The sequence below is a fragment of the Caenorhabditis remanei genome, chromosome V (genome assembly GCF_010183535.1).
Source record: "Caenorhabditis remanei strain PX506 chromosome V, whole genome shotgun sequence".
Classification (NCBI taxonomy): domain Eukaryota; kingdom Metazoa; phylum Nematoda; class Chromadorea; order Rhabditida; family Rhabditidae; genus Caenorhabditis; species Caenorhabditis remanei.
In genome coordinates this window covers 21620410-21857535 of record NC_071332.1, presented here as the reverse complement: position 1 = coordinate 21857535, position 237126 = coordinate 21620410, and the positions used below count along the sequence as shown (strand labels likewise).

The window sequence follows — 237126 nt, the reverse complement described above, 5'->3', positions numbered from 1 at the left end:
GTGCTCTACTCGTCGTGTGCCCTTTTTGGGTAGACACAGAGAAGAAGCCCGCAGAATAGAGACAACTTGATTCGAAGAGACACCCAGACACCACCTTTTTGAGTCATCTTATACAGCCGCGCGGACAGGGAGGGGGGAGCTGCGCCATGGTGTAGAGACAGGTATAGCCCCGCCTCTCTTGGCGCGCGCGGGGAGTTCTTTGTAACAGGGCTATGAGCAATCGGCGGTGACCTGGAATCGTATAGCTGGTCACCTATAGAAAAAGAAAGTAAGAGTCTTTTGATGTGGAGAGTGAAAGGGTGCACATGGTTCTTGAAGGGGTACACTGGAAACTATGGTATGTTCCATTTTGGCTTCGAGGTCTTGGCTTCCCTAGATCTCCAGGACTTTAGGCTCAACTTAGACCATGGTCATCTTCCAGAGCAAAATCAGGGACACTGGAAACCGTGTAATATTAAGGACAAAAGGAAGCGGCTAAGACTTGATCAGACCTTTAGACCGTGGCCTGCTCTATCACAGATTTTCGGCACAACTTATGAGGTACATACAACCAGACTCCTCTGGGCTAGATTGCTCAATTCTTGCTTGGCTCAGTCCAGGTAAACGGATCTTTAGACCCTCTAGTCTGATCCAATTGGGTTTAAGGCTGTTTTTAGGCCGATCTTCAGAATGCCGAGCTCGGTCTTCTTCCGATTTCAATCTCTACGACACTGACCTCCTCAACTTCCAATTTCTCATTACAAAAATCCCATTAACCATGCCATTCCAAAAAAACCACTCACAATTTTCCCACCGGTCTTCTCTCTCTTTCCCCTTTTACCTCATGTTTTTGGTGACCTGGCACAGAGAGGGGGCGCGACGACATTTCTGAAGTGTTTTGGGAGAGATGGCAGCGGTTTTTTGGGTTTTTTGTGGGGAGAAGTTTCCAGAATTCCGCGAACGCCTTCATGAGTCAGATAGAGATTGTTCAAAGGAAGAGTTCCGACTCATTGGGTTGCCATTAACGACGTGTACTTCTAGAATATGGAGGATGACTAAGTAGGGGGTGCCGACACTATGATAACGAGTTGGAGGGAAGTATATGTAATCATTTTATCACCCCCAAATGTTGCATAATTAATGGATTCTTTGTGTAGGGTGGTAACGATGCCGCTTTTATTGGCGGCTTTTGGCTTTGGCGGTTAAAGAGCTGACTTATTGGAGCCATGGGGTCGGGGAGCTAGAGGGTCAGGTCTGGGAGATCGGGGGAAGATTTTGGGTCAGTGAAGCTAGATTGAAAACCGGAGACTTGAGGTTCTCGGGGAGTCTAGGGACCTGGTCTTCAAGAAAGAATATGGGCCAGAGGACCTGGATCAAGAGGATCACCGACTTGAGAGCCGTGGGCTCAAGGCTCCGTACCAAGAATGACATATTTGAGTTTTGCACCGATATCACAGGAATCTTGATGTCTTAACAATAGTTTTTCTGCTATACCCAACTTGGAGAGCCTGTCCTAAACTCCAAAATTTCCAAAGTGTACATATTCGAATAGTTTCAACCTAGACTTCAATTTCCATAGTCCTTCCGGAGATTCCCATCCTTCCTTTATCACCTCAACCTCCTCGAACTCACTTACCACACTATCGCCTGTTGTGTATGACAACACACACACAGCTGTGTTATTGTCAATTTCAACCCATCCTCTCACTACAAGCCTAGATGGCAAGGTTCGTTGTCCGGTTAAGTGATCTCACTCGGGTGAGAATGTAATGTAGCCGGCCTGCCTGTTGGAGATGATGGGGAATTTTAGGTGGGGGAAAGGGGGGACCAACTTGTATCTTATCAGAAAAATTGAAGTAATTGGGTCATGACTGATAGGAATGATAGAGCAAGATAAGAATTATTGGTTTGCGTTTGAAAAAGTAAAGAGAGTTGGCAGGGTGCCAGGAAGGGAGGAAGGGCTCTCCCTGGGTTCGCAAAGTATAGGTACTTTTTCTTGGGAAGATCATGGAGTCAGTCTGGAGATATGGGACGTAACCTATATCGTTGGAAAGCTGGGAAACTGCTGATTCCAAATATATACCTGGTGTTTGAGAAAAACAAGGTCGAAGTTTGGACCCCTGACCAAAAAGGAAGATTTAATTAGGTACATATCATTTCAACAAGAGTTTTCAAAATGTGACCAGAGCTACACTATTTCAAAGTGATCCAGGTGTTTCTTTTCTCTTCGCTTAGGCCTATCCTGCCTTTGTACAGTTCAGCTACCTCCGATCATTCCCAGAATTTAAACTTCCCAACAAATCTCGACACCATTGACACCCCCGATTAGCCCAGTCACCCCAACTCATTATCCCAGCTGACGCTGATAATCAAAAAACTGAGACAGATACATATCATCTCCTCCTAATTGAAATTACACTTATGTGAGTACTAAAACTGTCAACCGCCACGTTCAGGGAGTCAAACCATCTGGAATCCTAAAAAAGAACAAGGCGGGCTCCTGGGAAACATCTGGGTTCTGATTGTAAAATGTGATTTTCTAAATGGTCTAACAATGAGAAATGACACTAAGAAAGCAGTGTCATATAGAGGTCGTATTGAGGTGGGAAGTTTTTGTGTGATGATAAGACAGGTGGATGTGTGACTGGGAACGAAGATAGCGAAAACGAGAGTGGCCAACAAAAAACAGATTCAATTTTCAGAAAACCAGGAATTGTACTGGTGAAAAAATTCCACAGAATTCCGGAAACACGTTCCAGGATAATCCAAACTTTTTAGTTTTTCTATAAATGCATAGTTGAAAATGTCGGTTAGTATTATGTCTCGTTATTACAGGTGTCTGGCGTGCCTTTGACGCGTTTTCTAAGCTTTCAGGTTATTCGTATATCGCGAGGCTGGCGCACCTTCGACGCTTTTCTTGATGGTATCTTCTGGTGTAAATTGAAGATGAGTTATTTAACACCCACTAAAAAAAAGGAAAAAAAATCAAATTTGTAGGATAACAGGGGCACAAGTCACTTATTTTGAAGCATGTGTGTGCTCCAAATGTGAAAAAATTTGAATTCATAACAGATGTGATGATTTCAGGTGTTCAAATGAGTCATAGAAATTTAGAGACCTCTAGCAAGTGTTTGGAGCATCATATCCCGGCTGTCTTTAAAGATATTAAAATTGTGTCAACTGAAGAAATATTCTATGAATTTTAAGCTATATTTTTTCAGTTTACAACTTTTTGATATTTCCTCTGGGAACCGAGATATACAGGTTTTCCGGTATTTTTATCCATTTGTCACTAGTCCCTCGATGCACCAAGCCCATAACCTCCCTAACCGAAACTTATTCATTTCTCTTTCTCTGTCTCATTACTCAAGTACATGTACCTGTATGGGGTCACCCTCTCCTCTCCTATCTTCTTGACTACTAGAGGAGACAGAGAGTTCAAAGAGAAGCCGACGGCTTCTGTTCAACTTTTCTTATACATGTTTGGCGGGTGGAATGAAAAGACAAAAAAAATAAGAAAAAGAAGATATTTTCGAGATTTGGCAAGAGAAAAAATTGGGCGAGTGAAATTGAAAATTAGAAAAAAAGGATCATGGGGATGAAGTCTGTGTATGAGGAATGAATGAAAATGATATCTGCCGCACCTTTAACGCGCTTCCAGGACATAATGAAAATTCAAAAAGTAGCTGGGGTGCCGTTGGCGCATTTCAAAGAACCTATAAGTTTGTGTCAAGTTCTATTATTACAGGTGTCTGGCGTGCCTTTGACGCTTTATTAAAACAAAACTGACTAAGAGCGAATTACGCGTTTTCTAAGCTTTCAGGTTTTACGCATATCGCGAGTCTGGCGTGCCTTTGACGCGTTTCTCAATAGTATCTGTTTGTCTGCATTTCCAAACTGTTTGACTTTATCGGGAAAAGCACAAATTCAGATTGGCCTAGAAATCTTATTGATGGCCTAGAAATGTAAGAAAATAATGTGTGATGTCTACAGTACCCCCAGTAGTGGGGACACAAAAAATTCCCCCCAAATCGAAAAAAACCAGTAAAACTTGTAGAAAACCACAAAATAGAGAGTGAGAAAGGTCTTATGACGACTAGACACTGCACAAAAATTTTTGTGTGCTCCGTGAGCAATAAGAGGGTGCTCTCTCCCCGCGACTCTCCGAGACTTCTCGAACATACAGTACTCTACTCACGGTAGTGATTCGAGAGACGGAGAGAGAAAGTCAGAAAATGTCAAAAGAGGATCTAGAGCACGTCGGGGGGATCGGCGGGCGACGGCGGAGAGAGACAGAGAGAGAGAGTACTGTATTCTCGATGCCTTTCCTTCTTCTTCCACGAGGAGATAGAAAGGTAAATAGAGAAGGCAGGTGGATCAAGAGAAGCATCGCTTCGCTTTCTTCTCGATATACCATTCTCCCCCAAAGCATTTTTAGTTTTCTATTCAGTTATGATGCAGGGGAGAATTTGAATGACATCTGGAAGAAGGGCGGTGCTGACGAATGAGAGGGAAGGTGGGGAGCGTTGCTGAAATTTCAGAAAACTTCCAGATATGGGGTCTTGGACATCCGAACGCATAGATATACAGATATAGAAAGGGCCTGCGGACATTGAGACACACAGACAGATACAAAATGTGTGGTCACCAGACCGTAAAGGTAATCAAATTAAAATTGTGTGTATCCTCTGGGGTGCCTTTGACGCATTCTTCCAAAACTGACTAGGATTTCCAATTACAGACAACTGGAATAACGATGGCTTCCAGACACTAAAACTGTGTTTTGGACATCCGGAAATTGCGACACCACACAGACTGAGATTCGTCAACTATGCAACACTGCGGATATCCGGACTCACAGACAACTGGGCAGTCGGAAATGTTGTAATTTGTTCCTTTTTTTCTGAGCACACATTCAGTTATTCATTTGCATACACAAGACATCCGGATACATGGACACACAGAATCCAAAAACTGTATACCTATTTTCAGACACCTATGCAGGCTAAATACCGTACACCTCCAATCACCTCCAAAACCGATTAGTCACTCTCTAGGGAGGACCACCCGGGTCTTCTTAAGACGGAGATTTTTATTTGTTTGCAAAAAGGATCAGGGCTTTAACCTGACCTCCCCCATCCCCATCTTACCTTTCCCACCAATCCATTAGCAATACTTTTTTGGAGTTAGGGCACCTAGGTACAAGGGAAAGGGAGGGGGGCAATCTGAAAAACGGTCAGCTTCTGAAATTTCCGATTCAGAATCCTAAAAGAGGAACACCGTAAGAGTGGGTGTCCCAAAAATTAAAACCGCAAATATTTGGTGCCGAAATGAGAGGGGATGTTTGTAACAAACACACACAAGTGAAATCATCAAATATTTATCCTTTTACATCACTTTTAAACACACTTTTCACACACTTTTCACACCTTTTCATAGGTATTTTTTGACTCTTTATGCTGAAAAATTTAGTTTCCAGAAGGCTGGATATGCATGTCTGTCTGTCCGTGTGTCCGGATGTCCATATTCCTTTGTAAAAGAGATATGTAGTTCTGTACCTGGAAATGGTAATTTTGTAGCTGGTACACAAATTATATGTCTGTCTGTCTGTCTGTCAGTGTGTCCAGATGACAAATATTTAAAAGTTATAGTTCCTTTCCTATTTTCTTCTCTTTTATTTTATTTCCCAGTCGAGATTTTTCAGATTTCCAACTTTTAATCTTTCACACCTGTTTTCTATCCTGGAGTGAGTTCGGATACCTCCGTCAATTTTTTGTACGAATTTGACATTTTACTTTTCCTGGCTCTGGGACACTTCAAAACCGGACGTTTGGAAACCGAGGCATCCTACTTTTCGGTCGGTTTCAAAACCTCCTCAATCCTCAATCCACGAGCCCACAGTAATCCTATGCATTTTTCGAGTGGGTGTATTCCATAATTACATTGCCGAAGTAAGGACATATCATCACGTACTTCTGACGTAACTTTGTGCATATGAGACTACCGCAGGGGATCATGGTAGGGGTCCTTTACAAGTTGCCGGCCAGACACCCACTTGTTGGTATGGGGTGTTTGGGGGATCGGGGGACCTCTGAAACCCCTGATCCAAATTTCTATTAAAAGTGTCCAAGCTCTAGTCCAATTTTCCAAATTTTAACATATTTCTGTAGATCAAACCTAAAACTTCATTTTTGTAGTTGACGGCTTTTTTGTATGAGTTTTCCTTAAAGCCAATTGATGTTTTGTTCTGCCTTTATCAGAACCACCCGGTTTAGAACTGGTACGAATTAGAATCGACCAAAAGCTGGTTAAACGTTCGAAAACCAGTCCTATTTCAAGCCTAACACCTAAAATCGGAGCTTTAAATTGGGTCAAGCCGAAGCCTAAGGACTTTCTTAAGTCTTAATCGACAGTTTTATGCTTAGGCTCAAGTTTTAGACAAACCTAAGCCTAAACCATTAACGAGGCCTCAAATTTTGTTAAGCCTAAGCCCAAAGACAAAATCATGTATGCTTAGGTGTAAGTTTTAGTCAAACCTAAGCCTAAGAAACTCACCGGAGTTTCAAATTGTGTTAAGCCTTAGCCTGAAAATTTCTTTGAGCTAGTTCGTGCTCTTAAAGTATTCCAGTCACAGCTCTATATTTAGATTCTCCTCATTCTCCATCAATATGAAAAAACCAGATCAATCATCCTCCATTCTATTGTCCCACCTGCCTTTCACCTCTTGCTCCTTCCTGTCAATTCATTCATTCAATTCTCATATCAGGTTTCAAAATGTACTGTGGTAATAAGGAAGAGGGTACTTGAATAAGTCGGCTGCTAAAGAAGAATGGAGTCGAGTTACCAGACATCCGGACTTTTCAGACACAGATAGACATTACGATTTCAAGGTACCGTACTCTCTCACTCGGTCTTTCTGTCCTTTTTCACGAAGAAGACGCCATAAAAGACGTACAATCGATTAGTCACATGAACAAATATATTTTCGCCTATATAGTATTCTATATCAAAGAGAAGACACTTTTTATGAGTAATATGGATAATGCTGCACCATCACAATAATATAACGAGGTGATAAAATTCTCGCATCGCTTTTCCCTTTTTAGGCGGGAAAAGCATAATAGAGGGGGCTTCTCAAAAGGGTCCTTTTGTTGTTCGCACACGTCTACAGTACCCCGTCTCCTTTAGCGCACATCGCCAAGGCGTTTATAGTGTCGTAAAATTGGAATGCGATGGAGGATGCGATGGAGGCGTCGTAATAATGTCTTTTTGGAATAGATTTGTAGAGACGTCTTCTATTTTGAGGGCACGGGTTTTTGAGGGATCTGAGAATTTTGAAATTTTGAGTAATAATATCGAGGCCTCCTTTTTAGCGCTAAATTTCAACGTGGATCGATTTTAGCGCTGCTAAACAGCGCTAAATTTTCAAGCATTTATATTTTAGCGCTGGTAAGCAGCGCTAAACTGCCACGTGGAGCAATTTCAGCGCTGCTTAACAGCGCTAAATTACATTTTTGTTGAATTAGAGTTAATAATTAACCTTATAACTTTCAGGTCTTTCAAATTTTACTACTATCAATTAAAATAGTTGAAAATCACCTGATTAAGAATTTGCGACATAAACTGTTTCCAATTTTTTCCAATAGTTTATCTTTGTACGGCCCGTCCCTACGTAAGTAACTTTCAAATTTTTAGTTCAACCAGTTTCTTAAAATTTACAATAATTAAGCACGTCCATTTTTGTAGTTTACCACTGAACCGTCCGTGGATAGTTATCCTTAAAGAATGCTTTTGCAAAAAGTTTACCCTTTTCTTCCTAATTAATCTTCCCCTAATTGCGTCACCTCATTCCCATTATTACCCAAAAAAAGTTACCTGTAATCCCCCTCCCTATACCAAAGTTACATCACCACCACTCGAGTGGCCACTTTGCGGCTCCTTTAGAAGAACATGAACACACAGAGAATCCAGGATTGGGTAATTACTCGCCGGTATTAATTTTCAACAAAAAATTGTGAACATTTCAAGTTTTTCAGATTGGACGTTTCCATGCTCGGTTATAGCTTTTAAAAGTCAGCCTGCTCACTTTAAAAAAAAGTAAATTGGTTAACCAGTTCTCTTCAATTCTTTTTTCTTTTCAAATGTACATTCTCAGGTATATACCTGTCAAAAGGTATTCGTGGAAGCGAGAGGAGGCCATTGTGACTGACTGCAAAATCAAAGTTTATTTGCACAGCCGTGTCTCGTCGACTCTCCCGACATCGTACAGTCTCTGAAGCGTCTGACACGGATTAGGTTCGGGCACAAAACGGTGGAAAGAGGAAAGAAGTGCTCGGAGAGAGAGAGTGATGTGAGCTGGCAAAAATGGAGAGGATTGGGGGAGAGGAGGGACCAATTAGAGAAAATGGATTTCAGAATTTCAGAGTCTTAGAATTCCAGAGGGGAAGCAAAAGACATCATTTGTGAAAAAAGCTAAAAACTGAAATATATTGCAAAAAGATTCTCAACCTGAAAATGCTGCCTGTTGTATCCGTTTCTTAAAAATTTCTATATATTTATAATCTTCAAATAAAAACCTTCATTTTTGTAATTGACAGTTTTCTTGTACAAGGTTTCCCTTGACAGTTACAGACGATTGAAGAAATCCTTGTGCTTGAAGAAAAAAATGTTGACTGCACATTCCTTTCCACAGAGGAGTTATACGGACCACAAAAATGAAAAAAATGAAGATTTAGACATGAATAATACAAGTAATGTACATTCATGACAGTTGAGACCTATTTGCACCCAATGCTCAAAAAACGTGAATAATAGTTCTCACAGACTTCCTTTGCAAAAATAGATCACAGATTCGGAATCAGTGTGAAATTTCCTATCAGATAGCATTTCTATCTGGTCAGATCGTCTAGATCTCCATTTTTATAGTTGACAGTTTTCTGGTACAAGTCCTCCTTCAAAGAGTTACAGTCGCTTTCAAAGCTTGGATCCTATAGACGGCTTGTACAAAAAGTTGTCAACTACAAAAATGGACCTATGGGGGTTGTTCTCACACTTGACTTCCTAGCCTCTCTAGCCAGCATGAGACTCCAGGACTCTATCTCGAGAACGTGTGACATTTGACCACCCGCAGTGCAAGTTTCCGACAAACATGTTGCATGGGAAGAACGGTGTGAAAAGTGGTGGCGAACGGTATTGTGTACAAACAAAGTTTCATTCAAGAGAGTGAGTATGGGTCATTAGGACACACACGTACTCAATAGACAAGTGGCATAGAAGAGATGAATGGACATGGAAATGGATATATGAGGGAAATTGGGGGGATCATGGAGTTCGAAATAAATGGTTTGATGTAATATGTACACTCAATTAATCCAAGTTTACACAAACAGTTTATCCTAATTGTGTAACAGTGATTAACCTAATGGTGACAGTTCTGGATATGTTATGCAATCAACAATTTAATGGGAGATTAGAGAAAGTTTACACTAGGATCGTGTGATGCAACAGGGACTAGGATATCCTGGAAATGAGAAAAAAAAAGCTTGGAATAATTGGGGATCCACTTCTGGAATGAATAAAAATTCATAATGAAATTTTTTTCAAAAGTGGTAAAAACTGCTGTTTCATTAGAAAGGGGTTTATTTTGTTGGGTTTGTTGGCGAAACACGGGCGGCTCCAGGAAGTTTCAAAACTAGTCGTTTGGCAACCTATTCTGAAAGTTGAAGATGAGGATTCTGAATCTGTATTCAAAATTTTCCCAGGATGGATTTGAGCAGAGTTACAGCGCATTTTAGCTGTGTTAAAAATTGGGAAATTGAAACTCTTGTAACGTTGCTCAAACTTATCCTAGAAAAATTTTTCAGAATCCTCACGTCTTCAGCGTTCCGATTATATAAAAATTTCAATAAGAATTTTGAGATTTCTTTAAGTTTTCCAATATATTTTTCGTTCAGAACAAGCCAAGACCTTTAATTTTGTAGTTGACACATTTTCATTAAGATTTGTTTTTTTTCATGCAACCAATTATTTTCATAATTCCCACCAATCCCTTTCCATGGTCTCGCCACGACCGTTACGCAACCGCGACGCAGGTCTAGTCAGTGGTCCCTTTTCAATTTTTTCCCCCGTTCTTGATCCCCCTTTTTTAAAAGATGTTGATCGAAGTGCAACCACTATCCGGGAAAATACTGGAGATCAATGTAAATCCGGAGGATAAGGTCTACACTATCAAAGAGAAGGTACTTACCTAAAATGGACAGGAAATTTTTTTTAAATAATTTTGACTTTCAGGTCGAACAGGCACGTGGAATCTCTGCTGAACAACTAAATTTGATCTTCCGGAACCAAAAAATGGTTGGAAACAAGAAGATCTCGGAGTTCAAGGTGTCTGATGGAGTCACTATCTACATGACTATCAAACTGGATGGCCCCGGATACCGTATTCACGGCCTCCAGCGGAGGCTCTATCAATGCACTGCGCACAGTACTTTGAGAGGGCCTCTGCAGGAGGCCGTGCGTATTGTCAAAGGTTTGTCATCTTTTTTTAATTGCTTTAATGAAAATTTTAAATAAATCTTTTGAAGTATTTTGATAACTTTAATTTTTCAGCAACTGGAATGCACATCAATGTCAACTTACTCGACGGAAGAAATTTTGAAATCAAAGTGAAACCCACCGATACAGTCCACCACGTCAAGAGAAAGGTAATTTAGTGAAAAAAAAGCCAAAATAACTTATTTTTTTCAGATTCACGAAGCCCGTGGATTCCACATTTATCAACAGATTCTACTCTTCCGAAGACAAGGAATGACCGATGAGCAGACAGTTTCGGATGTTGGAATTTCAGAGGGAGACGTAGTACATATGTTGTTGAATATGCCAGGCTATGGGCACTCGACTCGATTCGTCAGTGCTGCCTAATTTGTTTTACAATAAAAAATTTCGAATATTTTTGCTTTTGTTTTCTTTTTTCTCTACATTGGCTGAATATACCAAATATATACCTCTTTTCTCTAAGGATTATGATGACGCAATTCGAAATCTTATCCCGGATTAGTGTTAATAGAATTTAAAAATTCAATTCCAGCTAAAATGCTCATCACAGTCCACACACTAAGTATTGGCAGTTTTGAGATCGATGTCGAGCCGACTGATACGGTCCGGCAGGTCAAGGGAAAGGTACGACTCAATTTGTAAAACATTCAACAAAAACCCTTGTTCAGATTCAAGCAGTATACCATAGATTTCCGATTGAAGAGCAATTTCTTATTTTCCGGAGACGAGGAATGGCTGATATGCAGATGGTCTCAGACTATGGGATCACAGAGGGAGATGCGGTTCATATGAGGTTGGAGTTTGCACGACGGTCCAATGCGAATCGGGTTTTAAGATATGCAAGTGCTGCATAATATTTTAAATTCAATTGGAATTTCTAAAATTTGTTGTCGAATTAAATATTCTCATTGTGTTTTGCTGTCCACCAAACCAAATTCATTCTATATAACATGTGATATTTTCCCAATAAATTTTTAAAATAACACTACATTTTTCCCCCATCATTATACTTTTGACATCAGAGAACCATCAGAAGCAGTCAGCCATAAGATGTTTCTACGTAACAAGCGTTGCTAAGCAGCGAACACTTTTTTCTTTTAAATGAGGGATTTCGCAAAAAAGTTTAGTGCAATGTTCGAGTAGTGCAACAATGTATTGTTCTTATATTTTTTGTAAGGAGCGCCGATTAGAGCAGAAGGAGGAAAACACGGTAATTTCAGATTTTAGCGCTTCTAAACAGCGCTAAATTGCCACGTGGAGAGGTTTTAGCGCTGCTTAACACCGCTAAATTTCTAAGAATTCACATTTTAGCGCTGTTTCGCAGCGCTAAAATCTTTAAGCGATGCCATTTTAGCGCTGCTTAACAGCTCTAAACTGCCACGTAGAGCTATTTTAGCGCTGTTAAGCAGCGTTAATAATTAGTTTTATAACTTTCAGATTTGCTTTCACCATAAATATCTATATTACAAAGTTCACAGCTAAAACACTTTCTCATTCCCTTTTCTGTCTTTTCGAAGCCGAAAAACCGGTTTTTCTCCTCTCACCTCCGATTCTCTGCCGCCGCTGACGTAACTTTTGCTACTTCGACATTTATCTACGCTTTTCATCGCTCTGTGGTTATCGCCGAATGTGTTTTCCAACTGAAATTCAGCTGAAAATGCACTGAAAACTGCTGAAAAGCTACTGAAAATTGATAGGAAACCACTGCTATTCTCTGCGCTCTCCACTCTCTAACGCGTGACCGTGGAGCGCGCTTGCATTATTTTTTGTCAGTAGCAACGTGTTTTTAGCGATTTTTCGTGGCTTTTCAATAGATTATCTTATTTTTCTTATCAAAATTTTTTTAAATTCGTAATTTTCAGCTCGGATTACCCCGGCTCACCACTCGAAAATCAATGGTATTCGATGAGGAGCCGCCTAACCAAAAGAAATGGACGCAGGTTGCGAAATTCATTTAATATAAATTGTATCCAAACTATTTCCAGCAAGCCACCACATCAGCATTCGGTCTGATGGAATCCCTTCGTGGCCAGGGATCAAGTTTGGCGAAAAATTTAAAGAATTTCGGAAAATCTCTAGTCAAAGAGAATAAATCTCAAGGTGCAACTACTCCAGTAAGTTTTCTATCGAATTTTAATAATTATAAATGTTAAAATAACAAGAAAACCTCAAAAACATCTCGTAGTGCCAAAAATCCTCAAAAACCTGAATACCTGGCGCTGCGACCAGTTATTTCATGCCAATTTCCGGTGGCTTCCGATATTATATCCGATGCTTTGCTTAAATAAAATCCGGACAATTTTCTCTTTTACTAACTCATTTTTCGCGTTAAAAACATCCCGAGTTGTGAATTTAAGTAGAAGTTTAGCGCTGTTAAGCAGCGCTAAAATATCAAGACTTGGAGTTTTAGCGCTGCTTACCAGCGCTAAAAATAATTAGCGCTGTTGGACAGCGCTAAATTTCAATCAATTTCCCTCAAACTCATTTATATATTTTCAGCCAGAACACCGCGACGATGACATCCGTCTCACATGGCTCACAAACCGTCTGGTGCTTGCCGATACGTTGCACAACTCGAAAGACGGACTGCTCAAAGCAGAAACTGCGGTTGTTCGAGAAATGATTGACTGTCAGCCGTATGTGGTGGTTAATGTGCATTCTGAGTATGTTTTTAGTCTTTATTTTAAAAAATTCAATTTTTAACTTTTTCAGACCGCTCAAACTCGATGGATACGCCAAATCAGTTCATGTTCCGTTGGGAAGTGGTGCGAAAGGTGGTCTACCAAAGTATCCGACAATTCAAGCACTTATTCCAGTAATTTTTTAATTAAGAATGAAAAAAAAAAACATTAAATTCAAAATTCAGATTCTCAACGAGTATTGTCTGCTGACAAATGATGCTGCAATTGTGATTTTCGGAAGCGATGGTGAGTTTTCACACAGAAACTAAAATTAATTTAACAAGTGTTTTCGGCGTTTTTCACTCTCAAACAACTAAAATTTCAAAACTTGCTGCAAAAAAACTGCCAACAAATCCACAAACCCAATCTTTAGCGCTGCTTACCAGCGCTAAAAAATTCTATTAACGCTGCTTAACAGCGCTAAAAATCCGTTTAGCGTTGCTTAACAGCGCTAAAAGTTTGAAGCACTAACGCTGCTGACCAGCGCTAAATCTCTCGATTAACGCTGCTTAACAGCGCTAAAACCACATTTTCATTCTTTTTTCAGAAAATGTCCAAATCACCGCCGCATTCTGTCTCGTCGCCTCCCGCTCCCTCTCAAGAGTCTCCGATTTTCTCCGTGATTCTTTACCAAATCGATTCGAACGTCTCCCAAACACATATCACTTGTTTTTGGAACAAACTAAACATATCTGTAAATTACACTCAAGGCAGAAGGTTATTATACTTCTTTTCAAAAAATTGAGTAAAAATTCAATTTTCAGAATCTCCAAACCGGTGCGCTCGTATCTCAAATAGTTCTGGAACCGGGAACCCTTCTCATTGACGGGGATCTATACGTTGCAATTCAACAAGGTGTAAATCAACTAAAAGTTCTGGAATTCTCGGCGAACTCGTGTAGAAATCGTCAAGGACAACTTGTTTTCGATATGGACGGAACTGAAACCGTCGATGATGTCGTCATTTTCGTCGGGAAGAAATCCGACGTGGTACGGGAACACTGACTTGAAATTTGGAAGAAAGAGAAGAGTCCCAAGGGATTCAATTACTTGGGGAGAGAATGTGTCACCCCATTTTCTTGGAGCGGCAGAATTTTTTTCTTGGTTTTTGGAAATGTCTTTGGTAGTACTTTTCAGCAAGAGCGTCCAGTTTCTATTCTTGAGGCCATTTATATATCTAAAATTCTACTGACTGAAAAGAAGAAGAAAACACAAACCCAGGAAAACATTATAGAAAAAGAGCAGTATGTGTTTTTCTTTCATTCTGCTTCCTCGTGCTTTCATTATTCTTCTGCCAAAGAATTTCAGAGCTGTTTTTCATTTTCTTCTGGAATTTTTTGAAGGCTAAAAAATATATTTCGTAAGGCGTTCCTTTTTCATCAATTTTTGATATTTTTCAATGCTGGAGTAGTCATAACACTATCTTTGAAGATACCACACTGCTATTTTAGCCAATATTTTCCAAAAAAAAACGGTTAGCCTTTTCACTGTCTCTTGAAACCAGAATCTCCCAGTATTCACTTCCGATTATAATACATCATTAATAAGCCTCTCTCCCTCTCCCAGCACCTGCAGCTAACCGGTCACTAGACAGGTGTGGTAGTAACGGGAAACCCTTCTGTCGCTCCTCTGTTTCCTTCCGAATGACCTACTCCCTATTTACCTATTCGAAAATTGGAAGAAGGAGGAGGAGAATGTGCTTTCTCTCTTCGTTTTACCGCCTCATTTGGAATCCAAATTAGGCGGAGAGAGAGAGTACTCGTATTGTTCTCGCTTTCTTGTTGTTGGTGGCAAGATTTTATGGATTTTGGTGGAAACGGGCTTAGCTGATTCCAAATTGTCTCAAAATTTCCGAATCATATCAGCGGCAAGATAATCGGAAATGTATCCACTCATTTTTGCTCTTTGATCTACGTTTTGACCCTCACCAAAATGCGGAAATATGATTTTCTAGGGTCATTTTTCATATGTCAAGAGAGAGGAGAGCACATTTGACATGAATGAGTGGTCATTTTTCACTCTCCCTCTATTTTTCTAGTGGATTTTGGCGCTTCTTAGCCTTTTTGCCGCATTGTTATTCCTTTCAGAAAAAATCTCATACGAAGAGTTTAGCGCTGCTTAACAGCGCTAAAATCCAAACTGTATAAATTTAGCGCTGCTTAACAGCGCTAAAATTTCGATCACCGAGTGTTTAGCGCTGCTTAACAGCGCTAAAATACAAACGTTATAAATTTAGCGCTGCTTAACAGCGCTAAACTCCGAAGTGTCTCCAGTTTTAGCGCTGCTTAACAGCGCTAAAATCCGAGTTGTTCCCAGATTTAGTGCTGCTTAACAGCGCTAAAGTTCGAAAATTTCTGCGCTTTTTGATAAAATTTCCCTCCAATAAATCTAAAAGACCAATTCTCTCCCTCCAGTACTCAAAACTTTCGTCGTCACACCTCAAAATGTATCAAATTTCGTTTCAGAAGCATCCAATTCTCTCCGCCAAATTCAACACACAACTTTTGGAGTCAGAAGACACGTCGCTGGTGTTGACGCCTTCTGAAATGGACGTGTCGAAGATGGTCGCCTCGGCGATGCCTATCCAGGATTTGAGGTTTGTCATTTTAAACAACGACACGTTTTTATGCGACAACAAAGTAAGCGAAAGGGGAGAAAACAGAAAAAATAGAAAAAAAAATAGGAAATGACTTGGTCACAAGGCTATCGAGTTTCATTCCATTTCGGCCCCTTTTCTGCACCCAAAAAAGCGATAAACTGAAAGAAAAAGAAAATTGGAACTTTTTGAGTACTTTGCTAACTCAATTTGGCTCTCCGGGAGGAAATTGGAACTTTTTTCCAAGTTTCGGTCGAATTTTCCATCCAAAAACTTTCAAACTTTCAGAATGATTGTCAACTTTGCCACTCGCCGAATGCCAACACTCAACACATTTCAATTCGATCGCTACAAGTTGCTTTGTGTCAGAAATGAGCGGGAATTAGGTAATTTCAATCTGAAAATTTCCAATAAATTCTCATTTTTCATGTTCAGATGGCTACCAACGATCGTATGGTGACGTGGATTCTGAAGACGAGTCGCCAATTCTGAGAAGTGCGCGGTCGAAGAGTGGGACCCAGAAGTCTGATGCCTCATCGTCACAAAGCAACTTCTTCGATTCTCTTCAATACGCAGATAACAATGAGCCTTCGCATTTCAGAGAGCAGAGAGAGTCAACGCTGTTGGTATGTTTCGGAGCTCCTTAGTGCTCTTTACACGGAATTTTTCTAAATTTTTTAAATTTTCCTTCTAGGACACCCATGAAGACACCACTCAGCACACCGCTGATCTTCTCGATGGATTCCATTTGGGCGGGCAGGAAGAGCTCTCTCCAGCCAACGAGACTCCGATTCTATCGGCTCCGACTCCTGCAAGCTCTGATTATGACTCGATGACGAGTTCTCGGAATCAGAAGAATCCATCGCCCGCTCCTGCTATCGATGATTTGTTGGGATTAGGATCTGTGACTGCTGAGGCACCACCTCCCGCCGCCGCTCCATCTACACAAAGTTCCAGTAATGCAAATCTAGTGGACTTTGATTTCGGCGCACCGATTAAACCGACGAGTTCTGGAAGCAATTTGAGTAGTACGGCGAGTCCAGCCACATCGTCATGGTCGAATTCTGATTTGCTTGGTGGATTCTCTTCCCCGTTGAAACCACAAACGACGGCGACTCCACCGAATACAAGGAATCCGTCGGCAGCAAACTCAAAACCAGTGTCCCAAGTGAACTCGCAAGCCGATTTCGAGGCATTCCTCTCGAATTATCCCGAAAAGCAGCAGGCTCCGCCCACGTCTCAACCTCCACCGTACACACAAAATGCGCCAAAGACACAACAGACGAGGCGTAAGATAAAGAATCAGGACGGATTTTTAGAAACAAAATGAGATTTTTTAGCAGCACAACCTTCGTATAAGCCTGCATTCGGTGGAGATCCGGCTGGAAAAGCAAAGGTTTCGATGGATGCGTTCGGGGACTTGCTTAATCAAGGGGTGAGAAATAATTCAGGATTTCAGCGCTGCTTACCAGCGCTAAAGATATTTTAACGCTGCTTTCCAGCGCTGAAGCGCTAAAGATATTTTAGCGCTGCTTACCAGCGCTAAAGATTTTTAACGCTGCTTACCAGCGCTAAACCGCTAGATTTTAACGCTGCTTACCAGCGCTAAACACAGCCATGTTGAAAAATTAGAATTGTTTATTGAGAATTCACAAGTACAGTTACTAGGTTCTTAACGTGGCTGTTGACACCTTAGGAGCTTCTGAATGACTTCTCCCAATAATACTTGATTTCTTTTCCGCACACCCCAGAAATGACTTCAACATCTTTCTCATTGATGAGCTCTCCATGAAATATACGAAGAAATTCATGGCGCAAATTGTTTCCAGACGAAAATAGAAGTAGGCGTCACGAACGGACTGTGGGAGGCTTGAGTAGGTATCCTGGAATATTGAAATGATGGCTTATTTCGAATTCTGTCTTACCGGGAAAGTGCGCATTAGGAAGGTGCCGACTTCATAGAAGGATAGGTATACGGTAATTGCCAACGCCTGACGCATCAACATTTGTTCTCTTCGCTTCTGGCATTGTGCCAGTTGGGTGGAACTTGTCATTGACACAGTAGAAGTCTTTTGGAGCATCTTAGAGTATACCGAGTGGCGGACTGCCTTGAGGTGGAGGACTAGAGTGAGATTTATTAGGAGCAAGGTGGTTGGGATCCAGATGAGATGGGTGTTGGTGATTCGGGTCATCTGAAATTCAGAATCTGAATTGAATATTTGGAAGAAGGCCGCTTACCGGATGTCTATCTGGGGAGCAGTCTGTTTGGAATTCCAGCTTACTTGCCATAAAGTTCACGGAGCATGTAGAAAAGTAGGGTATTAAAAGCAGAACAAGACAGAGAATCTGAACTGGCATAGGATTGAGATTCAGATTTTGTCTTACCAGAATTCCAAAGCTATACAAGAATATTCGCTTCTGACTGAAAACAGTTTGATCCGTGGGTCTTAGCACGATAAATAACCGATTGGAGGTCATAAGAACACTGACAAACATTGGGATAAAGTAGGTTAGGGTGCCAAGGAGAGTGACCTCTTTTCCAAGGAATTGCCGGTATTCTGGAAGATTCTTTTTCGTGTTTCAAGTTAAGCAGACCCCCAGGAACAGACCCAAATAGTCCAGCTCATTCGCAACCAAATAGACTGCAAAGTCGGTGATAAATGCGATTTTACAAAGCACCCCGCATACGGACATCACAATCAAATAAGCGACTGGGAAGTTAGTGTCGTTCCGATGAAAAATTGCGAGGAATAACAGTGTGGCATCAAAAATTAGAAGGAATGAAGTGAGAATACAGAAGATTAGTTGAAATATGACATGGAATAATGGAATTTCGGAGAGCATTTTAGGAGGAACTTTGAGTTTCAAAGTCTTTCAGATGAAAGTGACAAATCACTCACAAAATACGAAAAGTGAGTGTTGTGGTCTTCGAAACTTAACGACACAATCAAATCTCACTTACTTTCTACGGAGAAGGCGAAAAGGGAAATAAAAAACAAGCAATATGCCAGAAAACACATTAAGGCACACACATAAAAACACAGCTGAATATTAGTAATTTCAGCTCGGAAAGCAGTTTTATGGGATTTTCTGAGAAATGAAAGAAGGGTTTACGTCAGGGTTACTGTAATTGTCGTAACGGTTTGCTTCTTTTTGGAAAACCCGAGAAACTCTAGAACGAGTTGTCTTGTGACACGGGTTATAACAAAATAGACAAAGAAGTTCAAGGAGCAAATTGTCAGAATCCGAACGAAATAGAAAATGTCTTTGAATTCAGATGACATCACTTCAAAGTATTCCGGCAATAGACGGATATATAAGCTGCCTATCTCATAGATAGATAGGTAGATAGCCGTGGCGGCAACTTGACGGATCATAGCTCCATCATTTGTTATTCCACGTGTCATTTTCATATACATTATGAGAAGAATATTAGCCAACATAGCGGTGACTGGGAAGTATATGATATACTTGTTTTGAAACCAGGTTAACTGGAATCACTAGGGTTACTGTAATCACATGTTGCCATACTTACGGGATGTCTATCAGGAGCACATGCGGAAATCCACGTAGCAGGATGAGCATGAAAATTGATAGAGCAAGAAGAGAAGTAAGGGATGAGCATGTCAATGTAAGAAAGGATCTGAAAACATTATTTAATTGGAGTTAATCGGACTATCCTAGAGTGTTGACTACCATAATCCCGATACAGTAGCCCATCAGTTTCGGCTCTGAAAAGATCCAAACTTTCATTGGCGCAATTACTACTCCGACACGATGAATAGTCATTAGCCAGTTGAAATATATAGGTGTCAGATAGCCCCAGGTGACAATAAGAGAGAGCTGCTTACCGAAGAATCGACGATATTCTGGAAAAGAGCAGATCTGGAATAAATCAGATTCTGATTTGAGTCTTATGTACCTTCATATCCCTCATCTCCACCTATCTCATGAGATATGACATAACCATCCACCAAAAGAATATGTGATATTTTATTTACAATTCCACAAAATGTCATACAGATTATATAGACTATTGGGATATCTTTTAAACGTTTTTTGACAGTTACAATGAGTAGAGTTACGTCATAGAACAGTAAAAGAAGGACAAGAAGAGAGAATATGATTTGAGAGATCAATAGGAGCATTTCTAATTCTGGAGTTTCAAAGGAGAAGTAGAAACGAAGTTGGAGAAAATAAAAAAGTAGTCGTGATTTATTAGTTGAAACCACTCCGATCAGTTTTCGAAGGAGTTTTATGTCATTGTTACCGTAATCGTCGCCACTGCTCTCCTCTTTTTGGAAAACCCGAGAAACTCGAGAACGAGTTGTCTTGTGACACGGGTTATCGCAAAATAGACGAAAAAGTTCAAGGAGCAAATTGTCAGAATCCGAATGAAGTAAAAAATATCCTTGAATTCAGATGACATCACGTCAAAGTGTTCCGGCAACAGACGGATATATAAGCTACCGATTTCATAGATTGATAGGTAGATTGCCGTGGCGGCTACTTGACGGATCATAGCTCTATCATTTGTTATTCCACGTGTCATTTTCATATACATTATGAGAAGGAGATTAACCAACATAGCGGTGACCGGGAAGTATATGATATACTTGTTTTGAAACCAGGTTAACTGGAATCACTTGGGTTACTGTAATCAATGAAATGTACCACTTACGGGATGTCTATCAGGAGCACAAGCAGAGGCCCATGTAGCAGGATGTGCTTGGAAATTGATATAGCAATTGGAGAAATAAGGGATGAGGAGATCAATAAGAGATATTATCATAATAAAAATACAGTAACATTTCAAATGGGAATCTGAGAACATCCAGAGTTTCCTTGGGACGATGACTACCACAACACGATGGATAGTCATTAGCCAGTTGAAATAAAAAGGTGTAAGATACCCCCATGTCTCAATTAGAGATATTGGTTTTCCCAGGAATTGACGGTATTCTGAAAAGGATCGAATGGTGGTAAAGTACGCGGAGAGATGGCTACCTACCTTCATATCCCTCATCTCCACCGATTGTCTTTGATATCAGATATCCATCCACTAGTATAATTTGAGAGATTTTATTTACAATTCCACAAATCGTCATACAAACGATATAGATTACTGGAATATCTTTCAGACGCTTCTTGACAGTTACAATGAGAAACACTACGTCATAGAATAGTAATAGAATGACGAGAAAAGAGAATAGAATCTGAGAGACCAATAGGAGCATTTCTAAAAGGGAAATTTGAGTCTCAAATTATTTGAGAAAAGAATAGAGATTTTTCGGTGAGTAAAATACTAAAAACATGATTTATGAGTTCAACTTCGAGATGCAATTGTTGGAACCAATCCGATCTTGTTGGTCTTAGACCATCCGAGAGTGCTGAGAACTAGGTTTCGTGTAGTCTTGGTCTCGACGAAGTAGACGATGAAGTTGATGGATCCGATAGCGAAGAGGCGGAGGTCATAGGAGATTGATTGGAATTCCAGAGGGAGACTTTCAAAGTGTTCCTGGAAATTGTCGTCAGGTTTAGGACTATTCACTAGTCATAGGCTTACCGGATAAAGTCTCAAGTGAAGATACAAAATCTCGTACACTGAGAGATAGGATCCGATGAATAACGCTTGTCGAATCATCACATTCTCTCGCTTCACATGTGATTGAGAAACCAATACGGGTCCAGTTGGTTTCCAGAGTTTTCTGGAGATCTTCAAGTACAATACCATTGTGGAGTTGACTACCATAGAAGCCAGTGGGACGTAGATCAAATACTTGTTTTGGAATAGGGTGATCTAGATAAAGATTTATAATCTTGTAAGTGCTCGCTGACTCACCGGATGTCTTCCTGGAGCGCACGCTGACTCGACTCGGCTTGTCAAGGCGTTGAAATTCAAAGTGCAATCTGAGAAATAGGGAATGAGAAGCCAAGTGAGAATAGTGGCACTGATCATGGAGCTATAGGCGAAGATGTTCTTTTCAGAGAACCAGCTAGCACTCTTGATAGGAGCGAAGAAGATGGAGATCCGATGGAAGGTCATTAACCAGTTTAGAAAGAGCGGTCCCAGATAGGAGAAGGTGAAGAGAAGGGTGACCTCCTCTCCGATCCAATCCCGGTATCCTTGGTATGACACCTCCAGGATGTCAGAAAGGGCCCATGAGTCTACCATGAACAGCTCGCAAATCTTGCTGGTAATTCCGTATGACGTCATGAAGACGATGTAGAAAAATGGGCCTTTCAACTCATTCTTCCATCTTTTCAATATCACGCAGAATAGCAGAGTGGCATCGAACACGATACAGAATACGGTTAGGATTGAGAAGATAATTTGAGCGGGGAGCAGGGTCCGCATGACTCAAACTTTGGCCTCAAAGTAAGAGAGAAGTGAACGGAAAGGCGGAACTGGTAATATCGAAAGTTGCTGCAAAAACTTATTCCAGAGTTGGAAAGATTTTGCAGTAAAGTCACGCTATTCTAAATGGGTTTCTTGAAAAGTTTCTGGAAATCGGAATGATGTGATCCTGGATGGATTCGGACTATATTATAGTCGATTTGGTTGGAAATTGGGTGGTGATTAGTAGATCACAATCAAGAGCTTTATTTACATGTTCACACATCAAAAACAGCAAAATTAAATAATTTTCGCTGATTGCACTTGAAAGTTGGCAGTTGTCTGACTGACACTTCCAGTCCTTTGCTTCGCCACCTTCTTCATGTACCCCAAGAAAGTAAGTACCAATGTCCGTGAAGACTGTGTGAGGACGAAATAGACGAAAAAGTTCAATGAGCCAACTGCCAGAAGGCGGAGGTCATAGGTGAGAGTTTGGAGCTCGAATGGCATTGAGCGGAAGGATTCCTGAAAATTATTGGATTTAGTCTTCAAATTTTGAAGTTCAAAAGAAAGATCCATACCGGGTAAAGTCTTGTGTGAAGATACAAAATCTCATAGACTGATAGGTAGACACCGATGAATAAGGCTTGCCGGATAAGAGCATTTTCCCGCTTCAATTGGCTTTGAGATGACACAAAGCTTTTCCAGAATTTCCTTGAAATTCGTTGTGCAAAGAGCATAAATGCATTGATCACCATTGACAATATCGGAACATATATCAAGTACTTGTTCTGAAACCATGTGACAGGATGGCGATCGGGGGCACATGCTGATTCAAGGAAACTTGTTAACGCATTGAAATTCAAAGTGCAATTTGAGATTTGTTGGACTAAAAGCCAGATGAGAACTAGGAGACAAGTCGTGATACAGTAGCAGACCACTTTGAAGTCACTGAACCATTTAGTGGATTTGAGAGGGGAGATGAAGATACAGATACGATGAATTGTCATGATGCAGTCGAGAAATAGTGGGGTTAGATAGCAGATAAGGAAGATTAGGGTGATATAGGAGCCGAAGAAGTTACGGTATCCTGGAAATCAAATGGACTTACGGTTGCTCCATAGGATAAAGGGAACCTACTTTCATATCCATGTTCCGTGTCAAACCACTCGGACACCGGCCAACCATCAACCATTAGAAAAGCATTCAATTTTTCTACAATACCGAAACCGGTCAGAAAAATTATATAGACGAAGGGACCGGTGCTTCGAGATAGGGAGACGCGTTGCTTGATAACGCAATAAAGAAGGATAGAGTCGAAAGAAGTGAAGAATAGATTCATAAGGGTGAAGATGATTTGGATAAGGAGTACGAGCCAACGGAGCATCTTGAGACTCAATTTGAGAGGAGAGAGAGAGAGAGAGCTGGAAAGATTACAAATGTTAAACGGAAAATGGACAGGCTCTCCTCTTTAGGAGAGCTGAAAAATAAATAACAAGAGTACACTCTATTCTGGACCAAAAACTGCCACAAGACATTCCATTTTTAGAAGTAAATTAGAACTTGAGTTGATAATTTATAACAAACTAGTAGTATAACAGAACTTTTTAGTATTAGTAGTAAGTCACAAACAACTTTTTTTTGAAGTTTTTCTGGAAAAAACATGAAAAAAGCACCTCCTAGATAAGTGACCTACTGATTGAATGGATTGGTAATAAATCTGTCGCGCGTCACTTTTTTGAAAATTTTTTTTACGCTTCTATTATAGAATTCTATAAGAACTTCCCCTAATTTTAACGAACTTTTTGATTTCAGGGCTTCAAACCAACGCAGCGTGACAATCAGAAGCAGAGCATCGGAACAATGCTCAAACAGGAGCAGTCGAAGAATTTGACGCCTGAAGAGATACAGGTAATGAGGAAGAGACTTGCAGAAGTTTTTGGTTTGAAAATTTCAAACTTTTGAAATTCAGATGATGAAACTATAGACTTTTAAAGTTCTGTTTAGCAAAATTCAATAAACTGAAAGTTTCAACGCTGTTTAGCAGCGCTGAAGCTCGGAATTTAGCGCTGCTAATCAGCGTTAAAACTTCATCATGTTGGATTTTAGCGCTGTTAAGCAGCGTTAAAGTTTCAAGTAGGCAGAATTTAGCGCTGTTAAGCAGCGTTGAAACCAACAAGGATAATGTTGTCATATTATCCAAACTAACAAAAGAATGCAGATGTATACAGAGTCTGGGAAAATGAGTAATAGCCGAGATCATAAAGTCCTGTTTTTGAGGTGTTTTTGCGAACGAGGCATGGGAAAATTAATAGGAATTTTTCATTTCCTTACTTTTTTTTTCAGATCCGCGATTGGACCCAAGGAAAAGAGCGAAACATCCGTGCTCTTCTCGGATCACTTCATAATGTTCTCTGGGAAGGATCCGATCGTTGGAATCAACCGTCGATGGGTGATTTGTTGACGCCGGATCAGGTATTCTTTCTGCATTTCAAATGCTTTTCAATCAAATAATTTGTTTCAGATCAAAAAGCAATACCGAAAAGCGATCCTCGTCGTCCATCCCGACAAGTTGACCGGTTCACCGCATTTGCTACTCGCTAAAATGGTATTCTCTGAGCTCAGCGAGGCCTACAGCAAATATCAGAATGATCCGTCGGCTTTATAATCATTTTCCCCATTTGTTCGTGCCTTTTTATATTCTTGAACCATATATATTCTAGTCTACCACGTCTTCTCTCCGTTTCCCTTTTTGTCAATTGCTTTTCGTCTTTGCTCTGTGATTAATTTTTCGAATTCCTCCCATCAGTTTTCTTGTGAGCTTTTTCCTTTTTTCAGCACTTTTTATTTATTTTTGGACTATATTTATATCGCTTGCTTCCATTTCTGTTTCCTAAAATTCAAATGTTCCATAATCTTCTTTTACTCTCTCTCTCTTCCCAGCAAGGTTCTTTTTCTATAAATTTTTGAACGCAAACTCTAGAATTTTCTCAGTTCTTCTCCTTTCTTCTCTAACTTTTTTCATTATTCAAAAGTTTCAGAATTACTAATACACAATATTTTGGTGGCGGTGGTGGTGATTGCTGCGTTTTTTTCAATTTCCCTATCCCTTTTTTCTCTTTGCTGTTTTCTTCATAATTTCATCGAAAAATGATGTCACATTTCGGAGCGAACACCAAGTTCTTCTTGTTGTTTCGGTTCTCTGATTTTCAGATAACAGCGAGAAAAAAGAAATGACGTCATGATTGTTGGTGATTGATGACCCCCACATAATTCGGTACACGAAAACATCAGAGAAGTATCAGTTTTTGATAAGAAAGACTGAAACAAATATATCGAAATTGTAGTAAATTGCATAACTAAAAGAGGCGGAGCCTGAATTTCAGAGAAAACATTTTTTCGATTGCGAAATAAGCAAATAATGAAGACACGAATTTAGCGCTGTTAAGCAGCGCTAAAACTGCTTGTGGGAAAGCTTCAGCGCTGCTTAACAGCGCTAAAAGTGCTCTGTTTGCATCATTTCTTGACGAAAAAACTCGATTTTCACAACAAATTCCGCTTAAAAACGCTCCATGTACTTTAACTCATCAAATGGTTCCAGACTGTTGTGTTTTTATTTTACTCCATAGATTGTTGCTCAGTGGTCGTTGATCGAAGCGGGAGGACGGGCTAGGAGACAAACACTTATTTTCTGTTTTTTTTCGTTTCGTTCTTCTATTTGTCCGACCTCTCTGCGTTTTGGAGGTCATTTAGCTCATTATTCTCTTATTTCCTTTTTTTAAGTTCTTATCAATTTTCAATGTTTTTCAGACTACACAATGGCATTCACCGGGTTGAATTGGGAGCACGTGAAAAGCACATTTTGGGAAGCGAATAAAATGGTAAGGCTGTCAAATCGAAAAGAGAGGAGAGAGTGTCTTGGAGACGCAGAAATAGAGAACGTTGGCAATGGCGTAAACAACGAAAAACATTATGAAAGCGAAAAGAAAAAAGGGAATGATCATTGGTGTCTTATTGTGGTAGAGGACAAAATGTGTCACACAGGCACGATACCCTTATTCAGTTGGTTTTTGGCGTGTGATCGGTTCCACGGTTTTTTGAATAATGCTTATTTTTCCAAAAACATATTTTGTATTCTAGAGGAGCTCCTTCTCATATCTTTTGTCTTCCGAAACTCCCAGTTTTATTTTTCAGATAGACTCAATGGTTACAATGATTGCTGGAAGTAGTGGGAGCCGGGAGGGCTCCGCAGACTCGAGATCATCTGGAAGCTCGTCAGATGGTGCTATTGTAGCAGGTTTGTAATTTTTCTTAAAGTAAATTTTGTATAATTTTAGCGCTGCTAACCAGCGCTAAATTTTAGAAAGCTATGATTTTAGCGCTGCTAAACAGCGCTAAAAATGAAGCCAGCTGGAGTTTTAGCGCTGTTTAGCAGCGCTAAAATCGAACAAGCTGTGAGCTTCAGCGCTGCTAAGCAGCGCTAAATTTGAGAGCGCCAGCATTTTAGCGCGAAAATTTATATTTGAATTCCAAAATTTAGCGCGAAAGTTGCCAAGCAACTCCGAAATTTCCATCTTGACCACCACAATTCACTACTTTCCTTCCAGGACCCGGCGGCCGTCTCGTAGTGCTAAAACGAAAAAGTGCAGACGAAGACGACTCGGACGGTGCGGCACTTTCCAAGAAGATGTGCACAGAAAACAACGATTCGCAGTCAGATTTGAGCTCTTCTGAAGCCGAAGACACAAAAGGATCCATCAGGTAAATTCGACTTCCGTGAACTTTTTAAACCGCGCGCGCGCTTTGTTTACGTGGTTGTTTACGTGGAATTCCAGAATTCCACACGAAAAATAAATTTAAATTTTTGAATTTTTACAACAATTTAACGCAAAAATGCCTGCGGAAACCGAAAATAAAGAGAATGTGGAGCCAAAAGAGCCAAAAACTGGTGTGAAGAATAAGTAAATTTGCAACAAACCTTCATTTTCAACCTAAAACCAAACTAAAATTTCAGATTCCTCTCCTCGCTGACCAATGTAATAATAAGACCGTCACAAAAACCTGCGCCCACATACGCTGGTGCAGATGAGTGGGTGCCTAAGGAGATGGAAGAGATCGCCGAATTCCCAATAGAATCGGTTGACAAGTACAAAAAAGTGCACCCAAATGCAGAGGCACCGAAGAAATTCATGCTTGTCAATGGGGAGTTTTCGGTGGTCGCTAGTTTGGAGGTGAGTGAATGAAACTTTTAGCTGAAAATTTAAAGAAAAAAACTCGAATTTTTCTTTCAGAAACTCACCGAGGAGATGAACATCCGCGCCTCGGAGCAAAACTCTCCACGTCAGCACAAGCATCAAGACTCGCGAGAGGAGAAATTGACGAAGAACGAGTTGACAGATAATGAAGATCCGAAGAAAAAGAAGGAGAAAGAGTGAGTGAAAACGATGAAAAATACGAAAATGCGCTGTTTAGCAGCGCTAAACGACACTCGTTCTCCTTTTTAGCGCTGTTTAGCAGCGCTAAACTCGTAAGCTCCTTAGGTTTAGCGCTGTTTAGCAGCGCTAAACGCCACCCATTCTCTTTTTAGCGCTGTTTAGCAGCGCTAAACGACATCCATTTTCATTTTTAGCGCTGTTTAGCAGCGCTAAAAGACATCCATTCTCATTTTTAGCGCTGTTTAGCAGCGCTAAAAGACATTAATTCTTTATTTTAGCGCTGTTTAGCAGCGCTAAACGACATCCATTTTCATTTTTAGCGCTGTTTAGCAGCGCTAAAAGACATCCATTTTCATTTTTAGCGCTGTTTAGCAGCGCTAAAAGACATTAATTCTTTATTTTAGCGCTGTTTAGCAGCGCTAAACGACATCCATTTTCATTTTTAGCGCTGTTTAGCAGCGCTAAAAGACATCCATTTTCATTTTTAGCGCTGTTTAGCAGCGCTAAAAGACATTAATTCTTTATTTTAGCGCTGTTTAGCAGCGCTAAACGACATCCATTTTCATTTTTAGCGCTGTTTAGCAGCGCTAAAAGACATCCATTCTCATTTTTAGCGCTGTTTAGCAGCGCTAAAAGACATTAATTCTTTATTTTAGCGCTGTTTAGCAGCGCTAAACGACATCCATTTTCATTTTTAGCGCTGTTTAGCAGCGCTAAAAGACATCCATTTTCATTTTTAGCGCTGTTTAGCAGCGCTAAAAGACATTAATTCTTTATTTTAGCGCTGTTTAGCAGCGCTAAACGACATCCATTTTCATTTTTAGCGCTGTTTAGCAGCGCTAAAAGACATTAATTCTTTATTTTAGCGCTGTTTAGCAGCGCTAAACGACATCCATTCTCATTTTTAGCGCAGTTTAGCAGGGCTAAAATCTTTTTGTTTGATTTTTAAAAAACTAATTTGCTAATTTCAGAGCCAAAGAAGAGGAGGAGAACAAAAAAGGCGACAAAGTCCTCTACCACCTGGCAATCACTCTTTTCAATGAGGAGAACAAGAAATATGTGATGTCTTTGTACAGAAGTCATAAGGTTGGTTCTCCTTGGAATTATTCCAATAAAAATATTTGCAATTTCCAGCTCGCCGACGTCGTTGCACTGTGCGAGAGATGCCGTGAAAATCCGGAACTTTTTCGCGTATTCCCGAAAAGTAAGGTTCAACTGACGGAGACGTTGGAAGTTGAAGTGCCCGAGACGTTCTACACGACGTACTTTGGCTACTCGTCAAATCGCGAAGATACTGATGTAGTTTTCGTGACGAGAACCAAGAAAAGTATATTGAAAACTGAGAAAAATATGCGTTTTTGGGAAATTTTTGCATGAAATTGTTGAACTTTCGTATAAACATCCTATTTTAGCGCTGGTAAGCAGCGTTAAAATTTGAATAACTGAATTTCTGAATTTTTAGCGCTGGTTAGCAGCGCTAAAATACAATATCCGTGCTTCGAGAGCTAATCCGCGCATTTCTTGGTTTCCTCCTATCTCACAACTCATAATTTCCAGATGTCAACATCAAAGAGTATCTACATCTGATTTTCAACGAACTCCGTGACAATATGACCTGGAAATCAGTCCACATATCATCAAAAATCGGACTTCTTGAGTTTTTCGAGAACATGAAAGAGCACAAACTGAAAAAATATCTCAATCTGATTGTGCAGCCAGAAGGGCTCTCACCGCTTATGATTGCTATTCAAAATGATCAGTGAGTCGAAAGTTACATTCATTTAGAAATTTGAATTTTCAGACAAGAAACAGTAAAATGGATGCTGGAACACGGTGCGGATATCAATACGATGACATCGGATGGTCAGAACGTGCTCCACGTAGCTGCTACGATTTCGAATGGAGAAATTCTGAAAATACTTTGGGAGACGAACAAATGTAACGAGATGGTGAACAAGGCAGATGCCAATGGATCTACTCCAGCATACACGGCAATTACGAATGCGTGTGTTATGAATTGTCACATGCTGAGAGGTCATGGTGGTGCTCTCCAGTCGACTGAATCTCCAACTACAGTATACCCATTTATCGGTGCTATGAAACGTGGAAAATTGGATGAGGCATCGCTCAAAAAGATGCTTGAAATGAAGCCAGATGGATTGACAGAAACCGAACCGACTACTGGAAACACCGTGATCCATTCGGCTATCAACAAGCGATCGCTGATTTTGCTCATGGAAAAATTCCGAGATCAAACGGATCCGGAAGCCCGAAACGCGCTCCAACAAACGCCACTTCACACATTTGTCATCAAAGACGAGCTGGGTCTAGTGATGACTCTTTGTGCATACGGAGTTGATAAGAATGCGCAGGATATCAATGGAAACACACCGTTGCACTGTGCGGTGACACGTGGAAACACGGAAATCGCCAGAATGCTGTTGTGTCTCGGAGCGAAACCGGATATTAAGAATCGGTATAAGGAGTCGCCACGTCACATTGCCGCGAGATTGTCGGAGAAGTGAGTTTTCAATGAAGCATGGGAATTTAGCGCTGTTTAGCAGCGCTAAAATTGAACAAAATGTGATTTTAGCGCTGCTAAACAGCGCTAAAAATGAAGCCAATTGAAGTTTTAGCGCTGTTTAGCAGCGCTAAAATTGAACATGCTGTGGTCTTTAGGGCTGCTAAGCAGCGCTAAAAGTTGAGAAAGCTATATTTTTAGCGCTGATGACCAGCGCTAAAGTTGAACAAGATGTCAGCTTCAGCGCTGCTAAACAGCGCTAAAAATGAAGACAGCTTGAGTTTTAGCGCTGTTTAGCAGCGCTAAATTTGAGAGAGCTATGATTTTAGCGCTGTTTAGCAGCGCTAAATGTTGAGATTGCTATGATTTCCGCTCTTCCTTACTAACTCTCATATTTCCAGAGAAGCGAAAATGGACATTGTCCGCGCACTCATCATCTGTGGAGCTCCTGCTTGTGACGACGGTTTCATTGGATGCGCATTCGGATGTATGCATAAAACGGGTCTGACTTCATGCAAAACTCAACTTGGATCCTCTTCATCCGATGAGCAAAGTATGGAAGATCGTGTGAAAGACATCCACGTCAGTGAGCACGCTGCCTCGGCTCCCTATGAATTTGTGTTGGATCCGGATACCCAATTGGTTGAGGAGGCGTACGCGGAGAGAAACGAGACAAGAGCATTCCCACACGAAGAGGCGTTGAGAAGAGTGAAGGAGAAGTTGAAGGAGTTGGTGGAAAAGAAGAATACGTCGAATGTGATCAATGTGTTGGGATTGGATGGTGGTGGTATTCGTGGATTGGTGACTGTCCAGATGTTGATATGTCTGGAAAACTATCTCGACCGTCCACTTGTTGACTATTTCGATTGGATTGGTGCCACGTCGACCGGATGTTATATTATGTCGACTATGATAACTGGAGGATCACTGAGAGATGCTCAGAATTATTATCTGATGTTTAAGGATCAACTATTCGATAGTTGGACGAGACCGTATGATACGAAGACGTTAGAGATGTTTATTCAGAGAGCATTCGGAGCGGATCGATTTATGAGTGATATCAAGTATCCGAGGTATGTTCTGAGTGAACGCGCCCAAGGTACGCCAGACGCTCAACGTTTTCCAGATTCTTCTGCACCACAGTGCGCGCCGACACGTTCCCTGTTCAACTGGATCTCGCCAGAAACTATCGTCTACCGATTAGTGAGAAAGAGAATCACGATTTGGGATTCGGCGATCCAAAAGGTATCTACCTAACTTCAGAATCCCCTTAGAATTCAAATTTTTTTGTTCAGAACTTTCAATGTGGCGTGCCGTCCGTCGTAGCAGTGCCGCCCCGACATACTTCTCGGCTAGTGAGGGCAAATATATCGATGGTGGAATGATTTCGAATAATCCGGTTCTCGATTTGATGTCTGAAATTTGCTTCTGGAATACCACGTGTCAGAAGATGAAGGTACGGTGGGAAGGATAGGGTTACGGTAGAACGGATTTATAGGATAAGCAGAATCTAGATAGGGGAAGATTACGGTAGTAGGATTGGATAAGGTTACTGTAGCTGGATCCTAAAGCCTTCAATTTTCCAGCTACCTGACAAAATCGTCGATATCGGATGTGTCTTGTCCGTGGGCACTGGAATCACCCCGATCTGTCCCGTCGATCCATCGGTTTTCGAGATGAACGATTGGTTTGGAATGCTTCGTGGAATCAAGAACCTGTCACTTGTTGTCATTGATCAGGCCACAGCCACCGAGGGAGCGCCGATCACTCGTAGCAGAAGTTGGTGTCATTCGTTGGGTATCCCGTATTATCGATTGAATGCACCGATTTTTAAGGTATTTTTTCATTTTACAAAATTTCCTCATTTGATCCATTTTCAGGACGTCATCTTGGACACCAACGACGACTCGGAGCTTGCCAAGATTATGTGGGACTCGGTGGTCTACTCGCATACGCACAAGTAGGTCAATATGGGCGGAGCCTCATTTTTTCCTTTTTTTCAGAAAAGACTTCCAAGAACTCGCCGATCTTCTGAAAGCTGTTGGTACCGTTGATGAGCGAAAGGACCATCTGATAATTTAATTTTCAAATTCTATGAACTTTTTGTAATCTTTTTTCAAAAAACAAATGTTATTTATTGACTGCCCCTTCCCCTTATGCCAATTTCACTTTTCTTCTCCCGTGTTAGCTTTATATTATTGTAAAAATGCCGGTTTTCTTTGCTGCTTCGTTTTGTACATAATAAATTGTGCTTTAGTTTTCAAAAAAAGTTAAATTTTCCTAAAATTACTCCTACAATTCTATATTTTGACTCTCGACATCCAGAGAATCACCCTCTCTGCTTGGTTGCCAGGGTGATAAGCGACGCCAGTGAAGAGGAAAAGTGAGAGAGGCTCATAATTCCATAAGAAGAAGAAGTGTAGATTTTGATAAAGCGCGTTTTATGTCATAAAGAAGAAAAAAAAGAGATTTAAGAGAATCAAGGCAACCGTTGACCTCTATGGGCTCTCATTGGTTCCCATCCTTTGACTTTTATAATATTAATATCAGTTTTGTGAAGACTGTGCAAAAAAGTTATCAAATAATGTTCTTGAGTGGCAGGGATCCGAATGAACATTTGACGAGAACCGTGCTCTTCTGCATCAAAAAGTTCTTGTAGCTCTTTATATGTGAATCGGCGATGGAAGATAATGCGGAGGTGCTCGATTTTCCTGGATTCATGAAGGAGCTGAAAGGAATGGATTTTATTTTATAAGATAAGGTTTTGAGACTGCTCACCTGCCGAATAGGATGTCTATCTTCTGGACGCAGCACTCTTAACTCAATTGTGATCTTCTTGAAGTAGCAGTAGTGCTCCACTGGACCAATCAAGTGGCCTGGCAAAATCAATTCATCCGCAAGTTTCCACTGTTCCAGCACTTTGATTTTGTCGAAGATCTCCATGTCATGTTCCCCCTCCTGGTAGCTTATTTGAATTTCTTTCAGAATCAATGGTTTGACACGTTGCAACAAAAGAAATATCTCTGTCAAAGTGCACAACTTGAAACGTAGCTTCCTGACATGCAAAGGTTGTCGCAGGGAGTTGATGAATTCCTCGAAGATGTCTTCACATTGGACACCCAGTGGAAAACTGAGCATGAAATCATCTATGCCATATCCTGGGAGATTCAGATGAAATGACAGGTAGTCGAATGCCTTTTTGATATCATTCCTGGCGCTTTCTGGTCCATTGTGACTGTGTTTTACAGAGACCCAATGGAATCTTGTCTCTGTTTCATTGAGAAGAGACACAATTAGCCAAACATTGTCGATTATGGTGCGCATGGAGTCAATGAGGACACAAATGTTTTTGGAGACTTTTCGGACGGGGATACTGAAACATTTTGAGATTTGATTCATTATAACAACATGTGTGTGTGGGAACTTACCGATCAGGAGGTTGCAATTCTTTGAAAATTGAGTAAGCCGCTTCCAAATTAAGGTCTGAAAAGACCAATGGCTTTGGATCCCTGCTTCTATCATAGTCTAAGTCATAGTCCCCAGTGTAAAAGCGATGGTACCAGAAGTCAAGGTCCGGATAGTCGATTTCGTGAGTTTTGTACACTTTTTTGAGAGTGTTGTAGACCACCGGAATTCCCTGCCCACGGATTACTCCTACCAGAATATAGATCCGGATTAACAAGGGTTTTTTGGCGGTGAGTGAACGTTTGGCCAATCTGAATCAAAATGGATCTATTTTTGATTCAAAATAAATGAAAATCAAAACTCACGACCAAAGAAACCGTTTCGTACACCTGCCACCAAAATTCTTCTCAAATTTCCAGCAAATCATCCAAAGAATATTCAGGAACATCCGAATTCCAGCGAAACTCATTTTAGGTAAACTCATTGGTATCCAATAGTGATGGGGGAAGAGAATGGCAGAGAAACGAGGGGCTCATTAGCACTAGAGGTTGAGTGAGAAGGGGGGCTCACCTCAGAATTAGACGGAGACAATTCCAGATTTGGTTTTGCAGTTTGATTAGTGAGAAAAGATGTCTCAAGGGTAAAAAGTCGGGGTGAGACTCAAACATTGGCCTAAAATGTTGAAGGAAAGTATTTTTGTTGAGGAAAAAGATGATCTTAAAATAATTGAGGATAAAAGATAAAGAATAGTTGCAATTTAGAAACTTTATATATGGTTGTAAATTACAACTTGTAATTGAAACAATGATTTCTCAATTTCAGCTGTCTTTCTGCATTTTCCACGTTTTTTCTGTTAACTTGCATCATCTTCTCTAGCTACAGTATAACCATGTCAAAATTTCCATGGATCATGCTAAATAGAGGACCGGTATGGGAATCCTCTAGTGCTAGATCTAGTGTTGCAGACCTCATCGGTGAAAAATGTTCCAGAAATTTCTCTCTTCTTTTTAGAAGTCACCGGTGAAGGAATGTGAATAATATTAGGTTGATGCATAAGTTTCTTTCTTTTTTGAAGGTGTGACTTTGGTCCCCGGTCTCTAAGCGATGAGGTTGTTTTTCAACCCAAATGAAACGCAGGGTTGTCCTTAGGGGTGCTCGCTCAACACTAAGATCCTCAAGACCAATCGTTACCTCAAACTTGGGTAATTAAACCTTTATTTAATAAGATAATAAAGAAAAAGAAGTTAAGAATAGATAATAGAAAGAAACTTCTTGTGAAGTTTCAATGGGTGTGAGGAGGATTACAAAAATAGAAAAGAAACTTCCTAGGAAGTTTCCAGAATGTGCGGAGGAACAAAGAAGGGGAAAAATCTAGAAAACTGAAAGAAATGAAAACAAGAAGAAAAGAAAGTAAAATAAATAAAATATAAGCTTCTGGGAGCTTTTATCAAGAATGAGGGATAGAAATGAAAACTGTCTCGCTCCGGCCCGTGGGGCGGAGCCAGACTGTTTTCTGGTGAGAGACAATGCTCTAGAGAAAAAAGCAATAGAGGGAAAAACCATTTGGAAGGTGAGAAATGTGGAATGTGTCATGTTGCGGGGGAGGAGAGGGTGCCCTTTGGGCCCGTCTCCCATCCCACCTCATGACGTCATTGATAATAAAGAAAAGAAAGTACGGATCGAGTACACCAAACTTTTTTGCATTTTTATGACCTCCTTAGTGGCTAACATATAATATTTCAAGTTGGTTCCTAGATAGTCCGCTCGTGAAAACGATGGCTTTTATGATCGCCAACCAAATGCCTGTTTTGGAAAGTTTTTTGATTTTTGTCGCATTGGTATCGAAATGATAAGATCTTCATAAAAAATTGAACGCAATTTATAGAATAAGATTTGATCTTGTTATCTCATTTTAGTTTTCAGTCGGAATGTTGAAAACAAAAAAGTTGTGATAAGACGATCGACAGCAACGAGAAACCATGGTTCAGCTGGGTTCAAACAGATTACAGAAATATTTGAGAGAACATTTATACCAAACTATTTGTAAAAGTTAGAGGATAACATGAGTAAATTATTTCTTGAAAAAGTTTATGACAAAGCCATCAAATTAAGTGATAAAACATGGCTGATAAGTTTCTTATGATTTTTGCGCTTTTGAGAAATTTTGTGTACTAGACCTGAGTGGAGTCTAGGTCTCTTCTGAACGCTCACAAATAAGTCTGAATTATTTTATTGTAAGAAATCAATAGTACACACATTTATCTAAAAATGTGCAAAATATCTAGTGGATTGCTTTAGAGGTAGAGGCAATAGGCCTCATCAAACTCAAAAATCAAGTGATTTTGATGATGTTGACTTCGGGCTTCCTGCGAAAAAGGACAAATGATGTGAATATGGGAAACAAAGTAAATTTAAAAACATCAATGTTTACTTTACTCAATAATTAACATTTCCACCAATTTCCCTATTTACAGTTGAAGAAATATCGAAAATACTCGCACACTCCTAAATTGCTGATCCTAACCTTTCATCAGCGACCCGCACTGAACTATCGTTGCTTAGTTGGAATGCTTTTATTTGCTTTTTATAAATAACTTTTCTTGCTTGTTTTAATTCTGAATAGCTCACCCATTCTTGTCAACATTTTCTAGGAAAAAAATGGAGACGAAAAGTGGTAGCAAAAAAGGGTTACTCAAGTGTTTTGACGTGCCTCCGGCTGAGATTAAACGGATGGTGGACGTCAAGTCGCAGGTATAATCACAATGAGTTATAGGTACTAACCAACAATGTTTCTTATTATGGGAACTATTAGTCTTCTAGAAATTTCATACCAAAAATTACCCAAAAAAAGAAAGAAACTTATGCATCAACCTAATATTTACTAATATGAACATTAGGGTCTCATAGGGAAAAAGTTAATTGAACCTTCACAAGACCGAAAAAAATAATATAGAAGTACTGTCGACCGTATCCCTGACACCCTCTTTTTCCATGCCATCACAATATTAGAAAACACTGAAAATATTTCAATCACCATAGTTCAGCCACTTTTCTGCCGGGTACTGTAGAAATTTTATAAGAAACAACGGATTTCTGAAAAGATAAAAGTATCTACACACTATGCGTGTATATTCCGTCGACACAAGTTTCTCGAATAGATGGTTATCTTATGTGGGGACTGTTATGTCCTCTGGTGGCGGGAGAAGGGACTTATAAAACCATTTATTACATGGTGAGAATCAACGACTAAGAGTTCTCTTCATCTTATATAGGCAGATCTTCTTGCCACGTGTGACCTCAGGGTTGGACGTTCACTAGGCTAGGCCATTGCTAGTTCACGCCACAACACCTCCCTTTCTTTAATGAAAGTCCATTTGTCTACTGTCTTGAATACTTCGATTCTTCCACGACAGCCGCTGCCCAGACTCCACAGCTTTTCTTCATCGGGACCCATGTCCTCATCATTGCTTCGATCCTCTGATCTTCGGCCAACGATCTTCAGCACGATGGCATTTCCTTATGCATCTGACAGCTTCCACACGAAATCTACCATTCGAAATCGTTGAACGAGTACCTCGATCCATCTTCACTCGGCGCTGCTGCTGGTTCTTCTACTTCTACTTCTACTGCTACTTCTTCTACGGTTTCTTCCTTCTGGGTGATCCGATGATCCCGAGCTCCTCGCTCTCCTACCCTTCTTACCGCTTCTCTTTTTTTAACGATGTTGTCCATCGGGATCTCTTTGCCTCTTCCTTCTCCAAGGCGCACCAGCCAACGGTCCCGTCCGACATGCCAAGCCCCCGGGCGTCGGTTCGTTGTTCAGATCCTGATCGCCAATTGTTATGTCCTCTGGTGGCGGGAGAAGGGACTTATAAAACCATTTATTACATGGTGAGAATCAACGACTAAGAGTTCTCTTCATCTTATATAGGCAGATCTTCTTGCCACGTGTGACCTCAGGGTTGGACGTTCACTAGGCTAGGCCATTGCTAGTTCACGCCACAACAGGGACATGCAAACGGATACGGGTGCAAAAGATCAGTTGAAATTCTAAAATAAGAAAAAGTAAAATGATAAAATATCTAGACTGGTAGGAAGTGATGTATTTGAGTCAACCTCGATACAGTTATCCGTGTTTTGTCTTAATTATAACACTTGAGTTATCAATTATACCTTTGTACCATGATTTCAAATAAGAAGATGTATAGAAGAAGTTTTCAGACAATTTAATTTTTTTAATCACAAGTTTGTGTAGTTTCATAGTCAATCCATTTTGTTGTGAATCTTTGATCGACTTTCCATTCTTTGATGGTTAATTGTGTTGAAAGATTGGAAGCGGAGATCGAGTGATTAGAATCTCCGAATGTTCGTTTGCTTTACTTTATTGAGTTCAACGAGTACATATGTTTAAATTTTAAAAACTAATAGTGTCAACAGTTGAAACTACATATGACTAGGAACTTTTGTGGTATTACCCATCCGCCGGTGGCTGACCACTCTTTCAAAGTTCGGCCCGGGGACACTCGTTGCGGAATTTCGATTTACGACGGCTCTCTACCGTACTTCAGCCATTCAAAAAGTTTATACTACGGTAGTCGCAACGGGACCCACTCCGCGTCCCCGGGCCGAACTTTGAACGAGCGGTCAGTCACCAGCGGATGGGTAATAAGACAGCTGAGATTCAAATAGTATTAAAATATGTACAGTACCGGTCAATAGGATATGAACTTTGACCGTTTTTCGTTGAAGTTGTCCAACTTTGAGATTGTGTCATGGTGATGCTGATTGTCCCACCAAATAAAGCTTTAATGGATTGTACAGATAAATAGAAGAACTTCATTAGTGCATTTTTTGCGCTGTCGTCTTCAAATGACTATAACTCTCTAGTGAGTCCCCGTATAAAAAAGTTGTCAACTACAAAAATGGAGTTCTACTTTAGATCTGTATAATTCATTAAAAATCTACTTGATGGGACAATCAGAATTGCCATGACACATTCTCAAAGTTGAGCGATTTCAACTGAAAACGACCAAAGTTTATATCCTATTTACCGGAATCTGTTATTGCCTTCTCGTACCCTGCTCTAAGTATGTTAATAATAGTTTTTCAGTTCGATTTGACTTCAGCGGACTGAATTTCCCTCTTGTCCCGGTTCCAGAATCATATTGAAATAGAATGATCAGAAAACAGGCAAAAGTGCGGAGATTCAAATCTACTTGAATGCAATCTCCCGGTTGTACGCACCTAAACTGGGTCCAGAGAAATGAAGATCCACTACAATATTTATGTATGCTTAATGGAAACTTAAAGAACACACTGAAATTTTGAATATGTATGTGAATGGAGAAATTAGGTGACACCAATGCTGTAATGGTTTTTCATTTAGCTGGTAAGGATCACTATAGACAAGCCAGCACAGTAATCAAGTACTTCCCCAGCTTCTTTTGATGTCTTGATGCCCTGATCTAATAACATAAAGGCTATGAAGTATTTAGCAAGGACGTTCCATTTAATTTGAGCTCGTAGACATTTGAATGGTCTCAGGTTATTGCCCTATTAAGTGGCTTACCTCAGAGATAGTTGGAGCATCGGTGCTTTACAAACCTTACAAGGAAACCTCAGGGGGTCGCAAAATCGTTCCAAACTGCTACCAGGCATTAAGGACAACTTGATTAGGCATATCACAAAATTTTTGTTTTGAGATCTTCACTTGCCGCAGAGAAAATCCGTCTTCAATGCATTCAAACTTGTGACTCCTTCAAGGTTCCCTTGTTTATTAAATAAGGTCGAAGTGATCTCGTGTACCCATTTCATCACTCCGATTTTCTCCGGCGCTTGTTGCATTCTTTGTCTCACTATCCATGCACCCATCTATCCAAGCGACTTTTCCTCGGGACATGCATGCAAAGTGTTATTATCTACAATGGAGATCCGTTTTTCATTCTGGATTTCCTATTTTCACAATTTCACAGAATGCTTCACAGAATAATGACCGAGGTTTCAAAATTCGTGTTATTGGGTATTTCTAGATAATGTAGTACCAGTGACATATTGAGATATGTACTCCCACAAAGAGTATGCCATACATTGACATGGTACGTTTTACTGTAGCTCTTCATAAATATTAACAAATAAAACTGAGATCCTTTATGAGTCATGACAACAAAATATTCCGAACCTTCTCATCAAAACTCGCATCATTAAACAAATCAGAGCCCCGCATATAATTATAAACCGCTTTAATTCCACACCGGATCGAGCTCAACAACAATACAATCTTCCCAAATCGCAGCGCCCCTTGGTCAGGAAACTTTACTATAGAGTGTTCCATAAGTTCCTCCATAAGTTGAGTGTAGAGACCAGTGACAGCTCCTTCCTGTCCAGAGTAGATGTTACGGGAGGAACAGGAGGCTGAAAACGGATCAGATAATTACTTTAATGGGGTAGGAAAATCTCACGTCGTAAGAGGAGGAGAATCTTTAACGCAGCAAGCTCCGTGTCTCTGATTTCTAGAGTTTTGAATGGCTCGGATATACTTTGGATCAGTTCCGATACAAAGTTATAGTGGTTTTTTAGCTGATCAGTATTTGTTGTTGATGCATGTGACAAGCCTTTACAGTAATCCGGATGCATGAAACTCCCGTTTTGAATTAACCAAGTACTTCTGTTCGCTTCTCTTGATGTCTTGGCGCCTTGATCTAGTAACATGAAGGCTATAAAGTATTCAGCAAGGACGTCCCGTTTGATTTTAGCTGGTAGACATTCAAATGGCCGCAGGTGATTGCTCCATTGGGTGGCTTGCCTTAGGGATAGTTGGAGCATGACGCTGATGTCGTGGGGTTGAGCTCGTCGGCGGTAGTTTATTTTGTGCTGGAAAAATTTGAGGTTTTGATGGTTAAAAAGTATCAAAAACGCTCTAAGGCATCAAGGGGATATTCAGTACCGTGCAAAAATATACGAACTTTGGCCGTTTTCAGTTGAAATTGTTGTCCAACTTTGATAGGGTGTCATGGTAATACTGATTGTCCCATCAAGTAGATTTTTAATGAACTTTATAGGACAACGGTAGAGCTTTGGTTTTGTAGTTGACAACTTTTTTGTAGGAACACTCCCTAGCAAGTTACGTATCGACAAAGTAATTTCTTCCTCAAATTGACCAAATTTAGTGCAAAATAATGCGATTTTTGAGCTGTCGTCTTCAAATGACTATAACTCTCTAGGGAGTCCCCGTATAAAAAAGTTGTCAACTACAAAAATGAAGCTCTACTTTTTATCTGTATTATTCATTAGACATCTACGTACTGTAAATCTAACTCACCGACGCATCCCTATGAAACGGCACATCCACTTTATGATCAATAAAGTATTGATGGTGTTCTGATGTTTGCCTCCACTGGAGCTTCACGAACTTTTCTAGTAGGCATTCAGGTGTTTCTATAAAAAATTGAAAATAAAACTTCTGCGAGTCAATGCTATCGACAATATAGCTTACCATCAATTATTATAATTTCCGGAGTTCTTGACTTTATTTTCACAAATCTTGGCCCCAAACTATCCCTTTGTTGGATTGCTTCAGCTTTCAGACCGACTTGAACACATTTTTGGAATCTACAGTACCTGCAGACACATCGGTGGGCTGGAATTATAAGTGATACAAAAAATGGTTTAGGTATTGCCCCTACCATAACTAATTGCACAATTCTTCCCTCTCCAACACACATATTTCTTTTTCTCAAGAATAGTCCTCCGAAAGAAAACATTACATCCACTACACGCCATCTCTCCATATCTTGCATTTTGTGCACGGTCTCCGCATATTTCACACGTTTTTTTGGTAGTGTAGAAGCTATAGCTGGGAGGGTTGAAAGAGGAGGAAGGGATAGTTGAAACGGTCATTCTAATTGAAGGCCTTATTGAAAAGATTCGAAAGCAGAAAATGAATGGAAGGCGTGTCCGGGTGTTGTGTGTAGGATGATCTTTTGAAACTTCGGAGAGATAGGCGGGGCGGTACAAAAATGAGACAGATCGATGTTGCAAACATGCAAACTAGCAGGTAATGGAGTTTGTTCAAACTTCTGAAATCTTGAATTTGGAGCCGTCTGGATAGCTCATCCGAAGATTCTGAGAAATACAGTGGTGACGACTAGACTCAAAAAGCACCGTCAGCAAAAACAGTTGCTAAAGATGTTGAACATTTTGAAGTAATCTTTTCAAGTCACACAGGGTCATAGTACATATGAAGCATCTACACTCCAAAAAATTGCGTAAAATTAGCGTGAAATTCAAAAAATTTGTCCAAAAATTTTTTGTGTGTTAAAATTTGTATTTTTCCTATGTATGATGAGATTGATATTTGTGTGCGAAGGTTAACCGAAAAATGGAGAAAAATGGAAGAAAAGTGATCTTCATTCGAAAAATTTAATTCCCTATTGCTTGTCCACGTTATAGATTTGGCTGAGCAGCGACTCGATTGGCAACCTGCCAAGTCGTGTGCAAACGCGCTTCACTAGACTTCCGGTTTGGCGAAAATATAATTTGAATTCATATGGACAAAAAATGACCCTGTCAAGTTACTTTACAAGCAAACTTCTTTTGGGATTCTATGAAATTTTCTGATTGACTTCTTTTGAATGAGTCAGATGATCGTCGATTAGTACAAATTGGGAGCAAGAAGCTTACTATAGTAAAATAAATTTTGCAGGAGTACAATTACATGAAATAAAAAAGGTAATCACCTGTATTTAAACCCTGAAACACGTTTCCAGAGAACCCATTGATTCTTTTGATTCTCTTCTTGAACTATAGATACAAATCTCCGCTTTTTGATCCCCCTCTCCGATGTTCTGCATTTTTCAAAGTACGATACATTGACACAGGTAGATTGATTCTCGAAAACAAAGGTGTGTAGCCCGCTGCGCAATCATCACAAAGATTATTTCTGCTGAAATGCTGGAATGGTGTTGAAATGTTGAATATGGAAAACCCTTTGAGAGTTTATGCTGGTTTTCGAGTTATCTCCAATGACACCGTCAACAGAAACAGTTGCTAAAGATGTCAAACAATTGCGAGTAATTATGGCAAGTCACTTTACAAGTGAATGTCTTTTGGAATTATATAAAGTTCTCTGATAGAATTCTTTAGAATGAGCCAAATCATTAGCTCAAATTTAGTAAAAGAAATGTGATTCTTGAAAACAAACGTAAATATGTAGCTTGCTTAGATCTGATATGGTCATATTTCCCTGTTTTCCCCCCTTCCGCACTGGCTACGAAGATCACGAAGACTTTTCCCCGACGGCGGCAGATCAAAAGTTTAAGGGAGGGTGTTGGGGTTGTTTCAGGTGCAAAAGAACCTACGTTTGAAGAATAAAAATGATGTATTGTTTGAAAATAGTTTGTGTAGCGGGACAATCCTAACTAGGAAAAGTCATGGAGCCAGTTTGGAGTTATGGGACGTGATCTATATCATTGTAAAGCTGAGAAAACGCTGATTCCAAATATATATTCAGTTTTTGCCTTCGAGGCCTGGTATTCGAGAAAAACGAGGTCAAATTTCGGAAACATTAAGAATTAGCTTATCAGAAAGGTAAAAAGAGTAATTTTTCATAACTTTGACCATGTTTTTCTCGAATACCAGGTCTCGAGGGCAAAAACTGAATATATATTTGGAATCAGCGTTTTCTCAGCTTTCCAATGGCACAGGTCACGTCCCATATCTCCACATGATCTTCGTCAATTAGTACACCTTTAATACCAGGGTGCTCATTCAGACTAATTGGTAACTGTTAAAATTGAAAGTCTAGAATTCTCAATAGAGCGCCATTTCTGCACCTCCAAAAACTTTGGTTTTATCACCAGGTTCCCATGAAATGCCGAGTTGTCTTTCCCCCTAATTCGATTTGCACTCCTCCCTATATATACCCTCCCCAACCATCCAAAAACCATATTCTCAATGCATTTTCTTTTCCTTTCCCTTTTATTCCTTGCTCTCTCCAATACCTGCTCCGCCGGGTGTGCATCTGTCCAGGTGAAAGGACAACTCATGTGTAATGGACAACCGTTTGTGAAGGAACATGTTCAATTGTGGGAACCCAAGTTGTGTGAGTTACAGGAACCTCTAAGGTACCAAAAATGAAAAAATGAAACAATTTCAGTGGGCGACGAGCTCTGGGATGACATGCAAACTGGCCAGGACGGAAAGTTCCAGATTTTTTCTCACGGATTTGATGTGGTAGGCTATTATCTTCAAACAGGAAGAACCAATTACTTCATTCTTGTTTCAGACCATTGTCGATATCCCATTCCTTGGATTCGGCATACATCCATACCTTTGGATCCCTAATTACTGTGGTTCTGAGTTAATTGACGGGAAGAGATGTACCAAGAATATTCTGAACATTGCGATCCCGGAAGGATATATTAATCCGTGTCAGCCGGATGTTTATGTAAGTGTTTAGGCTTAAAAGGATGGTTATAGGCTTAAAAGTTCAAGCTTAAAAAGAAAACATTTTTCAGGTCTACGACATCGGACGGATTGATATGGAGAGTGCGGAGAGTGCGAGATTCAATTGGGTTTTGAAATTGATGGGGCAGCATTATCAGTGCAGAAACTATTGAAGTCCGGATATCCCGAAAAATAATTTATTACATTCCAAAAAAAATCCCCCTAATAACTTCTACATTCCTGATGATATCCAAATATTTTCTCGATTTTCCGATAACTCTTCCCCTCCGCCTTCTCCAAATCCACTGTCCCGATATTGTAGACCCTCGGATGGTCCGCGTAACTGACGAAATCCTTAGGAACATAAATTTGAACCAAATTCTTCGTGCATCTATAGTCACCCTCTTTCTCAGTTCCACAGTAGTTGGGAATCCAGATGTATGGGTAGACCGAGAAGGAGAATCCCTAGAAATCGAAAAGAATGGGGGGAGGGGGTGAGGGGGCGGAGCCTTACGTGTTCATGTCCAGACGCCGTGATGGAGAAGTTACCGTAGCGATCTGTCCACTCCTCGAACCACACCTCGTGGCCAACTGGAAAATGGAATAGGGAAAAAAGTAGCTATTATGGCGGGGCGGGGCCTGTCACTTACTAAACTTATGCTCCCAAACTTGCACCAACTCCTCTACATACGGTTGTCCATTACATTTCAGCTGTCCGGAGACATGGACGGTCCCGTGGAAGGCGGCGCAGAGAATTGGAAGGAGACAAAACGTTAGCAGGAGTCTCATGGTTTGGAAAGAATAAGATATCCGGCATCATACGATAAACATGTAAGCAAAACAAGAAAGGTCACGTTGGAGGATTTTATTTTATTCATATTTTTTGAAATTCAAGATTCAGGAAAAATTTCAGACATATCTGCACTCTTTAGACGCTCCGAAAATCGAGCTGAGCCAGAACCGATCGGATTGCTTGAAACGGAAAATGTCCACGGTCCCCAGGTCAAACGTCTGAAATAAAATTCTATCGAATTGGGCTACTGTACCTACAGTACCGTGCAAAAATATTCAAATTTTTGCTTTTTTTTTAGTTGAAAATGACCAGAGGGTGTTACGGTATGACTGATTGTTCCACAAAATAAGTTATAAATAAACCATACAGAACAAAGATAGAGCTTCATTTTTGTAGTTGACACCTTTTTTGTACGGGCCCTCCCTAAAGAGTTATGGTCCTTTTAAAGGGATATGTCGATTTGGGGGGGGAGATTACTATGTCAGTATGTAACTTGCTAGGGAGTGCTCGTACAAAAAAGTTGTCAACAACAAATATAAAGCTCTTATTGTGATCTATACCCTCCATAAACAATCGATATTGTGAGTCTATCAGTGATACCGTAACACATTCTCATGCTTGGACAATTTTAACTGAAAACTGCCAAAGTTCGCACATTTTTGCACGGCACTATATAACTTTAACTCACCATGCTTGGTGTATGTGTCCCACTGATAAACTCCTCGGGGACATTCACCTGAATTAATCCCTCTGTACACTGCTTATCCACATATGTGGAACTCCCACAGTAATTGGGGATCCAGAGGAATGGATTCACACCTGACCAGTCGTCCCCGGCGCCTTTGATGGAGAAGTAGCCGGATTCGTCGGTGGATACTTCGGACCAGAGAGAGTAGCCGACTGGAAATTGATATTTGAAATTGATGAGACAGCTCAACTCACTCAAAAAATTGGGATCCCAAATTTGCACTTTCTCTCCGCGATATGGCGACGGGCCACACATCAAGCGTCCGGTGACGTGGACGGCGCCAGTCCACGCGGAGCAGAACATTGGAGCACAGAGAAGGAGGAGAAGTATTTTCATGATTTTCCTAGAATGGATATTCGAGGAAGAGGGGATGATGATTCTTCGTTGGTGTTCAAGAGTATATATAGAGCAGCGCTCAAATCGAATTAGGCACCACCTGGGAATGGGGACATTAAAATGGGCAATAAAATTGAGAGGTGTATTTTTGATCTTGTGAATGTTTATTGGGAGAAGCGTTTTCAAAAGCTATTAGACCCATAGTTGACTTTTGTCCCAGTTCTTACAGTACCACTCAAAAGGTTTCAACTGTGGCCGTTTTTTTTGTGAAAAATGACAAACTTTGACAGTGTATTTTGGTGTTACCTGATTGTCCGACAAATTTTATTTTGTATTGGTTAGACAGAGCAAAAATAGCATATGACTTTTGTAGTTGACCATTTTTTCGTAGGGACACTGTCTTGAAAGTTACAGGTTGTCAAAGTCATTTACCTGAAACCGATTAATTTCAGAAATTTTGGAGTCCTTCACTTTGACAACCTGCAACTTTCATGGTAGTATCCCTACAAAAAATGATCAACTACAAAAAGTATGTCCTATTCTTGTTCTGTTTAGTCCATGTAAAATAAAATTTGTCGAACTATAAAATGACACCAAAATATCATGTCAAAGTTGGCCATTTTTCACTGAAAACAGCAGAAGTTGATTATTTTTTGAGCGGTTTTGTACCTGTTACCCACTCTCCAAGTATTTTTTTTCTAGACTTTTGAACTTTTCTCTTCTAAATGTTTCATAAATCCCTTTCTTTCTTATCTTCTCTTCACATCCCTCTCTCTTTCCAATCTCCCCCTCGTTTTTTGCACTTTTCTTGCAAAATTCGTATAGTGAGCTCTTTTATCTGAATACTAAATTTGTCATGAGTCTTTTAGTTTCTCCTCTGTTTTTTGCACTTTTCAGTTTTGTTTCTTGTTTCTTAGATGAAAACACAAACAAAACGTATCTTGCACTTTTAAATTCTGCAGTGTCTTCTCCTCTTTTGCACTTTGACACCCAGATGGCCAAACCAGCTGGGAGGGTGTCCATTTCGTTTTTTCATGGTGGTCTTTTTGCGGTTTTTTTTCGAAATTTATGGTGCAGCTGGTCTTTTGATAAATGGTTGTGTAGGGAAATGGGTATTTGTTTTTTTTTAGGATGAAAATAGGGATAGGAAGAAAAGACAGATGGAGCCATAATTTTTTGTTTTTAGGCAGAACGAATGGTTTAAAAATTGGGATAAAAAGGAGAATATGATGTCTGGATGTGTGTAGGAAGGGACACCCAGCAAAGTCTGTTTTACACGCTATATCTTTGTTCCCAAAGAAAATATAAAAAATTGTTTACTAACAAAATATAGTTTAATATTTAAAGAATATTTCTTCAGTTGAAAAAAATTTGATAGCTGTCAAGGCAATTGAGATGTTGAGCTTTAAATTCAAGGTAGTCCATATTACAGGTTTTTCTTTTTATTGGCAAATATTTTTTGGTATCCATACATTATCTACTATATTTATCTTGAAAATGAACTTCCATCAAATCCGGAATATGGTTTCTCAAAGAAATTGAGCCAGAGTCATTTTCCAAGTGCCCATCGAACATTTGAGCATTTCTCTCTTCAGGATCATATCGTTCTGAAAACACATTTATCAGAAGAAACATCCGCTGTCTTAACCAGAAAATATGTTTTCAAGACGATTTTCTCTTGGTCCTGGAGAGATATGGGACCAGGTGGTTCTTTGAGAAGTCCCATGCCAATTTCTCTTGAACGGTCCCTCCAAAGTCGACCCATCTCAAAGAACTCTGAACTTCAGCCATTATTTATATGCACTTTAACAGAAAAACTCTCAAGGCATCATATATCAGACGCTTTCAATTTCCTCTCTGAAAAACATCTGGGCTCAATTTCTACGAAATTCGAGATTCCAAATGTAAATAATGCGAAGAATATCACGGTGGCCTCTCATTTTTTGTCAGGGTGGTCCTCTTTTCTTTTCTATGATATTCTGGCAAAGGCACGGGTCCTTATGCACCCAAATGACACAAAGAATCATTGACACTTTAACAGTGCAAATTCTTACGGTAGTTTATAGGCGCCTAGCAAAAAAGTTTCCAGACATTATAAATATTTTGGTCTATCAGCCGTTTTCTACTGAATTCACTAAAATTTTGGTGTATTATAGCAATAAAGTTCTGATAGTTCCCCTAAACTTATTTTCAATCTCCAAATCGTGTTTTTTTTCCGGTGAAGACATTTTCAAAACCTTTTTATCGCATTCTCCGCACATTAGACTTCTGAAGCTTTTCCCATCGTGCTGACGCATTAATTGAGTTCTATTCACAATTTATTTTTTCCCAATCTTTCCAGAACCTTCCAAGAAAAAACTAAACTTCCGGAACCATCTGCTCTGCCCAAAAACCGCTTGCTATCTGCCATATCTCCTATTTTTGAATTCACTGCTCCCATCCCAAAAAAGGAAATAAAACGAACACTCTTCCCCCTACTAAACCGTTAAAAAGAGCAGCTGCCCCATCCCTTATGTTCGGTCGTTATCCCCCAGTAAGTGGGCGTGGCCTAAAGGGGTTACTCTGAATGATTCCATGCTACATAAACCCCCCCCCCATGTTTTTCTGTTTAGTCCAAAATATTTTTTTTCATTTTCTTTCTACTACATATTTGCATATCATTTTCTTATTCTGGTTCTTCAATTACATCTTCTTCCCGTGACACATCAGGACTTTCATTTTCATAAAGTACTCTTTTAGGAATTTCTGATCTTCTCGTGAAGGATTCGTATAGTTGTATACATGAATTCTCAGAATTCTTTCTTTTTAGATCCCGTGATCCTTATCCTACATCTAAAAGTGCACATTTTTTGCAGATGAAGACGTTCAACTGCAGCCCCCCCCCCCCCTTCCTCTCTCAGCTCCACCTCTTTAAGCTCCGCCCTCTGAAAATATTTGTCTTAGTTGTTCGTTTTGAGAAATTTCCCTTCATTTCAGCGCGATCCTCATCATGAAGCTTTTCTCTGTCTTGACTCTTCTCGTCATCGTCATCGCAATGCTTTCATCCGCCATGGCTCGTCCAAACGAGAGTAAGTGTATTGAAATTGGGGGGTTTAGGTATACAAATTGACCTTTTTCAGTTGAAATTTGATTTTCTACTTTGAGAATGTGTTACGGTATTACTTAGTGTCTCATCAACTAACATTTTAATGCATCAAACAGATCAAGAATAGAATTATATTTGTGTAGTTGACAACGTTTTTGTACGGACGCTCCCTAGCAAGTTACAAATCGTCAAAGTAATTTCTCTTTCAAATCGTCGCATTTCAGTGTGAAATAGAGTGATTTTTGAGCTGTCCCTTTAAAATGACCATAACTCTTTAGGGAGTGTCCGTACAGGAAAGTTGTCAATCACAAAATAAAGATCTACCTTTGTTCTGTATGGTTTATTTATAATTTATTTTGTGGAACAATCAGCCATACCGTAACACCCTCTGGTCATTTTCAACAGAAAAAGGCCAAATCGTTTATCTTACTGCACGGTACTGTATGTCTGAGATTAGACCTAGAAGCTGCTCAGACTGTCAGTTTAGGTCTACAGGTCATTTTTCTACTTTTAATGCTTAGATTTGGTATAATGGAGCAGGAAATAAGGTTTTCTTGCAACAAATTTAACTGTTCTTACAGAAGGCGTTGCTGTCGACTTCATTGCCGAGATAAATGGTTCCACCGTCATCCCGAAGTCAAGGACGCCGGAAGAATTTAATAAGAGTGGAGTTTGAGTTCCCTTCTTTGACTCGTTTTTCCATTCTTGCTCTGGATGTCTTCCCCCCGTTCCCATCTCCTATTAATGCTCCTGTTTTCAATCTATTTCAATTCAATCGATTTTTACTATCATAATGCAACTTTAATATATAATTTTTTTTAAATAATAATAAGTTAACTCCTGTTTTCCATTCATCTCTTCACTCCTATTGAAAAACTATAAATGATTGTTCCGTATGTTAGTTTTTCCTCGTTGAACCTTCCACGTCATCCAAGTGGAATATCTGAAAACATGTTGTCCATATTCAAGGATTCATATCTGGAAATGAAAATGGAATCTGCGACGGCGTAACAGAGGGGGAGAAAGAAAAACAGTGGAATGATGAGAAGTGTGGACTGGAACAGACGTTTCGAAACTACTAGGCAATGATCTCATATCCGTTACATATGGTTTGTTGACTTACACGCGGACTTTTTGAAACGTGGAAATTCTGTCACCACGCGAATTTACAGATTTGTATACTTTCTTCTTTCATTTGCTTTCTCCTTATCCATCCTCTTCGCTCTCTGTGTTTCTTCAATTTCCTGACCACCGCCGGTCACTCACCAACCGCCATAGGTCAGTCGGTTGGGTCTAATAAGCCCCAAGGTCGCAAGTTCGACCCATGCTGGTAGCAAATAATTTTAATAAAGTTTAAATGATTTATTTCACAATTTCAGCGGTTCTTCACAAATATAAATATTCTTATGCTCATTGCACACGAAGACACATCCATTTGATAATTTCAGCTCTAGACCAATATTGTAATTTTTCCCATTCAGTGAGCAATACTCTTTCATAACTTCATTCCCATTGTCGCATCTCAGACTAGCACCTCGAGTCACGTCAATCCATCTGCTTTCATAACGATAAGTTTGGTTTTTGTATGTGCAGCGCATATCTGGAATTGGAACATTCAATGAACAATCTCTAAATAATAGACTAACCTTCCTCAGTTGCAGCTATCAATGTTACATGGCCCGGTTCCGTTTCGACACATTTGAAGCGTCTCGTGTTAATTTTATTCGCAACTTTAAGATCGTTAGGATCTTCCACAAGAACGAGATCAGAGTTCTCATAAAAATGATTTAAGGCAATACCAATATGTTGAACCATCTTTTCGATAGAGAAAGTATTGTTTTCTAAAATTAACCATTGTATTTTTAAATTGCTGCAACTCTCAATTACCCCAATTATGAACGACAAAATCCTCTTCTGAATCGAAATGGCACTCTATAATAGAACAAAAGTTGAACAAACTTTTTTGTTAAACGCACCAGTCACTTTTTTGTCGAAATACCCTGATTCTGAGCGCACACACTCCATAGTTACGTTTTGCACTAAATGTTTGTCTCCTTGATTCTCTTCCAGCCAAAACTCGCCCAATTTGTAGACAGTTCCATTGTAATAACATCCGGGGACTGAAATTAGTAATTTGTAAACTTGTTGTATTTTATTTTCCTCTCGTCGCAACTCATTCACTCACCATACTCGGAAACACTTCTCAACCCTCCATCCACAATATCACATGAATGTTTCACGGATCCATTGTTCACCGTTCTGGACGATCCCGGACTCAATACTTCATAACTCTCATATCGTCGTTCGATAGATTCACAAGAAACAGGTTCAAGGCTCAACCTTCCATTTTCCACTTTTCTTGTACATTCCCACACCAGTCCGAAGGCCTGTACGAGTTCACGCTGGATTATTCTGTTTGATGGATTTGGGGAATTCTCGTTTCTTCCAGCAGGGGATTCACCAGCTGAAACAACTTCCAAGTGGTGTCATTTAAAACTAACTCACAGTAATATTCAACTCCCTGCTTTCCTGTCAATTTCTCTTCAAAAAAGATAGTTGAAACAAAATTCACTGTTCGGTATCTTGAGTAGTCCCGCAGCGTCGTTCTATCCAATGGTGCATCTATTGGTTTCTGGTTCCACCAGCATTCCACAGAGGCCGTCAGTAAAATGAATGAAAGAATCAGTGAATATTGCATAGCAGCAGCTCAAAAAATTATGGACAGGTTGAACAATTTTTGTTGATTTTTATACAGTGGTCACTCATTAAATATTCGTACTTCTCGGTCTGTTTGGACAGCTTTTGTGTATGTACGTTAGACACGATTGGTTCTAAAAAAAGGCTTATGTATGAGTGAGTTACAAATATTTCAAAATATATGAAGATGGCAGTTGACTAATCAACGGTTGTGCGAGGATTGAAATCTATTGGAAAAGTCAAGAAACTGTGTCGTCTCGTTCCTCATGCTTTGAAGGATTTTGACAAGAAGCGTCGAGTGGATATGAGTATGCTTCTTCTGTAGTTCCACCTAACCAAAGCTTGACTGGATGATCTCATCACTGGGGTACTGGGGATGATTACTCTTACGGAAGACTCAGTGGGCTGACGAAGATGAGCAATCATCAGTGAAATAGGTGATGCTTCCATCTGGTGGTCTGTTCGTGGTGTCGAGTACTGGTAACTTTTGAATGAGGGCAAAACAAATAACTTCTGACGTGTACTCTTCCAAATCGCAAAAATCAGATAAGTAGTTGCCTCGAATCGTGGAGAAAAAGCAAGAGTTTTCTCAGAGCAGCACTCGCCCTCATATCTCGAAAGTGACAAACGCCAAGGAGTTGACCTATCGAAAAGGAGTTGACCTCATATTTCGCTGAGCGCGCGGCCGAGTTCTGGCAGGAGGGTATCAAAACATTGGCTGGGTATTGGCAGCAAGTGGTCAATGCTGGTGGAGAATATTTTATTTAATTCAACTTGATTTACTTCGAAATATTTTGTAAGGGGCGGGCAAGGAGAGAAACCAGAAATGAACGGATCCTGCACGAACCGTATGCGATGTTAGAAAACGGGTTGGTTATGGATCCGTAACGAGTCTCGTTTTCGGTACCAATATGGGCTGTGCGCGATCGTCTGGACGAGCCGGAACGGATCGTTTGCAAACGACCTGTGTAACGAGCCTGAGGTCGCAGGTTTAACCTCTGCTGATGGCATATTATTTTAATTAAATTTAAATGATTTATTTTACAATTTCAGCGGTTCTTCACAAATATAGATATTCTTTTGCTCATTGCACACGAAGACACATCCATTTGATAATTTCAGCTCTAGACCAATATTGTAATGTTTCCCATTCAGTGAGCAATACTCTTTAATAACTTCATTCCCATCGTCGCATCTCAGACTAGCACCTCGAGTCACGTCAATCCATCTGCTTTCATAACGATAAGTTATGTTTTTGTATGTGCAGTACATATCTGGAATTGGAACATTCAATGAGCAATCACTAAATAATAGACTAACCTTCCTCAGTTGCAGCTATCAATGTTACGTGACCTGGTTCCGTTTCGACACATTTGAAGCGTCTCGTGTTAATTTCCTTTGATCTTTGGATTCCGTCAGAATCTTCCACAAGAACAAGATCCGATTTCTCATAAAAATTATTTAAGCGAACATAAGCGCGTTGAATCCCCTTTTGAATATAGAAAGTACCGTTTTCTAAAATTAACCATTGTATTTTTAAATTGCTGCAACTCTCCATTACCCCAATTATGAACGACAATATCTTCTTCTGAATCGAAATGGCACTCTATAATAGAACAAAAGTTGAACAATCTTTTCAATAAAACGCGCTTATCACTTTTTTGTCGAAATAGCCGGATTCTGAGCGCACACACTCCATTGTTACTTCTTGCACTAAATGTTTGTCACCTTGGTTCTCTTCCCGCCATATTTCGCCCAATTTGTAAACAGTTCCACTGTGATAACACCCGGGGACTGAAATTAGTACTTTGTAAACTTGTTGTATTTCATTTATATATATTTTATTGACAGAAGTAAAATAACGAAAGGAGTACATTAAAAAGGGGGAGACTAGATACACCCCTCACGAGATGGACTAGTAAAAAAATGAAGGAAAATGTGTGAGAATTGGAATAGGGGGTAAAATGACCGGGAGAAAAATTAATGGAGTTAGCAAGTTTGAAGAAGAGAAGAAAACCGGGGGAGAGTATGACAATTAACTAAAATACTAAAAACGGGTAATAGAGAAGTTAAGGAGAGCATTCTCCTCTCGTCCCAACTCGTCCACTCACCATACTCGGAAACACTTCTCAACCCTCCATCCACAATATCACATGAATGGTTCACGGATCCGTTGTTCACCGTTCTGGACGATCCCGGACTCAATACTTCATAACTCTCATATCGTCGTTCGATAGATTCACAAGAAACAGGTTCACAAGAAACAGGTTCAAGGCTCACCCTTCCATTTTTCACTTTTCTTGTACATTCCCACACCAGTCCAAAGGCCTGTACGAGTTCACGCTGAATCGTTCTATCCAATGGTGCATCTATTGGTTTCTGGTTCCACCAGCATTCCACAGAGGTCGTCAGTAAAATGAATGAAAGAATCAGTGAATATTGCATATCAACAGCAGCTTAAAAAATTATGAACAGGTTAAACAATTTGTTGGTTTTTATACAGTGGTCACTCATTAAATAGTCGTTCTTCCTATATTCATACGGTCTGTTTGGACAGCTTTTGTGTAGGCTTATGAGTTACAAGTAGTTCAAAATATAAATAAACAAATTTATTTATTTTGATTATTTTGAAGCAAATCTAAAAAGTCTATTTATGGAATTGGTACCCGATTCATTTTTTGCTGTCGTTTTCTGTGCTCTTTTGGTGGTTGGTTCTCGATCAGTCCCAAACTCTCGGCGATATTCTCTAGAATGTTCGAGTTTTGTCGTTGTTGATAAGCTAATTTTTTGGAAGGTGTGACATGGACACGGCGGAGTTTCTGGAAAACAGAGATGGATCATAAGTAGCGACAACTGAAATGTTTTTCTCCACAAGAGATATCTGACTTGGAAGGACTCTTTCAAAAAAAAGTTATCAAGTACAAAAATAGAGTTCTAGGATTGCACTACACAGTTATATACAAATTTTAGCCTTGTTCCAAGCAGCTGGCTACCGTAAAATATGTAATAGAGGCGTACCTAACGGTGTCTGTTCGCAGCGGTGTATCTCGGTTCCCAAAAGAAATATCAAAAAGTTGTAAACTGACAAAATATATGCTTAATATTCATAGAATATTTCTTTAGTTGAAACAATTTTGATATGTTCAACGACATGCGAGTTAGGATGCTCCAAACTTTCGCTAGCGGGTGCGCCTCTTTTTCAGGTTCTACGGCATTTTGAAATGGTCCTGGCTACCGCTAACTCATTCACAAATCATCCCCACATACCTTCTCAATTTTTCCAAGCTTCTGCTTCCGTCTCAATCGTTTCGGCGCCCTTCGGATTTCCTTCAAGTTCACCACCTTCTTCTCCGATTCCCTCGCGATTTCCTTCTCGACACGGAACGGTTTCTCCCCCTCATCCATGTTGAAGGCAAAGTTTTCATTTGTTGTCTGAAAACTTTCTCATTAACAACAAATAAAAGTAATTTTGAAACAAAAAGCTCACCGAAAACACTCTAAACGCCGGGTGTCTCCATGGCACACGTTTCACCTTCACTATCCGCCGTCTTCTAGATTCTCCACGCGTCTTCTTCACCTCCGTATCGCCATCCAACGGTTTCTGACGGCTCTCTCCATTGGCACGTGGCAGAGAGGTCTTCACAGCGTGAACTTTCGGTGGGGAGAGGCTCACAACTTGCTCGCTAGCCTGGGGTCCAATGGATACTGTAGGGAGTTGAGCACGGGGTGGAGCGAAGAGAGCAGGTCGTGATTGGGATGGCTGGGAAGGCTCAACGATTTCTGATTCTTCTTCTTCAATGTCATCTGACCCTCCATCAATCACAATTGCATCAGTGGAAGATTCGGGTTCTGGAGTATCTGGCTCCGGTTCTGACTCCTCCTCTACAGGCTCCGCCTCTGACTTCTGATCCACGCTCTCTGCTTCACTGGCAACTGCAAACTGTCCAGCAGGCACCAGCGGCTCCTCATTAACAGCAACATCACTCGGCGCCACTGCAAACTTCTGCACTCGATCCTCCTGTGCAAATGTCACCGGACTCTTCTGGTATCCGTGTCTCAATTCTTCTAGCGTTGGTAGACCACCTGCCGCCAACGCCGACGCCTTCTGAGGTGTCCTTCTGATCTCCGGCACAACCTGTGGAGCCTGAGGCGTCTGAGTCATCGCCAAGGCTTCCACCGCGGAATAGGCAGAGTTCTCCGCATTCTCAATCGACTTCTTCATTAACATCTCACAGCTACACTCCTCCGAATTCTCTCCCTGCAATCCTAGCTCTCCAAGTTCTCCTCTCCTTCCCAACAATCCATTTGCACCGGGTCTCCCCATTTCTCCAGGGCTACCAAGTTCTCCCATTGGTCCTGGAGTATTGTTGTTAGTACCATCCTCTCCAGGTTGCCCTTCTGTTCCAGATTTTCCTGGTGGCCCCTTTGGACCCTTCGTGTTCAACAGAACCACTCCATCCTGTCCAACCATTCCTCCTGCTCCACGGGAACCCATCGATCCTTGCTTTCCAGGACTTCCGTAACCTCCAGGTGCCCCCGGTTGACCATTCTTTCCCATTGGTCCAGGAATCCCTGGTGCACCCACTAGCCCAGGCTTGCCAGTGTTTCCAGGTGTACCTGGCTTACCATCCGGACCAGGTGGACAGGTGACACAGAATGTGGGGAAACTTGGAGTCAACTCATCCATTGCATCGGCTCCTGGTAATCCGTCATTACCATCAATACCCGCTTGACCAGGGGTTCCTCTATGACCTGGTGGACCAGGGGGACCAGCTGGGCACCGGTTTTCTTCTAGTGGGCAAATAGGAAGAGGCCCTGGGACTGGACGCTCCCCGGAATGAAGTAAAGTGGGGTGCTTGGGAGCTCCAGGCGGGTTGACGACAGCAGAAGTAGGGGCTCCAAGGATAACTTGCGCTCCTCCGGGAGCTCTGGGCATATCTGAGATGGTCTCCGTCTCTTCATACTCTGACTCCTCTTCCTCGTACTCATCAGTGGGCGCAGGGGTTTCGCGAGCAAGTTTTCGGAGCTCTGGGCTGAACATGGATGGCGGTGCAGCGGCTTGAAGGATTCCGGTGGACCCGGAGAGTCGAGCTCGATGAGTTTTTGCAGCGTCAGCGTGAGGAGGGCCAGAGGGTTCTGTGGGATTGACACGATGATCGGCAGGGCCGGTGGAGGTGTGATCAGTGGTGACCATACTGAAATTTTTTATAAAAATTAGATGACCCAGACCTTCCAAAATCAACTCACTTCTTCACCGCCTCCCTCTGTTTCCTTATCGACACCGGCCTCTGAATCCCAGCCAGATTCTCATAAGATCTCTCGAAACTTCTCAATGCTTCTCGGATTTCCGTATCGAATTCCTCTCGGATCGCATCAATTTCAGAGAATAGAAAAGGAAGGAAAAGTAGTTGACAGGAAGCGGTGATCACTGCCAAGGTCACACCAACGACCACATAATTTTCTATGGCTAGTCTTCCCATTTTTCCGGGATAAAGGAAAAAAGGAAAGGAAGAAAAGAAAGGAAGAAAAAGAAACCTTATGAAATTTTACTTTCAAAATGTTTCGTTTATATATAGAATCTATGCGGAAATGAAAGCGAGTTCGAATTTGACCTACTTAGTAGCCGGGGGCAGATTGTGATCTACGTTTGAATGGAGAATGAATCAGATAAGAGAAAACTGGCATATAATTAAGACATGCTTGAGTTAGCTTAGCCTTTCAAAAAAATATCTAGTCTTTATACAGTACCGCTCAAAAGTATATTAAGTTTTCGTTTCTTGATCATTACCTATTTGAAATACATCCAATTAACCCGAAACTTTGGGAAAACATTTATTGTAGAGGTTTTTATAAGATTTAAAAAAATCTGAAAGAAAAATCATGTTCCAAAAGTTTTTTTGCAGAATTTTCAAAAATGTCCAAAACACGAAAAATGGCAAATTTTCTTTTAAATGACCCGTGTATCAAAACCACGGAGTAGAAACAGTGCTTATGACGATTTTTCGTTAAATACAGTTGAGTTCTTTATTTTTTAAGAAGTGGTCTGCAATCCTAGACCGGTAAAGCTCGGTGGTTGAGACATTTGGAGTTTTGAAGTTCAAATAACTGTAAAACGGTTGATTTTTGTGAAAATCAGTATCGGTTTGCGTGAAACTAAGTAAAGATCCTGATGCAAACTCTAAATCAGGTTATGAAAACCTTCAAATGTCGAATGTGGAAGCTCTGAAATTGAAATCTCAAACGTTCCGGGGTGAAAATTTCATATTTATTGGAAACCCTTGTTATTTGAACATCTGTTAGTCTTCATTAGAATTGATCAATTCAGCAATTAAAAGAAAGTAATTACCATGAAAAAGATAATTATCAAGTTCATTTTGTTTCCTGATGAACTTGCTGGACCTTCAATGCTATCTCCAGAAGTCGTTGCATCTCCAATCGCTGGAACTCCAATAATATCTGCATACTTGCTAGTCGGTGGAATCGTGGCGTTATTAATTTTGTTATGTTCATCAAAGACAAAACCTCTGAAGTTACGGTTTCTCATAGATGCACAAGCACCGCGTGCTTCTATCTGCTTCCCCGCCAACTGAGAGCCTCTCTTAGTCTTCGGAATTTTCTTGGAGCATTTAAAAGATTTTGAGCAACAAATTGTATCGAGACTGGGCCAAAAAAGGAGGCTATGAGGATTATCATAGCCGTGATATATGTTCCATTCATGAATGTACTCCGATGTAACATCATTACGTCTGAGAAGAATGAGTCGAAATTCACTCTCTCCACTTTGAATGTGTTCACATGCATCAAGTTTGCTAACTTTCTGTTCACACTTCATATCATACTCCTGAAAATTTTCATTATATAGAAAAACCATCTTAACTACGCACCAATGTCTCAAACTCTATGCCAATCTTTTTTGCTATTTCTTGACGATCTTTGTTCAATGCGTCCAGTAGTTTTTGTCTTTCATCTTGACTCAATGTCTGGATTTTATGATTGTCACAGACAACAAGACATGCTAAAAAGATTTTATTTTTGAAGATCAGTTTTAAGATACGTACCGTGGTAGAGCCCAAGAAGTGCAGGGATGAGCAGTTTCATAGGGAAGTTGTCACCAATTTGTTTTCCAAAGCTAGTCAGAAACGGGATTGAATCGATTTCTAGTCACAGAGGTCACAGAGTGAACTTTTTGGTAGGGTCGTCACGTCAATTATTTTATATCATGAATGGAATACAGTATCGGCCAAAAATATATAATACTTTTCCTTTTTCAGCGAAAAATGCCCAACTTTGAGAGTTTGTTACGGTATCACTGATTCTCCCGTAACGTTAATTTTTAATGGATCATACAAATCAAGTGTAAAACTTTATTTGTGTAGTTGACAACTTTTATGTATTGTCACTCCCTGGGAAGTTACATATCTTAAAAGTAATTTCTCTCAAATCGCCCAACTTCTGTGAAAAATAGTGCTGTTTTTGAGCTGTCGTTTTGAAATGACCATAACTCTCTAGGTAGTGTTCGTACAAAAAAGTTGTCAACTACAAAAACGAAATTCCATTTTTGATCTGTATGATCCATAAAAAATGTACATGATGGGACAATCACTGATACCATGGTACACCCTCGAAGTTAAGCATTTTCAACTGAAAAAAGCAAAATATGATATTATTTTAGCCGGCGCTGTAAATGTTTAGGCAGAGGGTTTTGAATATAGACGTGCTGCTAATTGAGTTACAATGTTTAAAATGACTAAACTTGGAAAAGGGTTCCAGGTCTTTAGGACTTTACAGTTCCTTCCCTAGGAATCGATAACATCTTTAACTCCAATGATATCCCAATATTTGCTTGTCGGTGGTAACTGAGAGGTTCTTATTTTATCCGTTTCAGATTTTATTGCCTCACACTCTTCCTCAGCTTTAAATACGGGTTTTCAGCCAGCTCAGGGATTCGAGACTTTCCAGGAACAGTCGTAGAGCGCTTCAATAATTTCGAGCTGGGTTTTTTTGCGTGAAAAGGTCATCATGATAAACTTCACGTCTCGACAACTTGTTGGCTTTGAAAGATTTGTTACCTCGAATAAAAACTGGTACAAATCAAAACTAGCAACTTGCGATCTTTTGGCTACAAGTTGACGAGAATCGTCCATTTGATTCTACTTTGTCAAGAAGAAACATTTAAAACCAACTGCCCACTTTATTCTATAACCAATTTTTTGTCATATTTCAGAATCGCTCAGAAAACAAAAAGATCACTAATTGTCCCACAAATCAGTTCGATCTTTCTTCAGAATCCGACGACACTCTCCTTTTTGCGAAAGAACTGTTTGAAGAACGATTTCGAGTCCAGCGAATTGAGTCTCCACCATTGCCAAGTTGACTTGAGTGAAGTCGAATGTCTGAAACGTTTTTGAAATACAGAAGGGCTCATTTGCGGTGCAAAACTAACCTTCTTGGCCTCCCGCCCTGGAGTTACATACTCTTTCGGAATAAAAACCTTCAATGGCTCGGAGCATACCAACTTATCCCCAGTTTCCTTATCATTCCACCATTGCTTTTCTTTACACCAATTAATCATGTAGAAGTAGGGCTTTGGAGGAAAGTACTGAACGGAAATGTTTTAGGTCGTTCTTTTTTCTCAAGGGGAGATCAAAACTCACATCATCCCTCACTGTAGCCTTCATCTCAAAATAGCCATTCTCATCGGTTGTCACAGTAGTCGCCCAGCTGTCTGCCATTACTAAAAGTCAAAATTAAAACTTTTTTCCCTTTTTTCCCATCTGCTTGACATACTGTAATTCTTCTCCCAAACCTCCACTTTCTCATGTTGATAGATCGACTCATTGCAGTAGAGGGTACCGGTCAGGTGGACGGATGCATAGGGTTCATGAGCACATGAGATTTGACCAATCAGAAGGAGAAGGAGTATCGGATAAATCATTATCAAGCGGGAATGCATTTCAAACTAATAAAATCGAGGAATAAGGGCAAGGGAGAAGGGAGAGGTCACGCGATTTATTAGTCTCACGTCACTCCTAAATTCCCAAATTAAGACCAAAACAAACTATTTTATTCTTAAGTTGATCCTCAAGAGAGGCAAATCTTTAAAAGTACAAGTAAACAGTTCAAGTAAGTTTTCAAGCAGTAGAGCCAGAACTTTTAGTGGTATTCTTCTTGTTTTTCTTTCCTTTCTTCGCTTTTTTCGCTTTGCCAGTTTTAGTAGTGGATGCGTTAGTACTTCCAAAAGATCCAGTACTCTCAAAACTTCCAGTCGTGGTCCCCGTCTTCTTATTCTTTTTGGCTTTCTTTTTCTTTCCTTTTCCAGCTTCTGCAGTCGACAATCCATCATTCAACGAGCTCTTCTTTCTTCTGCAGACGAAACAAATCAAGAGCATGAGAACCAGTCCGAGGAACGATCCACCCAAAAATGCTCCAAAAAATATACCCATCGGGAACGAGGCAGTGTGTGTTGTTGCAGCAGCAGTTGTTGTGGTTGTTGTACGAAGAGTAGTGGGAAAACGGAAGGAGGCACCGGCATTACAAATTGAGACTGAAAAATGGGTTGATAGATGTTTGATCACTATGACAACTCGTACATCCTTGTGTATTATCGCAAAAAATCACATGTCCATTGCTCACATACGTGTCACAGAGAGTGGCTAAAAAACAAAATCAGAGTATCAATGAAAATGTATCACAAACCATCAGCTCCAGAGCTCTGACACTCTTTCACCAATTCCGTCTTTCGTTTTTTGAAGCAGTCTGAAAACACGAAGTGAAAACGCAGACCTGTTCGTTTCCTTACCGGCGTAGGTGTGGTACTCGGTGGAAGCAGGAGCGAAGAGAGAATGCCCGAGAAGGTCGGCATAACTACAAAATCGAAGTTAAACGGGTTAACTATATTTTCATCTTACATGGCGAAGGCACTGGTGTTAGTGAAAGCGAATTTGGCTTCTTTGCGAATACCCATCGTTTGATACTGACTAGGGAGTTATGGTGTGGCAGGGAAACATCACAAACCTGCTCTAGTGACACATTGGTCAAGGACAGGTGAGGTTATGGTTAATAAACCGGAATAGTAGAACTCCCTACTCATCTTGAACTGACCCCGCTCTGGTCTGTATTAGTGACCTTAGTGACCGGAACGAATGAGTGTGAGGTGAAAAGAAAATCATAACTGTAGGAAACTACTCAAGCTCTCCGAGTGGCAATGGTTTACACCGACTTCAAGTTTAATTTTGGAGACAATGAAGGTGGCGTCATGAGTGTGTAAGTTGTTCTTTCTGAGTAGGAGTCTCATCTATAATTTAAAATTCAGATATGCTATCCTTCTTGGCTATTGTGAATTCAACGGGAGAAAGACCGACAAAGACAGTTGGTGAAAGAATTATATTGAGAAGTTGTTAACTATTTTCAGAGTGTTTGAAAGACACTTTCGGTAGACTGGAGGACGATTGCCGTAATGATCCAACTGGCGGAGGCCGTATGTCTTTAGCAGATAACCGTTGATGAATGAACATATTTATTTTATTACAGATTGTAAAAAAGTTTTGGATCATGCTGCTTCAACTGCTTGTGGCGTTCTTCAGAACTGTGAGTTTTCCGATTTCTTCTCGCAGCTTGAAACAAAAAGTGTTCCAGATGGGTTTTGCAAAGGTCGCCCGATTACATCATTTGAGACAACTGAGACTCCAACTACTACTGTTACAACAACTCATCAGACTGTGACGGACGCTCCATTCCCTACTGGAGCAGTAATCGGAGGTGTTTTGCTCGGAGCACTGTTCTCTATTATTGCTATGACCCTGATTTTCTGTCTTTGCAAGAGAAAAGGTTCTCCAGGTGACGAGAAGAACAAAGTCGGTACAACCACTGACAGCTTTGGGTCCTCGGGAACTACCAATATGAGCACCTCGGGTGGTTCCACTTCTACTTCAGGAAAAAAGAAGAACAAGAAGAATAAGAAGAAGAAGGAAAAGAAGGCGAAAAAGGGAAAGAAGAGTGGAACAACTACGAAAAGTACTACTCAAACCAATACTGCATCAGCATATTAGCCGTTTTAACTTGTTTACTCGTTTTAATTTCTCCGAAATGACGTATGTCATGTTCTGGTTGCACTTGGAAATAAAATTGATTTGAATATTAACTCTCTATTTTCATTTGATTGATCACATTATGCATATTCGTATGATTTAAATCAGAAATTGTTACAGTGTCAGAATCTGTAATAACTTTGAGTGTGCCAGGGTGAAACTAACTGTCCCACAAAATAACTTTATATGGGATCGAACAAACCAAGAGTAGAACTCCATTTTTATAGTTGACGACTTTTTTGCACGGACTCGCCCTAGCAAGTTACGTATCGAAAAAGTTATTTCTCCCGACTTCTGTACAAATTATTGATGAAAAAGGCGAAAAAATTGGAAGAACAAAAAAACGGAATCCGTTCAAACGCATTTCTGAGATTTTATATTTCGGGATTGACTTATTTTTAGTTTTTTATCAATATTCTAATTATTTTCGGAGGAAATTTTTTTTGATTTTTTTGTCAAAAATGAAATTTTCATAAGGGGGGACCCTTATGTAAATTTTGAAAAAATCGAAATATCTCAAAATGGTCCGTCTACTTTTCAATGTTTTTAATTGGCACTAATAGAACTTTTTGCGGGGAATACGTATACGATTTAAAATTTGAGGATTTCTAGAGAGAATTTCCGAGAAAAGTTGAAAAACCATGAAAATGAAATTTAACTGAACGGTTTCTGGGGTGTCTGGGGGGCTGGAAATTTGTGTGGAGGTAATCAAAAACATATCTAACATGTTACAAAAGTTTCCCGATGTCATCTGGAAAATTTAAATTTTTATGAATTTTTGGGTGAAAAGTCAATCATTGTGCATATTTTCCTAGGATGACGTCACAGGGGACTGGTGACATATTTTTTGTAAATCCCTACCATAGGACATATGCTGTGAAAAGAGTTCGGATTGAAACTACTTTTTGCAACTGTGCCAAGGCCTCTTCTTTCAGACAACGCCTCTTAATATTACACACTCTCAAAGTTTTCAACCGAAAAAGGCAAAATATGATATCATTTTGACCGGGAACATCTGTTTCATAGAAGCACTCTCTATGTGATTGAAGTAATTTCTTTCTCAACCGATTTCCGGTGTCAACTAGAAAAAAATGTTTTGATCTACAAATAAACCACAGAAACAGTTGCATCTAACTCTCAAAGATAGAAAAACTCTACAAAAACGAAAAAGTGGCATCTAATTTAAATGAACATTGCTGTATGTCATACTTGCAAAATATCGGCCCGGCCCGGCTCGGCCCGTCGGCCCGGCCCGGGCCGGTAGAGAAAGTTGCCGGCCCGGCCCGGCCCGGTCGGCCCGGAGTCAAAAAATGAGCACAATTTTTTCACAAAATTTTTTGAAATTTTCGTCAAAAATAGTCAAAAATCCTATGTAAACTTGAGTTTTATCGATATGTAAAAACATAGTCGAAAATTCGACTTTTTTGCGAAAAAATCAAAAAATTTTCAAAAAAATTCAAATTTTCAAATTTTTGTACTGTGACCCGGGCCGACCGGGCCGGGCCGGGCCGGGCCGGTGAAAATTCTCAAATCGGCCCGGCCCGGCCCGGCCCGTTGCAAGTATGCTGTATGTGAATATATTTTGTACAAAAAAGGTTTTTTGCTGATCAAACATTATACATAGTCATTTTGTCCCACTAGAAAAAATTAGGCTAAAATTAATGAGCCTATTGTTTTCTGCAAATTCATCTCAATGTCTAAATTTTCAGCGTAGGTCACATTCTATATTGAAGCTTTCCAGAAAATTCTAAAGTCATCGGGGAAAAACGAGAACAACGAATTTTAGCCTTTTTAAGTTCACCTTACTTGAAGGTTACCAGAGCAAATTCTCCATAAATACTCAAAAAACCGTAGAGAAAAGTAGTTATTGCTTCAGCTCTACTGGTTCAATATTCAACGAGAGATGGCCAATCTCTCCCATCTTCTTGTCTTAATTACCACAAGCCTCCTCTGTGCTCCCGTTCTTGGATCTTTTACCAAGTATCGTTTTCATGGGACGGTAGGGTGCTCTAAAAACTTCATGCACTACCAAGTCAGACTTTATGAGTTTGACAGCCAGTAAGAAAATCGTTAACTGGAAACATTAACTAAGTCATTTTTTTCAGTGTTGGAAAAAGGTGGAAGAGTGGAGAGCTACAAGAGGGAATCAAACCATACAAATACGATATCGAACACTCCACGGACGATACAGAAGCGTTACAGACCTATTTCGAAATCGCCATTGGACTCTATCATACGTGTACAGACGACGGGAGAGAGGTATTTTACCAACTACTTCCTGATCAAGGCCCTAAAGGCCCTGGACCAGGATTGTTTGATAAAAATCAGGAGTAAGTTATCAATGAAAGCAATCAAAAAACGATTATGAGTATTCAGCAAGGAGCTCATTTTTGACATCCCTGATTTGTTGAACTTGGAAAGGGAACTTCATTACAGTGATTTTCCTGCCGCAAAAGAACAAAGACACAAATGAAGGATAAAAGCCGAACTACTTGTTTCATTCATAAATTATAATAAATATTTTTTAAGTGATAGACTTTTGAAATCATGACATTTGTGGAACACGATTTTCTAGCTTATCATACAACATTAAGCGCGTTAATTGAAATGGAAAATTGGTGTGCGGCCGGGTTTGCAAGCTGGGAAGTTGCCCCTTCTGACAGTACTTTTCAATCTCACGATTTACAGTTAAAATTAAGCAATTAGAAACGTGATATTCTCTGCTCTGAAGGTTAACTTTGCTCAAAGGTTACTGGGACAAATTTCGCATAAATAGTCGGAGAAAGCGGAGAAAAAACCAATTATTGAATCACTGCCTCTGCTTCAATTCTCCATTTGAGATGGCTCGTCTCTCCTGCCTTCTGGTCACTCTGGCCGTCTGCTTTCTCTTCTCCAATGTGCATGCTCGTCCCATGACCCACTTCCACTTCTATGGGAAGATCGAGTGCCCGAAAGTAGTTCTGCGTTACCAGATTTATGCTCGTGAATATTCATTCGATTACCGGTACGTATTTAATATCTATGTGACTTCGTCAGTACCCATGTTCCAGCCACAGTTTCCGAGAACTTGCCAAGACACCATTTCAAGTAGCCCATAAACCATACTCCTACGACCTCAAGTTCTCCACTAATATAACGGAACTCGCCACAGATTACGACGTGGCACTCGTCATCTCTCACGATTGCACTGATGATGGGTCAACCAAGGATTTCGGTATTGTTCCTCAGACAATTGATGGACTCGGCCAATTCTATCAATCTGGAAAGTACGTTTATATACACATTTATACTCTTGAAACTTCGAAATTTCAGTCATACCGTCGAACTAAACTTTCCAAACATCTTGAACGCCGAGCATAAGATCACTAAAAACGACTGGTAAGATGGTTATACACTCCTGTCATCTTCAATCTCAAATGGGATGCATTCCCTGCTTTCCAACTCGTCTCCTTGTCTCAAATAATAATAAAATGTTTAATAAGTGTTCGTCTATCAAACAAACTCATTTAATCGCCGCTATAAAACAAGAAAAATTTAACAAACAAAAAAACCGCGGGAAGGATACCGTACTACCCGTCTTATGAATGGAATAAACATAAAAATCGCAATATTATTACTCAATCCTCTGTATCCCTTGCTCCGGCATCTTATAAGCAGTCACATCCGCCAACTCATCAGAAGACTTCGTCGTCGACATCGTCGCAGACACCGGTGCCGGCGCCTTCTTCTTCGTCGGCGACGCTTGTTCAGAGTTCGTTGTATTCGAAGCCGTCGGCATCATCATCGTCGGTGGCGCGTCATCTGAATCCATCGGTGTCTCCTGCTCACTACTCGCCGGTGGTGGTTCACTTCGGTCTCTTCTGGGGATGTGAGCCATACTGACCGCCCGTCTAGGAGTCCGCTCATCGCTCCGACCCATTAGACCGGAGACGGCCGTCTCGCGGTCGGTGCTACGACGCATTTCGGAGAGCAGACTCGGCTGTAATTCATCCCACTGGCTAAGCATATCGGATACAGTAAACCCTTTTCCAGCGGCCGGTTGATGGAGGACATCTGAAATTTGTCTATCCAAGAATCCAAGAATCCAGATGTCCACTAACCCGTAAAATCGATCAACGACATTCTCGGCGAGTTAGGTGCCGATTTACTCTTCTTCTCGACCATTCGTTTCCGGAATAACTCGAATTCGGATCTCGCCTGTATATCACGGAAACGTTTCACGTGTTGACACGCTTTGCCCAACATTATCACTCCGTTGCAGATTTTGATCGCGAGAAGGAGGAGCCAACCGATTACTGAAAATGAGAGGGGGGCTTCAAATCTAAAGTTTCTTTTGTTTTAAGCCACACATCTCAAAAGTGGGCGGAGCTATCCAAAAGTTGTCAACTACAAAAATGATCAGCATCAATTTCTCTATGACTTTGTAGTTGACCACTTTCTGATATCTCTGCAAGAAAGAGACGCAGACAGTAAGGCACTCTCTACTATCTCTCTCTCCCTCCTAGCATCTTTCAAGTCGCATATCTCAAAAGTGGGCGGAGCTATCAAAAAATTGTCAACTAGAAAAATGATCAACATAAAATTCTCTATGACCTATTAGTTGACTACTTTTAGATATCTCTGCAAGAAAGAGACGCAGACAGTCAGACTTCTCTACTATCTCTCTCTCCCCTAGCATCTTTAAAGGCGTATATCTCAAAAGTGGGCGGAGCTATTGAAAAGTTGTCAATTACAAAAATGTAGCCCTGTGTCTGGTCTTTCAGAAAAATATAATTTGGGCCCATCTTCTACTAACCAAAAATCATAATGGATCCCCAATTATCGAGAGTGAATGTCTGACTCAACACTCGAATAATCATGATCGATAGTGGAATCGGAATGAATCCCATCCGTCTCGCAACTTGATCCGAATAGTCACTGAATGCACTCTGATCTCTACTCCGAATCACATCGAACGCTATCGTTATCGTGAAATCTTTGTACACTTCCGAGTTGATTTCGTTGAATTTCGTGATGAACGCGTGTTTGAGCCAATCGACGAAATACTCACATCCCACTACCATTATCTGGAAATTGGGTGGTGATTAGGGGCAATTAGGGGTAATTAGAGAGAGGGGGTGTAAATTAGGAACATGGGATTCTGTCTGTCGGTGTGTCTGATTGTCCACGTTTGTCTAAATTAAGTTTCCGCCCAGCTAACTCGCCAAAAAACGCAAAAATTGGTTTTTCGTTTCAAAATGTATGAAAAGCTTCTGAAAAATGGGCGGAGTCATGAAATTCTCGATTTTCAGCTGTCTCACTGGTTGAAAATGTATGTTTTCTGTCTGTCTGTCTGTCTGTTTGTCCGGATGTCTGTATATTTCTATATAGCTTCCTAGGGCGCATTCCGCACAACTTAGATAGCCAAAAAAAACAGAAATAGTTATTTCGTTTCAAAATTTATGAAAACCTTCTGAAAATTCACGATTTTCAGCTATCTCACTGGTTGAAAATCTATGCTTCCTGTCTGTCTGTATGTCCAGATGTCTAGATTCCTTATTTCTGTCAAATTTTGAAATCTATACATTGTTCTGTATCAAATTCCGAATTTTTGGATTGAAAATAGCCGGAAAATTGTCAAAATAGTTTGGAATTCACCAAAAATCTGCTTAAATTGGCTAAAAATTTGCAGTTTGGGTAAAACAAATCGATTTGGAACATCGAAAACCGCCAGAAATTAAGGAAATGGCACAAAAAAGGCATTTCTCGTTAAAAATCTGTTCAAAGCTATTGAAAATAACTGAAAATGCGGCGAAAATCAAGAAAAAAAAATGGATTTTTATCAGGAAAATGTCAAATTCGATGATTTTTCGTTTCGAAATTTACGAAAAGCTTATGAAAAGATGGGCGGAGCCTAAGAAAGACCACTGAAGGTCTGTATGCTTCTTGTCTGTCTGTCTGCGTGTCCAGGTGTCCAGATTCCCGATTTATGGAATCTAGACATTGATTGTAATGCAATTTTTGTGATTTTTGTCTGTCTGTGTGCCTGTTTTTCCGAATTTCCAGCTGTTCCTCGGTATCTACTCACAATATCCGGCACCATCTCTGCAAACGAGTCGATATTCCAATTCACGGCCGTCATATTCCTAATCATCACAACAAATAGCAATGCATAGATATGGAATCTCTCTCTAACATCACTACAAGCCATCTGGAATAGATTTGCCTTCGCAAATTTCTTGAAGACGGCTCCTTTCAACTCGACGAAATTATTGCTCATCATAATAGCCAGAACTGTTTGATTATGAGAATTAAAGGCGACATTGAGTACAGTTGCCTGAAGAATGACTAGAAATGAGTGAATTGTCGCGTAGACGATGGCAACGATGAGATGGAGAGTAGTGCGGACGATATGGCCGGGTGAGACACGTTTCTCTGAGTTGGCTGTGAAGAGGAGCGCGTCGAACATGTCCTGTAAGAGGAAGGATGATTAAGGGACGAGGGAAAAGCAAAAAATTTAGCATTTTTGAAACTTCTGAATATTTGTTAGCTCACCCCAGTTCTTACAAAGTTGTAAGAAGCGTGCCGTGCAAATATGATTTTTGGTATTCTTTGCACTCAAAAAAGCCAATTTTTGAACCAAATACTGAATCTTCCTGTATTGTAAGCCGGATTTTTAGCATTTTTATCAACAAATTCTGTCCGTCACGTAACTCGCTTCAAAATGACACTCTAACCCATCCCGCGGTACAAAAAAGAATCCTGTATCATATCAGAGGCATAGACCTCGCTGAGATCTACATTTCGGTATATTTTTGGATTCATAATATGCATTTTGACGCGAGTTACATGCCGGATAAGATTTGTTGATAAAAATGCTGAAAATTCGTCCGAAAATATCGAAAAAATCAGTTTTTAGTTCAAAAATTGACATTTTTGAGTGCAAAAAATTCTATAAATCTTATTTTCCATTCGGAAAGCGCATTTATGCGGTACGGCACGTAACTCGCTTCAAAATTAATATTCTGAGCTAAAAAATATACCGAAATGTAGCTCTCAGCAAGGTCTATGTCTCTGATATGATACAGGATTCTTTTTTGTACTGCGGAAGTGTCATTTTCACCTTTTTTGACACTCTAACCATGCCAGCGGTACAACGTTTCATACCAGAGGAATAGACCTCGCTGAGATCTACATTTTGGTATATTTTTCGTTTCGAAATATTAATTTTGCAGCGAGTAACATGCCGGATAAGATTTGTTGATAATAAATCTGGAAATCCGGCTAAAAATTCCGATTTTTCCATTTCCAGACGCTCAGATCTTAAAAATTCGATGTTTCTGAATGCAGAACGCTCCCAAGGTGCGCCAGGCAAAACAAATGAAGCTAAAATAACGGGATTCTTCAAAATCCGACTATTTTAGTTGTATGGCGCGCCAGACCCCAATTTTTGGTCTGGTTTTGACGGTTTCAGCTAAAAAAACATCGAAAAATTCAGTTTTTTCTTAAAAATCATAAATATTCCTTGTTGTTCTCACCTGTCCCAAACTACTAAACAATCGATCGGCGACCTCCAACATATTATAGAAAATATACAATTTGATAGTTCCCTGACTGCGTACTTGATGATATAGAAATGATGAATCTGAAACTTGATGGGGGTGCTCTTCTAATAGAGGTCGAAACCTACCAATCTCTCTAATTAACATAGAAGCGGCGAAGATAATCAGGACTTTTAGGAAATCACAAGTCTCTGCAGATGTCCATCGTTTCACACGGAGTAAGGCACCGAATATTGACATCTGGAATTCAAAAAATGACTGAAAATCTGGATTCTACGGGATTTTTGGGCCGAAAATCGCGGTTTTTTGAAATCGTTTATTTCAGCCTTTTTACGTTCAAAAATCGCTTGGAACCCGGATTTTTAGTCTATACTACGGGATTTTTGAGCTCAAAATCCGATTTTTACGTTGAAATCGAGATTTTTAATCTAAAAACGTGGCTTTTACGGAATTTTCAGCCCTTAAGAACCAGATTTTAAGCCGAAATTTTCGAATTTTCCCCTTGAATTTCTAGATTCTCTAATTCATCAAAAAAAACGGATTTTCGACTGGAAATCCGATTTTTGGCTGGAAAAAAGGTAAAGTGGTGAATTTTCGCTCTAAAAACTCAATTTTTGGCTCAAAATTTAAGATTTTGAGAATTTTTACGATTTTTCCGAAGCTTTTCGATAAAAATTGGAGTTTCTTTTTCAAACAATACCCTGAAACTTACCAAAAACCTGAGAGGCAGAAAAGTGAATAGATAGAAGAAGGAATCGATGCATTGAAGTAGTCCATAGGCCAAAAATTGCTCCAATTCCAGTGGAATTCGAAGGAATGCATACACTTTCCGTCGTTTCTCCGAGAACCGCGCATGGTCGTTGTGCAGGGAGTAGCCTCTAGAATGATAAGGGGTTTGGAGGTATTTTTGGATGAAAATCATGAATTTCGAACTTTTTAACTGGATTTTTTCAGTTTTTTGGCTCAAAAAGCTGAAATTTTGAGTATTAGCAGCACACCCCTCTTACAACTGCGCCCCACCGTAAACGAGAGTATCGGTATTGTCGAAATAAAAAAGTGATACCCGGGTGTTTGCGGACTCAATGCAAAATTATTAAAATTAGCATTGAGTCCGCAAACACCGGGTATCACTTTTTTTATTTCGACAATAAGAGACGCAGAGTTTTCTTCTAGCGCCGACACAGATTTTCACAGTTGTTGACCAATTCCATCATAGTAACCAAATAGAGACGCGGGAATTTCAAATTCGTTGTTTTTATATTAAAATTCGGTGGAAAATGGTAAAAACTTATCTAAAAGCATCGAAAAAGCTGAAATTTTGACTCAAATAACTAAAAACTATGCCGTTTTTGATCCCAGACAAGGAAATTATAGGTAAAAAGCTCCTTTTCATAGAAAATGTTTCAGTTTCTTATTAGCAGTCTACTCTTCTTACAAATGCGCCCCACCGCAAACGAGAGAGTATCGACGAGAGACGACGCAGAGTTTTTTCTCGAGCCGACACAGATTTTTACAGTTTTTGACCAATTTTCGCGTATTTTTGTAAGTTATTATGAAAATTAGCAGAAATAAGTCAAAAACTCTTAAAATCTGTGTCGGCGTGAGAAAAAACTCTGCGTCTCTCACCGATACTCTCTCGTTTGCGGTGGAGCGCAGTTGTAAGAGGGGTGTGCTGCTAATAAGAAAATGAAACATTTTCTATGAAAATGTGCTTTTTGCCTATAATTTCCTTGTCTGGGATCAAAAAACGACATTATTTCTAATCAATTAAGTCAAAATTTCAGCTTTTTCGATGCTTTTAGATAAGTTTTTACCATTTTCAACCGAATTTTAATATAAAAACAACGAATTTGAAATTCCCACGTCTCTATTTGGTTACTATGACAACATAGTCTCCATTAGCAACATGATTATGTAGAATCTCTGGGAAGAGTGCAGAAATATGATCTGGGTCGACATTTAATATACTAAAGGTCGTAATTTCAATTTCTGAATGATTTTCAGTTGTGAAAAGTGAGAAAATTTGATTTTGAAGGTTTTCGGGTGCTTTTTAGTGATAATTAGTTGATTTTTACATGTATACATGCTCATTTAACTATTCCGCAGTCTGGACTATTTCAGACAGAAAAAATGGAGTTTTTGCGATTTTTACCAGTGAAAATTGAATTTTTAGCTGAAAAAGAGCATTTCTAGTCGAAATCTTGCTTGAGTCAGCGATTATTCAATTTTAGCTTGAATTGTGATGGTTTTGTGGCTATTCTGATCTTTCCACTCAAAAACACGATTTTTGATCAATTTTAAAAATATTTTCAGTCAAAAAAATGCAATTTTCGAAGTGAAAATTGAGTTTTGAGCACTTTTAATCGGTTTTCTATGAAGGAAACCCGATTTTTCACGCATTTTAAGTCAGAAAATGCGTTTTTTCCACTCCTCTACCTCGTCAACTCTTCCCAGAAGAAGCTGAAAAACCCTTTCGGTTGAAATACATCATCAAACGGTGCTCGTTCTCGTTCTACTGATGGTGATGGTGTTTCTGAAACTATTTTGGAATTTTTTGAAATTTCCAATGAATTGAAACATACGGAGGGGAGAAGACGTCTGACTATCGCATATCACAGTGAGTCGTTCATCATATGAAATTCGAGACGGTTTTCTGATCGGAGTGCATTTTTCGGGCTGAAAATGCAAAAATTGAAGATTTGAAGGGATTTTGTGTGAAAAAATGGGATTTTTAGCTTGAAAATGAGCTAATTCTCGTGTTTTTCGAGTCAGAAATTGGATATTTTGGATATGCGATTGTCTAGATGTCCGTCTGTGTGTCCGGATGTCTATTGTTATGAAAATTACTTTTTCTAGCTTGAAAATTAGCTAATTTTCGTGAATTTTGAGCCAGAAATTTGAAATCTTGAGTGTTTAAGAGTCCGGACGTCTATTATTGCAAAAATTAGTCTTTCTAGCTTGAACATTAGCTAATTTTCGTGATTTTTGAGACAGAAGTTGGAGATTTTGAGTGTGTAAGTGCCCGGATGTCTTTCTGTGTGTCCAGATGTCAAATGTTTTAAAAATTAGGTTTTCTAGCTTGAAAATTAGCTTATTTTCGTGATTTTAACACAGAAATTGGATATTTTGGGTATGCGATTGTCCAGATGTTTTTATGTGTGTCCGGCGGATATCGAATATTTGTAAAAATTAGGATTTTCAGCTTGAAAATGAGCTAATTCTCGTGTTTCTTAAGTCAGAAGTTTGAAATTTTGGGTATCTGATTGTCCAGATGTCTTTCTGTGTGTCCGGATGTCAAATGCTGTGAAAATTAGCATTTTGAGCTAGAAAACTAGCTAATTTTCGTGATTTTTGAGTCATTAATTGGAGAATCTAGGTTTGTGATTGTCCAGATGTCTGTATGTGTGTCCGGATGTCCTCAGGCTCAAAATATGTGTTTAACAGTTAAAAAAATACGATTTTAATGGAAAATTCACGCTAAATGCCATTTTTAGTGATATTTTTAGTGTTTTCCCAAGTTTTTCAGTTGAAATTTTGAAATCTGAGGGCTGAAATTTATTTTTTGAAAGTTTCTGATCAATAAAATGTGAATTTTTGAGGTTTTTCGGGGTGAAACTGTTGATTTACAGCGATTTCGGGCATTAAAAAGTGAATTTTCACGATTTTTAGCTCAGAAACTTGACTTTTTTCACTATTTCTCTACTCAAAATCTATTTTTCGATTTTAATACCCACATCATCTTCTAAATCACTGCCTATCGAGCTCTTCAGCGTTAGTCGTCGTCGAATTCCAGCAGATTTCGGCGATTCTCTGAAACTAGTGATTTTTATAAATTTTTCAGTTTTTTTAGCTTGAAAATAATACATTTCCGACTCAAAATCGATTTTTCTGGGTGTCTCCGGCGATGGTGGTGCTGACATGTGAATCGATACTTCCTCATTTATTGCACTCGTTAAATCATTCGCTTCTACATTTACTAGTAAGTCCTGAAGGCTGGAAGTCTCACTAGCATTGCGGCTATTTTCTCTGAAATCGTTCGAAAAATAATTATTTTCAAAATTTTATATTTTCACCTTGATGTCGATGGTACATTGCTCATCTGCTATTTTCCCGTATTTTTTTTCGCTGAAAATGATTTATTTTGTGCTTTTATGTCCCTGAAAACCAAGAGAATAGAGGAAAAAAACTTTTTACTACAGTAATTTTTAAAGGCGCATGCACAAAATTTTTCGCATGGCTCTCACAGCGCAACAGTAGGAAACGTGTCGGAGTTCATTGTGATTTTTCCAATAAAATTCAATTTCAAAACCAATAAATGCACGTGCCTTAACGTACAAATCATCACAAACAACGGGGGGCAATATGGCAGCTGTCATTTTTTGAATGCACCAGAAACGCGCCAGCCCACAAGAAACACGCCAACCCGAGAAAGTGTGTCTTATACTAAAAACCTTCATTTTACATCGATTTTTAATAGAAAACCGTGAAAAATATACAAATTAAAGCGGAAATTAACAATAAATGAAAACTAGTCGATGATCCATTACATGAATCCCCGGTGCACCAGCAAGTGTCCTCGATTATCGACGCGTCTGACAAACATGCCAAATCCACTTCAGAATGTGTGCAAAACGAGTGATTCGGTGGTTTGAACACAGCGGGATCATTCAGATTGAACATTTTATTGTAGCATCCACGGAAAGTCATTTGACTCGGGGCGCCTGGAACGGAGTACTGTAGTGATAGTGGGGTACTGTAGTTACTTACCTGAATTATTCACAATTTGCGTCCATTTCACACAAACCCCACCGGCGCCACAATCGTCTGCACTGCGGTCCTGTAGAAACATGAAAATTTAAAATTTTCAAAAAATTTCAAAAAAAAAAATTTTTTTTTTGAAAATCTAAATTTTTGAAAAATTGGTTTTAACTTACCCTAATAATATTGGTGCTACCATTACAGTCGTCACTAAATGTCCTGGGTAGCTGAATCCTTCCGGCGGGACCTCGTTGTTTGGTAAGAAAGTTCTGGAACATGGAGCATCAGTGGTCAAGAACCATATTTTACACCAATTTTTGATGGTTTTTAAGCCCAGAAATCAACTTTTCAAGATACTTACCTCCTTCATATTATTACTGGCACAACTGAAACATTTGATGGCATCTGTGGAGGTGAACAGCAAGGCGTATAGAAGGACGCTTAGCATTCTGATTTTTGATCTAAAAACTCAATTTTTTGGCTCTCATAACCCAATAAATCAACATTTTGATGAAAAATTGATCCTGGCATCAAAAATCCGGAGCCACTTGAAAACGACAAGGATCGTGGGATTGGATGATAAATCGGAGAGGGAAAAAACAAAAAACGATGGAAAAAATAGTACAAAGACAAAACAAAAAAAAAAGAAACGGAAGGAGGACGGGAAGAGACAGTTTGTTGGGAAACGGGTCGTAAAAACTATATTCAGGAAGGGGGGGGGGATGAGTAACATGGAAAATGGATGTGTGAGGATTGCGCTCTATTGATAACTTTTCAAAGGGAGAATAATATGAATGTAGAGCTAAGGACATGAGGGTTCTGAATCAGTTCTTAGATTTTAAGCAGTTCGAAAAGTCGAGGAGATCTGATGAGTCTTTTGAGTCAAACCGAATATGTGCTCCAATAAAATACTAAAAATTGAAAAACACAGCCAGGGAGCTGACCAGAAAACGCCAAGTCCAAAAACCAACAAATTTTTTCTTTTTTGTCTTTCTACCAAGTTATCATAACCGAAACTCAATTTTTTTTCAAAAAAAAGGATGTACCAAATCAGGAAAAGGTTTTCTAAAAGTTCAAGAAACAAAAATATTGAAACGAGCTTATGAACAATATTTCAGATTTCCTGATTTCAATGAATTGAAACCGTATCTAGAAGCCTTCAATACTAGAACATTTGCATCTCCCTCAGATTTAAAATTCCAGCTTTCAAATGATATAACTCATCTGACACTGAATATCTAATGGGATACCTTACAGACACTACTACACTGGCCACAATGAAGTGTTCAGTATGAAAATGGTCAACTTTGTATGTGTGGCATGGCTTAACGGATCATCTCATCATGTTAACTTTATATGGAGCAGATAGATCACCAGTAGAGCTTTATTTTTGTATTTGACAACTTTTTAATAGGACCCCTTTCTGAATTACTGTACTCTCTCGAACATTGCAAGATTGATGGCAACAAGCGAGGTGTCGCTAACTTTGAGGATATGCAGTAACCCATGGAGGGGTTGCAGAAAAAAGTTGTCAACTATGAAAATGTAGCTAAAGACTTGAAATATCTATTGGTTTTAAAAATCAAACAAATTGAATTTAAAATAGCAACGTTACATAGTCTCTTTGTCGCTGGTACAGAAAAGTTGTCAATTACAAAAATGACGCTCTACTTTAGATCTATCCACTCATAAAATTGACAATGTGAGACAATTAGTAAGGCCGTGTCACATGCTCAAAGTTAATCGTTTGTAACTGCAAGTGTGACATTCTCTACTATACATAAATTCGGGATTTGAAAGTGTTATAACATAATTATTCGAAATAATTTTTTGAAAGTTTTGATTCCAAGCTTTACCAGGAAAAGATGCTGATATCCTCCAGACAGAAGGCGCAAAAATGTTAAAATGGCGGAAGACGGAAGTAAAAAAAATGGTTGCAAGTACTCAAAAACCAACGAGTGATTCTGAATCCTCACACCGATATTTCTTACCTCTGAACCACCTCGCAATCAAAATTAAAAAAAAAAAAAGGAACTCGGTTAAAATAGGATAAAATCAATTTTCTCTCAAACGGGTAGTACTTCTTTCTCGTCTCGTCCCCAACCAAAAGGTACCTATTTGTTTGTATAGGAAAGGTCGGTGGGGGGATATATCCTTGCCCTCTGTCTCTTTCCCTCCTATACTAGCCGCTTTTCTGTCTCCCCTCTTGTCCAAATATTGTCCGAATATATATATATATTCTGTCTTCATAGTCAATGAGAGATCTTTTTCTTCTCGAAAACGACAGGAGAAAGGTTATTTGTGATGTGAAAAACGAATGAGAAGTGTCGGTTTCAAGTGCCAATAATGAGAAGAAGGGGAATTATTGTTTTAGCAAGTAAGAGGGAGGTGGCAATGTGCCAATAATAAAATAAATTATTGTTTTAGGGGGGAAGCGAGACGATTGGGACATCAGGAAGGAGAGACACACAGACAGACATATAGACAGACAGATACCCCGGATCAATGGGTGAGCAGTGGTTTGGCTATTAAAACAGTTTGGAAGCCCTGGGGAATTGGAGAATCTGGAAATGTGGACATCCGAACAGACAGACACACAAATATATGTCTCCGAAGCGGATTAGACGGATTTTGAACATTTAAGGTTAAAGACAAAAATGAAAATCAGGTATTTGAAATTAAGTCAAGCAGCTCATATGTGAAAACCAAATAACTGAAAACGAAGTCATCATAACTTTTAATTTTTAGTTCGATTTTGAATGATCAACTTTGAGAGCTCATAACTTTTTTTTAAACGAATTAATATTTTTGAATCAATATTTTTTGAAAAGCCCTAGTCTAACCGTACATATTTGTAGAAGACCACTTTTTTGTTCAACGCTTCCCTGTTGAGATAAAGCTTGTGCACAAAAAATTTCATTTTTGATTGTTTATTTGTTTCCAGATTTTATAACTTTTTAAGGTTTGATCCTGCTAAGAAGTAGTCAACTACAGAATTAAAGAACCGGACGTGTTCTAAAACATACTCAAAATTAGAGTAAATTTAACCAAAAGGTATAAAGTTGAAAAAAAGCAAAGTTAAAAATTTGACCACTACAAAGATTATCATACCAGACCCTAACAAATGAAAATAAATCCGGAAAAAAATTGTCAGTACATAAACATAGTTCTTCGTCACAAACATATGACCAATATACGAACTCCTTGAGTTTCTCCCCCACCTCTTTGGTTATTATCGTTCCCGCAAATACATGAATCGGTGCTCATGCTCAAGCCCGCCGACCCTCCTCCCCCAGGTGGAGAAATAGTGTGGGGGATTGAGAGACTTAGTAAGTTAGAGGAAGGAAAACTGTTTTTATTTACTCATAAGTCTCATTTTTGATCATTTTTGACAGGAAGTGTCAAGGAAATAGAAAAAGTTTATAGAAAAAAATAGAAAGACAATTGTCACAAAATTTGTTCATATTTGATATCATCAGTACAATAAAAACAACACCTAAAACGTTTTTCTAGCCAAAAAATTGAAAAGGAAATTGAAAAAGTATGCTATCTCTCTGAATCATCACTATTGTCTTCTGAAGAAGATTCAGAAGACGACGACGATGATTCAGATCTTCTAGATGAGACTTTTCGGGATCCAGAAGCTCCAGTGGACTCCGAAGATCTAGAAGATCCAGAAGATTCCTCAGATGACGTGGATTTCTTATAGGACCGGGAAGAAGATGCTTTCGACTCGGATTTCCTAGAAGATGTAACTGCAGAAGATCCATTCTTCTCCACTACAAATGTTCCAGCAGCACTGGTTTCAGACCCGCGTCGTGAAGGATCTGCTTGGGCGGATCTAACTTTGGAATTTTTCATCCGTTCTTCATATTTTCGTTTTAGACGGTGTTCTTGGGCCAAGGCGGTTTGTTTCTCCATGATGAGGGGGCCTTTGAGCACTCTGGAAAGAAAACTGAGGTTTTTTGGTGGCCTAGTTTAATAAAACTAGCCCCTGAGCACAGTAAAACTGGGAAATAGTGCCCAATTTTCAGAGAATCGTTACAATCTCAGTTTTGGTCGGATTTTCAAAAAGTTTAAAGCTTTGAATAAATTATATCTAGACCTCCATTTTTGTAGTTGACCACTTTTTGATAGCTCCGCCCACTTTTGAGATATGCGCCTTCAAAGTTAAGCGACTTTCAGCACGGCGGCGGGAAAAAAGAGGAGACGCAGAGAAGCTAGAGTTTCTCGCTTCTCTGCGCTCTCGTCTTTTGCTAGCTTCAACCACCTGTATCTCAAAAACGTGAAAAGCTATCAAAAAATTGTAAACTACAAAAATGAAGTTTTAAATTAGGGGAAAAGTACAAACTTGAAAAATTTGACTTGAAATTTGATATTAGTTACCTTTGCTTCATCTCGCTCAACTGTCTCATATACTCCTGTTCGGTCTCTTGCTGTTGTTGGCTGAAAACACCAATCATTATTCTCAAATTCAACTAATTTTTCTTACATTTTCATCCTTGTCCTCATCGCCAAGTTATCCTCTGTCTTACTCCTCCTGCCCAGGAACGAGGCGATCCGTTTCCGATTATCTTCCGCCCAGAAGTTATTCTTCGCCGTCTCCTCCGCTCGCATCTTCTGTATCCTGGCGCGATTCAGTTCTTCACGAAGCTGAGCGCCATGAGTGCTCGGGATTCTGATGAATTCTGATGGTTTAGTTGCGGGAGTTTTTGGCTTGAATTGCTCTGGAGGGGTCTCCTTGCAGTTGGTGTGACGGGTTGGGGCGGATGGACTGCGGTGGGCAAATTTGAATGGGATGGGGACAGTGGAGGGTTTGGAATTTGTGCGACGGTATTCTTCGTTTATCTGAAAAACCAATTAAAAAATACATGAGTTGAATAGCCTAAATTTCGGTTTTCATTTTTCTAGTTGATAACTTTTTGATAACTCCGCCCACTTTGGAGATATACGCCTTTAAAGGTAGGTTGGTGAGAGGCGAGGAGAGAAACCAGAGTGTCCGACTGTCTGTGTCTCTTTCTTGTGCAGAGATATCAAAAAATTGTTAACTACAAAAGTGTAGAAAATTTTATGCTGATCATTTTTGTAGTTGACAACTTTTTGATAGGTACTCCGGGTTTTGTGAAAAAATGTTACCTTTGCATGAATCTTATTAAAATCCGGTGGAGACGTCCTTCTATGCAACACCACTGCAGACGTATCCAACTTGCACCTCCCATGCCTCAAGTTGTGCGTCAAGTTTGATTGTGCTCGGTGGCTCTGAAATTATCAAAAATGTCTTTCTATATCAAAATATCCATACCTTTATCCCCTTTGGTGTCGTTGCCTCCTGTATCATCGCCGCTGTCCTTGTCACTGCACTCCGCCCCCGAGCGTTTGGTCGGACTGGAATTGGAGAGATGTAAGTGCTTGGGGGAACATAGCCAAGGGGTTTGATGGAGGCTACAAGAAAAGAGAAAAGTTATGGAATTGTCTGTTTGTCCAGATATCCCCTCTTACCCAAGTTCCCCTCACTCTTCGATCGGAACATCTCACTCTGCGCCTCAAACTTCTTCCTTGCCACCGCCGCCACCTTCTTTCTCATCGCCTCCACATATTTCTGCTCGGTGGCAAATGTATTTGTTGGGAGGTACGTGGACTTCGGGACAGGTTTCGCCTTGAATTTCGTGTTTTCCAGAGCGATTTTCGCGGCTTCCTCTTGTCTCTGCTTCTCTGTCATCAGGTCTGACATGAACTTTTTGGCATAGGTGTTGCCGATGGATTTTCTGGAAAATCAGGGGTCATTTGCAAAGTTTCAAACCGGGTCGACGCGTAACTCGCTTCAAAGGCAATATTATGAGCTGAAAAATATACCAAAATGTAGATCTCGGCGAGTTCTATATTCGTGACCTATCACGGGCTGGATGGCTCTTTGTTAATGCACCGCGGGACGGGAAAAATGCCAAAAAAGGTAAGATGGCCAAAAAGGCCATTCTAGCCTGGCCCATGGTAGGTCGATGACATAGAACTCGCCGAGATCTACATTTTGATATTTTTTCAGCTCATAATATTGAGTTTCAAGTGAGTTACGCGCCGGTCCGGTTTGCAAGTACGGTCATTGGTGTAGATTTACAGTTTACACTTACCGTAATGATAACTGAAATGGCTTCGGTATCGTAACCTGTGGCTCTGCCATATTATGCATCGACTTAGACCTATGCTTCTGCCCAAGTGTCGTTCCATTCTCCAACTGTCTCTTCACTGACCGATGCTCCGTTGTTACCATCTCATCTCGAATCGTGGGAATCTCCCTGGTAGTCGACTGTCCATCCTCCAAAAAACTCTCCTCCACCACATCAGATGACGTGGCGAATTCTGGAGGATGACGTGGTACGTGTTTAGTGCTGGTGGAAGAGAGAAGAAGTCCGGAAGGCATTGCGATAGAAGCAGTGGGTAGGTTGTGTTTGATGGAGGCTTCGGCGAGGATTTGACGGATGTTTTCAGATCTTTGACGGGATGGGGGTACTGAGGTTACTGTACGTTGATGACGTGGCAGACTAGAAGCTCTTGAAGATGATGAAGGTGCGGACTGAGTGATGACGTGGATTTGATGGCGTCTACCTTGATTCACAGGTGGCGCCGGCGCTATCCTTACCGGTACCCTGACCTCATGACGGGTTGGAACCATGTACTCGGATTCTGAGTCTTGATGGTGTAGACGTCCACGTCGCTCGACCAAATGATACTCCTCCTCTTCCATATCATAGTTCTCGGAGTCGAAATATTCCTTGGGAGACTTGGAAGACTCACGAGGATGCAAATCCAAATGCCTCGGAATCTGATGACAACTCGTCGATGTCGTCATATGGATTCTCGATTGTGTTGTTGTTTTGGAAGATTTCGAGGTAGAGGTAGAGGATATCATGGTGGGGAGCGGTGGGGCGCCCAGCTTCTTGGCGAGGAAGTTGGTAGTCTCTTCATGTTTCTCACGGAGGATCGAGAGACGCTTCATGAATTCCTCGTCGTTGAGGAGGGTAGGGTTCTGGAAAAGACATATAGGTGTGGATTTACGGAATAAGGTGTAGATTTACAACTCTATGAAACTGATCGAAATTGTTAGCTAACGTTTCGCTACGCATACTCCCACAACGTATTTACGCATCCCGGGGTAGATTTACGGGAATTAGCGTAGATGTCGATTTACGAACATCGATGTGGTTTTACGAGCCAGTTTTTTGCAACTTGTACATAGTAAACATTTTGAGGCAGTTTGGTACAAATTTACGGAGTTTAGGGTTCAATTCTCATTATTTACGCGATTCAGTGAAAATTTACTCAGTTAGGTGTAGAGTTACGCAGCTAGATATAGATTTACGGGGGTTGGGATTTAATTCAATCATCTCTGTATCGATTTACAATGTGAAGTGTGGATTTACGGAGCTCTTTTCAAATTTTCAACAAAAACATTTCTACGTACAGATTTACGGAGTTTAGCGTTCAATTCCCAAGACGCTATTCTATTTACGCGATTCAGTGTAAATTACGCAACTAAATCGCGATTTACTACCTCACGAAGCACGAGTTTTGTGAATATTGTATAAAAATAAATTAAGCCAGATTTTGAACAAGTTTTTCTGCAAAAATCTCACCTCCTGCAACGCATCCAACAAATCCGCCGTCGCTTGCAGGTTCCTCGTCACCTGCGGTTCTCGTCTATTCGACATCTTGTCCTATTTGTAGTTAAAAATCCACCAACAAAACTCCATATATACTCTAAAATGGCGTGTAAAAAGGATGAAATAATAATAATCGTTCAGCAGGAAATAGTGGTAGAAGGGTGGGAGAAGTACTAGTACATATAAAATGGGGGATTATTTTATAGCGAAGAGAGATGAATGTTCGTCCCCTAGGATTTCTTGGATTTCGAAATTGAGTAGCCGCCCCAGGTCTTAGAAGCTGAAGACGGAGAGAGAGAGAGAGAGTGAGCAAAAAGAAAAGGACGAGTGGTTGCCATAGGGACCGCCCGTGTCGAAGAGAGCACAGAGAGAGGGCAGGTGGTACCGAGGGGGGTGGCGGAGAGACCTATGTAATTAGGTGGCAAATGAAATAAGGAAGAGGGAATGAGAGAGGAAAGAGGGGTATAATCCGAGGAAATGTCGCGAATTTTGAGTGGCGCTTGAGATCATGTGGCTGGGGTGGCGTTGGCGCGGATTCTGAGTTGAGGATAAAATAGAAAACGGGATCCGCTGGTGCTCTTTTGACGCGTTTCTCGATAACTGCTCAAAAAGTGTCTGGGACCCTTAGGCCCTGTGTGAGAATAGTTAATTAGGTTGGGGTGATGTTGGCGCATTTTGAATGTGGATGTGTTAAAAAACTTTCGCTGGTGAAACCTCTAATAGAGGCGCACCTAGCGGTGCCTGTTTGCAGTGGTATATCTCGGTTCTCAAAGGAAATATCAAAAAACTGCTAACTGACAAAATATAGCTTAAAACTCATAGAATATTTCTTCTGTTAAAAACATTTTGGTATACTTAAAGACAGCCGAGATAGGATGCTCGAAATTCTTGTTGCGCCTCTATTCCAGGTTTTACGGTATCTGGGGCACCTTGAGCGTGTTTGCCTGGATGGCCCGCAGATTAGTAGCTGTTTTAATGGTTTTTTTCCACAAAATACAGTTTCTTTCATAAATTAACTTTATTAACAGGGTAAGAGTTCTCATTTTTGACCAAGGAAGGTTTATTATTATGGCGAAGACAATGATGACAATCCGGGTGGCTTCTCGTAGTTGTTGTTTTCTCTGCAGGAAGAAATAGATAATTTTTAGAAACAGTGCAGTTTTCATAAGTCTTGCATAAATTTTCAGTATTTCGCTGTCAGAAACTCAAAAAAGTTCTAAAAAGCGAAAATGCTTTCGTAGAACTATAACTACCGTAAGACCTGTAATAAAGGAGCGGCTAGCGGTGTCTGTTCGCAACGGTATATCTCGGTTCCTAAAGGAAATATGAAAAAGCTGTTAACTGACAAAATATAGATTAAAACTCATAAAATCTTCAGTTGAAACAATTTTCGTATCTTCAAAGGCATCCGAGATAGGACGCTACAGGTTTTACGGTAATTTTATTGAATTCATAGCAACTCTTCCAAAAAATTATATCAAAAACTCACTGTTCCTGATACTCCACAGGCAACGCAAGTCTATTCCAAAGTGCACACATTGCTAGGAACGGCATGACAACCCAGACACCGTTTGGAATCCAGAAGATCAGTGTAATACCCAAATATCCATAGTTGTCGGTGAAGAATGATGGGGTACCGGCAGGTGGGGCGATGTACATAACCAGGTACCAGAATGTCTTCCAGAAGACGAAAGCGGACGTGGCGAAGGCAAGGAGAAGCGCGTGGCGGGATCGTTTGAGGGCCTGGAAACCATAATCTGAAGTGAAGGGACTAAAAAATGAGACCTACCAAGTAAACCGCCAAAAAGTTCATAGCGATCTCGATAAGCATCACACGACCAGTAGAACAGGTGACCACATCCTTGGTGTCTGCATAGCGAATGTCCACAGACGAGTAGAGTTTCCCTGGAAGAGAATATTCAAAAAATTGGCTTCCTAGGCCATCACTCACATCCATAGAACAGAGTGTTCGACACAAAACCATCTGGAGCATTGGTATACGGGCGGAACATTGTATAGATGACATCAATCAAACAAATTATTGCGGACACTAGAAGCCACGTGGCTACCCATGGTGGGAGGACTGGTTGGCGAGTCTTTAAAGGAGGACTGAAGTCATATTTTTTATTTCAGATTCTGATACTTCAGAAAATTCTGAAAAACTTTCATCATTGGAGCATGTGCTAAAAATCGCTCTGAACGCCCTAAATTCACGTTTTCCCGTCTCAAAAGGAGCCTAGGTGGAAGAGTTTTCCCACGAGAATTTCTCCCTCCGTGTAGTCCTCTCGGACAAAATTATTTCTTTTTATTTCTCGTTTTATTGCTTTTTTCAACAAAATTCCGTGTTTTTTTTCAATTTATATCGTAACAAAAGAAGAAAAAACACGAAAAATTGTTGAAAAAAGCAAGAAAACGAAAAATCGAGAAATAAAAAGAAATAATTTTGTCCGAGAGGACTACACGAGGCCAAAAATTCGAGTGGGAAACCTCTTCCACCGACGCTCCTTTTGAGCCGAGAAAATGTGAATTTAGGGCGTTTAGAGCGATTTTTAGCATATGCTTCAATGATGAAAGTTTTTCAGAATTTTCTGAAGTATCAGAATCTGAAATAAAAAATATGACTTCAGTCCTCCTTTAAATTAGAAAATTGGGTTGAGTTTTGATAAAAAGATTAAAAAACTCACCATTCTTTAACCCGAAGTTCGCCACCTAGTTTACAGAACCTATAAAGAGGTGTTTGAGTTCACAGGTAGTTTATTGACACAGTTATTCATCTTAGAGGGAGCAACACAAATCATGAAAGAGCACAGTTTGATTGGTTGGAGAACAGTCTAGTCTAGTGAAATCAGAAAATCAAGGTTTGGATTTACATAGGTCTTGGCTCATTAAACTTTGAAATAAGCTCCGCCCCTTTTTTGAATGTTTGGAACATATATTATCCAAACGTTGCCTTCTTGAGAAAACGCGCGTCAAACACGTTCAAAATCACTAAAACCTTAGTTTTTTATGCACAAAGTTACCAAAGGTGCGCCAGGCGCTCAAAAAAAGTGGAAGGCTCTCATTTAAGCGATTTTTATCAGAAAAACGCGCCAAAGAGGCCCTCGAATAGAAATGCGAACGATTGGGGAAAAAGTAAAACGCGTTAAAGGTGCGCTAGAATGAACCATTGAAAATTGATGAGGACAAATTGGTGTAAATTCACGAAGGTCACTGTATTTTTGAGAAAGTTTCAAACTTTAAGCTATGTCATGCCTGCTTGCAGCGCTATATCTCGGTTTCCAGAGAAAACATCAAAAAGTTGTTAACTGACAAAAGATAGATTAAAACCTATAGAATATTTCTTCCGTTAAAACAATTTTCATATCTTTAAAGACGGACAAGATAGGATGCTCCAAAGTTTTGCTACGCTAGTTTGAATGACCAACTACATACGCTAACAGAAAAAAAAAACCGCCAAAAACAGAATTCAAATTCAAATCTACACATACACATAGTCACCATCAATGTCACCCTTTTGGTGACCTAACCAGATAGCACATAAATCAGAGAGACCAGAGAGAAAGAGACACTCATAAAATGGCGTCGCGGCGACTGAGGGCAAAGAGGGCAAATATAAATGACGAAACGAAATAAGAAGAACGAGGTAGACGAGAGATGAGAGACGCAGAGATGTTCCCGAAGAGAAGAAGTAGGTCATTAAGGATACAAAACACGGATATTAGGGAGACGAATCCGGTGGAATGAAAATAATTGAGATCCGGAGAAATCCGAAGATCAAGCTGGTGGCTTCTGGGATCCGGGACTGGTCTTTCTGTGCTTCCATGAGTCCAGATGCCCAGGATCTTGAAATCTTCTGGATATTTTATCAGCTCAAACACTTTTTACAATCGCGCTCTACCGTAATCGAAGAAAATCGTCTTTTTCAAGAGCATTTCGGTGGAGCGCAGTTGTAAGAACTGTGCCGAGGTAATAAATATAGCTGGATTCTAAAACTCTGAAAATATCAAAACTCATTTATAACCCTAGAAAACTCCGCCCCTTTTGCTCTATAAGTTTAATGAATCAGTTTTGTTGTGACATGTGAAATATAAATCTGATTAATTGAAAAATAACAATTTTCGAGAGCTTTAAACAGATTTTTTGATTAAATTGCAGGGTCTGGACTCCTAATGATCAGTGATTAAAAATCGAGGGGTCTGGCTGGAAAAAAAATCTGAAAATTGTCAGAAAAATCTGAAACAAATCTGAAAAAGTATGCTACGAGAATGGTTCCGTGAAGATATTCTGGGCAGCAAACCATTTTTGCAGGCATGTCAAAAATCGGAACAAATTGTTCAAAATTTTTGAATACTGCAGAGTAAATGTGCTTAATATACCATAAATATGCAGATTTTGATTGAATGTCGCAACAAATTTCTGATGAAGAATTCCATTTTTTAAGGTTTGCGCTCTTTCGATTCTTCTTGGAGTGATTGTCGATTGGAATACAGCTCTCGACAAAAAATCAATCGCCCACTTTCGACCAGAACGCCACGCTGATACGTTTAAATTTATTTATTCAAAAAATAAATCATTATTCTTATCATCTATAATTTCACTAGTAGCGATTTCCAGCTCAACTTCTGGAGGAATAGGCGCCTTCACCACAACCACTTCCTTTTTCTTCTTCTCCACTCCCAAACTGGTCGTCTCCTCTATTCCCAACGCTTTCAACAACTGTTTCTCCATCATCGCCATCGTCATATTCTCCTTTTTCTTTCTCTCCCGTGACTCCAGAATCCGCAAAACTTGGGTTGCAATCGTAGCTCGGGCCTTCTGTTGACACTCGACAAGATTGATGCGGGTGCGCGCCTCGAGTCGTTGTTTTTCGGATTTCAATTGCTTTTTTAGACGCTTCTTTTCTAGGATACGGAGTCTACGGGCAACCGCCATTCGGTGCTTTGCGGCTTCGTAGCGGATTCTGGAAATATTAAAATTAAGGGGGAATGGAGAGATTTAAAGCGAAAATTACGTCAAAAATGATCCAAGATTTCGATAAGACATTGGTAAATAGGGAATCACTAACTACATGACATATATCATTGAAAAGCTGGGAAAACGTTGATTTCAAATATATATTCTGTTTTTGCCCTCGAGTTCTGGAATTCGAGAAAAATGGGATCAAAGTTTGGGAGAGTTATTACCTTTTTTGGCCTAAGGCTTCAACGTAGTTTATATGAAAAAATAACTCAAGAACTTCAAAATTATATTAATACCTTGAGATTTGGTTGCGTTTTCAGAGAGCTAGAAAGTATTGAAAAAAAACGCTGACATTTTTAGAACAAAAAATAGTTATGAGATTTTTGAGCTTTAGGCTGCACCAAAAAACAAAAATTTTCTGTCTATCTGTCTGTCGGTGTGCCCGAATGTCTATATGCCCAAAAATCCCAAAATTTGGTTTTGTTTCCCGAAAGTTACAAAGATTTGAAAATTGCAAAAAAATTTTCTCGTGTCCAAACTTTGACCTCATCTTTCTCGACTACCAGACCTCGTGGGCTAAAGCTGAATATATATTTGGAATAAGCGTTTTTTCAGCATTCCAATGATATAGGTCACGTTCCATAAGTTTACGGTCACTCGGCATCCGCAGGACTAACATCGAAAACCGCGGACGATGCTCTAGATCTGCTTAAGGACACTACAACTTCACAAAAAACTCAAATTGCGTCAAGGGACACAAAATATGCAATCTAGTGTGGATTAGTCTGGAATGTACTCTTTCCAGAGCACCTGGATTGCGCCAAAGAAACGCCAAATAAAAAAAACTCACTTCCTCTCTTCCCTCTGCTTCTCCTGCTCTTCAATAGTCAGACAATCTGGCATGACTTTTCTAGGCATCCTCAGAACACACTCCATCATTCAGTCCGATTTTTAGTTTTTATACGATTTTTTCGATGGTATAATTAGATGATAATTATCGAATTTGCATTACAAATTGTAATTTACAATTTATTTGAATTTTCAAAAGACCAAAAGATATATCAACAAACAAGTGAGAATAGATTATAGTCGATAGCCGAGAAGACGCTCGGATTCTGAAATGAGTGCAGCCGCATCGTAATGAGTTTGTTGACGACGTGGCAGGGAGGATGTGGCCGGGGTGTCACGAGGGAATGGGTCATCGAGGTAGTAGTCACATAGGGTTGAGATCTGGAAGGGGCTTGAATTATTTTAAGTTGGTACAGTACCGGTCAGAAGGTTGTAAGCTTTGGCCATATTCAGTTGAAAATGCCCAACTTTGAAAGTGTGTCACGGTTAAACTAACAGTCCAACAAACTAACTTTTTATGGAATCAAACAGTCCAAGAGTTGAGGTTCATTTTTGTAGTTGACAACTTTTTTGTACGGGCACTCCCTAAAGAGTTATAGTAATTTCAAGACACAGCTCAAAAATCATATTTTACACTGAAATTGGTCGATTTGAGGCAGAAATTACTTTGTCGATTTGTAACTTGCTAGAGAGTACTCGTACAAAAAAGTTGTCAATTACAAAAATATATCTATATTTCTCATCTGTATGATACATTAAAAATCTACTTGATGGGACAATCAGTATTACCATGACGCACTCTTTTTGACCTGTACTGTAGATTGTTAGTTGGTGACCAATAAACTCACCGTTAAAAAGTTTCTGGAAGCTTCCGGCGTACACTGACTCGCCGACTGCGAAATTCTCTGCGAGATCTGATTAAAAGTCGGGCGGTCCGTAGGGTTATCCAACCAGGTTTCCCTCATCAGCTGATACATTGGAATGGTGCATCCATCTGGCTTCTGCAACCTGAATCCTTTCTCCACCAGACCTCTGATCCCTGCATCCGGAACATTATAATATGGGCGTCCGCCCATTGTGAGAATCTCCCAAAGGACAACTCCAAACGACCAGACATCTGATAGAGCGGTGGCAGTCTCACCACGCAGAAGTTCGAGGCTACACCATTTGTATTGGTTTTCAACAGGCGTGCTAAACAAGAACAAGAATTGGAAAAATTTGTCTGGCTAGAAATTGCTTACCAGTTCGGAGTAGTCGGTGTCGAGATGCTTCCAAAATCCGCTAATTTTACATTATGATCCGATGATATCATTACATGACGAGCACACAACGCATTATGCACTATATTTTTGGAGCCAAGGAACATCATCGCCGTGCAAATTTGAGAGGAGATACGGTAGAGGTCATGGATAGATATAACTTCGTCAAAGTCAATGTCGTTGAGGCTTGGTAAGGACTCATTCAGGTTGATACCTTTTTCTTGGAGCTCCACCATATACTTCCTCTTCGCAATCAAATAACTCAACAAATTCCCATTACTACAGTACTCCATGACATGCAACACGTTCCCATTCTTCACCACTGTCCCAATAAACGGCAGTATCCTTGAGTGTCTTCCAACTTCCTTTGCTCCCTCGATCTCGTCGAAGAAATCTCGTTTGCGAGATTTATCCAAGTAGCGGTTGGTCTGAAACGGTGAATTTTTAGGTGTATAGATTAACAGGTCTCACTTTCACTGCAACTCGTTGCTGATCATCTAAAACTACTGGTCCATGCCAGTCGGGGGATAGTTGACCGATGTAGACAGTTCCGAAACGTCCCTTCCCGATAATGATGTCTTCGAATAGGGTGAGACTGTTCTCATCCATCAGGAATTGGTCGCTGGAAACATTTTATATTAATATGAACTTGTAGATAAACCCTATATTTTTGTAGTTGAGCACTTTTTAATTGCTCCGCCCACTTATGAGTTAGGTGCCGTTAAAGTGTGGAAAGGAGTGAGTAGGAGGGCGCAGAGAAGTTAGAGTATCTCGTTTCTCTGCGTCTAAGCCACCATCCCGGAGACACCTAACTTCGCCCGTATCTTAAAAACGTGAGTAGCTATCAAAAAACTTTCAACTACAAAAATGTAGCCCTGGTTTTTATCTACACAACGCATTTATTATAAAAAAGCTTGGACTACAAACAAGACCGCGGCGACTGGTCAAAGTATGGGAAAATAAATAAAATATACCTTTCCATCCGATCTCCCTTGCACCACCGGCCTGTCGCACATTTGTAGCTTATAAATATTATAAGAATGATCAGAAGGAATGCAAGAACAAAAGCATATCCAATAAGAGTCCGCAGAAGGGAGTCAGCTGGAGCAACGACTGATAAAGAGGCGATTGTAGTGGAGACTGTCAACGCATCCGCAGCTATCTTACTGGTCCCCGCCACAATGGGCGGAGCCTCGAAGCGATGGTCCAGAATTCCACAAATCTGCACACCATACTTTGCTGTCAAGTCATAGTTGGAGATTGTCAACGAGAATTTTCGGTTCTAAAAAACTTTTTGAAATTATTAAAGTTTAGTTGGCTCTGAAGAAAAAGTAGACTCACAAATTTAGTGCAATTAACTCGGTTCGGAACACAAAATCTGGAAATTTCAGCTTTCTGCATATCGAGTACACATTCTCCATTATCGTTCTTTGAGTGCTCCTCACATTTTCCATAAAACGCAACAAAATATCGCATCTTTTTGAGGCGATGCGCGTTTTTCTCAATCGAAATCAAGACGTCTACTTGATCCACGTGGTTTTCCAGCTCGATGACACGGGTATGATAGTTACGCATCAGGTTGCACACTGGGTGGTGGTCGACTAAAGAAAATTAGAATCTTTGAAAATACAGTAGCTTTCTAAACTTACTTTTAATAGCATCCCGACAATCTGCTCCAATTATCTTCTCACATGCAAAGGTTACATTCAACGCTGCATGAGTGGTCAGATCGAGCATTCTGTCACATTTAGTGTCGTAGATTGAGCCGACCTAGAAAATTAATGTTTATGAGATTGTTGTTAAGCTTTAGAGCTACACTTTTGTAGTTCACAATTTTTTGATTGCTCTGCATGGGTTTGAGATACGTCAGCTAGAGAGTAACAGATAAGAATCGCCGACATAACAAAACTATCAATGAGGTATAATGAATATATAGATCAGAAAACGAGCTACATTTTTGCAATTGACATGTTTTTGATAGCTCTCCAGGGTTTTGAGATATGAGCTTCAAAAAATAATTATAGTGATCGAGAGGAACATAAAGATTAATGGGATGCAGGACTGGAAAAAAAGGAAAATTTTGGGCTTGTTACTCAATTTTGAAACGTTGCCGTGGCGTTATAATTGATGCAAACTGGAATATTTTTACATCAGCGTGAAGATCACAAATCGGCCTACATTTTTTTAGTTATTTGTTTTTGATAGCTATTCATGTTCTTGAGATACGAGCGGTGAAAGTTGGGTCTTTGAAGCGTCGCAGAGGAGACCCAGAGGAGACGCAGAGAAACGAGAGCGCACGCCTTCTATGCGTATCTCCTTCCCTCCTCGCCTAGCTTTAAACGCATGTATGTATCTCAAAACCCTGCATTTCTATCAAAAAACTGTCAACAACAAAAATGTAGCCCTTGACTCGCTCTACACATTCATATACGAATTTCAAATTTCAAGCTGTATTCAACAATGTTACACTCACCCTCAACTCATAAGTCGATCTTAACTTCATATTCAATAAATCAAAAAGAAGTTCTATAACAATTGCAGTGGTCTCCTGTCCAACATCCACGAAATGTACAGTTTTGAGTTTCGGCGGTCTTCTGGAGGACTCGATGACGTCGTGCGACATTGGAAGCCAGTCGATAGAGAGGGAGGACTCGTTCTGGAACAAGAAACCTATTAGGGAATCAAAAATTACAGATTGTGGGCTGTAGCTTTGAGCATTTTTTGATAAAAGGGCAGATTTCGAGATACACACCTTAGGAGAAGACGCAGAGAAACGAGACACTCAAATTTCTCTGCGTCTCCTCTCCCCAAAAATGAATCCCCTATCATTAAAGACGCGTATCTCAAAAGTGGGCGGAGCTATCAAAAAATGGTCAACTACAAAAATATAGCGCTTAGCGTTATCTAGATGCTCATATAAAATTTCAAGCAAAGAATCTCACCTTCAACACATCCCACCGATTTTCCTCGTATTCCAATCCCTCTATATAAACGACTGCCATCACTGCTAACTTTGCTTCCGGGCCTTCTTCAGGTCTTAACTCTTGTCGAATTCGTCCTTTGAGTGCCATAGAGGAAGATTTCACGCATTTTGAAGAGCAGGTGCAGGGTGTTGAGTCGATAGGAGTGGAGAGGAGGACGAGAAGGGGGAAGATGATACAAAAATAATTCATATTTCTTCACATTTGGAATAAGGGGGAAAACTGAAAAAAAAGTTTTAAGGTCAAGAAGGACATTCGGAGAAACAGACAGACAGAGACCTCAAAAAAATAGACAGAAATGTAAGAAAAACACGATAATAGGATCTAAAATATCCAAAAAATCAATTTTTCCTCTCAAAATCGACCTAAACCTCGTTAAAATTTATAAAAATTGACTCAGACCTAAAAGTTTTCAAAACCTCCGAAGAACAGCTAAAAACGAAGGAAATACACAATCCCAAGGTCAAAAACAACTCAAAAATCCATTTTTCTAATCAGAATGCACCTATAGACCCCCTAATACTCATAAAAATCACTCTAACCTACACCAGCTTGGATTTCCTTCAATTTTTTGACATTTCTCAAAAAATGAGTCAAAACAACATCATAGGCTTAAAAACACCTCCGAGATTCATTTTTCCTATCAAAATTACCATATAGACCTTCTAATTAGAATTTCTTTAAGTTTTTGAAATTTCTCAAAAAATTAGTCAAAACAACAAACAGAAAAACACTATTCTGGTTTAAAAACATTTCAAACATTCATTTTTCCTATCAATAGTGACCTATAACTACATAAAAACTTATACTAATTGACCGACTGAATCCAATAAAATACGTACGTGCCATCAGACAAAATAAAAGGAATTTCATTGATAACAGTCATCACAAAACAGAGAAAAAGTGAGTTAAGGTGTCTCTGAGTACATAAACATGGGAAACTGATCGGGTTTATGTGTGTGTGTGGGGGAGAACGGAAGCCGTTTGGCAAACATTCAAGGGTCCCTCTTCTCTAACTATTATTAGGAAGCCAGATTACTATGACTAAACGGAGAGAGATCAGATGGGAATCATGTTGTTATGAGTAATTGGTGGATAGAGGCCGAGAAGCGGTGGCCTAACTTTACAAAGGATTTTTAGGCCACCAGTCGAAGGCAGTCAGGTCACTAGTCACACATTTTAAGCCCATAAGAGCCCTTAACATTTTATAAGATCTCTTTTTCATTCATAGGTGCCGGAGCGATTACCTAACTTCACAATTTCTGATTTCCAGGCCACTAGTCAAAGACAGACAGAGATAGTCAAACCAAAAGAAACGTGACAAAAATCTTGAAATGAAAACAGAAAATGAATCCCATCTTCCCCTCTTCCCAAATACTACTGTAATCGGATATATCTGAGAAAAAAGGGGACCAAGGAACTTCTTTTTCTCACCCCACTTTTGAGCCTTCCATTTCTGGATGTGTGAAATTTGATAGGATTTTCTAAGAAGAAAGGGGAGTGGAGAAGAAGATTGAGGAATTTCGGAAGACTGATTCAGAGACTAGTGGTTGAGGGGAGGGGGGTCAAAAAATCAGACTGGATAATCTGGGCAAGGGAAAAAGTTACCGAGACTTTAAAATTGAGGAAACAGAGACCTAGCAATCTCAACATGAAGTTTGAAAATTGCAATGAGACGATCAAAAAATGCTGAAACTGAAAAAGTTTAGGCCACCAACATATCCAAATCCTGCAAAGTTACCGTAAAAACTGTATTAGAGCGACAGAACCAAGAAAATACACTGGGATAATCATATTCATGAATCCTGAGTATTTATGGGTGTCGTTCTATTAGAGGTGTCGTTCTATTAAAGGTGTCGCTCTAAGACAGTTTTTACGGTAATTCTGGAAATTCCGAATACCGAAAAGAGAGTCGTCCCTATCGTTGGTAACCTACTCGGCAAACTACTGCAACTTTCTGCGGAATCTCTGCTGACAGTATGCAAAGCATAGAATATTATTAAAACTTCCGCCGAAAGTCGGCAGAAATTCCTCAGACAGTTGAGGGCACATGACAAAATGCTGTAGCAAGTTGGGGGTCACAAACCCTTGTTTTAGTGTTTCTCTAATAGAGAACTTCTCCAACTTTCTGCAAACAGTTTTCTGTGTCGTCGACTTTCTGAAGCAATTACGGAGGTTTAGAGAGCATTTCATCAATTTCTTGCGACCCCCAATTTTTTGAAGCACTTTGTCGTGTACCCTCAACTGTCTGGGAACTTTCTGTCAACTCTCTGCGTCAGAATGCAGATGGCCTAAGAATCCTTCATTAGGTCATCTAAGTTAATACTTTTCAATTTTATGGACATCTGGAAATCCGGATACCTCAGCACACAGACAGACGCTGTTCTCTTCTTTCTGGGATCATGTACTTTTATAACTAATGAAAACCAATTATCTCTACTTGCACTTTCCTAATTTTCTGATTACTCATTTCTCTAAACTTTCAACATATCACATCCTTTTTGTCATTGTGTACAGCCAAAGTCACAGATTTTGAGCCCCCAAGGGCCTTTGACTCGTGAAAATTTTAAATGTCTTTTATTCATTCATAATTGAAATCAGGTGCTGATTAGTAGCTCTTTTTTCTTTTCTTTTTGAGCTCTTACTGACTATCTTTGAGACGCTGCAGCTTGGCTGAGAATGATAGTCTGGCTTTGATTTTTAGCAAAAATATAGAAGAATATTAGGTCTTTATTTTGCAGTTTAAATTTTTCAGATAGCATTTTTGATTGTTGAGATATAGGTCTATGAAGTTTTTTACTCATTATTTTTCCAATTTTTGCTCTGATTTTCTCCTCGAAACCTGAAAATTATCTACCAATTCCAGATGCCTCATAGAGTCGCTCCAATCCGCCCTCCCCCTCCTCGAATGATGCAAGTGATTGATATGGTGGATCACAACCATCAAGGAGGCTACGCAAATGCCCCTGACGACACCAACGACTTCCTCTTTCTATTATTCTGTCTGCTCGTCATCATCTTCCTATTCTTCATCGGTAAACCATTGATCGATTGGATCACTTACTAATGTTTCTTTCGATTCTTTTTTGTGATAATTAATATTAATCAGAGTAATAAAATCTCACTGTTGAAACACTGTTTTCTGGTTGTTGTGGGTTTGGGGTAGCGCGTTTCAGGTTTCAGAAATCCGGAGCTTAAAATCAGGTCGTGTTGCTGGCCTAGAAATCCTTCTGTTGGAAATAAAAACCATCAAATCGATTATCAAGTTCTTTTGGACATTCGGACGCACATATAGAAGATTCGCTCTACCTTCTGAAATCATCATGACCTAAGAATAGTTAGATCATTAGACTTACAGGATGATACACATATACTTTGTAGGTAGCCTAGAACCACCTGGTCTAGAAATTCTTCCCTTTGGTAATTTAGGCCACCAATATCATCATCAAGTTCTTCAGGATGTTGGAGATCCCAACAGACAGATTGATTCTTTCTTCCTTCCAAAATCATCACGGTCTAGGAGTCGTTAGGTCATTAGACTACCATGGTGATGCCTATCAAACAGACATTGTCTCCTTCCTTCGAAATATGCACTCTTCAATTATTCAAAATCCAGATCATCCTAAACTTGCACTTTTAAATGCTCCGATCACTCATTTCTCTACTTTCCAAATCTTTTCCGGCCCTGTTTACTGCCAAAGCCGTCCCCAAGGGCCCCCTGACTCTCTTCCATTTATAATTAAAATCAGGTGCCGCCTTTACTTCTCTTTCTCTTTTTTTGCTAATGCTTATCAGCTTTTGAGATGCAGCAGCTTATAGTAAAACGATTGTATGATAATGATTTCTAGCAAAACTACATTTTGCAATTTTACTTCAAGAGATACTGTACAATGCATTTTTCTACCTTCTCTTTTCTTTCTCAACCTCAAATAAACCCGCCAATTCCTTTTCCAGATGCCTCACGGAAAGGTTTCCCTTGAAATGGAATCAGCCATCGACTGGCAGGATGACGTGGACACAACGGACAACTTCCGCAACTTCTATCTCCTTGTGCTCCGCGTCGTCATCGTCTTTCTTCTCCTCATTTTCGGAAAGCAGCTATTCGATTTTATTTTTGCTTAACTCTGGTGCTTTTTGCTGCTTTTTTTGATAATTTACTCAAAGAAATAAAGTAAATAACAATGTTAGCAAATGTATTCAGGGAACAGATTTATTAAGAAGGAAATATGAAATATGAAATATGCAAATGCACTTTACTGCAAAACTGATCTCACATACAGAAGAGGTATGGGAGAGAGAATAGAGGTATGGATAGAGTAAATGAGAGTAGAAAGAAATAGAAGAGGTGAAGAGGGGATTTTTAGACGTCACGAAAGCGAATGGGTGACGACGAGTTATTGAATTAAATTTTTAAGTATAAATAAGGGTATAAGTGCAGGGAAACGTATGATAACTGCATGGGACAGAAATTATCGTGGAGATTTCCGGAGTGAGATGAGTCCTAACTCTCATCGACATCGAAAAAAGTCTGCAAAATATCCGAATCGAAATGCATAAACGACTCGGTCACACCAATCTTCGGACACGAGTATCCATTGATTTTCCCTGCATGGCTATAGACAACCTTGCACATTTCCTCCGTCTCATTGTGTGGACTGAGGAATTTGAACACATTCATTTTGTACATGAAGGTGGCACTGAAAACGTTAGTTATTTATTTGGGGATAATTGAAAAAAGTAGAAGTCTTACTCAGTTTCGTATTGCTCTGCTATCTTCTGCTGGTCGAAATAGTTGAAGACTTGTTGAATGAACGCTTCACTCTTCAAACGGGCGGATCTGATGATGAAGAAGTAAGGCTGGCGGGTGTTGGGGGCGTAGAGAAGGTTCTTGGCGTGGTAGTTCTGGAAAAACTTATTGAGAGGCTCCGCCCACTTTTGCGAAACCTTCTTAACTATAACAGCTCATAGTATAGTTAAGAAGTGTGATTCTAACTAGGGAAGATCACGGAGTGAGTCTGGAAATATTCGAGAAAATAGGGGTCAAAGTTCCGACTTTCATTAACGAGCTAAAAATGTCGTCAGCGTAGTGTACACCGGAAACTTGACATGGGTTTTCTCGAATACCGGGACCAGAGGACAAAAACTGAATATTTATTTGGAATCAACGTTTCCTCAGCTTTCCAATGATATAGGTCACGTCCTATATCTCCAAACTGACTCCATGACCTTCCCTAGTTAGTATACATGTCAAAAAATTAGACTATTTGTGAAAACGGAGCAAGTCCAAACATTTTGCAGGAGCATTCTTGTCAAATAGCTTTGGAGCGAACTATGCATGGTCCAAAAACGCGTTAAAGGAGCGCCGGATATGTTTTTCTAATTTCTGACAAGAAAATGTCTGCATGTTTCTTTTTTATACAATTTGGACACCGTGACCCAATCGTCAAAGATTTTTGAATTCCTCCCAACCAATTACCCTTACCTTAATAAAATTAGTCAATTCCACCGGATGCAACTCCTTGATTTGAATATTCACTGTATTGCAATGATAGAAACTCCGAAGTGTCAACCGAGTCGGCCCATTTATCTTAATCTCCGTCAATCTCTGCCAGTAAGGACTTCCAATCATTAACTGAAGAGCTTGAGTAGAAATTTTTTTTCCAGTGAGATGCAATGTCCGAAGGTAGTTGGGATCCAGATAAGTCATGATCTTTAGAATGTGATCCGTACAAACATTGAGATTCCAGGTCAAATGTGACACTTTCAATTGGACTCGGGTATTAGTCTCATGTTCATGTCTCTTGATGAACATGATAAGTATATCGAAATATATCCGCATGTGGAGCTCTTCCTCCTCTGCCACATTCTTGTTCAATTTGATAGCTGGGCACTCTCCGAAAATCAATTCATCCACAGTGGAGTCAGGGTTTCTCATCACTTCCATAGTGTAGAACACCGCAACGTCCACGTTGATAGTCTCCCAGAATGGGGGACTTTTTTTATCGATCTTGTTGACTGAGAACTGATTTCCATCCGCGGCAAATGGAACCACTTTTAGCACTGAGAGAGTTTCAGGGGGAGGCAGAGCTTCCTCCTTTCCAGTTAGCACTTTACAGAATTGTTGAATGTTTACAGTGCTGTAAAAAAGATACGGTAATTTTTGAGAATAATTGTTAGATTGTTTCGGTACCGTGGAAATTATCAAATAGTCAAAAACAGGACATGTTATACTCATGATTTCAAAAAATATAAGTTTCATTGGTCTTAACACAAAACTGGCGGTGGAATTATTGGAAATCTGATAGAATGTTTTGGAACTTTTTGATATCATAACTGCTACACTGCCAAAACCATGCCCATTTTAAGAAGACTCTAACTTCAGTCTAGTCCTGGAAAGGCTTATCACCTAACGTTTTACAATTTATAATAATGGGTTTCCCAATGTTTTGGATAATTATAGAGTAATTACCTCGGCCCTCCAATCATCATTTGAGAAGTTAGTGTGTTTTGATGAGTAGCAGTTATTGCTGAATATCCATAAGGTACACATCTGAAAATTTTATTATAAGTAATAACCAATTAGTCTCAAAGCAACAATACCTTGAATTTCCATTGGACGAAGTTTTTGGCTCACGAGGTCTCCGCTGACCACCTTTTCTAAAAATATATCCTTATTTTAAGAAATTTCATCATAGCATTACCTCGGTTTTGAAAGAACCATATTATCCGGGCCTACTGTAGGCATCGGTGGCATACACCTTGTTAATGGGTTAGTACCTTCAGAACTAACATTGTCACTGAAAACTCGAGATAATGTACTTATTTCTAGGTGTTCCAACTTTACCACTTTTGCGCGTTTGAGAGTTGAGGAATTGCCCATGGTGAACTTCCATTGAATGATGTTCCGCTGAAAAAATAGTTTGTAAGGGCAAAGCAGGAATATAAAATTACCTTGACATTCCATTGAAAGTCGCAGGTATACCAGTGGACCAAGCTTCACATGGTGTTCCTTTTCTGAAAGAACAAAAATTACATAAATATAATGTCAATGTTAGGAACTTACTTCAAGTTTTGATTAGAAAGTGAAGGCAAGTAGTTTGCCATTTCCGGTGAGGAGTTATAAACCTGGGTTGGTTCTCTGCAAAAAAATGTACGTAGAGAATGGGGATATCTCGGTGGGCACACTCACTTCTGTTGAGAATTCAAAGTGGAATGCATATAAGTTGACCATTCTGATGGTGCTGGAGCATTAAATGATGTTGGTAGCACAGGCATCGGCGGGTTTCCATCAAGAAGTTGTGATGGTTCTCTGGAAATGCAAAAGTCGATAGGGGTTATGGTTCTTACTAATTAAGTTTGAGATAACCTCTAAACTTGGACCTTTAAATTCGGAAAATTACCGATTTTCCGAATTTAACGGTTCATAACGAAAGCTTGCGCAAAGACGTTTTGAGTGATAAAACTACAAGGTTAGCTTGAAAACTTGAATTTGAAAACGTTTATGCTCAAAATATTGAGGTAGACGTTTCGAAACCTGTTAAACACGATTTGTGGTTCCCAGGTTCCAGACTTGTACTAATTGTCGACGTGGTTCTCTGGCTTTGAAATTTATGGTATGTCTGGTTAGTAAGTAACGTTCAGCAGCTTTTACCCCAGTGACAATCGCAGATACCGAAAAGCGGTCAATTACAAAAACGAAAGTTTTAACAAGCACTTAAAGCCGGAAGCTTGTTTAGACCTAAACCGTTTTCTGTAAAACTTTGATTTTCATATTTATTGCCTATTTCAATAACTTAACTTCCAATCCTAAAGCCTCCCTCACCTCTTCTTCCCATTCTGCATCCATGCTTCCCAGTCGGTTGGAGCATCCTCCAACCCGGGCATTCCGTCGTCATCATCCATGTAGCTAAACTACTGACGTCAGCAAGCACAAGTCCTTTCGTGAGATCAGAAATGAGAGCAATGGAACAAAATGGATAAAAAAGTGACCAAAGAATGTAGAGATTATAGATAAGAGAGTGGGAAGGAGGAGATTATGATACAAAGAAACGAAATCTACGGAGCAAAAGAAAAAGGTTGTTTGGTTGAAAGGAGCCAAAAGGAGAGAGTAAAGGGAAAAGAGTGATAAATATCCAAAGTACAACTTATCATTAGACTATCATGCGGAGAGTGAGAGTATGCTTCAATGGACATGTGTGGGAAAGTCTGAGTTTCTAATTTTAATTTGGTGTTTGGAAAATGTGGAAAGAAATTTCTAGACACTTGAATATAGTCTTGTCTAGGCGTGCCTGATGTGCCTTTGGCGAAGATCAATGAAAAGAAACTATTGAACATCGATTCTGAATAAATGAGGTTTCAAGTATAAGGAGGCAATCTTTCCGTCGGTTACACGTTTGACGGTACGTTGAGCGTTGGCCTGTGCGTTGGCTCTGTAAACTGTTCACTTTTGTGACGTATTATTTTTGCAAAAATTTATCGTCATTTTTTGAAATCAGTGCTTCACGAACTTTCAGAAAGTACCCTTGGTTGCAATTCGAGTCTCGCGACGAAAACTACAGTAATCCGATAGTTTTCACGATGAAACCCAAATTGAACGAAACCTAGTCACTCTTTTAAACCGTATTGACGAGCTAAATCCAAAAATGGTGATGAAAATAAAAAATGTTCATCCGATTTAAAAAAAATCCTAAAAACAATGTTGCGTTGTATTTTTCAGTGGCAATCATATTTTTGCAAAAATTTATCGTCATTTTTGAATTCAGCACTTCGCGAACTTTCGGAAAAATACCCACAAGCCTATGTTCTGTGCAATTTGAGTCTCGCGACGAAAACTACAGTAATCCGATAGTTTTCACGATGAGACCCAAATAGGACGGAACCTAGTAATGAGAGTGACGCAGAGATGTCAGACGCTCTAGCTTCTCAACGAGTCTCTATATCTCAACCTGTAGAGCGAAAACCAGAAAACTCACTTCCTCACACCAAAAACCTTATCCATCTCCTTCTCGATTCCCTCCAACTTATTCGACATTCTTATTTCCATCGACTCCAGATTCCGAAATCTTGTACCATTTTTCCAGCTGTTCACGATTTGCACCACCTCCTCCATATTCATCTCCATCCTATCCACATATATTTTTTTGCACGTGGCACCCATCAAATCGTTCGTCTCTACCCAATCCCCCTCTCTGATTTTCAGGGACTCGCAGTTGAAAACTAAAGGTCTTTGAGGAGATGTTGTTGGCTCCAGCTCAATACACAGCTCCAAATCTTTGACATTGGTGGCGTTTTTCAGAAGTTTTCTGAGATCGTTTCTAGCCACTTGGTCGTCATAACGAGTTTGTACCGTGATAGACTCAAAACGTTTAGTGAGCTTGAATGGAAACGATTGCTCCAGCTTAAAGTCCCACAAGAATCCGTAACTCAAATGGAACTTTTGGACATCCAAAATCTCCAGAATGTGCTTCGAAATGCATTCCAATAACAACAAGTCATGTCGATCTCTTGTCAGAATTTCCATATTTGACCTTCCAATCACCTTAAATGCATCCTCTTCTCTTACCATCTTCATCGGGTCCCCATATTTCAGCACCTTGGACTCTCCAACCGTATTTCCTTGATCACCAAAGTAAAACCGGACACATTTCTCATGTTCCTTAAGAAACTTCAATTCCAAGATGAGGCGCTCATCGAAGGTAAAAATACGATGGGTACCTCGTCGATGGGTACCCTTAGGGAGATTAGCTGGAATGAATCGGGGGATGGAATACTGATGAACAGTATCCAGGGCCCATGTGAGGTTTGCTTTGAGGGGTTTGTGGATGGTAAGGAACTCACGGAACTCTTTTGATGTCATCGATTGATCGATACTGGAAAAATATGAAATCGATAACTTGGGACAAAAGCGGCGCCATTATAAAATCAATAAATTCAAGTAATAGTAACAATTTTTCATTCTCAAAAATTCAAAAAACTGAACCGCGACGCGACCGCAACGCATTGAAAATATGATGTTCCTAAAAAGCCGAAAATCCAAGGATTTTGAATGATTTTCAAAATTTTGAAAATGAGCTTTTGTTATAATGAATTGTAGCACAGCGAATTTTTAACATAATCAAAATTTTGAAACAGATTCAGATTCCTCACGTCTTCATCTTTCAGAATTTACAAAAATCTGATTCAACAACACAAAAAAAATCCCTTAAAATGACATATTTTCCTATTTTTATGTCAAAAATTTAAATTTTTGGTTTTTGTCAGTTTTCAAGCTTGGAAATCTAATTTTTCCACTAAAAATTTGTGAAAACTGGATTTTTATCGAACTTTGTTCCAGAAAACCTTGTTTCCTGTCAAATTCTTGTGTTTTTCTACCCAACAGTGCCGGAAAAAATACATAAAAACTTACACATCCATCGGATCCATTTTGCGAATTTCCTCCACATTGAATTCCTTCTCCTCGTAGTCAGACATGATCAATGAGCAAGCCGCAAGCAAATGAATGACCAACTTGTGCTCACCTGGATTACGCGCGTACACTTTGTACACTAGAGCGCACTTGCGTAATCTGATTAAGACGGCGTGGTGGGAAGACAGATTAGCGATAAAATTTATTTGAAAGACACACCCAAATGGATTAATGGATATTAAATATTACATAGAGATAAATGTAACACATGTAAGATAATTGCATAATTGAGGTTAATTAGTAGAGGTATAACAAATATGATTAGCGACTATTTCGGATTCAAAATCTCTGATTTCACATCCCAAACTTGTGCCAAACTGTTGAATCGACGATAGACAAGAGTTAGGAGAAGTTCCGGTTCATATGTTTTCTTGGTGACCCATGTTCCGTAGACCATAGTGTCGTGGAACATTATCCAGAGGTCCTCGATGTTAACGGTACGGATTCTGTAGGCGCGGCGATCGTACTTGTCGGTTCTGAAAGTAAAAGTGTAACAAAATCAGAGCTCATAACTCGGCTAAAATTGTCGTGCGCCCTCCAAAAACTTCAGAATCTTATTTTCAGATCATTTTTTAACTTGCCCTCAAAGTTTCAGCAAAAAAAGCACTTGCACGGTCTTGGGGTTCCCTTAAGAAAGTAAAGGTAAGGGTAGAGAAGGTAAAACATAGAAAATGCACCAGACAGGCTGGTGAAGGCTAAAAAGACTAGAAAAAGCTGTCAAACTCGTATAAATATATGTCTCAGCTTCAGAAGAGACATTTTGAAACCGCTGTTAGCTTGAAAAACGTAGTATCAACTATTTTTCCAGTCAAAATCTTCTTCGTTGAAAAATGAGAGGGCAGGTGCACCGTGTAACATCTAAAAATTTCCATCTTCTGCAATTTTGACACAAAAAACACCGTTTTTGTGACCTTTTTTAGCTGAAAACGCAATGTTAAATATATTTTGATCAATTTGGGTTGAAAATTGGCAGATTTACCATGTCACATAGAAAAATTTCAGTTTTCTGCAATTCCGGCATCTTTTAGTGCGCTCTTTCAGCCGAAAAACGCAACTTTTAACTCATTTTTATCGGATTTTCTGGTTCAACCTAGCAAATACCTCCCTGACAAAGCCTACAGTAACCTTACATAGTATCAATCTCCCCGTCCTGTCTGTACTGTTGAAGAACTGTCCGTTCGAAGGTGACATCCATACCTAACGTGGAATTGATATAGAAGAAAAGACTCGGTGGCATATGATTAAACCTTTTCGAGGAGTAACTCTGAAATTCGATAGTATTTAGAGAAATCTCCCAAGTATTAGCACGACACGCTTTTTACAACCACGCTCTACCGAAACCGAAGGAAATTGTGTGCAAAGTTGAGAGGCTCAGAGAAAAAGAGACATTTCTCAAAATTTCGGTAGAGCGCAGTTGTAAGAACTGTGCCGAGCTAATAGCTACTCACCTTAATATAATTCGCAAATTCCAACGGATCCAAACGTCTCACATGTACCTCCAACTTATTCATTCCGTGCAATTTGTGTAATTCATTATATCCTAATGTTAACTCATGACGAATATGAAAATGTTTCAGATGCTTCATACACTTCATATTGATGATAGCATCTGTCTGATGTAGTTGGAAGATTTTTGGTTTTGAGCCATACGGTGGCAGGACACTGAGAATTCCCAAAATCTCTGGATTGAAAAATTTCAGAAATTCATGGAGATTTATGTTGTCCAGTGAGAAATTGCAGTGTAGCATTTCAACATTCCAGTGATATGTTTTCTCCTTCTTCTTCTCCATTTTAAACCTCTCCATCATCATATCCATAAACAAATCAGTCTCTTTCAGTCCCTCTTTGTGATATCTCCGCCCAATTTGTAGTTTTCCAATCAATGAATTCCTATTCTGCACCTTCTCGAATATTTTGTCGATTGCTTCGTTTAATTCAAATTCTCTGATCTTCTTTCTTGTTTTCACTGTTTCTCTCTCGTGAAACTCTATACAATATTTTGGACTCTCACTGTAAAGTGGCGGGTAGATAATGATGTGTCCGTCGAATAACGGGGCAACTGGTTCGATTTCTCCAGTTTGGCTGAAAAAGTACAATTTTAGTGGATTTTTGGAGTTCTGACATAATGTGACACTACGAAACAGCAGCTCAAAGTGATGTCACAGGATTATCTCTATTTCAGACATCTGAATTTAGTTAGGGAGAGAAAAAATAGCAGGAAAACGTTTTCAGCTAAAAAAAAGAATATAAAGGTCAACTTAGTGCACATTTTGCAGTTTTTCATAAATTTAAGCTGAAAATCAACCATTTTTCGTCGAATTTCGACAATATTCAAAATGCACCATTTTCAGGCCAAAAATATCGAATTTAGACATTTGCGTATCGAAAAATGACATTTTGAAACAGTTTTTAGTTTGAAAAGCGTATTTTTTCAGTTAAAATCCTTTTTGTTGAGAAAATGGGCAGGTGCCATGTACGATTTAAGAATTTCAATTTTCTGCTATTTTTAAACAAAAAACATCTGTTTATGCGCTTTTTAGGCTTAAAACGCAATTCGGGTTAAAAATTAGCCAATTTTTCAGTGTTTTTAGTCAAAAAGGTCAATTTTCGACTTTTTCATATTTTTTGCAGTTTTTCATCAAGCGCTATAGTTGTAAACACGTCAAAAGTGCGCCAGATTTGTTTTTCTGGTTTCTGACAAAGAAATGTCTGCAAGAATATAATTTGTTTTGTATTATTCATCATTCAATTTTAAATTAGCCAATTATCCAGGTCTTATTAATCCAGAACTAGGTTATAACACTATAACTGTCTAAGTTGACCCTGCACATCAAGTTTGTTAACTACAGTAATTAAAACCAGGAATTGTCTTATTGTTAGTCTAAATTAGTCTTAAATTAGAATTTTTCCTGGATATCCTGACGTAATCTTAAAAGTTGTCGATTTCCCAGAAAAAACAATATGTTACCTCATTTCTAGCAATCCTTCTCCCTCTATTTTCTCCTCTTCTGCTTCTTCTACTTCTGCATTCTCAGCTGGCTTCGAAACAATCACAATCGGCGGAGCCGCCGCTGTACCTTGACGTCGTCGTCGTCTACCACGAAAAATTGAGCAAATTCTGTTGCGAATGTTTCGAAACATCTGGAAACTCATTATATAGCCAAGGACAAAAAGTTTATGATCTGGAGAGCAGGAGATTAAAGATAAAGGGTCGAGAAAAGATAGAAAGGAGATTAGCATGTGATATCCTTCTTCTCTCATTCTCTCTCTTTTTGGTTTCGAAGATAAAAATAAAAATGTACAAATAATATGTACTCTTTCTGTGTGCATGAAGAGAAAAGGTTGTGTGATTAGAGGGTGTGCATGCTCCACAGGATACGAGACACGATTTATATGTAAATGAAGAGTGACGAGAGTGAATTTCGAAATTTTAGGAGATCTCTAGGGGAAAAGGGGGGGGGGGCAATGATAAATAAGGAATATTCTAGTTGAAACTTTAATCAGTCATGTGAGAAGAATCAGTGAAGCAGACTGTGTGATGATTAGGGGGGGGGGGGGCTGACTAGACCATGAAAACCGTAAACATTGTATTATAACGGCACCTCTAGACATCCTCCGAAGAATGTAAGGACATGCCGTTATAATAGAATATTTAAGGTAGTTTAATCACCTACCAGAGGATTGGCCCTCCATAAAGAAATATTACAGAAATTAGAAAAAGTGTTTCCTGATATGCGGAATTTGAAAATTTTAACATGTCAGCTCTAAGTGCTTGAAGTTCCAAAGTGAGCAATGCTAACCTAACTATTTTTAAAGTCTGGTGTTCTAAACCGGCGGTCGTGAGACAAAATTCTGTTGGAAATCGCTGGCCTAGAAACTTCACACTGAGAAGTTCGGACATCACTGAAAACTGTATTCCATTAATCTCAAAATCTAGTTTTAGATCCCCCGAATTCCGTTCTTGTTGCAACGATAACCAGAGCCTAGAATCTTAAACTGTTGTTACAGGCCATATTTTGAGCACTAAGAAAAACATTTTTTGAGATTTTACGACAAAAACGAAATATATCTATTCAAATGTGCCTAAAAAATCAATAGCTCTAATTATTTCGTCTATAAATAGATAAAGAATCAGAGAATCCATATATGTAACATTTTATTGGTAATATTCATATGCTTTGGAGGGAGTATTCCTCTTAATCTTTTATACTCTGCGTGTCCTGATTTATAATACTAATCCTTCTAGACACATGTGGCACAGAACTTACTTTCTTCATTTCTTTCTGATAATGAAAATATTTTTTATTATTTTATGAAATCTTGCGATCTTTAATGGTTTTATCTATCCTATGACCAGACATAGCCTGCCAAACAATACAATCCAATTATCAGTATTCTGAGTGAAAACATATAATTATCTTGTGTCATTTAAACATTTTGTGCTCTAGTCAGTGATCGGTGTATGCAGAAATTTATTGATTGTAAAAACGACATCATTAACATAAAAGAGACATTCTTAGGGAATATTTGTACGATAAATTGTACGATAAATTGTACGATAGATATAATTGAGATCAAAGTTGTCTGACATTGCATCCATGTGAACCGTGTATTCATTCTCATCAAGAATATGATAAATGCATCACTGACTGAGTTCTTTCCAGCAACCATTCCAATTATCGAATTTTCAGTGAAATTCACGACCAGCACTTTCTCAGGATCCCTGGGTAACTGGAATCGTTGTACTGGTCTTTGGGTGATATGGTGGCTGAAATTAAGGGATTAGTGTCGATAAACTTTCTGTTTAAACTCTTACACGTCTCCCTTCAATTCTATGAATGCATTTTTGAAGAAGTGTTCAAGAATCGGAAGTCTCCATTCAAAGGCCATGGAGGTGAACGAGCCTATCATGAAGTATGAGAGAGTCAGCAGGGGTTTGTCCATGAATTTCTGAAGTTTCGGGACTTTTGTTTAATTAAAATAATTTGGGAAGGACGTGTCAAGTCGTGCTAGGCAATACCAAACCGTTGTTGGGCTGTGCTGGGCCATTGTACTTTCCTATGAGGCCGTGTCAGATCATGCGGTGAGGATGTGCCCGTGTTCACAACAGCAATTCAAACTATTGTTGTGAAAACCATTAAGGAGGCTAAGCCAGAGATCGCTATGCCAGGGCTAGGTTATGAACGGTTTGGCAGCATCATTGTCAACGTCACGCTAGGTCATGCAAGCGGTCAGGCTAGAGGTCGGTATGCTAGGCTATGGACGTTAAAAAGCATCGTGGTCAAAGACACGTTAGAACATGCCATGGGCCGGGCTAATCAAGATGGGTTCAGGTTTCTTTGGGGTCATGCTAATACATGCTAGGCCGTGCTCAATCCAATGCGACCTGTGCAAGGCTAAGAAATGTCGTGTAAGGGCAAGAGTTTTATTCATATTTCAGACAGAATCTGGTCATTTCAGGCGTGCCGAGCCATGCTGCAGTAAAACCTGTAATATCTCGGTTCCTAAAGGAAATATCAAAAAACTGACAACTGGCAAAATAGAGCTTAACATTTATAGAATATTTCTTCAGTTTAAAATGTTTTCCTATCTTTAAAGACAACCGAGATAGGATGTTTCAAATTCTTGCTAACGGATGCGCCTCTATTACAGGTTTTACGGTAACCCGATTCCAACTCACCTGTATAAACTCCAAAAACATCTGCACCTCCAACCTGTGCACCTGTATCTCCATCTTCGCAAAGTGATGAAAGTTGTCAAGATGCAATTTCAAAGGAGAAGTGATTCGGCACTCTTTCAACGCCTTCCACTGCGCCGTGTTCTTTACCACCTCAAAGTCGACTGAAATGTCTCCAATGATAAACAGCGTGTTTAAATACTTCGGGTCTAATTGCCCAAGGAATTGAAAGAATAGAGGGCATTGTAACGGACCGATCCATTTCAGCTGCTTCACTTTCCATAGACATTTGTAGTTGAGTGCTCTTCTCATCTCGATAGCTTTCATCAACTTTGTCATCAACTTTTCAATCCCTTTGAGGTATCTCCGGTTACTGTCCAACACTATCTCATCTACCACTGAATGCCGGTTTTTGAATATTCTCATTATTTTATCCACTGTGTCGTCCGTTCCCATTTTCACCTATGCAATCGAAGTGGCATATCGTCTAGCTGCCGTTTCTCTTTTCTTCGTTGTTGCGCATTCGAATTGAGTATGTTTCAAGAATTGCTTGAGTTCTGATCGGATTTCCAGTCGAACTAGTGCAACGGAACCGCTGTCAACCACGTCGCGATCGGATTTGGAGCAGCAGCGGAGAGCGGTTCTGGAAATGTACTATAGTAACGGGAAGTAAGCTTTGTATGTTGTCTATACAAAAAAATTTATATACAAATCTTTGCTCATGTAAAATAAAGAACACAAAAAAGAGAAGTGGCATTTGATTCTCCAGGAAGACGCCTTTGGGATTTTCTATACAATTTTATGCTAATTGAAAGAAAATAGGGTTCTTGTCGATACCTCTAAAAGTAAAACTGTGTTTTCTCAATTGTTTCGTCATCAATTTCTCTGAAATTTAGCAAAAATACCGATTAAAGTATGGGTAATCAAGATAATTTTACCGTAAATTGATATCTCTTCTAGAAAAAAGTTACAAAGTATTTTCTGTTTTGACCTAAAATATGAAGATTATCTCAAGTTGTTTCGCTATTAATTTCTTACGAAATTGCCAAAAACACTAATTACAGTATATTTTTGAATGGGGAAATCATCCCCCCCTCAAAAAAATCGTACTTATCAAAACTACTAACCTTGAATCCACATCCAAATGATCTTTCACCATAACCTTAAACTCAAACGGCAAGTCTTCCCAAGTTTTTTGTATTGGACCGGTGGTCTCCAAGCGTTGAGTCAAGCCAAGCAGTCGATGCATCTCTGAAAACATTCATGACTAGCCTATAAACAAAAAACGCGGAATCGGTACACCAGCCAAATTATAAAAAGATTAGATAACGCTACACAAAAGTGAAACCGGAAGAGCACAAAATGTGTGTTGGCGGAACTATGGAGACAACGACAGACACACTGGAAGGGGGAAGGAGAATTGAAATGAATGTGGAGACAGAGTGAAGAGACGTTTATGGGTAGACGGGGGCGGAGGGGGAAGACGGCAAAAAATGGGAAAGCAGAAATAATGGAGAGAGAAATTCAAGAGAGATGAACGACGTAGGTAGGAGATGTGCAATTTTCTGAGCAGCGACTCTGAGTACATAGTATCGATAGTCAGCGATACCAGGAAGAAGTGTTTGTGGACAGATGGAAAAGCGGCGGTTGGAAAATCCTGAAGAATTTACCGATTTGATGGAATACAAAAAGGGATCATCAATAAAGAGGAATAATCGTGTGAGAGAATTCGGCTCATAATTTCGACAGATTTTGGAAGTATCGACCCGTAAAGTTGGCGATTGGCATTGATGGCTGTTAAATTCGCAACATTTTATCTGTAACTTCAGTATCTAACTCTATTAACCTATATTATCTCTCAATTGACTGAGCAGCGACTCTGGATACACACCTACTTTTTCAAAGAATGTTCTTTCATAGAGTCTTCTGACTATGACGTCGGCATATCTCTCTCTATAACAAGCCCTTTACAGGTCATCTGGGAGTATATATTTGATGTCTGGGTTTCGAAATTCTTAGAAACTCGTGGGCTCGTGATATCATCGAATATCATCGGAAGGGAGGACGGGTGCTTAATTATTGTTATGACAGTTCTGAGAAAATGCTCCTCAGGGGAAATGTCTACATAAATGTCGTGTTGACATGAGTTGGCTGATAGTGAGTCAGAGCATGTTTTTGGTTTTTAATTGATGATTTTGGGATAGATCTTTGTTCGAGTCCTGATAGTTGAAGATACCGACTTTTCGACAAAAAAATTGAAAATACAGGGTGGCTAATAAGTATACAACGCCACTATTTCTTTGATATTGGACCAAAAACCGATTGAATCAACAAGAAAACGTTATTAATAGTTGGAATATACGTATTAGATTTAGTATACAAAAGGAATTCGAAGTTGGATACTTTGGCTTTGATACAGGCCTTCAGACGAACGACGCCAAAATCGCCTGTGCGCCGCAGGTAGTCGACGTCGACTTCGTACCATATCTTCTGGAGGACGGTCTTAAGAGCAACGGCCGTGTTGTAGGAGATCCCTGAGAACTTGCTCTTCAAATATTCTCATATGATGAAATCCATCGGATTCAGATCCGCCGACGAGGAAGGCCTAAAGTCGTTGTTCCGGTAGCCAGCAAAATAAGAGAAAGGGCGATTTTTGTTGATTTTGAACCGTGTGACGTGGTCTAATTTAGTTGAGACATGAAAAACGACCAGCATACTGCTGAGCTGTACAGGGAAACAGAACGTCATTCAAAACCAAGTTCTGGTTGACCCCAAGTTGATTTTGGCATCTCTTTCAATGAAAATCAACAGAGTTCTACCGTCAGATGTAACCCCGGCCCATACAATGACAATTTTAGGAAAAAGGCGGGGATGGGCCTAGAAAAGTTTTGAGAACCTTCTGTCAGCTTGTGACAACAATAATTTCTGCTTTTGACACTTGGAAAAGGGCTCAGTAGTGCAAATCTTATCATCAGTCTAGATTACGCCCGACACGCGGCGCACAGGCAATTTTGGCGTTTTACGTCTGAAGGCCTGTATCAAAGCCAAAGTATTCAACTTCGAATTCCTGTTGTAAACTAAATCTAATACGTATATTCCGACTATTAATAACGTTTCTTCGCTGATTCAATCGGTTTCCCGCCGATTATCAACGGATTTTCAACCCCCAATGGCGTTGTATACTTATTAGCCACCCTGTAGCGATTTTTCAACTTAAAGTAGCTATTTTTAACTAAAAAGGGTTTTCCGCCTAAAAGAAGCGATTTTTCAAGTTAAAATACCGATTTTCCACTAAAACGTGCGAGTTTCCGAATAAAAATTGCGATTTTCCGACAGAAAAAAAGATTTTTTGCCTAAACAGAAACGATTTTTAGCCATCTCTAACTATATCACTATTTATCTAAAACTCTGTCTGAAACCTTCCGCCCACATATCTCACCTAATAAGGTATCAACGTACCCCTTTCCCCAAGAGACATTACGTAAAATGTTGTTTTGAAAGGAGTTGATAATAACACACTCAAGTTTGTTCCTTGTCTAGAATGGGCGGTTCTTTATGAAGGGGAACTGTCAGATAAATAGACCACTTTCTAAGCCAAATTTTCATTCCCAAAACATGGTCCCCGCTCCAGAATCATCATTCGACGTCCACTGCGTCCAATCCGAAATCAAAGAGGAAATTATTGGAAACATGAATATTCAGGAACGGTTAGTTGACTTATTTTCAAAAATTTGAAATTCACATTCAAGGTTTTCAAAAATTTCAGCTCTACCCTCCGCAAGACATCTGAAACTGGCAGAATATTGGCTGACACTCTTCCTTACCGAATCGAGGCTCTCTACATTTCCCTGGACTCCCAAGGTCTTCAAATTGAGATCCATGAGCCAAACCATCGTGTTTTCCTACCAAAGGACACTCAAATCACTGAACTCTGCAATATATTAGACAATCCAATTTTGACAATTGGTAAAATCCATTTCTTCGCGAAGAGAGGAGTCCCCGGAGCTCCGTTGATTCATCAGATGGCGCAAGAGATTCTAGAGAACGGAATCGAGAAGGCCAGTCTTCATGTGGATCAATTCATTGTCTCCTTTCACCTGTTTTCGGGAGAACGAAATAAAAATCGAGTGGGAAGAAGTGATATTGGAATCAAGGAGATGTTGGAGTTCTGTCGTCCGGTTGTTCTGAATATTATCAAGATCGATATCGACTTTATTGATTTGATCTGGACTGATATGGTGAAGACAGCACAGTATAAGCAAGCGAGAGTTGTCGACGTCTATAATTATATCTAGTTTCTTTTTTTGATTTCCAGTGATTAAATGAAGTATTTTTCGTATTCGTATTTTCCGTTCGGCTGTCTGTTTGTCCAAATGTCTTCACCAAGATGACAGACGATCTAGTACCTTTAGATCTTTCAGAAAATGATCTACTATTAAAAAACACAAATTTCCTATATTTTGAAGAGAAGACATAGAGAACTCAGACTCTGTTTTTCGAAAAATCCTGAGCTTCAAACTTTTTGAGAAGAACAGAACTTGTAATAAAAAACGTTTTCAATCACGCCAAGAGGCATAAAGCCAAGAGACGCCTAGAGACGAAAAAAGTTTTGGATGTGAATTCAATTAAATAAATAGGGAAAAGGGGAACACGATTGAAGACTGAAAGGTTGTGGGAGAGAGTGGAGTCTTGCTTATAAAGTCTTTGGAGACGCTTTTCTATAAATTTGGGGGGCATTGGTACTTTCGACTACTGGGAGTCCATTTCTGCCGTCAAAACCGGTTAAATGTCTCTGCGATTCGAGTTATGAGCTCCCAAACTTTTCATACGGTCAAGCTTCGGAAAATAGTGTAATGGACTCCATGTAGTTAGATGAAAATAATTTTGACTAAATTTATAGAATGTTTAAAATCCGGGACTCCAAAGACTTCCCTTGTCAGAGAATTCTCACTTTTTGATTTTTCGATTCGGGAAAATCTGGAATTTCAGACATTTTCTTCAAAAAAAAAGACAGACTTGCAAAATCTCGGCCCGGAGTCAAAAATGTGGTCGATTTTTTCACAACATTTTCGAACATTTTTGAAATTTTCTTCAAAATTAGTCAAAATCCTATGTACGCTTGAGTTTTTATCGATATTCAAAAACAAAGTCGAAAATTCGAGAAAAATCAGAAATTTTCGAAAAAATGCAAAATTTCAAATTTTGAACTGAGACCCGAGCTGACTGGCCGGGATTGCTGCAAGTCTGAAAAATGCGAGCTTTCTTATGGTATAAAAATGTCGCTGATCCAACCAAAACTGATCGAGTTATGAGCAGAACCGTTTGGTCCAATGGGAGTTTTCAGTCAAGTCTGAAAAAAATGCTTTCGTTGTTGTCCGTGCTCTATATTTTGACCACTATGACGCTACACAGCCGTCGTAGTTGCGAAACGTCATAGTTTCTCTTTTTCTTCGAAAATTATAGGTGTTGTTTTCCATTTCAATTTTTTCACAATCTCTGATCTCTTCTGTTCTATTCCGTCATATGAGTCATCCATACATTTTTTATTGTGGTTGTTTCCCTTTGCTTCTACGTCCCTTCATAAAATTCCCACACATTTATTTTTTCTCTAAATTTGCATAACCACATTCGAAGGCCTATATATTTCCTTCAGATTTCTCTCTCTTTTTCGAAAAACTTTTGACTCTAAAAGGCTCCTCACTTTTTGATTTGGTGGTCTCTCTTCTCGGATTGTTTATGTGTTCTATTTTAAGCCTTCCCTCCTAGAAGTTGTCATGGCAATCCTCCCTCTCTCCATTCTGTTTCTCATCCGTGTCGTTTTTTCAATAAATCCCACTTTTTCCACTTTATACATGTTTTTTTGTGCTTTACACAACTTTTTGCAGAAATAGAATGCCTCAAATCAAGTCAAATCCAACTTGGGAAGGAATTCCAGCTGAGTTGAGAAGGGAGATCATTAGCAAGATGAATGTGTTGGATAGGTGGGTAATAGGTCCGCAACAAAAATATTTGAATTTTTCTCGAGTCGCGTTGCGTGCGCGTCGCGGTCTATATTAAAAGCTACGACAAATAAAAATAGGATTTGAATTTGGCACTCAGCCAAGTCGGAAGGGCGTCTGAAAAGGATATTTTCAACTTTCAGATGGAAAAAGTGAAATTTTGATGATTTTTAGAAACTAAATTGGGGTTTTCAGCGGGTTAGTGTCATTTTGGGGGTTTTTGAGGTATTTTGAACCAATTTATGTCAATTTTCAGGGAAAAAAAAACGAATTTTTACCGATTTTTGGCTGAAAATTATAAAAATTTGATGATTTTATGGCCATGGTAAAGTGGGTGGAGCTAAACGGGGTTTTAACTATTGTCAGAGTTACATAGGTGTAAATAGCATCGATAAATGTTAGAAAGCGGGCGGAGCCTAATTGAGTGAGAATTTTCTTTTGTGAAAACCTTATCCGGACTCAAATTCTAACATGACGGTCATTCTGGGCGGATCCAAAAAACCTATACATATTAGCTCCACACAGTTCTTCCAACTGCGCTTTACCGAAATGCCCTTGAAAAATTTCGCACGCAATCTTCTTTGGTTTCGGTAGAGCGCGGTTGTTAGAAACGTGCCGTGTAAATATACTCGGCAAGTGTCGCCAAGTCTAGCACGAGCCTCCCACAAGTCTAGGCGCACATCTCCCACAAGTGTTACGTAAAAGCAGGCCAAGACTTGTGGGAGATGTGCGCCTAGACTTGTGGAAAGCTTGTCCTAAACTTGTAGATAAGTTGTATTGGCTTTCTCATTTTTGTTGTAATTACTTTTGTATCGATTTAATTTATTTGGTAGAAAAATAGGAAATAACAAAATAACAAGTAGTGAAAGTAATAATGGGGAACATGAAAAAAGGAACTGGGAAAACATTTATCGGTTTTCGTCGATGAGATACGGGTGCATGTCGTCGTCGTTGATTGGAGAATCCGATGTGCTTCGGCGAGCCCTGAATAAAAATATTAATATATTTTCCAGTTTTTTCGAATATTCATACATTCTCATAACATCTTGAATTGTGTAATCTTCCACATCTAAACCTGCTTCTCGGTGTCTCTGTCGCATCGCCTTCACATCGTCCCATCGGTAGTGCAAGTGGCAGAATTTTTGGCACTGTTCTAGAACGCCGGAACGAAAAAAAAATCCCGGAACGAAAAAAAAAATCCCGGAACGAAAAAAAAATCCCGGAACGAAAAAAAAATCCCGGTACCAAAAAAAAAATCCCGGTACCAAAAAAAAATCCCGGTACCAAAAAAAAATCCCGGAACCAAAATTTTCATTCTATCATTTGAATTTTTTTACCTTTTTCTTTCAATATGTGTCTTATAATTTAGCTAGTCATACATTTTTTTTTTCGGAGACTTCGTGGCCTTCGGAGCTTTTGTGGGCTTCGGAGGTTTCGAATTGGTCGGCTTGGGCTTCCTTGTCGGTTTCAGTTTAGGAGGTGCCTTTGTAGTTGGCGCAGCAATGGGCGCCTCCGTTGTGAGTTTCCGTCTTAAACCCCGTGTAACATGTTGTGCAGCAACCACGGGTGGTTCAGTTGTTTGATCTTCAACTGTTGGTCCAATTTGAGACGAATCAGGTACGTGTTGTTCCTGATGATGTTCTCTGTGTCGATTCCTGCTTGGCCGAGGCTCACAAGGGCATGCACAAGAAGTACCTGAAAATGAATTTTATGCAGGTAAAATTGGTAGGAATCATTACCAATATCTCCCTGTTGGTGATCTGGTTCCGAGTCATCTTGAGATTCAGGTTCCGATTCCGTATCAGATTTATCTTCCTGATCAGTATTGGGTTCATCTTCCTTCTCAGCTTCGGACTCATCTTCCTGTTCGGTTTCATCTTCACTGTTTTTCTCTTGATAAACTACTTTCTTGTTCCTGTCTTCATCTCTGACATAAATTCCGTCGTCATCTTCTGCGGACGATGCTCCCGAAGGAGGAGAATCTGGAGGAGAAGATGACGGGGAAGGTGAACGTTCAGGAGAGCTTTCAGAAGAAGGAGAAGAGTCAGAAAAATGAATGTCTACAAAGGAATCTACTCGCCGGTAACTGCCCATTTCAATTAGCAAGCGATTGAGCAGTTTCTCTTTATCGTAGAATCGCCTCCACATGTAATTATACATGTGACCAAGGCGATGTTCTGGTGTACCGAATCTGTTCCTGAGTTTTGACTTCAGTGCATTCCACGTTGCTTCGATCCCCTGAGTGTGGATGGAGCGATCGTTAGGATTGATAAAATTGTATTTGTGGTTCACTACGCCGTGGCCGTATCCCGGAATGTTTGAGATACCTCTGTAAGCCCTCCAGCCAGAACAAGAAGAAGACGAAGAATAAGACGAAAAAGAAGAAGAAGAAGAAGAAAAAGAAGAAGTAACCCTCCAGCCAAAAGAAGAAGAAGAAGAAAAAGAACCCAAAAAAGTTTAAAAAATGTTTCTTGTATCTCTAGTTACCTTTTACACATTTAAATAGAATAAAAACTATGTATCCGCAAAAATCATCTTATAATAATTAAAAGGCAGAGTGAAGAAAAAATGTATGACTAGCTAAACTATAAGACACATATTGAAAGAAAAAGGTAAAAAAATTCAAATAATAGAATGAAAATTTTGGTTCCGGCATTTTTTTTGGTACCGGGATTTTTTTTTGGTACCGGGATTTTTTTTTCGTTCCGGGATTTTTTTTTCGTTCCGGGATTTTTTTTTCGTTCCGGGATTTTTTTTCGTTCCGGGATTTTTTATTTTCGTTCCGGCGTTCTAGAACAGTGCCGAATTTTTGATTCTGTAGCCCATATTTGTATTTTTGAAATGCGGATTTCTAACTTACGGAGCAATAAACAAGTTGCTCCACATCAACATCGTAGTGATAGTTACGAAGGTATTGCCTGTATTAAATAACTGTTGATTATTCATCCCCATCGGAATTGACTCACAAAAAAAAGTTGATACTTGTATTGATCACGGATTCAACCGTATCCCTCACTTGACGTCGATATTCGATTTCGTTGTGAGCATCGGGTCCAAGCTTGACGTAAAACCTGAAAATTATTAGTTCCAGCTTTAGTACTGATTCACACTTACTCATCCTCCTCGTCAATATCTCCGGATAGCAAGTTGACTGGAAGATAGCAACCGAGAGCATCAAATCCAAAGTCTAAAAATGAGGTAATTTGACTGAACTGATTGTTTTTTCTTTTACCTTTGAGACTACTAATTACGGGAAGAGGGATATGCTTGAAATGTCTACCTTTCTTCTCTCCAATCGCTCCTTTTCTATATCGAATTTTTCTCGAATTGCCGTCCTTTTCATTCTTCTCTGAATACGGTAGTGGAATAAAATCAGTTAGAAAAACTCAAATAGGGTAAAAGACATTCGAAAGCGACTGAAAATAAGCAAAAGGTGATAAAAATCGAATAATTAATAAAGAGTTTGAATGATTAAAAAATCAATACTCAAACTTTGGCCAAGACTTGGGAACCAGTCTCTCAACGCGGTGGCAGGCGCAAAGTTTGGCCAAGACTTGTGGCAGCCTTCTCCCAGCCTTGTGGAAGCGAGGGGTTAGGCCTAGACTTGGCGACACTTGCCGAGTAAACAACTAATAATGGGCGGATCGAAAAAACTTCAAACCCCTCTAATTTTTCCAGATCTGTCATCCGCTATGTCACCTTCACCGATGGCTTTTTCGCTGACTCATTTCCTTACCATATCGACACCCTTGATATCTTCACAACCGCCACCGAGCTATACGTCAATATCAAGGAGACCATTCGTCCCGCCTACAGTATCCCTAAGAGTCACCGCCTTCCAAATTTCATGTGCTTGATGAAAAGTCGAGGGTTGAGAATTGAGAAACTGAACATTTCTTGCGATCGACATGGATTTGGGGCTCAACTTCAGACCATTGTTGAGGCTATGAAGGGGAGTGGGATTCTGAAGAACTCGCTGCTGATCAATGAGATCATTTTCTACTCGGTGGAGATGACGTGGACTACTGATATTCTGGAGATGCTCGAGTTTTGCCAAGCTGAAGTTCTGACTAAAATCTCTATCAAGACAACACTCACGGATCAGGTACTTGCTGACATTTGTAACACCGAGCAGTGGAATAAGGCGGATGAGATCACACTGAGCTACCTTCCGAATTTAACCTGGTGCAACCCATTTGACAATTGGGCTGGATCTTATCTTCAAATTAATACCCCAGTTCCAGTTCATATTACGGATGCTGGAATTGAAAAGATCGCTGAATTGTATAGAAAGAAAAGTGGGAGAGCAAAGTTTCTGATTGGAGATGCAAGATGGATTGGAATGTAAGTAACTAGGAGATTTTTTTACTTTGAATTCTGGTTGGCTGTGTAGATCAAAGCAAGGGCTACATTTTTGTAGTTGAGAGTTCTTTGATAGGAGTGCAGCATTTCGCGATACGGGCGGTCAAAGCAAGGCGAGGAGAAAAGGGAGACGCAGAGAAGCGAGAGTGTCTCTCTTTTCTGCGTCTCTCCCCTCCTCTCTTGCTTTTTGGCGCAAATATTCAACACATCATATCTCAACAACCCGCATGGCTATCAAAAAGTTGTCAACTAAGGAAATGTAGAAAATTTTATGTGGATCATTTTTGTAGTTGACTGTTTTTTAATTGGACGCCTAGAATTCAAGGTATGGGCCTTTAAAAAAGTTCTTACTACTAAAATCTCGCATATTTCTTATACAAGTCAAGTTGTCGAGGAGTTGTCCATTTCCCACCATCCCTCCAAGCTATTTAATTTCAGAGGCCCCTCTGTCCACTATGCCAAACGGACTGCCCAAAAATCTCTTCTTGAGGTGTACAGTGTCAATGGATTTGTCTCTGGATTGGTTTACCCGATACCTGCTAAAGATTTCGACTTCAACCATGACAGATTCAATTTGCTCTATTAATTTTTAGAACTAATTGTGATTTATAAGCAGAAATTCAGTTGGGATATAAAAACAACATATAATATAAAAACAACATTCTTAAGACGATTAACTCACACATAAAGACCATAAATCGTCGATTTTTCCCGCACCCATATTAAAATATGAAAAATGTCATGGGGTTCGGTGATAAGAAGTACCTGGAGAGTGATAAGAGAAACACTTTCACTCACAAACATATTTACAATCATGTCAAGACCCCATTGGCAAGATATTCCATTTCATTTCAAGCAGGATGTGGTTGCTCACTTGGATTTTAAGACAAGGTAAGACAGTTATTTTGGTCCGTTCTAGAGTTACAGAAAAGAAAAAAACAGAATCTGAATTCTAATAAATTATATATCGATACAAAGAAGCTGCTCGCCGCAACTAGTATCTCACGTTAATTACACCTAATCATCTCGAACACGCCCTGAAATACGAATGTCGATTCAAAGCCCTCAGCTTTCCCTTTCCAGCACTCGTTGTCGTCTGGAACAGTTTCGGGTTTTGACTTCAGATGCATCAAAAATAGGTTCTAGCAAAAAAATAGGATTTTCAGCTAACTTTTCTGTAAAAACGCGCTAGTTTTCGCCCACAACACTTTTTGAACGCGTCTCAGGTGCACCAGACACTCAGAATGTTGTAAAAACCGCGTATTTGTGATCAAAAGTGCTAAAATTGTCAAAAAACTTGATTTTTACCCATTTCTAGTTTTAAAAACGTTGAAAAATTCAACTTTTAGCACAAAAATTGTTGAAAACCGGCATTTATCGCTTTAAAAATTCAGGTTTCGTTCAGTTATATAGATTTTCTTATATTTTTGGGGTAAAAATTCAGGATTTTAAATTCTGAAAAATGAATTTTTCACATCTTGATTTTCAGCCATTACTGGACTCCAAAATGTTGAAAATGCGACTTTCTAAATAAAAAAGTATGCAAACGCTCAAAAACTCGTTTTTCTGTTTAAAAAACCGCGTCTCAGGTGCACCAGACACTTAAAATCTTGAGTGTCAAAATCAGCCATTTCCAGACTCAAAAACGCTGAAAAATCCCATTTTTCCACACCAAATCGGCTATACCAAAATCTGTAAAAAACCTCCTCTAACAACTCTAACAATTTCCAGACGCTCCTTGGAAAAATGCTCCAAATCCGAGTACGCCATAGTCAAAACCGTGCCCCTCATCCTCAGCAGTCTACTCCTCGACCTCTCCCCAGATGACACCGAAAGCTCCTGGTACACAGACACCACTCCAGGCATCACACTGACCACGTTGCTTGTCCAAGAACGTCCGTTCTCTCGTGGATTACACTGGAGGGATGAATCACAGGAGAAGACGATTGAGAATCTGAAATTGATATTTGATAATCCAAAGATTATCATCAAGGAGATGATATTCACTATCGATGGGAACCCTGCAAAGTTCATTGAGAAGCTTTTGGCGAACTTTGGCAATCGGAAATTCCACGTGGAGAAACTTCTGTGGACAAGTGTAGAAGTGGCCAGAAACCAGAAGCAACTCGCTTCCTGTCTCAAATTTTTCGATTTATTCGACGCGGGAACTTTGAAGAAATTGGAGATCAACTTTTCGCAGAAGACGTTGATTCGGGAGATGATGAAGATGAGTCAGTTTCAGGGATTGGTAGAGGAGATATTCATTCGGTCGGAGATAGAAAATGACCATTTGGAGAATGTGTATCATTCGAAACAGGTGAAGGTTCAGTTGGAGGAAGTGAGAGCGGAAGACTTGAAAAAGGCTATTGAGGTAAGGTGGCTGGGGTGTCGTGGACGCGTTTTTCACACTTTTTTTGTAGGTCTTCCAAACCAAGTCACTCGGCTCTTTCTTCAAGTTCTCTACAAATGAAATCCAAATCGATTTGGACAAGGCGCTGGAAACATTTCGATCAATGCCAGATAACTGCTCGGTGCCAACTAAGTGAGAATTTTCAATTTATGTGATTATGACTAGGGCTATGAAAAATCTAATAACATAATCAGAATCCTTATCAATCATATCTAAAAATTTCCAGCCAATTCTACGAGCGAGACACCAACACCCATCGTTTCGAGATTCTGGATCGGACAACCGAGCGAGGGGAGCCGTTGGTACTTTACATGAAGATTCAGAAGAATAGCGTCTGGGGAGTGGTCTGTCGATCGGATCATATTTCAAAAGATATGAATAGTTGTCCGTATTTTTGATATCGTTATTTTATTTCATAGTTTTGGATAGAAAAATAAAGCATTGACAACAAGGAAAGAATCAAATTCAGAATGCGAAATAACGTACAGTGTTCGTACAACTGCGCTCTACTGAAACTTAAGGAAATACGGAGTGGAATTGAGAGAGACAAAGAAATACGGCGTAAGAACTCTGCTGCTCTAATGTCTGATCAAAAACATTATTTCCGTAACAAAGACAGCAGAGACGGGAGAGAGACGAGAGAAGATATGCTAAGTTTTATTCCAAAAAAGTTTTTTCACATTGAATTTGGGTTTCCTGCGTAGATCAAAACACGGGCTACATTTTTCTAGTTGAAAGTTTTTTGATAGGTGTGCAGGGTTTTGAGATACGGGCGGTCAAAGCTATACGAGGAGAGAAGGGAGACGCAAAGAAGTGCGAGTGTATGTCTTCTCTGCATCTCTCACCCCTCTCTCTCTCTTCCTTCTTGTCGCTTATGTTCAACACATCATATCTCAACAACCCGCAGAGCTATCAAAAAGTTGTCAACTAATGAAATGTAGAAAATTTAATGCTCATCATTTTTGAAGTTGACCACTTTTTTGTAGGATTGCTCTCTGGGGAGATACATCAATTTGAAAAACTGAAAACCCTGTCATTTCAGCTTGGGCGAATAATTCAAAGATTCTTTACAACTCAATATTCAAAACAGTTCTCTAACCATTCTCTTCGTCTTACTATCCCTTTTCCCATCTATCACAGTGTATGGGATTTCCTCCTTCGTCATGAGACGGCTGAAACCAAAACTTTTCTTAAAAATTATGTCTCAGGACGTTTACCTCATTTGCCACATAAAAATGGTCAACACCGCCGAGTACGCCAGAGCGATCGGAGTGGCAATGCGATGGAGCATCAAGCTGTACATCATTTTTCTTTGAGTCGATTGAGCAGTGGCAAAGTTATCAGAGAGCACAGGGCGGGTGAAGTAGAGGAAAGTGATGAAGAACCAGATGGTCTGAAATTTCACGAATTTCAAACATCTACAGGAAAAATGACACCTACATTCAACACTGCACACTTTCTATACTGTTTCACTGGAATGAAAAAAATGGAGAAGATGAATGCAGAGTAGGCAGCCATCAATCCCCATAAGACGGTTAGGTGCCAGATCAGAACTTCGTATGAGGGGATTCTTATCGGCCATGTTTCCGTTTGTTTTCTAAATATGATCAGAATTGAGAATTTCGCTCTGAAAAGTGCTTACATCTCATAAATGGAAAGACGGAGAAAGACAAGAATCATGGATCCGACGAGGAAGGAGCTCACGTAGAAAAAGAGCTGAAAATATAAATTCTGGTGTGCCTCTGGCGCGTCCCTTGTCCCAGAAACGCGGTTTTCATAGGCTCAGCTTATAACCGTTTTCCACTGAAATTTGAGAAGCTGGCGCACCTCTGCCGCTCACGTCACTTACCCAAAAAGAAACGCCACATGGCTTCCAGATAGTGGGTTTATACTCGTACTCAACATATCCGCCTTTTTTTGTTCTACACATTATTATATCGATTGGAATGGCCTACGTAGGAAGGTGGGAATAAATTGAGATTGGTTTTTATGGGGGTTGCAGACGTGGAAAAGAAAACAAGTAAAAAAATATTGCAGGGGCGGGTCACGTTTTTAGGATTTCTGTGATAATGTAACTTCTCGGTCTTCTTTCCCCTCACTAAAGAGATCAGGATCAGAAAAGTATTCTTGATAACATCTAGACAGGTGGTGTATCCCGGATTGAATCGTATTGGTCGAAGAAAGGGAAATCCTTCCGACGGGGCCGAAAAATTGTCGGTCAGAAATCTTCATTTTTTGAAAGTTTTTAAGGGTTTTTAGCGAAGTAAACAGTACGTTATGATTGTTTGGAATATTTATTGAGGAAGGGGCATTCTTTTTATACAAGAATTGATAATTTAAGTAGGTGTGTTAAACATGTGAAAAGTTTTGAACGCATGGGAAGAAATTTTGACCGGGAAACAAGTTGAAGGTATTATCGGTTCACGAACTCTTGCCGGAGGGTGTTAAAGGCGCATCTAATTTGTTTGAAATGGTCTCGAAGCGGAATACATGATTTGCAGTTCTTTTCAGTTCTTTTCAGACCTGCACATCTCAAAAATACGGATCTTTTTCAACTTCGAGACCATTTCGTGAACCGATAATAGAGAAATCCATCAATTTGTAGATCAATTAATTATAAATTGACTATGTGTTGTGCTGACAATAAACTTTCCCGGAGAGCCCAATACTTGGTCTTCATCAGATTTGAATGAGTTAAGAGCATCCAATAAGCAATTCCGCAAACTTACACACCTCCATTTACCAATTATCACAATTATCATTAGTGATTCTTGGTCTTCTCTCAAAATTCACTAAAAATGAACTATGAAATTGCAAAAACTTTGAGAAATTATCAAGATGAGAAACAAAGATCCGCCTGTTCGATATGACGAGGACGGATTGAACCCATATTCAGTCTCAAAGATTGTGATCCCATACATTTTTTAGAAAAAAAAGAAAATTCAATGAATTCCGTTATCTTCCTCAAAAAAAGATGATGGTTCCACCAATGGGCGGTTCACTAGTCCAGGATTACGGTAAATGATGTCTTGAAATTCAATTCCAATGATTCACTGCCACTCTTCTTCCAGATGGCACTCCACCATCGAACGGGTATTAGAATTATATTATTAGTGATTTTTATTGGGGTTGTAGTCTTGAATGGTTATTGGAGTAGAGAACCAAGAAATTCAGCTACCGTAACTAGCTCAGTTGCTCCATTCCACTGCCCCGTTGAATCTTGGAATCAGGTGCATCTAGACACCATCCCACTCCAAGATCTCCATCTGGAATATGTCCGAAACAATATCTCCCGCCGAGACAACATCCTTGGCTCTCAAATTCGAATCCTCACCACTTTTGTCTATCTCGATCATATTTCTATCACAACAACGTCTCAGAAAAGTTACGGGTGAGAAACGTTTTATTTTATCTCCTCTGTATGTTTTTTTCAGCAAAAAAGTCTACTGTCGATACTATAATTGTTTGAGGGAAGAGTTAGAAGGGTCGGAGTATCTGTCAATATTCTTCCCGATGAATGTGATAAGATGTCCGAGGAGAGTTGGTGCAAAGTATATGTCTATTAGTTTTGATATGCAAGGGGAGGAGCCACAAGAACCGATTCCACTGGTTTATAGGGTTTTTGAAAGTGAGTTGTTGCTCTGATTCTATGCCACATGCGAAGTATTTGGAGACGCGTTTCTCAAAATATCCATAAATTTGGTCATAAGTAACTTCGACTACGTGGAGTCTATTTCTGTCATCAAAACCTGCTAAATGTATCTGCGAGCCAAGTTATCTGCTCTAAAACTTTTCATTTTAATTAGCTTTTTTTCGCATGGAATTTTCGGTATTCCATGTGAAAAATCTTAAAGGGGGACGCGGTATTCCAAAAATCGAGATATTTTGATATGGGTCGACTCAGAATTTTGTAGAAAAGGAAAAAGTCTCTTGAAGCCAGGTCCGAAAATTTGTCTGAAACGAGTTATGAGGCTTCAAAGTGTCAAAAAAAGGACCTATCGCCGTGAACATGAAAAAATTTTGAAATATAAGGAAAATCTTCACGGCGAGAGACCCTTTTTTGACACTTTGAGGCCTCATAACTCGCTTTGGACTAATTTTCGGACCTGGCTCCAAGAGACTTTTTCCTTTTCTACAAAATTCTGAGTCGACCCATATTGAAATATCTCGATTTTTGGAATACCGCAGTCCCCCTTTCTCCATATGAAAATTTTGAGAGCTCATAACTCGGCTTGTAGCGACAACTAGCAGGTTTTGACTGCAGAAATGGACTCCCCGTAGTGGAAAGTATCTATAACTAATTTTATAGATAGTTTGAAAGCCGCGTCTCCAAACACTTCCCTTGTCAATCTTTTGATTCAGAATCCCCCATTTCAAACAAAATTTTCAGCCCCAATCCACGAGGTATCGGTATGTGTTGGCCCGATATATGGTTCGGAAAGCAAGTGGCTTGAAGTTGCAGAGTTCATAGAACACTATAAACTAATCGGCGTCAAACATTTTTATTTCACAATATTCAATATGAATGAGTATAGTAGAAAAATAATGGATGAGTATTTGAGAACCGGAGAGATTGAACTAACTGTGATTCAGTCGGAATACCATACAGTCGATTGGCAGTTTCATCTTCTGCAGATAAATGTGCATATTAATTCTCCCCAATTTTCAAAAATTTAATTTGGATTCCAGGAATGCCACCAACGAGCCAAGCATCATTCAAAATGGGTCATCAATGTGGATATTGATGAGAGGCTAATTATTCTTGAGTATGAAACAGTTGGAGATTTGTTGAGAGGGTATAATGATACAGTTGGTGAGGTGGCGTTTCCGATAAGAAGGATTCAGAAGACTGGGAGTTTGCCTGAGAGATTTGAGAGTGATGAGCAGGTGAGGCAGAATTTTAAAGTCTTGTTAACTATAACCGTGAGTTAGAAATAATGATTTACCGTACTCACTCTATTCCTTTATCTCTAGCAGTTGTTGGGTTACTGTTGCAATGAAGTGGCGCTACAGTAGGATGGCAGGCGGGAATTTGAGTTTTTGGGAATTTTCGCCTGCATTGGCGCCAAATTCGTCTGATACGCGGCTTTTTAAGGCGTCGAGACGGGCGTGCGCCATGGATTTGAACGAACACCGTCTTTCCGCCAAAGTTTCGCTGGGTGCGGGAAAAATTGAAGGTTTTTCAGTTGATATTTGGTGAAAAAATAGGGATTTTTGTCAAGGATCGTTTTTCGTAAAAGTATACATATCATAATAAATACAGTATGTATACTGATTCACAGCCAAATAACACGGTATTAACTAAACTTGAGCACAAGTTTTAAAGCTTCATGATAATATTATCAAATACAATCTTTTTTAGTACGTTGGTTTTCTCATGTTTTCCATAATTCCAGATAATCTCTGAAATGGAATTCCTCAAATACAACGTCTCCTCCCCCGTCACCTGGGGTGCATACAAATCCATCTATCGTCCGGAGAAGATAGCAGCTATGTACTATCATTTTTCCTATCAGAAGTATCCAGGAACAATTGGAGTGTTTGTGAGAAACGGAGCTGCTCTATTCAAACACTACCGTACCACCAAGGACAATATTCTGGGCTCCGGATGGCTCGCTATTCCGAAATATAGGAATTTCTCAATTGTCCCGGAAGATTCGACATTTGCTGAGAAACTTAAAGGTAATGTTTTGAAGAAAATTAAATATGTATATAATCAAAGAGTTTTGTATTGTGATGAGATAGCAGAAGGACCGTATGAGGAGTACAAGAAATTTGGACATGGCATATTTAATTGTAGATATAGAAATGATTCAAGTGGTGATAGTTATAAAGTTGTTGATTACTAGTCTGAATTTATATGTAATTTGTTATAAACATTTGTACAGACATAGACTTCTTCAAATTAAGGAAGATCAAGGAATTAATTTGGAGATTAGTGGTCATATGTCATTGGAAAGCTAAGAACACGCTGATTCCAGATCTATATTTAAAGTTTTGACCGCTGGCAAGTCATCACCCTGCTCGGACGCTATTAGTGTGTCTACAATATGTTAGCAGCAAGGACCCGGCTGTCGCGCCACCGGCGCCTTTCTCAAATGAGGTAGGTCAAACACCGCTCGGACAGAATTTTTAAAAAAAATTCCTTTCCAGACCTTTTCCCTAGCTTTTCACCCCAGAAGCGTCGCCCCCCTTCCTTTTCATTAATTCCCACGGTTAAACAAACAACACATGTCAACATCAAGTGACAACTAATTTGCACATTGTCTTTTTCGGTCTATTGTCTCGTCTTCACATACCCCTTATCTCGTTGGGAAATCTGACCTGACCCGTCATTGATTCATTGGATGACTGTTCCTTTTTCTACGCTCTTATTCTATTTTCTGATTTTGAAAAGTTTAAGTTTAAGCCATTTAGTCGTGTTTCACAATAGTTGCGCTAGTTTAGACGTTCTGTCCAGATGGGTGATCCATCCAGAACTGCTGGTTCCTTTCCTTCGGGATCAGCCAGTACTTCAATTGGATTCCTGTTGAAGACTGAACAATTTTAGGTTAGTTAGACATTCCTATAGGTTGTCTCGCTAGCGAGAATTCTGCATTTTATGCTTTGGATACGATACGAATCAAATTCAATGCCTTGGACGACATCAAAAATCCTGCTCTACTCCACAAACCCCTGGCCAAATGCATCGATATTTTCATCAGAAAGCAGATTCAGGTGGCTAAAGGAGATCTTGAAACCACTGGCTTTAGTAAGTTACGTTTCAATTTATTTCTGTTTTGATTATTAATTTTTCAATTTTTCAGGATGCAATGTGTTCAAGGATGGAGCCCGAAGAGGGCTAGTGGGTAGAGCTGTTGAGAAGAAAGGAACCCGATCTGCGGAGAAAATGAAGGAAACGATCCTAGTGTTCAAAGTGCATGAAGTATGACCGAACACCAGAATTTCGAAAGCAGAAGAAGAAGCGAGAGAAACAGGACAAATGGACCATAATCGTTTACGATGCAGAGTGTGTAGGGGTAAAATCGGGTGAATATAGTGGTAAGTCCATACTTTTTCACCTAAAGTTATTAAATTTTCAATTTTTCAGATGACCCATGCCGTGGACCAAAACAGATGCCAAACATGATCGTAGCCCACATGTTCTGCAACGAATGTCGTGGAAAAGCAGGGTGTCCAAACTGCAAACAACCAATCATATTCAGTTATAAGGATGATGAGGAGGAGGACAACCACCACTAAATTTGCTGGAGAAGAAGAGTTGGAAGCGACTAAGAATGTAGCATGGATGAGTCTGGACCAGAAGAGAGAAGTAAGACTTTGACCGAATTCTCCAAGTTTCTGATGACGGATCCAATAGCAAACGGAGCATATGTCATCGCTCATAACGGTGGACGATATGACCACATTATGGTGATGGCAGAGATGGATAGACTAGCTGGACCTGAGGCAACACCACCAAGTTTCATAATGAATGTCAAAACATTCATCAGTGCCGAGTTCACATACAAAAAGCAGAGGATAAACTTCTGAGACTCACTTCAATATCTTCAAAATGGTCTTTCCAGAATGCCCAGTACTTTCGGATTGACTGGAGAAGCTAAAAGATACTTCCCCTACCTCTACAACCACCCTGACAATTATGACAAAGTTCTCACAACAGAACCACCCAAGGGGTACTGTAGCCCCGATTTCATGGGCGCAGCCAAAAAAAGAAGAATTTGAAGAGTGGTACGAGGAGAATTATAATACACCGTTCAATTTGTACACGGAGTTGGAACGATACTGCTTGTCTGATGTCCGAATTCTGAGGCCAACCATGGTGGCTTTCATTGAGATTAGTGTTTTTTTTTAACAACTAAATTTGTTCCAATATACCCTTTTGAAAACGAAATTGAGGAGTCACTAGGAAACATTGGCTCTATTACAGTTTAGATGTCCTTTGAAAACTTGAACGTCCCAAAAAACACTTAGACGTCCTTTGAAACATTTAAACGTCCTTTCGGATCCCAAATATGTTCAAAAATGTTTAAGACGCACTCTCCGAGTCGATCGAGCATGGATCAACTGACCATAGGCACACGAAAAAAGTTGACCATCTCCGATTTGCCTATAATTTTGATCAAAGATAGTATCAAGTGTTCTTAGCAAATTGGGGTACTTTTTGGCCAGGTCCGTCACCTGGGTACCTAGAAAAATCAAAAAATCGATATTTTTCGAAAATTTTTCCTGAAGGAGTTAGGAATGAAATCTAAACGGGAAATTAATGTAGACACTATTTTAAGCATTTTTTGTGTTCAGAACAAAATTCCAGCTCAACACCTTCATAGTGAAAATTTTGAAAATTTATGAAATTTTCGGGTTTTTTTCATGAAATCGCTTTAATCTCGGCAGGGACACGAGAAGACGGGCTTTTTTATTTTAAATTCGGAATCTACATAACATTTGGTATTGGAAACATACTGTCCCTACTCGTAACTCTAGACCCAAAGAAAGATTTTTTGGGAAGAATGAGAAAAACTGCCATTTCAATTTTCAAGTCCTTCCAGTAAATTATTTTTGATGTTTTAAAATAATGGTTTTTTGAAGTTTTTCATTTAATCATGTCATTTTTATTCAGTTCCGGTACAATTTTCGATCAAACTAACAAAAAAAATTTCGAAAAAATTGAATTTTTTGATTTCTGAAAATTTTCTCCCGAATTGAATCATTCCGACTGAAATGTTAAGGATACCATTATAAAATCAGGAGAATATTACTGGAACATTCTTAAGGTTCATAAAAAACTTGATTTCCACTGTCGGGCCACCTGCTACTTTCGCGTTCATGGTGAAATTCAGCTAAATTTTCAACTTGGGAAGTTGGTGCAACGGTACTTCATACTTGCAACGTTATTTGACAGGGAATTGCGATGAATATGACAGGAATAGTGAAAAAACTGCAAAAATTGATAGATTCAGCAAGATTTACGAAAAAAGCTTTAAAAGTTTTTTCCTGATATCCATAAAAAGGTCAGACCATTGAACATTTATGAGTCCTAATTTTTTAAAGCTTTTTTCGTAAATCTTCTATCAATTTTTGCAGTTTTTTCACTATTCCTGTCATATTCATCGCAATTCCCTGTCAAATAACGTTGCAAGTATGAAGTACCGTTGCACCAACTTCCCAAGTTGAAAATTTAGCTGAATTTCACCATGAACGCGAAAGTAGCAGGTGGCCCGACAGTGGAAATCAAGTTTTTTATGAACCTTAAGAATGTTCCAGTAATATTCTCCTGATTTTATAATGGTATCCTTAACATTTCAGTCGGAATGATTCAATTCGGGAGAAAATTTTCAGAAATCAAAAAATTCAATTTTTTCGAAATTTTTTTTGTTAGTTTGATCGAAAATTGTACCGGAACTGAATAAAAATGACATGATTAAATGAAAAACTTCAAAAAACCATTATTTTAAAACATCAAAAATAATTTACTGGAAGGACTTGAAAATTGAAATGGCAGTTTTTCTCATTCTTCCCAAAAAATCTTTCTTTGGGTCTAGAGTTACGAGTAGGGACAGCATGTTTCCAATACCAAATGTTATGTAGATTCCGAATTTAAAATAAAAAAGCCCGTCTTCTCGTGTCCCTGCCGAGATAAAAGCGATTTCATGAAAAAAACCCGAAAATTTCATAAATTTTCAAAATTTTCACTATGAAGGTGTTGAGCTGGAATTTCGTTCTAAACACAAAAAATGCTTAAAATAGTGTCTACATTAATTTCCCGTTTAGATTTCATTCCTAACTCCTTCAGGAAAAATTTTCGAAAAATATCGATTTTTTGATTTTTCTAGGTACCCAGGTGACGGACCTGGCCAAAAAGTACCCCAATTTGCTAAGAACACTTGATACTATCTTTGATCAAAATTATAGGCAAATCGGAGATGGTCAACTTTTTTCGTGTGCCTACGGGTGATCGAACGAGTCAGAGAGTGCGTCTTAAACGCCCCTTAAAACATTTAGACGTCCCAAAAAACGTTTAGACGTCCCATTAAGTATTGAGACGTCCCTTGAAGTCCGAAAATTTGGTTTTAAATACTTAGACGTCCCACAAAACATTTAGACGTCCCAAAAAACATTTAAACGTCCCAAAAAATGTTTAGACGTCCTTTCAACACTAAAAGCCACTGAAAGTGTTCAAGGGACGTCAAAATATTTTTTGGGACGTTTAAATGTTTTTTGGGACGTTTAAATCTTCAGAACTATATTTTGGGATTACAAAGGACGTCTAAACATTTTATGGGACGTTTAAACGTTTTTTGGGACGTCTAAACTTTTGAAAGGACGTTTAAAAAAATTAGAGTTTGAAAGGACGTTTAAGTGTTTCAAGGGACGTCTAAGTGTTTTAAGGGACGTTTAAGTGTTTTAAGGGACGTTTTAGTTTTTAAAGGACATCTAAACTGTAATAGAGCCGAAACATTTTCTCCAATTCAAAAATTATTGTGAAGAATTTTGCATTTTTCACTAAACCGGGCTACACAAAAGAACTCAAAGAACTGAGTGAGGCGGCAAGCGCAGGAAACATCAGATTACGAGCCGAATGCGTGCATTTCACGCTTTTCCGAACTTCTCATGGAACGGCCACTAAGATTCCCGGGCTATTCGACGAGAGTTGTATAAATAAAAAATTTTTTAGGATTCTAGCGGAAAAATAACAGAAAGACCTTAAAAACAATAAAATTCTTAAGAAAAATCCCAAATTCTCTTTAGAAATGAATATGTTGCGATATTCGCGTTCAGAAGCTACGATGCTTTTATCAAACATGTCACTGAAAATAACAATCCACCAAAGTATCAATGCTGACATTCCAAATCTCTCACAGTTAAGCACTTATTCCTTTATGAATTTCAATAACCCCACTTGAATGAATGAGTTTTATTGAAGAAAAAAACATGCATTTTGTCATTGAAACAATGAAATAATTCAAGATGAAGCTCCGTGAATTCGTGCGCAGCAGAAGGCTTGATGGTGCAGGGTGGGGGTGGCCGATCCAGCACAGTATAAATACCCGGTTTTCATCTTTGGTATCGGTATTAGAGTAATCTGAAATATGTTTCTAAGTTTCGAAATGGCGATAAAATTACAGAATCACTGACCGGTTGGTAGTGATTGACTATCTTTTCACCCTCATCGTCGGTAAGCGCAGACGTTATTTGATCATAAACTTTGTTATGCTCCCAAGTGGCGCACGCTCGAATATCCTTCTCGCCGCAGGGACTGGGTACGATCCATATACACTTTTGGAAAGGAAATTAAAATATTTGAGCAAATGGTTTTGATTTGAAAGACTTACCTCGAATTGATGTTTGGTTGGGCATGCCATAGAGTTAGAAACAATTAGTGTCAAAATGAACAAGGAGAAATTCATTCTCTCGAGCTTCTCAAGATTTTCGAATGAATCATACGGTTACAGCACTGCTATCTATACTATTCCTTTCGCCTCTTTTCCTCTTCTTCGGCAATACTGTCTGTAGAATAGAACCCGTAGAATAGAATTCTTGGGTGTCTCTGCCCGTTATGGAAACGACCTGTAAGATAGAAAAGTTAAATTCAACAAGATTCAATAAGCCTATACTTACCGTAACTAAAACCCGAAGAACAAAAATTAGAATTCAAAAAAAATCAAAAAAAGACCCCAATGCAGTATAGAGTCGTAACATGCTCTGATGACGGTGAGCATCTAGAATGAATGATATGAAGAGGAAGAAGATGGGCGGGGACTAGTCAAGATTCTCAAATGAAGAATAAGGTTACATCACTGCTATCTATACTATTCCTTTTGGCTCTTTTCCTCTTCTTTGGCAATACTGTCTACTCCCCAGGCATGATTCACACGCATTTGTTTTCCATTTGTTTTGCCTTCTTAAGGCGAGCTGACTCAGCGGTTGCAAAAAAAACTGATTTTTCATCGCTCACCTTGTCAACAAAATTTTCTGATTTTTTGAACTGATGACGAAATTCAGGCAGAAACGCTGGAAAATAAGGCATCAAAAGAACGGCATCTGCAAAGCCGTGTGAATCATCCCTAAGAGGAAGACAATATAGCCGAAGAAGAGAATCAGTCAAGGCAAAGCCGTGCTGTACCCTTATGTTTCATTTGATCAGAATCATGAGATATCATATATATATATATATAGTCACATCTAAAGTTGAGCTCCATTTCCGTAGTTGACATCATTATTGTACGACTTCTTCCTAGTAAGTTATGGACAGAGTAATTTCTTCCTCAAAACTCTCCAGGGAGTGTCCGTACAAAAAAGTCGTCAATTACAAAACTCAAGCTCTATTTTTAATCTGTATCCTCAAATTACTCGCACGTACCCTTCTTCTGCCCAATCACCCCATGAGTTTTTGATAATCCAATAGTTGAAGGATCGTCCACGGTTATCTTGGATTGTCCAACAATTATTCCAGCGTGCCAGTCTTTGGCAACTCTGCAGTAATCGTCGATAATGCCACCTCTATCATAATGCTGGAACTGTTCTCCCGCTTTGAAGTCTAAAACAATTGGGATAATTTGAACTTAAAATTTAATAAATAAAGCCAATGCTACTTAACGAAAACTCACAAACAGCCACTGGAGCTCTCCATTTTGTGAACACATGAATGGTCCGTTCCTCAGCTTTCCTGGTGTTGATCCTTGCAAAGTTGAACTATTTCTGAATTACTACACTGCTCAGCCAAAATTTGATTCCTACCGCTCTCACAACTCGTTCCATCTTCCTTGCACGACATTGGTCCGTCGAGTACGCACGTGCTTGGTCATATGGATATCTTCTTCGGCCGCAAGTCCGTATCTTCTGACATACTCCACGCCTAGTATCAAGCTACCTCCCTGACAACCAGGGTTTCTCGATCCAGAAGAGACTGAACATGTGCTTTTTAACAGTGTCGATGGTTTAAGACTCACAGTAAATCTCCCTTCATTCGCTGCATTTCTACTTTTGAGCGACCTCGATTAACTCGGCCTTCATCTTCATAATGATGGCACACTACTCAAGCAACCAACAAACACTTTCATCTGTTTGTAATTCTGTTCATCCGGATGTCCAAATAGAACATTTGTTGCGAAACCCACATAGCTCTCCGTTTTTCCGTGCATACACCCTGACGCGCAACTGCAGGCTTTATGTGGAAATTTTGGGTATTTTATTTTGTTTCCGACCTTGCTGCGCTGTTATCATTTTCCTTTTTCTTCCGCTTTTTCGTTATCTTATCAATTACGTGAGAGACACACGGTATTTTCACTAAAAACGGTTGTTTTCAGCTTGAAACAATGGTTACCACCCGAAAAAGTGCAAAGTTGAGCAAATGGGAACGTCTTCCTGTCGAATTACAGCAACAAGTGCTGGGCAGTTTGGATAATTTAGATAGGTGAGTTGTTTGGAAAGGTTCTGAGGAAAATTATAAGATTAAATGTATATCGTGAGCGGGATCGTGACTAATAGTCTAGTTGATTTCCCTGTTTTAAGTTTCAGCACTGTTAAATTCAAAAATCCTGGGATATGCAGTTTTGCCCAATGATTTAGGGTCTGAATATTAAACAAATCTGAAACTCTCTAATCAAATCAACTGGTTTTCTTATTTTCAGACTCCAAATCCGTCAAGTCTCAAAGGAAATGCTGAGCGTCTCAGAGAACATCCCCATCGTCACCCACTCCATCCACTTCCTCACGACACCTAAAAATAAGTATTTTTGGTTGAACTGGACGGATAAGGAAGGTCAACGCTCCATCACCAATCGGAAGGAATGCAAGAAAGAGAAAAATGGAAGTCTTGCAGTGAAATCGCTTCTAAACTTTTTTGCATGTCGTTTTTCAAAGGTCACTCAACTGGATATCGACAATATTTTTGAAATTCAAAATGGGATCGACACCGTCGAACGAATCATCGCGGAAGCTCATACAAGAAATATTCGAATCCGTGCCGAAGAAGTTTGTTTGAACCTCCTCAACGCCGTGTCTGCTCCACTGGTCATACAATTCTTCGAACTATTCGATGCGGATGTTTTGAAGACTCTAAAACTGGTCGATCCGCCAGGCAACGTTGTCGACGCAATCAGTGAGACGGTGCAATTCAGAAGTTGCTCGAAACTTTCAATCTCCAGTGCTCATTATGATTCCACTCCTTCGCAACACTACAGTTTGAGAAACATGTTGCACTTGGTTGATTTCCGTATCAGAAGAGACCAGTACACAGCTCAAGAATTGTTCGATTTGGTGCAGGTGAGTCTCTTATCATGTTCCATTGCTTATTTTCAGTTGTCATTTTTAATTTCAGAGCTATCGACTCAAACCACTGAAGAAAGGAGACCGCCTTCAAATATACCACACTACTAAGTCATCAACTGAAGAAGAAATCTCCAATGTTCTGGACGCATTCCCTACAGAACCAAACCCACGACCACCTTCGTGAGTTGACTATTCTTGGTTGAAATGTTATTAAAATTGGTGTTTTTCAGCTATACAAGAAACGATATTCGTGTGATCTACATGGTCGATCCGGAGCTTCAGCTTATAGTGGACACTTTCGGTAGTAGTGTATGTATGTGCGTAACAGAACGACGACCACTATCAACATCCTTATTAGATTTATATTGAAATTGTTATTCTTTTAATTCTCATGTTTCTATGTCCGTCTTATCGAATAATTGTTCCTTTCTTTTCTGTGCTTTTTTTTGAAGCTTCTAAGGCTGTTAATGATTTTCAGCGACAAGAGAACCTATTAAAATTTTAAAAAAATTATCTGAGAACACAATTTATTGGAAGTAAAGCTCCAAAATACGGATAGAAACAAAAACAGTTAAACAAAATAAAAAATTCCCCTTCTTATCATTACATCTCTCCCAGCTTCTCCTTCCTCTCCTTCTTCCCAATTATCTGATCTTCGTACAGTCTGATTTCCAAAACCACTCCATCATCCAATGGGAAGTGTTGGATATGCTTCACATACTCCGTATCCCTCTTCTCACATTTCGATGAAATATCGAATAGAGCAATGGCTCCGTTGATGTCGATTTCGGTGTCACTGATGTGGAAGTAGGAGCCACGAGGGTGGTCGTGGTGGCGGAATGCCTGGAATAAGGATAACAAGTTGTGTTTTTTTGGTTCTTTTCTCATAAATTCAGGTGATTTGCGCCAAATTGTTTTAAAATATTCATTTTTCATCTTTTCTCGATTTCAACCAGAATTACTTTAAAGTTTTGATAAAAGGCGGCTGTGAGCCCTGTGCTGTCTTAACTTTGTCAGGTAACATGAAAACCTGCTGTTATATATTTCCAACCGATTCAGTCAAAGAATTTCAGACAAATGAGTCCAAGGCATATTTGAAAGCCAGATAGTTATACAGACGGATGAAATTAATTGCTCACTGTTACATGTTGAAATATACGGTGTCTCAATCAGATATTCATTGTAGTCCATTTTTTCTACAGCATGTATCTCTATCAAAACGCAATGTTACAAGCTGAAAAATATACGAAAATGTAGATCTCGGCGACTTCTATGTCTGTGAGCTATCACGGGTTGGATATACCAAAATTGTGCAGAAAAACTCAAAAGAACATTTCGTGGTATTCATTCTAGTTCGTCCCGCCAATATCTGCATTTTAGTACATTTTTTCAACTCATAACAGAACGAGTTTCGCGCAAACCCAGCTCTCAAGCACAGATCTCCAAACTGACTGAAAAACTATAAAAATTGTGATAAAACGCAATCTCGCTAAAAAAAATAGAATTCCCGTTAAACCAGTCTTAGCAAATTACGGTAGGTGAGTGGTTAGGCGGGAATCTGAAATTTGGCTTAATTTTTGAATTTTGGATTTTTTTTCTCTACTTTCGTCATTAAAAAACGCCAACAATCATTTTTAATTAGAACAATTCTTGAAAAAACTTCAAAATTGTGAAAATCCCGCCAAACCACAGTCTCAGCAGGTTACGGTTTGAGAGCGACAAGGCGGGAATTCAAATTTCCAAATGAAACTTTGATAATTTACAACTGGTCAGTATTTAGCTAATTCTGATTGCAAAACTTAAAATTCTCATGGTAGAAATAATCTAGTCATGTTAATAAACAAGATTCTTACCTTAATAATCTGCCAACACTCCTCTGCCTCCATCTTCCTCGTAAAATCAACCCAAAATATCTTCTCAAAATGCACAAAATCCTCCATCCTCACCACATCCTTACAGTCTTTCATCGACATGTAAGTCACCTTCTTCGCCTGTTTCCATTGTTCCAGTCTCACCAACTTTTTATGAATCTCTGCGGACACTTTTGTGTTCAACTCGATTCCATATAGAACTGATGGGTTGAAGTAGGTCAACAGTTCCAAATGTTTCTCAACAAGACCTTCGGTGATTGTACTATGGAAATGGGCAGTTTCAGCGGGGATTCTGAGATTTCCCTCTTGGAGTTTTTTGATGAGTTGAGTCAGAAAATGATTCTGATCTATCTCAACACCTCCAATATCCAATAGCTCTATCCGCACATCCGGTAGCCTCAGAATCTCCAAAAAGTCCTTGATACAACTATAATGAGAATAGACCCTGGTGAAGAGGGTATCCTTTCCAGCGCGGATTTGGAGACTAGTGAAGTAGGGGACCTTAGTTGGTTCGAGGCACAAAGAGATTTTAAGGGATTGGTGGGGAGAACAGATGTCGGTGATAGAGTAGTTCATAGTTGTGAATATTGTGGAGGAAAGTTGTGAAATTTTTTTAAAAGGAAAAACTGCAAATAGTCACCTTTTTCTCCCTGCCGTCTCTCAATGCATTTTCTGACGATTTTCATGACTTTGGGCAAACAATGACGTGAAAATCAAAAGTTTAAGATGACTGGGGTGCCTTGGACGTGTTTTTCTCTCCCAATGGAGACTTGAGGATATTTTGTTTTTACAGGTTGGGTGTACAGAACAATTTGAGAATTCTGGAGTTCCTTGGGCGCGTTTTCTCTACATATGAAAATGTGGACTTTTACTAACGTATGTATAGTTCTACTAGCCAATTTCAGAAGTCTAGGGTTTTCTTCTACTTGAAGTTATTCACCACATATTCTTCTTAGCATATAATCCAAATCTTAAGAACATCTTAGTCTTACAGGTAACAAAAGATAATTGGGCCTGGTTAGGCAATAAGGGACAGTATACGGTCTGGAAGCCCTGAAATTCAAAAGTATGGTTACGGTAGCAGGACTCGAAGGAAGTGGACTACGGTAGTGGAGATGCCATTCACCCAGCTTAGAAAAAATAATATCTTAAAATGTGTGGTTACATATCTCATTTCCTTGAAATCCGCAACTGTAATCCGTGACACTAACTTACATACGATCAGCTTCGCAAATGAAATTTGCTGAGTATCGACTCACATACTATTTTAAGACAATGTTAATCAAAATTGCAAATTTCGATAGTCTGGGGCAACGTTTTCCTCTGTGTTTGAGGGCTTATTTTGTATCACTGTTATGTCGGAGTTGATACTCAGCCAATACACACCAAGAGATTACTCGGCATGTGTCTCCTGCTCGTTTGAGCTTATTTCCACTGGAGTTGACAGCATATTGCTATTAGTACAAACCCCCCCGAATTTCAAAGCAAATAAGTAATTTCCTTGAAATCCGCTCTCCTGAGCCGTAATCCTCTTGCCCAGTTTCATCTGATGCGTACTATTAGTCTTTATCTCACGCTCATCGCTGTTGCTATGAGAGATAAGACCTTTGTGGACATCATATGTTACTTCTCGTGATTAATCTTTTCACTTCTTCGCCTCCCACTTTTTCAATCGATAATTAAGTTATATTTCCGGTAATGGCTCCACCACGACGTGTTACCACTACTGCCGAATTCAGAAGACTGACAATTACAGAAAAGATTAAGGTTATAAAAAGGATGAAGTTGTTTGATAGGTAAGTTGGCTTGAGAGTGGACTAAGTATGCGAGAGAGATCAATTGAACTTTTTCAGAGCAACAATAGTAGTTGACGACCTTGCTTTACTCGGCTACCGTACCCCCCTAAAACTGAAGCACGCTGATATCGAGGAGTACGTCCTTATGAAAATGCCAGAAGGTTCTGTTCGACAAGCACCAGAAGTATGTGTGACCACTACGGATCACAGAAAGGGAATGACACAACGCATTGTCTTTGGGTACTTTATAAATCATTTCCGGGGCAGCCTTGAGACATTCACTGATTGTTTCACTATCAATTTTAGTGAGGGATATGAAAATCACTTCTTCGGAATGATGATTTCAGTAATAAGAGGGAACCAGGGAGTGGTCATCAGATGCGAGAAGTTTCAATGGCGATGTACTCCCGAGAATCATAAATGGATAGAGACAGTCGTCAAGTTCCTTGAACCAGGCCTTCTGAAAACTATAGTTTTAATGGAGGATTGTACTCAGAGCCTTCTGAATGAGATTTCGGTGACAGTACAGTTTAAGCAATGCGAGGCGTTCAAATTCAATGAAATCAAGAATGGAGTTAAGTTGAATTTGGAAAAGTTGAAGCATTTTAAGAGGCTCGAAGTTGCTATAAGGAAATTCACCAAAGGAAACTTCGAGGAGTTGGTTGAGGTAGGATGGTGGCTAACTTTTAAGTTAAAAGTTGCATATTCCAGAATTTCCGCAAACCACTCCCGGTTGGCAGCTCATTCATAATCAATACGAAACCTGGTGGTATGACATGGAAGAATAAGACTGTAAGATCTTCCGACAACATTCAAAAGTTTGCTACCCAAACTGCCAACCAGATTCTAATTGTCAAAATCGACAAGAATCGTGTTCAAGGAGTCGTCTGTCGAGAACACGAGAGACACCCAAAGTTTGATAACTATATTAAAGTGGAGAAGTCTAAGCGGATTCCAGTGGTCCTACCGAAGAATTGACTCATTTGTTTTCCTTTTTTTGGCAGATCTCTTAAGAATATCAATCCATATGTACTCCTTGTCTGTATACTGCTACACGACGAGGCCAGGGGTACCAATGCAGCCACGCTCTATTGACAAGACCTGCTATATAAATTTGAGTGTTCACCCTGCCGCAAAAAAATGCATCATTTTTGTTATCAGAGCGCGGCTGCTACTGTTTTTCTATTGATCCTCAGTTGTTCATTCCCTTTTATTATATTTCAATATGATACTCATAGTTATCAGGGCCCGGGCCTAACCTTTTCTGAGTCCCATAAGCTCCACCCACTTTTCAATATCTTACCGCACTCGCACTGACTCAAATGTCTTTTATTACAATTATCATTACATAAAGATACAATAAACTCCACAATTAATCACAATTTCACAATAATTTACTGCTTCTGAGCTGCCTCGATCAACTCGGCCTTCTTCTTTTCAATGATGGCGTGATAGACCTTTTGATCTCCCTCCGATTGGCTCTTGATGTACTCATTGAGTTCTCCGAACATCTTTCCGATGATTGCCAGAGAAGTGGCCGCATCACGTTTTGGCTCGTCGTCCTTTGGTTTGTAGGTGGCGGCGATCTTCAAGATTCCAGCGATGGCTCCCTCGGAGAGACCAGCGGCGACCATATCGGCCTTGGCTTTTTCGACTGCAAATTTGTTTTGTGTGGGTATGGTTCATACATTTTATACCATTAAAAAGCGGAAAACTTGAGGATTTCAAAAATATAACTTGATTTTTGATTAGTCGAAAACTCGACGAGATACGAAGCTCCAAACTTTCAGAGTCATGTATTTACCTGACTTTTCAACTCATCAAAGATCTAATTACATATTTGGAATCCTCGAGTTTTCAGCTTTTCATTAGTTAATTTTGCAAAATGAAAACGATTTTGAGCAGTGTTGCAAGTGCGCTCTACTGGACTTTCAAATGGTAATAATCGCAAGAGAGCCCTCCGCCATCGACGGAGGTTCAATAGAGCGCGGATTCTTAAATTTTGCCTTTGAATCGTTGTTCTAAAGCGCAATTTTTATAATTATGAAAAAAAATTTGAAATGTTTTATCTAAAATGTTTGTTTTCTATTTTCAAAAGTTTTTTCCAGTCCTCCTTCACTTCCCGTTGTCTCAAAATGTGATTTTTATATTAAACAAGTCTCGGGCTACATTTTCATAGTTAACAACTTTTCGATAGCTCCGCCCACTTTTGAGATACACTAGCTTTCCCTGGAGCGCCCTTCATTGTCCTTGCCTAAGTTCCTCTTTTTCAAGGCGCATATCTCAAAATCTGGAATAGCTAGAAAAAAGTTGTCAACTAATAAAACATAGCCCTTTTTAAGAGCTATTCGACTATATTAATTTCATTAAAATTGAACAAAATTTGAGTTAGTTACAGCTTTTCAAAGTTGATTACATAAGGCAACTCACGTTTCTCTGCCATTTCTGCAAGTAGAAGAATTTCAGTCACCAAATGAGTTGATGTCTATTACTCCACTACCCTCTAGCCTATTTATACCAAATGAAAATTTTGTGACTTTGTACCTTCCTGACCCCGCCCCTCTAATGCTTACGTGTTCCGAACAACAAAAACCGAAAATAATTTGATGAAATGTGTCAAATTGACATTCCAACACTGATAACGAGTGACACTATTACAACGTGTTTGCGATATTATATTAATGCAACTTTTGAAATAAACCGAACAAACACAAAAATTTTTAGTGATCAAAAAAAATCCAAAATTTCTGAAAATTTCTGAAAATCACACCACTTCCAGATAGTCTCACTATGATATACACTAAAATTACTTACAACATGTTTATATTTCTATATAGATCAAACCAAGAGCTACATTTTTGTAATTGACAATTTTTTGATAGGAACACTCCCCAGGTTACTGTAATCTTTTGAAGTTTGCATTATTTCAACTTTTTCAAAAGCCTCCAATGATTATGTACAACGCATTTGGACACACGGACACACAGACAGACACAGGTTGTAAAAATATGGATTCCATCCGGTCAGCAACCAAAAACTAATGGGTTGGGCGGTTCCTATCATGTTAATTCGAATCACATGAGTACTTTTCGTATAAATGCACTTCTGATAAGAGCCTCGCCAGTTACTCTACACCAGTTACTCACAAACATATTCTTATTTCAGACACATATCAGAGCACCAGAAAATAGCCTAACCTTTTTGTTTTCTTGTAATAATCTTTAGGTTTTTAGCACCATGTAGACCTTCAACTCGAACCACATTCCTGTTCGCATACTCCAATGATTTCAATGTTGATATTATCAATGTTGCAATGAGCACGATTATGTTTAACTTAAATGGATCATCTTGGAGATTTGTCAAGTATGCGAATGTTCGATTCGATAGGAAGCTACAAGATGATATTAGTTTTCATGATAATATCAAGTAGGTCTTTGGCTCTTTTTTGGTTCATTGCGAGAATGATTGCAGAGATCTAAATGCATCGGTTTATTCTCATATGGTTGGTTCTGAACAGAAATTGGAGGATGGAGTGGAGAGTAATATTTTGGATGTGATAGAGGTTCGGACACACAACTGACCAGTTGCAAAACAAAATTCTTTTTCAGAACTATCTTCTCAACAACCAATCCCCTCTCTGCGGGTCCGTACTCACCATTATAATGAAACGGAATCCAATTCGAAACAATACTGAAAGACTGGTCCAGCTGTTACAAGACAATCATATTATGTTGAGAATCGTGGGCAGTGATCAGATGTTGGGCGGTTCGGATTCCATGATTATGTACAACATGGCAGTGCAGACTAATGGATTATACATTTTTACTTATAGCCAGTACACTGATGTTTTTTACAATGTGAGCTTTTACAAGGCTTTTAGGAATTTACAATAATAATTACAGAGTTTCAAGTGGGCTGTATACAGCCCTACCTCCAGTTTCTTGTTCTATGCACAGAACATTGCCGTGACAGGAAAAGGAACTCTAGGTCTTCCATCATTTCTTATCAGCGGACAGGATTTTGTAATATTAGTTAACACTGAAATGAATGTTCAAAATCATGGTAGGTGAGAACTGAAAATCAACCTTCAGAATATTTATTTCATTTCAGGCCTAACTGATGAAATCAATACTATACAACTGTTTGTTGGGAATCAGTCTTCCGGATTTAGTTTAGAAATCGATTGCAATAAATGGACATTGGTATAATACTAAATACTTTTCAACATTTGTTATCAACATTTTCAGCGGAATCAGACAGTGCAATTTGGCGGAAGTGATTTAATGACGAACATCTCTCAACCTGTATCACTAAATTATGACTATAAAACAGATAACATTCAGAAATTGGAATTTCGATTCTGGTCCACTATGTTTGTCGTTTTCATTTCGACTATTTTAAATTTTCTGATTTTTCCAGAGCGCCATCGGATTGGCTAGCCTACCCAACTGGATATTTGTTGAATTAATATTTCTCACTACTATCACCTAACTCCCACATTGTGTAATTGTGTCAAATAATAAAACTTCTTACGATTTTTCTATACGATTGTATAGATCAAACCAAGAGCTACAATTTTGTAATTGACAATTTTTGATAGAACTTCTCCCCGGGTTACTGTAACCCTTCAAAGTTTTCATTATTTCAACTTATTCAAAAACCTTCACACTTCAAAAGGCTACAGTACCCCGGGGAGTGGTCTTATCAAAAAGTTGTCAACTTCAAAAATGTAGCCCTAGACTTGATCTACACAATAAAATAAAATATTTTAAAAGTTGGAAAACTTTAAGCCCTTTGACAAGGCATAAAATATCATCAATTTTCAACAAAAACGCGGCAAAGGCGCGCCAATCTTGAATTTTTTGGACATCCGGACATCCGAACAAACAAACAGAAAATCATCCTCAACTTTCCGATCAAAAAACGCGTCAACAGCGCGACAGACTGTCGCAATCTCAATTCCTCGGGAAAACGCGTCAAAGGCGCGCCAGGCTCCACTCGATTTTGTGATTTCTGTGTCTCTGTCTGTCTGTTCATCTGTGTATCCACGTCACTTGTCATCGATAATTTACGGCCAAGTCACAAAGGAGGCTCCAAACCACAAAACCCCGCCCCTTTTCCTTTTTGAAAGTCACAAAAAGCAATAATTTTACTAAAAACATAATAATTTCACTATAAGGCACAGGAATTCTCACATAAAAAAGGAAAAAGGACACAAAAATAGAGAGTTATCACACATTTTGTTTCTTCAAGAATTGGTAGACGACGCCAAAGTCCTTGGCTTGGTAGGCGGGGTCACGGGCGAGGATACGGTAGATTTGATGGGCGAGTGATCCCATTGGAGTGGGTGCCTGGGTGTTGGTGGACGCGTTTTGGGCGAGTGACAGGTCTTTGGCCATTAGGGTGGTACCGAAGCCACCGGCGTAGCCCTGGAATAAAGATTTTTTTTTGAAATTTTTAGATCCAAAAATTAGGATCGGGGTTACTATACCTCAATCCAAAGATTAGGATCCGGTTACTGTACCTAGTTTCAAATTTTTGGATCGGGTTACTCTATTTCAATCCAAAACTTAGGAACTGGGTACTGTACCTAGATCCAAATGGGGTACTGTACCTGGATCCAACTTTTAGGATCAGAGTACCGTACCTGGATCCAACTTTTAGGATCAGAGTACCGTACCTAGATCTAAATATTAGGATCGGGGGTACTGTACCTAAATCCAAATTTTGGATCGGGGGTACTGTACCTGGATCCAAAATTTAGGATCGGATTACTGTACCTAGTTCCAAATTTTAGGATCGGGGGTACTATAACTCGATTCAAATATTAGGATCGGGGGTACTGTACCTCAATCCAAAGATTAGGATCGGGTTACTGTACCCCGATCCAAAATTTAGGATCCGTTTTTCACAATCCTCTCATTTACCTTAGCACATGGAATGTTTGGAAGAACTCCTGGTACTGGATTATAGGTATCCGATGACCAGCAACGACCCGACGACGTATTAATGATTCCAGCGAGAGCTTTCGCGTCGAGACCCATCGACATTCCCAAATTCATCGTCTCCGCCACAGCGACCATCTGAATTCCGAGTAACATGTTGTTACAGATCTTGGCGGCCGTTCCGTTTCCGACGGCTCCTAGATTCACAATATTCTTTCCCATCAGACTGAGCACTGCGTTCGCACGGGCGAATGTCTCGTCGTTGCCGGCGCCGACCATGAATGTGAGAGTCGCTTGTTGGGCGCCTGGAAATCAATGGAAATTATGGGGAAATCGCAATTTTCGAGTGATTTTTTGAACTTTTTCAGGTTTTGAATATCGAAAATGGGCGAAAACGCTGAAATTTCGCTGAGAAACTGCATTTTTGAACCAAAAAAACGCCAAAAATGTAGCATTCGCCGGATTTTAACAATTTTTGACAATTAAGTAAATTTTCGAATTAATGCTGAAAATCACAGAAAATACGCGTCGAAACGGGAAAAAAAAACATTTTTCGACTACTTTTTTCATATTTTCAGGTTTTGAATATCAAAAAGGGTTAAGGTTCACTTTTTTAGGCGAAAAAAGCTTAAATTTCACTAAAATAGTAAATTTTTGGTCGGATTTTGAGAATTCTTGGTCAAATTTTGAAAAATCTGAAAAAATCTCTGAAAAACTACATTTTCAGCAAGAAAATCGTTATTTTTCGCAGTTTTTGCTGGATTCTTCACTAATTTCCATTCATTTTCCCAAAAGGGAGGCTGTCTGGCGCGCCGTTGACGCCTTTTTCAATCAGCCATGAGATCATTAGAAATAATGGAAAAATCGTAATTTCCGACTGTTTTTTCGCCAAAAATGAGTTGAATCGCACTTTTTTAGATAGAAACCAGCACGAAAAAGCTGAAGTTCCGCTGAAAAACCTTTAAAATTGTAAATTTTTCGTCGGAATTTGAGAATTCTTGGTGAAATTTTGAAAAATCTAAAAAAAAATGGCTAAAAAACTATATTTTCAACATGAAAACCGTCATTTTTCGCAGTTTTTGCTGAATTTTTCACTAATTTTCACTAATTTTCGCCCACTCCGTACCAGTGACACCACCAGAAATCGGTGCATCAATGTACTCTGCCTTGAGGAGAGCCGCCGCTTGAGCAACTTCTAACGTCACAACTTGATCGATAGTCGACGAGTCCATACAGAGAGTTCCCGGCTGGATTGTTCTGGAAATTTCAGATTTTGGTGAAAAAAATCGAATTTTGTCTATTTTTCCTAATTTTTCTCAATTTTTTCTCAATTTTTTAGCAGAAACCTACTTGAAAATGCCATTTTCTCCTTGATAGACAGCTTTTACGTGTGGCGAGCTCGGCAAAACCGTCACAATTTCTTTGGAAGCGGCGGCGATGTCTGCTGGATGGGTGGCCACTTCACACCCTTCTGACTGCGAATTTTCTAGTTCTAATTGATTTTTTCAGTTTTAAATACCTTGAATTGATCTACAACTTGCTTATTAACATCATAGACAATCAATTTCTTTCCATTTTTGAGCAAGTTGCGAGCCATATGGCCGCCCATGTTGCCGAGCCCGATGAACCCAGTGAGAGACATTCTGGAATGAATTTAATCGAAAATTGATTTATTTTAGATTTTTCTAAGCAAAAAAAATAAAAAAAACATAAAATACATTGCGAGATTTCACTAGATAAAAAAAATTAAATTAATTCTTATTGTCCACGAACTGTCCGAGAGGACAACAGTGTTTGCGTACAGTGGTGACACCGTCACGTCAGAATGCGGACTATGACTGAAAATTGCTGAAACTTGAACTTGGCAGAAAATTTATGTTATTTAAGCCAAAATCCTCAATTTTTCGAGCTAAAAACGATTTCAAAACATTCCTCTTTTTGAAAAACCAATATTTCTATAAAAAGCCTATCTAAAAACTAGAAAAACGGACGGTTCACTTTGAAAAAAGAAAAAATCAAGAAACCAACGTTTCCAATGTCAAAGAAAAGTCAATCTTGAGAGATTCTTAACCTGTCTTCGAAAAAAGAAATAGTATAGGAAACGAGGAGGGTAGCAGAGAAAAAAAGAGAAAAGAAGATAGGAAGTCGGTGCGAAAAAAGTGCAGAAACACACGTGGCTGCTCGTTGTATTAGACACGTCAGCCGATTTTTTAAAACTATTTATTTCAGAAAACTAAAAAAAATAAATACAAAAAAGCGGGGATTGCATTGGAATAAGTGAAATTTAAACTGGGAATTCATGGCAAAGAAATAAATAATAATGTACATTTATAATGCATTTATCGATCGATTAACACAGTCCTTCCTCATCGTCGTCCTCGGCGATTCCACCATTTCCACCGGGTGCTTTCAGATTCTTCATCACACGGAGGTACTGAAAATTGGGGAAAATTTTAAATTTTTTCGAAAAAACAATTTCAGACAAATTTCCAGCTTTACCTCGTTATCCATCGATCGGAGTACTCCACACTTGAGAACATTCTGGAAACTTTCGTCATCGCCTGCGTCGTAGTATCCAATCAGATTCTCGCACACTCGACCGTCTTCTGATATCTGCATATCCGGTGATAGACTGAAAATTCGATGATTTTTCATAAAATTGAGTAGCTGGCGCGCCTTCGACGCCTTTTCCAGTCAGTTTTTCACAAAAGTAAGACTGTCTGGCGCGAATGTGACGCTTTTTTCACAAAAATGAGACAGTCTGGCGCTCCTTCGACGCCTTTTTCCAGTCAAATTTTCACAAAAGTGAGACTGTCTGCCGCGCCGTCGACGCTTTTTCAATCTTTTTCACAAAAATGAGACAGTCTGGCGCGTCTTTGACGCTTTTTCCAGTCAGTTTTTTCACAAAATTGAGACTGTCTGGCGCTCATTTGACGCCTTTTTCCAGTCAACTCACCCCACAACCCAACTATAATCCTTCAACGCCGCCACCGAATCCTCCATTGCCAAATTGACAATTACAAGACCGATGCCGAGTTGACCGATACGTGGATATTCCTGAAAAAGCTGAAAATTAGGCTCCGCCCCTTTTTATCGATCGATTTCTCACCCGAATCTCGACGAATTTCTCGATTTCCTCTCGAATCGAGACGAGTGCTCCCTTGTAATCCTCGAGTTGTAATGAGAGTTTTGTGATTTGTTTCAAGAATTGACTCGCCATTTTCGCCCGATCCGATTGTTGAACTAGAGCCAAACCACGTTGGTAGATCTGAAGGAAAATTGATTGGAAACGCGTTGAAAGGCATGCCAGACAGTCTTTTTTCAGGTGAAACAAGTGAAAACGCGTCAAAAGCACGCCAGATAGTCTTTTTTTTAATTAAACGAGTGGAAGAGCGCCTAAAGGCACGCCAACCGCTTGCCGCTCGATGCAAATACGAACACGTCGAAGGCGCACCAGCAGCATCTTTTTGAAGAAAATATTGCAGAAAAGGCGTCAAAAGGCACGCCAGAAGCGTCTTTACGAAGAAAATATTGCGGAAAAACGCGTCGAAAGGCACGCCAGACAGTCTTCTTTTCAGATCAAACAACTAAAAAGACGTCAAAGGTGCGCCAGGGGAAATTTTCTATATGAAAAGCATCAGAAACGCGCCAAATGCACGCCAGACAACCGTTTTTTAGATGAAACAACTGAAAACGTGCCAAAAGGCACACCAGCCAGCTTTTTCTGGCGAAAATTAAGTTATTTTCCGTCAGAAATGGCTGTCTGGCGTGCCTTTCGACGCGCTCATATTTGCATCAAGCGGCCAGCGGTTATCGTGCCTTTTGACGCGTTTTTAGTGTTTTAATTTTTTTAAAGCCTGCCTGGCGTGCCTTTTGGCGCGTTTCCCGAAAATTGAGATTGCGACAGTCTGGCGTGCTTTTGACGCAGTTTCTCGGAAATTCAATGATTTTCTCTGTTCAAGCGCGCCGTAGGGCAACGCAAGCTAGTCATTTCTGATGGGAAATAAGTCATTTTCCGTGAGAAAGTGCTGTCTGGCGTGCCTTTTGACGCGTTTTCTCGAAAATTGAGACTTATGACAGTCTGGCGTGCTTTTGACGCAGTTTTTCGATGATTTTCTCTGTTCAAGCGCGCCTCCGACGCGCCAGGTTCTATCTGTGTGTCCATATGTCAGGATATCTCACCGCCAACGCCTTCTTCGGATCATCGTTCTTCAACACATCAGCTGCCTTCTCGACTGTCAACGCGGCGGTGTCGAGACTTCCGCTCTCCGCGTATCCATCTATCGCTTTTTCGAACAGTTTCACAGCCTCCGCGAACTCTTTTATATCACGGAGCAACATTGCGGCGCCTTCACGGGCTCTGGAAAGAGGCGGAGTTTAGAAAAAGCTGAAATTCTGAAATTACTTTGCCGCATGAAAAAGATTCCGATTCTCCTGATAGTACTGAGCCGCTTTGAGCAACGAATCGGCCGCCTTTCTCGGCTCCTGAGCATTCCGATAACAGACGGCGGCTCTTTCCAACGAGTAAGCCGCTCCATCGTAGTCGGGCTTGAATTTCAGTTTTATCATTGACGTCTTCATACACTCTTCTGCTTTTCGCTCGCATTCTGAAGCCTCTTTCAGACGAGATGCGTTGGCTGACATGTTGATGGAGGTGGGAGGAGCTGAAAATGCGAGGAGTCGATGGGGGTGGAGTCTCGGGTGGGTGGAGAGAAGAAAGAAGATTTCACGGGGATTGAAAATACAGAAATAGAAGAAAAAGGGGCAAAGAGCTTTTGGAACATCGTCTAGAAACCAATGAAAGGCGTTTTTTAGAGGAGAAACGCGTCAAAGGCACCCCAGACTATGTTTTTTTGAAGAAAATATGACAGAAAAACGTGCAAATGGAACGGAGAAAACGCTTCAAAGGCACGCCAGACGCGTATTTGGGGATATAAGCTCAAACGCGTCATAAGGTGCGCCAGGCAGTGTTGTTTTGAATGAAATATGTGGGAAAACGCGTCAAAGGCACGCCAGAATTGGCGAAGCTCCTGGAATTGTGTAGAAACCAATGAAAGGTGCACCGGAGAGTAATAACTGCAACTTAAAATCAGAAATCGCGTAAAAGGCACGCCAAACGCTTAAAAACGCGTCATAAGGTGCGCCAGACAGTGTCTTTTAGAATGAAATATATGAAAATGAAGCAAAAAGTGGGTGGAGCGCGTCTGGAATCGTCAAGGAACCAATGAAAAGCGGATAGAGATGCACCAGAGAGCTATAACTGCAAATGAAATTCAGGAAACGCGTCAAACGCACGCCAGAAATCAAAATAAGCAAATTTCGTCGATGTCTCGCTTCTAAAACGCTCTTTTTTTTCGAAATTTCCGGAATTTTCAGATTTCCAGAAGATTTCTCTGGAAAAACGTGTCAGAGATGATGAAAAATTGATTTACGAACATCTTGGAATGTGAGCCCATGAGAATGAGAGAAAACTCTGTGAGTTGGGAGAAAGAGCAACGGGAAAATTGAATTTCCATCATCATCGTCATGTGATTACGGGAGGGTGAGAGACGCAGAGATTTTCAGATACCAAAGAAAGCCAATCCCAATCAACTATAAGTAAAAAGTGCTTAAAAATGCCATGAAGAAATCTGAAACAGGCTAAAAATGAGAAAAATTTGAAAAACAAACTGAAAGTTAGCGATCGCGATAGAAAGTAACCTGAAAAATGAGTCATAACTGCACCTCGAATTCAGAAAACGCGTCAAAGGCACGCTAGACACTTAAACACGCGTCATGAGGTGCGCCAGACAGTGTCTTTTTGAATGAAATATATGAAAATGGAGTAAGGCTACACTTTTTTGATTTTCAGGAGCTACTTGCTTCAGAACTTCAGATGAATGAGATATGAAGGAGATGGATCCATGGATTGAAAAATCTTCTGATATTGGCCTAGGAATCGCGAAAAAACTATGCCAGTGAAAATTTCAGAAAATTCGGAATCTGTATGAAAAATAAGATTTGAGATTTCAGGAGGCACCAGGAGGAAGAATCTGAAAGAAACAAGAACAACACTCATTCAAAAGTATATAGCGATGATTTTGGGAAACTTTTTTTGCTGGAAAAGGAATATGAAATTGAAATGTATATATAGATTGGATTTATTTGGGTGATTTTTTAAGGAAGAAAAGGAAAAAGCTGAAGAGAGAAGAAGAGAGAGAGTAGAAGCAGGAGAGCAGTTTTAAGAACTTATTTAAGATATATGTATATATAAATATATATCAAGTCTGAAAATAAATAAGAAAATAAGATAAAAGAAGAGATTTTTTGATGAAGAATGAAGATGTGGATGGAGAAGAAGAAGGTGGATTGGATTGGATTGAGAGATGAGTTTCTCACGAGATTCATCGACGCCAGTAAGACTGAAATTAAGCTTTAACATATACATATATCAATTCAACAGACAAATCACAATGTACACTTGGGGGGCGGAGCTTTAGAAGATTTTCAGAAGGAGAGAAGAGATTCAGACGGTGAGAGAGAGCGAGAATAGAAAAATATGATTGTGAGAATTTTGAGAGAAAAATGAGTTTCTAGAAGCCAAAATTTTGGATTTTAAATCTGAAAAACGGTGTCTGAAATGCTGTAAAAAAATGCTTCAATATCTCCGCCGTCTGACCGCTTGTCTCTTCTCTCGAAAATCATTATCTCCTCCTCTTCCATTCGGTTCCATCATATCAAGTAGTCGTCTAACCTGATCTCCTTGTGGTCCTCCCTGACCTCCTTGTCCACCACCGCCTTGTCCACCACCCTGCACACCGCCACCGTATCCATCACCGAAACCAGCCGATCCGTGATTCGCCGTCATCTGGGATTCCTGTCCGGTACGCATTTGGGCCATCGCGGCGACGCCGAGTCCGAGGCCTAGGCCCATGATGTTGTATTTGGCGAGAACCTGGAGAAAATTCGAGAAATGGAGAGATTTTGAGGGGGGAAAGCGGGGGATACTGGATCCAAACTACAGGAACCCAGGATCTCTCTATGATCTGATCACAGTAACCCAGATCCTGGATCCAGTTACAGTACCCTCGATATCTAAGATCCTAGATCTAAACTACAGTAACCTTTGAATCTCGGATTCTGGATTCAAACTACAGTAACCCAGGATCTCTCAATGATCTGATCACAGTAACCCAGATCCTGGATCCAGTTACAGTACCCCTGAGATCCGAGATCCTAGATACAGTTACAGTAACCCTTGAATCTCGGATTCTGGATTCAAACTACAGTAACCCTTGAATCCTGGATCCAAACTACAGCAAACCCTTGAATCCTGGATCCAAACTACAGTAACCCTTGAATCCTGGATCCAAACTACAGTAACCCTTGAATCCTGGATCCAAACTACAGTAACCCTTGAATCCTGGATCCAGTTACAGTACCCCTGAGATCCTGGATTCAGTTACAGTACCCCTGAGATCTGAGATCCTGGATCCAGTTACAGTAACCCCGTGATCTGAGATCCTGGATCCAGTTACAGTACCCCGGAGATCTAAGATCCTGGATCCAGCTACTGTACCCCTGAGATCTGAGATCTTGGATCCAGTTACAGTACCCCACAATCCTTACCTGCATGGCCTGCATCACTTCCGACACACTCTGCTCGTTGAATCCCGATGTGCGGAGCGTTGATTGCAGATTGTCGAGGAATGAGAGTAACTGAAATCATATAATTTAATCCGATAAGTCTCCTGGAGTATTCCTGTATTCCTACCTCATTATTCCCCAATCCATTCATCGGATACTTTTGATTCGGATTTATAACTCGATTCAAATATTAGGATCGGGGGTACTGTACCTCAATCCAAAGATTAGGATCGGGTTACTGTACCCCGATCCAAAATTTAGGATCCGTTTTTCACAATCCTCTCATTTACCTTAGCACATGGAATGTTTGGAAGAACTCCTGGTACTGGATTATAGGTATCCGATGACCAGCAACGACCCGACGACGTATTAATGATTCCAGCGAGAGCTTTCGCGTCGAGACCCATCGACATTCCCAAATTCATCGTCTCCGCCACAGCGACCATCTGAATTCCGAGTAACATGTTGTTACAGATCTTGGCGGCCGTTCCGTTTCCGACGGCTCCTAGATTCACAATATTCTTTCCCATCAGACTGAGCACTGCGTTCGCACGGGCGAATGTCTCGTCGTTGCCGGCGCCGACCATGAATGTGAGAGTCGCTTGTTGGGCGCCTGGAAATCAATGGAAATTATGGGGAAATCGCAATTTTCGAGTGATTTTTTGAACTTTTTCAGGTTTTGAATATCGAAAATGGGCGAAAACGCTGAAATTTCGCTGAGAAACTGCATTTTTGAACCAAAAAAAACGCCAAAAATGTAGCATTCGCCGGATTTTAACAATTTTTGACAATTAAGTAAATTTTCGAATTAATGCTGAAAATCACAGAAAATACGCGTCGAAACGGGAAAAAAAAACATTTTTCGACTACTTTTTTCATATTTTCAGGTTTTGAATATCAAAAAGGGTTAAGGTTCACTTTTTTAGGCGAAAAAAGCTTAAATTTCACTAAAATAGTAAATTTTTGGTCGGATTTTGAGAATTCTTGGTCAAATTTTGAAAAATCTGAAAAAATCTCTGAAAAACTACATTTTCAGCAAGAAAATCGTTATTTTTCGCAGTTTTTGCTGGATTCTTCACTAATTTCCATTCATTTTCCCAAAAGGGAGGCTGTCTGGCGCGCCGTTGACGCCTTTTTCAATCAGCCATGAGATCATTAGAAATAATGGAAAAATCGTAATTTCCGACTGTTTTTTCGCCAAAAATGAGTTGAATCGCACTTTTTTAGATAGAAACCAGCACGAAAAAGCTGAAGTTCCGCTGAAAAACCTTTAAAATTGTAAATTTTTCGTCGGAATTTGAGAATTCTTGGTGAAATTTTGAAAAATCTAAAAAAAAATGGCTAAAAAACTATATTTTCAACATGAAAACCGTCATTTTTCGCAGTTTTTGCTGAATTTTTCACTAATTTTCACTAATTTTCGCCCACTCCGTACCAGTGACACCACCAGAAATCGGTGCATCAATGTACTCTGCCTTGAGGAGAGCCGCCGCTTGAGCAACTTCTAACGTCACAACTTGATCGATAGTCGACGAGTCCATACAGAGAGTTCCCGGCTGGATTGTTCTGGAAATTTCAGATTTTGGTGAAAAAAATCGAATTTTGTCTATTTTTCCTAATTTTTCTCAATTTTTTCTCAATTTTTTAGCAGAAACCTACTTGAAAATGCCATTTTCTCCTTGATAGACAGCTTTTACGTGTGGCGAGCTCGGCAAAACCGTCACAATTTCTTTGGAAGCGGCGGCGATGTCTGCTGGATGGGTGGCCACTTCACACCCTTCTGACTGCGAATTTTCTAGTTCTAATTGATTTTTTCAGTTTTAAATACCTTGAATTGATCTACAACTTGCTTATTAACATCATAGACAATCAATTTCTTTCCATTTTTGAGCAAGTTGCGAGCCATATGGCCGCCCATGTTGCCGAGCCCGATGAACCCAGTGAGAGACATTCTGGAATGAATTTAATCGAAAATTGATTTATTTTAGATTTTTCTGAGCAAAAATAATTGAGAAAAATATAAAATTCATTGCGAGATTTCACTAGATAAAAAAATTAAATTAATTCTTATTGTCCACGAACTGTCCGAGAGGACAACAGTGTTTGCGTACAGTGGTACCACCGTCACGTCAGAATGCGGACTATGGCTAAAAATTGCTGAAACTTTGCTGAAAATTTATGTTTTTAAGCCAAAATCTTTAATTTTTCGCCTTAAAAACTATTTCAATAAATTCTACAACTCTAAATTTCTTAGAGAAACCAATATTTCTCTCAAAAACCCTACAAGAAAAACGGACGGTTCACTCTGAAGAAAACAAATCTAAAAATCAAGAAACCAACGTTTCCAATGTCAAAGAAAAGTCAATCTTGAGACATTCTTCTGTCTTTCGAAAAAAGAAATAGTATAGGAAACGAGGAGGGTAGCAGAGAAAAAAGAGAAAAGAAGATAGGAAGTCGGTGCGAAAAAAGTGCAGAAACACACGTGGCTGCTCGTTGTAAGACATACGTCAGGCGATTTTTCAAAAAACTATTTATTTATCGAAAACTAGAAAAAATAAATACAAAAAAGCGGGGATTGCATTGGAATAAGTGAAATTTAAATTGGGAATTCATGGCAAAGAAATAAATAATAATGTACATTTATAATGCATTTATCGATCGATTAACACAATCCTTCCTCATCGTCGTCCTCGGCGATTCCACCATTTCCACCGGGTGCTTTCAGATTCTTCATCACACGGAGGTACTGAAAATTGGGGAAAATTTTAAATTTTTTCGAAAAAACAATTTCAGACAAATTTCCAGCTTTACCTCGTTATCCATCGATCTCAATACTCCACACTTGAGAACATTCTGGAAACTTTCGTCATCGCCTGCGTCGTAGTATCCAATCAGATTCTCGCACACTCGACCGTCTTCTGATATCTGCATATCCGGTGATAGACTGAAAATTCGATGATTTTTCATAAAATTGAGTAGCTGGCGCGCCTTCGACGCCTTTTCCAGTCAGTTTTTCACAAAAGTAAGACTGTCTGGCGCGAATTTGACGCTTTTTTCACAAAAATGAGACAGTCTGGCGCTCCTTCGACGCCTTTTTCCAGTCAAATTTTCACAAAAGTGAGACTGTCTGGCGCGCCTTTGACGCTTTTTTCCAGTCAGTTTTTTCACAAAAATGAGACAGTCTGGCGCTCCTTTGACGCCTTTTCCAGTCAGTTTTTTCACAAAAATGAGACAGTCTGGCGCTCCTTTGACGCCTTTTCCAGTCAGTTTTTTCACAAAATTGAGACAGTCTGGCGCTCTTTTGACGCTTTTTCCCTAGGAATTGAGACTCTGAGAGCCTGGCGCGCCGTTGACGCTTTTTTTCACAAAAGAGAGACAGTCTGGCGCGCCTTTGACGCCTTTTTCATTCAAATTTTTCACAAAATTGAGACAGGCTGGCGCTCCTTTGACGCCTTTTACAGTCAGTTTTTCCACAAAAGTGAGACTGTCTGGCGCGTCTTTGACGCGTTTTCCCGAGGAATTGAGATTGTGACAGGCTGGCGCTCCTTTGACGCCTTTTTCAGTCAATTTTTTCACAAAAATGAGACAGTCTGGCGCGCCTTTGACGCTTTTTTTCAGTCAACTCACCTCACAACCCAACTATAATCTTTCAACGCCGCCACCGAATCCTCCATTGCCAAATTAACAATGACGAGACCGATGCCGAGTTGACCGATACGTGGATATTCCTGAAAAAGCTGAAAATTAGGCTCCGCCCCTTTTTATCGATCGATTTCTCACCCGAATCTCGACGAATTTCTCGATTTCCTCTCGAATCGAGACGAGTGCTCCCTTATAATCCTCGAGTTGTAATGAGAGTTTTGTGATTTGTTTCAAGAATTGACTCGCCATTTTCGCCCGATCCGATTGTTGAACTAGAGCCAAACCACGTTGGTAGATCTGAAAAAAAAAACGCGTCAAAAGGCACGCCAGACAGTCCTTTCTGAGATTGAGCTTGTGAAATCGCGTCAAAGGCGCCCCAATAGAATTTTTTGTACGGAATGCTCCAGAAACGCGCCGAACGCACGCCAACCACTTGCCGCTCGATGCAAATCCGAACACGTCGAAGGCGCACCAGCAGCATCTTTTTGAAGAAAATATTGCAGAAAGGGCGTCAAAAGGCACGCCAGACAGTCATTTCTTAAATTAAACGAGTGGAAGAGCGCCTAAAGGCACGCCAGACACTTGCTGCTCGATGCAAATTCCAACGCGTCAAAAGGCACGCCAGAAGCGTCTTTTTAATGAAAATATTGCGAAAAAACGCGTCGAAAGACATGCCAGACAGTCTTCTTTTCAGATCAAGCAACTAAAAACGCGTCAAAAGCACGTCAGGCAGCTGTTTCTGACGGGAAATAACTCATTTTCCGTCAGAAATGACTGTCTGGCGTGCCTTTGACGCGCTTCCGCTCATTTAACCTGAAAATGACCCTGCTGGCGTGCTTTTGACGCGTTTTCCGAAAAATTGAGATTGTGACAGTCTGGCGTGCCTTTTGACGCAGTTTCTCGGAAATTCAATGATTTTCTCTGTTCAAGCGCGCCGTAGGGGAACGCTAGCTAGTCATTTCTGATGGGAAATAAGTCATTTTCCGTGAGAAAGTGCTGTCTGGCGTGCCTTTTGACGCGTTTTCTCGAAAATTGAGACTTATGACAGTCTGGCGTGCTTTTGACGCAGTTTTTCGATGATTTTCTCTGTTCTCCGACGCGCCAGGTTCTATCTGTGTGTCCATATGTCCGAATATCTCACCGCCAACGCCTTCTTCGGATCATCGTTCTTCAACACATCGGCCGCCTTCTCGACAGTCAACGCGGCGGTGTCCAGATTTCCGCTCTCCGCGTATCCATCTATCGCCTTTTCGAACAGTTTCACAGCCTCCGCGAACTCTTTTATATCACGGAGCAACATTGCGGCGCCTTCACGGGCTCTGGAAAGAAGGCGGAGTTTAGAAAGAGGGCGGGACATGGCTAGATTACTTTGCCGCATGAAAAAGATTCCGATTCTCCTGATAGTACTGAGCCGCTTTGAGCAACGAATCGGCCGCCTTTCTCGGCTCCTGAGCATTCCGATAGCAGACGGCGGCTCTTTCCAACGAGTAGGCCGCTCCATCGTAGTCGGGCTTGAATTTCAGTTTTATCATTGACGTCTTCATACACTCTTCTGCTTTTCGCTCGCATTCTGAAGCCTCTTTCAGACGAGATGCGTTGGCTGACATGTTGATGGAGGTGGGAGGAGCTGAAAATGCGAGGAGTCGATGGGGGTGGAGTCTCGGGTGGGTGGAGAGAAGAAAGAAGATTTCACGGGGATTGAAAATACAGAAATAGAAGAAAAAGGGGCACAGAGCTTCTGGAACATCGTCTAGAAACCAATGAAAGGCGTTTTTTAGAGGAGAAACGCGTCAAAGGCACCCCAGACTATGTTTTTTTGAAAATATGACAGAAAAACGTGCAAATGGAATGGAGAAAACGCTTCAAAGGCACGCCAGACGCGTATTTGGGGATATAAGCTCAAACGCGTCATAAGGTGCGCCAGGCAGTGTTGTTTTGAATGAAATATGTGGGAAAACGCGTCAAAGGCACGCCAGAATTGGCGAAGCTCCTGGAATTGTGTAGAAACCAATGAAAGGTGCACCGGAGAGTAATAACTGCAACTTAAAATCAGAAATCGCGTAAAAGGCACGCCAAACGCTTAAAAACGCGTCATAAGGTGCGCCAGACAGTGTCTTTTAGAATGAAATATATGAAAATGAAGCAAAAAGTGGGTGGAGCGCGTCTGGAATCGTCAAGGAACCAATGAAAAGCGGATAGAGATGCACCAGAGAGCTATAACTGCAAATGAAATTCAGGAAACGCGTCAAACGCACGCCAGAAATCAAAATAAGCAAATTTCGTCGATGTCTCGCTTCTAAAACGCTCTTTTTTTTTCGAAATTTCCGGAATTTTCAGATTTCCAGAAGATTTCTCTGGAAAAACGTGTCAGAGATGATGAAAAATTGATTTACGAACATCTTGGAATGTGAGCCCATGAGAATGAGAGAAAACTCTGTGAGTTGGGAGAAAGAGCAACGGGAAAATTGAATTTCCATCATCATCATGTGATTACGGGAGAGTGAGAAACGCAGCGATTTTCAGATACCAAAGAAAGCCAATCCCAATCAACTATAAGTAAAAAGTGCTTAAAAATGCCATGAAGAAATCTGAAACAGGCTAAAAATGAGAAAAATTTGAAAAACAAACTGAAAGTTAGCGATCGCGATAGAAAGTAACCTGAAAAATGAGTCATAACTGCACCTCGAATTCAGAAAACGCGTCAAAGGCACGCTAGACACTTAAAAACGCGTCATGAGGTGCGCCAGACAGTGTCTTTTTGAATGAAATATATGAAAATAGAGTAAGGCTACACTTTTTTGGTTTTCAGGAGCTACTTGCTTCAGAACTTCAGATGAATGAGATATGAAGGAGATGGATCCATGGATTGAAAAATCTTCTGATATTGGCCTAGGAATCGCGAAAAAACTAGGCCAGCAGTGATTTTCAGAGAATTTCAGTAGAAATTTCAGAAATCTGTAAGAAAAATAAGATTTGAGATTTCAGGAGGCACCAGGAGGAAGAATCTGAAAGAAACAAGAACAACACTCATTCAAAAGTATATAGCGATGATTTTGGGAAACTTTTTTTGCTGGAAAAGGAATATGAAATTGAAATGAATGTAGATTGGATTTATTTAGGAAGAAAAGGAAAAAGCTGAAGAGAGAAGAAGAGAGAGAGTAGAAGCAGGAGAGCAGTTTTAAGAACTTATTTAAGAGAGATAGTTAACATATATATGATATAAATATATATCAAGTCTGAAAATAAATAAGAAAATAAGATAAAAGAAGAGATTTTTTGATGAAGAATGAAGATGTGGATGGAGAAGAAGAAGAAGATTGGATTGGATTGAGAGATGAGTTTCTCACGAGATTCATCGACGCCAGTAAGACTGAAATTAAGCTTTAACATATACATATATCAATTGAACAGACAAATCACAATGTACACTTGGGGGCGGAGCTTTAGAAGATTTTCAAGAGAGAGAGTTTCAGACGGTGAGACAGAGAGAAAGCGAGAATAGAAAAATATGATTGTGAGAATTTTGAGAGAAAAATGAGTTTCTAGAAGCCAAAATTTTGGATTTTAAATCTGAAAATCGGTGTCTGAAATGCTGTAAAATATGCTTCAATATCTCCGCCGTCTGACCGCTTGTCTCTTCTCTCGAAAATCATTATCTCCTCCTCTTCCATTCGGTTCCATCATATCAAGTAGTCGTCTAACCTGATCTCCTTGTGGTCCTCCCTGACCTCCTTGTCCACCACCGCCTTGTCCACCACCCTGCACACCGCCACCGTATCCATCACCGAAACCAGCCGATCCGTGATTCGCCGTCATCTGGGATTCCTGTCCGGTACGCATTTGGGCCATCGCGGCGACGCCGAGTCCGAGGCCTAGGCCCATGATGTTGTATTTGGCGAGAACCTGGAGAAAATTCGAGAAATGGAGAGATTTTGAGGGGGAAAGCGGGGGATCCTGGATCCAAACTACAGTAACCATTGAATCTCGGATCCAAACTACAGTACACAGGATCCGTTTATAGGATCTCCTTTTTCAATCCTGGGTTACTGTATTTAGATCCAGGATCATTTGGTACAGCAATCTTGTGGCAAAGTACAGTAACCCAGATCCAGGATTCAGTTACAGTACCCTTGAGATCCGAGATCCTAGATACAGTTACAGTACCCTTGAGATCTGAGATCCTGGATCCAGTGACAGTACTCCACAATCCTTACCTGCATGGCCTGCATCACTTCCGACACACTCTGCTCGTTGAATCCCGATGTGCGGAGCGTTGATTGCAGATTGTCGAGGAATGAGAGTAACTGAAATCATATAATTTAATCCGATAAGTCTCCTGGAGTATTCCTGTATTCCTACCTCATTATTCCCCAATCCATTCATCGGATACTTTTGATTCGGATTTCCATTTCCGAACTGTGGTCCTCCACCACCACCTCCTCCAAACTGTCCCTGTCCTCCACCACCATATCCACCGCCTTGTCCACCACCGAATCCAGCGGCTCCCACATTCATTCCACCGCCTCCGCCACCACCGTTGAAAGCTGGCGCTTGTTGGAATGGCGCATTTTGGGATTGATTTCCGGTGGGACCGCCTGTGTTGGATGCGCCGTTTGGTCCAGAAGCCTTTCCAAAGTCTTCTTTATTGATTTCCGAGGAATGGTGTGGGTCCGAAGCGACTTTTTCCAAGACTCGGGATGCCGCTTGAAGGAGAGCCGCGGATTCCTCGTGAGCCACCGTTACAACTCTCTCCAATGAGGTCTTCGCCTCCACAGATCCAGCCTTCGGATAGACTTGAATCTGGCATCCGAATTGCTCTCGAATATCCTTGATATTGGCACCAGACTTGCCGATGACCATACCGGCCGACGTATTGGGCATCACAATCTTAATCTCATTTCCACGTGATGTGTTCTTATGGTCGAATGCGTCGTTGCCAGCTTGATCGGCACATTTCTCGCGGATTTTATCCTGGATTGACTCGATTACAGCCATGATGTTGTTAAGGCGTCCTTTTACAAGGCAGATTCTTTCGGAGGTACCTGGAATGGAAAGATATGTCGAGATGTCCTAAAAACGCGGCTATGGAACGCCAGAGAGCTGTCAGAATGTTCGTAAAAGCGTCTGAGGCGCGCCAGCATTCATTTCTTTCGGAAAGATACTCACCTGGATAAGTCTCACTATTCTTGCTCATCTGAACTCGACAATTGTTGTCATTCTTCAAATTGCGCATCGCCTCTCCACCCTTTCCAATAATCGCACCGACTGCCGACGATGGAATCAGAATCTTGATTGAGAGATGATCTCCTCCCTCCTCTTCTTGTCCGAAGTGCGCCTTCTTGTTGGCTGGGCCGTCGGTGGCGTCTTGCGGACGTTTCACGCCCTGTTGCGACGGTTTTGTGTCGTCAGAGTAGTCGTCTCCCATTATTTCTGAAATTTATAGAGAGATGAAATGGGATTGGGGGGTTTTGGCGGGGAGAAATTTGGAATAGAAGGTTATAAGGACTTTGGGTTGAATTTGCGTCTCAAAAGTCAAATTTCGGGAATTTTTCGGATTGTTGTGGAAAAAGACTGGAAAAGTGTGATATGCTCTCAAAATGGTTAATTTGCGGAGAAAATCACCAAAAAATGGATCCAAGAATGCGAAATGGAGCTGAAAAACATCTAAATGAGGCAAAGACCGCTCAAGGACTTGCTTTCTTCCGCTACCTCTAGATAAAGCCACAAAATTCAGTACACAAGTGCAAAAAGGAGCTGAAAATCGGCGAAACGAAAGAGAAACCGATTCTACCATAACTCATTGCCTAGGAATTCAAAATTCACGAGGAAAGGGCTCCTGGAGTGAAAAATAACCTTAAACGGCTTGCTTTCTACCGAAACCTCTGGAGAAAATCACAAATTTAAGTTAAGAAATGCAAAAACATAGCTGAAAATCGGTCAAGCTAAACTTATGAAACGGAATTCGAAATTTGTGAGATTGTGCAGCCAGAACGACTCTAGAAGTGCAAATCAGAGCTAAAAATTATCCAAATAACAAAATAATCGAAAAATTGAGTTTGGAAGTGCAAAACAGAACTGAAAATCGGCTAAACGAAAGAAAAACCGATTTCCCAATCACTCATTGAATCGGAATTCGAAATTAGTGAGATTCTGCAGCCAGAAGGACCCTAGGAGTGAAAAATGACCTCAAACGGCACAGTTTCTGCTGAAACCTCTCAAGAAAAGCACAAAATTAGGTTCAGAAGTGAAAAACAGAGCTGTAAATCGGCCAAACGAAAGAGAAACCGATTCTACCATCACTCAATGCCTTGGAATTCAAAATTCACGAGGAAAGGGCTCCTGGAGTGAAAAATAACCTTAAACGGCTTGCTTTCTACCGAAACCTCTGGAGAAAATCACAAATTTAAGTTAAGAAATGCAAAAACATAGCTGAAAATCGGTCAAGCTAAACTTATGAAACGGAATTCGAAATTTGTGAGATTGTGCAGCCAGAACGACTCTAGAAGTGCAAATCAGAGCTAAAAATTATCCAAATAACAAAATAATCGAAAAATTGAGTTTGGAAGTGCAAAACAGAACTGAAAATCGGCTAAACGAAAGAAAAACCGATTTCCCAATCACTCATTGAATCGGAATTCGAAATTAGTGAGATTCTGCAGCCAGAAGGACCCTAGGAGTGAAAAATGACCTCAAACGGCACAGTTTCTGCTGAAACCTCTCAAGAAAAGCACAAAATTAGGTTCAGAAGTGAAAAACAGAGCTGTAAATCGGCCAAACGAAAGAGAAACCGATTCTACCATCACTCAATGCCTTGGAATTCAAAATTAATGAGAATTTGCAGCCATAATGACTGCAGGAGTGAAAATAACCTTAAATGGCAAGCTATAACGTTTCGATGTTGAAAACGGAGCTGAAAATCGGTCAAACTTAACATAAGAATCGGAATTCGAAATTTGTGAAATTCTTCAGGTAGAAGGACCCTAAGACGTCGAATCGAAGCTAAAAAAATAGTCCTAAGGACAAAACCATCGAGAATTCGAAATAAATGAGCTCTAGCGGCCAGAATCAACGGAAAATCAAGAAAACAGGAACGTCTATAGTTATCACTGATAAATCTCTATATAAGAGACGCAGAGAAACAAAGACCAGCATCCAACAATCACAAAAAACGTAAAAAACGCGACGAACAGAGAGAGAAAGACGTTTGGTAGGCGTCCCGGCGTTTGGAATGGGGAGGATAGCAAATAGAATGGACACAAACACAACACGGGCAGAGAGTTAGGTCAGAGACACAGCACTCTCCTCGTTTCATGTGCTATTTCGTGTACCCCCGTCTCTCTGGCGGAAAATCGATATTGTTCGGGAGAGGAGACGGCGAGGAGGCAGAAAGAGCGAAGGCGATGAAGGGAGAAGGAGGAGGCTGGCGGATTTGGCCGAGTGCCAAGTGGGGGAGAAGTGACAGATGGCTGGTTGTAGTAAGAAGTAGTGGGGGGTTTTATGGGAATTCGATGATGATGGGGAGACGAGCAAGATGGAGTTATTCGTAATCAGGAAGCATTAGGATTGAGAATCGGAGCTCGTATTCAGTATATATTATTTAGAGTGGATGGAGTTATGGTGAACAAGGGAATAACTAATACTGAAAAATCCGAGAGATTCTGAAAAATCAAGTGGCTGGGGCGTCTTTGGCGCTTTTGGGGTTAAAAACTGAAAAAAAATCTCGAAAAAATTTTTCTCTGTTTTGGAGTAATGGTGAACAAGGGAATGGAAAGCAGATAAGCTACTGAACGATGTAAAGTTAGCTCCGCTTACCGAGATCCGATGAAGATAGTTTTGAAAATTTCAGATAAATTATTCTAGGCCACGCCCATTTTCATTGGTTATCGGGATAATCTAGTGCTGAAAGTGAGCTGAAAGTGCTGAAACAATGCTCCAAAAGACTTTCACAAAAAAGTGACTGGGGCGTCTTTGGCGCTTCCTGGCTCGAAAAGTGTAGGCTTCCGACTGGAGAAAACACTAAAAATCACATTTCTTGGTAAAAAATTCGTATTTCGAGAAAAATTTCTCTATTTTTTCCATATTTTTACGAGTTTTAGCGCCGATTTTTTCGGATTTTCAGAATTTCTATTGGAAAATTGAGTTTTAGCGCCTAAACTTCGCTTGAATCTGTCTAGAATCATACTTTTTCGACTAATACTGAATTTTCCGAAAAATCGAATTTTTAGGTCCGAAACTTCGGACACTTCACAGTTTTCTAGTTTCACCGCCAATTAATCCGAAATTTCAAGCGGAAAATTGGGTTTTCAGCGCCAAAACTTCGCTTGAATCAGTCGAGAATCACTCTAGAAGGAAGTCCCCAAAAAATCGAATTTTTAGGCCCGAAATTTCGAAAATTTCACAGTTTTCTAAATTTAGCGCCAATTTTTCCAAAATTTCAAGCATAAAATCGACTTTTTAGCGTAGAAACTTCGCTTGAATCAGTCTAGAATCATTCTTTTACTGAAATTTCCCAAAAAATAGAATTTTTAGGCCTAAAATTCCGACATTTCTCGGTGAAAAACGAACCTTCCATCGCTTCCTTTAAGTCCTGCAGTTTTACAGCGGGGAATCTATCGAAAATCAATCGATTTGATAGAGAAGAGGCTTGAAAGAATAAAAATATTTTTCCACAAGGCCCGGGAGTACTGTAGACAGTACACCGAATGATGCATGCGTACGACGTGTTTGCGGACTTGTTTACCGTAGTCCTAGAAGAGATAGGCGGTGCAAACTCTGGAATTTAAATTCGAATTTCAAATGGAAAAACATAGAGAAATATTCATTTATTTCAGCGAAAGCGTTATTTTATAATAAAATCGAGTTAAATTGTGCACAAATTTGAGGAATCAAGAGGAAAAGGTGGAAAATTAGAGCGGCGACAAAAATAAAATTTTTAGAAAATTGAATTTTAAATACTGGCGTTGTCATTTGGGGGCAAATAGGGAAGAAATAAGCGTTAATTATTAATTATTAACGTTAATAAACAATTAGTGTCTTAAAATTAGTATAATGATGATTTAGAACGTTTAGAACTCCTCAGCTCCGTTGACCTCATCCTCGGGCGGCGCGAATCCCTCTTCCGTTTCGTAGAGTACCTAAAAATCGATTTTTTTCTAATTTTCGTACTTTTCTGGCTTACCTCCAGCACCCGGGACACCTCCACATTGCCAATCGACTCATTATCTTGACAAATGACTTCAATCGTTCGTAGTTTACTAAAATAGAAGTCTCTCTCCTTCTCGAGACTCGCAATCACGTTATCCGACTCTGTCAACTGGCGAGTCACCTCCTCCAACTCCTCCTTCAACTTGTTGAACGTCGCCATATCCACACCGGGCGCCGCAGCGACAGTAGACGCAGATCTCACAGGCGCCGCGGTCGACGCGGGTTTCGCGGCCGGTGGAGCCGCGGCTTTTGGCGCTGGGCGTGGCGCAGCAGCAGCTGGAGCAGGACGTGGAGCCGCCGGTGTTCTCATTGTGGTAACCGGCTTCTGTGGCACGGTTCTCGCCGGCATTCTGGAGGCGACCGGTGTCTTTGCAGCGCCAGCCGGTCCGTTCTCAGTTGGAAGACCCTCTCCGTTACGGGCGCTCAGCGGATCGTACTCATGGCCGTCGTAGTTGGCGTCAAAGAGTTTCTTGAACCATTGCAAGAACTCAAAGTTGTCCTGAAAGATACTAATAGGGCTGAAAGTGGGCGTGGCTACAGAGTATACTCACCTGAAACTTTCCTTTGATCAGTTTATCCACTGGAATCACCTTCTCCACACCGAGATTCTTCCATGCCGTCTGAACGAGCTTCCAGTTCGAGAGCCAATCCAACTCGAGACGACTGTTCCATTTCACTTTTTTCAGTTGGAGACTATCCGGGAAGAGGAAGTCGGTGAACTGCAAATTTGAAAGGAATTATGTGTGTCCGGGAGTCCGGATGTCTTCTTTATGGGGGTTTGTACTGTCTGTTTGTGGATCTGGGCATCCAGATGTCCCTACATCGCTCAAAAATGACAATTTTCCGTCATTTTTTGCTAAAATTGGTCTGTCTGTGAATCCGGACATCCAGATGTCTGTCTGCATGTCCAGATGTTTCTAGAGCGCTAAAAAATGACTTTTTGTCATTTTCGAACCTATTTTGACAGATTTTTGAAGGAATTTCGACAATTTGGGAGTCTGTATGTCCAGATGTCCAGCCAGAATTGTTTCTGTCTGTGAATCCGGTCATCCAGATGTCTTTCTGTATGTCCAGATGTCCCTACAGCGCTCAAAAATGACACATTTCAGTCATTTTTAGTTACTGAAACAGCTGTCTGTATATCCAGATGTCCGGTTTTTCATCTGTCGGATATGTGTGTCCGGATGCCCAAAAGTGCGTTTTCATCGGAATCTTTAAATTTTTCGGGCTAAATCACATTTCTGAGCGTCCGAAATCCATCCGTACGTCCGGTTGTCTCTTCCGGTCGTTTATGCTCAATTTCGAGCCAATTATGTGTGTCCGAGACTCCGGATGTCCCAGAATTATGAATTCAAGGGATTTTGATGAGTTTTTACTCTGTATAAGAATCCGGGTATCCAGATGTCTTTCTAATGAAACATTTTTGTCTTTTTTTGCTAAAATTTTGACCGAAACAACTGTCTGTATATCCAGATGTCCGAATTTTCAGCTGTCTGTGAATATGTGTGACCGGATGACCAATTTTATGGAAACCGACGATTTCTGTCGTTTTTCATCGGAAGTTCGGCAGTCTGTATATCCAGATGTCCCCATTTCAAAAATCGACAATTTCTGTTGTTTTTCATCGGAATTTGACTATTTTGGCCATTTTTGAGCACCGAAAACGGTCTATCTGTCCATCTGAGTGTCCGGATGTCCTCACTGATCCATTTTGCTTAATATCTCACCAAAACTCACCAAACAATAACCGGCTCCCGTATGCAACTGCTCAATCTTCGTGAAATGAGCCTGAAGACAATCGTTAACCCACATCAACATCTCATGTCGAGACAGATTATCGGCCGATGAGGCAGTCGTGTAGACATTCACTACTTGAGTAGCCATTCTGAAAAAAAGCTGAAAATTAGAGATGATATAGGTTATAGATAGCTTTGAAAATAATTAGAAACGCGTTTAGAACGCTTTAAATATCAAAAATATAGCAAAAATATGATAAAATCATCGATTTTTACCAGAATTTTACATAAAAAGATCAAAAAATGTGTGAAAAAAGCGGAAAACAACAGAAAAAAGGTTAAAAATTCAAATAAATTAAGTGGGAATCTTAATCTTGTTAGTCGTCAGAGCCAGAATCTCCTCTGTCGTCTTTCGCCAATTCGTCGGATTCTTGGCAATCGACTGCCACAAATCTCCGTAGCGGGGCTCCGATTGGACACATTTCTTGATGACGGCTTTTCGGTCTTCCTGAAAAAAAAAAACACTTTTTTATACTGAAAATCGGAATTTTTGTCTGTCTGAAAAATGAGTCTGGCGCACCTTTGACGTCTTGGTAAAAAAAATTGAGTTTTAAGCTCAAAATTGATCGAAAATTTCAATTTTTGACCCAAAAAGCGACAAAAGTGATCAATTTTCAGTCAGAAATCAGATTTTTGGCTTAAAATCGTCAGAAATCGCGCAAATTTCAGTTCAAAAGTGATAAAAACCTGTCGAAAATGAAAGTTTTTGGGTCAAAAATGACAATTTTGGGGCTCAAAAAGTCTAAAAATCAATGAAAAATTGCAAAAAATTTATGAAAATGATGTGAGAAAATTGAAGATTTTTGTCTGAAAATCGGAATTTTTGTCTGTCTGAAAAGTGAGGTCTGGCGCACCTTTGACGCGATTTTGAAGTGAGAATTTGGAGAATTTTAAATGAAATTTTTCGGTTTTTTCAATGAAAATATCTGAAAACATTGAAAATCAGAGTTTTCGTCTGAAAAAAACGAGTCTGGCGCACCTTTGACGCGATTTTTCAGAGAGAATTTGTGGATTTTTTAATTTTAAACGTAATTCTCTGGTTTTTGATTTTGAGCCATTTTGAACTAAATTTAGGTGACTTTGAGCCAAATGTGAGTGGTTTTGAGCCGATTTTAAGTGATTTTCAGCCAAATTTCAGCTATTTAAAGCCATTTTGAGTGAAACTCACCTCCTTTCCATGAATCTGTTCGAACGCCAAGAAATTGGCGAATCCATCGCCATTATCGGTATCCAAATTGACAGCCTTCTGAAACCAATCTCTCGCTTTCTTGATCTTTCTCTCACTCCAGAATAGACGGGCGGCTGCGATGAGAACATGTGGATTGTGTTCACACTTCTTCAAAGCGTCAATCGATTTGGCACGTCTTCCATGGGGTCCCTCCATCCAGATTGCTTCGGCCCACAGCTTACCTGCAATTATATGAGAATGTTTCGGCGGTCTATTATGTTGTAGGAAGGTGGGGAAAATGTATAGAGAGGAAGTGTATACATATATACATTTCCAGACGTTCTTATGGAAGAGATTAAGGTGGAAATTGGGGGTGTTTAGGCTGAAAATGACTGAAATTGGGGGTTTTTAGGATGAAAATTATAGAAACTGGACGGTTTTTCAGCAGGAAATTCGATTTTTTGCACCGAGGAGCGTCAGAATCTTTTCGAGTGGGGTCTATTATGTTGTGTGAAAATGTTCAGGAAGGGAAGTGTACACATAAATATAAATTTCCATTTTTAGACGTTCTTATGGAAGATTCTAGGTTTTTGAAGAGCTAAAAATTCAGTTATAAATAGAAAAAGAGGTTTTAAAACGGAAATTGGTGGTTTTAGGCTGAAAATGACTGAAATTTGGGAGTTTTGGGTTGGAAATTGAGAGAAAATGTGGATTTCAAAGCAGATTCTTATGGAAGATTCTAGGTTTTCGAGCTATCAGAACACGCTTATAAATAGAAAAAAGGTATAGAAAAATGGAGCAAATTAGTGGAAAAGAGGGGTTTCTAGGCTGAAAATTGTAGTAATTGGAGAATTTTTTAATAAAAAATTGTATTTTTAGCCTTCTGGAGCACTTCCTTACCACTAAAGTGGATTTTTGGGGTGAAAATAGTAGAAATTGGAGCGTTTTTTTTAGAAGGAAATTGATTTTTAACTCCCGAAGAGCGTCAGAACCTCCTCCCGACGTCGTTGACACCTTCTAAAAGACTTCTGGAGCACTTCCTTATTCTAGCTTTTCAGGTTATCAGAAAATACTCATAAATAGAAAAAGATATAGAAAAATGGAGCAAAACGGGTTTTTTAGCTGAAAATTCGATTTTCAGCCTTCTAAAAGACATCTGGATCCCTTTTCTTACCACTTCCTTCACACTCTTGCAGAGCTCTCGACATTCTCTCTTTTGCCATCTCTGGACACCCAACTCTCTGTTCGAATCGCACAGATTCCAGCCACAAGTCCTCATTCTTCGGATTTCTCAATCTCGCCTTCTCCAAATCGACACGAGCTTTGACAATCTGTCCAGCCGACTCTTCCAACCGAACTAATAGAATCCATAGAGGAATCACTCCATGACATTTACGTATTCCCCGAGTGTATGCCATTCGTGCTCCGTCGACATCTCTCATTTCTTCGAGTACTTGTCCCAAAACGAGATATATCTTGTAGAAGTCGTCGTACTTTTCGATGCATTCCTCGCAGAGACGTTTCGCCTCTTCCAGGTTGCCAAGACACCATTCGAAATGAGCGTTTTTCATCCATACTCTGAAAAAAGAAGGAATAAATGACTGAAAACGTAGATTTTGATTGCTAAAAACTGATTTTTTAACCAGGAATCTGGAAAATTTGGACTTTTGATGACAAAATAATAAATTCAATGCAATTTTGAAACACTGCAAATTCGATGAATTTGCAGTTTTTCGTGTCAAAATGGCAGATTTTGATGGATTTTGAGTGGAAAAAGTCCCATTGGCTGAAATTGAGCAATGTTAAAGCAAAAAATGAGTGGAAATGCATTAAAAATGGCTGAAAATGTAGATTTTCTAAGCTGGAAAACTCGAAAATTCGGATTTTTGAGTAAAATAATCGATTTTACAGAATTTTTACACATTTTTCGCTAATTTTCATGATTTTTGAGTGTTTTTTTCATGGACATTCGACTAGAGCAATAGTTTTGCGCCTTCGACGCGTTTAGACAGCTGGAAGCTCTAGACAGCAGTGACGAATGTCTGTACGTCAATTATCCGTTTTGAAGTCATTTCGCTTGAAAAAAAAACCAACATTTCATAAAAACCGGGACAAACAAAACAGACAGACAGACAGTCACGACGCACAGGCTCCCAAGCTTCCAATACGCCAAGCAATGCCAGAAAAAGACGCGTCAATCAAGTAGCTGGCGCGAATTCGGACGATTTTTCGAAAATTTTAGCCTTTTTCGATCTTTTGTTGTGTTACATTTCACGGATTGTTTTTGTTAGAAAGACATTCCTTAGACTGAGAGACGTTCAAAAAGTGTAAAAACTTTAATTTTGGTGGAGTAAATAAAAAGATACGGCCGTTTTCACAGTGAAATTCATGAAACTTTAAAAGTATAGAACTCCTCCTACGCTGAATAAAAATTCAACTTTTTGTGCTTAATAGACTCGAAAAACACTAACTTAAAAAGTTCGGGAATTGTTTTTGGAAAAATTGTCACAGAAACTTTAAATTCCCAAAAAACTGCATTTCAAGCCAAAAAAATGGGGTCTAAAATTTGAATTCGCGCCGAAATTGCGAAATGTGTCAACAAAAATCGGCAAGTGCGCAAACAAAAACACGCGAAACGCGCAACACCGCACCTTGCTTTACCGGAAGCGGGGGAGACTGTGCGACGAAGGCGCGCCCCAGCGCTTCTGAAGTTTGCAATATGTCTATCTGTGTGTCTGTTTTTTCCGCAAAATCCAAATTTTGGTGATTTTGCGGACAAATACGCACCGAAAACTATTTCTGCCTGTGTGTCGACGCGAAATTTCAGGCGTTAATGCCAAAATGACGGATTTCGATGGATTTTGGGTGAAAACAGTTCAAATTTGCTGGATTTGTTTTCTCTATTTTTCCCCATTTTTCTCTCCTAGGAGATCTCCTTACCTAGCCGAGGGTGCATGCTCCCTGGCCTTATTGAACAACTCTCTTGCTCTCTCGAATTCATCCGTCTCAATCTCAATCTTCGCCGCAGCCAACAACGTCTTCTCCGACTGATGTCCTTGTGTCTCAAATGCGAGTCTCAACGTATCTCTCGCCTCTTTAATCCTCTTGTTCACAAATCTCAATTTGGCCAACATCAACCAATAGTTCTCAACTTCTGGAACAGTTTCGCACGCTTTCAACAGAATCGCCTCATGATCGTCGAGTGATCCGTGTTCTCTCTCGAAATTGATCGCCGCATCCCACACACTCTTCTTCCGAGAGAACTCTTTGATAGCGGCTGCGTAGACTGCGCGGACGCAGATAAATGCATTCTCCTTCTCGAAATTCTCTGCGTCTAGCAGCCATGTCGTTCGTTTGTCCTCGTCTTCAACGCCCAGACTTATCACGTTTTGGATGATTGACTGCAAAAAAAAGGAAAATTATATGGGAAGACTGGCGCGCCTTTGACGCTTCTTTCTATAGAAAAAATGGTAAATTATATGAGAAATCGGAGCCATTCCGATAGGTTCTGAAAAGTCTGGCGTGTTTTTGACGCGTTTTTCGCATTTTGAGCAAAAAAAATGAAATGGGTATCGAAAACTGGGGCGCCTTTGGCGCTTATTTCTGAGTGGTTTTAAAGCCAATTCAAAAAGTTCTGAAATGCCTGGCGTGCTTTTGACGCGATTTTCGCATTGTGAAGGTCGAAATCTACCATTTATGACAAAACAATAGATAAAAACTATCAAATTTCACTGAAATTATGTAGAGACAGCTGAAAACTGACAAATCTGAAATTTGGAGCAAAATGGACTGAAAACAGGTGAAAATTATGCAAAAATTTCGAGAACCAATCGAAAATGGCATAAAATCGCGTCAACGTCACGCCAAACGAATTTTCCTGGAGAAAAGGTTGAAAATCGCGTCAACGTCACGCCAGCCTCTAGAAAAATGCGTCTGGCGAGACGTTGACGCGATTTTCCGTTATTTTCGATTGATTTCATGCAATGTTTCGAGATTTTTGCATATTTTTCTTGTAACTGGCGTGGCATTGACGCGTTTTTCAAAGCTATTTTCGATTGATTGCAGACAAACTTTAATGGGCTAAAAAATATGAAAAATCGCGTCAACGTCACACCAGATAAGTGAAAACTATGCAAAAATCTCGAAACATCGTCTGAAATCCATCGAAATCGCCTAAAATCGCGTCACCGTCACGCCAGACGCATTTTCCTGAAGAAAAGGTTGAAAATCGCGTCAACGTCACGCCAACCGCATTTTCCACTCTAAAAATAAGAAAAACCGCGTCAACGTCACGCCAGTCATCTCTATAATATTACCTGACAAGTAATTGGACACTTTGCCATCTCCGCATCAATCGCATCCTTCAACCACTGATCCCGATTAATCTCGACTTGATTCGCCTTCAACGAGTTCAACGCCTTCGACACAATCTTCTCGACCATATCCTTCTGTCCACGTGTCTCCTCTAGACGGGCGGCCGCAAACCAAATATGTCGATCCGTTGGAATATGAACACGCGCCTTATTGAGCACTTTTCTCGCGTTTTCATAAGTCTCTAGACGTGCCAACGCCAGCCACATCTCAGTGGAAGAACTGCAACACTCGACCGCCCGTGTCAACAGAATCCGTGCCTCTTCTGGATCCTCCAACTCCACAGCCGCTTTCCACAACTTCACAGAGGAGGGAATCTGCTCCAACGCCTTCCTCAACACCTTCTTCTTATCCTTCACATCTTGCTCCAAATCCGACGCTTTACACCATAATCTAACAGATTGTGGACAACTTCTCACCGCGTTCGCCACAATTGTCTTGCCGACGTCAGCGGGATGAAGGCGAATCGCATGGATCCACAACTCTTCAGAATTCTTCACTTTATCACATCCCTCCATAATCAGATTCCTTGCCGTCTGTAGTTTTCCAGCCTGTTCTTCCAACACAGCCGACGCAACCCATGCCGGTGGATGACGTGGATTCGTTTCTCTCACTGATTTCAGCAACATTCTCGCTTTCTTGATATCCTGCAAGTCTCCGCCCATTTGAGGGATGATTGATTGGAGATCAGTCAAGTATCCTTTTGGATCGACGACCGTTTGTCCGGTGACCGAGTCAGAGACTTGTGTCAATTGCATATCCATGATTTTGTTACGTGCTTGACCGATTTTCACGAGATCCAAGTCTGTTGAGGTGCCTGTTTGGACGCCTGTCTTCCAGCCGGGTGTCATGATTCCATCTGCAAAAATTAAAATTTTGAGAGTCTGGGGTGTCTTTGACGCTATTTTTATGATTAGAAACGCTCGGGAAGCCTCAATTTCCGTCAAAAACGCCTAAAATAAAGTTGCGGACGCCTGGTGCACCTGTGACGCGTTTTGAAGTGTCTGGGGTGCCTCAAGCGCTTTATTCCGCAATTATTATGATTAGAAACGTTCGGAAAACCTAATTTTCGGTCAAAATCGCCTAGAATATAGTTGCGGACGTCTGGCGCGCCTCGAACGCTTTTTATTGGAATTTTCCTGATTTGAATCGTTCGGAAAGCCTAATTTTTGCCTAAAACGTAGTTATGAACTTCTGGTGAGCTTAGGACGCGTTTTGAAGTGGCAAGGGTGTCGGAGGCGCGTTTTAACGCAATTTTTATGATAAAAAACGCTCGGGAAGCCTAATTTTTGCCCTAAAACATAATTTTAGATTCATGGCGCGCCTGGGACGCGTTTTGATGCATCTGTGATTAACTGTGGCGCATCAAGCGCGTTTTGACGCAATTTTTACGATTTGAAACACTAGGGGAGTCTGGTGCGCCTGTGACGGGTTTTGAAGCGTCACTGATTATCTGGGGTGTCGGAGGCGCGTTTTCTAATAGATTTTTGGGATGGAGAAGCCTAAGTTTCGATAAAAAACGCCTAAAATGCGGATTTCTGGCGCGCCTGGGACGCGTTTTGAAGCATCTATGATTATCTGGGGCGCCTCCAGCGCGTTTTCTACTAGATTTCCGTGATTTTTCTCAATTTTCCACTAACTTTTCGCTGCGGCCCCACCACCCAACGTGGACATGAATCCACTGCTGAACGGAGTTGTGAGACCACTGTTCACATCAATTGAATTCGTCATTTGTCCATAATTCATATTCATTGCAATAATCGAATCTGGCACCGGAGTGAACTTCTCAGCACGGGCGTTTCGTTTCGCTTTGTTTCGCATATCTCCCACTTCTGGAATCGCTTGCCATTCATCTTCGGTTACCTGGAAAAAAGTGGGCGGAGCTTAGTGCTGATTTTGGACAATTTTCGGGTTAAAATGGCCAAAAATGGTTGAAAAAATCGTGATTTTCGTCCAAAAACCGAAGAAAAAAGTTCAAAAATTGTCAAAAAATAACGAAATTAGCATGAAATCGTCATTTTTGGGGAACTTGAGCGTAAAAATCACGATTTTCATGTTAATTTCGTTATTTTTTGGCCATTTTTGAACTTTTTTCTTCAGTTTTTGGACAAAAATCACGATTTTTAGATAATTTTCAAACATTTTGGCGTCAAAATGGCCAAAAAATGGTTGAAAATCGAAGAAAAATGAGGGCTTTTGACTGAAAATTACCTAAAAATGAAGATTTTCGTCCAAAAACAGCCAAAAATAACAAAATTAGCATGAATTTCATCATTTCTACACTAAAAATCACGATTTTCATGTTAATTTCGTTATTTTTTGGCCATTTTTGGACGAAAATCACGATTTTTAGCCAATTTTCAACTATTTTGGGGTCAAAATGACTCAAAAAACGCCGAATTTAAACATTTCGGTCTAAAAATGCATTTTTTCACTTACTTCCGCCAATTGTCGCTTCAAATCGGAGAATCCCTGTTGAATTTTGGGTCGTTCTTTGTGAAACTTCTCCACCAGCTCCTTGTACTTTTTTTCTCTGAAAAAATGGGCGAAAAGTGGTTTACAAAGAGAGCGTGAACATGATTGCTGAGCAAATAGTGTCAAAAACTGTGCATTAGGCTCCGCCTACTTTTTTCAGGGAGGAGGCATTTTCAGAATTCAGCAAATATATGGATTTTCAGCTGAAAAACTCAATTTTGAGCAATTTTTAATCGATTTTCATGCAAAAATCATCATTTTTTCGCGATAAATTCAACTTTTTTGCTCAAAAACCGCATTTTTCGACAAAAAAATCATTTCTTTAGCTGAACATTGGATTTTTTGATGGTTTCAGCAAATTTCCAGCAGAAAACCAAATTTTTCAGTAAAAAATAGAGAAAAATGGAGTTTTTGGAACTAAGAATTGTAAGAAATTGAGATAATCAGAGCTGAATCTGATAGTCAAAATTTCAGAATTTTCAGAAAAAAACCACAGGAATAAGGGGCGGAGCCTAAATCATCAATGGATCTAGATTTTCATCTAAAAGTGGGCGGAGCCTTTCCTTCTTGATACCTCCTAGACAGCGAATGACCAAAAGTTTGTCCATTTTTAATTACTCTATCTGAAAGTGGGCGGAGCCTGATTCAAATTTTCTGAAAATTCGTCCACAGACACTTCGAAACACGCTGATTCTGAATAACCTACCTTCGATCCTTATGCCTCTCATCCAACCGATCATCCACTTCATTATAAATCCTATCCGCATCCTCATCCTCCTGATCGTACGGATCCTTGGCAAACAATGATCCACTATAACCCGAGAACTCATCATAATTCGCTTCGTTCAGATCCTCCCCATCCCCGTCGTCATTATCCCGTGCTCGTTTTGGAGGCGGTCCCGACGACGAAGCTCCGCCCCCTTGAGGTGACGGACCGACTGGCCCCGCCTCCGGGAGTTCAGTGGGATCACGGGCGGGACCGATGTCAGAACGAGTCGTGAAACCGGTGGCACCACGACCGACACCAGGGACGTAACCCGTCGGGGCGGGCATTCCCATGAAGAATTTTTTGGTCTTGTTGACGAGAGAACCCGGTATTGTTGTAGCCATTTTTGAGAGTTGAAGGGCTGAAAATGGGCGGAGTTTTTGATAGAAAAAAAATCCGAAAATAAGGTGAAAAATGAGAGGGAAAAACTTGAAATTTCAGTCATTTTCTAGGGGGCTTGAGGGTAAAAATCACGATTTCAGCTATTTTTGAACTTCTTTTTCGATTTTTGAACAAAAATCACAATATTTAGGTAGTTTTCAGTCAAAAGTTTCCATTTTTCTCCGATTTTCAACCGTTTTGGGGTTAAAATGACTGAAAAGAAGTTAAATTTTGGGGATTTTCGCCCGTAACCGTAACTCTCTTAAATCTCAATATTATGAGCTGAAAAATATATCAAAATGTAGATCTCGGCGATCTCTATGCCTGTGATCTACTACGGGCAGGATGGCTAATCATTAATGTAGCGCGGGAGGGGAAAATGCCAAAAAAAACTCTGAAATTGTCAAAAAAGTAAATCTAGCCCGGATCACGGCACTAGAAAGACTTTTTTGACAATTTTTGCATTTTTTCGCCATTTTCCCGGCCCGCGGCATGTTAACATCCGACCCGTACTAGGTCACAGGCATAGAACTCGCTGAGATCTTTATTTTGGTATATTTTTCAGATCATAATGTTGAGTTTTAAGCAAGTTACGCACTTTCTAGTGAATTTGAGGCTAAAACCCGGATTTGCATAGAAAAATCGAGTGTTTCACAGATTTTCAGCTAGAAAATAGCGTTTGAAGCTGGTTCGAGACACAGAGTTTCAGTTTAAATTACACTGAATACGCGACAAAAAAGCTTAAAAATCGCTAATTTTTCATCAATTCTGACATTTATAGTTTAAATGTTAGAAATTTGATGAAAAAGTGATATTTTTTGAACCAAACTTCTGTCATTTCAAGAAAAAAGATCAGAGTTGATGATGAAAATACAGCGATTCCCAAGTTTTTTACCTGCGAAATCAGTGTACCTTGGACTGAAACTGTGTCTTGAACCAGCTCCGAAAGCAATTTTCTAGCTGAAAATCTGTAAAATTCTCGGTTTTTGTTGTAAAAACACGGTTTTTAGCCTCAACTTCCCTGAAATTATAGCTGTAAATTAAAGAACGCTCCAGCGGATATTCTAGAAGAATCGTCGCTGATTCTCCCAGATTTTTCCAGCGGAAACACTGTTTATATGCTTGAAATCGTCAAGTTTTCTCAAAGTTAAAACAGTTTTTTGAAACTGAAACCTTCAAGAAAACTTGCCGATTTCAAGCATATAAACATTGTTTCCCTCGGTTTTCAATTCTTTTTCTAAAAACTCAGTTTCCGGCCTAAAATTCTCGTTAAAAGAATCCTTACATAATCTATTCTCCTCCTCCTCCTTCCCCGCCAAAAATATATAGACATATCAAATATGAATAGCATTTTTAATCTTTTCTCCGTTTCTTTTTAACGGAGAATGACAGGAATCTGATGAAATAGGATAGTGAGATATAGTACACGGACTAGGACCCCCCTGACCCCTAGAGTAGTAGGGGGACATGTGTTTTTTATTACACTCTATCTCATTGAGAGATACTAAGACTAGTCGGGAGGGGAAAGATATTGGAGATTGATATTTGATGGAGGGAGGGAGTGTAAAATGAGTGAATAAGACACCGGAAAACTAATGGTTTCGGAGGAAAAATGATTAGAAAATGGGTTTTTATCGCGAAAAACGAGGAAAAATCCAGATTTTATACTGATTTTTGATATTTTTTGAGCATAAAAAGAGTATTTTACAGAAAAACTAATGGATCGGGGTGTTCTTTGGGGAGGAAAATGATTAGAAAATGGAGAAAAATTCCAGATTTATTGTTTTTTTAAGCTCAAAACGGGTATTTCCTGGATTATTTCGAAATTTAACCAAAACTAGACTGTACACCAGGGTTATTCAATACTGAAAATTACGAATTTGATGTCGAAATACCTTGAAAACGCTGAAAAACTTGAGAAAGGAAGAGATTTTCAGACAAAAAATCTTGATTCAAAATTTATCTGGAATTTAAAATTCGAATTTTCCCTATATACAGTGAATAAGGCCTGAAAATCACGAATTTGGAACTCAATTTATGGGAAAATGTCTGAAAACTGAGTTAAAAAATTTGAAAATTGAAAATTTTCAGACAAAAACGTATTAATTCAAAATTTGAATTCGGCTGAAATCCCTGCTATGTTTGGTGATTGAACACTGAAAATCACGAATTCGGAACTCAATTTATGGGGAAATGTCTGAAAACTGAGATTTTTTTAATTTTCCGAAAAAAAAAAAATTGACTCAAAATTTAAAATTTGGATGGAATTTCAGCTATATATAGTGACTGGACACTGAAAATCACGAATTTGAACTCAAAACGCTCAAAAAATGACTAAAAACCATTCAAAATTTTAAAAATCCAAAAATCTCAAAAATCGTAATTTCGATTTCTTGAAACCTAGTTTCCCCATCAAAATTCGCCGTTCCAGATCGAAAAAACGAGAAAATTCTCATTTTCCTACTCAAAAACATGAGAAAACCCATAAAAATCCACCAAAACTTAAGAAAAAATTTAAAATCCAAAAAATCTCTATTTTCTCGCTATCAACTCTATTTTCCCACTGAAACCCGTCAATTCTATATCAATTTTTAGCTCAAAACTCGATTTTTACCCTCAAAACCCTTTAAAAACCCCAAAAATCCACAAAAACCAACAAATATATCGAATTCTCGATGAGTGCCGAATTGAATTGCGAAAATCGGTGTGGAGTGTGCGGTGGGGCGCACTTGCATCATTTACAGTGAGGAGTGCTCAAAATGAGCCAAAATGAGCCAGAATTGGCTCAAATTAGATTATTCTAAGCGGGAGAGTGAGATAGAACGATTCAGAAGACTTGAAAACCCCTTATAGGATAGAAAAACGTCAAAGGCGCGCCAGTCTGGGTCATTTTCCAACGAAGCGCCAATGGCACGCCAGGATATTCCAGAGTTTCTAGAAATTTCGTAACATAGGTAAAAAGATCCAAGGAATCCAAAAAATCATCTAAAACCGGCATCCAAAACCCGCCAACAAATCGATTTCACTCTTAAAACGAACCTTCTGGAATTTCCATGGAATGTCGTCATGGTGAATCGTAATAAATGTTATATATAGAGAAACGTGGAATTCTCTCTCTCTCTCTTCTTTCTATATAGAGAGAATATCGAATTATTTTATCGCCGACCGCAATCTCTTTCCCTCTTTTCTTCCATTCGAGATGAACAGTAGTTGTGAGAGAGAGAGACTGAAGAGAGACGCAGAGAAATAGATAGAGGTCAGTCACTATAATTATCATATTAACATAATTGGGGGAGGAGGTTAGTCAAGCGAGACAATTTGGAGTGGAGCTGGGGCACCTCTAGCGCGTTTTTTTTCAGATCTCAACAATGAGTTCATTATGGGATTCAGAGAAAACAGAATTTTGATCAACTTGAACAATGAATGAAAGCAACAATTTGAACAGGGGGGACAACAAACGCGCTCCAATCAACATCGATATGGAGCGAGAATGCGACATTGGGGGGATTCCAAATAAAAATTAATAAATCAGGGGTGATTAAAGCGATAAAAAAGTGGAATTTGGGGTGAGAAAAATGGGAAATTTGGCAAGTGAGAAGCTGGAAAATTGTCAAAAGGACATAAAAATGGAGAAAAATAATGATAAAAATTGAGAAATTATGGGAGAAGACCCTCGACTTTCTTCTCTCTCATGCAGCAGTTTGGTGAATGGGTGCGTCGGAAGTCCTCGCTGAAAAATTCTACAATAAGCTCCGCCCATTTCAGACAAAAACTGAAACCTAGTGTAGCTGTAATAGGTGGTGGTTGAAGTGGATGGTTGTGAGTCGTCGTGTCCGAGGTTGAATACGTTGAAATCGTAAGAAGTTGGTGGGAGAAAGGCGAACGGCTTCACTTCACGGTGAGAATGATGGGAAGATGATTCAGATGGAGGATCCTCAAAGATAGTCGAGTCGAAGGATCTGAAAATGGAGAGTTATAGACCCAATTTTGAACAATTTTGAGCTAAATTTCAGTGATTTTATGCCAAATTTGATAGATTTTGAGCCAAATTTCAGTGATTTTAAGCCGAATTTGAGTGATTTTCAGTCAAATTTGAGTGTTTTTCAGCTAAATTTGAGGGATTCTCAACTACATTTGAGGGATTTTGAGCCAAATTTGATTGATTTTCAGCTAAATTTGAGTGGTTTTCAGCTAAATCTGAGGGATATCAAGCCAAGTTTGACAGATTTTAAGCCAATTTTGACTGATTTTGAGGCAAATTTAAGTGATTTTGAGCAAAGTCCGTACTCATTCATTGGCTCCGGTTTGATCTCCTTCTTGACAGCGTTTCTCACAACACGACACCCTTTGGCAGTTCTTCCATAACGAGTCTTGATCTCAACGATTTCCGTGTCATTCTTATAAATTTTCGGAATTCGATCAGTGCTCTTCAATTCCTTCTTCACTCTAATCGTCGATTTCACTTTCGGAAGTCTATCCTCTGGCTTCGTTTTGAAGAATCTCTGCTCATGAACCGAGTCATAATTGTAGAAGAATGTGAGCTCTTCGCCTGCTTTCAACGCCTTCTTCGCGTAGAATCCGATGCGTTCTTCGCCACGGACGACGGACGAACGAGCTTCACAGTTCGGTTGGGACGAGTTATTGACGAAACGGAGTTGGTTGCCGGCGCGAGTCGAGTCGATTGCGGTGCCGTCTTTCAGATCTGGAAAAAATGAGAAAATCAGTGAACTTTGGCTCAAAATCACTCAAATTTGGCTCAAAATCATCAAAAATTTGGCTTAAAATCAGTCAAATCAGACTCAAAATCACTCAAATTTAGCTCGAAATCAGTCTAAACTGGCTCAAAATCATTCAAAATTGGCTCAAAATCAGTCTAATTTAGCTCAAAATTGGCTCAAAATCAGACAAATTTTGATCAAAATCAGTCAATTTGGCTCAAAATCAGTAAAATTTGACTTTCAAAGAGCTCATTTCATTTTCCTCGAAAATCCAAATTCTTAACGATATTTCCAGCCAAACCCATCGACTTACTAAACAAATAACTAGTATTCAGCTCATAAAATCTTCCACGTCTCTCCGCCTCCTCAGCCGATACTCTCTCTCCAACATATTCTCCAATATACTCTCCCTTCTTCACATCTTCCCCAATGAACGCTCCATTTCCAGCGATTCCCGATTTCTTGACTTCAATAATTTTTGAGTTTTCATCGGTTATGGATCGATTCTTGCAGCATTTCGATCCCTCCTCATCATCATCATCCTCATCATGAAAACATCCTTTACAAGTCAACGGAGAGCACTCGAATCCAACACTAAAGCATGTGCATTGACTGGTGCCACACGCCGATGTGCAATTACAGCCGTGAAGTTTACGATTACAATTGACGTCACAACTACAGTAGACGGAGCACATGACGTCACACGAACACTCGGCGACATCTGGGCCGCACGGTCCCAGATGATCACATGGTGTTGGAAGCGATCCGAACAGTTGACGTCCCGAATTCTCCTCGCCGCTCTCTTTTTGCTTTTTCACGAACTTTCGACGTTCAGCCATCATTGCGTTGAGGAATTTTTGATCACGCACTTGATAACTCCTGAAATTGAAAAATTCTAGAAAAAATCTACTGAATATTCAAAATCTCCAGAAAAAAAAAACAGTTTCTAGGATGATTTTTTTCATCAAAAACGCATTAAAACAAGAAAAATTGAGAAAAAACTCAATTTTCGAAATTTTTCCTCGATTTTCATTGATTTTAACGTTAAAACTGACTAAAAATTAGTTTAAATTACTGAAAAACCACAGGAAATCGCAAAATCTCATCCCAGATTCGTGATCTCCGTGTAGACAATCAGTAAAACTAGTTTTGACTGAAAATTCAAAAACCGAAAATCCGTCATGTCCGCGAGGAGTCCACGACAAAATGTCATGAATTTGACCGATGTTTTCTCCAGAAAAACCAGTTTCTGCGATGATTTCCTCATCAGAAACGCATAGAAAACCCAAAAAATGACCAAAAACTCAATTTTCAAGATTTTTCCTCGATTTTTTTTAATTTTCGTTGATTTTAACTAGTTAAAGTTACTGAATTAGTGAATAATTTATGATTTAGATCGATTTTTTCACCAGAAAAATAGTTTCTAGCATGATTTTCTTATCAGAAATGCATAAAAACACGAAAAAATTGACCAAAAATTCAAAAACTCGAAACCCGCCTTGTCCACGAGGAGTCTGTGGCGAGAATCTCCAAATGTTTGCTATTTTCGCAATTTTCGAGATTTTTCTTCAATTTCAAGGTTAAAATGACTAAAAACTAGTCGCAATTACTGAAAAAAACTAGTTTTAGCTAAAAACCTCTAGAAAAACGCCAATTTTCTCCCTGAATCCCTTACGCCGGCGCCACATCCTCTTCCATCGGTGGTTTCGCAATTTTCAGCAATGTCTTGAACCAGACATCACACGAATGCTCTGGGAACTTCTCGGAAACCTCACAGAAATTAGTGATCACTGTCCGGTCTTTCTTATTCAAAAGTGCATTGAAAAAACGAGAATTCGACTTGCTCGGCGCGCCTTTCAGAACAGCAATATCGAGTTCTTCAGGTGTTTTTTCAGTCAATTTGAACTTTCTGAGGAGTGGTTTCAACTGTTGATCAGTGAGCGTGTGGAAGCAGTGCTCTGAGCAGAAATCTCCAGAATTCTCAGTTGGCATTTTGATAGAAACCCCAAGGAAATCTCTTCTCGTCTTCATAATTCTATCGATATTCCATGGAATCTTCTGAAGTGGCTCCACTCGATAGTCTTCTGGTTTCTTCCATGTCTCCATATGTGAATGGTTCGAACCGTATTGTCTACAGAGTTTCGGGAAGATATCGGAGATTTCCTTCTGGAGACCAACGTTTGGAAACATTTTATGAATGGAATAGTAGAGAAGATCCGGGTTTCGAGTGCCGGGAATCAGTTCTCTCATCAAACGGTACAACATCTCAATGCTGATTTCCATTGCGTTCTTCACGTAGCCATGGATTCCGTTCGGGTAGTTCTGCAAGGAAATTATTATGAAATGGGAAAATCTCATTTTCAAAATGGGAATCCAAAAAAACCATACTTGCAAACCGGATAACTCGCTTCAAACTCAACATTATGGGCTGAAAAATATACCAAAAAGAAGAAGATCTCGGCGAGTTCTATAAAGTGCCAAAAACAAAAAATATGCGATTTTTAAGCTTTTTACCCGCGAAATCAGTGTAATTTTAACTGAAACTGGCCCCTAACGCTATTTTCTAACTGAAAATCTGTAGAAATCGTGTTTGTTGTAAAAACCCGATTTTTACCATCAAATTATCTAGAAAACATACTTGCGAACCGGGACCGGCTGGTATCTCGCTTAAATCCCAATATTATGGGCTGAAAATATACCAAAATGTAGATCTCGGCGAGTTCTATTTCTGTGACTTACTACGCGCCGGATCGCTATTCGTTAACATGCCGCGGACCTTAAAATCATACTTGCAAAATTCCGGCCCGGCCCGGTCGGCCCGGATTTGAATTTTTGAATTTTTTTCACTATAATTTTTTTTTTCAATAATTTTTTTTTCAAAAATTTTCCAAATTTTTTCCCAAGTATATCTGAAAAATGCGTTTAAATTGAGATATGAGACCCCAAAATTCCAAAAATCGCTCACTTTTTCACTTTTCATGCATTTTTTCAGTACATTTCAACAGAAATTCTCGTCATCTGTGCATGAAATGCATTCATATTTGTTCATTTTTCGAATATTTTATTGAAAATTTTTGAAAACATCGCTTTCTCGTGCACGACGAAGAGAGTTCCTATTAAAATGTTTTGAAAAATTGCATGACTAGCATCGATTTTTGCCATTTTGATGTCTCATAACTCGCTTGAAACGCATTTTCAGACATGAAATCAAAATAAATTTATCCTTTTTCTGGCTTTCTGAATTGATTCATGTCAAAAATCCTAAGTTTAGGAGTAGATGTTTCCCCCTTTAGAATTTTTTTCCGAAAAAATCGGAAAAAATTCGAAAAAAAAATTTGAAATTTTTTAGTACTGAAAATCCGGGCCGAAACGGGCCGGGCCGGGCCGGGCCGGAGAATTTCTGATTTCGGCCCGGCCCGGCCCGTTGCAACTCTGTTAAAAATGGCCATGAACCATTATAGTCCGGCCCGGTGCACATTAACGAATAGCGATCCGGCGCGTAGTAAGTCACAGAAATAGAACTCGCCGAGATCTACATTTTGGTATATTTTCAGCCCATAATATTGGGATTTAAGCGAGATACCAGCCGGTCCCGGTTCGCAAGTATGTTTTCTAGATAATTTGATGGTAAAAATCGGGTTTTTACAACAAACACGATTTCTACAGATTTTCAGTTAGAAAATAGCGTTAGGGGCCAGTTTCAGTTAAAATTACACTGATTTCGCGGGTAAAAAGCTTAAAAATCGCATATTTTTGTTTTTTGGCACTTTTTAGAACTCTCTACATTTTGGTATATTTTTCAGCTCATAATATTGAGTTTTAAGCGAATTAAGCCGATTTGATCTGCAAAAAACCGCACCTTGTATATATGCGAGATGACAGTCATATCATCCACCTTATCATCCACATGTGGAATATTCGGGAGCTGATACTGATCCTTGGCGATCGCGTTGTGTGCCAACGGCTCGAAAAACGTAAGTTTCTCAGTTTTCATCGGATTATTCACAACTTTCGGCACAACCATCTTCTTTCTGGTTCCCATTGGGAATTTGAACACCAACGGAGCGAATTTTCTGGGTTTTTCTGGATTTGGGGGTTTGAAAACCTTCTGCTCCGGAATCATATCGACAAACTCCTTCTCCACAACTCTCTCCTTCATGGCCAGCACCTTTTTCGCCGCCTGCTCAACTCTTTTGTATTCCTCCACGAAATCCGCCTCCGTTGGCTGATAATTAGTGAATCTGAGCTCATATGGAACATTTGTGTCGACTTCTCGATCTGTACAGATAAAAGTGGGCTTTTCTTGGCGTTTCGGTGAGTTTTTGGTGTTTTTAGCGGGTTTTGGAGCAGGTTTCGCAGCTTTCTTCGGTGGTGCTCTCTTTCTGGCGACTGGTTTCGATTTTGGAGCTTTCTGAGCCTCAATGAGCTCGCATTTCAGCGGAATACTCTCATGGTATCGCTGAGCCTGTCTGATGGTTCTTTGTGGAGAGCTTCGTGGCGCCATCACCTGGAAAAAGAGAAAAGTGCTGGAAAATAAATAAAAAGTGCAGAAAAAAGAAGAAAAAAGAAGAATATAGCGAAAAAAAAACCGATTTTTAGGACTAAAATTCGGTTTTCTTTAAGGCCTAAAATTTTTCACGTATTTTTCCAAGTTTTTTTCAGACTTTTTGAGTGTTTTTGGTCAAATAATCTGGAAAATAAGCTCCGCCCTATTTTTCTGTAATTATTTTCAGAAAAAAACCTGAAAAAATCTATAAAATACAGACGTAAAACGAGAGAGCTCATTGCGAAAATCTGAAATTTTTTGAATTTCAGAACTCTGCATTTTTGCGTTGCGGTGTACAGTGTTTACGGCCAATGCACCCGACTTTACGCGCATGTTTTTTGAATTTTTCTTGGAGATTTTCAGACGCAAATTTCGCTGAAATAGTGGAGAAATGTTGTGAAAATAAGTTGAAAAATGGATTTTTATCCACAAAAAAGCCGGGAAACAATTATTTTTAATCACAGGCGGCAAAAAAAGACGACAAGAAAGCGAATAAATTGTGAATTTTTTACAAGAAACAATTCCTATATGGCATCAAAAATAATAGTGAATCACATTCTATAATACACAGAACAAGGCAAAAAATGTTAGAAATAAGGCAAAAAATTATAGAAAAGATCCAGGGTTAGCACCGTTTGTAGAACAGAATGTAGGCGAGTGATTGCTGAAAAAAAAACGATTTTTTAGAGAATTTATAGCTAAAAACCCCCTACATTGACTTGATATTTCTCGCACGGCGTCACCGTCTCATCATCGTATCGATGCCATCTCTCGGATTTCAGATGTGAGGCGACAGCTGTGTAGTGTCCAGAGTTCAGGCGACCATTGTGCAGCTGAAATGAAAAATTTAAAAATGCGTCAAACGCGCGTCAAACGCGCGCCAGACACGTACCGTCGCTGCGTACAGCTTGTAGTTTGTTCTCTCTCGGGACGCCGCTTCGTGAAGATACGGACTAATATTGAAGCTTTCGGGATTGAAGGAGACTTGGGCGGTATTCTTCTCGAAATCACCGTTGAACATTGAGAACCGTTTCAGATGGATGATCTGGAAGATTTTAGTGGAAATTCTGTGGTTTTAGAGGAAAAAATTGTGATTTTTGAGATTTTTTATCCCAAAAAACCGAAAAAAATCGCTCGAAAAGAGCAAAAACGGTTCTAGAAGGATCGATGGCCTAACTTTTTCAAAAACTCGGCCACCCGTTACAAAAGTGTTTTTAGAGGCATTTAGGGTCCTTTTGGCTATATTTGTACTGATACTAATAGAAAAAGAGCTAAAAATCAGCTAAAATAACCCAAAAACCTCTAAAAACGCTCTGAAATTTCACTAAATAAATGGCCTAACTTTCGCAAAAACTCGGCCACGAGCATTTTTTTCTCAATTTAAAGTCATTTTTCATTCTGAAAACGTCAAAAAGTTGCATAAACTGAAAACAGTGGTTTTGAGGTTTTTTATCACAAAAAAAGAAGGAAAATGACTCGAAAACTTCATGGCCTAACTTTTGCAAAAACTCGGCCACACGTTACACAAGTGTTTCTAGCGGTATTTTGGGTCTTTTTGACTATTTTTGTACTGATATTACTCGAAAAAGAGCTAAAAATCAGCAAAAATTATCCAAAAACCCCTAAAATCGCTCTGAGAAAACTGAAAAAGTTCATGGCCGAACTTTTCCAAAAACTCGGCCATGAGCTTTTAAAACTCACCAAAACCGTCGGCGGTTGCCACAGTTTCGACGTCCTCGTACTCGGACGCGGCTGCTTGCATTTCGGGCAATTCCAGCACGAATCGCCGTCCAATTTCTGCAAAAATCAGTCAAATTTGGCTGAAAATCACTGAAATTTGGCCCAAAATCGACTCAAAATAGACCTAAAATCACTGAAATTCAAAATTACCGTAGTGGAGAAGTGAGATTGAAGACAATTATCGAGTGAACATGATGAAGTCGATACAATTTCCACAGAGACAATGGTGTTCTCTTCGAATGTGGCGGAGGACTCGTGACACGTCAGACAACGAACTTCTGACACGGAAATGCTCTGGAAAATGGAATTTTTAGGGGGTTTTCAGTGATTTTTAGTTAAAAATCTACTAAAAATGTCATTTTCTCTTCGAAAAATGGAATTTTCAGTCGATTTTCAGCGATTTTTAATCAAAAATCTACTAAAAATGTAATTTTCTCCACAAAAATGTTAATTTTCAGTCAGTTTTCAGTGATTTTTCTTCAAAAATCTACTAAAAATGTCATTTTCTCACCGAAAAATAGTAATTTTCAGTCGATTTTCAGTGATTTTTTCATCGAAATTCGACTAAAAATTTCATTTTCTCTTCAAAAAATGATAATTTTCAGCCGATTTTCAGTGATTTTTCATCAAAAATCCTGTATTTTTTGGGGTTTCAGACAATTTTCAGTCGATTTTCAGTCAATTTTTACCCCAAGAATCCGATTCACTGGTGACGCTGTGAACATATAGTGTTTCTTTAGAAAATCCGCCGCTTCCTCTCGAATCGCCTGTCCTCCTCGATAATTCTGTTCGAATCCGATACGCGCCGCCTGATTTGTGTCCTCATGAAGAGCGTCGAGCAAGAATATCTGAAATTCCGAGGCGTCGTGCTGGCGACCGTCGTTGAGTGCTTTGTAGACTTCCTCGGCGAAGAGTTGCTGAAAAAAGAGTGGAATTGGGGGCTGAAAATGGGTCAAATTAGGCTGAAAATCACTAAAAATAGGCTCAAATTCGACTCAAAATCACTAAAATTTGGCTGAAAATCAGTCAAAATCACTAAAATTTGACTAAAAATCGGTGAAAATCGGCTCAAATCGGGCTAAAAATGACTCGAAATTGCTCAAATTTGACAGAAAATGGGTCAAAATTGCTCAAATTTGGCTCAAAATCACTAAAATTTGACAGAAAATGGGTGAAAATCACTGAAATTTGATTGAAAATGGGTGAAAATGGGTGAAAATGGGTAAAAATTGGCTCAAAATCACTAAAACTTGACAGAAAATGGGTCAAAATTGCTCAAAATTGGCTGAAAATGGTCGAAATTGCTAAAATTCGGCTCAAAATTGATCAAAATTTCTCAAATTCGGCTGAAAATGGGTCACAATTGCTCAAATTCGGCTAAAAATGGATCAAAATTGCACAAAATTGGCTGAAAATGGGTGAAAATCGGGTCAAATCTGGCTGAAAATGGGCCAAAATCACTCAATTTTGGTTGCTGGGAAGAAAGTGGACATCCGGACATTAAAACTTACCAAAAACCGAGACGGCCGAATCGCAGTGTATGTTCCATTCCAAATAGTGTCTGAGAGTGATGCGAAACCGGCGGAAATGATTCCTTTCGATCCCAAACGACTGTGTGTATTCACTTTTGTTATGAACGTCTTCTTTGTGAAGACGTCGGATAGACCGGGTGTTTGGAACAGACACTGAAATATTGAGATAGTTGAATTGGGGGCTGAAAATGTGGAAAAAATCGCCTAAAAATGGCTGAAAATGTGCCAAAATCGTCTGGAAATGAGTGAAAATAACTTAAAATCATCTGGAAATGGGTCAAATTTGGCTCAAAATCATTCAAATTTGGCTTAAAACCGTCAAAATCATTCTCAAATCACCCCAATTCCGCTCAATTTGATTCTGGGGCACCTTTGACGCGTTCCAATCTGACAACTGAACATTTTCTATTCAGAAGTGTGTCTAAAACCGCCAATTTTGCATCTGGCGCACCTTTGACGCGTTTTGGCCTGGAAAACATTCCAAAATAAGTTTGAAACCGTCAAAATTGAGCTATATCATGATTCTGGCGCGCCTTTGACGCGTCTACTGGTCAAAAACTCGTAAACTTTCTCAAAAAGTCTCCTAGCTGGCGCGCCTTTGACGCGTTACAACGTGAAATTGATAGATTTTCGATGCAAAACCTGAATTTTCAGCGGTTTTTCGCAGTTTTCTGAGGAGAAACCGCTCTCAAATGTCTGAAAATCGGTCAAAATCAGTCAAATTTAGCTTAAAATCACTCAAAATTGGCTTAAAATGGGTCGAAATTACTCAAAATCGGCTCAAAATTGCTCAAATTTGGCTCAAAATGGCTCAAAATCAGTCAAATTTAACTCAAAATCACTCAAACCTGCAATGTGGCTGACATGAAGCACGTATTTCCCATATTGTACAGTCCAACAGCTCCCGGATTTCCACTTCCTCTTGATCTCGTTCTCTCATCAATCGATCGTTCAATTGCCATCGTCATTTGATCGTAAATTGACAATATTTGCACTTCGTACTCTTTTCTGAAACTCGTTTTGTGAGAAGGGGCGGGGCTAAGCACAGTTAGGTCTAGTCTATAGTCAGGCGTGTCTTTGACGCGTTTTTGGCAATTCGAGAGCAATCTGGGGTATCTTTGACGCGTTTTTTGGAAATTCGAGAACAATCTGGGGTATCTTTGACGCGTTTTTTCGCAATTCGAGAGCAATCTGGGGTATCTTTGACGCGTTTTTTGGCAATTCGAAAGCAACCTGGGGCACTATTGACGCGTTTTTGGCAATTCGAGAGCATCTGGTGCGCCTTTGACGCGTTTTTTGGCAATTCGAGAGCATCTGGTGCGCCTTTGACGCGTTTTTTTGGCAGCTTGAGAACACTCTGGGGTGTCTTTGACGCGTTTTTTTGGCTAGTTTCATCTGCCTGGCGTGCCTGTGACGCGTGTTGTAAAATTCTGGAGCTACTGGGGCGCTTTTGACGCGTTTTTCCTCTATTTTCTTCGCAAAAACTCACGAAATCATGGCTGGTTTCGTCGCTCTATCCAACAACGGTGGTCTCTTAACCCCGCCCCCATCGATTCCTCCATTCTGTCGTGGTATCAGTGAGTCGGGCGAGTCTGGAATCGGTTTGGACGTTCGATCTGGAATAGGGAATGCCATCGGAGGAGGTGGTGGTGGGATGAATGGTTTCGAGGCTGGTCCTGGACTGAAAATGGGCGGTCCCGGGCGCTCGAATTGGGTTACTGTAGAGGTTGATGGTGGGATCATTGGTCCTGGAATAGACTGATTTTGAGACGAATTTGAAGGATTTTGAGCCAAATTTGACTGATTTTGACTGGTTTTCGGCTAAATTTGTCTGATTTTGAGCCAAATTTCAGCGATTTTGAGCTAGATTTAATTGAAGTTCAGCTAAATTTGAGTGATTTTCAGTGAATTTTGAGCTAAAATTGAATATTTTCTGCCAAATTTGAGCAATTTCGGCCCATTTTCAGCCGAATTTGAGCCGATTTTCACCGATTTTCAGTCAATTTTGACCCAATTTCAGCCAATTGACTCACTCTGAGGTATAGCTGGTGTCTGGAAAACGCCGACTCCGCCCACTTTTGGCTCCGGAGCAATCTGAGAGGGTTCTGGTGGAATCTGAGCTGCTGCTGGTCGTGGTGGTATAATCGGTTGTTTCGATATGGCGATGGGCGGTCCCGGTGGCATTTCAGAAGAGCCGCGAATCGGACTCGCCATGAGATCTGGATAACGGATTTCGGAGACACCGGAGAACGAATGATACTCGGAAATCACTTTGTCCAGACCGTCGGATGGGAACGAACGGGCGGTTTGGGGTTGCTGGAAATTGGGGAATTGGGGATTTTAAGAGATTTTAAGCTTGATTTGAGTGAAATTAGACTGAAAATGTTGATTTTTTATGATAAAATTGTGATTTTTAGATCAATTTCAGCTGGATTTGAGTAAAAATAGAGCGTTTTTAGTTGAAAAAGTCGATTTTTTATGTTAAAATCATAATTTTCAACTCAATTTCAGCTATTTTCAGCCAAAAATTGAGAATTTTTCACTAATTTTTAGGGATCTTTTGAGTGAAAAACTGATTTCAACCATTTTTTTAAGAGATTTTGAGCTGGATTCGAGTTAAATTAGACTGAAAATGTTGATTTTTTATGAAAAAATTGTGATTTTCAGCTCAATTTCAGCTTGATTTCAGTCGAAATAGAGCGTGTTTAGGCCTGAATTGACTATTTCTGGTTGACAATGATGACTTTTCATGTTAAAATTGTAATTTTCAGCTCAATTTCAGCTATTTTGAGTGAAAAATTGAGGATTTTTCACTCATTTTTAGGAATTTTTCGAGTGAAAAACTGATTTCAACCACTTTTTTTCAATTTGGGGTTGATGGAATTGAAGAAATGGGGGATTTTATGCTTTTTTCAATTCAAAATTGAGCGTTTTTGGGTCTAAACCGACTATTTCTAGTTTAAAAAAGTGATTTTCAGTTGAAAAGTCGACTTTTTATGATAAAATTGTTATTTTCAGCTGATTTCCAGCTGATTTAGGTGAAAATGTAGCATTTTTCAATCATTTCCTATCATTTTTTGACTGAAAAACCAGTTTTTCAGCTCAATTTCAGTCTTTTCTCACCTCATTTCTCGTATACATTGGATACTGTGCCTTCCACAACTTGAATCCACCATCCATGAACATTGGCCGCTCTCGAGGTCTCTCCACAGTGTTATACTGAAAGAAATCTACTACAAGACTGCTCTTACAACCGCGCTCCACCGAAATTGAGAGGGGATTTCGATAGAGCGCAGTTGTATAAACGGTGTTGCGATGATAGATAGATTTCAGTGAAAATTTGCTGAAATTACCATTGTCAATGCCTTAAAAAGAAACGACATCTTCGTTTTCGGTGCTGGCGAGTGACTATGGAGTTCAGGTGAGTCGTCGTCCATCAGAACGACGAAATCGGAACCAGAGAGACGGGCGAGAAGTGCACGTTGGTTGACGGCTAGACGGTTACGCAGATTTGCAAAGGTTAGACTGAAAATAGAGGAGATTTTATGGGGAAATTGATGAAAAACTCAATTTTTTGGTTAAAAACGGTAATTTTTATAGGGAAATTGATGAAAAAAGTTGCTATTTACATGTAAAATTACCCAAAAAGTCAAATTTTTTATTAAAAATGCAAATTTTCATTGAAAAATGGATGAAAAAAGGCTTTTAAAAACTACTTTTTACTTGAAAATTACTGAAAAACACAATTTTCGGGTTAAAAATTAAAATTTTTATTAAAAAATTTATGAAAAACGCTACTTTTTACTTGAAAATTACTGTTAAAACTCAATTTTTTGGTTAAAAATACAAATTTTCAATGAGAAAATCATGAAAAACGCTACTTTTCCCTTGAAAATTACTCAAAAAATTCAATTTTTTGATTAAAAAAGCAAAATTTTATGTGGAAAATTGATGAAAAAAAGCTTTTAAAAACTACTTTTTACTTCAAAATTACCCACAAAACTCTATTTTTCGGCTAAAAAATGCGATTTTTATGTGAAAAATTGAAGAAAAATCAATTTTTCCATAAAAAATCCAAATTTTCTATCAAAAAAATCGAACAACTTACGAGCTATCAATGGCATCATACGGTAGTTGAATAACTGTGATCATCTCACTTCGATTATAGAAGATGGCATCGGATTGGTTTTGTCTGGAAATTGGGAAAATTAGGAGGATTTTGGCAGTCAGAATTGTATTTTTGACGGATTTTGAGTGATTTTGAGCCAAATTTGAAAGATTTTGAGTGATTTTGACCCCTTTTCAGCCGATTTTGAGTCAATTTTGAGTATTTTTGATCTAAATTTAAGAGATTTTCATCCAAATTTGACTAATTTTGACTAATTTTCAGACAATTTTTTTGGATTTTCACTGAACAATTTCGATTTTTGAATTGATTTCAGCTCTGGGATGTCTGTCTGTGTGTCCGAGATGTCCGGATGTCTTTCAAGTAGGTTTTGACCGATTTCAGCCGAATTTTGGCTGTCCATAGGTGTTTTTTAACCCGAAATTGGAAATTTTTGACGGATTTCAAGCTGAAATGTCTGTCTGTGTGTCCGGATGTTCTCCATTCGAAATACTTCCAGTTTTTGATCGATTTCAGATGGATTTCGGCTATTTTCAGCATAAAATCTCACCTCAAATCAAAAATCTGTGATTTTGAGTGATTTTGAGGCAATTTTGAGCGATTTTCAGAAGATTTTTTGGATATTCAGCCACTTTTAGCTCTTGGATGTCTGTCTGTGTGTCCGGATGTCCGGATGCCCGCTTTCAGACGGATTCTTTCCCCTCAAATCAAAAATCACTGATTTTGAGTGATTTTAAGCCAAAATTGACCGATTTTCAGACGATTTTTTGGATTTTCAGCCACTTTTAGCTCTTCAACATCTGTCTGTGTGTCCGGGTGTCCTCTTCTCACCTCAAATCAAAAATCAGCGCACTTTTCTTCGGCTCCTCGTTCTCAACCTTCCTAATCAGCTCTCTCGGTGTTATAGTCGACCGGATAGACCTCATTGTCGCTGGAACCGGAGTGGCGGCCGCCCGTTTTTCAGCCTCATGAGCAGCGGCACGCTCCTGCTTGTCACGTCGCACTTGAGCCGATTCGTATTTCTAAAAATGCGTTTTTTTGGGATAAAAATCGCTAAAAATCGTTATTTTTGACACAAAAAACTGAAATTTCGGGTCAAAATTTGCGATTTTTACCATTTTCAGCACACTCTGCAGCTTCCCACCATCTTCAACAATCTGTTTGAAATGAGCCTTGAACAGAGAATTATTGGCGGCCTGAAATTTCAAAAATTAAAAAAATTTTTTTGAAAAATTTTAAAACTTTTTTTTATTAAAAAATAATTACATCATTAACCCATTTGGCAAATCTTGGGCTTTTCGTTATAATATTCGCCAAATCTCCAGCCAACATCAACAACCGATACTGCTCTTCCAGATCGCCTCGTGCCTTCTCACTCGCCGTTTGCATCTTTTTCATCGACATGAACACGCTGAAACCGTTTTTTTCAATTATTTTCAATGAAAAATCCAAAAATTCCAGCTTATTTCCATCAATTTGATACCAAAACTCACGTATCCAACGATTTCTGCTCATACTGACGGACTTGTTGCTCGGAGAGCTTCGCAGATTGTAAAAGATGTTCAATACTGGTATATTTTAACCCGGAAGAATCCATTTTTCATCTAAAAACACGAAAAAATTGGCGGGAATCTCGAAAAATCGCTGAAAATCGGCTGAAAACGGCTGAAAATGGCAAAAACGAGTGGAAAACTTGCGCGTCAAATAAGGCGCATTCACGGCAAATTGCGGACTTTCGATCCAAAACGGGTTTCCCCACAAGACATTTGGCGTTTTTTTCGGCGAGGAGAAGCCAATGAGTCAGTGTAATCTTTATTGATTCGCTTATTGCGAAATTTGTTGTGTTGGAAATAAATAAATCTATTTTATTAAAAGAATTTCAAAATATATATTAAACTATATGAATAGATCCACGTGTTTGGTGGGTGTTAACACTGGATCGGCTGACACGGCGAGCCGCCGAACTGAATTTCGAACGTTGGCGGACGTAGCGACGAGGGGAGCTCGGCACCGGTTGGGAGCGTCTGGAAAATTGATTTTTATGGGGAAAAATGGGGAAAAATGAGTTCTGATTGAAAAAATAGCCAAAACTGACTGAAAATCCAAAGAAACGTCTAAAAGGGCCAAAAATTGGCTCAAAATCAGTCAAAATGCTCAAAATTGGCTGAAAATGAGTCAAAATTGCTCAAATTCGGCTGAAAATGTGTCAATTTTGGCTGAAATAAATGAAAATCAATCAAAATTGGCTCGAAATCAGTCAAATTTGGCTGAAAATCTTTCAAATTCGGCTCAAAATTGGCTGAAAATGGGTCAAACTTGCTCAAAACTGGCTTAAAATCAGTCAAAATGCTCAAAATTGGCTCAAAATCTGTCAAATTTGGCTCGAAATCACTCGAATGTGGCTGAAAATCTTTCAAAATTGCTCAAATCAGGCTGAAAATCAGTCAAAATTGGCTGAAAATCTTTCAAATTCGGCTAAAAGTTGCTCAAAATCGGCTCAAAATCAGTGAAATTTTGCTCAAAATCAGTCAAAATTGGCTCAAAATCAGTGAAATTTGCCTCAAAATCAGTCAAAATTTGCTCAAAATCAGTGAAATTTGGCTCAAAATCAAAATTGGACATCCCGACACACAGACAAACAGACCTGCTCGGATGGCACTCCTTATAATACTCCTCCAACAAATCGTCCTCGTATGAAGGCGGTGGAGACGTGCCGCATCTGAAAATAGACTGAAAATTTCAGAATTTTTCAAAGATTCTGGGCTCCAGAATCTGAAAACTCACGGAAATTCTGTCGAATTATTTTTCGATTGATAGGCGGGAGGCGAGAATTCGGTGCGAGCTTTCGCACTGGCCGCCCGTTTTCTCATGGTGCGAGCTCCTAAATTTAAGAATTTTTGGCTTGAAAATGCTCTAGAACTCTGAAAAACTCACTCTGTATTGTCTTAAAATTTTTCTCCCTCAGCCGATTCGTGACTCGCTGTAGAACTCTCCGCGACCGCCGCATTTCTACAACTTTATCCAATTCCCACTGTTTGCACTTGTTTATTCCGAGCTGCAATTTCAATTTTCAGCAAAATGTTCACTCTTTTTTGCGAGCAGCTTACCAGCATCGCTGCGACTAGTCCAATACAAAAAATGATAGTGGGAAGTACGATAGAAGTCATCACTTCGCTGGCGGGAATCGTAAATTGGGCGGGCGCCGACATTTTTGCAAAGAAAATCCTAGTAAAAGGGGGAAAATAGCGGAAAAGCGGCTAATTTTTAGAGGTTTAGTACATTTCTCGCCCCGCAGATGTTAGTGTTTTGAGAGAGGAGCGAGCAGCAGAAGCTGTGCTCCTCTGAAGAGACGGCGACATCGTATCGATTTTTCTCATCTCGCTCCATTTTACCACTAATTTGAGCGTTTTTCCGGAATTTTTCGTTCAAAATCTCTTTAAAATCTCAATTTTTAACGGGATTTGATAAATTTTTAAATTTCCGCCGAAAAATTTCAGCAGTTTCGCTTGAATTCACTTCAGTTTTCTCATTACACGCTATCTTGTGTCGATTTACGAGGCGACGCGTTAAAGGCGCATGGTGTTTTGCGTCTCTTCGTGCCGAGACCCGCAACCCTCCGTCTAGCTGCTTTGGGAATTTTTTCCACCAATTTTTCGATGGCCTAAACTTTTTTCGATGTTTTTAAGCCAAATTTTACAATTTTTTTTTGATTTTAGGTTAAAAAATTACCGAAAAGCTTAATATTTTTGCGTAATTAGGTGAAAACCTTGGTTTGTTCATGTTTTTTTGCTAGTTTTCGGAACTTTAATTTGCTAAACACTGTATTTTTGTCTTTAATCATCCGTCTCGTAATTTTCGTAATTTCGCAGTTTTTCATCTTCATTTTTCTAGGGTAACATGGGACGCCGTATCCGTATCCAGCGTAAAGGAGCTGGTGGTATCTTCAAGAGCCACAACAAGCACCGCAAGGGAGCCTCCAAGCTTCGCCCACTCGACTATGCCGAGCGTCACGGCTACATCAAGGGACTCGTGAAGGACATCATCCACGACCCAGGAAGAGGAGCTCCACTCGCCGTCGTCGCTTTCCGCGACCCTTACAAGTACAAGACGGTCAAGACCACCGTTGTTGCTGCCGAAGGCATGCACACCGGACAGTTCATCCACTGCGGAGTTAAGGGTGAGTAGAATTCAATTGAAGACAAAAATAATAGAAAGTTGAAAATTCATTTCCGCTTCGTCCTTTTCATATTGCCTGAACCAAATTGGTTCTACGCTAATCTGAAGGGGGCAATAAGAATTTTTGCCACTTACCCCCGGTGTGATATTATGTCAGGATCGGTCATTTCATGCAAATACAATAGTTTAATCTTCAAAAAGCCATAACGTATTCTCGTTTTTTTCTAATTCAATTTTTCTTTCAGCCCAAGTCCAGATCGGAAACATCGTTCCAGTCGGAACCCTTCCAGAAGGAACCACCATCTGCAACGTTGAGAACAAGACTGGTGACCGTGGAGTTATCGCCCGTGCTTCCGGTTAGTTATAAAAATATTTCTGACGTTTTCCAATAATAAATTTTCAGGAAACTACGCCACCGTCATCGCTCACAACCCAGACACCAAGAAGACCCGTATTCGTCTCCCATCTGGAGCCAAGAAGGTCATCCAATCCGCCAACAGAGCCATGATCGGACTTGTTGCTGGAGGAGGACGTACCGACAAGCCACTTCTCAAGGCCGGAAGATCGTACCACAAGTACAAAGCAAAGAGAAACAGCTGGCCACGTGTCAGAGGAGTTGCCATGAATCCAGTTGAACATCCACACGGAGGAGGTAACCATCAACATATTGGACATCCATCTACCGTCAGAAGAGACGCCAGTGCCGGAAAGAAGGTCGGACTTATCGCTGCCCGTCGTACCGGAAGAATTCGTGGAGGAAAGCCAGTCAAGTTCACCAAGGAAGAGACTGTCTAAATGTATTGTTATTTGTTGGAATACAAAATACATTTTTGTTATTAATTCCAAGTGTTTTGTTCTAAAACGTTTCAGATTCAGGAAAAGACTTTTCACACAAATAATTCTTTATTAACTATCAGCTCAATCCTAAAACACGCCTGGAAGAAACCGGTATTTAACTTTAGAGCAATATTGTGCCCAATACTGTCCATATTTGATGAGACATCGATTCTCATCAGTGAAAGCTCTAGCTATTAAAAATAATGTAACAAATATAGCAGGGAAGTGAGCAAGGACAGATGGGAATCCTTGGAAAGCAGAGAATGCCAAGAATGTGACAGCTTCAGAAGTATAGTTTGGATGCCTGCAAACTCCCCAGTGACCGCTTCCTGTAATGAGATTTTTCAGAAATTTTCAGATTCCAGCACCCTTACCAAGCAAGAGATTAGCATTAGCCTCCCCCGAATCCGTGCGATACTTGGCACTGATGAAGAACGCATCGACTCCGCCCATTTTCAGCGCCCCTTTCGTCCTTCTAAACTCATATTTCTGTCTATCACACTTGGCACTGAACACCATCGAAACCATCGACACTAAACAAAACAATCCATTTGAAATCAATCCGACTGATCGATTCGTGGCAGCAAGTACAGTAATCGGTGACGTGTAGATGATGGGTCCCAACACGAAATCCGCCCAAAGCCGATAGAAACCACAGTCGCATCGTTTCGAGTCAAGCGAGTTTAAATAGAGATCTTCGTTCCAGTGGAATTGGAATATGTATAGGAGTTGGACACCGGACAAGCATAATAGGCTGGCTGGAAAAAATTTTAGATTTTTTTGAATTTTGGATTTTTTTTTCAAAACCCACTGAGTTCATATGTGGTTCAAATCGATTCATAGCTTTTATAGTTTATAGTATTTGTAGTTTGTAGTCTTTGTAGTCTATAGTTTTTGAAGTCTTGAATTACAATCAAAAGCGGATTGAAGATTGTGTTCTGGGGCATTATAGTTTGTAGTTTTTGTAGTTTGTAGTTTTTAGTCTTCTCAAACGTCGGATTGTTCAAAATGAACGGTTTTTTTTCGAATTTTTTTTTTGATTTTTGGATTTTTTTTCAAAACTCCACTAGAAATGAGCCCATAATTGATTCAAATCGATTCACAGCTTTTGTAGTCTGTAGTCTTTGTAGTTTAAAGTATTTGTAGTTTGTAGTATTTGTAGTTTGTAGTTTTTTTCAAAAACTTTTTAAAACTCACTAGAAATGGTTCCATAAGTGATTTTATGGAAATACAATGCTGAAATAATGAACAATGGCCATATCACAAAGGTAAACCGTGTCCGAATGAAACTTTTCAGGTCGATATCCAAAATTTTCGGATGATTTTCGATGCCAAACCAGAATTCGCTGATCGTCGTCACTGGAAATTCCAGAATTTTGAAATGAGATGGCCTAACTTTTCGAAAAAAAAACTCGGCCTCCGCCCTTTGGAAGAGAAAATTGGAGAAGTGGCCTAACTTTCCAAACTGGAATATTTTCTCTTCCATCTCTTCCACCTACCACTATTCCCTGTGCCAAAATGATACGAAACGATGAGGGCCGCCCATATCGATAGGGCGAAAATGGCGAAAATCAAAATAATGGAATTGAAATGAATGTAGATCAAATCGCCTCTGTAAATGCCGGTTGAGGCGCCCAATACGTATAGAAGACACGTCAGAATACACGAGAAGAAACTGTTGATTTCACACTTTTCGTCGCCTGAAAACGAGTTGTTTGGTGGAGAGAGACTACAAAGACTACAAACTACAAACTACAAAGACTACAAACTACAAACTACAAAGACTACAAGCTACAAAGACTACAAACTACAAAGACTTCAGACTACAACTTTTCAACTTTTTCAATTTACAAAATTTACAAAGTCACGTTTTCAGATGTCAATAAGACGACACCTGTGAGCTAGCGTTTAGTGTTGGAGCTTGTAGTTCGAGACTACAAACTACAAAAACTACAAACTACAAAGTGAAGACTACAAAGGCTACAAAAGCTTCCTTCAAAGATTGAAGGTTACTGGTTTCTTTCAAACCGATTCATAGTTGTTGTAGTTTGTAGTCTTTGTAGTCTCTGTAGTTTGTGGTTTGTAGTCTTGAATTACAAACTAAAAGTATTAGAGTTTGTTGATATCGGAGAACGAGTTTTCAGCCATTTTTGGTTTTGAGGAGTTCTGGGACATTATAGTTTGTAGTTTTTGTAGTCTTCGTAGTTTGTAGTCTTTGTAGTCTTTGTAGTCTGAGTGTGCTCAACCATTACCTCTAAGAAAGGTTTTTTTTCCGAAAAATACATTTTTCCGTTTTAAAAAGAAATAGTAGGGTTTGAAGTTTTCGTAGTATTTGTAGTTTGTAGTTTTTGTAGTTTTTGTAGTCTCTTACCTGCCGAACTCATGACCAATGCGTGATCATGCGGTAGAACCCAATAGAATATCATCTGAATTCCAGAATGAACGATACTGAATTTCCACGCTACAGTATCCCAGACGGGCGGTACGCATTGCAGAATGAATGGGAACCGGAAGAACAGCGCCGTGATTGTCTGGAATTATTTATTTTCAGATAAAAAATTTCAGATAAAAATTTTTTTTTGAAAATTTTTTTTTTGAATTTTCTCAAAAGATTTTAGGTTCTTAAACTCATTTAGATATATGTGGACATACAGATAAACAAATGGACATCCGGACACACAGACAGACAGACAGACAGACAGATGGACTACTCACCGGCACAAATAGACCAGTATGCATAGAAATTGAATAAAAGATGAAAAAAGTGGCGGGTGGAACGAAGAGAAGGAGGGCGAACACCATCTGGGCAGAGACTTTTTGTTGTTTCTGAAAATAGAAGGATTGGTGGCCGAAGTTTTGCAAAAATTCGGCCAAATTCGGTCATTAGTGGGGAAAATGAGATGAATCAAGTTTGAGACTCTGTAACTTTAGATTCCTGAATTCAATTTTATTGATTTTTATACCAATCGATAGATCAAGTCTAGAGCTACATTTTTATAGTTGATAATATTTCAGTGGGACTTGTCCCTGGGTTACTGTAGCTCTTTGAAGTTGGCGACTCCTCCCACTCCTCCCCAGCTAGCAAGATATATTGCAATATTCCAGAAGCTACAGTAACCCAGGGAGGGGTCCTACAAAAAAGTTGTCAACTATAAAAATACAGCTCTGGACTTGATCTATACAATGATGTTTGAATTTTTAAAATCGCGCTGAAATTGAGATCAGGGTGGGGTCTGGAAGTTGAGCAGTTTTCAATTTTTTCAAAATTGAAAAAAACTCAAATTTTTTTTCAAAAACTTTTTTTCCTTCAAATTTGTTTTAAAATCTTCTTTGATGGCCTAAAATTCCCAAATTCGTATTCCTAGGCCACTACAAACCTGCAATGTCTCCTGCAACGCCTGAATATCCTTCTGCGAGATGCTACTCCGTCGTGTCAGACTGCTCGTCGATCCGCCGAGACTCGATCTTCGGATTCTTTGCAGTTCTTTCATTTTTAGGCTGAAAACATGAAAAATATGAATAAAATGAGTTATATCATATGAAAATTTCAGTCAAAAAAAATTTCGAAAAACATTTTTTTGAAATTTTTTTTTCTCGAAACCAAAAAGTAAAAAGGGAAAGAAAGCATTGTGCTGACCAATAGTAAAACTCAAAAAACTCAAAAAAGAAGAGAAAAAAGCTTTTTTTATTTTTCCCACGAGCCTCAGTGGCTAGTAGCCACTGAGTTCTCCCCCCATCATCAATTGGATTGGATTGAGTCTCAGAGAGAGAGATAGAAGGAAGAAGAGACGCAGAGAAAAAGAGACAAAGGAAATGCAAACAAATATGTTAGATGAGATGATATCAAGGAGATTGATTTGAAAAAAAAGTTTTCGAATACAAAATTTTGGAAAATTTTGGAAAATAATTTAAGCGCAGTATAAGGTCCCGTCACGAATTCCTGTACTATCAATGTTAAAAATTTTCATACCAATCGATAGATCAAGTCTTTAGCTACATTTTCATAGTTGACAATTTTTCAGTGGGACCCCTCCCTGGGTTACTGTAGCTCCTCAAAGATAGCGACTCCGCGCCAGCTAGCTTGATATGTTGCAATGTTCCAGAAGGTACAGTAACCCAGGGAGGGGTCCTATTGAAAAATTTTGAACTATGAAAATGGAGCTCTGAACTTAGTCTACACAACACTGTTAATATTTTAAAATTTAAGCCAGTTTTGGTTGAGATACGTTGTCTGGAAGTTGAGTAAATTTTCAAAAGAATATATTTTTTGAAAAATAAAAAATTTTGAAGTGTTTTCTCTTTTTTGAGATTTTCAAAAAGTTTTAAATATTTTTGAATAGCTGACATTATGAGAATTTTAAATCATTCTTATATATCTACAAAAATTCACAAAGAAACAAGGCTTTGAATGAAATTTAATTTTACTTGAGTCGTCAAGCGCCAAATGTTTGGAGTACCGTATCTCCGTCAAATTTTGACTAATTAATAAATTAAAAATATATTTGAAATTGTCATAATTTAAACTTTCCAATGAACTAATATTCAACCCAAAATGTCAAAAATGAGTATGGTTTTCATGGAGATAAAGTTTCTGTTGAAAAATTCTAAAAGTTGCTCAACTTCAAAACCCCACCCTGAACTCAATTCTGACGCATTTTCAAAAATTTAACCATTATTGTGTAGACCAAGTCCAGAGCTACATTTTCATTGTTGATAACTTTTTTCTGCGACCCCTCCCTGGGTTACTGTAGTTCCTCAAAGATAGCGGCTTCTCACCAGCTAGCTAGATATGTTGCAATGTTCCAGAAGGTACAGTAACCCAGGGAGGGGTCCCACAGAAAAGTTGTCAACTATGAAAATGTAGCTCTGGACTTGATCTATACAATGGTATAAAAAGTTTTGAGTTTTGAAAATACAGGAATTCGTGACGGGATCTTAAACTATGAGCAATCTCGGATTTTTTTGGTCAGGAGGGAAAAAAGAATCTTCAAAAAAATTGGAAAAAAAGACAATTTTTGTGTTTCTTTACAATTTTTGCTCCAGGAGACATTGGAGAGAAGAAGAAAAGATGCATCTTCAAAACATGTGTGTGTGTGTATTTTTCACTTTGTGAGGGACTCTCTCTGTCATTCTGAGTCTCGGATAGACTCGGAGCTCAGAGAGAAAAGAAGAGAAGATGAGAAGAAGCATGATGATGATGACTGGGAGGGAAAAGCGATAGAAAACAAGTGTTGTCTCGCTTCATCTCACATTACTACTTATGATTACTGAGGAATGAGGGAGAAGGGGTAGTCTTTGAACTTGGGAGGTAGAACATCGAGTTGGTGAGGATTTTTGAAGATTCTGAGTAGATATTCGGATTCCGCGGGATTGAATTAGTAAAAATAGTATGAATTAGAGAGAAGTTACTTCAGAATAAAAAAAATTAAAAAGAAAAAAAAGTTTGACACCGGCGGGGGTCGAACCTTCATAGCGTAGTTTCATACACAGGTAAACCGCTAAGTCCCAAAAACGGGCCGGCGGCGGCGCGCAAGTTGCCCAACGGCGAACATACGGTGGTTGAAGGTGCGAGCCGCCGACGGACCAACGTTTAGCAGTCGACGGACCAACGTTTAGCCGCCACCGGGCCAGCTTTCACCCGGCGCACTTTCCCAATAGACCCCTTTCCCCGGTAATTTCGGAACACATGGTTGAATAATTATTGTTTATTATAAGAAAAAACAAAAATACAATTAAAAAGGAAGAAAGAAGAAAAATAGAAATTAAAATATTCTTGGCTTTTGACTCCATTTGACTTGTTTCCTTTCGCTTCTCATCGCCTCGTTCCAAGTGTAAAATTGTGTAATCGGTGTTTTGATTTCATTCGAATGAGTCCTTTTTTGGTGAAGATTGTTCATCAAATCTGAAATAAAATAGGTAAAATTTGCTCGAAGGCCGATAGTTACTCACATAGATTTCTTCTTTAGCTTGTTCAATTTCGTTGAGTAGTGTAACAAATCCTTTGAGACAGACGTTCGATCCCGATTTTGAGCTCGCTTTAATGATGCTTTTGACGATGTTTTTTCCTAAATAACTACGCTTATTTTCTTTTATAGAGAATCAAAAATACCTTTATTTTATGTGAAAAAACATCGTCGTTGTCTCTGAATTTCCCATCGAGAACGTTTTGGTAGTCATGACTGGCGTCTGTTGCTTTATTCAGGCGCTAAGACGTCAGATTCTGTAAAAGAATAGTTAAACTACATAGAATTATAATCAGATTCATGCGATAACAAACCTTTTCTGTCCGCCGATAGCGGAAACATCCTCCATATTGCGTTGAGACGCCCGACGCCATCACAAGTTGTCTCGATTAGCCTAGAAACGAATAATGGAGTTATTATTCAACGGGTAGTAAACGGATAGTAATTAAGATTGATCAATTACCTAAACGAAATGTAAAAAACTAATAAATTATCAAGAAATACATGAAAATCGAAGAAAAATGAAAGTTTTTACTGAAAAATAATTCGAGCGGCGCCGGTGAAGATTTACTGGGAACACCGGAATAGCGGAGTATCGTTGCGACTTCTCGCTGCAAGCGGCGGCTTGGATTGAAACTTGAATGTTGAAGGCATGTCGAAAAAGGGAAGGTAGTTGAAAAAAGTAGTGAAGGCCAAAAAGTTTTTAATAGACTAAAACCGAGAGTTGCAAAAGAGACACATTTCAGTAACTTTGAACATGAATTTGAACTACCGTATACTCTGTGATAGAGACGCATCCAGATGTACAAGTTCAACGTAGCATAACTTGGTTCTAAGAAGAGATACTAAAAAGTTCCCAACTGACAAAATATAGCTTGATACAAATGAAATATTTCTTCAGTTGAAAAAAAGTTCGTAACTGAGATGCCATTCGAGATATGTATCTTGCTTCAAACTTCATAATAAGTGCTCCTGTATTACAGGTTTCACGGTTATAGCCCCTTATTTGTATGATGAATTAGTCACTGGGGAACAATCTAGAAAGAAAAAAGTAAAGAAATTAGATTCAAAATTTATCCATCAGTGTGATAGTTTCTTGAAATTCCAACTCAAACTCTTTCTCGGGACAGTCTCGTTCACCGGTTATTAAGCCGCCGTTTAGCCGTCAGCGGTTCACTCACCAGTTATTAGCCCGTTCCTGGCCAGTGATTTAGCCGCCAGCGGCTGTTCAGCCGCCATTAGGCCGTTTTTAAGCCGCCAGAAATAAAATCCATTTTTATGAAAAAAACGAAATAAAGAATGAATCATCTATCTAATAGGACCCACCTCCTAAAATATTTTCTTAAATTTCCATCTCTAACACAACTTCTGTAATGTTCCGCAACATTGTCACTCATCGGTTATTAAGCCGCCATTGGGACTTTGGCGGTCGCTCACCGGTTATTGGGCCGTTATTAAGCCGCTAGCGCTTTTTCAGCCGCCAACAACACGCTTTTGGGACTTAGCGGTTTACCTGTGTAGCCGGACACGCTAACCCCTCGACCACGGATCGCTGCTTGAGTTCTATTGTCAGGTGCCGTGATATAGAAGCGAAATGCATCGAAACGCATCGAAATTTGGATGGAAAATCGAGTTAATCACGTGTATTCTTGATTCTGGAAACTCTGGATTTTGGATTCTGGAGAGCATTCTGCAATTTTTGAACACTGATTCCCTATCAGAACTCGATTTTCTTTCGGTTGTGCCAAGTATCGTTTCTGAACTCTATGGTAAGTTTAGACCATTTGAACTGGGATATGGGGGAGGTAGAAAATCGGGTCGATGAGGTTTTTCAAAGATTTTGAGTGAAGATTCGAATTCCTCGAGGTCGAATTAGTAAAAATAATCTAATTAAGGGAGGAAGTGACAAATTGAAAAAGTTTTTCAAATTCGGAAAAAATCTGAAAATTACTCAACTTCCAGACACAGCCCTGATCTCAATTTCACCGCGTTTTTAAAAAGTTAAAAACCATTATATAGAACAAGTCCAGAGCTATATTTTCATAGTTGACAACTTTCTTGTAGGACCCCTCCCTGGGTTACTGTACCTTCCGGAATATTCCAACATATCTAGCTAGCTGGTGAGAAGCCGCCAACTTCAAGGAGCTACAGTAACCCAGGGAGGGGTCCCACAGAAAAGTTGTCAACTATGAAAATGTAGCTCTAGAATTGATCTATCGATTGGTATAAAAATCAGACTAATTGAATCCAAAAATCCAAAGTTACAGAGTCTCAAACTTGATCAATCTCTTTTCCCCTCCGATGGCCGAACTTTTGCAAAACTTCGGCCACCAATCCTTTCTTTTTCTGTCAGTTTGTCTGTCTGTGTGTCCACATGAGTGTCCGGATGTCCAAAAAGTCACGTTGGGTCAGAGGTGGTCGTTTTCAGAAGATTCCGAGTACAGTTTCAGATTCCTTGACGTCGAATTAGTATATTTCATACCGATTCTCTGTAAATCTGAAAAGTTTTCGAGTTTCAAAGGAATTTTCTATTTTTAAACTATTCATGTATAAAATGTGAAAATATAGCAATGGGAAGAATCTAAAATAAATTAAAACTATGAAAACTCAGAAAAGGGCAGGAAAATTTTAACAAGAATGGGGGTGGCGAATTTCAGGCAATTATATATCACTATGGCACGAGATCTCAATCAAAATATACATTAGAATTCAGGGAAAGTGCATAATTTCATGGAACACAAATACAAAAGACTCAAATTATTACAAATTATTGACAGAAGTGGCGGCACTGTCTTCTCTTCATTATTCTTCTTCTATTGACGCGAAGTATCGACTCGTTGAGGATGGATGAGCGGTTCGGCTACGTAGTAGCAGGTTTTGAGCTGCTGCGGAGTGAGGTACTGAAAGTTTAGCGTTATTTTTTGAAAAGTTTGCTAAAAAGAATCGGAACATTTTTCTGATTCCGATTCTATTTCATTTTTTGTTCGAAAAAAAACCCGAAAAAAGTTATGCAAACTTTTCGAATTTTTGAAAACGCCAATAAAATTCAAATTCGCGCGCTTTTGCGCTCGCGGCCTAGAAATTTGAAGCGTTCGATTTCTCGGCCGCGGCCATTATGGCGCGCGAATTTGAAATGAATAAAATTTATTGGAGAATATTTCGAGATTTTCAGAGATTTTCAGACTTTTTTAGAGATTTTCAGAGATTTTCAGACTTTTTTTAGAGATTTTTAGAGAATTTCAGACTTTTTTAAAGAGATTTTTAGAGAATTTCAGACTTTTTTTAAAGAGAATTTCAGACTTTTTTTTAGAGATTTTCAGACTTTTTTAAACTTTTTTCTGTTGAAAATAGGCATTAAAAATTACCGTTGCAAGTTTTCTCCGTGTTTCGTTACACTTCATTGCATCTGACAGGAGTTGCTTGCTGTAAATTTCTTTTCGATAATCTCCAAGCGGCACTCTCTTGATTCCATTTGACTCGTCGACCTCATACCTGCAAAAAAATAGATTAAGAAATCGATAGAATAATGCAAAAAACTTACTTTGTGGAAATCAAAATCAACAACAACAAATCGATGTCCTCGACTTCAACGAAGACAAATGGCACCGCCTGCCACTGAAAAAATGAGAGAAAAATGAATTAAATTGTAGAGATTCGTTGAAACATACCAGATTTTTCACCCCGAAAAGACACGTCCATTTGATTTTCTCGATGCGGACGAACCTTCGCGAATCGATCGCGGTGTTCGCTCGAAATGGAATGATTTGTCGTCCTTCACAGAGTCCTGGCATCTCGGTTGGATCGCCGACGGAGATTGTTGGAATTGTTGGTCCGCTGAAATGAATTATTTGAATTGGAAATCTTTGAACAATGTCTGCGTCTCTCGTCTCTCATCTATATAAGAAAATGGAGAAAATCTAACGGGAAACGCAGAATTTCGTGTGTTTTGGACCAAATTTTGATCGGAAAAATGGAAAAACGCTATGAGAATAGAGCATTAGGGAAATGTTGAAAGTTTGAAATGTTTTTGTTTGCGAAAACTCACCTAGCAAAACTCATTATGTCGTTGTAAAGAATCGTCGGACTCGTACGTCTTGTTTTGCGATGATTGTAAATACACAGATTTTGCTGTGTTCCTTTCTCCTTCAGCTGCTTCTCCTCTTCAGAATTCTTCTTTCTCTCCTCCTCATCTGCTCTCATTTGACGCATCTTTTGGTACTGCTGGAATAAGAAACAAAATTGAAAATGTTAAAGAATTGAGAATTTCAACTCACTCTCTCCACTCTATCTGCTTTCGTCAGTTTCGGCGTCGGTATCTCGTGAAAGAACGTCTGAAAATATGAATTCAGATTCCCGAGATTTCTGGAGACAACTCACGACTTCTGGGTCTTGGTTTTTTGGCCTATTTTTCGAGCCGGGAGGACGTCCACGACGGCTGGCCTGAAATTATGAATCAATGATAGTTGAATACATCCTTTTTGAACATACCGGCATACTCAATTTCACTTTTGGACACTTCAACTCGGCGAATGGAATGGAGTCGTTCTGAAAATAAACGATTATTGGTTTTTAGAATTTCGAAAATTTGAGTTTATGTTTGAAGATTTGATGGGAAATTGTGATATTTCTAGGCCGCAACGCTGATTACTAGATTACAAGATGGGTTCCTAGGCCACGAGACGTAATTCTCGGCCATCAGACAGATTCCTAGGCCATTAGACAGAATCCTAGGCCACGTCTGATTTCTAGGCCATCAGACAGATTCCTCGGCCATCAGATAGATTCCTAGGACATCAGACAGATTCCTCGGCCATCAGACAGATTCCTAGGCCACGAGACGTAATTCTCGGCCACGTCTGATTCCTCGGCCATCAGACAGATTTCTAGGACATCAGACAGATTTCTAGGCCATTAGACAGAATCCTAGGCCACGTCTGATTTTTAGGCCACGAGACGTAATTCTCGGCCATCAGACAGATTTCTAGGCCACAAGACATAATTCTCGACCACGTCTGATTCCTAGGCCTCGAGGTGGATTCATAGGCCACAGGATTGATTCCTAGGCCATCAAACAGAATCCTAGGCCACGTCTGACTGATTCCTCGGCCATCAGACAGATTTCTAGGCCACGAGACGTAATTCTCGGCCACGTCCGATTCCTCGGCCATCAGACAGATTTCTAGGACATCAGACAGATTTCTAGGACATCAGACAGATTTCTAGGCCATTAGACAGAATCCTAGGCCACGTCTGATTTTTAGGCCACAAGACATAATTCTCGACCACGTCTGATTCCTAGGCCTCGAGGTGGATTCATAGGCCACAGGATTGATTCCTCGGCCATCAAACAGAATCCTAGGCCACGTCTGACTGATTCCTCGGCCATCAGACAGATTTCTAGGACATCAGACAGATTTCTAGGCCATCAGACAGAATCCTAGGCCACGTCTGATTTCTAGGCCACGAGACGTAATTCTCGGCCATCAGATAGATTCCTAGGCCATTAGACATAATTCTCGGCCACGACTGATTCCTAGGTCATCAGAAAGATTCCTAGGCCACGAGGTGGATTTCTAGGCCACAGGCTTGATTCCTCGGCCATCAGACAGATTTCTAGGCCACAAGACATAATTCTCGACCACGTCTGATTCCTCGGCCATCAGACAGATTTCTAGGCCATCAGACAGATTCCTCGGCCATTAGACAGATTCCTAGGCCACGTCTGATTCCTCGGCCATCAGACAGATTTTTAGGACATCAGACAGATTTCTAGGCCATTAGACAGAATCCTAGGCCACGAGACGTAATTCTCGGCCATCAGACAGATTTCTAGGCCACGAGACGTAATTCTCGGCCACGTCTGATTCCTAGGCCACGAGGTGGATTCATAGGCCACAGGATTGATTCCTAGGCCACAGGATTGATTCCTCGGCCATCAGACAGAATCCTAGGCCACGAGACATATTCTCGGCCACGACTGATTCCTAGGACATCAGACAGATTTCTAGGCCATCAGACAGATTCCTCGACCATCAGACAGATTCCTAGGCCACGTCTGATTCCTCGGCCATCAGACAGATTTCTAGGACATCAGACAGATTTCTAGGCCATTAGACAGAATCCTAGGCCACGAGAAGTAATTCTCGGCCATCAGACAGATTTCTAGGCCACAAGACATAATTCTCGGCCACGTTTGATTCCTAGGCCACGAGGTGGATTTCTAGGCCACAGGCTTGATTCCTCGGCCATCAGACTGATTCCTAGGCCATCAGACAGATTTCCAGGCCACGAGACATAATTCTCGGCCACGACTGGTTCCTCGGCCATTAGACAGATTCCTCGGCCATCAGAAAGATTTCTAGGCCATTAGACAGAATCCTAGGCCACGTCTGTTTCCTAGGCCATCAGACAGATTTCTAGGCCACAAGACATAATTCTCGGCCACGTCTGATTCCTAGGCCACGAGGTGGATTCATAGGCCACAGGATTGATTCCTAGGCCACGAGGTGGATTCCTAGGCCACAGGATTGATTCCTCGGCCATCAGACAGAATCCTAGGCCTCAAGACGAATTCCTAGACCACGGGAGTGATTTCCCGACCACGAGAATGGATTTTTCGGCCGCAAAACGGAATTCTCGGCCGCGACTGATTCCTCGGCCATCAGACTGATTCCTAGGCCATGAGACATAAATCTCGGCCACAGGACTGATTCCTCGGACGCGAGGCGGATTCCAAAGCCTCAACACGGATATCTAGGCCACGGGAGTGAATTCTCGGCCACGAAAACGAAATCCTAGGCCATCGTAGTAAAGCGACTATACTTTAGTCTACTTTTTAAGCGAAAATCAGAAATTCCTTTCAAAAAGTGGAGGTTTTTATTGATTTTCAAGATTTTTTGTTTTGAAAACTGTTACCTTATTTGAAGAAGATCCAGCTTTCACGACAACATTCCCAGCATCCGACGACTTCGACTCGGTTTCAGCATCTTCCTTTGCCAACAGCGAAGTTTGCAAATATGTCTGAAAATTAAAAATGTATTTCCATTTTAAGACTGAAAACTTACCAATTTATCGGATGGTACATCTTTTTTGTCATTCGCAACAGATGATGGATGATTGACCGTCTTGGAAAGTGAAGACGTTGGATGGTCTGATTTCTGAAAAAAATCAATATTTTTAGATGAAAATTTACGAAAATTTTCGTTTTTAACGTTGAAATTCGGATTTCAGTGCCGAAAATTTGAATTTCTGTGTTGAAAACTCTCTTACCGATTCAGTTTTCTTCGTTTCAGAAGTGGCGGCTCCTTTTGAACCTGAATCCGGTAGTTTTAACTGATGTTCCGCAGTTTTTTCTCGTGTCGACGCCTGATTTAAATAAATTTTCTGAAAATTGAAATATATTTTCATTTTAATACTGAAAACTCACCTTTTTCTCATTGTTTGCTGGATTCTTCATTGTTGAATCTGACGTAGATTCCGGAACCGATGGTGACGATGGAATGTGATGGTATTTCTGAAAAATTTGGATTTTAGTGCTGAAAATTTCAATTTTAAATGAATTTTCAATAGTTCTGATTCCAAATAATGTAATTTTAATCCATTTTTCTTGAAATTTTACGCAACATTTCATAAAAACGTGAATAAATTCGTCCACAAGTTCGAATCAGCGTAAAATTCTATTCACTGTCGACGAATGAATACTAACCAAATCTTTCAACCATTTTCTGCGGAATTCCTCGACTTCTGCTTTTGTGATATGTCCAGCGGTAAGACATCCAGCAATGCAAACTTCTCGTGTTGATTTCTCTTGCTGAATAAATCGACACATGTCCGCCGAGTGAATGCATTGTTCTTCTCCGATGTCTTCTGTTCCATCTGTCATTCTCGTTTTTCCAGTTCTCGTCACTCCATCTTTTTCCATTTCTTTTCCGTTTCCATTCGTTTTCTTCTCTTCATGCAAGTCATCACATTGATTTTTCTTTATGTTCGGTTTCATATTGTCATCTGAGTCATCGGAAATAACAAGATCTGCACGTCTTCCATTCAACTTCTCATAAACGATTTGAATGTCCTCTTGATTACTCATCGTTCCACAACTGTCGAGAGATTCAATCGAATCCTCAGTGTTTTGACTAGATTGAAGAGTTTCATCTGAAGACAATTCTAAAGAGTTTTCGGTTTGATTCCTAGCAGATGAATCGATTCCTTTTGTGATAACGATTTGGGAGATTTCCTTCATTTTTCCACGATTTTTCTCATGGTTTCCTCTTTTCTGATCATTCTCTGACGTCTTCACATTTTCAAGAGAAATTTTCGGATTTCCAGTTCCGAATTGTGGTCCACCATTAGGATTCCTCGTCGTTGAAAGTGACGTCGTGGGAGCCGTTGTATCCGATGGTGATGATGGTGTGTGACGACTTTTCTGAAAATAAATCAGTATTTTGAATGAAAATTTACGAAAATTTTCGTCGAAATTTGGATTTTAGTGCTGAAAATTTCAAGTTTAAATGGATTTTCAATAGTTCTGATTCCAATAATGCACTTTTCATCCATTTTTCTTGAAATTTTATGCAAAATTTTCCAAAAAATGAGTGATTCCGTCCACAAATTCGAATGAGCGTGAAATTCTCTCCACTGTCGATCAATGATTACTAACCCGAGAATTCCTCTCATCGATGAGCTGCTGGAACTGCTGAATTCGTTGAGAGACCGATGGCGGTGACGAATCGGCGGGTCTCTGAAAATAAATCAACATTTTTAGATGAAAATATACGGAAATTTATCATTTTAACGTCAAAATTCAGATTTCAATGCTGAAAATTGGGATTTTTGTCTTGAAAACTCTTACCGGCGGACTTTGTGGAATTTCGGATGGGGCGTGCTCATGGGAACCCTTTTTTTGAACTATTTCTCGAGTTCCATCTGCATCTGACGACCGACATTCGGAAATTATCTGAAAATTGAAATATATTTCCATTTTAAGACTGAAAACTCACATCATTATCGGCATCTCCTTGACTCTCCGAACTTGAAACTGGCGGTTTGGCAGTGGCATCCGTGTTGACGGGAACAGACGGCGCCGCATTCTGGATCGCATTCTGAAAATAAATCGATACTTTTAAATGAAAATTTACGAAAATTTTCGTTTTCAGCGTCGAAATTCTGATTTGAAAGTGAAAAATTTCAAGTTTAAATGGATTTTCACTAGTTCTGATTCCAATAATGCACTTTTAACCAAGTTTTTCTTGAAATTTCACCCAAGATACCATAAAAACGTGAACAATTTCGTCCACAAATTCGACCAATGCTTACTAACCAAGCCATACAGGTATTCCTTGAGAAATCTTTTGAGTTCATTTTTTGTAGGATGTCCTGCAGTTTTGAAGATACATCCAGAAGGGTAAACACCTCGAATCACTCGATTTTGCCATCGAAATCGGCAATAGTAGGCCGAATGGGAGCAGTTATATTGTCCAGCGTCCAAACGGTTTTGCTCTTCTCGAACAGACAGATCATTCCCAAACTCATCGAGAATCATAAAATCAGCAGGATTTTTCCTTAAATTATCCCAGACAATTTGAACTCCTTCTTGATAATTATTCACTCCACAACTATTACTCGCAACTTTATCGTCTGTTTGTGCCTTTTCAATCTCATTCTCACTCATCGATTGCTCATCGGAACTTTTCGATGACTCATCAGAATCCTCCATTGTCCCTGGCGCATCTCCAGCCATTTTGTCTGAATCCGAATCGCTTGAGACATCAGTATCTCGAATCACTTTTCTCTTTTTCTTCTTCGGTTTCATACTATTCTCCACTTGTCTTTCGTTCTGATGAATCGTTGATGTGTTTGGCTCCTTCTCCTTCTCAACCTCTATTTTCACAACTTTCTCAACTATCCCAAGATCTGTACTTTTCCTATTGATATTCTCAACAAGGATTTGAATTTCTTCATTGTTATCAGATGGCTTCTCAGTACTTTCATTGAGTCGACTTGCTCCAAGATTTTCATGAGAATCCATATCATCAGACGTCCTTTCGATGATTTTCTCAATAGTTGATGATTCATTGGAATCTTCCAGTGTCACCGGAGCATCAACGTCCAAATTATGTGATTCAGATGTCTCCTTTCGCTTCACATTTTCAAGAGAAATTTTCGAATTTCCAGTTCCGAATTGTGGTCCACCACCACCATATCCACCTCCTTGGCCACCACCCAATCCAACCGCTCCCGCATTCATCCCAACGCCTCCACCACCACTGTTGACCAGTGAAGAATCACCTTGATGAGATTTTTGACCTTCTTTGTCCACTTTTTTCTTCTTTTTCTTCGGCTTGGCACTATTATCCGATCGTTTTTTTTCGATATGAACGTTCTCCGACGTCATATTTCTCTTCTTATCCTCCACAGCAATCTCTGAACTCTTTCTTTTCTTAGTTTCTTTCACTGAAACTTCTTCTCCATTCGACAAATTGGAGCTGTTTGAGGCGAGTGAGGAAGAGATTTTAAGAATTTCATGACGAGATGGATCAGCAGATTTCGTCTTGTTCTTCTTTTTCGATTTCTCCGATCGAACGTGAACATTATCACTATCACTTGGAAAAGATATTCTTTTTAATACATCACTTCTGATGGTGACTGTTTCCATTTGATCGTGTCGTGGAGTATTCTGCGCGTGGTGTGTCTTCTTTTTGTGGTTGTCTTGACCTCTCGCATTCTTTCCTCCACCACCACCTACTCCAAACTGTCTCTGCTCTCCGCCGCCATATCCTCTTTCTGGTCCTCCAACACCGAATCCAGCTGCTCTCGCATTCTTTCCACCTCCTCCACCACCACCAAACGGTCTCTGCCCGCCGCCGCTATATCCACCTTCTGGTCCTCCACCACCGAATCCGGCCGTACGGAGCGTTGATTGCAGATTGTCGAGCAATGAGAGTAACTGAAACCATAGAATTTAATCCCATTGACTCTCCCGGAGTATTCCTACCTCATTATTCACCGATCCATTCATCGGATACTTCTGATTCGGATTTCCATTTCCGAATTGTGGTCCACCGCCACCTCCACCACCAAAATGCCCTTGTCCTCCACCGAATCCAGACGCTCCCACATTCATTCCACCCCCGTTGAACGCTGGCGCCTGTTGGAATTGCGCGTTTTGGGAGAGATTTCCGGTGGGACCGCCTGTGTTCGATGCGCCATTTGGTCCAGAAGCCTCTCCAGAGTCATCGCAAAGAGCCTTCTCTCTTCTTCTCCTTTCAAAATCGTTTCGCTTCTTTTCCTTCCTTGCCAATCTTTCTCGCTCAACCGCCAATTTCTTTCTCTGCAAAATAACAAAATTGTTCAAAATTTGTTAAAAAATGGATGAATACCCATCGTTTTTTTGCAGATTTCCGGTTTTTTTTGCCGGTGGGAGTGGCTTTGGGCGCATTTTCGTCTCCGTTTCTCTTCTTCATTACAGCCAGTAACAATTTAACTGAAAATAAGTTATATTAGGCCGGCACAGTTCTTACAACTGCGCTCCACCGAAATCCCCTCGAAAAATGTCTCTTTTTCTCTGAGTCTCTCAATTTCGCACAAAATTTTATTCGGTTTCGATAGAGCGCGGTTGTAAGACTCGTGTCGTGCTAATAATTTTCAGAAATAATTGCACCATGGGACGAGCGGCAGCGAAATTGCAAATTTTTTGATAATTTTCACCAAATATTTGTTTTTCAGGCATTTTTTGTTGAAATTATAGATTTCCGATGAATTTGACTGCATTTTGCAGAGATCAGCAGAACGTTGCCGACAAATTGAGTTAGAAATTTCCATTTTGCTGAATCGACTGACAGTTTTGTTGCCGCTCGTCCTGAATTTCCAAATAATAACAAGAAAAAATACGGAATCGGTCTCGAAAACCGATAAATGAGAAGAAACACAGCTAAAAACAGGCAGAAATCGAAATTTTTATTAAAAAAACAAAGAAACACAAAACAAGACTCAAAGCACAAGAGACAAACAAAAAAAATCATCAAAACTTGCGACAAAAATAGCAGGTAGAGGACGGGAAGATTCGCTCAAGTCGGGGGATGCTGATGAGAGGTAAATCTGAAAAATAACAAATTAAAATGCTAGAAAAAATGTATTATAAGCAAATATAAGCGTAATTTTGAATATATTCCCGAATTTCCAACAAAAATAGAGAAAAATTTTCTAAAATTTAAGATCTCTTTTTGAAAATACCGTCGAATCAGTCGTTTCGTGCTTTTTTTTTACGATTTCAGAGTTAAAACATCTGTAAAATTGAACAATTTCCATTTTAAAAGTGAAAAATGATTACAAAACACGAAAACAGAAAGGCGTCGTAGGATATGAGGCATTGTGACGTCACTGCCGTAAACACCGTCACGCAAAAATGCGGACCTTCAAAATGTTGATGATTTTTGAGAGTTTTCGCTGAAATTCACTGGAAATTGCTCAATTTTTACGCTTTTTGTGCATTTTTCTTACTAATTTTTCGATTTTCGCTCCCTCCGATCGAGATTTTCTCATTTATAACGTTTCGCTGCCCGTTTTTCACGTAATTTCTGCTGATTTCAATCAAAGAATATTTTAAAATTTATTTATTCTCGTCCGCTGTGTCTCCATTGTTTTTAATGATCGTCATGTATTGATTATTACTTTTTTACTGCTTCTTCGTTGCGTTTAGTGATTATCAAGCTCATTGTCGGAAGTGTAGATATTTTTATGAGTAAAAAAGAATTTTGACATTTTTTGAGACTTTTTATTGATATTTACTGGAATTTACTCTGCGAGTATTCAATTCTTTACTGGAAATTGCTCAATTTTTACGCTTTTTGTGCATTTTTCTTACTAATTGATCAATTTTCGCTCCATCCGATCGTGTTAATCTCATTTTTACGCTTCGGCGACCGTTTTTAATTAGATTTCTCTGATTTTAAATAGGTCATTATTATTTATTTGAGATTAATTCTTGTCCGCTGCTTCTCCGGTGCTTTTTATTATCATAATGCTGATTTTCTGAGATGCCGATCACTTTTCAAAGTAAAACAAAAAATAATGAGAAGCTGTCGTAGGATATGAGACATTGTGACGTCACGGTCGTAAACACTGTCACGCAAAAATGCGGACCTTTAAAATTTTGATGATTTTTGAGAGTTTCTGTGGAAATTTACTGAAAATTGCTCAATTTTGACGCGTATTGTGCATTTTTAGAACTACTTTTTTGATTTTCATCCTCTCTGATCGAGTTTATCTCATTTTTAACGCTTCGCTGCCCGTTTTTAATTCAGGTTTTGGCGAGTTTAGTTAAAGAGCTTCAAAATATTGATTATTACTGTTTCGCAGATTCTTCGTTTCTTTTAATGATCATCATGCTTATTTTCAGAGATATTGATCGTTTTTTGAAGTAAAAAAAATAGATTAATGAAAAGTTGTCGTAAGATATGAGACATTTTGACGTCCGAAATTCAAAATGTTCATATTTTTTGATAGTTTTCTTGGAAACTTACTGATATTTGCTCAAAGTTGACTTTTTCAGTAATTTGTCAATTTTTGCTCCGTCCGATCGTGTCTACTTCGTTTTTATGCTTCGTCGACCGGTTTTTAAATAAGTTTCGCTGATTTTAATCAGAGAATATATATATTTTTAACATTAATTCTTGTCCGCTGCTTCTCCATTACCTGTTTGATCGTAATACTCATTTTCGGAGATATTAATCACTTTTCAAAGTAGAAACCGACAATAATGAAAAGTTGTCGTAATATATGAGACATTGTGACGTCACAGCCGTAAACACTCACGCAAAATTGCGGACTTTCAAATTTTGACATTTTTTGAGGTTTTTTATTGGAATTTTCTGAAAATTGCTCCAATTTGACAGATATTGTGCATTTTGTTCATTAATTTGATAATTTTCGCTCCGTCCAATCGAGTTTATCTCATTTGTAACGTTTCGCCGGCCGTTTTTTAATTAATGCTTTGTTGAGTTTAGTCCGTCGGAGTGCAACTCTATTAGAGGGGCAATTCAAATAGAGGGTGCACCTCTATTTTTCGTCAACGAATTCGCCCGACCTCGATACCCAACTATCTTTTGAATTTGTTTGACTTCATTAGTTTTTTATGCCGAATTCATCGAACTTTTACGTAAAAAACGGATAAAATCCTGAATTTCTATAACAAACTACGTTTTTGACAACAAAAATGCTGAAATAGTAATGTGAGAGAACAGTTCGGAGTCAGTTAATGATGATATTAGAGAAAGTGTAAATCGCTGGAGGGCAACTGTATTAGAGGGGCACTTCAATTAGAGGGTGCACCTCTATTGTTCAAAGGGTCTGCCGGAGGGCACCACTATTAGAGGGGCACTTCAAATAAAGGGGCAACTCAAATACAGTTATTACGGTATGAGACACTGTGACGCCACGGCGGGTAACTCCGTCACGCAAAAATGCGGTACTTCAAAATTTTGATGATTTTTGATAGTTTTTCTTGAAGAAATTACGGAAAATTGCTCAATTTTGACGCTTATTGTGCATTTTCTAGCATTTTCACGCCCAATTTCCATATTTTGCCACGAATTTCGAGTTTTCCGAGTAGCGGTTGTTTAACTTATTTTCCCAGCTGCAAAGTTTCGACATACAAAGTTCTTGTAGATTTATCCGCATTGTAATCGAAAGCTTTACATTTGTTGCTCTAAATCATTGTAGTTTTGTTGTTTTCTCGTGGCAACAGCTTTCTACCGTTTTCTACAGTTTCCAGTTCTTTTTGTCAGAATTCTTTTTTTTTTTTTGCTTGCTGTATTATTGTGTTTTGCCTCAATGTTCTGCCAAACTCTAATTTCCTGTTCATTCAAAATTTTTTTTGTTTTCTATGAAATGTTCTCCACTGAAATCCGTTTTCGCTTTATTCTGCTCGGCTCTTTTAAAATACTCCGTCTTTTTTTCCTTGTCATCCTTCTTGTTTTTTTTCCAAAATCTCTTACAATATTCACATTTTTCAGAACCGACACCAATAGTTCTTGGAAACTTGAAGAAAAAGCCATGATGAGTGTATTCAACAAGCACTCTAGCTTTTTCAAGTCGGAGAACTCCCTGTAGTTCTTCGCACGCGTGGTGATGAGGACTGCTCCGGATCAGAGGCTCTTTGTAGTTCCTGTTCCATGCGTTTAGGAGTTGGTTTTGCCCGCACAGAAGGTATGCGAACTATGTTCGCGAAGTCGAAGAGCCTCTTACGAGAGGCCTTCGCACGCGTGGTGATGAGGACTGCTCCGGATCAGAGGCTCTTTGTAGTTCCTGTTCCATGCGTTTAGGAGTTGGTTTTGCCCGCACAGAAGGTATGCGAACTATGTTCGCGAAGTCGAAGAGCCTCTTACGAGAGGCCTTCGCACGCGTGGTGATGAGGACTGCTCCGGATCAGAGGCTCTTTGTAGTTACTGTTCCATGCGTTTAGGAGTTGGTTTTGCCCGCACAGAAGGTATGCGAACTATGTTCGCGAAGTCGAAGAGCCTCTTACGAGAGGCCTTCGCACGCGTGGTGATGAGGACTGCTCCGGATCAGAGGCTCTTTGTAGTTCCTGTTCCATGCGTTTAGGAGTTGGTTTTGCCCGCACAGAAGGTATGCGAACTATGTTCGCGAAGTCGAAGAGCCTCTTACGAGAGGCCTTCGCACGCGTGGTGATGAGGACTGCTCCGGATCAGAGGCTCTTTGTAGTTACTGTTCCATGCGTTTAGGAGTTGGTTTTGCCCGCACAGAAGGTATGCGAACTATGTTCGCGAAGTCGAAGAGCCTCTTACGAGAGGCCTTCGCACGCGTGGTGATGAGGACTGCTCCGGATCAGAGGCTCTTTGTAGTTCCTGTTCCATGCGTTTAGGAGTTGGTTTTGCCCGCACAGAAGGTATGCGAACTATGTTCGCGAAGTCGAAGAGCCTCTTACGAGAGGCCTTCGCACGCGTGGTGATGAGGACTGCTCCGGATCAGAGGCTCTTTGTAGTTACTGTTCCATGCGTTTAGGAGTTGGTTTTGCCCGCACAGAAGGTATGCGAACTATGTTCGCGAAGTCGAAGAGCCTCTTACGAGAGGCCTTCGCACGCGTGGTGATGAGGACTGCTCCGGATCAGAGGCTCTTTGTAGTTCCTGTTCCATGCGTTTAGGAGTTGGTTTTGCCCGCACAATTCGCGATGATTACATCCACTCCGGTGATTAGATTTATGAGCGAATTAAGGATAAAAATAGAACGGTGAAGACAACGACAAAGCAGAAGGAATGGAGCTGATGAAGCAACTGGAAACTGGAGGAATTCAATCAGATGAACACGGTGAGTTTTGAAAAGTTTGTCCATAAAAAGGGGCGGAGGCGGCCAATGAGACGCAAGAAAGTTATTGCAACCCGGGCACGCGTTTTTAGCAATAACAGCGCACGCATTATCTAGTTTTGTAATAAGCCAAATTTCAAGTAGTAAAGCATTGGTTTGTCCGTTTTTAGCGAAAGGTTTTTAATATGAAACATATTTGTTTCATTCTACGGTGATTAGAGGTGTGTCTAAAAATGATTATTTAAGGCGGAAAAGAGTTTCGAAGCGCGAACGAAGCCATAATGGAGGTGTACGCGGCTCGTCATCACCTCTCGGACGCACATCGATGACACAAGAATACGACGGACAGTTGGCTGCGTTGGAGCTGGCTTGCGCGAAAGCTACTTTTCCGTTGGGCAGTGAAAACCGAGAATCTATTCGTCAAAGATGCCAAGCTGGTATGGACAAGTGAGTACTGTTTGTCATGAAAGTTGTTTAAATTTCTAACGTTTCAGACGGCTCCAAATACATCATATACCACTGACGATCAAATTACTGACGGTTACCAATAACTACAGGTGAGAATATAGTGGATATAGCTGAAAATGAAATGAGAAATTATTTCAGAGTGGAGATGGAAAATCGATTAGTGTAAAGCGACAACGCCTAACAAATTAAACGGCTGAAAGTGGATCCGTCGAAATGGGAAGGCATAGAAGATGAAGAACACTGAAACTCGAAGGAAAACGAATGAATTCTCTCAGAGGATACTCGAATTCTGCCTTTTCTCATGAAAGGAGTCAAATGTAGAATCTGTCGAGCGGTGAAACATGTTGTTTTGTTCAATTGAAATAATATTATGATTGATTTATATTGATTAATCTGAAAATAAATATTTATTGTGATCCCTGTTTTCTTAAATGTCGGTGGAAGAAAAAATAAAACAAGAATAAATACGAAATCGGGTTTGAAAATCAAAAAAATGGGAAGAAAATCAGCTGAAAACAGACATATATCTAAACTTCTTATTAAAAATGATGGAACACGTAATAAGACTCAAAAAGAAATAGAAAACATAAAACTTAAAAAGAAACAATCGAAAGAAAACTCATAATAACGATACCAATCAACATTTTCAAAATAGCTACTTGCCTATAAATATTAACACAAAAAGCTACATAAAGAGAGAAATGTAGAGAGATCAGAACAAAAAATTGATTGAAAAAGGAACGAAGCTGAAAATGATAACATGGAGCTAATAAAACAATTGAGAAGAAACAATCGGAGGAAAATAGGAGAATTGAGAAGACGTGGAGGAAGAAGTAGAAGATATTGGATTGGGACAAGAGAGGAGTTTCTCACGAGATTCATCGACGCCAGGAAGACTGAAATTAGGCAAAATTATTGACATATATATCAAGTAGTCGTTTAACCTGATCTCCTTGTGGTCCTCCACCCTGCAGACCGCCACCGTATCCATCACCGAAGCCAGCCGATCCGTGATTCGCTGTCATCTCAGATTCTTGTCCGGTACGCATTTGAGCCATCGCCGCCACACCGAGTCCGAAAACCACCTGGAAAATAGAGAAATTGGAAGAATTGAATGCATTCTCAAGTTATGCTAGCTTCTTTGCAGAGAATTACAACCTTCGCTAAGAGTTAGAGCTATTTGGGTTGCTTAACAGCCACCCAGCTTAACGACTTTTCTGGCTGCTCACCTGCATTGCCTGCATCACTTCCGAAACACTTTGCTCATTGAATTGCGGATTGCCTTGGAATGGGAATGACTCCATCGGATTTCCATTTCCAAACGGTGGTCCACCACTACCATATCCACATCCCTGTCCACCGCCGAATCCAGCAGCTCCCGCATTCATTCCCCCTCCTCCACCACCACCGTTGAACGCTGGCGCCTGTTGGAATGGCGCATTTTGGGATTGATTTCCGATTGGACCGCCTCCGTTGACTGCTGGCGAATCTCTTTGATGAGATTTTCGACCCTTGTCGTCTCTTTTTTTCTTCTTCTTTATCGGTTTATCACAACTATTCGGTTTAACAGTTTTCTTCTTTTTCGGCTTATCCGTTCGAACTTCTCCATCCACACTTTCCCTTGGAAATCTGATTCTTTTCAACAAATCTGTTCCAATCGTAACCGTATTTCCCGGTTTCCGTGATTCTATCTCCTTTGTCTTCCATTCCAAGTCCTGTCTCTTCTTTTCCTTCTTTTCCAATCGAGCCCTCTCAACCGCCATCTTTTTTCGCTGCAAAATGATGAAATGTTTCAAAATTTAAAAAAAAATGGATGAATACCCATCGTTTTTTCGCAGATTTCCTATTTCTTTTTCTGGTGGGAGTGGTTTCGGGTGCTTTTTCTTCTTCTTCTTTTACCTTCGCCATCACAAGTTGCCACTATAACTGAAAATAATAAAAATCTTTTGAAATAATTGCCACATGAAATGAGCGACAACGAAATTGCCAGTTTTTCAAGATGGTTTGCCATATTTTCGTTTTTCGGTAAGTTTTTGTTGAAATTATATAGTTTTCAGATGAATATTGATGCATTTTCGCGAGTTTTTCTTCGACTTTAATTTGCAGAGATCAACAAAACATAATTTGAGTTGGCAGTTGCCATTTTGCTGAATCAACAGACAGTTTCGTTGTCGCTCGTCCTGAATTCTCAAAAAATGAAGGAAGAAAAATACAAAATCGGTTTCGAAAACCAAAAAAAAAGGAAAAAAATCAGCTAATAACCGACATATATTAAAACATTTCATTAAAAATAAGGAAGGAAAACTCGTAATAATGCTAAACATTTTCAAAATATCAACTTGCCTATAAATATTAACACAAAAAGCTACAAAAAGAGAGAATTCAGGGAGATGGGATCAAAAAATAAAATATAAATGGTAAAAGGAATTTGAAAGAAACTGAGCTCAAAATGACAACATTGGGCTAATAAAACAATTAAAAAGAAACAATCGGAGGAAAATTCAAAAACAATAGAAAATTGAAGATGTGGCTGCAGAAGAAGAAGGAACTGGATGGATTGGATTGGCGCGAGAGAGGAGTTTCTCAGTTTCTCATGAGAATCATCGACACCAGGAGGACTGAAATTAGGCACAATTATTGACATATATATCAAGTAGTTGTCTAACCTGATCTCCTTGTGGTCCACCACCCTGCACACCGCCACCGTATCCATCACCGAAACCAGCCGATCCTTGATTCGCTGTCATCTGAGATTCTTGTCTGGTACGCATTTGAGCCATCGCCGCGACGCCGAGACCAAAACCAACCTGAAAAAATGAAGAATTAGGAAGAATTGATTGCATTCAAGAGTTATTCTAGATGCTTTGCAGAGAATTACAACCTTCGCTGAGAGTTAAAGCTAATTGGGTTGCTTTGCAGTCTTCTGAATCGTTATTAGCAGCTCAAATGCTCTATAAAGCTCTAGAAACTGCATAGCCGACACTCAGAGCTTAACGACTTTTCTGGCTGCTCACCTGCATTGCCTGCATCACTTCCGAAACACTTTGCTCATTGAATTGCGGATTGCCTTGGAATGAGAGTGACTCCATCGGATTTCCATTTCCGAACTGTGGTCCTCCACCACCATATCCACCACCCTGTCCACCGCCGAATCCAGCCGATCCCACATTCATTCCACCTTCTCCTCCACCAATACCGTTGACTGCTGGCGCCTGTTGGAGTGGAGTATTTTGGGATTGATTTCCGATTGGACCGCCTGTGTTGGTTGCTCCTAAATCTCCTTGATGAGATTTTTGACCTTCTTTGTCCACTTTTCTCTTCTTTTTCTTCGGTTGATCACAATTTTTCGCTTGTTTCCCTTCTTTCTGTTTCTTTTCCTTCCGTTTTACCAGATTTACTGAAACTTCGTCACTATTCGACGAATTTGAGCTGTTCGGTGGGAGCGATGGACCATGACGAGTTGGACGCGTAGTTTTAACAGTTTTCTTCTTTTTGGGCTTATCCGTTCAAACGTATCCATCCACTCTTTCCCTTGGAAATCTGATTCTTTTCAACAAATCTGTTCCAATCGTAACCGTATTTCCTGATTTCCGTGATTCGATCTCTTTTGTCTTCCATTCCAAATACTGTCTCTTCTTCTCCAATCTCTCTCGCTCAATCCGCTTCTTTTTTCTCTGTAAAATCAAGAAATCATTCAATAAATTTGAAAAAATATGCATGAATACCCATCGCTTTGCTCCAATTTTACTGTATCTTCTGCCATCGGCAGTGAGTTTGACCGGACGTTCTTCTTCTTTTACCTTCTTCATATCAACCAGCCAAGAAAACTGAAAATAATTAAAAAATCTTTCGAAATAATTGCACTCTGGGACGAGCGACAACGAAATTGTCAGTTATTGTTGATATTCTTTGCCATATTTCCGTTTTTTCGAAAGTTTTCGTTGAAATTATATAGATTTCCGACGAATATAGATGCATTTTCACGAGTTTTTCTTCGACTTTAATTTGCAGAGATCAACAAAACATAATTTGAGCTACCATTTTGCTGAATCAACGGACAGTTTTGTTGTCGCTCTCCCCGGGATTCACAGGTGGAACAAAAAAATAAAACAAAAGAAATACGAAATCGGGTTTTAAAACCAAAAAATGGAAAGAAAATCACCTAATGACAGACATATATCAAAACATTATATTAAAAATGAGGGAACACGTATAATAAGACTGAGCACACAAAAAAGCAATAGAAAACATTAAAATTAAGACGAAATACTCAGAAGAAAACTCATGCTACCAATAAATATGTGTAAAATAGCTACTTGTCAATAAATATTAACAAAAAAAAGCTACATAAAGAGAGAATTCAGGGAGATCTGAACAAAAAATCAAATGAAAAAAAGGGAATTCGAAAGGGATTTGAAAGAAATGGAGCTGAAAATGTCAACATTGAGCTAATAAAACAATTGAGAAGAAACAATCGGAGGAAAATAGGAGAATTGAGAAGACGTGGAGGAAGAAGTAGAAGATATTGGATTGGGACGAGAGAGGAGTTTCTCAGTTTCTCACGAGATTCATCGACGCCAGGAAGACTAAAATAAGGCACAAGTACTAGCATATATATATATATATATCAAGTAGTCGTCTAACCTGATCTCCTTGTGGTCTTCCTCCCTCACCACCCTGCACACCGCCACCGTATCCATCACCGAAGCCAGCCGATCCGTGATTCGCTGTCATCTGAGATTCCTGTCCGGTACGCGATTGAGCCATCGCCGCGACGCCGACACCGAAACCCAGCCGTAAGATGTTGTGATTGGCGAGAACCTGGGAAAATAGAGTATTAGGAAGAATTGAATGCATTTAAAGTTATGCTTGCTGCTTTGCAGAGAGTTACAACTTCAGCTGACAACTAGATCTATTTAGGCTTATTAGAATATGTTTGGGCTTTTCGCCTGCTGCTTACCTGCATTGCCTGCATAACTTCCGAAACACTTTGCTCATTGAATTGCGGATTGCCTTGGAATGAGAGTGACTCCATCGGATTTCCATTTCCGAATTGGGGTCCACCACCACCATATCCACCACCCTGTCCACCACCGAATCCAGCCGATCCCACATTCATTCCACTGCCTCCACCACCACCGTTGAGTGCTGGCGCCTGTTGGAATGGAGTATTTTGGGATTGATTTCCAGTTGGACCGCCTGTGTTGACTGCTCGTGAATCTCCTTGATGAGATTTTCGACCCTTGTCGTCTCTTTTTTTCTTCTTCTTTATCGGTTTATCACAACTATTCGGTTTAACAGTTTTCTTCTTTTTCGGCTTATCCGTTCGAACGTATCCATCCACACTTTCACTTGGAAATCTGATTCTTTTCAACAAATCTGTCCCAATCGTAACCGTATTTCCTGATTTCCGTGATTCTATCTCTTTTGTCTTCCATTCCAAATACTGTCTCTTCTTCTCCAATCTCTCTCGCTCAATCGCCATCTTTTTTCTCTGCAAAATAATAAAATCATTCAATAAATTTGAAAAAATATGCATGAAATACCATTCGTCGTCCCGACCGTTTACTGTATTTGATACGGGTGGGAGTGGCATCGAGCGGAAGTTCTTCTTCTTTTACCTTTGCCATCACAAGCTGCCTAGAAAAACTGAAAATAACTTTAAAATCTCTCGAAATAATTGCACCATGGGCCACATTTCCGCTTTTCGCCGTTTTTCCTATTATCACGGCACATTTCTTACCACTGAGCTCTACCAAAACCGAAGAATATTGTGTACGAAATTGAGAGAGTCAGAGAAAACGAGACGTTTTTCAAGGGGATTTTGGTGGAGCGCGGTTGTAAGAAGCGTGCCGTGATAATAGATTTCCGCTGAACTTTCTCTCGACTATTATGAATTCATTTTTTTCTGTGCATGAGAAGTCCGCGCCGCACTCACGCGGCGGCCACGCCCACCCCGATTTTAACGCTGCGTTCAATTTTTGAACACTGCCGCAAGAAAAGGGCGTGGCCGCCGCGTAAGTGCGGCGCGGACTTCTCATGCACAGAAAAAAATGAATTCATAATATAATTTGCAGAAATCAGTGAAATTTTGCCGACAATTTGAATTGGCAATAGTCATAAGACCGAAAAATTTAAATCTCGCGCTTATTTTTATAGTTCAATTGAGCGCATTTGCGGACAATAAATTTGTGAAAAATAGATTTTTAATAATTTCAAAAATTCATCGATTTCTCTTCAATTTCGGTGGATAAACATGTTTATAAACACGTTTTCAGAATATATTTCCTAATCTGCGTCTCTCTCGCTCACACACACTCTCTCGTTTTCCGCCAAACTATGACTCTATCAAACCCGTTAGGATTTTCTCCAAATATCAACCAATAATATAAAAAAAAATATTAAAAATATTCACTACAAATGCTTTATATACGAAACAAATCTATATAGAAGAGAAAGAGAGAGAAGGACATCGAAATTAATAACACATCACACTAATTATACATTTTCAGCAGCAATTATAATTATAATAATTAATTGGGTCGGTAGCAAAAAAATAAGAGAAAAAATAGAGAGAGAGCATCAAGTAAAAGAAATCAAAAATCATTGAGAAAAAACGAAAAATAAATGAAACAAGTAGAGATCGGAAATGTGGGGGAAAAAAGGGGCTAAAATTTCAGCAGATTGAGGTATAGTGAAAGAAATGAATTTGAGATTTTGTGTATTTAAAGGGAAAAAATGAGGGGAAACAAGTAAAAAAAATAAAAATATAAAAAGAAAAACCGTATATTATAATCAATTATCCATTAAAATTGCCATCATCCGAATAATCGGAATCACACATGAACTCTTTCCGATCGTCAATCGATGACTTCTCCTTCTGATAGTAATAGTGCTTGAGACGGACGTGCCAAGCGACAGATGTACACGCACTGACTGTACGGAATTGATGGACGACGTTACGTGGCAAGAAGTACATGTCGTTCTCCTTCAGTTCCAGTTTAGCGTATCGGACGCCTTGACGACGCATCGAATTGAGTTTCGCCTCTTCCACCCAGGTGCCGCACTGCAAAAATTGAAATTAAAACATTTCTGTGTGCCCAGATGTCTTCATAGAGATTGTGGGCGGAGCTTGCGTTTAAATTTTTCAAAAACTCAAAAAACGAGTGATTTTCTGAAAAATTGGGATTTTTTTCTGAAAAATTCCAGTTTTCCAGATTTCTGTTTGTCTGTCTGTCTGTAGGATTGTCCGGATGTCTCCATAGAGTATGTGGGTGGAGTTTCAGTGATTATTGATGCAAATTTCTGTCTGTATATCTGTGTGTCCGGATGTCTTCTAGGCGCCGATTTCAATAGATTTTCAATAGAAAGAGGCTCCACCCACAACTAAGGAGGCAGAGTTTGCTTCGAAAAACTCAAAAAATGGGAAAAAATTGGGTTTTTTTTTTTTGAAAAATTTCAGTTTTCAAGATTTCTGTCTGTCGGTGTGTCCGGATGTTCAAAACACCTTTTGAAAAACTCAAAAAATTAGTGATTCTCAGAAAAAATAGGTTCTTATTTGTTGAAAATTAGTAGTTTTCCAGATTCTTGTCTTTCTGTCTGTCTGTCTGTCTGTGTGTCCGAACATCCGGATGTCCACTAGCTATCTGTCTATGGTGTCCTCTGTCTGTGTGTCTCAGTCTATCCGGATGTCCATGTCGATTTACGAGCGTAAATCCACGTAGAAGCCTCCGATCTTCATGTCATCTGCTCAAATGACAGTCTGTCTGTGGGCCCGTGTGTCCAAATGTCCGGATGTCCACTATCTATCTGTCTGTGTGATGTCTCTGTCTGTCTATCTATCTATCCGGATGTCCATGTCGATTTACAAGCTGCCTGTGCGTCCGAATATCCGGATGTCCGCTAGATATTTGTCTGTGTCGATTTACGGGCGTAAACCGACACAAAAGACTCCGAATGTCTGTCCATCCATCTCTTCACCAGTCCATCCGTCCCTTACCTGATTAACGGGCGGTTCATACAAATCCATGGCCAAATTATTCACAACGGAATGCAAATCGGCAGGATGAAACACGACAACCTCCTTCACAACTCGTCTCTCCTCAGCCATCCAGTCTTCATACTTCTCCGGTTGATCCCCCGGTTTCCGTATGCCCTGTAGGACACCAACAGCGGCTGTCGACCTCTTCAACGACTCCTTATCATTGACTTGATCCGCGTGACACGGTGTCCTGTCTAGGAACTCAATCTCTCGTTTTTCGGCGTGTCTCGTCGAAAGCGGGTGCTTCGCGTCGTTATTTCTCTTCGACTCTGTCATTGGAATCATCTGTTCACCCGGGCGAACCCAAAGGATCGGTCCATCGTCTGACTGTTGTGGTGGCATATTGTGAAGATGAGAGAACTCTCCCCATGGCATCATTGGACCTGTGAATGGATGAGCTTCGAGTTCGTCGAGAAGTCCTTTGAAGTAGCCGCCAGTCTCCTCTTGCTTAGCGCCTACTGTAGATACAGCCATCAAGGGTCCGACTCTGTAAGAATCGAACAAATTTGAGAAATCGAGTTTTTGAAGCGAAAATTGCCGATTTTTTAGCTACAAATTAGATTTTTCAGCATTTTAGAGTCTAGCAATGGCTGAAAATCTGCATTTTTGAGCCGAAAAAACCCACTTCTGAGTGTCTGGCGCGCCCGAGACGCGTTTTGAGCATATTCAAGTTTAGTAATGGCTGAAAATGATATCAAAAATCGCATTTTCAGCATTTTTTACTCTAAAAATTAGTAAAAATTGATAAAAATGATTGAAAATCGAGTTTTAAAGTGAAAATTCTCGATTTTCACCATTTTTGAGAATAGAAATGACTGAAAATCAAGGTTTTAGACGATTTTTTAAGCGCTTTTGAGCCTACACCAATTTGACTGTCTGGTGCACCTGAGGCGCGTTTTCTGAACGGCAAAAATTGGTTTTGATGCTGAAAATCCCATTTTTAGCCTGCAACGCGTCTCAGGTGGCCCAGCCACTCGAAATTTTGAAAAACCGCGTTTTAGGCTAAAAGTGCAGATTTTCAGCCGTTTCTAGACTCAAAAATGTCAAAAAATTCAACTTTTAGCTTAAAAAACTCGATTTTCATTGATTTTTGGAGAAAAAATGCGATTCCATTTTCAACCATTGCTAGACTGAAAATGCTCAAAACGCGTCTCGGGCGCGCCAGACACTCAGAAGTGCGTTTTTTCGGCTCAAAAATGCAGATTTTCAGCCATTTCTAAACTCTAAAATGCTTAAAAATCAAACTTTTTTTGAATTTTTGAATGATGCAAACGCGCTCCAACTCCAACTCACCTAAACGTTCCATGATCTAAAGTCTCGTGAATCAAGTTCTGATACACTTTGATTCCCATCGTCTCAATCAATTGCTTATTCGTCAGACTGCCCACTTTCACTTGTAATTGTCCGTTCGTCTCGTCGACTATCTTTCCGAATAAATCCGACATCATCGACGCACCGTTTTCCATTATCACGATAGCGAACACTCCGGAACCGTGATGTTCCGAGAAACCGAGACGACAGAATTGACGACAGAACTTTTCACTGCAAACAATATATATGGATGAGTTGGGAGAATGAAATGTGGGAAGGGGGCGGGACCTATTTTTCATAAAATTCAGGAATTAGAAGGGCTGGGAATCTAGAGGGACACAGCTCAAAAATCATCAAAAACTGGAAAATCTGGAATAGATGAGAAAATGGGCGGAGTCTGATTCAGAAATTTAGACAAAAGTTTTAAAAACCGTTCGAATAAAACAAAAAAAAAGGGGCGGAGCCTAGATTTTCAGAAGCTGGAAATATAGAATCCACAAAAGTGGGCGGAGGCTAAAACTTGAGAAATCCTCAAAAAATAAAAAAGTGGGCGGAGCCTAAAATTCAGAACTTTTCATAAAAGAGGAAGAGTTTAAGTTTTTAGAATTCGAGAATGTAGAATCCACAAAAGTGGGCGTGGCCTAAAAGTGGGCGGAGTCTAAGGCTGTTAAAATATTTCGACTCAATTAGCCTAAAATGGACAAAGTGTGCAAAGAAAATACAGAAATTCAAAAAATAGAAAAATGGGCGGAGCCTAAATAAGGAAAAGTGGGTGGAGCTTCAAAAACTTACACATCTTTGGTAGAGAACTCCTTTCGAATCTGATTGAAATCACACCTGAGAACCGAGGCGCCACCATTTGGATGTTTCCAGACGCGAATGTATCTTCGGAACTGAAATTTCAAAATTTTGAAAAAATTGCAAGAAATTGTCTGTATGTGGTGTCTATGTCTGTCTGTCAGTCCGGATGTCCATGTTGATTTACGAGCGTAAATCCACACAGAACACAGGGAGCTCAGGATCTGTCTGTGGTTCGGTGTGTCCGGATGTCCACTACCTATCTGTCTGTGAGGTGTGATTGCAGCTTAGGCTCCGCCCACAATTTAGGAGTGGAGCTTGCGCTGTAACTTTGAAAAAAAAAACTCAAAAACGAACAATTTTCCGAAAAACTGCGATTTTTTGTTGTTGAAAAAGTCCAGTTTTCAAGATTTTTGTCTGTCTGTCTGTCTGTGTGTCCGGATGTCCATGTCGATTTACGGGCATAAATGCCTCCGATCTATCTTCATGCAATCTGCTCATATGACAGTCTGTCTGTGTGTCGTCCGGATTTCCGGATGTCCACTAGCGATCTGTCTGTCTATCCAGATAACCGGATGTCCACCGGGAATCTTTCTGTGTCGATTTACGAGCGTAAATCCACACGTAAGCCTTCGATCACAATGTCATCTGTTCATATGTCTGTCTGTCTGTTCGTGTGTGTGTGTCTATCCGGATGTCGATAGTGGTTGTGTCGATTTACGAGCGTAAATCCACAAATCTCCTTACCTTGCACTGCATTTTCGGCAATCGATACTTATTCGACAACATTTTCAGATTCCTATTCGACGTGCCCGCCGAATCCATGCCAGCCATCATCTCCGCATCCCTCTTCGACTTTTCAAAATCCGGATGAACCCGTCGGTGTCCTCTTCTATTCTTCCGCTCGTCTTCTTCATCATTCAAATGTTTCAAGACACCCTGTCCCATCGAGTTCTTCGCGGCACCATTCGATTTCTGTCGATTCATAATAGCCGTGAGGATCTCGTGACGTTGATCGACAGATGGATTCATATCGAACGATCTTGCCACTACGTTATCCTTCTTCCGTGGGGACGGTGTTTGTCGTGCCGGGTAGGCGATTCCAGCAAGTGAGGTTTCAATTCTTCGAACCTTCGTCCTACTCATACTAGTCATTCCGTCGTCATCAGAATCCGAGCCCGACGCGGATCGAATAGAACGCCGTGAGCCCATACTCTCTCTCCCTGGAGATGGCGACGGTGCACCGGCTCGTCCCCCTTGAAGCTGTCGTGTCGAGTACGAGGAGGACGATGATTCTCCACGGAAACTCCGCAAACTCTCCTCCCTTGACGCTTGTTTCGAAGTGATCGAGTTCATTCGTCGCACCGAATCCTCTCTGAATCTCTCCGAATGCCTGTTATCTTCCAACACATTCTTCTCGATTTGTATCAACTTCTGGTACGCTCCCTTATAGCCCTTCTCCGTTGTCATCGCTGCGGCCTTCGCTTTTTCCAATCGCCTCTTTTCTTCCGCTTCGATAGCCGCGTAACGCGCTTGCTGTACTGCTCGTTTCTCATGGATCCTTGCCATCTCCTCAGCGTTACGTGGCAGAGTAATAGGTGCCAATGAAGAGCGCTCTCTACTACCACTAGCAGACGGTGTAGGTGAGTTGCTACCTCTACCTCTACCAAGACTGGAGAAAATGCCCGGCTCCATCGACTCTCTAAGCTTTTTCGAGTGCGGCAATGGTGGTGGTGACACCCCCATTTTCAAGGCTGCATTCGTAAGCATTTTACGGGCTCGTTTGAACGGATTCGAGTTGGAATTCATTGCGGCGAGCAAATGGGTCGCTGAGAGCTCCGTTGGTTTGTGGAGAACAGGAGCCGGGGTGGCACGGGGAGTACCCTCCAATTTGAGATCGTCACCGTCTGCCGATGGTCTCGCCCAGGCCCGTCTCTTCCGACGCGACTCACGGGGCTTGGACGGCTCCGAGGAAGCTTCACAGACATCGATGATCTCGAGGGATGGTGAGCGCTCTTTTCGTTTGGAATCGTCGGTGGTGGTGGTGGAAGTGGACGGGGCGGATTCTGAAGTCGACGGTTGCTCAGAAGCGGCTGGCGGGTCGGAGGTGGACGGGGCGGCGGCGACGGATTCTGAAGTCGTGGGGAGTTGCTCAGAGAGCTCTGGTTGCTCGGCGGGTGTCTCCAAGACAATTATCGGTGATGTCTCAATGACATCTGGTGTATCCGTGACTTCTGGAGCCTCCAAGACGATCGTCTCAGGCTCCGTGACTTCCGGAGTCTTCTCTGGAGTCTTCTCCTTCTCCGGTGTCTTCTCCTTTTCTGGCTCCGCCTCTTCTCGCTCTGGCTCCACCTCCTTCTCCTCCATATCTCCCAACAACTCTTGCTCTGTGAACTGCTGCTCTTGTTCCTGCTGCTCCTGAGGAAGTTCCGATTCAACTTCTTCTGACACAGATTGCTCCAGGAGAAGCTCCTCCTCAATAGGCTCCGTCTCCTCAGGATCGTTAGGCTCCTCCTCTTGCTCTGACTCCTCTTGCACTGACTCCTCCTCTGACACCTCCTCTGACTCCTCTGACTCTTCTGCTTGCTCCGACGTCTCATCCATCGACTCCTCATACTGTGGATCGTAGAGATCCTGATCCATCGACTCATCAAAGTCAATCGGCTCATCGGCTCCACCAACGACGTCAATGTACTCATCGTCCAAGTCTTGAGGCTCTGGCTCCTGGGGATCTTGAATCTTTGGCTCCGCCTCCTTCTTCTTCCTTCTCTTCACAACCAGGGGATCAAACTTGTCCTGTCTACTCCTGCTCCTCGACGACATCATCGAACGGAACATTTTAATCCGGCACGCCAGATTCTTCCCGTTCTTCTGACTTCGCTTCTCCTGGTCCATTCGACTGTCATGATGGTGCGAACGGCGTGACTTCTTCTTGATACGTTTCTCAGCAGACTTCTCGGCGCCATTTTCGACTGGAGCACCTTGCTCTAGAGGGTGTTCGGTGACGTGGAGTCCATTGGATTCTGGAGCCTCCGGAGCTTCTGGAGCTTCTGAAGCTTCTGGAGCTTCTGAAGCTTCTAAAGTCGGCTCCGGAAATTCCGGTGTCGGTCCTGGCTCATAAACCAATTCATGTTGATTTTGATTTTGAGCTTCAAGGTACGCCAACACCGAGTCTTCCGGTGCCACCGGGGTGTAGACGACCATCGAGTTGTCCTCCTCGACACATAGATCCCATGGTTTCGGCTCCTCAGATTCTGGAGCCATTGTGACTTCCTGTGGCGGTTTCGGTTCCCTGACAGCCTTCGGGGTCTCAGAAGGCCTTTCCGGCTTCGCAGGCTTCGGCCGGACCGGTTTCCCTGTCCTAAACGCCCGTCTAGAGGAATCTGAAGGCGTCTTAAAGGGCTTGAAGGCCTTCTCGGACTCCGTTGGCGGCGCAAAGAACTCCATTGGCAGCGCCCTTATCGTCGGGACCACCTCCTTTGGCTTCTCTATAATCACAGGAGGCGCTGGAGGGGGCGGAGCCAACTTCTTCCTCTCCAACTCTTTCCGCTCCAGATCTCTCTGGTGTCTGCGTTTCTCCTTTTCCCGTTGTCTCTCCTCCTCCTCTTCCTGTTGTTTCTGTCTCTTTCTCTCCACTTCCACCGTTCTCTCCGCCTCCAGATGTCTCTTTTTAGAAGCGGATTCTGAAGCCGCTGGTGACGTCGTTGTTGCCGGAGCTTTCACAACGAATCCTGCAAGATGTCCTGGTGTCCGTGGTGTCTTGGGTGTCAAAACGTCACAAAACGATGCTTCCTGAATGCGTGGCGGTGTTGGAGCACGCGTGGATTGGTACGGTAGCATACGTGGCGGTGGCGGTGGTGGTGGCGGCAAATCGAACATTTTTGAGTCGATGGGCGGAGCCGGTGGTGGTGGTGGAATTGATTGATAAGAAGACGTGGAGGATGGTGTGGATGACGTGGGGGTGTAGGCGACGTCATGTGGCATCTCATTGGCAATTGACGTCGGGACGCGGTGGGACGACTGAAAATAGTGAAAATTAAGAAAACAATTTCACATCTACAGTACCCCGATCCTGAATTTAGGATCGCTTCACATCTACAGTACCCCCGATCCTGAATTTAGAATCGCTTCACATCTACAGTACCCCCGATCCTAAATTTAGGATCGCTTCACATCTACAGTACCCCCGATCCTAAATTTTCGGATCTTTTCACATCTACAGTACCCCCGATCCTGAATTTACGATCGCTTCACATCTACAGTACCCCCGATCCTGAATTTAGGATCGCTTCACATCTACAGTACCCCCGATCCTGAATTTTTGGATCGTTTCACATCTACAGTACCCCCGATCCTAAATTTAGGATCGGAGGTACTGTAGTTTGAATTTTCCGATCCCGAAACTCACATATTTGCTCTTCTTATTCATCTTGCTCTCAATCGTCGTCATATGGGCGTCAGTCAGAATTTCAGCAAGCGGATTGCTCTTACACGACGTGAATGGGTATTGTCTGGAAATAAATAATGAATGGCTAAAAGTGGGCGGAGCTGAGGCTCAAAATCTCTAATTTTCAGCATTTTCAGCACAAAAATGGTCCAAAACCTCAAATTTTCAAAATTTTCAATCTAAAGATTCTCAAAAAATCTCATATTTTTGAGATTCGGTTCCTGTGTACTCAAGCTTCGCCCACTTTCCCAAGGAGTTTTCAGTGGAAAGTAGGCGGAGCCTATTTCTAGATTTGGCTCAAAATCCGTCAAATTTCCGCATATTTTTTCTTGTTTTCCACAGAAAAGTGGGCGGAGCTCTGACGAAACACTACCACTGAGAAGATCTACAAGCCCCGCCCCTTTTCAGATTCGAAAGTGGGCGTGGCTTAAGCTAAAAGTGGATCAAAGTCGAGTCAAGCTCCGCCCACTTTCTCAATGATTTTAAAGTGAAAAGTGGGCGGAGCTTGGCTCAAAATACGTCAAATTTCCGCCCAATTTTCTCGTGTTTTTACCAGAAAAAGTGGGCGGAGCCTATTTCTAGATAACTCACTGTCCGATATCCTTTCCATTCTGCGCCGGTGATCTGACGGATGGCGACGAATTCTGAGTCAACACAGCGACTGGAGGCAGTGATGCTGCAGCTGCTGCAGCGGCTGCGGCGGCGGCTGCGGCAGATGATGACGTCGAAGAAGCTCCGCCCCCATTCCACACTTTCGTCTTCGCCGGTGGTGCCGGTGGTGGCCGTGGCGGTGGCGGTGGAACCGACGCGTCCACATACCGTCTATTCTGTTGACTGATCGGATCGAATACACTGAGACTACCGACAGGTGGAGGCGGAGTCAGAGTAGGCGGAGCGGGAGGCGGAGCCACGAATTTTGGAGGAGGAGGAGGAACGGGCGGTGGTGGAACGGAATGATAACCGGGTGGTACGGGTGGATAGGGGCTCGGGTAGAAGTATGAAGACGGTGGTGGGAGTGGTGGTGGTGGTGGAAGAGCGGAAACTGCAAAAAAATTGAAATTTAGAAATAATTGGGAGTTTTCAGAAAAAAAAATTTCAAAAATTAAAAATTTCTCCAAAAATTGTTCACCGAAGAACCATCGATATCTCATCTTTCAGAAATTGTCTTTATTCTGGAAATTA

General features: G+C 39.9%; 58 protein-coding genes across 58 annotated transcripts; 17 read left to right on the top strand and 41 right to left on the bottom strand.

Moving 5' to 3' along the window:
* Positions 1-11070: 11070 nt before the first annotated feature.
* GCK72_021908 (uncharacterized protein) lies at positions 11071-11387 on the top strand (the record flags this gene model as incomplete). The annotated part of the gene is made up of 2 exons (XM_003105181.2): positions 11071-11157; positions 11202-11387. 2 exons carry the CDS (start codon positions 11071-11073, stop codon positions 11385-11387), a joined length of 273 nt encoding a protein of 90 aa, XP_003105229.2.
* Positions 11388-12428: 1041 nt separating this feature from the next.
* On the top strand, positions 12429-24814 carry GCK72_021904 (uncharacterized protein; the record flags this gene model as incomplete). The annotated part of the gene is made up of 15 exons (XM_053734563.1): positions 12429-12473; positions 12519-12647; positions 13033-13196; positions 13246-13348; positions 13400-13460; positions 13762-13931; positions 13979-14203; positions 15679-15809; positions 16098-16195; positions 16245-16435; positions 16504-17098; positions 17150-17205; positions 23962-24057; positions 24493-24621; positions 24671-24814. 15 exons carry the CDS (start codon positions 12429-12431, stop codon positions 24812-24814), a joined length of 2337 nt encoding a protein of 778 aa, XP_053583476.1.
* Positions 16659-21046, bottom strand: GCK72_021907 (uncharacterized protein; the record flags this gene model as incomplete). The annotated part of the gene is made up of 10 exons (XM_053734564.1): positions 16659-16958; positions 17501-17692; positions 17735-18001; positions 18048-18231; positions 18924-19300; positions 19345-19452; positions 19506-19694; positions 20080-20445; positions 20491-20771; positions 20821-21046. The coding sequence occupies 10 exons, from the start codon at positions 21044-21046 to the stop codon at positions 16659-16661; spliced, it is 2490 nt and encodes an 829-aa protein (XP_053583477.1).
* On the bottom strand, positions 21136-22167 carry GCK72_021906 (uncharacterized protein; the record flags this gene model as incomplete). The annotated part of the gene is made up of 3 exons (XM_003105287.2): positions 21136-21327; positions 21376-21609; positions 21652-22167. The coding sequence occupies 3 exons, from the start codon at positions 22165-22167 to the stop codon at positions 21136-21138; spliced, it is 942 nt and encodes a 313-aa protein (XP_003105335.2).
* On the bottom strand, positions 22447-23533 carry GCK72_021905 (uncharacterized protein; the record flags this gene model as incomplete). The annotated part of the gene is made up of 3 exons (XM_003105217.2): positions 22447-22671; positions 22728-23236; positions 23287-23533. The coding sequence occupies 3 exons, from the start codon at positions 23531-23533 to the stop codon at positions 22447-22449; spliced, it is 981 nt and encodes a 326-aa protein (XP_003105265.2).
* A 1150-nt stretch (positions 24815-25964) lies between the features above and the next one.
* GCK72_021903 (uncharacterized protein) lies at positions 25965-32184 on the top strand (the record flags this gene model as incomplete). The annotated part of the gene is made up of 15 exons (XM_053734562.1): positions 25965-26027; positions 26341-26443; positions 26754-26907; positions 27161-27377; positions 27438-27577; positions 28553-28667; positions 28716-28908; positions 29139-29340; positions 29383-30102; positions 30504-31175; positions 31229-31347; positions 31398-31558; positions 31689-31937; positions 31983-32062; positions 32106-32184. 15 exons carry the CDS (start codon positions 25965-25967, stop codon positions 32182-32184), a joined length of 3267 nt encoding a protein of 1088 aa, XP_053583475.1.
* Positions 32185-32581: 397 nt separating this feature from the next.
* Positions 32582-33991, bottom strand: GCK72_021902 (uncharacterized protein; the record flags this gene model as incomplete). Its single annotated transcript, XM_003105132.2, has 4 exons — positions 32582-32830; positions 32881-33475; positions 33531-33818; positions 33873-33991. 4 exons carry the CDS (start codon positions 33989-33991, stop codon positions 32582-32584), a joined length of 1251 nt encoding a protein of 416 aa, XP_003105180.2.
* Positions 33992-39661: 5670 nt separating this feature from the next.
* Positions 39662-41403, bottom strand: GCK72_021901 (uncharacterized protein; the record flags this gene model as incomplete). The annotated part of the gene is made up of 5 exons (XM_003105222.2): positions 39662-39918; positions 39966-40377; positions 40826-40941; positions 41000-41143; positions 41190-41403. The coding sequence occupies 5 exons, from the start codon at positions 41401-41403 to the stop codon at positions 39662-39664; spliced, it is 1143 nt and encodes a 380-aa protein (XP_003105270.2).
* A 2055-nt stretch (positions 41404-43458) lies between these two features.
* GCK72_021900 (uncharacterized protein) lies at positions 43459-44123 on the top strand (the record flags this gene model as incomplete). Its single annotated transcript, XM_003105167.2, has 4 exons — positions 43459-43606; positions 43661-43737; positions 43790-43951; positions 44022-44123. The coding sequence occupies 4 exons, from the start codon at positions 43459-43461 to the stop codon at positions 44121-44123; spliced, it is 489 nt and encodes a 162-aa protein (XP_003105215.2).
* A 49-nt stretch (positions 44124-44172) lies between these two features.
* GCK72_021899 (uncharacterized protein) lies at positions 44173-44739 on the bottom strand (the record flags this gene model as incomplete). The annotated part of the gene is made up of 3 exons (XM_053734561.1): positions 44173-44415; positions 44465-44541; positions 44601-44739. 3 exons carry the CDS (start codon positions 44737-44739, stop codon positions 44173-44175), a joined length of 459 nt encoding a protein of 152 aa, XP_053583474.1.
* Positions 44740-44859: 120 nt separating this feature from the next.
* Positions 44860-45827, bottom strand: GCK72_021898 (uncharacterized protein; the record flags this gene model as incomplete). The annotated part of the gene is made up of 3 exons (XM_003105164.2): positions 44860-44961; positions 45432-45643; positions 45686-45827. The coding sequence occupies 3 exons, from the start codon at positions 45825-45827 to the stop codon at positions 44860-44862; spliced, it is 456 nt and encodes a 151-aa protein (XP_003105212.2).
* Positions 45828-50279: 4452 nt separating this feature from the next.
* GCK72_021897 (uncharacterized protein) lies at positions 50280-52059 on the bottom strand (the record flags this gene model as incomplete). Its single annotated transcript, XM_053734560.1, has 7 exons — positions 50280-50512; positions 50559-50753; positions 50800-50844; positions 50889-51032; positions 51098-51376; positions 51692-51743; positions 51946-52059. The coding sequence occupies 7 exons, from the start codon at positions 52057-52059 to the stop codon at positions 50280-50282; spliced, it is 1062 nt and encodes a 353-aa protein (XP_053583473.1).
* Positions 52060-52650: 591 nt separating this feature from the next.
* GCK72_021896 (uncharacterized protein) lies at positions 52651-54054 on the bottom strand (the record flags this gene model as incomplete). Its single annotated transcript, XM_053734559.1, has 3 exons — positions 52651-52883; positions 52930-53124; positions 53721-54054. The coding sequence occupies 3 exons, from the start codon at positions 54052-54054 to the stop codon at positions 52651-52653; spliced, it is 762 nt and encodes a 253-aa protein (XP_053583472.1).
* A 206-nt stretch (positions 54055-54260) lies between these two features.
* On the bottom strand, positions 54261-57089 carry GCK72_021895 (uncharacterized protein; the record flags this gene model as incomplete). The annotated part of the gene is made up of 4 exons (XM_003105165.2): positions 54261-54428; positions 54877-55041; positions 55097-56804; positions 56857-57089. The coding sequence occupies 4 exons, from the start codon at positions 57087-57089 to the stop codon at positions 54261-54263; spliced, it is 2274 nt and encodes a 757-aa protein (XP_003105213.2).
* An 848-nt stretch (positions 57090-57937) lies between these two features.
* GCK72_021894 (uncharacterized protein) lies at positions 57938-58707 on the bottom strand (the record flags this gene model as incomplete). The annotated part of the gene is made up of 3 exons (XM_003105162.2): positions 57938-58450; positions 58494-58624; positions 58668-58707. The coding sequence occupies 3 exons, from the start codon at positions 58705-58707 to the stop codon at positions 57938-57940; spliced, it is 684 nt and encodes a 227-aa protein (XP_003105210.2).
* GCK72_021892 (uncharacterized protein) lies at positions 57957-61266 on the top strand (the record flags this gene model as incomplete). The annotated part of the gene is made up of 3 exons (XM_053734558.1): positions 57957-58108; positions 59834-60009; positions 60929-61266. 3 exons carry the CDS (start codon positions 57957-57959, stop codon positions 61264-61266), a joined length of 666 nt encoding a protein of 221 aa, XP_053583471.1.
* GCK72_021893 (uncharacterized protein) lies at positions 59859-60544 on the bottom strand (the record flags this gene model as incomplete). The annotated part of the gene is made up of 4 exons (XM_003105180.2): positions 59859-60002; positions 60053-60208; positions 60264-60343; positions 60397-60544. The coding sequence occupies 4 exons, from the start codon at positions 60542-60544 to the stop codon at positions 59859-59861; spliced, it is 528 nt and encodes a 175-aa protein (XP_003105228.2).
* GCK72_021891 (uncharacterized protein) lies at positions 60741-61573 on the bottom strand (the record flags this gene model as incomplete). The annotated part of the gene is made up of 5 exons (XM_053734557.1): positions 60741-61153; positions 61200-61262; positions 61306-61365; positions 61409-61473; positions 61518-61573. The coding sequence occupies 5 exons, from the start codon at positions 61571-61573 to the stop codon at positions 60741-60743; spliced, it is 657 nt and encodes a 218-aa protein (XP_053583470.1).
* A 240-nt stretch (positions 61574-61813) lies between these two features.
* GCK72_021890 (uncharacterized protein) lies at positions 61814-62657 on the top strand (the record flags this gene model as incomplete). The annotated part of the gene is made up of 5 exons (XM_053734556.1): positions 61814-61872; positions 61922-61977; positions 62021-62086; positions 62140-62196; positions 62245-62657. The coding sequence occupies 5 exons, from the start codon at positions 61814-61816 to the stop codon at positions 62655-62657; spliced, it is 651 nt and encodes a 216-aa protein (XP_053583469.1).
* Positions 62658-65536: 2879 nt separating this feature from the next.
* On the top strand, positions 65537-66078 carry GCK72_021889 (uncharacterized protein; the record flags this gene model as incomplete). Its single annotated transcript, XM_003105274.2, has 3 exons — positions 65537-65700; positions 65747-65962; positions 66009-66078. The coding sequence occupies 3 exons, from the start codon at positions 65537-65539 to the stop codon at positions 66076-66078; spliced, it is 450 nt and encodes a 149-aa protein (XP_003105322.2).
* A 231-nt stretch (positions 66079-66309) lies between these two features.
* GCK72_021888 (uncharacterized protein) lies at positions 66310-74336 on the bottom strand (the record flags this gene model as incomplete). The annotated part of the gene is made up of 12 exons (XM_053734555.1): positions 66310-66749; positions 66797-66991; positions 67492-67762; positions 68764-69147; positions 70214-70320; positions 70366-70477; positions 70950-71115; positions 72674-72770; positions 72820-72913; positions 73972-74047; positions 74102-74263; positions 74311-74336. The coding sequence occupies 12 exons, from the start codon at positions 74334-74336 to the stop codon at positions 66310-66312; spliced, it is 2130 nt and encodes a 709-aa protein (XP_053583468.1).
* A 371-nt stretch (positions 74337-74707) lies between these two features.
* GCK72_021887 (uncharacterized protein) lies at positions 74708-75443 on the bottom strand (the record flags this gene model as incomplete). Its single annotated transcript, XM_053734554.1, has 4 exons — positions 74708-74958; positions 75005-75074; positions 75172-75264; positions 75357-75443. 4 exons carry the CDS (start codon positions 75441-75443, stop codon positions 74708-74710), a joined length of 501 nt encoding a protein of 166 aa, XP_053583467.1.
* A 3098-nt stretch (positions 75444-78541) lies between these two features.
* On the bottom strand, positions 78542-82698 carry GCK72_021886 (uncharacterized protein; the record flags this gene model as incomplete). The annotated part of the gene is made up of 8 exons (XM_003105243.2): positions 78542-78938; positions 79382-79441; positions 79488-79843; positions 80132-80254; positions 80298-80437; positions 80495-80760; positions 81121-82016; positions 82624-82698. 8 exons carry the CDS (start codon positions 82696-82698, stop codon positions 78542-78544), a joined length of 2313 nt encoding a protein of 770 aa, XP_003105291.2.
* A 1018-nt stretch (positions 82699-83716) lies between these two features.
* Positions 83717-84662, bottom strand: GCK72_021885 (uncharacterized protein; the record flags this gene model as incomplete). The annotated part of the gene is made up of 4 exons (XM_003105240.2): positions 83717-83771; positions 84140-84393; positions 84440-84555; positions 84602-84662. The coding sequence occupies 4 exons, from the start codon at positions 84660-84662 to the stop codon at positions 83717-83719; spliced, it is 486 nt and encodes a 161-aa protein (XP_003105288.2).
* A 2542-nt stretch (positions 84663-87204) lies between these two features.
* Positions 87205-88545, bottom strand: GCK72_021884 (uncharacterized protein; the record flags this gene model as incomplete). The annotated part of the gene is made up of 2 exons (XM_053734553.1): positions 87205-87610; positions 88460-88545. The coding sequence occupies 2 exons, from the start codon at positions 88543-88545 to the stop codon at positions 87205-87207; spliced, it is 492 nt and encodes a 163-aa protein (XP_053583466.1).
* Positions 88546-88692: 147 nt separating this feature from the next.
* GCK72_021883 (uncharacterized protein) lies at positions 88693-92788 on the bottom strand (the record flags this gene model as incomplete). Its single annotated transcript, XM_053734552.1, has 9 exons — positions 88693-88839; positions 89307-89649; positions 89700-90145; positions 90189-90339; positions 90692-90999; positions 91059-91318; positions 91367-91487; positions 92191-92373; positions 92660-92788. The coding sequence occupies 9 exons, from the start codon at positions 92786-92788 to the stop codon at positions 88693-88695; spliced, it is 2088 nt and encodes a 695-aa protein (XP_053583465.1).
* Positions 92789-97199: 4411 nt separating this feature from the next.
* GCK72_021882 (uncharacterized protein) lies at positions 97200-100600 on the bottom strand (the record flags this gene model as incomplete). The annotated part of the gene is made up of 11 exons (XM_053734551.1): positions 97200-97395; positions 97449-97600; positions 98181-98835; positions 99168-99248; positions 99299-99355; positions 99400-99495; positions 99543-99605; positions 99650-99712; positions 99762-99836; positions 99888-100007; positions 100521-100600. The coding sequence occupies 11 exons, from the start codon at positions 100598-100600 to the stop codon at positions 97200-97202; spliced, it is 1638 nt and encodes a 545-aa protein (XP_053583464.1).
* Positions 100601-101021: 421 nt separating this feature from the next.
* GCK72_021881 (uncharacterized protein) lies at positions 101022-103168 on the bottom strand (the record flags this gene model as incomplete). The annotated part of the gene is made up of 3 exons (XM_003105213.2): positions 101022-101127; positions 101671-102567; positions 103104-103168. The coding sequence occupies 3 exons, from the start codon at positions 103166-103168 to the stop codon at positions 101022-101024; spliced, it is 1068 nt and encodes a 355-aa protein (XP_003105261.2).
* A 263-nt stretch (positions 103169-103431) lies between these two features.
* GCK72_021880 (uncharacterized protein) lies at positions 103432-109296 on the bottom strand (the record flags this gene model as incomplete). The annotated part of the gene is made up of 7 exons (XM_003105255.2): positions 103432-103639; positions 104294-104427; positions 104612-105245; positions 106132-106304; positions 107814-107931; positions 107980-108113; positions 108844-109296. The coding sequence occupies 7 exons, from the start codon at positions 109294-109296 to the stop codon at positions 103432-103434; spliced, it is 1854 nt and encodes a 617-aa protein (XP_003105303.2).
* A 6-nt stretch (positions 109297-109302) lies between these two features.
* Positions 109303-110089, bottom strand: GCK72_021879 (uncharacterized protein; the record flags this gene model as incomplete). Its single annotated transcript, XM_053734550.1, has 2 exons — positions 109303-109483; positions 109968-110089. 2 exons carry the CDS (start codon positions 110087-110089, stop codon positions 109303-109305), a joined length of 303 nt encoding a protein of 100 aa, XP_053583463.1.
* Positions 110090-112455: 2366 nt separating this feature from the next.
* GCK72_021878 (uncharacterized protein) lies at positions 112456-113135 on the top strand (the record flags this gene model as incomplete). Its single annotated transcript, XM_003105192.2, has 2 exons — positions 112456-112547; positions 112607-113135. 2 exons carry the CDS (start codon positions 112456-112458, stop codon positions 113133-113135), a joined length of 621 nt encoding a protein of 206 aa, XP_003105240.2.
* Positions 113136-114732: 1597 nt separating this feature from the next.
* GCK72_021877 (uncharacterized protein) lies at positions 114733-119787 on the top strand (the record flags this gene model as incomplete). The annotated part of the gene is made up of 3 exons (XM_003105286.2): positions 114733-114821; positions 118518-119183; positions 119640-119787. The coding sequence occupies 3 exons, from the start codon at positions 114733-114735 to the stop codon at positions 119785-119787; spliced, it is 903 nt and encodes a 300-aa protein (XP_003105334.2).
* A 228-nt stretch (positions 119788-120015) lies between these two features.
* GCK72_021876 (uncharacterized protein) lies at positions 120016-122009 on the top strand (the record flags this gene model as incomplete). The annotated part of the gene is made up of 4 exons (XM_003105148.2): positions 120016-120092; positions 120933-121572; positions 121622-121743; positions 121838-122009. 4 exons carry the CDS (start codon positions 120016-120018, stop codon positions 122007-122009), a joined length of 1011 nt encoding a protein of 336 aa, XP_003105196.2.
* A 683-nt stretch (positions 122010-122692) lies between these two features.
* Positions 122693-123291, bottom strand: GCK72_021875 (uncharacterized protein; the record flags this gene model as incomplete). The annotated part of the gene is made up of 4 exons (XM_003105230.2): positions 122693-122783; positions 122829-123004; positions 123052-123208; positions 123254-123291. 4 exons carry the CDS (start codon positions 123289-123291, stop codon positions 122693-122695), a joined length of 462 nt encoding a protein of 153 aa, XP_003105278.2.
* Positions 123292-124585: 1294 nt separating this feature from the next.
* GCK72_021874 (uncharacterized protein) lies at positions 124586-128853 on the top strand (the record flags this gene model as incomplete). The annotated part of the gene is made up of 10 exons (XM_053734549.1): positions 124586-124628; positions 124786-125002; positions 125046-125239; positions 126002-126195; positions 126301-126498; positions 127008-127293; positions 128183-128362; positions 128418-128536; positions 128589-128652; positions 128702-128853. The coding sequence occupies 10 exons, from the start codon at positions 124586-124588 to the stop codon at positions 128851-128853; spliced, it is 1647 nt and encodes a 548-aa protein (XP_053583462.1).
* A 42-nt stretch (positions 128854-128895) lies between these two features.
* On the top strand, positions 128896-129144 carry GCK72_021873 (uncharacterized protein; the record flags this gene model as incomplete). The annotated part of the gene is made up of 1 exon (XM_053734548.1): positions 128896-129144. One exon carries the CDS (start codon positions 128896-128898, stop codon positions 129142-129144), a length of 249 nt encoding a protein of 82 aa, XP_053583461.1.
* A 3430-nt stretch (positions 129145-132574) lies between these two features.
* GCK72_021872 (uncharacterized protein) lies at positions 132575-132974 on the bottom strand (the record flags this gene model as incomplete). The annotated part of the gene is made up of 3 exons (XM_053734547.1): positions 132575-132694; positions 132748-132888; positions 132945-132974. The coding sequence occupies 3 exons, from the start codon at positions 132972-132974 to the stop codon at positions 132575-132577; spliced, it is 291 nt and encodes a 96-aa protein (XP_053583460.1).
* A 1953-nt stretch (positions 132975-134927) lies between these two features.
* On the top strand, positions 134928-136251 carry GCK72_021871 (uncharacterized protein; the record flags this gene model as incomplete). Its single annotated transcript, XM_003105191.2, has 4 exons — positions 134928-135025; positions 135243-135876; positions 135932-136062; positions 136113-136251. 4 exons carry the CDS (start codon positions 134928-134930, stop codon positions 136249-136251), a joined length of 1002 nt encoding a protein of 333 aa, XP_003105239.2.
* Positions 136252-136485: 234 nt separating this feature from the next.
* On the bottom strand, positions 136486-138329 carry GCK72_021870 (uncharacterized protein; the record flags this gene model as incomplete). The annotated part of the gene is made up of 2 exons (XM_003105211.2): positions 136486-136725; positions 137736-138329. The coding sequence occupies 2 exons, from the start codon at positions 138327-138329 to the stop codon at positions 136486-136488; spliced, it is 834 nt and encodes a 277-aa protein (XP_003105259.2).
* Positions 138330-139451: 1122 nt separating this feature from the next.
* On the top strand, positions 139452-140527 carry GCK72_021869 (uncharacterized protein; the record flags this gene model as incomplete). The annotated part of the gene is made up of 4 exons (XM_053734546.1): positions 139452-139549; positions 139607-139789; positions 139856-140216; positions 140261-140527. 4 exons carry the CDS (start codon positions 139452-139454, stop codon positions 140525-140527), a joined length of 909 nt encoding a protein of 302 aa, XP_053583459.1.
* A 416-nt stretch (positions 140528-140943) lies between these two features.
* GCK72_021868 (uncharacterized protein) lies at positions 140944-141183 on the bottom strand (the record flags this gene model as incomplete). Its single annotated transcript, XM_003105138.2, has 1 exon — positions 140944-141183. The coding sequence occupies one exon, from the start codon at positions 141181-141183 to the stop codon at positions 140944-140946; it is 240 nt and encodes a 79-aa protein (XP_003105186.2).
* Positions 141184-142862: 1679 nt separating this feature from the next.
* Positions 142863-144017, top strand: GCK72_021867 (uncharacterized protein; the record flags this gene model as incomplete). Its single annotated transcript, XM_053734545.1, has 7 exons — positions 142863-142975; positions 143021-143111; positions 143158-143406; positions 143452-143611; positions 143660-143751; positions 143797-143921; positions 143969-144017. The coding sequence occupies 7 exons, from the start codon at positions 142863-142865 to the stop codon at positions 144015-144017; spliced, it is 879 nt and encodes a 292-aa protein (XP_053583458.1).
* A 763-nt stretch (positions 144018-144780) lies between these two features.
* On the bottom strand, positions 144781-147136 carry GCK72_021866 (uncharacterized protein; the record flags this gene model as incomplete). The annotated part of the gene is made up of 5 exons (XM_003105273.2): positions 144781-144978; positions 145477-145799; positions 146621-146751; positions 146845-146969; positions 147014-147136. The coding sequence occupies 5 exons, from the start codon at positions 147134-147136 to the stop codon at positions 144781-144783; spliced, it is 900 nt and encodes a 299-aa protein (XP_003105321.2).
* Positions 147137-147844: 708 nt separating this feature from the next.
* GCK72_021865 (uncharacterized protein) lies at positions 147845-150138 on the bottom strand (the record flags this gene model as incomplete). Its single annotated transcript, XM_053734544.1, has 6 exons — positions 147845-147928; positions 147994-148126; positions 148451-148551; positions 148604-148762; positions 149677-149854; positions 149900-150138. 6 exons carry the CDS (start codon positions 150136-150138, stop codon positions 147845-147847), a joined length of 894 nt encoding a protein of 297 aa, XP_053583457.1.
* Positions 150139-152131: 1993 nt separating this feature from the next.
* On the bottom strand, positions 152132-155071 carry GCK72_021864 (uncharacterized protein; the record flags this gene model as incomplete). The annotated part of the gene is made up of 6 exons (XM_053734543.1): positions 152132-152428; positions 153103-153192; positions 153411-153733; positions 154556-154686; positions 154780-154904; positions 154949-155071. The coding sequence occupies 6 exons, from the start codon at positions 155069-155071 to the stop codon at positions 152132-152134; spliced, it is 1089 nt and encodes a 362-aa protein (XP_053583456.1).
* A 711-nt stretch (positions 155072-155782) lies between these two features.
* On the bottom strand, positions 155783-158369 carry GCK72_021863 (uncharacterized protein; the record flags this gene model as incomplete). Its single annotated transcript, XM_003105249.2, has 6 exons — positions 155783-155866; positions 155932-156064; positions 156748-156848; positions 156901-157059; positions 157904-158081; positions 158131-158369. 6 exons carry the CDS (start codon positions 158367-158369, stop codon positions 155783-155785), a joined length of 894 nt encoding a protein of 297 aa, XP_003105297.2.
* A 1999-nt stretch (positions 158370-160368) lies between these two features.
* On the bottom strand, positions 160369-162187 carry GCK72_021862 (uncharacterized protein; the record flags this gene model as incomplete). Its single annotated transcript, XM_053734542.1, has 4 exons — positions 160369-160665; positions 160977-161066; positions 161122-161804; positions 161929-162187. 4 exons carry the CDS (start codon positions 162185-162187, stop codon positions 160369-160371), a joined length of 1329 nt encoding a protein of 442 aa, XP_053583455.1.
* A 3640-nt stretch (positions 162188-165827) lies between these two features.
* GCK72_021861 (uncharacterized protein) lies at positions 165828-167850 on the bottom strand (the record flags this gene model as incomplete). Its single annotated transcript, XM_003105195.2, has 4 exons — positions 165828-165896; positions 165941-166465; positions 166518-166685; positions 167704-167850. The coding sequence occupies 4 exons, from the start codon at positions 167848-167850 to the stop codon at positions 165828-165830; spliced, it is 909 nt and encodes a 302-aa protein (XP_003105243.2).
* A 207-nt stretch (positions 167851-168057) lies between these two features.
* GCK72_021860 (uncharacterized protein) lies at positions 168058-176886 on the bottom strand (the record flags this gene model as incomplete). Its single annotated transcript, XM_053734541.1, has 8 exons — positions 168058-168210; positions 168931-169172; positions 170105-170508; positions 171871-172331; positions 173247-174160; positions 174942-175164; positions 175741-175834; positions 176483-176886. 8 exons carry the CDS (start codon positions 176884-176886, stop codon positions 168058-168060), a joined length of 2895 nt encoding a protein of 964 aa, XP_053583454.1.
* Positions 176887-180580: 3694 nt separating this feature from the next.
* GCK72_021859 (uncharacterized protein) lies at positions 180581-186145 on the bottom strand (the record flags this gene model as incomplete). Its single annotated transcript, XM_003090324.2, has 6 exons — positions 180581-180653; positions 180703-180882; positions 181211-181625; positions 181955-182520; positions 183317-183963; positions 185501-186145. The coding sequence occupies 6 exons, from the start codon at positions 186143-186145 to the stop codon at positions 180581-180583; spliced, it is 2526 nt and encodes an 841-aa protein (XP_003090372.2).
* A 667-nt stretch (positions 186146-186812) lies between these two features.
* GCK72_021858 (uncharacterized protein) lies at positions 186813-195182 on the bottom strand (the record flags this gene model as incomplete). The annotated part of the gene is made up of 17 exons (XM_053734540.1): positions 186813-186851; positions 186901-187020; positions 187080-187232; positions 187889-187984; positions 188078-188221; positions 188617-188844; positions 189439-189612; positions 190308-190467; positions 190949-191207; positions 191493-191775; positions 192583-192678; positions 192813-192984; positions 193568-193651; positions 194417-194607; positions 194701-194781; positions 194852-194996; positions 195079-195182. 17 exons carry the CDS (start codon positions 195180-195182, stop codon positions 186813-186815), a joined length of 2529 nt encoding a protein of 842 aa, XP_053583453.1.
* Positions 195183-195476: 294 nt separating this feature from the next.
* Positions 195477-196794, bottom strand: GCK72_021857 (uncharacterized protein; the record flags this gene model as incomplete). Its single annotated transcript, XM_003105262.2, has 5 exons — positions 195477-195609; positions 196230-196304; positions 196370-196466; positions 196520-196640; positions 196693-196794. 5 exons carry the CDS (start codon positions 196792-196794, stop codon positions 195477-195479), a joined length of 528 nt encoding a protein of 175 aa, XP_003105310.1.
* A 670-nt stretch (positions 196795-197464) lies between these two features.
* On the bottom strand, positions 197465-198427 carry GCK72_021856 (uncharacterized protein; the record flags this gene model as incomplete). Its single annotated transcript, XM_053734539.1, has 2 exons — positions 197465-197748; positions 198298-198427. 2 exons carry the CDS (start codon positions 198425-198427, stop codon positions 197465-197467), a joined length of 414 nt encoding a protein of 137 aa, XP_053583452.1.
* GCK72_021855 (uncharacterized protein) lies at positions 197483-198556 on the top strand (the record flags this gene model as incomplete). The annotated part of the gene is made up of 3 exons (XM_003105228.2): positions 197483-197762; positions 198007-198117; positions 198165-198556. The coding sequence occupies 3 exons, from the start codon at positions 197483-197485 to the stop codon at positions 198554-198556; spliced, it is 783 nt and encodes a 260-aa protein (XP_003105276.1).
* Positions 198557-198685: 129 nt separating this feature from the next.
* Positions 198686-202089, bottom strand: GCK72_021854 (uncharacterized protein; the record flags this gene model as incomplete). Its single annotated transcript, XM_053734538.1, has 7 exons — positions 198686-198927; positions 198973-199356; positions 199796-199957; positions 200098-200298; positions 200970-201129; positions 201314-201400; positions 201976-202089. 7 exons carry the CDS (start codon positions 202087-202089, stop codon positions 198686-198688), a joined length of 1350 nt encoding a protein of 449 aa, XP_053583451.1.
* Positions 202090-207374: 5285 nt separating this feature from the next.
* Positions 207375-216020, bottom strand: GCK72_021853 (uncharacterized protein; the record flags this gene model as incomplete). Its single annotated transcript, XM_053734537.1, has 19 exons — positions 207375-207461; positions 207927-208053; positions 208103-208176; positions 208230-208395; positions 208607-208782; positions 208836-208892; positions 208939-209001; positions 209050-209106; positions 211477-211581; positions 211626-211718; positions 211831-211944; positions 211988-212074; positions 212267-212983; positions 213218-213298; positions 213410-213514; positions 213558-213659; positions 213878-215503; positions 215552-215887; positions 215937-216020. 19 exons carry the CDS (start codon positions 216018-216020, stop codon positions 207375-207377), a joined length of 4257 nt encoding a protein of 1418 aa, XP_053583450.1.
* A 4810-nt stretch (positions 216021-220830) lies between these two features.
* On the top strand, positions 220831-221513 carry GCK72_021852 (uncharacterized protein; the record flags this gene model as incomplete). The annotated part of the gene is made up of 4 exons (XM_053734536.1): positions 220831-220882; positions 221167-221326; positions 221374-221436; positions 221486-221513. 4 exons carry the CDS (start codon positions 220831-220833, stop codon positions 221511-221513), a joined length of 303 nt encoding a protein of 100 aa, XP_053583449.1.
* Positions 221514-222249: 736 nt separating this feature from the next.
* On the bottom strand, positions 222250-226977 carry GCK72_021851 (uncharacterized protein; the record flags this gene model as incomplete). The annotated part of the gene is made up of 9 exons (XM_053734535.1): positions 222250-222432; positions 222577-223119; positions 223169-223267; positions 224014-224154; positions 224362-224744; positions 225096-225174; positions 225992-226168; positions 226308-226841; positions 226894-226977. The coding sequence occupies 9 exons, from the start codon at positions 226975-226977 to the stop codon at positions 222250-222252; spliced, it is 2223 nt and encodes a 740-aa protein (XP_053583448.1).
* Positions 226978-237126: the final 10149 nt, after the last annotated feature.